We start from the raw sequence: 224,849 nt of genomic DNA on the forward strand, positions 1-224,849 counted from the left end.
AGTAAAGGACCGCGTCTCTAGACTCTATAATCCAAATTTTGTCTTACAAAAGTTTGTAAAGATATCATGCAAAAATTTATTCATGGAAAGGAATGCAGACTTCACCGATACTACAGGTCTATATATTCTTCTATTTGGATTTTTTACCTACTAAGCGTGGGCAAAAACTAGTTTATACTATAAAATACATTACCTATAAATAAATACAAAAGTCTCTATTCTGTAACCCATTTAATTGCCACTGAACTCCTGAATTAATTACAAAGAATCTCCCGTAGATAAATTGAATCTTGGACAAAGATGTAGGCTCTTTGTTGCTGCAAAACAACTTAAAGGTTAGTTAAAATAGGGGATGGATAGATGGGGAATTAAAGAGGAGGAGAGAGAAGGCAAACTAGTACTGAGGAATATATGTAATTATATCCTAAGTAATCGGTGAGATACAAACTAGATAGCAGGCTATATATCAGGGCTCGTGTAAAAACATGCCTTTATAACTCATGCCGCTGTATATTTTAGCTAAAGGTGTGATTTTATTGCCTCTCATGTTTATGAGTCCATATACGAGTACGTACACTTAGTCCTTGGCAATACAGGCTAAATAATAATCAAAATCCAAGGTTCAATGTGCCTTCAATCTTAATATATATAAATCTCGTGTCACAATGTTTGTCCTCAATGGACTCCTAAACCACTTAACCGATTATAATAAAATTAGCACACCATGTGCAGTTCGATTCAACTTGAGAGATAGGATAGTTTAAACATGTAGGTACCACGGGCGAAGCCACCACTAGTAATAATATAGTTTATAGTTTTCATAAGATAGGTTGTTTTTTTCATGCAACTGCGTGATAGAATCATGATTAATCGTTTTGAATGTCACAAGTTCGTTGCATTTCTGTCGCAAATATATTTAGTTCGTTGCAAGTGTCATTACTTGTGTGGTAATTTTCCATATGATGGTATTAACATTTACTCTACATCATGTGAACCAGTAAATGTGTGAGGACAACAACCTTTGATGAGTGAAAGTACTGAGGTGTGTAATGTCTTATGTTTCTTATGATTTATTACTTTATAAAGTCACTTATTCCTAGTTATTTAGGTGTCTTTTGCTGGACAATTCTCAGGTCAGGTGTTGAGACCCTCGCATGTGTGGTTTTATTTGACTTTAAAGAAAAACGACAAATAACGACCTAAGGAGTAATAATAGCCTTAGTACCTAGTATTGCGCCAGATTTTATTTTTTATTGCATACTCAGTTTGCTAAAGATACCATAAATTACTTTCAAGAATTTGACGCAGTCTATCTATATCACAATGCTGTTTTTATAGTTGCAGCACAGACTAATAATAATATACTAGTTGCAGGTATTTTCATTTTCAGGAAGTTTCTTTGGAGTTATCGCGATAGGTGTGTTTTTAATGGTACTTACTGATTTTAAATTAATGTTTAGGCTCTGTTCAGAAGTGTACCTACCTAATAAAGAAGGATGCTATTCTAACCATCTATTTACAAAAGATTCTCACGAGTCACAATTCTGAACAAGTCTCTACATCTTATTATGAACGCGCCGTAGCACCGATCTTATTTTTTTTCATTCAGTACTAATGCAGTTTTCTCATTGTGAAACTATTTTCAAAATCAATACAATAGTTATATGCCTATTTCATATAAAAACGACCGAGCGAACAAAAAATCTACCCACTTTATAAAAGAGATAATACTCGTCGGATCGTTAATTAGATATGAATAATGTGAGTACATTGCCCTCAGGACTCGCAAGTTTCTCAGTATAAGTATATTTATCTGCACCAGTTTTTATCGATAAACAAATACCTTTAGATGAAGGAACTTAAAGAGCACCCATGGCAGCTGCCAGCACGGCATTTGATCTGAAAATCATCTCAGAAATTTACATCTGATGGTGAATTAAGAAAACCCATTGTTTAGAAAAATAAGTAAAGACAGAAAAATAATAATTATTTATATCAACTAGAACATTATTATATTTCAATTAAATGCAACTTTTTCAAGTTAAGGTTTAAAATGCACGTAAACGCGGACGTAGAATGCACTGTGCACATGTGAAGTGAACTATAGTGACTTGTGGCCTATATTTTTACGCCTAACTCTGACTCTGACTTCGCAGACTCTGAACAAGTGATAACTGCGTTAAAAACAACCGACTTCAAACTTGCACTTGCAACATTTACAAATATACAGACAAAAATGCTCATAAAATAAAAACTACTGGGCCTATCCGAATAAAATTTTTATGGGACCAATTCGACACCATCCCGCATCGAACAAAAAAAGAATCACGTAAATCGGTTCAGAAACCTCGGAGTAATCGGTGTACATACATAAAAAAAAAAAAAAACATACCGGCCGAATTGATAACCTCCTCCTTTTTTTGGAAGTCGGTTAAAAATCAAGGACGTCTGATGACATTTATAAATGACGCAAATTGAATATTTTAATCAATGATATTATATATAGAAACAAGAGGATTTTAATTCAATCATTTAAAATTATCCTCAAACCATTGAAACTGCAGACAAAATTTTATGAAGCGTCAACTTAATTATCTGAAGGATGTACATAAAATTTAATACAATTTTCAAAAATTCACCGGACATTTTGCGTTTCAAAAATGGCTTTTAAATTACGTAATACAAATAATGTAAAGTGGTAGTTGGCAATAAAATAATTATACTGACTAAAGTATAACGAATTATGAATTTTCAAAAGTCTGAGTGATTCGTTTTTCCTCGCATTTCCAAATGACCAAAAATAATGCATGGGTAGCTTGTATCGATCAGACGTTTTTTTTAGTAAACAATGATCATCAATTCATCCATCCTAAAAGGATTTCTACTTCTAGAATTTCTCTCACAGGATCTACACGAAATTGTCAAACGCCTTATAAACGCTTGCGTGATGTAAGAATGCAAATTGCCTAAATCAAAATAAGAGTAAACTTTAAACGCTTAACATGATCGACTAATTATTCCTCTATTCGCTTTGATGCCTGTTTAAACTTTCCATTTCACACTGTTCTTTCAATTTCCGTTTTATTGTTTTGTTGTTTTATGGAATAACGAGCAAGAACATCATGTTATGATTGTTATGGAACATTGATCAAAGCAAAACTATTATTATACTTTTTAAAATGAAGCTCATTTCTACCCTACCGGCTCCTAATTGGTTATTGTTTTCCTATTTTCAACCAATCAGAAGCATATTATTTTTCTAGTAAAATTAAGTGTAATTATATTCATCTATAATTAAGAGCTTTGTGTTCCTGATGAAAATGATTAAAATATAATTAAACTTGTTTCATTAGCTCTTCTAATTCAATAAAAATAGCTTTATGGTCGTAAATTTAAAACTGAAATAGTGACCCAGACATCTGATCGAGATGTAAATGTGATGGAGTAGCTTTCTTTCCGATCACTTTTTGATACATAATTTCACAACGTCACGTCGAAATAAATAATTATTTGAACGTGGCATTGAGTCTTATTTATAGAGCTATCCAAATGAAGTATCATCATATAAGAGCTATATTATAATAAATTATAGGCAAATTATCCGCACGTGCTTTTTCTATAGCGAATTCCGGCTTTTGCCCGACTTTAGATCATTGATAATAAACCAGTGTAAACTAGTTTCAAATACATATGTAATTTCGGATAATCCAGTCAATAAGAAGCGATTAGTAGCGAAGTTATAACCTACTGTTTAGAAAAACAAACACAGATTCTTTCTGTTTGTTTACAATATTATTAAATCATCAATATATAAATCAATGGGAAAATTATTTAAATGTAAACGCAGGATGCATTATACATTTTTACAAATTTTTATGATAATTTTAAAGTGGGTTGAATTCGCGTTTCCGTGAATTTGATTATGCCTAGATAAAAAAAAATCAAAGAGGACTGCGTTAAACATGGTTAAACGTTGTCATGTATAATCTATAATATAAAAATGAATCCCAAAATGTGTTGGTAAGCGCATAACTTGAGAACGGCTGAACCGATTTCGTTAATTCTTTTTTTATTATATTCCTTGAAGTACGAGGATGGTTCTTACGTAGAGAAAACGTAAATATGTACCACGGGCGAAGCCGGGGCGGACTGCTAGTTAAGAATAATAATATTATGAGTCCGAAAAGAGTCTAAAATCTTCATTATATTCATATCATACGTATTCTGCGATCCGATGAAACCATTTATAGGAATGTCAAGAAAATGTCTCCTATCCAAATGTGTATCATAGAATAAATAAATAATTAAATTACTGAAACTATTAGTATTCATTAAACAAGTTTATTTTATGAATGTATATCCTCTCTTACGATTCGCACATTCCATTAAGTCACAATCTAAAGTACCTACATATTTTATTGGAAACCAGATTACTCTATATTTTATTTAATGATTCGGATATACCTAGAGTACATTTGTATATATTAAAACCTAGTAATATTTATTTTACTCTTCCATTAAAAGTATAAAACAAGCATCATAATATTCTTTGCGATATACTACATCCTTTTTAGCCCAATAAGTCATAATTCAAAAGGTATTATAACAGGAAAATTAATTATCAATGCATGTTCGCGCAAATTTAAAGAAAAAAGAGGAAATTATTCGATATAATCGGAAATCTCGATTGCAGTAAATGCATATTTAGCAAATTGTGTGTAGGTAAGTAGTGCATTTACGAACTGTTTATTATTACAAAAAGGTGTCTATAATACCGGCAAAATTTCAGACAGAGCAAAATCTTTAAAATAAATATATTGAGGACTAGTTGCGTCCCGCGATTTCACCTGCGGCGTAGGTAAGCCGCGTAACTAACTTCCTGTGGATCAGAATAATAAATAGCCAAGTTACTCCTTATAATATCAGCTATCTGTTACTGAAATTCCCGTAAAAATCGGTAGAGCCGTTCCGGAGATTTGCCGGAATAAACAGACAAACACTCCAATTTACTAGTACAGAGATATATCCTTAAAGGATAGGTATATGTTCATTGGTCAAGCTACCCTTCTCCTTAAACTGGTTTATTTGTAAGTCCAAATAATATGGCCCTCCACTGTAATAGTTTTTATTATGACTGCGGTTTGCTATTGTTGTATAAAAAAAATTAATTTATTTGCTAAATTTAAGGATACCAATTACCACTCAATAACGACAGGTGCGGCTTCAACGTTTAGCTTTACAGGAAAAATAGATTTTTCCTTTCCATTTATGGGTTGAAAATTGAAGGGTTTTGTTTATGACTGTGGTAAATATTTAACTGTTGTATTTATTTAATTCCAATGCGTTCTAATGGTGCTGTAGAGTTTGCGGTATTAACTTTTTCTTAAGAAATATAAACATAACCGTAGGCATACTATAAATCGTATTAGTAAGAATATAAACAATATATAAAATATAAACGTATGGTTTCCTACTTAAGCTTAAAATTCAGATCATATTCTTAATACATACCTACCTATTTCTAAAGAGTCCAAGCCAAAATATTGAGGTTTGTTTATTCCTTTTAGCGCACTATTTACGTAAACTACCGAATTCAATAAGTAGGTACGTAATGAGCGGATTTCTATGATTTAACGACGTAAAAAGTGCACGTTACAGCCTGTTTTAATAAACAATTACAATACTACGATTATTAATCCCCTGGATATATTTCAAAATTATCGACAGCATTTCTTAGTTACAGGTGATATTTTTCTTTTAATTTAACTTAGCATACCGCAACATGTTTTATTAAAATACCTTGTAACGCGCAATGTTCAACAGCTGAACGATTTTTACATTATCTTGAGCTAATCGAAATATTTCGCATTACGAACAATTAAAATACATGGGGCGGCTGATGCTAGGTGAAAACAACACCTAAATCATTTGTTTTAATATTAAACACGAAATGTTGCGCTTCTGAAATACTTCTGTACATACCTACATATGTACTTTAAAGTTTAAACGTAGGCACCTATGGTAGGCACTATGTTTTTGTTGTATAAATTACAACATGCATGTAAAGCCTTAGTCTGTTTAATTTGTAACGTAAAATAGTAACGTTTTCAAATCAATAATATTGGATACGTAGTATAATAATTATTAGTCTGTGATAATGGTGGTGAAATATCCTCTTTATTTTATGCCTTAGCTTATTTACGACAAATAAACATAACAGTCTAAAATATATTATGTATAATAATAACAAGAGTCACAAATTAAAATGTTATATTCGTATTTTCTAAATATGTGATAATTGTTAATAAATCGTACATAATATGAATTGAAATGTAAATAAAATATAATTTATGTACGCCCGATCACGAATCGTCGACCTTACTCTTATCACATTATTATGCAATAATTAATTATAAAAGGTAATAAAAATGACACAATACATAAAAAATAACTAGTCAAGAATATTTCCAATGCAGTGAATATTTTTTGTGTGCATTGCAAGTAAATATATAAACAATATTAAGCCTGACACGTATTAAAAGTGCAATTCAGTATTTCCTATAACGATGTAAGTAGGCCTTATTAGGTACCTACGTTCTGTGACCCCACTTTATGCTGAGAGATTAAATGTCATTTGACGCTTCACGTACACAGATTATGGATTACAATTTCAAGTTCAATAAACTTCCAACCTATTTATTTTTTATTTTTTAACAAACGTTGATACTAATTGATACATGACAGGGCGATCCGGGGGCTCTTAGTAAACCGGTTTATCCTATAACTATCCTCATAATCTTTAGTTAGAATAAACATGCTATATAAAATGGATTAAACAAACCAATGGGCTTCTAGGATCTGGTTTTGCTTCATGTCGCATATGTTTAAGATTAGATAATATAAAATCTACTAAGTGTAGAGAGGTTCCCCTCTGGAGGAGGAGGAGGAGGAGGAGAGCCCTTAGGTTTTATCTCTGTTACTGCCTACTGGTGACAGTCTTTATTTTTTTCATGGTTTAACTTTTAGACTACACCCGATCTCATAAAGAAGGAGGGAATTTTTCTACTTAATATAATGGAAAAAAAATTGTCGATGTTGTGAATTTGATATAGTAAGGTTTTATTAAACCATGGAAAGCAATTTCAGGGAAATCTTGTGTTGTTTATGTAGAGCATTCCAGAAGTTTCTCACGCAATTTAATACGTAATTACGCATTTTTAATTTAATTCAAGGCTTGACTCGGAAGGTTTCTCGCGAGTACCTTTCCTTTTGCCTCAATTGATTTTAAAAAGTTAAAATAAGCATTTCACTGTCGCATAATAATGTAAATAAGTATTCCTTTATTTGAAAAATATTTTAAAAAATATGTGAATGCAAAAGTGGATACTATACATTTCTACTTGTTTGTGTTGCATAATATGATTAAGAAAAGTGTGTAATAATATATTTTGAGTCTATTATATTTATTTTCACTTTAATTTGAATCCGCTCAAGACTACTTACGTACATATTTTTTATTTGAAGCACGATGCTAGATAAAACTAACGAAATATTTAAGTTATCGATAACAGATGGTTAACTTTAATTTATATTCAAAGATAAAATCTTTATAATATCCTACTTATACACTTCACTTATTGACAAAAACCCCTAAGAAGTGAATTCAAAAGACGAACATCCGATAGCGTGTCTATGACCACGCTCGCTTCTAATCGCCCGCTTAAACAACTATAATAAACCGTCTGTTATTAATGATAATGATAAACATAATAAATTATAAATATTTATTATTACGCAAGATTAAAAAATCACAGAAAGGACGTGAAAAGCAATTGCACGCTTTGGTTTTACTTGATGGGTGGTATAGCGGATGGTTGCTCTGGCCCGGCCAGTTGCCCAGTTCCTTACCTCGGTTGCTGTCAGGCGATCGCTTTACCGATCCAGCGATTTAGTATTCCGACAACAATATACTAAATTTATTCAACAACGGATTTTATGAGACAGTGTGTGTGAAAGACAAAACTTCAGTGGTCTGTGAATATAATTTATAAATAATAAATTTAAAAAACCGCAAATATAATACAAAAAATTAGCAATGATTTAAAAGCCGGTAACTACATAACTTGCCGTGAATAAAACCCATTAATTAAAAATTAACGACACAAAAGTCAGCTTAACGATTTTGGCGCAAGCCAAACTTTAAATAATATCGAAAGTGTGTACGAAAATCTAAAAATAAATGACAATAGATAAAAACAAATATGTAATGTTTCATAGATACTAATTCATACTATTCATATTCCGCTCATAAAAACCATAGACCGACATCGTTCTATGGTCAACGGCCATGGACGCCGGTATATGTTGCATAACATTTTGCAAAGTAGGTAGTAAATTAAATGCAAAACATTATAAATACTTATAAATCGTCATATTGCATCTTATGTTTTATTAAACTTGCATATTTTATTCATCTAAACAACCGCGAGAAACTGACTAAATTTAAGTGCTTTTAGCATCTTTTAGCGTTGTTTGAAGTTTGACAGAAACTTTTAAAAGTTGAATTTAAGGTTAAACATTAACCTTTAAAAATGAAAGAGAATCAAGTATTCATATTAATAAAACTACAATTATTTTAATTAAAAACTTTTCATGATAACATTTTATAAGATTATTTACATTTATATCGTATGACTCCGTCGAGAAAATAACTTAAATCTCAGAAATTCATATGATTTTAACCACATGAAGATGTTAAATCTTGTTATTTCGACTGACGTAATTGAATATTTTTTGTAACGAATATAATATGAAGATAAACATTTTTACTCGTTGGCTCAGGCTTTAAAATATTTTTGGTTATAATAAAGTTAGACAGTTTATTATACAATCTGGGTAAGTTATAATTTTAATATTTATGAACTCGACAAAACATTTACGTTACTCATCACAAATTAAAAAAAAAAAAAACAAGCTCTATTTTGGTAGGTATCTGTTATTATTTTTTGTTTTTTACCTTGTATCTTGTTTTGATAATTTTAACTGAAACCCTGTCCAAATTATAATACAGTGCCTACATGGTACAGGTTGGTTTTATAGCATTGATGAATTAAAAATATTCTTATTTTTGTCTGAATTATACAAACTCGTATTTAAATTCTCTAGCTAGATAGAGATGGGATAGGATCATCCTAAAAAGTTGTTTCTCATCAAATACCTTCCATTCATAAAACATTATTATTGTGCGATGATATTAAAACAATATGGAACAAACAGAAATTTGACTTTTTGCCTATTTATTAATTTTATTAAATTATCTTATCTTATTGATTCTTATATTTGTGATTTGTCATTCCGTATCTGGTTACAGAAATATTTTCAGATAATCCAATTTATATGTAAATATATATTATAATATAACTCTTGACACGATTATACTATTTAAATAAATACATTTAATATTTGTTATTTACTTATCTCTGAACTAAAATAAAATTATAATTAATTAAGTCACAATTTGCTATAAAACAAGCTAAGGCATGCAAATAATCAAGTCTTTAGATAAAGTGTGTTCAATTATCAAGTTAATTATTCCATGGAAATATAATTTTTCAAATTATATAATTCTTATAATAGCCAGTGTAAAAACTGAATAGTTTTACAGATAAATGGTGTTGCTTACAAACTGTAGCGTTTGTGAAACACGAATATTAAATCAGTTGTAAAGAATACATGTTCGACACTAATTGGATGAATTTATAGCTTGTGTATCCCTTGAACTCGAACAGTGGCTTTCGATTAATCCTTTTAAATCTTGGAAATATTGTTTGTAAAACGTTATATAACAAATATAGCTTAATTTAATTTATAAAGCATTTAGCTCTATCTCAGATAATATAATATACTCTATCTACTGTAATATATTTTTACGGTATAAATCAAATCAAGATTAACATAGAAAAATATTAATATTAATAGATGCACTGAAAAATGCACTTGCAATCCAATATAGACTACAAAAGAGAGTCGAGCGAAGATTTATGACAAAAATTGTATTTCATTCTATCATATTAAAATTCCAAAAAATAATATATAGTTCCTAATAAGAATGACGCTGCATTTGAACAAAATAATATATATTTTTTTTATTGTGAATAAAATAGATCGCTTTTTAATGACGATAAAATTTAATTGCTCTGCTAATTCTTAAAAGGGTTATTATATTATAACTATATAAATAATACTTATATAAATAGTTTCTTAGTCTTCTTAGTCTCGGCTATGTACTTATTACTAGTTACATCCAGTCATTTATTTCTGAAGGCAGATTACTTTAACACTATCATTACGCATACCATTCACTGTTGACATTAATTATGTTTAATTTATATAGAAATAATGAAGTAAACTTACATTAGGCTAATTACTTATTGATGTTTCCCATGAGACCGTTTTGTATCAATTCTATATACTGATTACGGGAATGTCAAGATAAGCAACTGACTTATTTATACAAATTGTATCCTTGTTTAAGGTCGTGAAGAATCAATAGAATTATAGACTTATCAAATACGTTCAATAAATACAAATGACTTTCATCTTAAATGTTCTAGTGAACTTAATTGTAGGTACTGTTAATTAAAAGTTCTAGGGCCCCAAATTGGAACGGAATTCTTTCGCCTTTCCCACGGTTATCCATATTATCGTTTTAAGGATGCGACCAATCAACCCCTACATTTTATAGCCTGATAAGCCTTTAGTTTAAGATATACCCCACAGCGCCGTAAAACTATAAAACTCGAAATTCCTTATTTTTTATATAGCTGAATCGTTTGTTTGTTTGTTTTGTTGAACGAGCTAGTCTCAGGTTAAAAAAGAACATTGTTGTGTCAGATACAGGTAAATTAGCTTGGAGAAATTTTTGCGTTTGTAGTAGTGTATGGTCAGCAAATAAAATAAAACAACATTTTATTTTTAGTTTTTATTTTATACAGGGTTACTTGTAAAACACCAGCAACCTCGCAGGACAAGATAGCTAACATCATAAATAACAACATTTGTTCTACGACTTTTGGCATAACGCAATAAATTATTTTTAAATGATTTTTTAAACTTTTATTGTACTCTCCTTACATTTGTAAGTCTATGTTCTATTAATTATCGGATGGGCGACGCGACGCCCCCTTCCCCCTCTCGTTCGCTTTTTGTTTACGTAATTTTTGGGAGGCGTAGAGTTTATAATATTCAGACGGAAAATTAAATGAATATTTATTTTTGTATGAAAATAAAATCTAACAAATTATCAAAAGTCGAAATGTTGTTACTTATGATGTTAGCTATCTTGTCCTGCGAGGTTGCCGGTGTTTTACAAGTAACCCTGTATATATAAGGGATTTTAAATTAAACTATATGTGTTTCTCCTCTGAAAAAGATGAGACTTTATTTTAATATTTGCACATTTAACATACATATAACTTTTACATTAACAATGTTACTAAAATGAAAAATTTACTAACCTGAAAAAGAAACGACATTTAAAGTTTAATTCTTTAGTTTGAGAAGTCAAAGGCTTGCCTCGACCATGTTTTAACACTGGAGCCATATTGAATTAACAATATAAAGTTACAACACTTACACACAAATTAAACACTAGTTATGGCCCTGCCTTCATACAAAACTGCTGAATACGCCGTTCGCACGGGAATAGAATGTGGATGCGATTTCCCTTATAGCATCCAAGCTTACGTCTTTATAATTATTAAACTGTATAAATTCATTCTTTAACTCCGGTCTGCATCGTGCAGACATGGGTGTAAAAGTCTCATTTTAGCTATTAAATGTAGTTTTTAAGTACATCTGAGTTTTCATTTGGGGCCTCCGGCTGCGGGACATGTAATTCACTTCAACAAATATTATAACAATAATAACAAATAATAACAACAATCAACAAATACAAAATTTATCAATTAAACTACGTACATAATAATTATAATTTTTGAATGAAATGTGCTTTATGTTCTAACGCTACCAAACGACTGCACGTGGCACCTGCGGACAGCGTAAACTGGTTTATTCTGGTTTTGTGCGTGTTTCCACTTTCCACTATCAAGTGACGATTTATTTATTTGTTTTGTTTCGTAATTATTATGGTCAAATATTAATTATGAAACAAATTATTATGGACACGATATTTTATTGTTTCACGGTAATCGCCTTGTCGTTTGCTCAAGGACGTAAAATTGAATGATATATTTTTTTTTATAAAGTCAAAACCATTTTCTTTCAAATAAAAACTTGTTTTTATTGAAAACAAAAGTGTTGCTAGGAATAAGTATAAAGTTAAATAGTAATGTTAGGATATCGAAACATTTTTGTATAGGCCAGAACGATATAGTGGAAACGCGCTCTAAGATCTGAGTAATATACACACCACTACATATGCAAAAATTTCTCCAAGCTAATTTACCTGTAGTCCATCTTTAGTCCATATAATGTGGAATGTCACAATTAAATAATTATAATTATAAAACAAATACGCTGTCATATAATATATAGATATGCATACCTAAATCTCTAAAATTACGCAACGGATTTTGAATCGTTTTTAATTGAATGAGAGAGTTTCAAATTTTAGTCAAAGCGGATGAACCGGGGCACATTATTCAAGTCGTGGATGCATTTATTTCTATATCTAATATCTTTATAATATTTTATCTATGGTAATATATGTTTGATTATAATCTACAAAGTGCACCCGCAAATCTGGCCGCAATAGATATTATATTAGGTTCTCGCGATAAACGAAATTTTGCGCTCTTAAATTGATTAAAAGTGCATAAAATATACATTTATAACACTAAAGTGATCTAAATCTAGGCTCTTAATCTGCAGTTATAATTACACATTTGCATATTTGATTGGGATTCGATAATGAAAGATTTTCTAGTAGATAATATTATGTGTGATAAATTCTCATATTAATTATCGTTAGCCGCTGATGCTCTTGAAGCAAGAATATATATATGTTTTTTTTATCTATCTTGTCAAAGTTTTCAAATAAATTAAAAAATACTAAGTTGAAATAATTATGTTCTAATATATTACTTTTATTAATCTAAAATAATATTAATAGATATTATTTATAACTTTAACTAAGTTTAACTTTAACTTTTGAAGTACCTAAGTATACAAATTAAAAACGTCCGTTTCTTAATTTTAGTGATCGCATTCTTTGAATTCAAAAACACGTTATATTATAATATAATAAAAAAAAAACTTTATACCTCATGTAAGTAGCCTTATAACTATAAAGATATTATTATCTCAGAACTCTAATTTCACAGGCTTCCTTAAAAGTATCAGGTAACATATTTTATAACATGCTGATCTTATCGACACATAATATACAATCCCCAATCGTAGACAATTTTATATTCGCGATAATTCGGTGTTTTATTGAAAATTTTGAGATAATTAATAAGTGATGCATTTTGAAGTACGTTATTTTTTTATTATTTTTAATATAATTTACAAATACGTTCCCAATTTGTGATATAATAATATATGATAGGACGATGACTATCAGAATATAAAGCGGTGCTTAAAAAAATCGTTAATTATCCAAATTAAATCAATTGTCCAGAATCAGCTTCAACAGGTTTTTAAATATTTAACCGGTTCTAATTATTAATTATAAATTATGGTACCTTCGCATTCCAAATTTGTTACTGGGCATTATTTTTTTCTACAATATGACTCGTGTGTCAACAAGTTTAGGCATTTTGTGACGCTAACTATATCTGCAAAACAATGCGGTAATGGTCGTACTTTCTATAGTTTCTTGTAGACCTTAGAAGACCTTTACCGCGGCTGTACACACTCGTCGAGAGCCTCTCGTCGAGAGCCTCGGCCGAAAAGACTCTCGTCGAGAGCATGCCTGTACACACTCTTAAAAATAATGTTAAAGAGCATTGAAAAACATACTTAGAAATTTACTTTACGACGCATTTCTAAAGCAAATAAATATCAATATTCATTAGAGATTTTATTGACCTCTAAATAAAAGATTGAAATGGAGATAAGAATAATAAAAACAACTATAGATTATAGAAATACATTCTCATTCTGCTTTATAAAAAGCAATTACTATAAAACGGATGCCATTATATTGACGCTTAGGATATTTTATAGTCTTTTGTGTTTTCTTATTACCACATGGAAACCAACACAAATGAAAGTACTTAGTATTAAATATTAAATACAACAGTTAAACAATAACATGTTATTTATATGTAGTACTAGAGGTCCACCCCGGCTTCGCCCGTGGTACATATTTCGCAATAAAAGGTAGCATATGTCCTTTCTCGGGTATCAAAATATCTCCATACCAAATTTCATGCAAATTGGTTCAGTTTTTTAGGCGTGATTGAGTAACAGACAGACAGACAGAGTTACTTTCGCATTTATAATATTAGTATAGATTAACAGTAAATACCATAGTATAAGTTTTACTACGGTGACTACGTGTACTGAATTGCAAAAATAGAGTCATTTTTTGTTAATTTTTCCGCTCTCCACCTGAGGAAAACTCTTTCCAAAATAAAAAACCAGACTTAATAACATTGATTTAAACACGTTTTGAATTAGGATAAATATTAAAAATAAGTCTTTACAATAATCTGTTATTCCTTACAATAAACGTAAAGTTGTTTTACTAAAAGTACAATTACGTAACAACAAACATCTATAAACAAAAATGTATCGTAATAGCTCTTTAAGTGAAAAAAAGTTAATTCAATGCATTATGAAAGTATTAGTGCAGAACCAAAGGGTCCATTTATAATGAGCACTGTTTGTAAATGTTTTGATAGTGACCTCTGCAGAATTTCCTTTTGTAATCGCATCACAAAATATTCATTTCTTATTATTTCTTTAATTACTACTTATAAAAAGCTACTTCTATGTTTAGTGATACAATTCTTTTGTTTTCCAAATAGAGTTTATAATTAAAGATTAATGAGGTAGCAGAATATAATTATAACTATTTTTAAACCTAAGAAAAGGACGTATATAATATAATACCTTTGAAAGTAGAGCGTTTTAAGTTTTTATAAAATAAATTTATTTTGATGTAATTTTTAGGGGAAATATTGGATACAATAAATATATTATCATTTCAAGTTTATTTTACTTTCCAATACTATATACGGTGTAGCTGTTCGAAATTCACGTCAATCAGTTCCTTCGTTGCAACATGAAGCAAGGACAAACAAAAAAAAAAACAACCGGGCAAGAGCGAGTCGGACTCGCCGCAAAGGTTCGTTCCGTGCTTTGTTTTCTGCCTAAAAATTTTACTCTATTTTTTTTTTGCAAACACAATGAAAATGTATGCAGTAATTGAACTTAAAAGTTTTGATATTATTGCGAATAAAGTATAATACATAATATTATGTAGACCACTAGACAATAATATCTACTTTTGTGCATCATGACAAATTTAATCATTTTAAAAAGAAAAAAAAGTGAAAAGTACCTTCGGATACTTCTCCTTTTGATCCTCTGCTTATCAAAATATTCACTTCTTACGGCATACACGGCCTGTATATTATTATTTACATTACCCAAGAGTTCAATTTTTTATAACTTCAGAGCAGACTCAAGTATATACCTAGTGATTTCAACGTTCATGCGTTCCCGAGATAAAAGCGACGCAGGACAAGGCTACCCTATGGCCTATACCCTATTTTACGGAACCCTTAACAAACTTACGCACTAATATTATAGTGCATAATTAATTAATTGTTTGTAATTAACCTACAAATATGAACAGCACTATAGCAAGGATGGAAATATTACGTATATAATAGTACTTATCGCTGTTTAATAGAACGGCTCTCGTTAATAAATAATGTGCATATAAATTACTTTATTACCTACTTGTATTGCGATTGACCTTTAGGCAACGTATAGTAGATCTAATATTTTACTAGATGTTACCTAGACTAAAGTAAAATTTTAAGCTAGCCGACTTTGTACCATATGTATTATTTGTGTCCGTGTCACGACCGGACCGTGACCCTTCCGGGGCGATACAACATTATTATATACTTATTGTATGATGATAGTTTTGGAAATATATTTCATGTACAGAATTGAACTCTCTATAAATTTATTATCAGAATAGATGTATGAAATTTGATTGTTATCTGGATATTGTTTAATTTGTTTCCTAGCTCCGGCCCCGGTCCTGCCCAGCCCCGGCACGGTGTAGATTCATGATATAAACAGCATGACATGCGTTACGTGGTGACATGTCAAACGATAATTTTCTTTCCCAGACGAAAAGCAATATTACACATAGATAGTGAATTAACGTTGAGGTCAAAGTGTGAGAGTCATAAAAGAAGAATGTTTATTGTATAAGGATAAAGATGTTATTGATATTAACGCATAATTTATAAAATTCTCACAATAAGAGCTGTTATATGATACAATCTAAGACGACCTTTTTATAAAATATAGCTAAATATTGTCTTCAGATATAATATCTTCAAAACAATAAATAAAATAAGTAAAACATTTTCTCAATTCACTACTGCGCTTCGTAATCTTCGTGATAAACATATGTAGTTGTTTATGCATTTATTAAAATAATACATAATTGCTTGAGATAGGTCAAATATTAAAATTAATATCATAAATACGCGAAATTCTTGCTTTACATCTAGTTTTTGATTTATAGCAGCGCTTGTAATTTAAAATCTTATTGTACACATAACGACAATATTATGATGTTGTGAGCTTTTTTTTAGCATCAAGTAAAAATTCAAAACCTTACTGATCATGGATTATCATTTCTACGTGATACGTAACAATTTCGTAGAGATTCTCCGATCTTATAATAAATACGGTATGAGGCATTACAAGAAGTAGTTTGCAGAATAAAGTAAAAGACATATACAGTCATACAGACATAGTATATTTATCAGAAACACCTTCATCTTAAATAGTTCAGCTATTGTATTAAGCCGTAAAAGCATTGCTGGGCTACAATTATCCCATATTATATCCTAAATGGTTCAGCATTTATGGCGTAATTGACGTTAACAAAAACATGTTCACGCATTTATTATGGTGACAATGGTATTTTTTGTACATATTATAAAAAAAATACCGGCTGAATTCAGAACCTCCTCCTTTTTTGAAGTCGGTTAAAGAATTATTCGAAGTAGGCAAGAGATGTCACGAAAAAGCTTCGTTCCAAAAACATAAATAAGACCGTTACAAAGTGTCCAACGTCGTTGTCGAACCGTTCAAAATCATACATATTATTGTAATGTTAATCTAGTCAGAGATATTCTTTATATGGTTTCCGCCCGCGGCTTCGCCCGCGCAGTCAAAGAAAAACCCGCATAGTTCCCATTCCCGTGGGATGTCCGGGATTGCGTCATTCAATAATGTCTTTTCTCGGGTATCAAAATATCTCCATACCAAATTTCATCAAAATTAGTTCAGTAGTTTAGGCGTGATTGAGTAACAGACAGACAGACAGAGTTACTTTCGCATTTATAATATTAATATGGATATGCATGCACGTTTACTCCAATTTATTTAACAACCACATTTTGATTATTATTTATTTACTTCAGGCAACAATGTAGTTACAATTAAAAAGATCTTGTTATATGTGTCGGAGATCCCCCCCCCCCTGATATTACCGAACGCAAGCGCATGACTCACGAAGTGCACTTGGACATGGCCGTGGTAGCGGACGGGCATTCAAGTGTTGGAGCTCGTGCCGAGCGGACTTGTCTGTTCGAGTCTATATCAGTCTCTATATTAGTTTGAGTTTAGATTCGCTATACAAAGTATTCATTTCAGTTCATTAGTGATTGTCAGTGTTAGATTCCGTTTATATCTTTTGATGCTCGAAGTTAGGGCGCGTTCCCACTATGTCGTAACGACTAATTTATCGTTCGACGACTGTCGTCTTTACCTGTTCCCATTATAACGATTGTTTGTCGTCAACATTTTTTATCGTTTAGCGACTGTCGTATCTAGCTGTTCCCATTGGATCGCGACGACATTTTAACGTTTCCTGGCAGTCGCTTTGTCGTTTACACATCATCAGCAAGCTACAAATCTAGTCGCCTCTGCGTTCGCTTGGTGATTACTAGTGCGTTTACTCTCCTGAGTTCAATGGACGTCATAGAGTTGCCGTCCACGATTTTTTATCGTTTTACGACTGTCGTGCTTGCCGTTCCCACTGTCACGACAAAGTGTCGTCACTGCAAAAACTGTCGTAGACGACAGTAAATTGTGTCGTTCTAAATGTGAACACCTCCATTTAAACATATAAGCCACGACACTTAAAACTACACGATTATCTGTCGTCACGACACGGTGGGAACGCGCCCTTACCCAAGACGCCCAATGTAGAGGATATAACCAGCCCACATAGTCCTAAAATCCAGCCGCCGCCGATATCAGAAGCGGGATTGCTTTGAGCACAAAGAATAAACGTGATTTTTACAATCGTCATGTGGTAATGTAGACACGTTATAAAATTATTTTGGAGGTGCAAATAGTATCATGCGACGTTTAATCGTAGCCATAAGAAAACCGGTGAGTGCTTACAATATACAACAAGTGGAACAATAACGTGCGTGATGTAATGCCATTGTCCGTTGATCTGTGTTTTGAAAAAAGCCGTTAAAGTTATTATTTGTTACTATTTGCTATTTATGATGCGTTAAAGTGCTTTGCAGTGTCTATCATGTCTCTTAATTTATTTTCTGGTAGCAGAGGGACACAGTAAGGAGAATTGTTACCGTATTGTGTAGCGTAATGTGACTGTTGAGCCCGCTGCGGCTGCTTGTGTTAACTTGCAGGGTGGCGAGCCAAGCGACGTGAGTGCTTGTCGGTGTGTGTCGTCGGGTTGTGTGCGTCAGTGGCTTCTTGGCGATATGTGAGCGAGAAGGAAGTTGCCACTTCAACCGTGTTGTCGCGTGTTTCACGGTTTGACAAGCGTTTGCAGCGTGTGGCCCTTGCTACTACTGAGTTTGTTGCCGGGGATTGCTGCAGCGAGAGCTCAGGGCAGCCGTCTTTATGCGGTGAAGGGCTCCGCAAATTAGTGACATTTACAGGACAAGTGCGAGGCGTAACAGGGCTGCTTCGCTGACTGTGTGCTATCAATAAGTTTGTAGGAGACCTGTGTGTGAATGCCATTCGCAGACAGCAGATGGAGGGCGCGCGATGGATCAGCAGTCCTCTTAGCAGGGTTTAACCATCCCGAGTCATTTGTTTCATGTGTGGCGTGTCTGGCCACTTTGCATCGGAGTGCACGAGCGGATAAGGTGCTAATGATTGCACTAGGCATAGAATCACCGAAAACCAGCAGGTCAGGTACATCCACGTTGCCTGAACGCAATCATTGAGTCAACACGTGCCGTGTGGCAAACTTATGGACAACTGTGAGTCATACATGTTTAGTTTTGTTTTTTTGGTGCTGAGTGTATCCTTATCAGAGATATAATTGCTAGTAGCAAATTGACTAGTAAGCGTTTTTAATAATCACATTAATTTCAAAATAATCTGTTAACATATTGTAGACAGTTCATAACAAGGTTTATGGCAAGTTACAATAGGCGATTACTTTTTAGTAATTTTAATTTGTGTTGTGCCTAATCATAATTATGATAGCGATGCTAGCTTATTAGGTTGAGAAATTAAACACAAAGTTTACATGTGTGATATTCTAATGTGTTACATTATTGCGTAATAATGTTCTTATTTGTAACAAGTCTGATACGACAAATTGTTTTGATTTTTATCACGCTTACATTGGCTTCCTTTATTGTTCGTATGTAACGGACTCGATTTTGAACTACCTACTTTAATGAGATAGATTTAGTTCACACTGTGTACATTTACTAAGGAATAGTGACAATACAATAATTTCATCTTATTGAAGCGTGTTGCTTAGTTAATTGAGTTTCGCTCTATTATACACTGGTACCGATAGAAGAAAGATACCTAGCGGTTTGGTAGACTTACTTAGGGACATAAGTCCAACATGCAGAGGCGTGAATTTCAATTAGAGAATTTCAATGTGTTGTGTTTTAGTGTATTATTAGCACTTATTTACCATCTGAGTTACAGCTGTTGAAATGTGTCTGTTCTAAGGAGTATTGTGCGTTGAACGAGCAGCAGATTGCGTAACAAAGTCAATGGGTTTTTAACAGCTGGATTAGTGAAACCAAGTAGCTATCTGGTTAGCTTCTGACGTGGAACAAGGTACAGTGCGTATCCAGATTGTAGTAAGGAATGGAGAGAGTACTTTGAGGAAGGTAGTATCTTCTTTAAACCTATCCAAATGTGAGTTTTGAAAGCAAAGTGTTGAATACTTAGGCTTTGTTATTAAGGATGGTAAAGTACAGTCACATAGCTTATACAGCTTCTTATTTCTGTTTGTTTATTAACAGTTTTCTTAAATTATAGCACTATTGTTTATGCTTACAAGTTAAAAGGGAAGTAAAATTGATAAGTGATTACTCATCATCACATGAGCTAATCAGTCGAACGTTTATTAGTCTTTTAACATCACAACCTATTCTTGTGGTGTATGACCGCAGTTCACATAGATGCGAGCGCGGATGTATGTGGTACTGAACTGATACGGAAACATGACGGTTAGTAGCATCCAGTTGCTTACTACAGACGTAGAACTACTGCCTTAGAGACCAGGTTTTACTCCCATGCACACGAGACCGCAGTTTAAGTTGCAGCAGCATAGCAGTGGTTAATGCAGTTATGCACTTCAGGTATTATTTACAGGTTTGCAAGTTTGCAGGGGTGACTGATTGCAATTCGGTGGGAGCCGTTTAGTAAAAAGCAGAGTAGTGTCTTCACGTGTTCACAGGTAGAGAGGGTCTGTCTAGAGTCTATCGACTCTAATGTCATTCATGACAGAGATAAAGGGAGCTAGTATAAAGGATGTTGGTTGCCTTTCGAGTTTCGCGCAATGCACATTCGCTATCACAGTATGTATTTCGATTATTGCAAATTGTGTGGGGCAGAATGGAGTCAACATAGCCGAGCTTTCCGTTGACTGTCTGCCAGGACCATGAGAGGCATTTGGACATGCGGAATGAGTTGTTACTTGTTGATGTCTGGAAGACATATGCGGTAAGGTTGCAAATTATTTGTCAAGGTGCAGATAAAATGGTAAAAGATCAGTGGTACATAATATCCACGATGTAGTCATGCATCTGGGTTACATGTCTAAGTTCGGGCGTAAGTTCGTTGTGAACTTTATCACTTGCTAAATCTCTAAGCCTAGCTCAGGTAGAATTCAGGCAAAACTCTTAAGTTAGTATTCTGTGTACATTGATGCTACAGGGGAAACTTAGTGGGAAGAATGATGTTAAGGAGTATGTTTTAGTCTAATTGATACTTTCACGCGATATGTTTTGCTCTATTACTTTAAAAATGTGTAGAGTGGTTGCTACTACTAGTAGTAGAAGTAGTATAATGGCACTAGAGTCCAGTGTTAATTTGTTTTGAAACTAGCCAGTACGAATGATAATCGGGCAGGTGCTTAGAAAGTAAATGTTTTCTCAGTTATTTTGTAAAAAATAAAGTTACGTTAAGATGTAGTCTCCACCGGGGGTAGTGGTGTTAATGATCAGGTAGATAGTGACGAGTACCTACGCTGAAAAGGTGTGCTCATGGCAGTCATCATTCATCATCGTCATCGATATAGTCCACTACTGGACATGGCGTCATCGTCAACATAATCAGCCTTTTGCAGTACACTGCTGGACATGGAAGTCATCATCATCGTCATCGTCAACATCATCTGCCTTTCGTAGTCACTGCTGAACATGGAAGTCGTCATCGTCATCATCATCAACATCATGAGCCTTTGGTTGTTCACTGCTAGACATAGCAGTAGAGTCTAGCAAACATCGATATTGTCAAGATACGTTAGGTGACGTATGACTGGCAATGGACTTCACTATAAACCGTGTTACAAAAGCTAGATAGCTGAAGGAGCTATTATTTGTTAAAGGAGACTTTGGGGTTAATGTCTGTAATTGATAATGAAGTCGATCAAGTTATGATAAAAGTAAAGCTAAGTAAGTAAATGGAAATTTAATGTTGGTGATAATCTTCTCTTCGAAATTGAGGAAATAAATCAAAGCAAGCTTGAGTTGAAGTTCAAGGGTACGCTTAAAATTGTTGAGGTATAATGATAGTTACCACTTCAAATCATTAAATTCCAAAACCCTCACAACAGAGTCAGGAAAATATCCGACCATGAGGTTGTAATAGTAGCTAGTAGTGGTAGTAGTTAAAATGACGTAAGAGCTTTGTGTAAAAGGGGAGATGTTAAATGTTTTATCTGGATTTTGTAATGCATTGTAGTGCCGTTTGTTGAGTGGTAGTAGATGCAGTTGCCATTTGTCTCCTGTCTTGTTCTTCGTTACGTTGGTGCGTTAACGAGATGAGTCGTTGAAGCGACGACCTTTTGAGATATCCTTGTTTTCGTTGTTGCGAACGCGAGATGAGTCGTTGTAGCGACGTTATTCAATGTTACCCTCATTTCGTTGGTGCGAAATTGTGGTGTCGTTGTAGCGACGATGTTCCGTGCTTTAATTATTTCGTTGGTGCGAAATTGCGGTGAGTCATTGTACATTATTCAGTGTTGTGTTCGTTTCGTTGGTGCGAAATCGACATGAGTCGTTGGTGCGACGTTATTCATGGCTATTACGTTTCGTAGGTGCGAAATCGAGGAGAGCTGTTGGTGCGGCGCTGATTGATCAATAATGATTATTGTTTGTTTTAGTGACGACCTAAACTGAATGCTATATTGTGACAAGAATCAGTATGGCCGAGCAGGATACTGTGAGTACGTAGTCTTTGCAGAGACCTCACACGAGGACGTGTGATCGTCAGAGATGGCCGTGTCGGAGATCCCCCCCCCCCTGATATTACCGAACGCAAGCGCATGACTCACGAAGTGCACTTGGACATGGCCGTGGTAGCGGACGGGCATTCAAGTGTTGGAGCTCGTGCCGAGCGGACTTGTCTGTTCGAGTCTATATCAGTCTCTATATTAGTTTGAGTTTAGATTCGCTATACAAAGTATTCATTTCAGTTCATTAGTGATTGTCAGTGTTAGATTCCGTTTATATCTTTTGATGCTCGAAGTTACCCAAGACGCCCAATGTAGAGGATATAACCAGCCCACATAGTCCTAAAATCCAGCCGCCGCCGATATATGCATAATTGCATAGGCATCTCATATCACAGAACTATTCTTAGGCATAGGCCTAAGAATAGTTCTGTGACTATTTAATCTCATAATAAGAGGAAACAAGCAACAAAAAGATAATTTATATTAACCATTTTCTTTATATTTATAAGGCTAATAACCTAAAAACGACGATAAAATAAAAATTGACAGCGTTAATTGCGGGGTACATTTGAAAAGCAATTTTAATTACCACGCAAATACTGACAAGCACAATGAAAAAACTTTAATAAGGTCGAATCTGTCGTCATTTCTTGTATCGCAAATAATAATGCAAAGCCTACACCTTTATACATTCAATACTAAAAATAACACCGTATACTTCATTCATAAACAGGTTACTGAATCTAGAAAGGCGTCAAAAATATTTTAATGTGCGTCATAGTCAATATCGTGTGATGTTTTTGTATTAAGTTTCCTACGGCAAGGACGACTGCAGAGCTTTTAAGGATTTTCGCACGTGTCTCTCTCAAAGCGAATACATTTTACATTTAAATTATAGAGCACATTTACAATATTATTCTGATTTTATCAGAAAGCTACTAACTGGTAAAACATTTTATTTAAAATGTACGTATTATACCTATAAAACATCATACAAATACTTTTGTTTCGGATTGAAGATCATGGAAAAATGACCATCGGTCCCGACTTAGATGATATAATTATTCCTCTTTTATTCCTACATCCCGCGTTTCAACATTTCTCATGGATTTTTCCTTAAAAAATGCATAACATTTAATCAGTTGCCCCTTCCGTGGAAACATCTTACGATACGTAGTAGTGCGTATCAATTGATTTATAATATCTACAATCCTCTTTATTTTCATATAATAATATTGATCCGTTTTACGATATTTTAAGCTATTGCATAGCATCTATCGCGGGCCTTGAGCGCGGAGACCGAATCGAGAAATTCCGTAACGAAAAACCTCACGCTCCCCACTCCGACGGACACGGAGGTGTGGCTTGAAGGCATGCTATATAAAAGCTTTACCGCGGCAGTCCCCGAGTGCCACACGTCTATTTTTTATTTGTTCTCCTTAATATTCAACTTATAAATACAACGGAAAATTGATATTGTATATCCACTCTTATCAATTTGACATTTGAAAGATTCCGGTATATTCGCAAAGTATTTTTATTTACTTTTAATAATAATATCTATCCTATAATATTATTCGATAAATCTTGCATCAATAATCGAGGCAGCGCAGTGAGACCCGTTTAAAATAATTCATTATTAATTTAAATACTTAAATAGATTTATTTATGATACAACTAACTATGTGTTATAAGTTCTTCTTTTTTTTTTAATTTAAAAAACCATATAGTACAAAATGTAGTAAAAAGCATTCAAGAAGTAATAACTATTAAAAGTTACGTCTGTGATTACAAGTTAACAAGAATATGTGAAATACACATTATTTTCTTGTTAACATTCTTGTAAACTCGACATTACAAATTGTAATTTTACGGAAAGGAAAAGAATCTATTCCGGCCACCGGTTTATTTTTTTTTGTACAGGAACTTCAATTGAGAAAAAATACGATCTATAGTTTAATCTAAACTAATATTATAATCTAGTTTGGTTGAACGCGCTAATCTCAGGAACCTGCAGGTCACATTTGAAAAATTCTTTCGGTGTTAAATAGCCCATTTATCAAGGAAGGCTATAGGCTATAATTTATATCTACACCCTCAGACCAATAAGAGCCGATCAATGCGGCTGAAATCGCGGGGCATAGCTAGTGATGAAATATAAATAAAATTTAAACCGGTTCCATCTATGTAAGCTTGTATAATGTATATAAGCTATAATTGAGAAGTAATTTACAGGTTTCTGTGTGTTCTAATTTCTTTAATATATTATTAAGGCCGTGTACGCGGTCCGTGCGCTGTTTGGCTCAAATATGTGATTTTTCAAACCAGATTGTCCATCAACCACTTATCTTACAAACATATGAATTACTAATAATTTTAGGAAATTTTATTGTCTATGTAGTTAGTTAAGAGTTTTTTTCAATTAATACAGTATTTCTGAATACCATCAAGATAACTGAGCCGATGATTACTTGATTTCACTTTTAGTGTCAATTTCGAAGCTAAAAATATCTGAAATTGCTGACAGATCTAAGACACAATTATTTTTAACTAACTGCAAAAATCCTTATTAAAATAGTTAGTTAAAAGATTTTTTTATTTTGGACTCCTAACTTACAAAAACTCAAAAAAAACTCAAACATTCATTTATTCAATTAGACTACTATTTAGTAGCACTTTCGAATCGTCATTACATAGTATTTTTAACATTTACCACCGATTCGGAAAGCAGTATCTATGGAGAAGAATCGGCAAGAAACTCCATAGTTGCTCTTTTAAATAATGTCAATAAATTTACATAATATGTAACTTATATCTACCTAACTACATAATATGCCAAAGAACTGTCCTGTGGTTTTTACGCGACAACCCTCCATGGGTCTTTATCGTCCATATATTCCTGAACACTGTAGTACGCTCTCTGAACTAGTACATTTTTTATGTAAGTTTTAAATTTAGAACTTACATAAAAAACTACTCTCCTACTAAACTCTTTAATATTGTGAGGAATTCTATTATATAAGCGTATACCTTGACCCATAAATGAATTTTTAACTTTAGCTAATCGGAAAAATGGCATTTCAATTCTATTCTTGTTCCTTGTGCCATAATCGTGTCTATCTCCTACTCTTGTGTGTAAGTCAGAGCTTTTGTGTACATGCAAAATATTATTAAATATATACTGTGATGGTACAGTAAGGATACCAGTATTCTTAAAATGATCTCTTAGTGAGTCCCGAGCACGTAAATTATATATAGAGCGAATGGCTCTTTTCTGTAAGATAAATATAGTTTCTATATCTGCAGCCCTGCCCCACAGTAGAATTCCATAGGACATAATGCTATGAAAGTAGCTGAAATAAACCAATCTAGCCGTATCTTCATCGGTGAGATACCTTATTTTTCGGACTGCATATGCAGCAGAACTGAGCTTACCTGCAGCGGTGTTGACATGGGCTCCCCACTATAGTTTCTCGTCCAATGTTAACCCTAGAAATACAGTAGACTCAGTGGGATGCAATACCTCCCCGTTCAAGGTAATATCTCTGTTCAAATTTTTTACATTAGGAAGTAAAAATTCAACACAAGTGGTTTTTTTGGCATTTAATAATAAATTATTGGCAGTAAACCATTCAGATATGTGTAAAAGAGCACTGTTCACTTCGTCAACATTTGGGTCATGCCTTACGAAATTAAAATCCGAACAATGTGAATTTTTTTAGAAATTATAGTCGACAAAATGATTATTTTCACCAAGATATTTGACTTTATTGAATATAATTTATACATATTGCAATAAAAGAATGTCTTACTTATAAGATAAAATTTAAAAAATCAACTAAGGTACCTCTATTATTTTTCTACAATTTTTTTTAAAGTACTATAAAACACTGCGCGCGACCCGATTAAAATCAGTCGGCAGCGAGCCTTTCCAGAGAGAGGACATGTTGCTCGGCGCTCTCCTGTGGACCTATGCTGTTCATAGTAAAAGGATAGCGCAAGCCGCGATCTATCGTAATAGATCGCGGAGTTTTTGACTTGCGTTAAATAGAATATGCGCTCTTAAAACTAAAACATGTTAAGCAATATAAGGCTAGATGTTAGTTCTTGACTGATTGAAATTATACTGGTTTTTAACCGGTTTAGGCTTAAAAATTTTAATTCTAATTTAACTAGCCTTGTGCATTTTTATGTCACGAAACACAGTTTAAGTAATTGCGAATTAGTTTAAAAACTATAAATTTCTTGAGGAAAATTGGAAACGAAACGCTCGATAAGACTTCTATTTATACAATTTAAAGTACCTAATTGAAATAAATCCTAATTTTAAATTTTAATAGAGCCATAGCTCTCAACGGTGATTCTCAAGAATCTTATATCTGTCTTTCTATTCTGTATATGGACTCAATTCAATTACATATTATCAGAGAAACTTACTTTTCAATTAAAAAATAACTTAAGTCACTGTGTTATAAACAAAAGGAGTTATTCCTAAAGTTTTCACTAAAAACACTAAATTATTAATTCTGTTTAATGAAAAGTAAAAACATTTGAATGCACATTATGTAACATGTAAGAATCCATACTAATATTATAAATGCGAAAGTAACTCTGTCTGTCTGTCTGTTACTCAATCACGCCTTAACTACCTAATTTGGTATAGAGATATTTTGATACCCGAGAAAGGAAATAGGATAGGTTTTATCCCGGAAATCCCTCGGGAACTATGCGGGTTTTTCTTTGATTGCGCGGGCGATGCCGCGGGTGGAAAGCTAGTATGATATAAAGCGTTAGTGTTCATTGAAGCGGATGATTGAAGCTACACTTTTGTCTCACGCGTAAGGTTATTGCTCTTAAGAGTCATTATACAGTACAGTTGTTTTCTTGATTTTGATAATAATGCTTAATTCACTAATTGTACACATAAGAACACATTGGTAGCTTAAATTAAGATAAAATAAGCAGTAAAAGCCGAATTTAAACGGAATTTTGAGTAATCGAACATACATTTCGAATACGAATTCATATTAAAATTATTATTCGTACTCTTTTATTAAATTTACATTATACCTACTGATACAGATGATGATAAGCGTGTCTGTAGTTAAATTGTGGATATATATAATCCTTCTACTACTAAATCACAGTAAATTATAAAAGAGGCTTACTTATAAAAATCAAAACTACTAACTAGAGCCTCCGTACTTTTCCATATATGTCTCTTTATAATAATTTCCCTTGATATAATTGCAAATTGCTACAGAAAGTAAAAAAACTTAAATAGAAAGCCGGTTCTAGTATTGCAATTACACAGAATGTGCATTTTTTTATTTTATAAATTACTTTAATGACTCTTCTACCTCGCGTTTTTATCTAGTCTTTTTATCAGCCTATCCTACTACAATACATAAAAATATAGTCTTCATAATATAGTGACGCCCGAAAAACAAGTTTTAGTAAAATAAAAAAGGGCTCAATGAACAAATTACTGACTGATTGATGTCTATATAAGTACAATGTACATAAGTATAATGTAACTATGTATTATTGAGAGGATTGATACATATAATTTTATTTTGTACATATAGTTACATGTCAGTCTTTTACCGTTATGTTATTAGCGAGTCATAGATTTTGTTTGTTAGAACGCGCTTATCTCAGGAACTACAGCCCCCCTAGTCAAGTGGCTTTCTGTTAGCGTAGCGTTCAATAGAATAGACTACGAATGTATGAGATTGACGTAAGCTGTAGATACAACGTATCTACAACGTATTTACAGCTTACGTCAATCTCATACATTCGTAGTCTATTCTATTGAACGCTACGCTAACAGAAAGCCACTTGACTAGGGGGGCTGGTCCGCTTTGAAAAATTATTTCGGTGTTAGATAGCCCATATTTAGGCAGGCTATAAACTATATACCTAATATAATCCCGCTAAGACTAACAGGAGCGGAGCAATACGGGTAAAATCTTGGGGCACAGCTAGTTTTAGATACTCCTGGTTTGGTCCAAAATCCAATGTGCTTTCTTCAATGTTATAAATTTTTAAGTAACTTTTAGACGAAATATCTAAATGATAAACGTTAAAACAGCTTATAAACGTCGTAGTGATGATTCAGCAATTAACGTAAAGTTAATTCTTAAACTTCTATCCTTATTAATAATAGACGATATTTCACTTTTTATTTACAAATAAATCACATTTTGGCCTTGGTTTGACATTATTATATTTACTCCTATAAAATGGTCAAGAGAAGGGTTAAAAGGTTCAATTCGTTACATTGTATTTTATTACTATTATTTATCAATGTTGTCTACTATGAGACCTATGTCTATGTCAAGTTTACGTAAATATTATCACTATACGCTACATAGTAGTGAATTGTTAGAATTCCTCTAAACGACTAAAGGTATACATATTGTGACATATTATGACCTTAGAATCGTATGTTTTTAATCAACTTTACTATTCTAATTTATTTAATTTTATGTTAAAGGGTGTATCAAAGTATTTTATTTACTTAGACATAAGAAACCTCACATTTTGGGATGAATTTTTCAGAATAGGTATAGTATAAGTGGCTTTCCGCATAGTATAGAATGTCATCTTTATCAAATCCATACTCTGTCTATTTACTTAGACATAAGAAACCTCACATTTTGGGATGAATTTTTCAGAATAGGTATAGTATAAGTGGCTTTCCGCATAGTATCGAATGTCATCTTTATCAAATCCATACTCTGTCTGTACTTCTGTCTGTTACTCAATCACGCCTAAACTACTGAACCAATTTGCATGAAATTTGGTATGGAGATATTTTGATACCCCAGAAAGGACAAGGCTATCTTTTATTGCGAAATATGTACCACGGGCGAAGCCGGGGCGGACCTCTAGTACCATATAATTACCAAATTTCAGCAAAAGACAGACAGATAGACCGACAGACAGACAGAGCTACTTTCGCATTTATAATAAAGTTAGGATAAGTTATGAGTTAATCTTAATAGGTAATATATTTATTCACAATACGAGTTTATATTATTTTGATTTAATCAATTTAATAACCATACAAATATTAATTTTCCTTATTGTGTAATAGTCTGGGCAAAGGAAAATAAATTTTGGTATAAAATAGCAATTAAAAACTTGTCGTTCTGCATCTTCGTATCAGTCTAGGAATTCTAGGATCTAGATTCAAGATAGTCAAATACACGTATTAAATCTTTATAATTTATATTATAGCATATCGACATTATAGCATATCACATAACTAATATCACAGTATTACAATATTATTTCCTACAGTAAGGAATCGCCTTTGATGTCGCGCGATGCCGCCGCCAGCGTAGGTACTTACGCTGCCACACGAAAATACGCTAGGGTTGCAACAAATGGGAAATAAAACAATTTTGATTATTAATATTATGATGAAATCATTAATTATTCATATGTACATTCAAAATAATTGCGATTATTAAATCTGATGTAATTATTTGTTCATAAATATATAATTACAGATATTGCACTGCTAAATATTATTTACGTGGACACTTTATTTTTGGATGTTCTTCATTGTATATTATACCATTTAACTAAGTAATGCATTCGCATTGGGATGTTCAATCTGATTAGAAAATAATGAGGACAACATATACATAGCTTTGATTTTAATTCAACAGATACAATTAATACAATCTTTCTGAAATATTGTTTCCTTCTGGGATTTGAATGTAGATTTACATCCGTAAACGGAACAGTTTTTGCGCGTCATAATAGAATATGTAAGTACCTATGTATAATAAAATTATTACACAAAAATACGACTGCGTCATCCTTTCGCGATAGTTAATGCAAACTCAGCGTGATTGCATTAAGCGGCCCGCGTCGCCCGACCCCCCGCCAGTTCCCCTCCGTTTCTCTGCACAAGTACATTCGTCGCCATACTGTAGGATGGTAATACTGTGCTAATATTACCTACAAGCGTGGTATTCATAATTTTAATAAAATGTTGTCTGATCCGAAGCATTTATCTGCCGAATATGTTATGCCGTTAATTTTTTTTAGATTTTGCAATTCGCTGCATATTTTCTTCTGAATATGCCCTAAAGGTAAAGGTTCATTAATTGTATAATCCTATAATCTTCGATAATATATTATAGAATATTTAAATAATATGAAATTATTTCCCCAGTCTTATACATCGTCGCTGTTTTAAAAAGATTAAAATCACCAGTCATTTGATACAGTGTTAACAAGACTAATATAATCGTGTAAGCGTGGCACAGTAACATAAAGGTTTAAAGGTTACATGTTATGTTTTTATATTCCTATTTTTAATTAAAGGTCTAGGGGAAATTCTTGGAATGTTTCGGAAACACAGCGGTGTAAATAATTTTTGTCACGTTGTGCGTTTTGACGTTTTAATTGTGAAAGTAATTGGTTGAGTTTGTGACCAGTTTTTGTCGATAAATTGAAATAAGGACATGTCGTGTGATGAATAGAGTAATTTTATTTTGTATCAAAACAAATGTAAGTAGGAAGGGAAAGTTAGGTTTGTAGGATTTGATAATACGAGTTCAAAAGTTCTGCCATAACGTATGTATAGATTCTGATTTTAGTATAAATCAGCTTAAAATTTAGATTATTGATTATAATTATTATGTATTTGCAAATATCATCCTAATGTACCTACATAACAAAGAATTATATTATTTAACATACAAGTATGTTCCATAATCCATACTTTCCAAAAAAGTATTAAATTATTTGAAAACATACCGCCAGTAATTATCAGCAATTGGTGTCAAGTGTAGTTCGTTTAACTTGATTGTTGTTTATTTGCAATATCTATTATCCCTAATTAGTATTCTTTAATTTATTAGTTGATTATGTTTACAAATTGGCTCATATCTTAATTTTACAGTTAAAGTAAATATAGATAGCGATGTTAATTGAATAACGTATATGTTTTTTCTTGATAACGTCGTAACTACAGAGTACTCTGTGGGAATTATTGTACAACAATAATATGATAATGGAAGGTCCGAAGATGAGACGCCCATCTAAAGATCAACTTTTTCTATATTTCCATAGTACATACAAATTTTATGTGAATCATATGTTATATTAAATCCTGTGAATCTGTGATATGTGACTTACAGTTTCAGAATCAGAACATTTTAGTTGGTATAAAAGTCAACAACATGTACAATACATAAAAGTCTAATCGAAAATCGCAAACAAAATACGTAGGTAGGAAAGCCCTTTCTTATGTAGGTACTAATTATTCAAAAGCTCCTGTTAAAGTTTACTCGATTAAAAAGGTTTAAATTATTCGAGCAACTAATTGAAGTTCCATATTAACATAATTGCTGTTAAAGACGATGAGGCGTTCAATGTTCATGTATGGTTTATCCTTTAGTGCAGGTTAGGCTATTTATGGCTTTGTGGTATTTCAGGCTTCAAGCGCCTCCGTGCTTGGTAGAGCACCTAAAATGTCCTTGCTTTTCTTACACAGACTTAATACTTAGGCCTTTCCAAAGTTTATAAAACCTTTAGTAGACTTTGGAAAGAGAATTATTAATGTAATGCAAGTTGTGTTTAAATAGTATTTATCAGAAATATTCAAGATAGTTCTGAATGCGAATATTATTACAATTATGATTCAAATATATGATATAAATTGAAGAATTTTCTTAGTATTCCGATGCGTGAGACCGATGTTTATCACAGCATAGTATTGAATTTCTTCTTCAATTTTTTTATAAGTTTTTTCATATTTTGATATTCGCCATTAGATAAAAGACTAATTTTTAAATAAATTTTGACATTTAAATCATTTTTTGCTATAAGATCACAAAAGATATTAACTAAATCTACTGAGAAAATGGGTGGGTTTATGTTAATTTCTAGATTTCACGAAATGTTTTCTAAGATGACATTTTATTTGATCTAGAAATCAAATTCTACCAATCTATAAATTTTAAATTAAAAATATATAATTTAAATAAAATTATTCAATGGAAGAGTGCGGATCGGATAGATAACAGTCAATGGGTTTCAAATGTTAATGAAATAAAGATAAGAAATATTTGGAATGACTTGTTTATACGGCTATAATAATAAATAAAATAAATGAGCTTAATTGATATGAGATTTTAAGATTTGGATTGATAAAAATTTTATAAGACATTGGTGGGATAGAAACGCCTTGTGTATAGGTACAGATATGCATTCTGATATCCCTGTTTTAAGGCATTCATGCAATACAACAAATACCTATATATTGTACATACCTACATTTGAATTTTGATTATATCTACTTACAAAATACATACAAATTATAAAGCTTTCTTTACTACAAAATGCAGTAGAGCTATTTAATACACACTTTTATTACAATAAAACAATTATTAATGTAAAGATTTTTCACATAAAGGATAAATATAAGTTAGGGACTTTTTGAATAAACTTTTTTGATATAACAGTTCTTCATTGAATATATGACAATGCAAAATATTGCTTTAATATCATTATAACTGTAAGTCTACGGACTAGGAACAAATTTGTTTTTTACTTCAAGTTAAAGCTTACAAAGTACAAGTAAGTTATTAGGTATATTATCTGTGCTACAATTTAATTAAATATTTAACAATTAACGATTTTATTAACTCTACGTAAATACTGTTAATTAATATCTACGGAACCCTCCGTATTCATTCGACTCTCACTTGACGGTTTCATTTTTCTTATTATGCACCGATTGCATCGTTCACCTAATTAAAACACAAATTACAGCAATTGACAAACCGATGAAATCAATCGCTGTCCAAACTAGATATAATATAAATCTGATATTTAATATCTGGTTAAAACCAGAATTTTCATAGACTCACAGTTATCTTGTTCCAACTCGCTATCCTATTTCACAATTATTTAACGTATACATAAGATATAAGATCGAATTTCCTTTTCCACAGACTAAAAAAAAGAGTATTCAATATGACCGTACTTTGCTTGGCTTTGTTACCTCAGACTTTTCGTCTAGGTGGACCTTTATATTACTCTGTATGTAAAAAAAATGTATGTACCTGCAAATAAGATCTGTATACACCTTGTGTTTTTGTTTTTTGAGTCAAATAAACTTTATTTTTATAGTAATTTTTTTACTTGTAAGCTGGTGACACCCGTTTGTATCTATTTAAATATTTTGATCTTATTCTAACAATCTATATCTATTAATTCAATAATCAATATTTTGAATAATAATAATAATTATGTGCCCGCATTTCTTTAATATCTTGAGCTAGCCGTGTGTAAATCTTTTTTATTCTAGGTCAGGTATTTTAATAATTACCTTAACCGTGTTCTATTTCCAACTATTTTATAAAATTTTCTCTCCTTAGGAAGTTTTTATAAAATGTAAGTATTCGATATCTTTTTACCTACGTGCATTTAGATTTTAAATTGTTCACTTCCGAACAATTTAAAATCTATTCAATTTTCAGGTAGTTATGTAAGAGGTAGGTTTTTTGATGACGAATATAAAATAAAAATAATAATAAATAAATAATAATAATGGAATCATACCTCAGAGAACGTAGCCAAGCTGTTAATATAAAAGGTCATTGTTCTTCCTTCATTCCAGTTACCTCTGGAGTACCTCAAGGTTCTCACCTAGGTCCTCTGCTGTTCAATATATTTATAAATGATGTTATTTGTCAGTTTAGACACTGTAATATCTTACTTTATGCGGATGACATGAAAATATTTAGAGTGATCAAAGATCAACGTGATTGCTCTTTACTACAGGAGGATCTTCTTAACTTGTGTCGTTACTGTTCTGCGAATTCCCTGCTCTTAAATGTGAATAAATGCAACGTTATTACTTTTACTAGGAAAATTAAGCCTATATTGTTCGATTACTCTTTGAATGGAACATCGCTGACTAGGTTGACTGAAGTAAAAGATTTAGGTGTCCTCTTAGATTATAAGTTAACTTTTTCAGCCCATATTAATTTTATTACAGCCAAAGCGTATCAAATGCTTGGTTTTGTTTTAAGAGTTGGTAGGGAGTTTAAAATGTGTTCAACTTGAATTCTTTTGTATAACTCGTTCGTACGAACTATATTGGAATATGCTTCTACAGCCTGGAATCCTCAATATAATATCTACATAAATAATATTGAACACATTCAAAATAAATTTATCAAACATTTGAATTATAAACGAGCTAAACAGTCTGGTCCCATTCCGGAAGTGCTTCCTTTGATAAATCGTCGACATGAAAGAGACCAGGTATTCTTATATAAGATACTTAATAATAGCGTCGATTCTTCTTTTCTTCTAGGCAATTTACTCTTACGATGTCCGCGTATATGCTCTCGTGACAAAGCCCTATTTGCATTACCTAAATTTAAATCCAAATTTGCTAGAAATTCATATTTATACCGTGTTTGTCATAATTATAATAATAATTTTAGTGACCTTGATTTATTTAACGAAAAATTCAAATCGTACAAAACCAAAGTTCGAAATAAATGCAATAGTAACTAACTGAGATATTTGAATTGTATTCATGCTTGTTATTTCTATAATTATTTGTATCCACAAGTAGACTGTTTGTGACTGAATGTGTATTTGTTTTTAAGAATTTAAATTTTTAGTGGAAACTTTACTGATATGTGTATGGTTTGTTATCTCTTGTTTATATGATATATTGTATTGTTTGTTTCCCAAATATAAATAAATAAATAAATAAATAAATAATTTCAAATATTATATTTACTAATGTACTTACACGTACATACTTGGTTTCTATTACAAGTTATTGAACTTAAAAATAGATTGCGAAAGATATTGTAATAAAACTACACACTTTTTATATTATTTATAGAAGGTCACTATAGTAATATTATGCTCATATGACACTTAATTATTATTTATAATATTGTAATGAATACTTTGCGTGTTCCGCTTATATAAAACTTGCCTCTATAACCACAAAGTCAGGATTACATTTACCTGCGTTATTGAAATAGATATCGATAATAGTTAATACAACTGTAGGTAATAAGTTCCCACATCATTATTGCATCATGGCCTTCTAAGGAATATATTTATGTGTCCACTATTATTATATCTAACTGAATACTCTAATCATAGAGCAAAAACTCAAATTTAGTAAAGTTACTGCGAAACTTCGCTCATTTTAAAAATATTGTGTGAATAAAATTCCTTGTATACTAAAACTTTTATTGTTAAAACATTCAATAATATTGTTTTTTTTTGGTGCTGAATAAAGGGTATTTATTATTATTATTACACTCAGTTAAACTTTTTACCATTTTAGGTAACTCTATACGTAGGTAATCTTTTGTCTTAATAAAATGCTATATTTGAATAAAGCAGTATTAGATATAGGCTTACTATGAACGACAAATTTGGCAGGTGCTTTTTTCTATAATAACTTTTCTTGACAAACAAGACTCTAATTAGTCTGCAACTTATAATTTTCTTACGTGAACAACGGTCTATTATTAGCCTGGAAATTTTATATGCAAATAAAATAATACCTTAATAATGTATCGAGTTTGAATTATAGTGGTCTTTATTATTCACACATAAAATATAATAAGGTAGACATTAACGATACTTTACTTTAGGAATACAAAAACAAAATAGATAGATACCTATATATTTTTTACAATGCAATAGCGCCGGAACAGATATTAATTTGTTAAGATTTATCTACTATTAATAATGACAGTAAATTAGGATATAAGAGTGGGTGGTAAAAAAATGAAAATGACGTAAAAAAATACTGCATCTATCGCGATAGCCGGTAGGCTAGTAGGTAACCAAACAAAAACTCTGTCGTGTAAAGTAGCTAGCTAAGTACATATTTGGTGTAAGAATTAATCATTGAACAATAACAACTCTCTTTATAAATATGTAACACAAATATATTGGCTTCATGATTCATTCTGACGAATGTCATTAATATTTGAACTATTTATAAAAATGGCAATTTTTCGGCAAAACTAGTTGTACTTCCATCACGGACCGGTTTTCTAAATATGTTATGGGATACGATGATTCACTATGATAATGCAACTGTCTAGTTTCTGAGTTTTAATGATATATCATACCAATGAAATATGTATATGAAATAAACTTATCAACCAAAAATAATAGTGGGAAATTTTTAATATGAAATAAATAATTCGCGGGGAGGGATTGTTGACACTAATTTCGACATTAACATACATACTAGAATCTAGATAAATAATAAAATGGGAACACGGTGAGTCTTCATCGACTCTATTATAATTTTACGTACAAAAATCCCTATATTTATAAATTTACAAGCCAATTTGAATACTTACTTAACCCCTTACTGCATGAATTATTAAGGAGATGAAATAATTTTTTTTTTTTTTTTGCAAAAAAGTGTTTATTAGATTACATTATGAGATCAAATTGAGAAAAAATTAATCACTTATCTTATAGGTATAAAAAACTTAAACTCATTCATAAGTAAAACATAACAAAAAAAACCTCAAAAAATACAAATAATTGACCAATAAATCGTAGATTGAGCACAAATTGCTCTATTATTGATTGTTATTACGTTCAACATTATCGCAATTTTCGAATTTGCAGACAAAGTATTTTATCCAACTTCCCTAAAAGACGGAGGTTTTCAATTAGTATCGTTTTTTATAATTTTTAATGAACTTAAATAACTCTACTTTAAATACGTGGTTAAAAAGTATTTACATAATTACCTACTTTGAATTAAGAAATACCGAACCGATGAGGCGTAGTTAGTAATTTGGTTTGAAAATAAAACCTGTAAATAATTAGGAACTGCCTACTTTATGTACAAACAACATTGTGAAATAATTGGCCTATTTTACCTACAAATTTTTAGCACTTTCATATAATTATTTCGTCAACGTGTCAATGAAGAAATGTTGTTTACGTTGTATTTTAACCGACGTTTCTAAAAACTATGTTAGTTTACAAATACATAATTACCTACGCATTGTTTTTCTTCACTACATAGTATAAAACAAAGTAGGTAGCTTTCTCTGTCCCTATGTCCCTTTGTATGCTTAAATCTTTAAAACTATGAGGAAGGTTTTATATAATTTATTCGGTTTTAGACAAAGCGGGCGAAGCCGCGGGCGGTAAGCTAGTTTGTAATATAATCTTTAAGTTCTTTCGATCGGGTGTAGGCATAGGGTGTAGGCTATGATCCATCCAAATGAAATTCAAGAAAAGAAACGAAGAGGATGCATTTATTGTATATAATTGAAAATAAAGCTATAAACATTATGAATAAATAATCTAAGCTTTTTTCTTATAAAGCTTAAAATAATTAACATTGATGTTCGTAAAGTTGCTGCTATCCCAAATATTTATTATTCGCGTTAATTAACTGTGATTAAGTAACATTCCATTCTTTTAAGTTCAAAATATATTGTATAGGTACTTGAAATAAATATGTACCTAATATAACTTTAAAATATTGTCTACGACATAAAATGTTTAGAAATTTTCAGCTTATGAATCTATTGCAACATTTCTTATTTTTACGAGTTAGCAATTCAATTGTCTTTATTCAGTACCTAATAAATAAACAAAAATTATAAATTAAGCTTTTTCATTACCTAATTCGAGAAATTTCATATTATTTGTAGCACCTACAAATATTACTTACAATATACTGTATAATAATTATTAATTTGAAGATAACGACGACTATCATTCATTGCAAAGAATGCGAATGTTATTCATTTGATTAATAAACAATTACAATATAAAGTACAATGCTCACATAAAATGTCAAATTAACATAACATTACCACTAATATAATATGTATTTTACTTCTTATTGCTTCTTATACACAGTAAATTCCATTCAACGTTTGCTGTTCATAAATTAAAACAAGTTTCATTTAAAGTTCATGTAATTCAATATCATACTAAGAACTAAAATTCACCACACCAAAAGCTCGCAAGTTTTATGAAATCGATGTACATTGCTTGTAAGTGTCATCTAACGATTCGGCATATCATAAGAACGCAGCAATGTACTGCTTATAGCCAGTTATTTTCATAATAGGTAATAAGTGATAGTAGAAATGTTACAAACCAACCAGCGCAACTAGTGTTCCACATCGTAGAAAAATCTAAAGCTTTAAAGCTTCGCCAATCTTTCAAAAGAATCTAAAGACTAAAACAGATAGTACATACCTAATTTGATATTCAAAACACAGATAAAACTGCATACGAAGTATAATATTATCTTTTTTACAAAATATTATCTATAATAAATAGACCTGAAGGCTACTAAATATATAAATATTAGATAAGAAATAAAATATTCTTGCTTAGACTAATGGAAAAGTTCTGTAAATAACGGATATAATAGTATAAAAATCAGACATGTTTTTAAATTAGCTTTAATACTATACAATTATACATGTGTTTCTTATGATACTTGTTGTATTATTGGTATTGATATAGATTAAACAGGAAGTTTTATTTTTTTTAATTTGTAACGGATACTTAAATTTATAGTTAACTAGCTTTCCGCCCGCGCCTTCGCTCGCGTTTTCAAAGAAAAATCCGTTCCCGTAGGTTTTCCGGGATAAAACCTATCCTATGTCCTTTCTCGGGTATCAAAATATCTCTATACCAAATTTCATGCAAATTGGTTCAGTAGTACAGGCGTGATTGAGTAACAGACAGACAGACAGAGTTACTTTCGCATTTATAATATTAGTATAGGGATTTAAGGAAAAGAAGTTAGAGAAAGACAATTATAAGAATATCGTTGCTCGTAAGTCGTAGTATTTTATAGGTCTTGCAATTTCATAAAAACGTTTTTAAGTAGATGACAAAGGAATCTACTATACTGTGAAGTTGGTTTATATTGGATCCATGATTGAATAAAGGTTGTGTTAAACATGATTTTTAACATAATACTTTAACATCATTAATCATTTTTCCTTGACATAGACTTAATATAAATGTTACAATGAACAAAGAGTTATTTAGTGCACGAAACGTTTGATTTTATTGTTTTTATCAATTAATAACTAATAATTATTATTGATAATTTTTCGAATTCTGTATAAAGTATTTACAATCATCAGATTGAGATCTGATGGAATAATTATTGTTATGTAGGTACTTTGTGCGTATGATGAACTTGTGTTATGAAATTTTAGATTTTATAACATAGGTAACAAAATTTTTTGTAGAAACATTCGTGAAAAATTATTTATCAAAAGTGAGATTAAATACCTAATAGGTACTATAGTTTTTGGTTTTATTTATTCAATTTTGCATTGGTAGAATATAAGACATTCAACATTCGCATAAAATGCCATCTATTATCTATTACAGAGTATTTTTTTTATTATTTCATTATGCCAGACTCGTAGACCTTCCTATAGCCATAGAATATATACTCTATGCTATAGCAGAGCTACGCTGAAGTACAAAAATTTCACTTTGATTTGCTTGTTATTATTTTATAGTAATGCGCTATATTGTTGATTGAAACACTAATAACACTGCAACTGTGCTACAATATTGTTATATAAACACGTACTTTAAATCATTTTAGACAGGCAAATAACTCAACACACTTTTTCACAGAAATTAATTACTGCACAACTCAATCAAGCTATCAAGGCATATGGTTATTATAGGCATTTTAAAAGTTGTTAGTTTTATAACACCATAAAACTATTATACGACAGGTGAATGACGATGTATGAACATAACTATCAAAAACTGGCTCGAATAATAAAAAGGTGCACAAAAAACTATTCAGAGGTCAAATTATGTACTTTATTTCAATGAAGGCATTCCGGTTAACGGTATTTTATACAAATTTTATGACTGATGGTTATACGATATCTAATTATACATGTTTTAAGATTAAATTAATTAAATTGAATCCTGAAAAAACATTACAAAAATCATTATTCTGATACCTAGATAAAAAGGTATAGAGACATATTATATAAGAATTTTTTCTGTGTTTTATTACTAACAGCTAGCTTACCGCTTTGTCTATAACCTAATAAGTTATATATTAAAACCCTCCTCTTGAATCACTCTATCTATTGTAACAAAACGCATTAAAATCCGTTGCGTAGTTTTATAGATTTAAGCATACAAAAGGGACAAAGGGACAGAGAAAGCGACTTTGTTTTATACTATGTAGTGATGATACTCATTAACTAAGAAGGAAATATTTAGTATCCACATAATATGTTTAATTGACCGAAAGAAATAAACTTACGAGCACAATATAACATTTTTTGTCGACAAAACATTCCTTTCATAAATATTCCGTCCCTCATTTGTGATTTAATCTACCGTCTTGGCTTTGGTTTCCAAAAAACCTGTTTATGTAGTTTCGCTTTTGAGTTTAAATTCTCGTTTGAACCACTCGTTAAATTCTCAAACTCAGGCTCGCAACACGCTAAACAACATTCTTTTTTTTAATATAGACGAAATTCATGGCTTTAATTAGATAATTAATTTAAATATATTAAAATAATCTATACTTGAGCTACAATGTTTTAATTATTATGTCGAATATGAGAACTAGCTATTTACCATATGCAGGTTTGAAATGAATTAAAAAATAAGAAATAAAAAGAATATGAATGGCGTTACAAGTAAATTATACAAATAAGTTGGTTTCTATAAATTACAGTAAGATGCGATTGAATTCTTTTTTTTACAAATTGACTTTCAGTTTCGAAATTATAATTAAAAATGGTGAAGGTGGAAACAAATCTTAATATTTAGGTAATAAATATTTATATTTTACATAAAAGAAAGTCCTGTTAGTCTTATGTTTTTTTTAGATTTGTCTCTGTCAGGCCTAGTATGATAACTCAGAAATGCTTACAACTTTAAAAAGAAAGTCAGTGCGAATCACCAGTATGTAATTAAAATTATCATTAATTTATAAGCGTGTGCAATTAAAATTAAAAAAAAAAAAACAGAAAGACATAAGTCAAATTCAAATTGTTGTAAGCACAAGAGTGACATTTTTAAAAGAAATAATGTTAAATTACTACTATGGTTAGGTACTCTTTTATATTTTATAAACTAAAGTTATGTGATAATATTATGTTAAAAGTAGTAACACTCAGATAGGTACTTACATGAGTATATATATACCTACAATTTTGTACGATTAGGCAATTTTATTTCATACGCATATGGAAAATTATTTATTTACATATTATAAACTATTAATTACTAGGCATTCGTCAAGGCCTGTGTGCCTGCATAAAATAAAATATAATCCTCAATTCCTGAACAGATAACATTGGATACAACCGTTAACCTAAAAGTGAAGTTATTTTTAAAGTGCTAAAAGACGCAATTGGTAAACTTTTAAAGTACAAAAAATAAAAAGCAACAATTAATTTAAAGTTCAACAGCAATTGTTTATTTGTTTAACTTAAAATAACCGTCGAGAACATTTACCAAAATTAAACTGTGTAAATTTCCACATTGTGTTCATATTGCTTTCAAACTTAGCGGACGAATAATATTCACCTTCGGAAAACGTCTTGAATAAAACACAAAAGATTGAAAATGGCTATTCAATCTTAAATCGATACATAAGTAGACCGGTACCGACCTACATGAATATTTGATTTTAAATTAATTAGTGGGTATAAAAATTAACTGACGTCTCGTCGGCTGGCTGATCATTACACTATTGGCTCTTAAGTGAGCACAACCATTAGCATCTTTCTAACATCGAATAAAATGTGATACAACGAGTCTAACACGTGGATTTTTAAAGATTCTACTGTTCTAACAACCGTAAAAATAACTAATCATAAAATTAATTAATATTATGAAGATCCATAAACGATTTTGCTAAAACAACATTATAGGCCTATAAATATCACATTAACAAATAATAGTGTAATATAATATCGAGCACTAGTTAGCTAAAGTGAAGTGTATTGAATGAATTATTTTTTATATAAATAAGCGGTTTGATTTTTGTTTAATAATTTAATGTTATTTTACTAAAATGTCACCGCAGAAAAATCCGGAGAAGCAAGCAGTCAGTCGGTCAAGGATTGTATTATCACAGGTAAGATTTTTTTCATATGTTATTATTTATTTATTCTTATTATTAAACCTACAACATTAGATATGGTATAATTTTTTCAGCTGTGACGATATGTTTTTTACTTTTTCAAATCACTTCATCATGGCTACCTCGTGTTGAAAGCTTACTATGCAAATTCAAATAAATTTTACTGTATATTTAAGAATACAGGTAAACGCCTATTTGTATTTTTTAAGGCTAAAAACGTTAAATAATAATTCCGTGTCAGTGTCTTCTTATTGTATGAACTATGAACACGCGGTAGAAAATGAAATTCGCAAGTTTGTAAATACAAATTGTTTTTTGTTAATATTTCCATATTGATACTTGAGATGGGAAAATAAAATTCCTACAGTTTACAGCGAACGCAGTCGGTTAAAACATAATTTGTAAAGCATGTTACATATGTGTAGGTAATATGAGGAGATGGTAGACTGCGTGACGTTTCGACATCCATACTAATATTATAAATGCGAAAGTAACTCTGTCTGTCTGTCTGTTACTCAATCACGCCTAAACTACTGAACCAATTTGCATGAAATTTGGTATGGAGATATTTTGATACCCGAGAAAGGACATAGGCTACTTTTTATTGCGAAATATGTACCTACCACGGGCGAAGCCGCGGCGGACCGCTAGTATTATATATAATATTATATAATGTTACTAAATATATTTAGTTGTATCAAACGCAATTAAAATGTATTTAAAATTAGTGTTTGATAAACGTGTTGAACTTGTTATAAATATTATATATGTACTTATATCTACTTTATACTGACTATGCGCCTGCGGCTTGTCTGTGAAGTCAATTAAATTTCCCATAGAAATTAGATATTTTACCGAAGTAAAAAGTATCATAAATCACTCTCTTGTTTCCTAACTATCTCTAGAAATAAAAATAATTTGGAAAATCCAAAAGTGCACGCCTCATAATTTTTTTTTAATAAATATTTATTAATTATTATTTTTGTTTATTTAATAACAATTAAACCACATCGAATCAGACCCTGAAAAATGAAAGGGTTCTATTCCTGAGCATACTCAAGCGTAAGAGAAAAAAAAAGACTCGATTAGTAAAGTATTTCGGTCGCTATCGTGTTAACAAGAAAAAGGATCCGCACATACAGACACACGGACGTCCAAGGCAGAACTTTTTTAAACTGTTTTTTAACTAGTTTAAATAACAAAAATGACATCAAAAATATCATGAATGTTAAAAATAGTGTTTTTTCTTAATATGTGTGTGTATGTATTATCTTACAAGTGCAATGTATGATACATAAAGACATTTTAAGTTTGAAAAATCAGATGTTTTGCGCGAAGTGACAGTAGTACCCACCTCAACGCTTCGCTTATGAGGCGTGCAATATATAAATCGCTCCGTCGCGACGTGATAGAAAGACAAACAAACATACTGTGCATCTTTAATAGACTAGACTATTATCTAAAACGTGTACATACTTTTATCCTATTGGATAAAATAATCATATGATATTATCATATATTATACAAACCTTTTATTTAAATTCATATAAAACTGCAATTTACATTCTAAATTACTGTTGTGTCCGACGTTTCTGTATAGACACAGATTCAGATTATACAGGGAAAAACCACAAACATTAAGTCAGATAACATTTTACTGTATCAGGTAAATCTTACTGAACGAATCTGCGAAAATAGTCCAACCCACATTCACATGTTAAATTGATTACACCTATATTTTCATGGTAATGGAATAAATAATTAATGAGTACCTTATCTATGAATAGCACAGGTTTCTTCCGGTGACGAAATATTTAAAACTTGTCCAATGTCCATCAGTCTTAACATTTAATTAGGTGTGATAGCCATAAGCGAGTTTTCTTGAATTTTAAAACTTCCATATCTAAATCAAATTTTCAAAAGTTATCTTAATTGGATTCAATATTGCTACACACCTCAGAGATGTATACTTAGAACATGTTTTTAAATATAATAAAAGACCACATATTAGAAACAAGATATGAAAAAACTTGTGATATGAAAAAATGTTTTATAGACACAACTCAATTTTTTTAGTTATTTAACTCAAATTTCGTTGCCTTATCGATGATCCGGTTTATTCATTAACATTCAAAATATTAATATTTTCTAACAATTTTTTGTGGAAAAAAATATTGTTAGATTCATACTTTTCTCACGGATTGAAGGACGTCTTATCACACATTAGTCGTAGGTAGTTATTATTGTTTTCTGTGCAAATTAAAAAAGTTTCTTCCCTATATTATTTTTGTTTCGAATTATTTATTCCATGTTAGTTCACATTTTATTGTTATCAGCTTCTGTTTTGACCGTCGGATCTACATAAATAGGACAAACTAGGCCCTTGAAATTACTTTGAATATATTACGACCCAAATATTAACCTCGAACTTTGGTAACAAATCGTCGTGATCATTAATTGCCCTCCAATAAAAATCTATTAACTTCAGTCTATGGGGCCACACTTTCATAACATCTGTCGATATTTGAAAAATACGTAACTACTAGAAATCGTCGAGACCAGAAATGCATTAATTTATAAACACATTTAAAAAACAATTATTAATAGGTCCTATTAATTAGTTGATTAGATAATATAAATCAAATTCAAATTAATGCAAGAATGCCATAATTTATAACTTTATTATTTACTAGGAAATTCATTATGAAATGGACATGAATCAATTCCAAAAAATATTTTTTCTCTGTGGTTCTTAATATGGTTTCACTTGAGAATTGTTTAAATTACTGTTAGTCGAGGAGTCTGTTTGAAATCTTTATTGACTAAAACTTGTCTAAATCAATAATTTATTGTTTCCTAAACATCTGGCGGCTAATTTGAACTAGATTAAAGTTACATAACATATACATTACCTTAAATTAATCTTACAAACACTTCACACACTCCAAAATATAATTAATTTTCAGAAAAAAATTAAGTGATTGTATTGCAATATTCAGTTACTCAAATGAAATAAAAGTTTTTTTTAGTTATTAAAACCTGAATTGTTTCCAAATGTAGAAGAAAACACACATACCAATAATATATAAATAAAATGTTTTTGTATAAGCTAACAAGAAAAACAAACCCAATAGGTAGATGAAATAAAAAATAACATTTTCAATGTTTTATTTATTTGTTTGCACGATGATGTACTAATTAAGTACTAAAGTCATATTTAGTCGTTACACATGGCATAGGTATTATTATACTATTTATAAAATAAATAAATATCTATTGCGCAAAGAAAAAAACTAATCAAGCTATGTTATTCAAAGTTATTATCTTAATAATACGTTTATTGAATTTTTATTACCCTTGTTAACTAGTGCCTGTAAAAGATTTCACAATCATTTGCAACCGTTAAATATCGAAAACCGGATATTTTTTGTAACTGAATTATATCGTAGACAGTTTGTCTGTAGGCGGATCGAAGGCTTTGAGCGGTATTTAACCACGTTATATGTGTACAACCCGTACGAGTTAACTCGGCTGGAATGCAACATGTGCGATATATTAGTTTTTCCTTTAAAAACTTACTACTCAAAGTAAGAAAAACTGGTACTTACTTCCATTACATTCCATTATTTTATTTATTTTGGAGAGGAACTTAAAATATTACATTGAAAATAACGTTATCGGCTCGTCTCAAGATTCGTACGGGAAATGTTATAACGTTCATAGACGCTACGGTCTAACGTACGTATTCTGAGCAGGTCAACCGATCATAGGTAGGCTCAAAACACTGCACAGGTCTATTCCCACACACGCAGGTATACCAGTACATGTGGACCTGTCAGGTGTACCAAAATATACAGATACAACCAGTAGGGAAACTTCATACCTACAAAATGTTCGAAATGGCTCACGCTGCACGCACACACAGAATGATGTCAATTGTGATAAATGATAATATTATCCTTATGATTCTCGTAAACACGCTTGCTTGTGTGCGTGAGCCTTAGCGTGAGCCATTTCGAATGTCCTACGTTGTGTCTGTATAACTATTGTGGGTGTACCGTAGCGTGTGGACAGCCATAGTTGTAAATATCTGTACAACTTATACAACCGTTGGTGTTTAAGTAATTAAAAATAAAAATTATATTACCTAATTAACTCACATTACCTAACATGAAATAAACCAAATTTAAAAATAAATAGCCTGTTGTTCAGGTTACCTGATTTATTTTTGGAAACGAAAATGTCGAACGTAATCAAGTTTATAGAATTGCTCAATTTTTTTTATACGGTTTATTTATAATGTACCTATGTACATGTCGGAGTCATTGGTATGAATTATTGTTGCACGTTATTTAGTATTGGCACAGATAACATACCTACTTACTACTTAATACTGTAGGTTTTGTTTTGCCATATCTAATGCAAGTTACATAAAGCAAAATTTAATTTAGAACAGTATTTTAAAATTGTGGACATATTATATAAAGTTACCAATTATATTATCATAACTAAAAAATCCATTAAGTTTTAAATATTTATTTCTATTTGTCGAATATTTTTACATAATGAAAGAAAGTTTCGAAATGGTAAATAAAAAAAGTAGTTTTAAATGCTCCAGACTATAGTTATTTACATTTATTAAAATCAATAACCTATTTTAATGTCAATATTAATTATTGAAGTACTCATACGTAAAATACTGACCGGATACAGTTGCGTTTGATCGACAATTAGTTCAGATTACAATACGATAATTAATAAGTAATTAGTAATTGCATTCGCACGCACTGTGTTCGCATTACAAATGAACTAATTGACATAACTCCAACACTTTTATAAATAATCGAAAAGAAACTCCTCTCTACGCAGTTTATATATAGACGGAAAATATTATGTAAAATAATAAGTATCATTAAGTATTTATTTAAAGCCCATGCAATGGTTAAAAATAATTATAAATAAATTCCTTGCATATTTAAAACGTCATGTCGTAGATTATTACACAATATTATGCGTATGTACTTGTAGAGAAACCTTAACAAAAACTATATTTACATATTCAGTACAGTTAAACTAATCAACATGTCGGATTTGATTGAACTTTTTATTATTTGCTCAAGGCGCGGTGGCTCATATAATTAATTACTGTTGGATCACACTAAAATTTTACGATAATATAAACTGGGATTCTATGAGGAAAACACATTCTTATATATTTTAAACATTATGTAATATTTCTTTACTTAAATTGTGATTTGTGTAGAGGAGAAGTTTATTCGTTCTTCTATTCCATATTGACTTAAAACGAAACTTTAATTAACTAATTTAGTAATGATTTATGAAAAACAGTTGGGCAGAATATTTCATGGATGGGTAGTCTACACGTATTCATTAAATTGACTGGTGACTTGGTTCATTCACATTCACATTTTTTGTGTTTGTACTTTCATTAATGTCAAATGTTTTGATTAGATTATATCTTTAGTATATAATCATTCATTGAGATAAAACTGCTTCGACATATAGCATGTATGGTTACTTTATATGATAGTAAATCCATACGTCATCAGGTGTTACAAAGTAAAAGTAACAGCTACTTAATATTCCTCCTACAAAATTATCTACAATTTATTATACAAACTAGGGTATTTTCATTGGTTCGTTCATTTATACGCCCCTACGTTCCATTTGAATGGATGTTTGCGCAAAATTACTTACATTTTACGTTACAACACTCACGCGATACAGTTATCGGTTACTATTACCGTATTACTAATAGTAACATACAATACGTATCAAAAAAACAACATTAGTACCTCAGTGATTGATTTATAACAGCACGCACAAATCAGCGAATTAATGAATCGAAATGAAGTTGATTCATTTGAAAATTATACGGCGTGATGCATGAGCGATTGTGTGCCCCTTTTTCCTAAATTTTTAGGTCACCAGTGAAATCGTTGAGAATAACACTAAAATTATTAAGACATAGGTACTGAAAATAAAATTAAACTAAAGAATATAAATTAGATCAAGGAAAAAGATTGTACCTACTTTTAAAAAATCGATACGATTTTGGTCCCCTACATTTGTTCAAAAGAACATTACGCGATTGCAAGATAAGGTTTTTATTTTTTTGCAACACGATCAAGCTGGTTTTAATTCCGCGAAAATATAAATAAATTGTGAGATTTTAAAGATAACAAAGTAAATTGATTTTTTAAAAATGGGCACTTGAAAGTCAATTTAAAACTACCGTCTCTATCTATCTAGATTTTTGTGATAACATGGCAATATTTTTATTTAGCAAACATATAAAAAACACCAGCTTATAAAATGTATTTAAATTCAAAGATTTCACAAATATAATGAGAAGACAAATATAGGATGTCTGTAGATATTTTTTGATGATGATGAAAATTTTTTATCTGTAGGTAGGTACCGATCTGTCATATAGAGACATTTTTTTATCTTATAAAAAAAGTGAACATTTTATTATTTATAATTTAAATGCACACTTTTCATATAATTTTTTGAGTTACATTTATAATACAAATAATTTTATCTGTGTCTTGAAATGCATTGGTGGTATCACACTTTTTGACTAACGTTTGAATAAGGCTAAGGCATGTAAACAGTAATTTATACAATTATATTTTACAACATAGGGTATATTTCGTAGGTATAATAAAAATAGGTCATTAAATATTTTAACTTGTTTACAATTTGAACTTTAAATTGACGTCAATGCGGAATACGGATACTTAAGTTATTTCTGTTTACTATTTTTTTGTTTTTATTAAAGGCTAGGCACGTCCTTGCTTTGTTCGGTTTCACCAAAATGATAGTCTATGCGCATCAGGCTTTATAATGTTGCTACTGTTTCTTATAATACTACGCTCAATCAAACAAATTTTTAACTTAAAATGTAACCTATACATCAGATAATCCTATACCGACACATGTCCTACGAAATTCTTCAAAAATTGTGTCATAATTAATGTTCTAAAAAATACAGTAAGTAGTAGGTAGGTTTCGGTATACATATATATTTTACATTACGCTAAGACAAACAGGAGCGCAGCCAGGTGAATGAAACGGAGAAGCGCAGCTAGTCATTGATAAAAAGAATAATAAAATAATCTAATGGACCGCAAATAGTCACTTAGTCTGGTTAAAAACATAATAACAACAACAATATAGTAGGTAATTTAATTCCCAATTACCTACTTTAATCATACGAATTATTTCATTAATCGTATAACCGATATTCTAGCCTAATTCAATAAATACAGTACATTTAAATGCATCTATCCGGTACCTAATAGCAAAACAATTAGAACATTACAAAGGAATAAGTTACAGAAACTTAGTATTTCTTTTGTTTCAAACATAAATAATATGGACATACATTGCCTTGTCATAGTATAAAGATAAAGAATTCTTCTTTATACTATGGCTCTGTGGTATAATGCATCATTTTGCTCCTATTAAAATACAGTAATAACGAATTGATTAAATGCATCATTGCCTTTCGTTTTTGCTAGGCAGTTGTGTTTATGAATACGTTTCTGTGTGAATTTTTAAACCGATTCGTTTAACAATACGTTAGTCTTAGACGTTAGTTTAACAATTGCACCGATAAGGCAAATTGTGTTTGAAAAATTACAACGGTCTGAATAGTTAATTGACAAGTGTAAGCAATAAGCATGTTTTATGGAAATAATATATTATTATCTTTTATACGTCCAAGGGTTGGTTTTCGACTATGATTCGACTCTAGATGGAATATGTTGATTAAATACCAAGTTTTTAAAATACACGAAAACATGTAAAAAGAACAGATATTATGCGACACGTAAATAAATAAAAAAATACGCATTACTTGTATACGTAGTATATTATTATTAGTCTGTGGCATTACTAAAAAGCCTTCTCAATACCTTATTAATAGCATTCTGTACGCATACCTTCGCATAATATGAGAAGTATAAATAATTTACTCATTAACAAGATTATTGAGATCGTTGCTTTAATAAGTACCTTGTAACAATAATTTTAGAAGTACCTAGTACATAAGTGTTATCAAACAAAACTTAAAAACACTCCCATTTTCAGTAAAATTAGGTATTTACAGCCTGTTTCAAATGATTTTTTTTTATATTTCAGGTGTTAGCATGCCTCGCCTTGGACTTTTTACTTATAGGCCTGGGCATGTCTATCAGCTTTGTGACTATGGTCTTACCTGACGTTCTAGATGCTAAGGAGGGACTCTCACTCAACAAAAGACAGGCGTCATGGTTCGGTAAGTTTTTTTCATTTTTGTTATTTTAATGAAATTTTGAATTTTCCTTGACAACATATTATTATTTCTGGATTTATTTTTGATATTCTTAAGCTTGGATTGGTTGTATAATATCGAATATTTAATATTTATGATATGAAAACTTTTCAAACCAGTTTGTATTTGGTAATGAATGAAAAAATGCCTGTTATATAATAGAAATGGTCTATGATTTCAAAAGAATAAAATATATATACAGAGAAGTCTGACTATCACGCTTTTTAAATGAATTATTTTAATATGTTCACATCATTGGTATGCTCTCTACGAAACTACAATCTATAACCTCTACGACCGGGGCCTACGGTAAAAATTAGAAAGTTATAATATAAATAAAATTGTATAGTGTGGTACTTAGACGGTTGATAATAATCTAAGACCATAATATATAAATTTATAGGTAGACGATACTTTTAAATTGAATAAAGTAATCATCTGTTGACTCTTACAAACCATAGTAATAATTTATTGAGCATTAAATAAGTTAACGATTATAAAAAAATAGTTGAATGTCTATCTCGTCGCAGTTTGTTAATACTTAATAGTGTTGCCATGTAAATGACCAATAAATTTTTATTAGTGTTATTACACGTTATTCATAATAATTTAGAATTTGTTTACTTAATGATGACTGTTATTATATAATTATACTTTGGCTACTGTATGATTACATTTTAAAGTGTAACTTTTAAGCTACTGTTAATAAAATGATTAACAGTAGCTAATTTTTAATTTTGGCTCTTGTAGTATACGTAAATTCTAAGAAGATTCATTGGCCTTTAGAAATTAGTCAGGATTTGTTCTAGACATGTAGTTGTAAGACTATACTAAGATTTAAAGAGAAGATAGGGAAAAAATCTAAAGGAAGATGAGAATCACAGCTTTATGTCTAAAATATATATATATACTTTGGCTACTGTATGATTACATTTTAAAGTGTACCTTTTAAGCTTCTGTTAATGAAATGATTGTTGTAAAGCATTTTGTGTAGATACATTTGTTTAAATAAAAATAAATCTCAAAGGGTAAGGTTTTGGTATACGTGGACGGTGGAATAGTTTTTGAACTCATTTTAAATCGAAGAATAACACACATCGAAATAAATTATAATTAATTTATACTATGCATTAAGCTCGTTCGTCAAAAAGATATAAAAATAGAACATACAAATCAATCACTTAAATATTTAATTTCTCACGATCCATTTATGTCTCCAGTAGATTTACGGATTTTGATAAAAAATAACCATTAATTAAGCAATCAAAGGTTTTTATCTTGAACTTTATATGAGTTAAGAAGTCTTTACGGTGTCAAATTTTATGGCATAATAAAATTTTACAATTTTAATTGATCTGAGCAATACAAATTGATTTCATAATAGAGCAGTGTATCTAATCAATATCTATATTTTTACAAAGCGTAGGCGCGTAATGATCTCTCAGATGATGAAAACTGAATAATATGGGTAGATTTTTCTAGTAGTAATAGAATCTTACTAACAAAAAATATAGATCTAAGGTAGGTATAGATTTTGGGTCTTGATATTGAAATAAATCACCTGTTATTCATATTATTCATATTATTATTATTTTAATTGACTTTCATAGAAATAAGAATAGAGACCAATGGTATTTAAAACATATGATTATAATATTACATATTATATCCTATAGGATAAATAGATTTTCTGTATGACTGACTTAAATGTTTATTTTTTATTCTGAAACTTGGAAATGAATAGAAAATGTTGGTCTGTTGTGAATATAATATAGAAAATGTTGGTCTAGATAAGTATGATTGAATATATCATACTTATATCAATTTTCTCAATATACCTATCTAAATAATTAGTTATTACCCTGTAACGAAATCATCCAACTCATTTGCCGTATGATTATTTCAGGTAGCATGGCGTTTCTTTGCCAGCCGCTGGGCAGCATATTCTCAGGCCCACTGCTGGACTACTTCGGGCGAAAGAAGGCTCTATTTCTAGTAAACATACCGCACTTAATTGCGTGGCTGTTGATGTACTTTGCTTGGGACGTGCCATCACTGTTCATCGCCAACGCATTATTGGGTATCGGAACTGGAATCATGGAGGCGCCTTCGGTCACGTATGTGGGTGAAATTAGGTAAGAATTGTAACCAAATTATATTATATCACTAAATACAATAGTTCACTACAAAGCGGACGAAACCGCGCGGAAAGGCTAGTTATTTTATGTTATGAACAATTAGGCGCTAAGCGATACTTTTATTTAGACACTAGCTTACCGCCCGCGGCTTCTCCCGCTATGTCTTAAACCTAATAAATTATATACTAAAACCTTCCTCTTGAATCACTCTATCTATTAAAAAAAACCGCATTAAAATCCGTTGCGTAGTTTTAAAGATTTAAGCATACAAAGGGACATAGGGACATAGGGACAGAGAAAGCGACTTTGTTTTATACTATGTAGTGATGATACATATACATAGATAATAAAAATAGCAACTTCTAGTACCTATCTAATTATTTTGAGAAGTCTCCAAGTGGCTTTAGTAAAATAAATAAAAAACAAAACTTGTATGTTAGATCTCTGATGCCGAGTCTACTGTGACTAACGCTTTTTCTTTCAATATAATAAAGTAAATTTTTAGAAAAAAAACAAAAACCGACTTCAAGACTATACCTATATATGTACATTGTACAAATTTAAATAATTTCTGATAAACAGTGTATATGCCTACAAAATTTGAGGGTTTCCCTCGATTTTCCCGGGATCCCATCATCAGATCCTGACCTGGTGCCAATGGGACCACCTCTGACGTATGACCTACCAAATAAAAAAAGAATTATTCAAATCGGTTTATAATTGCCGGAGTAATCGCGTAACAAATATACAAAAAAAAAAAAAAAATACTGTCGAATTGAGAACCTCCTCCTTTTTTGAAGTCGGTTAAAAAGCGCTGCTATTTCAACTAATAACTAACTATAAACTTTCATTGATCAAGTGGAAAATTTATAACTATATCAAATTATTAATTCCCCGTTTATGTCATATTTACCAGTTGGAAATTAATAGATGGTGCTTTACACCGACCATAAAACCGGCCTTGGCCCAATAAAATGTATTATCGTTATAATATTTAAACAAGATTTCCATTGATTATGTGGTGAATCATTTGTTATTGTCCACAACTTGTCGTTTCTAACTCTACATTGATTTATTTCGTATTTTAACTAAATTTATAAATTCTCGGTAGTTATTATGTTTTGCATACCGTGTTTGAAGCGTGCTAATAATTTATTTGAAATGTAATCTGATTTGATGAAGATTATTTTCTTATCTATGCTAGAGCCTACTACTTTACATAATATATAAAAACTATTGGAATCCTGTGTTTCTCATAAAAATTTATTATGCTTGTTATGTGTCTAATAGGTTAGAATCCATTATCAAATGAATATTATTCTTATTTGTGTAGTTCCTTTTTGTTGAGTCATTGTGTTATGAACATTCTCAAATTTGTCATAGGTCAGTAGCATAAAAAATAGATTTTTCATTTACGTAATAGGTATAATGGCGAATAAAATCATCCCTATTAATATAATTAAATATTTAGTATCACAATTTTAAATTTTGGCTCTTGCAGTAAGTATACGTAAGTTTTGAGAAGATTCATTGGCATTTAGATATTAGTCAGGACTTGTTCTAGACATGTAGTAGTAAGACTATACCAAGATTTAAAGAGAAGATAAGGAAAAAAATCCAATGGAAGATGGTAATCACAGCTTTACGTCTAAAATACATGTCATAAGCTTATCTATTACATGTATCTCCTCCATTAATATGATGTTGTTATTCTTATTAAAAATTCAACAGTTAAAGCCGTTTAGAAGTGTTCCTAGATGTAGATAAAAAATGTTTAAATTAAAGGCCTGTTTCTAGATATCTCTTATATTTATTGACAGATATAATATTTAAGATCACTATCAATGATTAATCCACTATGTTAATCACCTTGTTCATATAATATTATCCTACTATTTCTAACATATTTTAAAACTACTAAATACTAATCATTTGCACTTACACACTACTAAAATGCAACATAAATCATAATGTTTGTTAATATTCAGCTACCTATTTCTTGTTAAAAAAAGCTTAGGTTCCAAAATATAATTTTATAATATTTTGTCTATTGTAAACGACACGATCATTCGAATGATATGACGAAAACTAAAGAAAATATTTCACTATCGGGTATTAGGCACAAAATAAAACTACCAGCTATTACTTTTCAAAAGAACGATGAAATGTGTGTTTTAGCAATGTTTTGATCCAACATAACCATTTATAGTAATGAGATATACATTAAAAGTTTATGGAATGGAAGGAATGTACTTAATTATTCTTTTTAACTTCAAGCCGCTCCTAACCAGCCCACACCTTTCTTATTAGTTACTAATTACTTCTACGATCTGATTACAGGCCAATTTTCTTTTTACTGGGAATCAAAGTTTGTTGATAATACCTTATTTACCAGCATATCTTTCATGTAATATGTGACTTCAGCAATATGTAAATACCTACTGGTAGATACTACATACATTATATTCATTCACTTATATCACAACTTATAATATGTCTCTGTTTGAATAAGTCTGTTCACAGCCTCTTCCTTTTAACAGATGTATAAAAACTACTTAAAATTACAAACCCTGTTCACCGGGATTCTATAAAAAACGATATTTTTTTTACAAATATATTATATTGCTTTACTAGTTTCTAATTACTTAGATCGTAGAAGCATTAGACCGTGCAAATATCTGTTACGTTCTACATGACATATTTACGTGTAAATAAATAAATACTAGAGCTTTCTGTCTTTGGTATTAGTTTTTACTCCGGCACCTAGACATTTATGGTAATAAGAAGGTGACAAATTACTAGAGATATTTTAATCGTGTAATTACTGTTTCATAATCTAGGTTTAAACGTTAACTACACGTAAGAAATATTGCAATATTTAATAGTAAATTTCCTCCACTTATACCGATTAATATCTTAATTAAATGTTGAAATTTACTTTCAACATAGGTATTTAGTGGATGTACCTGGTTTAGCAAATGGTGTTTACTGATGTCTACGTTCTTATTAACTTTATGCTGATGTGACACTGAAAATCGATGCTGAGGCGTTATAGCCTACTACTATTCTGAGTGACCAAAGTTTGGGCACAAATCCACGCACTTTTATTTTTATTTCCGTATATAATTCATAATATGTACTTATGTAGGTATATATACTTGTGATTTTTTTAATTATTGTTCGTTTTTACATGTGGTAAAATAAACGTTTATTTCTTTCTTGTTTCTGGTGCAACAATTGATAACTACAGGACAACTGATATTACCTACCAATTTGCTCTGACTTTCATGATCTAGTAATGTAAAGTAAAATTTTCATGTATTAAACTGTATAGAATAACATGATCAAAATAAATAACAGATTCCTAATTCAATTTCTCGTCGACGTATGATATGTTATTTGTATGATATTTGTTTTCAGTGATCCTTCGGTACGTGGTATCCTTACAACGTTGACCAACTGTTTCACCTCTACGGGTATGTTCATCGCGTATCTTCTTGGAACAGTGCTGACTTGGAGACAGGCGGCACTTGTGTCGCTGACTATACCCATCGCCACAATGCTTTTAGTGTTATTCGTGAGTATTGATTATTTATTAATGAAATTTCGATACTAAATTCCTTAATCAAGTTTTCTATAAATATGTATTTTATTATAGGTTAATCTGAATAGTGTGACTAGATTGTGACGCATAATCACAGAATACATAATAGTAGCTAAACGCTACAGAACGGACACTCTCCGCCTCCCGCCAAAATTAAACTTACCTCACCCCCGCGCGATCAGACATAAAATGGGCCATATTTTTCTGCAAGGACGATACGCAACGAAGATTGACAACATTAATCAAATTGACTTAAAGTAATTTTATTATTTTGGATTTGTGATTATCGTTTTTCGTAGAAAATGGTTAGATATTGTGCTGTTTACGGATGTATTTCATCAGAAAAACGCGAATTTTTTTTTACGCTAGTCACAAATGTGCCAACCATAAAGCGTTAACACACACATTTGCAGTCTCTACAGTGTGACTGTCAAAACGATCATTTTGTATGGAGTGTCCGGGGTGTGGCATAATGTTCGGAATTTGCTAAATGTCCATGTATGATTTTTTTTTCATTAATGGCAATATTTTTCTTTATGTAGATTATTGGATACAACATTTACATTTTTATGTTATATGTTTTGTCTTATTTTTATACCACATTAGAAATACCTACCAACCGGAAACTATATACATTACGAATAAAATAGCTCGTCTATGATTCAAATAATGTTTAAACAAAAAACAGATCTTAGTAAACACCACTGTGATAGCGATAGCTATGTTAATTTAACGAGTCGAAACGTTCTCAAGCATACACTCGGTAAATTCCTCACAATTCCTAAACATAAAAAGATAACCAAACCGCTAGTTGAGTCCACATTAACCTTTTTTTAAGGGAAGTCGTATCACCCGTCAAACCCGTTGTAGCCACTTTTTAGATAGTTTCAAACATGGACACTGCATTGTTTTATTTAAAGCCCAGCTTCAAGGACGCGACGAAAGAAAAAACGAATTTAAATGTATGGACAATAACCTCTGAAATTATGTTAGAGCTTACGATATTAGTTAGAATGAGTCTTCAACTTACAAGCGGCTGGTAAAGGTCAGAAATTAAATTCAGACTACAATTATTCGTATTTTAAACATAGTGCGGCAATAATAGAAATTATATACAAAGACCGCATAGATATAATTATTATTGGTGCTCAAAAAAGTGGTTTATCCTATACCACCCTGTACCGTCATAAAATTAAGTTTTTCAAAATGTTGCAACATGCTAGATGATAAAATAAATATTCCATTAGGGGAAGTGGTATTTTTTATCGCATTAACCTTTCAAATAAAAATTGTTTGTTTTAGTAGATTTTTAACATAAAGTTGTTACTAATCTATGCAATATGCATATTTGAATAAACAATATAGACAATAACTATTTAAATACGTTTTATTGTGGTTGCACTTTTTCCCGGCATACCATGTTTGAATCCATAATATTGTTTAGAACGGACAATTTTCAATACGGACATGGCACCGTAGAAGAACTGTTGAAGTCATTTAAAAATTAACAATAAACGTATTATATTAAACATATAAAACATAATATATAACCCGTCACTTATGTCTATCTCAGTTTGTAACAAAATTAACATCCAATTCGTATAATTTAATCTATAAAAATGTACCGTCTTAGTTTTAGATAACATAAAAATCCACTTTGTTTAATCTAAGGTCGGTTGACAGATAATCTATTAGTTTCAGTGTTTCAAAACCAACCGACCTTGTAAGGGTTTTTAAAAATATCTAAACATTATCTATTTCCAAATAACACTTCATTATAATATAACGATTTCTATAAATTTGGTACTTTCAAGGCTGGTTATAGAATTAAAGGGACCGTTATCTATTTTTAATCGGTTAAGTATTATGATATTAATTTGTTTGTTTATTAACAATTAAATGGATGAATTATGATGATATAGTTAATAGATAGAATAGAAGAACAATCATTATGGAATAAAATGCGAAGGATTAAAGCTTTTGTCGTTATACTTTATATATAGTTCTAAGAAATTTTACATTATAAACAATAGAACACAATAGTCAACATTATTAGTTAGTCCAAAGAAATACTCTACTGACTATTTAAAATGCGAATATAAAACATTATAATATGCGTGAGTTCAACCTCCGACAAACAAACAAACATGTCTAATAGAATTAGGTATATGCGGCAGGTGGTTATTTTAATTAGGTAAAACAAAACGACAACATCAAAAAAGCATATTAAACCTTTTTTGTTTACATATTTTTTATAGTAATAATATATGGAGGAAAGGTTTGATCGTTTGTTTGTGTCGATTAAATTCAAAAAAACTACTCGACTGATAACTAACTTTTTTATCCCGAGTCAACGAGGGTGATGCTCAAACATTTCAATTTTTGACAAGAGCGATATCGCAACATTGTTTTAAGCACTATAATTTAATAAACGTACTTAAATTCGAACTACTTTTTCAGGTCCCTGAAACTCCAATTTGGCTGATGTCCAAGGGTCGCCAGAAAGAAGCTCTCCGTTCACTGTGCCGTCTTCGTGGCTGGGCCCAACCTGAAGACGTAAAAGAGGAATTCGACCAACTCGTACAATACAATGATATTCTACAGCAGTGCGTTATTTGCGTCAAAGAAAGGCGATCAGACTTAGATCCTTGTGAGCATAAGAATTACAACATTTTCAAGAGGATCGTGTTGAAGTTTAAATACGTATTCTTTGTAAAGGAGACGATGAGGCCTTTTACTCTTGTCATGGCGTATTTCTTTTTCTTCACACTGAGCGGCTTGCTACCCGTGCGACCGAATATGGTGAACGTATGCAGGGCCTTAGGAATGAAATTTGACCCTAAAACTATTGTCGTAAGTATAAATTAATACATATTTAGAAAACAATTTAGATGATTGTTGTGACATATTGTAGGTTTTGTTTATTAACATGATATCATCGTCATGCGTTGCATTGCATCTGATTCCATTCAAATGTTAGACATTCCTTTATTATCATAGTAAATACATATTATATAGTGCAATATTGAGTATGAAAAAAAATTCTATTAATCTTTCCATGAATTGAATAGAAAAAGATATAATAAAACTTTTACAAACATTCCAAGTGCTAAATGTTCACATTATTCACAACATTCTATTTTCATTTCAGGTCGTCATTGGCGTTGTATTTATTGTGATGAATCTCCTCTCCGCAGCGATAGTAAAGATAATAGGAAAGCGAAAATTAGTCTTATCGTCCCTATTTGCTACAGCACTCTGCAGCTTAGCTATAAGTCTATACGCACGTACAAGTCTTCCAGCAAATGTGTTCTCGTATGAAGCTAGCACGTTCCCGGATAAGAAGGAACTCTTGCCAGTATTTCTATTTATGATGTTGGTGTCGTTCAGCAGTTTGGGAATACCATGGGTGCTTCTGTCTGAGGTCTTCCCATTTAGGTAAGAATTAATTCTTAGGTATTTTATTTATTATATTAATTACCTACATTGAGTACCTTTGATTTTCAAAGAAGCATTTATGTCCTAATATGTATTTTTAGTAATTGATAATGTCACAGACACTGCAAGAAAATAGAAACGTGTATTTTCTAGTTACAAAACATGCAAAAATTTTCTAATTTATCGCTGCAATGCAATATATAAATAACTTGTATCTAAAAATGATAAATAATTTTTTTGAACATAATTCAGTTCGTATCTTAAATCATTCCGATATATAACTATTTCAATGCAAACACATTATTTTTCAGGAGCCGAGGATTAGCCACAGGTTTAGCAGCTGCCTTCAGCTACACTATAACCTTCATCGCAGCGAAAACTAATTACAATTTAGAAGCAAACTTCCATCTAAGTGGCACATTCTCGTTCTATGGTATAGTTGGTATCATCGGAACGTTCTACCTTTATTTCTATTTGCCAGAAACAGAGAGAAAAACATTAGTAGAAATAGAAGCCTATTATAAAGGCAAGCAGAAAATATTTGCCGACGATTTTTTGATAAATGCCTTCCGAAAGAAAACTTGCATCAATAATGATGTTGATAAACCTATGCTAGTCAAATAACTACCTCAATTTTATGATGAATTACCGTGCACGAATTTTTCTTAATTTTTTGGTATAATATGTAAGTAATTAATTGTACATTGAAGCTATGTTAGTTGTTACCTAAATAAATTAGATACAATTTAGTTTAATTATTGAGAAAATAAGTGTTCATAAGTTATTGTTAATTAAATGATAATAAATACATTATATTTTTATAACTGTTGTGTATTCATTTTGTCCATATCCTCAATAATTTATTACTATTCTATCTTTTAAAACTCTGAAGAAATCCCTTGTTTCTCCTTTTTTGGTTGTGGCCCATGTGGAAGGTCTACCACAATGAGATCCAATTCCATTTTTATGAGTATGCGCTTTTTTTGTTACTTTTAAATCTAGTTTAAGTTTTTCTTCGTCTGTTTCGGATAGTATTTCTATTTCCTCATCATCCACGTTTGTTTCTGTAGTACTTTTCATGTGATGTAAGGCATCAATTTCAGACTTAGTGCTGACTTCTTCTTTGCAATCATTTTCATGGAATTCTGTAAAGACAGAATTAAACTCGTAGAATAGTATTGCTAAATGAGAAAGTTATTTTGGTTTTGGTTAAAAGAAAGTCTAATCGTCTCATTAAGTTTATTTACTTTAAAGTTCAACTTATATGTTATAAACTACCTAACTATATTTTAATTTATTTTAGATATATTTTTAACATTTTCTGGGTTTCATTTTCTTCGTTTTATATAATTTTTATTCACCCTCATTCCTTTCTTGGTTGTAGTTATCCATGAATGTGGTCTTTGACATTTTGTCTTACAAGGTGAGCTTGAAATATTAATTTGTTTACGTTTTTTCAGCTCTATAATATGATCCTTATATAAAGTTGATTTTTTCGTACGATCTGTAAGTTTTTGAGGATTCTCAAGTGTGCTTCTAGTTACTGAAGTACTTTGAAATTTTGAAGAATAAATTACATCTGTATGTATATATTTTGTTGTATCAGCATCTCTATCTGAATTAAGAGGCTGTGTGTTTGATGTAGATATTTCATTCAATGCGTTAGTTATAGGCCACTTGTTAAGTATTTCTAAAGTCGTATCCCATGTTTTAGGGCGATTGCAATTGTTCAAACAAATATTGGGTTTGCTTTTCACAGTCGTTGAACTTGGATGTACATGTTCTGTCAACATAATATTTTTTGGCGTTATTTTTATATACTTCGTTGTAGTCTCATATTTTTTTCGAGAAGAATGTGGAAGATCTTTAGCGGTCTTAGTACTATTTGTTGTTAGAAATGTATACGAATCTTTTAAGGTTATATTTTTAAATTCTGTCTGTAGGATCGATTCCGTTTTGTGTTTGTAAGGTATTGCTTTATCTGAATTACTGACAGATATATAATAAGGTATTGTTACTATGTTTTCTGTTGTGGTTTCCCATGTTCTCGGTCTATTACAACAAAATAGCTCAATAGCATTTACAATGTTACTTTCATTCTTCTTGATAAGTACAGGTTTTGTAATTGTATGTGCACTTATAGTATAATTAGACTTCCCAGAAGCCGACGAAGTATATCTCTGTGTGACGTTAGTAAATTGTTCAGTACTTTTAGCTTTATCTTCCTTAGAAGAATCAGTAGTATTAGTCTTATGATCAGGTTTGGTTTCATTACAAGTACTATCAGTCATATTTGTAACAGTTTTGTTTAATATTTGTGTCTCATTTTTAATACCATCATTGTACGTTGTTGTTTTTGGTAACTCCTTCGAGGTGAAAGTAGACAATCCCATGTAGTAACTAGCACAGAACAGTATGTATGTTTCCTGATATCCTGAAAATATTATCTTTTTCCAATAAGATAATACAACATATCCAATAATCATTTCGGATAAAAAGCAATAAGCAAAGTAAGGAGAAAATTACTGAAAACAAATGTGGAGTAAAACTAGTTTAGATTTTTAAAATCTTTATTTGATACTATTTCAAGTAATGATTGATGAACTAGCATGTAAAATCTTGCACACCGGTCGTACATTGGCTGTTAACTTTTGTCATGTACTCTGAAAGAGAATAAAACATATTTAAGACTAAATATCTATAAATTCTTATACCTAATCTAGTTTTACTCCCTTATAGATAGTAAATAAACTTAAATATTAACCTTAATTCGAATAGTTCTTTGTTCATTGGCACTACTAGAGATTCTAGAACATGCACTATAATTTCAAGGAAGTAGGTACCTACCTAAAAATATAATCATTCACAGACCGCAGCTGTTTCAATAGGAATACAAAATTTTATTTAGGTTTAAATAACCTCTTGTCTGTCCATTTAATGCATATCTTCTAATCAATTCAACTATATCACATCATCGTACAGCGAAAGCTATATCGAGTCTGGGGTCTATATTTTGTGTAATGTTGATATGATTTTTATTTTGAAGTGAAACTTCTTTAGGCGTAGAGTAAAATTTCAACGTCGCGTCATGGAGTAAGACGACGATTTTAGTATCTTTAAATCTTACTAAAGAAGTTTCACTTTTGACACGTGTGCTCGGCACACATGCTCTTTTATTATTTTATTTATTACTTTTTTGCATTTTACTGAACCACATACGTGTTCCATAGTCGCAGTTATATTCATACATGTCACATTGGTCCAGGAAGCTGCGGCGAGTGCAGCCATCCTGAGATGTTGCGCAGACCATTCTACTATCGTGGATACACGTGGAAGCCATGTTGCAGTAGTTGACGGGCTGAATCAGAAAAAAATATTTTATAATTTCTTTTATCATCAACACTTAACCTTGATAGAAGTTATTTGCTTTTACAATAAACATAGGGGTATCGTATTAGTTACCGATTTACATAAAAGATTTCTCGTACTCTTAATGATGCAAATACAACTAAAAAAATTGCTGCAAACGTGAGGACATAAAAAACTATTTCTTTGCGTTTGAAAATTTCAAAAGACTTTTAGACTGAATATAACGTGTTTGAAACAATACGTTCTGCAGATAATAGGTACCTGACAATGTAACGACATTGTAAAAATTTCAATGTATGTATACCTATGCTAAACATTGGGCTTACAGCCTTAGTTCATGAGCCATGGTGTTTAAACAGCTGTGCAATCATATTTAAATAAATAGCATTCTTTAATTACATGGATACATTTCATATCTGCTAAAATTGCATTTCATTCTATATGAAAATAGATCTACAATAACGTAACAATTTATTCACATGACATACAGATTGTGAGTATGATTATTTTAAACAGTTTCTACTAAAGGTACTCAAAGAATCTCTGTTTCATCAAAATTTAAACTGATTGAAAATAGAATGCACTAACAAGGATCCTAGATCAGCTGTTGTCAGCCATTTATCATGCCTTTGGGTACACCGATTAGCTGCAAACAATTTAGATGCAAGAAAGAAAATACAACTAAATAGGGTAAAAAATCATGCAATAGCGTAATGTTTTCAGCGTTTATTCTTTATTTATTCAATCCTAAAGTATCGGAATGGATATTAATATGCAAAAAATATGCGTTTTACCAATAAAGGGTTTTATTTAATTCATAATATAATATAGCAACTACTAATATAGCACTTCTTTTTTATAAATTTGTATTTTTATGAATGTTCAAAAAAATAGAGACTTATAAAACATATATGTAAGTAGGTATGTATGTGGGTGCGGATCCTTCTGACTTAGGTTTTCTTCTAAACTTACTAGAAGGTCCTATCAATTAAGTCTGTAATCAAATAATTGTATATTTAACTATGTTTCTTTTTTAATTCATCAACTAGGTACCTACTTACTATAAATATCTAGTATCTAAACATGTAGAAGAAACAAAGAGTTATATTATTATACGTAGAAAATAGAAATTCAGTTTGATATTTTCAAACCAAGTTAATTATGACGGAATTTTATAAACATTTCTAAAACAACTGAGTCCACACATAATTTGTAAACACAGCTTGTTAAAAGAAATAATATAAGAAGAATTTCGTACACCTTGACGATTTGAAATTATTTTTTATAAGTCAGTCATTAGAACGCAACAGTTTTCTATATTTTCCTACAAAACTCACAAAATAATGTAATTACATACGTAAGATAAATGTTGATCGGACCAGTGCAATAGGAGCGCTGAAAGAAAACATTATTTTTTTTTTTTTTATTATTTATTGCTAAGTTCTCTGTGATACTATCGCCTCAATAGCCAAGACTACCACAGATTCGTAAATTGTAGTATTCCACTAGTTGTGATGGAAATTTTAAGAATTTTATATTGTAATATAAAAAAACATATTTAATATTATTTATCCAGTCACAAGCAAAAGCATTATACTGTAGATTTAATTACTTACTTACCGAATATCAAAATATGAAACATTTCTATTTTATACAAGTCATTTCTACGTTATGTTTCAAAACATAATGCTAGAATTGTTTAAGTTTTATGACTTGAAAATAATAAAATAAGTGTCGAAATCGGCTGATGGAAATAAATTTTTCGAATGTAGGTACAATTGTTATTGAAACGTCCTAAAACCATAATAAGGGAATAATAATGAAAAAGGTATGGTTCGATTAACAATTTAGATCTTCTTGAAGTTTATTAATTAAAATTATTAAATTATACCCATTAATATACTTTACTCTTTCTCTTAGGATATAATGGTACGGGAGCTATTAACGTTAAAAAAAAAGTCATTTTAGTATAGTTGGTTTTTTGATATACTGTTCCTCTTGCTATTTCGGTTAGAGTCCGGGCTGTCTGGCTGGTCGCAGTGGTTGCGTTTTTTAGTGCGCATCTTATCTGCACAGGATAATTTCCTTAATTTTAAGTCATTTTTTAACGCGTAATTTTTAATATTTTGCCTTTAGATAGATCCATCAGACATAATTTTTTTATTACAAGACGTTTTTTTCGTTGTTAAATAGGTGCCAGACGCAATGTTTTATTTCGTTTTTATAAAAAATTCATATTATTTTAGAATGTCTGTAAATTTCATATTATGTTCTTCAAACATAATATAATCTAAAATTAATTAGCCAGACGCTAATTCGATTGTTAAGTATTAAATATGTACAAATAAAAACGTAGTGAAAGTAGGTAAGTATAACAATTTGATGATTGTGTATATGGAGAGATAGTTTAAAGTGCAAGAGAGATAGAAAGGGTCGGCCGCGAAAATTAAATAACAATAAAAAATAACTTTTTTTTTTCGAAAATATACGATGCATAGATATTGAATTGTTCCTACTCTAGGATTCCCTGTGTTGTGGGAACAAGTAGGTACTTGTTCCCACAATGGAAGGTTCCATTGGTACATTTTATTCCTTAGGCTAAAAAATAAACTATAAGGGTACATCAACAATCTTCTATACAAAACAATTTTTTTTATAACTAACTAGCGCCCCGCCTGGCCCTGGCTTCGCACGGGTGCAATGCTGATACTAAATACACTACAGAAAAACTGTGAACGTTGAATATAAATATTAAATACATAGCGGCCCGCTCCGGCTTCGCACGGGTATAAAATATATAGCCGGGCGGCCGGCCGGTACCGCCGCAAACGCTACGTCCCGCAATTTTTAAATCTGTAATATCTTCGAAAATATCATACGGTGTAAAGGGCCATATAGATCTATATTAAATGAACAATGTATTCAAGGTCTAAAATTGGTTAAGGATTAATGCTGTACCTATTGGTTAAAATCGCTTCGAAAATTAGCCATTATTATTTGTCGTAAAAAGTAAATGACAAAAAAAGTTATTGTGGGCTATCCATAAGAGATAGACATATACCATCACGGACTTTTCTGTAGACCTTTTCAATGTGTACTATTATAGTTAGTACATTATTTTGATAAAACTCGTAGGGTTCAGCCTGCGTTTGCACTGTATGTGGAAAAAATGTAATTATTTACGACATCACATTATAAACCTCAAAAATAACAGTACTTTTCCACTGGGTGTTATCTTATATATAAAAATGAATCGCAAAATGTGTTGGTAAGCGCATAACTCGAGAACGGCTGAACCGATTTCGATAATTCTTTTTTTATTATATTCCTTGAAGTACGAGGATGGTTTTTATGTAGAGAAAACGTAAATATGTACCACGGGCGAAGCCGGGGCGGACCGCTAGTTATACATATAAACCTTCCTCTTGAATCACTCTATCTATTAAAAAAACCGCATCAAAATCCGTTGCGTAGTTTCAAAGATTTAAAGGGACATAGGGACAGAGAAAGCGACTTTGTTTTATACCATGTAGTGATGATGATAACAATATTAATTCATTAATCTTAATATATATACATAAATCTCGTGTCATAATGTTTGTCCTCAATGGACTCCTAAACCACTTAACCGATTATAATAAAATTCGCACACCATGTGCAGTTCGATCCAACTTGAGAGATAGGATAGTTTAAACATGTAGGTACCACGGGCGAAGCCGGGGCGGACCGCTAGTATACTAGCTATATAAATTCATGCTAACTACTTTAGTTAAATTCAATACAAACTTAAACATGCGAGTTTATGTGTGTTCACGTGTGTGTGTCGTGTGTGGTGTGGTGTGTGATGATGATGATGATTATGAAGATGGGTTTTTAAGTTTAACAATGTAATTGTTTAACCTTCATTGATATAGATTTTATTCTATTTTCAATGTATGGTAACTTTAATATTTTATTTTTCACTTTTATGGTTTTTTTTTCATTTTAGCTTTTATTTATAAGAACAAGTGTAAATAATATTGTATTCTTGCAATTATTTCCTGTCGCATAATTAAAATACACTAGCTGATGAGCTGCATGCTTCATTACTTTTTTTTATTTATACACATTATTTAATACTTAACAATCGAATTAGCGTCTGGCTAATTAATTTTAGATTATATTATGTTTGAAGAACATAATATGAAATTTACAGACATTCTAAAATAATTTGAATTTTTTATAAAAACGAAATAAAAAATTGCGTCTGGCACCTATTTAACAACGAAAAAAACATCTTGCAATAAAAAAACTATGTCTGATGGATCTATCTAAAGGCAAAATATTAAAAATTACGCGTTAAAAAATGACTTAAAATTAAGGAAATTATCCTGTACAGATAAGATGCGCACTACTAAACGCAACCACTGCGACCAGCCAGACAGCCCGGACTCTAACCGAAATAGTAAGAGGAACAGTATATCAAAGAACCAACTATACTAAAATTCTCACTTGTCAACGTCGGTAGCTCCTATACGATAAGAAAAGAAAACCTATATAGAAAAGGTACAAAGGTATACACGTCACGTCACACGTCATAAGTAATGTTTATCTTTTACGTCATTTTTCAGAAAAGCATAGATAACTAATGAAATCAATTAAAAAAAATCACTTAAAAATATCAGTAGATTTTCATTCGAAAACTCAATTTATCGATTATTACTCTTCATATTATGATATTTCTCAATTTACCGATACAAGACTTGAAGTGCAATCGAGGATTAGGTACGTAGGTACTATAATTTTGTTATCTTGAAACTAGTCGATATATCACCGATAATAATTACCTAATGATAAAAATTTTTCTTCTGTATAGTATTTGAATAGTTTAATGTCTAGTAACACATTTTATCTATATCTAGATACTAATATTATAAAGCTGAATAGTTTGTTTGTTTGAAAGCGTTAATCTCAAGAACTACTGGGCCGATTTAAAAAAATATTTCGGTGTTAGATAACCCATTTATCGGGAAGGCTTATAGGCTATATCATCACGCTAAGACCAACAGGAGCGGGCAATGTGAGTAAAACTGCGGGGCACAGCTAGTTCATAATATAATAAATATAAAATTACGACAGTAAAATTTTGTGTCTAATCAAATCATTCCTAGAATAATATCATCAACATGTTATTAAGAAAATCCTTAAGAAAATAGACAGTGCTATGATACATATTAGGTATTAGGTCATATCTAAGAAGAGTTGATGTGCTTATTTTATTATCTTCTCTGAATCATATATAATATGTAATTCCATATCACACGTAAAGAAAGTATAAACTAAACAAAGGATAAGTGGAACAATAAATCTGATTCATTCAATTTAAATAGCCGGTGATAATATTATGTTTGAAGTACAGTATTAGTTACTATAATAGTTCAAATTATAAGTGGGTTATTTATTTAGTTCTTATCATTAAGACTAAGGTACACTTCAGAGCAGATTGACTCAACTTAAAACTGACTTTCCGGCAATGCGATGCATCCGCCTAGTTTGATTGATAAATTTTTCATTACGGAAAAGTACAAAAATGAATCTCCGAATCAGTTATACAAAAATTCTATATCAATTATTTATTGAGTGCTATAACTGTACATCTTTGTTTCAGTATCCTCCTCAACAGATAACCATATGGCGCCACCGTCGCGTCGTTCATTCATGTTAGCCTTGCTACTCCACCGCCTCCAACCTCCAGACTCGCACTTGGCCGGTTTTTATTTCTGGATTTCAATAATATTATCCTAATGTCCAAGTAGTTCATCATATATTTTTCAATAAAACTAAGTCAAAATTTCACGTACATGTATTTTTGTTGCCAAAGAAAAATGATTACTATTTATTGCATGCCTCATATACTCCATTGAAATGTTACATTTTTAGGCCTTACCTTGCATTTTTTAGAGGACGCAATTTTATGTTTTTGATGTGTAGAGGGGGTCAGTGAGTAGCTAAAACCAAGTTTGTGGGGTTGCCACCCTTGTCCCACGGCCGCCATCTTGAAAATAGCGGTTGAAATGGTTTTTACGATATATCTCTTAAACTATTTATCTGATAAAAAAATTGTTAGCATTATTTGTTGTAAATTAAATTTTCTACAACTTTTGTCCAGTAACTTTTTGTCGTAGAACTATAAATAAAAAAGTTATAAGCGAAAACGTTCAGAAATTAGAGCTTTTTATATTTTTCAATAAAACTTTTTTTTTATCATTTTACGAAGAAATGATGTCAGACCATTTTTGTAGATTGTTTTTCGAGGAACAACTTTTATATACAACATTTTTTCATTACGTCAATAGCTAAGGTTTTACAGCGCTCTGAAGTGAGTACTATTTTTCAGTACTCCTAACTATACATATAATGGCTATTGGCTCTTTTCCCAGACTCCAGAACAATGGAAGCACACTGCAGAACATTTCAGCCCTGCTTTTCGACGTAAAAAAAACGCGCTTCCAGACTTCAAGTCAGTTCAGTCATTATTATTATTAGTACACACATAATATATGTATACTGTATAGTTAAGAGTACTGAAAAATAGTACTCACTTCGGAGCGCTGTAAAATCTTAGCTATTTACTTAATGAAAAAATGTTGTATCTAAAAGTTGTTCCTCAAAAAACAATCTACAATAATGGTCTGATATCATTTCTTCGTAAAATGATAAAAAAAAGTTTTATTGAAAAATATAAATATCTCTAATTTCTGAACATTTTCGCTTATAACTTTTTTATTTATAGTTCTACGACAAAAAGTTACTGGACCAAAGTTGTAGAGAATTTAATTTGCAACAAACAATGTTAACAATTTTTTTTATCAAATAAATAGTTAAAGAGATATATCGTAAAAACCATATCAACTGCAATTTTCAAGATGGCGGCCGTGGGACAAGGGTGGCGACCCCACAAACTTGGTGATAGCTTCACACTGAACCCCCCTACACAGCAAAAAAATAAAATTGCGTCCTCTAAAAAATGCAACCCCAAATGTAACTTTTCAATGGAATAATAAGCGAAGCGTTGAGGTGGGTACTACTGTCACTTCGCGCAAAACATCTGATTTTTCAAACTTAAAATGTCTTTATGTATCATACATTGCACTTGTAAGATAATACATACACACACATATTAAGAAAAAACACTATTTTTAACATTCATGATATTTTTGATGTCATTTTTGTTATTTAAACTAGTTAAAAAACAGTTTAAAAAAGTTCTGTCTTGGACGTCCGTGTGTCTGTATGTGCGGAGGATTTTCTTGTTAACACGATAGCGACCGAAATACTTTACTAATCGAGTCTTTTTTTTTCTCTTACGCTTGAGTATGCTCAGGAATAGAACCCTTTCATTTTTCAGGGTCTGATTCGATGTGGTTTAATTGTTATTAAATAAACAAAAATAATAATTAATAAATAATTATTAAAAATAAATTATGAGGCGTGCACTTTTGGATTTTCCAAACTATTTATTACTGTACGCAATGCACGAGACTGGAGTTGCGCTCTGGCTTACTGGCATGGCATGCATGTAGTTAAGACAATCACCTTCAACTTGCATTACATAGGTAAATTTAACAACAAGAAAACCAAATTAATTAAATCAATTTACGATGAGATAAAATAATATGAAACTGAAAATTATGATACGGTCACTTATCTACTGCGTCCTAAATGACTGACAGCCGCCACTGTTATAAACATTAAACACTCCATTTAACATTTACCGTCAGAACGATGCAGGTGTCTGTGTCACTGCTCTCTATCGGTTAAAAAAAAACAACCTTTAGCGCGGGAACACCAACGTGACACATTTTGTTTTTAATTTTCTAAGAAAAATTAGCAACGAAGAGTATATCAGTATTATTGTGATTTAGGACGTAATGTTTTTACCAAAGTAAATTTAAGGCATTTATTTAGTGAGTATTCGCAACAAATAGTTCAAAATGGTGATAAAGTTACAAATAGAAGATAAAAACCCGACCGTAAGTCGGATCAGGTCAATAGGAGCACAGGTGAGTCAAATTAAATTAATTATTTATTATTGTTTAATCTACAAAAGATCTTAATATTTAATGTTTCAATCAAACCGTTAGGTATACCTAATTTTATAGCCTAATTGCCTTTTAATTATCAGACCTATTTTAACCGGATAAGAAAGTGTTCAGTTAAAATACGAATGCGGTTTTAAAATTGAAATTATGTGTATGCTTCATAAACTAATATGAAAGTGCAGGTATTATAATTGAAGGAATAAACGATATGATAATATTTGCTTCTAACATGCAACGTTCATTTGATAACGTAGAAGTTTGTCATATTATACGATTAAAAGGGCATCCCACTTGGAAAATATTAATTACTTAAATGTGTATTTGAGAATACATTTTCTACATATTTATTGCACGGCATATGAATGAAGAGAGTTCAATACGTAATCAGACATGGTCTTCTGACAAAGGAGTCTTTTTAGACGCTCAATTTTAAATGAATTACATCCGTTTATTATTGCACCGTGCAGTTAGATTATAAGCCAATCGCCGTAACTCTTGCTTTGTGAATTGTGAGTCAAATGCAAGATTAAATCTAAATACAAATTTATTTATTTTCAGTAAAATTATCTCGTCCTGTGTAAAAGGGAGATAAAATTGAAGTAACTGTTACATTTAAATAATATAACTATTTGTAGGTAGGTAGGAATTAAACATTTTATAAAAAAGAAAGTTCGTTTAACTACTATTTTTTCTGAAAATATTTTAATTAATGATAAAAAATTATTCTATTTATGATTGTGTCAATAAAAATGAAGTCTGAATTGAACATTCAAGCATCTTCTTCAGGTACAGATACACAATTTTGAAACAGATTTTTATATATTTCTCAATATAGATCTTGACTATAAAAACGTGACAAAATGAAAATCGACGCAACATGAGATAATTAATATTAAAATAATTGTTCAATGGTTATATTTACATTTGTACAACGATAAGAATGTTTTATTCAACGGATCTAAGTTTTGTTTGCGCATTTATCAACAAAGTAACATTTTTTAATTATACACTAATAAATTTTTATTTACTTTGTATTTAGCAAGAAATGTGTATCATAAAAATAATTGTTTGATGGATATTATCTACAAAATATAAACAGAGCGTGTGTTCGACACACACGCTCTTTATTTATATTTTACGTGTCAGAAATGAAACTTCTTTGGCAATTCAGATAGATTCTTCTGCTGATGCTTCTTCATATAGATAACAAAATCGTCGCCTTACTCCATGACGTGGCCTTGAAATTTACTCTCATCGCGCCTAAAGAAGTTTCACTTCAAAAAATATATTTAAAATCCACCATTACTTAAAATCTAATAAGGATAAAAAATTGATAGAACCATGTAAATTGTAAAGGATATCAGTTTGGCGCGTTTTGGTTTACTTTTACTTGTAACAGCTATTTTCGTCGGTCAAAATATAAACAATCCTAATAATATCTCAATTATACTTGATAGAAATAGATGTTCGCGATTGATTTAGGTAATGAAGACCAATCGAATAAAATAATAATAAAACGGCGCCGAGAGAATGTGCGACTTGCAAATTAGCCGCATTGTATTTATTTCATGTAATAGTGTTATAAATCTTCTTTTCTTCGGTTATTGTTTTGTTGCATTAAATGGCTAATTGTTACAAACCGTCAGCAACTTGTTATTTATTTCACTTGTCTATTAAATATCGATAATAATATAAAACACGCATGTCAAGAAGCTGTATGTAGATGTGTTGACCATCACCATTCCTTAAATATAGAGGACAGGATAAAAGATTATAATCATTGAAACGGACGAATCTAATAGAAATTTCCCTGGATGTCAGTTTATATTTAAGAATGGAGATGAAATTTTGTAGTTTATGATCTTTTTAGGTTACTAATTGAGGTAAAATTTGGTCTCGTCTTACATGAACGATCTTACAAACCTTGGCTGCTACAAACCGTGGCTGCTTCTAAAAGAAACGCAGAATTACTTAAATAGTTTTGTTGTCTTTGTTTGTACGTAAAAAGAAATATCCGCATTGTTTAGTTCAAATTGCCTATTATATGCCTACTTCGTATGGAGTATCGTGATGCGGTTGCGTGACCAATTTAACAAGACATTGAAATCGCTTAATATATAGATAGAAACATATAATACAATATGTACAAATTAACATAACAAATAAATTCGTTAGGTAGGTACTAAAAATGTTCGCTAGCAGGACTGTAATGTTACATGTGTAATTAAATAAAATATCTATTGCCTATAGGCCTTAGGTATTTTTTAAGCATCAGCAGCAGCATTCTGCACCACCAATTCACGTAATAAAAATTAATAGACTCACAAATAACAATTAACAACTGTACAGTTAGTACTGAAATCTGAAAATATGAAAATTTGGAAATATATAGATTTTAACCTGAAAGTAATACCTCCAAAACTTTAAAGAAATTTAAATGTTGCTGATTGTGTCTATGCTTCTCCATGGCCCGAGCTATATCAAATTATATTTGGTAATTGCTACTAAAATTAAGCAAGTGCTTACTTAACATTACATTTTTGAATCTAGTGTAAGATTATTTAAATACCTAAATCTTAAAACATTAATATTTGTTAAATACAAATAATAAGATTAGGGAGACGGCCTGATTGCCTAAATTTTCTAAGACAAAATCCTTCACCTACATGCATTAATATAATTATATGCATTGATGTTTATTGCTTTGTATCTGTTTCCTAGTTATTAGGAAATTGTTGTGAAATATAATTTTCATTTTGTATGCGATAAAACATATCAACCTTACATTACGTAAGGACTAAGGTTGATATAAACGATGAACTATAAACTTCAAAGCCTCTGGTGATATATACCTATATCTTGCATTTTATACTTTACCCTTTCCTTACATTTCTGTTGATCTTCCCTTTTTATCAGCGGCCCAAAATGTTTGATATAATATAAAAGATAAACTATAAACTTCAAAGCCTCTGCTAGAAGTTATAATATTATAATATCTTGCATTAATCATAACTTTTTCCTCTCCATACATTTCTGCTAACCTTTAATTGTTCGTCAAAGGGGTCTGGAAAAGTTCGAGAACATAATAAAAGTTTTTTAATCGTACACATTTCTTTTCCTAATGAGCTCCTTCATTATTCCTTCCTTTTTCGAATGTTTGATGTGTACTTTAAAAATAATTGGATGGGCCGTTACGATATTACCTATATATACTTACCTGTAAATTTTAACCCGTTATTCGAAAGTAAACATTGACCAACTTTTTTTGCTTTTTAACAAGTTTAATGTACCAAGTTCCAGAGATACAATTCACAAAAAACATGTGAGTATGAATCGATCCATGATATAACCTCGTTCAATTTATTATATATCAACTGATTATGACAAAGATGAATTTTGGGATAGACCAATTGTTCCTACAATCATTTGATATGTTTCAAATAACTGCAATACAAGGAGTAGGTATTGCAGTTATATATAATTCTACAAATTTAATAAATGCAGTAAGTGATGATGGATAGATATAAATACGCAAAACGACTAAACGGATGTACTAACGGATGCACTACGAAACGAGAAAATTTTTACAGACAAATACCTTTTTAAAAGCAATTTATTTGTGGTTTGACAAATACATTTTACTCATACCTACCTATTGAGCTTATACCACTATTAATATAGCATTATAGTAGTTCTTATACTATGTAGGCATGCTACTTAGTACTTACTACCTGTCCCAGTAGACGTTGTTCTGCCCTTTTGCCCCATTTTCGTGTATTGGTCAAAACATTTGGGGATTTATTTTTATTGTGGTAGGTAATATGTGGTGAATAAATAATAATACTTGATATTTCAATATTTCAGGCAATAGCAACTATGTCGCCAAATCTCTTGCTATTGAACCTGGGTATGGCCATAAGCTTCGCTACAATAGCGTTGCCAGACCTTTTAAACGCTAAAGAAGGTCTTTCTCTAGACGAAACACAGGCTTCGTGGTTCGGTGAGATTTCTTGTATTACATATATTAATGATCGATAAATTTAAAAAAAAACACGTTTTCTTCATCATTCTTAATCACACTCTTTGATAGAAAATAATGACAATTTTTAAGTATGTATAAAGTCGAGTTCTTGAAACAATTTATTCACCAAATGTAGTAAATGTGATTTTTTCAAGGTTTTTGGTTAATTTCCTTCACCCGATGGGAAAATTTCAAGTGTTTCCGTAGAAAAAAAGAGAAAGATATTCAAATTAAAAACATGCTCTTACTCCTCTAACTTGTAAGACAATGAAAACGTTTTCCCGTTCGATAATTTATTTCCCTAACATTAAACAATTTAATTTTTAGAATAGGAAAACATCTATCCCGGACGGGGTTCGAACCCACGTTAAAATTTATATAATTATAAATCATTTGAATAATATAAAACTAATCAGTTTATAAATTTAAGACTAACTATAATAATATGTAATTATTGTATTTTCAGGTAGTTTATCGTATCTCACTCAGCCTGCCGGAGCTCTGCTCTCCGGGCCGCTAGTAGATTACTTTGGGCGAAAGAAAGGAACGTTTCTAGTCAATTTGCCATATTTAATTGCTTGGACTCTCATGTATTTTTCATGGAACTTGCCATCTCTCTTTATCGCCAATGGATTACTGGGTTTTGGTACAGGCATTATGGAGGCACCAATAAACTCCTATGTTGGGGAAATAAGGTAAACATGTACACAAAACCTTGGTATTTATTGCGAATTAATTACAAGTTGTTATCAATATTTAAATTGCTTCTATCTTTTCAATGAATAATGAAAGTTGTATCGAGGACTTTACATGTATTGTAATGTTACATTTATTTTGAAGCAATTATTTGGATGGAATGGTAAAAATATCGTCTTATTAGAATTCAAAAATAAAAAGCTAATTCAAACAAAAACTAAAACTCAAAACTATTGGAATATCACAATAATAGATAAACTTGTCTTTGTATTGCTCATAGTCACTAGCCATGATATTGAAAAGTACTTATTTCGAAAACTATGAAGCTATCATAGATACCAATAGATAATTCATAGTTTTAGGTCAATGCTTCAAATGAATGTTTTGATTCAGAATATAGATTAGTTAACAAATGAATGAAACGTATGGAGATAAAAAATACATACAAAATAGATATCAATAAGGAACGCTTAAGATAACTATGGAGTCCCTTGAATGATTGGTACTTCAAGTCTTATTACTTATTAGCATTTTATAGATGAACTTGTCAATCCTAGATAATTCATATACATATCATTATCCGATATACACAGATACTAAAAATGGTACTATGGTGTACCTAGAATGCAGATTGCAGATGTATCTCAGTCCCAATATAGGCATTATTAGTCCAAACGTTGATAATATCTAGCAATATAAAATTAAAATTAATTATTTATTTATTATTAACTATAACAATGTCTTATACAGTGAACCATCAGTACGAGGTGCGTTTTGTTCCATCACACTCCTGTTCACATCCCTGGGAGTATTCGCTATGTACTTCCTTGGGACGGTGGTCACATGGAGATACGCAGCGCTCATTAGTTTAGCAATTCCTATTAGTTCTATGCTCCTGGTACTTTTGGTGAGTATTTTTTAATCTAATATAAAAAATATATTTGTTTCGAGAGATTTAATAGACCCCTTCATAAAAACTAGTTATTTCAGAATATCTTCTTATTAATAAATATAGTTAGTAGTTTTGTTATTTCAAAATATACCCAGGTAAAATTAAATATAATGATGATATAACAAGCAACAATCTACCACCATATAGTATACATAAAATTATTGGTTAAGTAATGAAGTTGGTACCTCCCAGCGTAGATAATAATGTCTGCCATGCATTTTAAACATTATCGTACATAATTTGCAACCTTGTAACATAAATAATAGCTAGATTTAAGTATCAGAGGACAATGCTTTTTTACCTACTAGCTGTTTGATCGATTATCCCGGTATAAAAAAATAATGGCATCTAGTTACTATCTAAACGGGATTTTTTAATCGGTTTGGCTAGGAGCAACTTATTCTAAAACTACTGAAGCATTTCTGGTACAATTTCCGTAAATTCCAGATGCTAGAAACGCCCGCCAGACGAAGAAATTCTGAGCGCCGATTTATTCATAATATTATTAACCCGATGTTTCGCACACTATTACAGCATTATGTATTTTGATTATATTTTTTATATTACATGCAAGAAAACATCCTGTGTTACCTAAACTCGCCTTTTTAGACTGGACTTAGTTCCTTATCTGCTCTTTTTCTATTAATAAGTTGTTTCACTGAAGCATTTCTACAATTTCCATACATTTCAGGTGCCAGAAACACCCGTCTGGCTCCTAGTGCATGGCAAAGACGAGGAAGCATTAAGCGCCCTCTGCTATTTGCGCGGTTGGACCAAACCACAGAACGTTCAGGAGGAATTCGACAAACTATCCGTTTATTCTAAGAACTTGAGAAAGTGCATCATTTGCGTCACGGAACAGGATAAGACTTGCCAGCATGATTCCATGAATCCGATTAAAAGGTAATCCTACTAACTTACTAATACATATTATATAAATGTGTCTAAGATGCTTTCACGCAACCAACGAAAAGGATGATGACCTAAGAAAGGACATAGGTTTTATCCCGGAAATCCCATAAAAACGGAAACTATGCGGATTTTTCTTCGAAAACTAGAACGAGAGCCCGCGGGCGGAAAGCTAGTTTTAAATCATTTGTTTGGTTTATATTTTTAACAAATAAAAATGCTCAATTTATTTATTATCATATTATTATATCCCATACAAACATTATACTCCTAGCATGGTTACAGGTAGTCTCTTCGAATATAATTAATAATGATTAAAACGCCTATAAAATACCTTAAAAAACTTCTTAAACTACTTAATATAAACGCAGTAGATGAAACACAAGAAAATAATTTTTCTTTTGTCTCGGCTACACAACTACATAGACATCCAGTTGAACAAACAGAATGAAAGGCAATAAATACAATGCATATACTAGGTAGGTACACATAATGTTGATTAGTTCGAAATAATATACCGATTCATGTTAAAAAAACCGAATATGTATACTTCACAAATATAGGTACAAAAATAACAACTTATGTTGTTGATAAGTTTTTAAGGAATCTGAGATCTTACGAAAATAAATTGAATTGTAACGAATTTAAATTGTTTTACACCTACATTAAAATAAATTTATTTATAACTAAAGATATAGGATTGTAGGTATTCAAGTCGTAATAACATCTTTATTTACATTTAAAAATCGATTAACATGTAATTACTTATTTTGATATTTTCTCAAATTAAAGTTAAAAAATACATAATACCTATATTTAAATTGAAGTAGGTTTTTATCGGCCAAAATATTTTAATTAAAAAACTGACATTGTAAATAACATGTACACAATTTACAAGAACAGTGTTATTGTAAATTACACGAATATCATCAATATTTTCAATACAACATAGAGATTATCGTATGTACGTTTTATCGATATATATCTCACAAGTTAGATTTTCCAATCTAGTTTGAGTCACGACCAATTTCTCGTGATAAACGTGCAAGCATAAATATTTGCATATCTCATAAAACTATAGTTGCATAATATGATTTAACACAAAGAAACCAGAAAATAGTATATTTGCACTGTGTAGCTCATTCGTAAAAAGAAAAGACAGTGCAACTAAATATTTTAATTACATAATAAACTCTCGATGTACTTTTGCGTATGATAATAATATAATGGTAAAAGGATTAGAATAATGAAGGTTGAAACTGCATAATAAGTCGTTATATATTTTTTAAGATTTTTACCACTGCTGATAAACGAAACTATAAACTGAAACTGAATTTTCAGGAATTTTCTAAAGTTCAGATATGTGATGTTTTGCAAAGAAACGTTACGGCCACTGCAACTGATAGTTCTATACTTCATGTTCTACGTGATGAGTGGCCTGACGCCAGTTAAACCAAACATGGTCAATGTTTGTGGCGCTTTTGGAATGCCTAATGATGGAAAACAAATTGTGGTATGTATAACTTATAATATAAAATTAAATAGACACGACCCCTTTTCTTTTATTACCTTTATTAATTATCGATTTGTTATGTTATTTGATTACTGATTAGATATTTCAAGTTTAAGTGGACATTTGGCTCTTCTTTACCCAAGTTGAAAATTACCGTCTTGTCTAATAAGAGGTCCGACGCTATATGCTTAAAAATTAGTATTCATTTACGATTTTATTTTTTCATTTTTTTTTTGTAATTTCGTCACTTCACTACAGCAACTTATCCATTTATTACCACATATCCAAAGAATTACCAAAATACTATCGTTTATTTCTTCATCTGTCCAAATATAATTTTAACAGTTAAATTCCTATTCACATTATACAGTATTGATATACATTATGTTATTCTAGATGCTCGTGGGAGCAATCACATGCATAAGCAGTTTATGCCTAGTAGCGGCCATCAAATTACTGGGCAAGCGAAAACCAGCCATAGTATCCATGCTAGGAACTGCTGTAGCTTGCATAGGTCTCAGTATATACGCTAGGACCAAACTAGACGACAAAGTATTTTCATATGATGTGACGACATTTCCAAAGGAAACTAGCTATACGCCTTTGATATTGTTCTACATATTGACTTTCTTCACTGGCCCGGGAATTACTTGGGTGCTGCTGGGAGAAGTTTTTCCGTTCAGGTAAGTTTTCTGAACTAGGTTAAATCCGATTATTATGTCGAGTCTTCAGTCAAACGAAAATACGAATAATGTTACCCTAAATAAGTCCAAATCTACGTTTTTTTCTTAAAATGTCACTTTGGACTAGACCAAAACTGTCCATGAAATTGCTTCTAAAATTTCTGTTTTCATAAATATTTCTTAGCTTATCAATGTGATTATGTGTATTTTTGACATGTTTTCATTTTCTTCTACAGGAGTCGGGCATCAGCACAAGGAGTAGCCGCAGCTAGTAACTACGTATTCATGTTCCTAGGGTCTAAAACATTTATAAATCTAGAAATGGGCGCAGGATTATGGGGAGCCTTCGCTACATATGCTGCCTTCGGTTTCCTTGGCACTATATATCTTTATTTCTTCTTACCTGAGACTGAAGGGAAATCTTTGCAAGAAATCGAAACGTTTTATAGTGGAAAACTCAGAATATTCCCAGATGACCCCTTTTATAATTTCTTTAAGAGGCTGAGGAGAAGATGAACTTTAATTTATACTTAACTTAAATAATAAATTATTAAAATAGAGCCATATGTGTTGATATAATGAATATGTAGTTTTATTTTTCCCTACTGAAATAAAGTGGACTAGTAAAGATAGTAAAATTTTACTCAAAATTCTACTCGCTATTTGTCAAGATCTTATAATTTTATTCTAGCTTGTTTAAGTTAGCTTCTTGTATTTGAGTAGGTACGATAATTAAATAGTAACATACACAATACACAGACACAAACATTATATAGGTATAATATGATATTAATATGATTTTACTTTGAATAAAGGTGACAGTATAAACCGATTTCAATAAATGTTAAGTATAAGGTATGAATGAAAGACGACATTACACCAATTATTTTATTTACACAAAATTTAATATAAAACTACACATAATATGTATAAGTAAAATTCATTTCAATATCGATGGATCATCTATACGAGCCATGAACAATGGTATAGCGAATTGCGTGTCCCATAGTATAGCTACGAAGGGCCTATTAGCCCTGAATGATGGTAGAGGATCCTCAAAAGATAGAGCAACAGCTGCAAAAGCAGATGCCGCAGCCGCAGTGGCTCCCTGCTCATCTATACTAAAATATCCTGAGTGTAGGGCATCAGATATTTGTGGTGGAAATGTACGATATATACCGACACCAGCTAATTCGGATTGCGAATTAAAAAGGTTTTTAATGCCCATCTGAAATGTAAAAGTAAGAACTGTTTTAAAGCGGTGTTCCAACAGAATTAGTTTAGCAGCAAAACATAAACATAAGATTTATCCTTTCAAAATAATAAAGCATGAAGTGTTATACGAATTTAGCTAACATTAAAAATAAGCACCTGTTTCAAAACCGGTTGAAGATTTGTATCCGTCTTCATAGTGAACTTGGGTATCTCAATTTGCATATCAACTGGCGTCATGGCGTGATAGTTAATAACATCGTCATCAGTGAGTTTTGCTATTAATTCTTCTGTATTAGAACCCTCATTTGGAAGAATTAGGATAAGTGAATATTGGTATCGCTGAAAAAGAAAATGATTCGGTATTAATAATTTATAAGATACTAAAATTTTAGTTTTAGATTATTTTTTTTCAATTATATGAAATCCCCACTTATTGATAAACTAACACCTAATAATTGAGAAAATTCATCTCAGATTTTTATACAACTATAAAATTGTAACGCCTTCATAAAAATAACAGCACTTTACCTCAAATGGCATGATGCAGACAACGGAATTTGTGTTCGGATCTTCACCAAATTTGAAAGAGGTCTGTAAACGCATAAATGGTACCGTCACAGATTGCCCATTTTTCAGATGAAATTCTCGTGGCATAGTTGCCTCAGGCTTAAATTTTGTCTCCCAAAGTCCTCTGAAATACACTACATTCACAAGCACCAGTTGTGTGTTTAAATTGAAAATGTCTGAAATTTTAAAAGATCTATGTTATTTGCCATTCAAAGTTAAAAAAGAAAAGTTACCTATTATTTTTAATGCATTTTGAAATATTATTGTACGTACAAAAATGTAAGTTTAATATTCATTTAACAAACCTGGTGGTAGCATGTCTGTAATTTTGTTCTTCGTATTATCAGCAACCCATCTATTAATTTTCTTCGCTGCTTGTTCGGACCCAGCGAAATTCATGGGGGTTACTTCACTACCAAAATTACGTATTGCAGTAGTTTTAAACGCTGGATACAGATCGAAAGTATCAGCTACTACTACATTATTGGCTACTGTCAGAATGTTTCGTGAATTACGTTTCTGTAATAGTAGAAAAATATAGGTCTCAAATAGGTAGTAGGTAATTAAGGCATGTGTAATGTAATATTAATTAATAAAGGTATTAAGAATTGGTGTCTAAAATACTACTGAAACGATTACAATTAAATTTGGTATGTATGGAGCTGAAGACCCAGAATAAGACATAGGCTACTTTAATTAATCCCGGATATCTCACAGGAACGGGAATTTAGCGGGTTTTTTTTTTGAAAACGCGGGTGAAGCCGCGGTTGGAAATCCAGTTGACATATATTTTTCTCAATACGACGTATTTCATTTACACTTCTTCATTATTCATAATAATGTATCTTCTACTCACTCTCATGTCTATGGTAAGTCTCCTATAAATTGGCGCTGTTATTTCTGGCGCCATATGCAAAGAATTGGTTATTTGTTCCTGAGCACCACCAGTCGTTCCTTGCTGCAAAAGGGCTAAAAGAGTCGCTATTGACGTTGGTGACATCATTATATTACCTTGTTGCAACTGCATCGCACTCTGAAATAAATAACAGAATTGTATAGACATGTATGTTCATTGTCCATTTAATAAATTATTGCCTTTATATTCGCGACAGCCGTATATTTACGCCGCTTACGAACCGACACTTTTGACAAAATTAAGGAAGCTTATCGAAGCATTTTTTTCTACTTGGCTAGCTGTTCTGTTAATTAATTAACATAATTATAGCTGCGGTTCAATATCAAGAAGGTGCTATAGCGTATTTTTTTAATATTATATCTATGTTAATTTCAATCGATTTTTCAATTCGATTTTTTTGGTCTTTAGTATGTAAAAAACATCAAGTTTAGATGATTGACCAACAACAGGTAAGTCTTAGTAGTTTTGTCTTTGAAATTTTAAAACTGTTATCATTATGTACTTACTCTTAACAGATTTATTCCTAAATCAGTGATACCATGACTGACATTACTCAACAATTCTTGTTGTGGTGCTACATTCTGCAGTAGTACACTTGGCTTGGAAACCCCTGCCTGCAGTGGAACAAAACCAACATCTCCATTTCTATTACCTAAGGAAGGTGTAGTATTCTGGTCTAATGCACTAAATCTGTTTATCTGATTTCCAATAGGGTACACCGCATATCCTGGTACATTTCTATTCAATCTATAAGTCTGATCAGGATAATAGTATGTTGGATTTATATTTTGTTGGGTAAATCCATTCTGTTGTTGATTATTTGCTTGACTTTTGACATCAACAAAGATGATAATCTGGAAAACTGCAGAGACAACACTTAAAAACATACCGTACATAAAAATATATACAGTCATTTCTGTTCATCTTCGTAATTTTAAAAAGAGGAAGTCAATAAAAAATAATTAAGAATTTTTCCCTAATGAAAATCATAACAAGTTGATGAGATACATACGTAGTAAGAGCAACATTATATGTAGCTCGAAGCACAGCACTTTATTATATTTCCACAATGTTTTACAATATAAACTTTGATTTCATTTGTTATATATTGTCATTTCTTTAAAATATTTGTGACTAGATATTTAAAAACAAAACAAAAGACAACGTTGACTTCTGTCGCGAGAATGACCGTGTTCAAGATTACATTAATCGTCATTCATTTAGTATTAAAAACAAATCCAATAGAATTAGGACTTTGTTTCAATTCATTAAAGTCGTATTTGCTTGTAGAGTTCTTTTACATATTACTCTTGGTGTAAGCGTCGAGACATCGGCTACTTCGCTTGTGGTTTTCCCATTCAAACAGGTTATATTTTCTTGATGTTGATTTTAAATGGATTCTTTTCATACGTTGATTATAAAACGAAGTTCAGTTCATAAATTTACTAATGATTACTACTAATGATTTTATAGAACTTATGATACTCCATGACTACTATATTAATCTCGAAACATTAGATAAGCCAGAATGTATAAATATATCTTTATCTAATTTATTTGTTTAAACGTGGTAATCTCAAGAACTAGGTAGTTAGTACTGGTAAGAATATAAAAATATTTCAATATTAAATAATCCAGAGGGAAGAACTGATATACATACCCATTTCAATCAAAGCAAAGAAAACACATAGTTATATTTCATTTATTTATTAAATAATAAAATAATAATTAATATATTACGAAACTATCACAAATTAGCACAACATTGATTTTTCACCGTCTGAGACATTTTAAAAGCACAGTAAAAATACAAGTTACTTATTTAATGACACTATTAATAAAAAAAATATAGGTACACAACTAATATGATATCACAATTGAAAAATTTTGTTTCTTTTTGGGCTTAAGTCTATTTTGGTTCTTTTGTCAACCATAGATAAGTATTTCGCTTCCGATAGTATTTTTAATGGTATATTTTGTGAACTGGTGTTATACAGTTCCAATGGTGCCTTGTATTCAAACAAAGGTGATGCCAGCAAAAGGACAGCTTTCCTCTGAATTGCGCAGACGTTGTACAAATTTGACTTCTTTTCTATTTCTTCAAACCTGAAAAGATATGTTTTTACTTTAGAACTGTTATTGGATTTTCTCGGATTCATTTTTCGTTTTATTTTGACAAGATAGAACCAGGTTATGAAATATCTTGATAGTATTTTAACTCACATGCCTGGTACGCCAGTATTTTCTTAATTTACAGAACTTGTAAAAATCTAGCAGTGTAAAACAAAAATACACATCATAAAATTACAGCAACTAAGACTTATTACTTATTAGTACATTATCCTATTTTAATTAAAAAATATCATCACTCCAACAATAATATCGGACGCCACCAGATCTCTGGTAATATACTCACACTGGACATGTTTCCAGTTTATCCAAGAGATCATGTTTCCTCAGCAAAACGACGGCATTTCGTACAGCAGCAGCGCCTATCACAGAGGGGTATTCATCTAACAACCCCATATCTAGTATCATCCCACACATACAGATGAATGTCGCTGCCAATTCAAGGTCAGGATCATTGCCACTGCACCACAATGAAAGATAGGTTACAAATTCTTGAGGTAACACCGGTTGAGGAGGTATTTTCTGTAAAATATGTTCAGTGTCAGTCGGTACTACTTTATGTATCTTGATAGAAGAATAGATACAATTAAAAAATGTTTTTGCCAGCAAAATTACATTGCATTAAAACTCTCTTACAAAGCTGTGAGACGTACAAAAATAATTTAATTGCAAACAATTAAATTGTAACAATTATTGTATCAATATTTTATAGGTATTATGTTGGTTCTATAGCATATTCATACAATCTGAAAATGAGTCTGAAAAAATGAAAAAAAAATGAATATCAGAGTACATACCAAGTTTATTAGAATCAATGTTTCAGCTTTAAGAAGATATTTGGTGGTAAATGCATGATTCGAACATTTCACCAACTTATGAGCAGTTGTTACTGGGCCATGTATTTTTTGGGCTATCCAAAAACAGGCAGTTGCAAATAGCTGTAGGTTTTCTATAGGCACTGGGCCAACTTCTAATACTGAATCCAAATACCAAGTTGCTGTTTGAATTGTTGCCGGATTACCACCAGCACCCTAAATAATAAAAAATAGTAAATTAATTATTTTAATTTTATTTTCCATTAGTTAATTATTCAAAAAGTCTTTCAATAATCGTTGTTCAAATTACTGAACAAAAACAACGATTATTGAATATGTACAAAGAAGTACTTAGTAGAAACATTAGTTTAACTTTAGAATTTTCAGTATAATCCAGTCACCAAATTATACTTAACATAAAAAAAGACGGGTTGCACTCCGGGAGTGCTGGCAGAAGTGAAAACTTGATTATTAACGTTGAGCATGTTTGATATCCATCCGTCTTACGCTTTTTCGATCAGGTCACGTGTCCTGACGCGAGTTTAAGATTTTATACCCATTACAGAAAAAGTGCTCAACGCCGCTAAAGAAGTTTTCACTTCAATAAAGCAATTCTTACGAATTATGTTCCAATCATATTCTACTCACATTGACTTTTAACAACCAATTCAATATACACGCTCTAGTAGCATTTGGTGTCGTTAAGTGTTTAGGCCACTTTTTTTCTTTAGTAATCAGATGAGTAAATATCTCACTCTCATATTCTCGTTGCAAAGAATCTTTGTATGTGCTTGTTGCTGAAAATAGAATAAATATCACAGATACCATAAGTAGGTATAAGAGTAGTAATGGAGGATTTATTCAATCCGATTTCAAAATGATAACTTGATTAAATCTTTAAAAATAAAAGAAAGTTTGGTCAGTTACACTAGTTATAGCTCCCCAACGAATGTACAATTTTTATTGTATTTAGTTGGTTTATAATTATAGTATATTATAATAATTTTTTGTATTACTTACAAAGATCAGAAGATTTCAATAACTCGGATGAACACTCATTGAACTTTAATCGTCTTTTATATTTTTCATCATCCTCTCCTCTAGATTTCTTTGCGGAACACTGCTGACCCAGTAATTCTCTGCTGTGGGGTCGTTTTAGACTTTTCTTAATGTTTTTTGTCTGACTAGATCCAAAAAGGCCGGATGTAGGCGTACCTGTCTTTTTTAAATTTTTTATACCTAAACAATTTCTAAAGTCGTTTTTACTAAAATAATTAATGTTCTCGCTGCTACTTGCTATCTTCTCGACATCATCATCATCGCTTATATAAATAACACTATTGTTTCCATCATCTTTAAAAACTTTATAATCCCAATCTAAATTTTCTCTGTTAGTGCGAAGTGTGACGTGTCTTGAAATGGGTGTTAAACTTCTTGATTTTCTCAATCTATATTTCTTTTGTACTGGTTTCTTATCATCTTTCTTGATATCTTGGTTTGGTACATTTGATGCCTGGGCTTGCAGAGTTTTTAATGGACGCCTTTCATTTTCCGAATTTTGTTTTTTTAGTATCTTCTTAGAATTTCCCGGCAATGGATGAATAGGTAATGGGATTTTCGATTTATGCATGAAGCTTTTATTATTTTCTTTGTTAAATGCCATTATAATCACTTATTTACTAAATTACTTATTACTTAAATAAAATAAAGCAACCGACTCCGCCCAGCGCAGCCGTTACATTGTTTAAAGTAACGTTATGTCTTATTTCTATTTAATTTATTTCAATCTACCCTCACTGTCTATCGGTCGGGATGAAGTTATTATAATAATAATTAGGTATAATTAAACTAGATTTCCATACTTCATATAGAATAGAAATAAGCTCGAAATTTTAATTATTATTTATCATTTAGATTTTAAAAAATAGTCAAAGGCTCTTTAGGTTCATTTACAATACGGAATCATATTGGATCATTAATCATCATATCGGATAATAAACATACTGATATTTTCATACATACGGATATTTTCTTAATTCTGTGTTATTATGTATTTCGGAAATACAAAGAAAGGTTAATTACATTTAATTAAGTTTCATTAAGTAGTAGAACCATTGTTCTACTACTCAAGAACGACATAACAGATTTGTTTTTGCTTTGTTGTATTGTAAAAATTTTAATTTAAATAACTTCCTGCGTAGAACAGATGTGAGTGGCTACTATAGGTACGTTATATGCAAATGGAATATAGAAGGGTATTTGCAGTAAAATAAAACAGCAATAAGAAAATAAATAATAATTTAATCTTAAACATATCACAATATCGTCTAACAATAATTTACCTTACTAACTAAGCTGTGTACTTTTTTCAATATCAAATGCTTCTGGTTATACAACACAATCTCAACCTCAGCAAATCCTAAAAAGTCATGTTTAAAAATATCATTCGGCTTATGAACTTATAATTCATATAATTAAGTACGTCTATACACCTAACTAATCTATGAACGCTAAACATTTACGATAAACAATTAGTTTATAACAAAATTATTGATGACTAAGTCGCTCTTTCCACATATGAAATTATGTAGCTGCTGCAGCTAATAAACTAAGCTAATCCAAGGCTTTTCTCTTCACTAGAAACTGAACGAGGATCAGCGATTTTTCCAGTAATCAATATAAGATTGTCCAAAGTGTCAATGACGTAAAAAATGAATGGATGCTCAACGGCAAAGAGACGAGGTGCTTTCTCTTCAAACAGTGGAAGGTTCTTCAGTGATTCTAATGTGTTGCTAGCTGTAAAATAAGTTAAAGTCTTAATTAGAACCTTTTTATAAAGCTCTGTGATCTGTCCGAGTTGTAATAAACAATAGAAAACAAATGGAGTTGTATTGGTAACGTTAAATAGTTACGAATTAAGGTTTTATTAGATTCCAGCATTGATGCATTCAGCATCTTTTCTGTAATTTATATCAAAAAGATGCTCCACAGATCGCAGTGCATCCAGCAGTTGAGTAAAAAAATATGTCAGATAATTCTATAGTTCTTAATAAAAAAGACTAGCGTATAAATATACTTTGCATCATAAATAACCTTAGTGAAGTATATGTCAAAGATAATTAAATATTGCTAAACGCAAAACAATTGTTGGACAGTAATTAAGTGTTGACAATTATTAACAAGAAGGATTAACATTTTACTATCGTAAACATGTTTATGTTAATCCCTCTAATTGCGTGATTATTAATCTTAATTAATTGTATTTGTTAATATAAGAACAACACTAATCCGTAAGGGAAAATTGATAAAAAGTGCAATGCATTATAACTACTTAGTCCAAAAATATATGAACACAACTATGACTATACTAAATATAAAAAATATCAATGATATTTGTTAGTTTTCCTATCACAGAAAATGGGGATGTCTCTTTTTAAAATAAAGGTGCTCATGTCAAAAATTACAAGAACTATGACCCTTTTATTACTTTAATCTATTATAGTATTATATTATCTTTGCTTTAATTATGCCTTACCGCTAAATAATGATGCCGAAGGTGCATTATCAACTCTGACAACAACGTTCTGCACGAGATCCCGAACGAAAATTCCATGATCAGACATTCCGTTTAATTCTGCTTCACGTCCGAAAATGCGGCTTACCCCAATCTAAAATTATAATAAAATGAAGGATTACTACGATTTTCATAGCTCTCATACAAAGTTACATGATATTTTAATTAGTATTTATTTTATAACGGGTCGTCTCACCTTGCTGATAAAGTTACTGTTAGCCAGTTTTGCTCACTTATACTTCCACACATTATTTCAATGATATTTTAACTGACAAATAAGCTACGTAGAAATTTAGAAGTTATGAAACTGGCTATAAATAAAATGGTCTTCCAGGTAATGTTAAATCACATTATTACAATACAATGAATTTTGATATTTTGTACCAACCTTAGCCAGAGAAGGAACAGATTTTGTAACGGTAGATGCGTAGAAAGACGGTAATGATACTTGTAATTCTTCTTCAATAAGACTTTCTTTGATGTCTGAAATGGTAACTGACGGCAAATCAGCGACGAGTCGTGTTAGACCATCTCGGCTTCTTGGCTTTAATATCAATAAAGCATATCTTCCACCCTGAAATGGTATGTAAAATGTTTAATCAGATACTGTTTTAAATTTGTAACAATTTGATAAATAAATTTTATTCAGAACACCACGATTTAAAAACATAACAAACATAATATTATACAGTTGATGATTTCAAAGCGATATTACTGCAATGTATCTCGATTTCCTAATGTATTTTTAAATAATTTACGATGTTTACAATACATTTAATGACTTCGCTTATTCAAAACGTACTTACATCATACGGTATAAGTAATGATTCACTGTCAAGCTCTGGTAACGATCCCGTCATGAACTTTCCACGAGTCTTCAACATGGGGATTTGTTTCTTTTCTGTTGAAGATTTGTAGAATAGACCAGGCTCGATTGTGTCGAAAGGCTTTTTCCAAGAGCCTCGGAAATACATCCCATTGAAAATAAGCATTATTGAATGGCATGCTGCAAAAAAATGGTAAGTTATAAAACACATAAGGTAACATATTAGCTTATTATTATCATTCTTTGAGTATTGTACATAAACGAACAAAACTGCATAACTTTATACATAATTAGTTAGTTACACATAAATTTATTGATATATATATAATAAGGTTTCATAAAACTTACATTCGTAATCATCTTTTCTATCCACGTTACTTACTGCGAAGCTGGAAGAAACGTCCTTTTCCAAGGTAAGCTTTCGCTCTTTTCTTATATGGTTTCTAGCTTCATCTGCAACCATTGTTTCTTCTTCGCTATCAAAATTGTCAGTAGCTGGTTCTGTTTTCACCAGTTTTATCTGTTCTTTTATGTTTTTGGCAGGCTTATAATTTACATTAGTCAAATTAATTTTATGTGGTTTATCATCATCGTTGTTTTCTTTTAGAGGTTCGGTAGCTTTAATATCCTTATTCTTTTCATTTTCAACTTTTGAGTCAGTGTTATAATCGTCATCATCATCATCTGGAATGTAATCTGTGTGTCTTTCTACAGATTTCACATCAGTCAGATAGTATTCCTCTAATATTTTTTTGTAATCATTATTGATGGAATAATTTTTGTAAACATAAAAATAGTTCTGAAGTTCTGGTTTGTTTTGTTCGAATTTATTGGTGTACTTCAATCTTTGCAGAATGTATCTATAAGTTGTTCGTATTAGTTTCTGATCATTGGGTAGATGAAGCGCTGTTATTATTTGTTCTTTAGTTTCCCCGCTTGCACCTTCGGCTAATATGGCTAGAATGGCCGAATAGCCAAGTGGAGAAAATGCGACGTCATTTTCACTGTCGATGTTGTCCTAGAACGTGAAAACATTATCATTACATTCATATCACCTTCACCATTTGGGATGGTTGTACAATTAAGTAACCGTACAAACAAATAGTTTAAAATTATAACTTAATAGAAAAAATTTACTTCGGTACAATAAATACTCCATTCAAATTCATAGTACCACGGTAAATAAGCTATGCTACATTTACTCAAAGGCATGGTACCAACCTGCAAAAGAGCAGTCGATATCAGATTTGTAGCCTCTCCAATGAAGCTGGTTTCCTGTGGCTGGTTTGATCTGCCGCGTCGCAGCCAACGCGCTTCACTTAGCCCAATGGCTAATATGAATACTGAAAAAATAAATTAATATCGTTATCGTACCTACATTATAAAAATTGACATAATATATATGCTACATAAAAGTTTTAAAATATCACCGTGAGGTGCTAAATCAATATTTCAGGTTGTTCTTTAAATTCAAAAGCATGGCTTTGTAGCATACTTGTACAATATCATACTTGTACAGAATAAACAAAGCATTATTTCAATTACATCTCCATTAACTTAACTATTACAAACTGATAACATCAATGTAACTGTGCTGTGATATCGATACAACTGGTTCTCGTGGAAGAGTATGTAGGTCGAGAATCTAGCGGTATTACTATCTAGACTTGTTATAATTAAAACCCATCGTTAACCTAGAAGAATGGATGTACCATCAAGTGACGTCAATATTATTATTATGAACTAGCTCGTCCTGGCTGTGCCCCGGTTGTTCCGGGATAAAAAATTAAAAACAATAGAAAATATAGCATATGTTACCAAGGAATAATACAGCTTTCTGTTAGTAAAATATTTTAGAAATCTGTAGTAGTTTTTTATTCAAATATTTAGAAACACAGGATATCTATAGCTATTAGTATAGATATGGATACGACATTAATACAATATAGGTAAATATAAAAATGAGAATTATATTACAAGATTGTGTGTAGAATAACAGTTACGTGTGCAATATGTAATGATAGAAACAAGGTGAACAAGTGAAATAAAATAGCTATGGAGACTTTACGGAGAATTAAAAACCTATTGTACCTACGTACCTATCTGCACTTGTGGTATAAGTCCCTTGCTAATAAAGTTTGGTACTTTTAAACAAATCACATTCTTCTTATGAACGAAAGACAACAGGAATTATTATGGACAGGTTTGCTCTTATTAAGATTTTGCTACAAGGAATGCCATACAACTATTGAGCTTTCTATTCAATTTCTCTAAAGGGAAATCTGCATTTAGTTTTCGCTGCCATTTAATTAATGTCGTTATTGTTGTAGAACATTGAATGACTGTAAGGGACAGTGTCCGTACCTACATCTCTTATAAAACTGAATTGTTCACACAGGAACCATAAACTAATATAAAGAACAGGATGCTTTCACTGCTAAGCAATTACATATTTACAACGGATACTTCCTGTACTAACGAGAAGTATGTGTTTAACCCTAGTTTAGTCTATTTACTTCATACTAATTATTGTTATGAGACTTCACAGCATTTTAGTACAGTTACCCAAGAGTTACCCCATCAACGAGTATCACCGTTAAAGTGCATACTGTGATGACTATGACGTTGTTGATAAGTACTATGTTATCGTGTTACAAAACATGTTACCATCACTGTAATATCACAAAGATTGTATTCTTCATATAGGTAATGTAAGAAATGATCTTGTTCAAAATGTACTGCTAAATATTAAAAAGATTTATATTAACTTTCAACGTTGACCGAATTCAAATATAAACTCAGGTATTGTTTTTGTCGTGACCTCATCCATTATTTATACCATGAGAAAAAATTACGATGAAATCATCTCTTTACCTCATGGAGGGTTATATTTTACATCGCAACGTTATTAATTATTATTAGCACTGTACGTTTTAAGGTTTCACGGTGTTCAGTGTGAAGAGAGAAATTTATGATATTAAAAAGTAGAGGTTATAGCCATATTAATCGAACGTTACTATAGTGGTAATGCAGCGTAATGTTGATGACAATGCACCGCGCCGCGGCCGGCCGCGCGGCGCACACTCGCGTCTTTGAATGCATTGCATTCGAGTCACGTTGGCATATTGTGGATACGCTCCGACAAATTACTTAGAAAGTAAGCGGATGTGTCTTATGAAATGTTTACAATTCAGACAATGGACTACCAAATATAGAATGATGGACTCACTACATATTGAGAAGATATTTAAATAATGTTCGTTAATGGTCAATAAATAATTAATTAACGAAAACAGAAATGAAACCTAATGACGTCGCGTCGTTCTCGTTTAAAATACTGATTGAAGGTATTAAAACGTTCAAATATATTTAAAGATGCCTTAAGGTATATAAATTAAATATTAGTTGAATAATTAAGGGGGAAATTATCATCATTGCTATTATGTTTCAGAATGAAATAAAACAAGCATCAATTGATTTTAATTTAGGTTTATATAATAAAAGCATAATTCTCCTTTGCCATTGTATCAAGTAAGATCAAAAAGGTCCATTCTAGTTAAGTGTTAAACGCGTAAACCACGGTACTATGCGGTGAACGCACTGCTCTGACCCTACTCTATTGTACTGCACCGAGGTACAGACAGCAAACAAATAGTATTTACTATTTAACACGTTCGCGGACAGAAACGACCACAGGCGTCTAGACAGCTAAAAGTGATACGACAGTACGTCTGTCGACGTATCAGTTTTTACTTGCATAAATTCAGTACGCCAAACGACGAGCGATTTTTCATACTATCATAAAGAACGGCATGTTGTACTGTCATCACAGGTATAATTACGACTTTTGTACTGTCACTGCATTATTTACAAAAATTCGTCAAAGGAAGGTACTTCCACGCATACATTCATATTTTTTTACCCCTCTCCCCGCGCACACTACGCCCGTGGGCGTCATGTTTGCATACGGTTAGTCGAGTACTGCGCCGCTGCGGTGATCCCACGTGCCGCGTGTGAATTGTTGTTTAGAAAGTGAGTATTTTGTTTCCAACGTAATTTAATTGTTTTACTCATACTGGATGTACTAATTCAAGTCTAGTTGCTTATGTAAACAGCATATTTATGTTGCTATTGTTTGTTGTGAACACGATTTTGTTGAACTAAATTTGTAACGAATATTTTTGCAAATGGCGTCTCGAAACTCGTTCGAAAAAGAACAAAAACGTCTTCAAGACCTGTTTGATGCAGCGTCTACCCCTGAATCGAGTCCATACCCATTTGCTGATGATGGTGACTATGAATCTGACGCTGAGTACTTACGACGTTTACGCCTATATCCGTTCTGTCATATCATATGGTTTTTTAACCATGTGTTGTAACACTACGCCCCTGGGCAATGTATGAAAAAAAGTAGTGTCTCAGTAGCTGCAACCTGTAAACCAGTACTGTCCGCGAACGTGTTAAGTATATCTTTTGCTTAGGCAATATTTATTTGAATGTAAGTCACTGCTTAATTCCTTAGAAATGCCAATCATTACTAATTGTAAAAATAAAGATGTGCATATTTTATACGCTTTTTTTCTTTTTAATTATAAAGAATATTGATTGGAAAACATTATTCTAATTAAAATTTACAACATAAAATGTTGTGTATTTTAAAATGCTCAAATTTTGTTTAAAAATTTGAATATCTTAACAAAACGAAAATTATTTATAAATGTAAAATAAACTGGAATAATATGTTAAATTTAAATACACGTTTTACCTACAAACATTTCTGAAAAAAAAAATGTGTGGTTTTATGAAACCACGGTAAAAGTGAAACTGTTCGAACGGTTCCGAACACTGCTTTGTGTAGCGCATGTCGCGTGACGGTCGGCTGCCGAGATACACGCGACATGCGCTACACAGACCAAAAAGTTTGAGACGATGTAATAAAAGTTTCACTTTAAAAACAATTTTAAAAAGGATTATATTTTGCCTACAGTACACAGCGCATACCGCCTGAGAAAGTAAACTTCCAGTGCAGTCGTTCGGACAATTATTTCTCTTGACTACAATTTGTAGCTCCGTAGTCTGTGTCCAGAGCGATTATACGTATAACAGCGATATAATATTATGAACTTATAGGTTTTCCACATACGTATTTTATGTCATTTATAGCACGTAATCTCAGATAATCAGATAAAAATACCATTTTTACTATAATTCTCTATGCCAGGCTTCATTCCGATCGCGCGATCCTATGATAATTTTTATGCATGAAATTGTAACTCATTCTTCTACTTATACAATTCTATGACTGTCCTACATTGCACTTCGCAAGCATTGGTAATCATTCTTATGTCTTAAAAAAACCTATATAAACGACTGACTATTTACCTACTTTAAATTTATAAACCAAAGAGTTTTATTATTTACTAACTTTTTACGTCATATAAAAAACAGAAAGCTCATGTTTATGTATGTCTATCATAACCGAGTAGGTACAATTAGTAATGATTACATGCATCTTGAATGATGCGGAACGTAATCAATAATTAATATTAAAATACGCATGTACAAAATGCTAAAAACATACTACTTCACGCACTATTCAGTTAAACATTTCCTAATCTTTTTGTTTCCCTTTCTTTAGGAAGTGTGTCGTCTTTACTTGATTTGAATAATATAACGGTTACAATAGGCAGGTGTGAACAGAACTATTGTTTGGACGATTCTATTTGTCACACTTAAACCATGAATGAACATGCAATGCTCACTCGAACATACGGTACTCGTTTTCTTTTATAACACTACAGTCGCTATGGTCTTATAAATATATAAGTGGCTGTGGCACGTATTTTCAAAACACAAATAAAAAAACAAATAAACATTTAAATAATACAGTGCTTAGCAAACCCTGTGTGTAGTGATTAACATAATATAATATGTAATTTGAACAAACAGGTAAAGTTTGTTATTAATTTTTTACCCTATTAAAAATAGTACTGTTTTTTTTTTTTTTTCGTTTATCATGGCAATAAGACTAAACTATTTGCCAGTGTCAAGTTTTAAAAGGTAGGGAAACAAAAATTTTTACAATTAAAATTTTACGCACGCGCATAATCAGAGAAGTAGCAATATATACAATTTGAAACACTAATCTACATATTATATTATATATAACACTAATCTATTAATTAAACTACACACACACACTACTACACTAAAAACTAAGCAATTCTATTTTAAAAATAAACATACTGCATTATCTTTATAGATAAAAAAAAAAAAAAAATGAAAAATATTTACAATTTTATATTATTTCGAGTGATAAATTTGTCAATGGCTTCAAAATATTTGACAGGATTGAGCAAGAGACAATTAATAGAAATAGGAAAGGGTACACCAAGTGATTCAAGAGATAAATACAAAGAGGAATGGTCATACAGTGGGCAAGCAAAAAATATGTGATTCAGGTTGCCCACATCTAGAGTACACTCACACATTTCATTATCTAATATGCCAATTTTAGTAAGATGGTGAGGGGTACAAACATGTCCAAGTCGCATACGAATGATTATACTTGTAGCTAATTTACTTCCCTTGGTTTTATTAAACCAAGGCTTCATTGGAATCCGTGGTTGAAGAGAATAGAAACGTTTTCCCTTTTGCATTCCGCTACTTTCCCAAAGTTTAGTCCAGGTATCATGGAGGTAAACTTTAGGAAGGTTACTAAGATCGTGGCAATAATTGATATATGGAAACATATCACCACTATCTATGGCATCTTTTGCTAAGGCATCTGCCTTTTCATTCCCTTTTATACCGGTGTGACTGGGTATCCATGCAAAAACTATTGTTAAATTTTTATTTTTACAAAGTGTTAATTTGTTTCTAATTTCAAAAATGAAAGGGTAAAATGGCTTATTATTAAATGGATATTTTTCAAGACTTTGTAAAGAACTTTTAGAATCAGTAAAAATAACAGTTCGTGATAACTTCGCTAATAATATATAATCAATTGCTTTCAAAATGCCCAAACATTCACCAGTAAATACTGATGCTTGAGGTGGTAATTTTATTTTTTGAATAATTTTGTATTGTGTATGATAAATGCCTATTCCAGTGCACCCAGACAAAGACGTCTTAGATGCATCAGTGAAAATGAGGTTCCAATCTTTCCATTCCTTATTTACTTCTGTATTAAAATTAAGATTGGCTAGAGGATCATTCTTGATGATTCCTATATCGCACTTAATGTCTGGATATGTTAACAAATTATCATAACTGTGACTAAACAATGATAAGCGTGGAGATCGATATATACGTGTTGTAATGGATGTGACTCTACGGAAACTTTCGATCAGACATGGAACTTTTTTAGAGCGCCAATACGTAGATGTTAATATATATTCATTCAAGTCCTTCAATTTATGAAATAAGGGATGGTTGGAAAATTGCAGCGCTCGGAAAAGAAATCTGTCGGATAAAAACTGTCGTCTTAGATGAAGCGGAGCGTCACAACACTCAACTTGAAGTGCGTTATTGGGACTAGATTTCATAGCTCCAACAACTATTCGAATTGCTTTCGCTTGAATCTTATCAAGTTTTCTGAAGGCACTAATGTTACCACCTTCCAACAAAAACATTCCGTAATCTAGACTACTTCTAATTAGAGCATTGTAAATTAATTTGAGACAAAAAGGATGTGCCCCCCACCACACGCCAGATAAGCACCTTATTATATTTAAAATACGCTCACATTTAGCTGATACAAAATCAATGTGAGGTATTCCTGTTAGTTTACTATCTAATGTTATTCCTAAAAATTTTGCTTCATTTTTAATGGGAAAAATACTACCGTTATAGCTTACATCTACTTGAGGCAAAGACCTCTTTCGAGAAAAAACTACAACAGAGCTTTTCTCTACTGACAAGTCAAGACCATTATCTTTAAGCCACATACTAAGTATGTTCAGATTGCTGTTTAAAGAATTGCATGCTTCTTCTAAGCTATTATTTACACTATACATAACAATATCATCGGCATATTGCAGAATTTTTACAGTATCATTCAGTGACTTTTCCAAATCATAAGTATAAATGTTATACAGCAGAGGACTAAGTACAGAACCTTGTGGAAGTCCTTTGTGAACCTTACGTGAAATGTTTTTTGATTCATTTAAATTTAAACATATAGTTCTGTCCACTAATGAGCTTATTATGAAATTGATTAGTATACAAGGAACATTTAATTTAAAAAGTTTTTGATTGAGGATAGATATAATAACATTATCATAGGCAGATGAAATATCAAGAAAAGTAGCCACTAAGTACTTGTTGTTCGAGAAGGCTAAACGTATGTCTGTCGTGAGAATGCCTATGCTGTCTATTGTACTTTTTGCTTTTCTAAAACCAAACTGACTGTTTGATAGGTAATCGTGATGCTCGATATGCCACTCTAAACGATTTTTCACCAAATGTTCTACTACCTTTAATAAAACGCATGACAAAGCTACCGGTCTATAGGATGAGTGCTCGTCAGCTGGTTTATTTGGTTTGAGTATAGGTATAATTTCTTGTGTCTTCCACTCGGACGGAATATTTCCAGAAAGCATTATATTATTTATTATGTCAAGATAGTATTGTAATGCACTGTCTCCAAGGTTTTTTAAGAAAGAATAAGGTATACCATCTAGGCCGGGGGTGGAATCCTTTACATTTGACAGTACTCCCTTCAATTCATATAGAGAAAAAAAGGAATCAATACGAAAGTAGTTGTGATCAAATGAAACAGAAGTCACGGGTAATATATTATTCTCTGGAACTGTATCGGGAGCTATATTTTGCATAAAATCATGAGCCAATGATTCTGGAAATCTATATGGTTGCTCAGCAAATGCTGACCTGAAGCGTTTTAATTTTTTCCACACTTCAGAGGGACAAGTATTCGGTGAAATGGATGTGCAAAAAGATTTCCACCCTTCTTGTTTTTTTCTCTTGAGTAGTGATCGTGTTGTCTTTATTGTAGCAATCAGATTATTGTAATTCTCCGTGGACATATTCCCAGCATATCTCTTTTCTTCCAGTTTTCGTTTCTTTATCGCTTCTGTACAATCCTTATCCCACCAAGGTGGAGAAGACATGAACGTGTTTAAGGTCGATTTAACAGGGAATAACTCCTCAGCAACTTGCAAAATCGTATTTGCCAACGCTTCCGAGCATTTTATTCCATTAGTGATATTTACATCAGGAAGTTTCCTTACTTCATTTTCAATTGTATTTTTATATTTGTCCCAATCTACATTTTGCAGTCTATATTTGAAACGTGAACTTTGTTTATAATTTTGATTATTTTTGAACGGCAAAGTAATTAAAATAGGGAAATGGTCACTACCAAACGTATACGGTAAGGGACTCCAGGATGAACATGAAGCCACATCCGATGTACAAATTGTTAGATCTACTGCACTCAAGTTCTCATTCATATGAGTGCGTCGTGTCGGCTCCCCTGAATTTATTACACATAAATTGTTATTGTCGATCAGATCTAGTAATTGTACTCCATTTGAATTCGATATACTACATCCCCAAGATTGGTGATGGCAATTAAAATCACCTAAGATAATATAGGGTTCTTCAAGTGTGGAAAAAATATGTTGTATATCATGCTTAATTAAATTCGAAAACTGAGGAATATAAATGGAAACAATGGAAATCGTATTATTAAGTCTTATTCCGACAATATTGAAACTTTTATCAGTATGTTGGAAAAGTGGTAATTTTTTGAAAGTAAGAGTATTTTTAACTAAAATTGCAACACCGCCGTATCCGTCAGTTCTATCATCCCTCAAACAAATGTAACCGGGAATACGAAAATTTAAATATGATTTTAGCCAGGTCTCGTTTAGTGAGATTACTAATGGATTATATTTATTAATGATATGAATTAATTCGGATTTTTTAGGAAGAATGCTCCTGCAATTCCAATGTACTAAGTTCGAAGCCATTGTTTTTTATTGTGTTATTAATAATTTTATTAAGTAAAGCAACGTTGGACGGTCTTAATGTCTTACCTTGTTGTAATAAATTGATTAAAGCGAGTATAATTTCCATTATAGCACCATTTTGAGTATCATTAGATGGAGATATCTTGAAGGCACACCCATTGTCAGGTGTAGGCATCTGACATTCTTTAATTAAAGCTTCATGAGCAGCTCTATCATAGCCTTGGCTACTTTTAGGTGGCGAACGTTGTTTTTTAAAAACAGTCTTTTTATGAGATGTATTTATATTTGTATTTTGTAAACTATGCTTTGGTGAGACTTGTAATGTTGAAGTGTTAAGCACTTCAGCATAAGGTTTTTTAACCTGTGGGTGTAATTTAAGTGCCTCTCCATATGACAAGTTCTTCTGAGCCATAGTAAGTTTAATTAGTTTTTGGCGATTATATTCAGGACAGTTTTTATTATTTGCAAAATGTAAACCAGAACACATTATACATGATGCACCATCCTCTTCAACATTGCAAGTTTCACCACTATGATCTTGCCCGCATTTATAGCAACGGGGCTTGGATCTGCAAATTGATTTTGTGTGACCATACCTACAGCAATTATAACACTGAATGGTTGGAAATATATATAGCTCTACCGGTAAAGAGTTATAACAAATAAATATTCTTGACGGGAGTGTTTGCCCATCAAAAGTTAATATTACAGATTGTGAAGGCTTCCATGTAACTGTACCATCAATAATAACTTTATAATTAATTCTGCGTACCTTTATTATAGAGCCACATCCATTAGGAACAACTATATTTTCTTTAATTTCTTCCGGAGACCATTCTGATGGAATGCCTCTTACTAAGCCTATCCGAGAAACATGGAAGGATGGTATTTTTGCTCTTAGATTGAATGTTTCTAAGGCTTTATTATTAATAAATGTGTTAGCATCATGAGCAGTTGAAAAAGCAACAACGCATCTATTCCTGCCTATTCTTTTGACACTACCTGCTACAATATTTTTAAAACTATTTTTTTTCAAAAAATTGCCAAATGTAATTGGATGCAAAGTAGAGCCATCACCGGGTGATGATTCACATCTTTGGACATGAACAACAAATGGATAAGAGTCATGTTCAGTATATATATTTCTGATTAAAGAATTAGACTGTAAATCAACTGAAATATTTTCCTTAGCTGATACAGAGTTGCTATTAGAGTTAACACTCTGGCGACCACTATCTAAATTTTCTAGGCTATTAATAGTATTCATATTTTTACCACGCTTCCTTTTTCTATTACCTTCTTGTTCCCAATCAAGTATATCTTTATCAAAATTATCATCATTGCTATATAGTGTTACATAGCTAGCGACGGAGGGACCAGGTCCCAGACCTGATCCCTCATTCAAGCGATCAGGAGGATCCTTCATAGATTTCTATGAAGGAGACTCAATTCAAATATATAATTTACATATGTACCTTGGTAACGCCAATATAATTAAAATAGTAAATGTAGAAATTAAACGTTTATTGTTTGTGGTGTGTTCCTTCATCCTTCCCTACATACGAGCACAACCAATCATCGCGTGGTCACTAACCACGTGACACGTCCAATAAGGCGTGAACGCGACGTTCGTGTCGCTGCAGTCAGTCGAGTTCGCTCCGTTCCTTCGCGAGGTTCGGGACTCGGCCACCGCCGGAGAGCTTCCACGAGGCTCTCTAGATCATCAGGCATTGTGCCCTTGTAACACCACCGGGGTATCCCGTGCCCCGGCCCTTGGTCGCGCTCACCGCCGCGTGTGTGTTTGTGTGGAGTGTGGGACTGGACGCCGTTCTTGCCCGCCGCGAGCTGGAGGACCCTGACCGCGTGGCGGCGCGTGTGTTCTGGACGCTACTCCCTCCGACGAGGTATGTGCCGTATGATCCTGTCTATCCCTCTTTGCTAACACCACGTAGATCTGAATACAGTCCACTTTCATATCGAGAATATATTTACGTATATTTTTATATTGGCGCGACCATTGAGTGGTCCTTCGAGCCGGATAGTAACCATTGTTGGTCCTTACGAACCGTACATTACCTGATGATTCCACCGCCCTTATTAGGATACTCATTGTGTAGGCCCTAATAAGCGATTTAGTAGTATCTTCAATGCGAAATACTATTTAATATACCGCATATAATAGAACGACAATGCGTCTTCTACTATTCATATAAAATATATTTTAAACCCGCCCTTATTAGGATACTCATTGTAGGCCCTAATAAGCGATTTAATAGTACATTCATTGTGAAATAACTATAATATACCGCATAGATCGACATTGCGTCATCTATTATTTTTTGCTTAAAATATATTTTATTCCGCCCGTAACATTAAGTTACGCGTATATTATTATTAAAATAGTTAATTAAAACTATATTCATATCGTTTATCCGCAGTTATAACGCTAAAATCATTATAAATCGAACATATTTCATCATATTTATTTATCCGCTACCCGCGCTCGAAATTTATAACGTTATCTAGGTCATTCCGCGATCCGGTGTTATAATCCGACCATATTGAAAATTCATACTCGGTTCATATTACGCTTGCGTCGCTGACCTACTTTATTTAGTCGTATTACTTGTTATTGTAACTTGTATTGTAACATTCTCTGTTTGAATATATACTTTTGTTATTAAAAATGCCGCCTAAGAAAATGACTAAGTTACCTGATAGTGACGCTTCGGATGTTAATGATTCGGAAGATATAAATGATTCGCAGTTATCCATGTTATTAGCTAAACGCGAAGTTATATTCGAAATGGTGCAACAAATGTATGATTTGTCTTTGAACATTCAAAACAACGCTGCGCTTATGGAAAGTTTCCTTGACGAGTCCGCGCAGGTAGAATCATTACGCGATGATTATAAACAGTGTTTAGACGAATACAATACTCGCTTATTATTATTAACACCTACCGCGAAACCTGATTATAAAAGCCTCGTTGCATTCGAGTCTTTATATAGCAGGATTAAAAGAATTAAATCGCAATATTCGCAACCAAGTCCGTCACACGGAGATATTAATAATTTGCATAAAAATAGGCCTAAATTGCCGCCTATCGAGTTGGTACCATTTTCGGGTGATATTCGCTCATTTCCGCTGTTTCTTTCGAATTTTGAATCAGTTGTTCATAACAATCCCGGCCTTACAGATGCCGAGCGTTTATATTATTTACTAGGTAAATTAACGGGGAAGGCCACAACTGTTATAGCTGGTATAACCCCCTCCGCTGAAAATTATAATTTAATATTACAAACTTTAAAAGATAAATATGATGATAAACGTATGTTGGTTTCCGCGTATTTAAATCAAATGTTTGATTTTAAACCTTTGCATTCTCCGTCCGCAACAAACTTTGATTTATTTACTGATAACTTTATTAGCGCAGTGCGCGCCTTACAAAATATAAAGTTAGATAATATTACAGATTTAATGATTGTTCATATCGCGTTGAAGAAGTTAGATTCAGATACTGTTCGCGCTTTCGAGACTAAGTTTGGTAGTGAAATGCCTACTTTTGATAACTTAGTTCAATTTATTCAAACTCGTGCGAAGGTATTAGAACGCATTCATCCTTCCACAAATTCGGGAATAAATAAACCGCCTCGAAAGTATAATAATTATAACCGCAGTTCAAATAATATCTCGTCTGCTCCGCCTAAGTATCAGTCTTACGTAACAACCGCTGATTCCGCATATAGTTGTCTTTGTACAAATATTACGCATCAACATTTATTTAAATGTTCAAGTTTTCACAAAATGAGTCCGCAGGAACGTTTGAAATACGTAAAGGATAGAAACGCGTGTATAAATTGTCTCAGTATTAAACATCGAGTTTCTAGTTGTTCGTCTAATTCTAATTGCCGCATTTGTAAATTAAAACATCATACGATGTTACATTTGAAACGCGAATCTTCCATTCCCGCGCCTGCGTCTCACCCCCCGCCGCGCAGCACACCGCCGTTGCCTGCGCCGTCCGCGTCGGGCGAGTGCGTCCGCTCCGACATTGCGCTATGTACCGCTAGCTATACAGCTGATACTGATAACGCATTTCAATGCAACGCGCCCGCGAATAAACAATGTACTATTTTATTATCAACCGCTGAAGTCGTATCTTATAATTGTAAAGGCGAACGGCTTGTTATTCGCGCGCTTTTAGATTCCGCTTCGCAAAGTCACTTCATTACGAATGAATGTTGTGAACGTTTAGGTATTAAACCGCAGAAAACCGAACGTACTATTATTAAGGGGTTCGGTGGTTCAGAAAAAATTATAAATAGTAATTCCGTAAATATAAAATTTTATTCGCGTCTTGACAACAACATATCTTTTAATATTTCACCGCTAGTTGTTGATCATGTTACGGATTTACTACCTACCGCTGTTATAGACACTTCTGTCTTATCGCATATTTCGCATTTACCGCTCGCAGATGAGAGTTTTGGTACGCCAAATAAAATCGATTTATTAATCGGTGCTTCTCTGTTCCCTCATCTGCTTCTCCCCGACGTAGTTCATGCATCTCGTGACTCGTCGGCGCCCGCTGCATTGCGCACGGTGTTAGGCTATGTAATAATGGGTTCAGTACCCACCATACCTAACATACATAAACCGCCCTTGACGTGTTGTCACGTTCAAGAGACCGCCGCTATTGACTCATTAGTCAGGCGTTTCTGGGAGCTCGAGGAGCTTCCTACCGCACCGCCCGTTCAACATCCCGATGATGTTGAATGTGAAGAATATTATAAATTAACTACAACCCGCGACCCCGTGAGTGGTAGATATATTGTTTCGCTTCCATTTAAGGATGATTTCTACACTCTCGGTGACTCATTTAATATTGCCCGCAAAACGTTTCATGTGCCTCGAAAGAAAGCTTCAAGCTTCACCTAAATTAAGGTTGGCATATGATGACGTCATAAAAGATTATCTAACGAAAAATTATATTTCACCCGCGCCTCCGTATGATCCGCGTGACCCTACACCTATTTATATTATACCGCATCACGCTGTTCTGCGCGAGGATAAATCGTCGACTAAGCTGCGCATGGTTTTAGATGCTAGCATGCCAACTTCTGGAAGCCAGCGTTCGTTGAATGACCTTCTGCATGTTGGGCCGAATTTACAAGGCAATTTGTTTACAATAATTTTAGGTTTTCGTCTCCACGCGATTGCCATGACCGCCGATTGCCGCCAACAGTTTCTGCAGATATTCGTGCGTGAGTTTGATCGTCGTTTTCAATGTTTTTTATATCGTTTCAGCCCGCAGGATCCGCTGCTTCTTTATCAATTTAATCGAGTTTGCTTCGGCATCAAGTCTAGTCCTTATCATGCACTGCGCACGGTAAGACAGCTCGTAGAAGATGACGGCGCGAAATATCCGCTCGCGAGTGGCATTGCGTCTTCCTCGTTGTATATGGATGATATCGCCTTCTCTATTCCCACGGAATGTGAAGCAGTTTCCGCGTCGCAGCAGCTCATCGATTTGTATAGGGGAGCTCAGTGGGATCTAGTTAAATGGAATAGTAATAGTAAAAATGTGTTAGATAATCTTCCCGCTTCGCACAAACTTTTACCCTCCGCGGTGGAGTTTGATAAGACCGTGCAACATAAATTACTTGGTCTGCATTGGTCTACTGTTCATAATTGTTTTTATTTTAAAATTACCGCTCCCGCCGATGTGATGTGCACTAAGCACTCCATCTTGTCAATTACCGCCCGTCTGTGGGACATGATGGGCTTCGTTGCTCCCACAGTCGTGTATAACATCCCATCAGATAATTTCTACCATATTTCTGGTATTGAAAATCCCGCTGACATTCTTTCGCGTGGCATTACGCCACAAAATCTCGTAACGCACCCTCTGTGGTTCCACGGACCCCAGTGGGCTCGTTCGGCCTCATCTGATTGGCCTCTTAGGAGTCTCGATGGTGAGTCTATTGTAGACATTCCCGAACGAAAATTATTAGCGCACACTGTGTGCCCGCCTATAAAGCATTGCGCTTTATACGATACCGCCCTTCGCGTCTCGTCGCGTCGTGTATTTTATATTTATAGGTTCCTTATATTATTACCCCGCCGCGGTGTTATGATGACCGTAGAGGAACCTAATTTCGCTGAGAATAAAATTATTCCCGCCCTGCAAAATAATTATTTTGCAGAGGAGTATTATAATATACTCTTTTATAAATTTTATTCGCAGGCTCTCAATCGCTTGAGGCCTTTTATTCGCAACAGACTTATCCTTATCGGACGTCTAAGCGATTCCGCCCTGGAATGTGCACATAAGCATCCAGTGATATCACCGCGCAATGATCACATAATTATCATGATCATTGATTATTATCATATTAAACATATGAATATCATAACGCATTTGTTTCGTGTTATTTTAATTACCGCGCTTTTATTAGCTTTACCCGCGCCGCAAGTCAAACCTGATCACGTCAGTTTGCTTGATAGGCATTCGCTACTGGACAAGTTAGTTCAGTCGTTTTGGAAACGTTGGAGAATGGAATGCTTACACGGTTTGCAGGTTAGGCAGAAATGGAATACGCCTTCGACACCTATTACTCCTGGAACGGTCGTGGTTGTAATAAATGATAATGCACCGCCCCTAACCTGGCCTTTAGCCGTCGTAGAGAAAGTACATCCTTCAAAGGACGACGTCGCGCGCGTTTGTACAGTTAGAACCGCCAAGGGAACTTACCTTCGCCCGGTCGTTCGTTTATGTCCGCTTCCAAGACAATAGTTATATCGCATTAATAATTAATATATTACCGCAGTTAGTTAAGTTTAATTTTAAGTTTTGCACCGCTTTCGTTTATAATTTCTTAGTTATAATACCGCCGTGACTTTAGGAATTTTTTATATCCCGCTCGCTTTACGCGATCCTAGAGTCATAGAATTTGTTAGTTGTAATACCGCCGTGACTTTAGGAATTTATATACCCCGCTCGCATTTCGCGATCCTAGAGTCATAGAATTTGTTAGTTATATTTCCGCCGTGACTTTTAGGATTTTTTATTATCCCGCTCGCATTTTGCGCTCCTAGAGCCATAGAACTTGTTATTTATATTACCGCCGTGGCTCTTAGGACTTTTATCAACCCGCGCGCATTATGCGATCCTAGAGTCATAGTTTTTCGCTGTATCTTATGATTGGTTTTAAATGGTGACCCATTTAGGGCGGGTGGATATGGTAACGCCAATATAATTAAAATAGTAAATGTAGAAATTAAACGTTTATTGTTTGTGGTGTGTTCCTTCATCCTTCCCTACATACGAGCACAACCAATCATCGCGTGGTCACTAACCACGTGACACGTCCAATAAGGCGTGAACGCGACGTTCGTGTCGCTGCAGTCAGTCGAGTTCGCTCCGTTCCTTCGCGAGGTTCGGGACTCGGCCACCGCCGGAGAGCTTCCACGAGGCTCTCTAGATCATCAGGCATTGTGCCCTTGTAACACCACCGGGGTATCCCGTGCCCCGGCCCTTGGTCGCGCTCACCGCCGCGTGTGTGTTTGTGTGGAGTGTGGGACTGGACGCCGTTCTTGCCCGCCGCGAGCTGGAGGACCCTGACCGCGTGGCGGCGCGTGTGTTCTGGACGCTACTCCCTCCGACGAGGTATGTGCCGTATGATCCTGTCTATCCCTCTTTGCTAACACCACGTAGATCTGAATACAGTCCACTTTCATATCGAGAATATATTTACGTATATTTTTATATTGGCGCGACCATACCATTACATAAAAAGTAATATTAACAATAAAACTTACCAATATAATATAAAACTATAACTATTTACACTAAATACTATAATATTTACAACAAATTACTCCTCTGATCATAAAATTAAGTTTAATTTAAAATTAAAATTTAAAACACGCTCCCGCCTCGTTCGAAGTTTCCCGCGCTTTTTTCAAAATAGTACTGTTTCAAAAACAAAATTTGTCTTAATTTTTTAAAACATCGCTTTAATTTTTTGTCATAGATTATCAAGGAACTATCAAGGAAATAACAAGGAAATAACATTTAAACACACAGACCTAAATTTTTTTGCAATTAATATTGATCGTATGTAACGTGAAATAACTCTATAAAATAAAACATATTTTTTAGGAAAAATAATCCCTGAAACTAACGAACTTGCACATGCATTACAAGGAAAAAATCAATTGTTACTCACGAAGGATTTTTTATTGAAATCACGTAAAGATGGCCGACATTAGTGCGCGCGAAACGGATATTTATAAACATGTCTGACATAACAATATTGAGATTATTTACTATAACTATAGCTACTAGTATAGTATTATATGTCTGTGGTATAGTACCTACTCTTTTCTGAAATATATTATGTAGAATATTTTCTGTATACAATAAAGAGCAATGAAAGTAGGTAAATGTATCGCTTTATAACAACGCAACGGCCCACCTCAAATGTATTTTATGTATTTCAACTACAATTATTACCTTAGTTACTTTAAAAAACATTACTTAGGTACACTTTATTTTATACTAGCTTACCGCCCGCAGCTTCGCCCGCTTTATCTAAAACCTGATAAACAATATACTAAAACCTTCCTCTTGAATTACTCTATCTATTTAAAAAATACAAAGGGACATAGGGACAGAGAAAGTGACTTTGTTTTATACTATGTAGTGATTTTAGATAACTATATACATATATTAGAGATATATGTATTTTAGAGAAGTTTTTTGTGACTGGCAAGATTTTTTTGTGTTAGTCGCAATAGGTACCTACCTTTTTTTAGATATCTAGGACATCTTCATCGCAAAATATTTAAGTATGTAGGTATGTATAGTCAATGTTTAAATCTGATCCTACACGTATAAGTATCTATCTATACCTACTTAATTACATATTTTAATGAGGTAAAGTTTCTGCTTTTGTATGTTTGTTACCTATAGGTAATCTCCGAAAATATGAAACGTTCATAAAAATTCTTTGAAGAACCAGAAAGCTATTCAGACATACAAATTTTCACTGGAAAATACTTTTCAACCCGGGCAAAGACCCAATAAAATAATACCTTTAGTTCACTGTAGGTTACATAATAATACTAATTAATAGCTACCTTATGAACTACCTTATAATACGTATCTATGTACAAGTATGTAATATCTTACCTAGTAAAAACCACTTCATTTCAGACCTGAAAAAAAATAAAAAGTATGTTTTAAAAACGTATGTACTTTATCTAAAATATATTAATTAATAAATAATACTTTATCTAAAATACCTTTTAAATATATTTTTTAACCGTGCGCACGAGGCTTAGCTAGGTACTGGTTATTACGTTTCAATATAATAATAATTTTAATAAACTACTAGCAGTGATATCATCTTTCTTATTTATTTAACTTTATTTCTTGGACACTAATCCTTGACCTTCATATATATATACCTAAGATATATACACGAGTAAACACACGTTTTTAGGGTTCCGTAGCCAAAATGGCAAAAACGGAACCCTTATAGTTTCGTCATGTCCGTCTGTCCGTCTGTCCGTCTGTCCGTCTGTCACAGCCGATTTACTCGGAAACTATAAGTACTACAGTGATGAAATTTGATGGGAATATGTGTTGTATGAACCGCTACAAAAATATGACACTAAATAGTAAAAAAAAGAATTGGGGGTGGGGCCCCCCATACATGTAACTGAGGGATGAAATTTTTTTTTTCGATGTACATACCCGTGTGGGGTATCAATGGAAAGGTCTTTTAAAATGATATAAAGTTTTCTAAAAAACATTTTTCTTAAAGTGAACGGTTTTTGAGATATCAGCTCTCAAAGTCGTAAAAAGTATGTCCCCCCCCCTCTATTTTTATAACTACGGGGTATAAAATTCTAAAAAAAATAGAGGTGATGCATGCTAATTAACTCTTTCAACGATTTTTGGTTTGATCAAAGTATCTCTTATAGTTTTTGAGATAGGTTGATTTAACTGTAATTTATTATATTTGCTGCTACGGAACCCTTTGTGCGCGAGCCCGACTCGCACTTGGCCGGTTTTTTTTAGATTATGACATCTCCGAAAATACTTAAATTCTTCTATTTTTGCAAACAGAATACCAGATAATTTTTCATATAATATAGATGTTCATAGCAACTGTATATTTGCATAAAAGTACTTAAATTTGTTAATAATATCATCAGTATATGTATATTTGTAAGCATATAAAAATAAATAATTAAAAAACCCTATTGAATGTTTCTGATAATCCTTAAACATGCGACCCAAAGCAAGTTTATATCTGCGACCACTAAAACACGTAAAGTTTGACCTTATCTTTGAATAAGGCAAGATTTGCATGTTTTTTTTCTTGCGCTATGTGGGACATCCAACACACAGATAATATAGAACACGTTTATTCGTATCGTTTTCGCAGTGAGGCATCAATTACAACAAACTTGACCTACATTACACAAGTGTTGTGGTCGAAAAAAATACTTACGTGCTGGCCGCAAAACAGATGCACAAATAAAAAATAAATGACAATTATAATTTTTTTTTTCAAAAAGCGCGGCAATACACGGCCGCGTATACGCTTTGCTCGATCGGGAATGACGTGCGCGGAAGCTATAGCACCTTACTTTATATCTACATTTAACAGTTAGGATTAAAAAACAATATAGTACTGGTGCCCCTTGAATAAACAGAATATACACATGTGTTAGGCATATAAATATTATACATTTTATAAAAAAATATATTTGTAATCGAGGTTTTACTATTTCCCTTAGATTTTCTCTTTGACGTCGCAGTAACCGCGGTAGAAACTCAAGGAAAATATCGCGTTATATTAAAAATTACACCATTTTCTTTTTCTTAACAGATAAGTACCTAATAAAAAAATTAAAAATCACAAATGAAATCCGAAAGCAAGCATTTTTATAGTCAAATAAATGAAATTATAAAATATTTTAAGCACCAAAAAAATATCTTCATAAATATAAAATTCTCGTGTCACAATGTTAGTCTGCATACCTACTCCTCCGAAACGGGTGGACCGATTCTCATGAAATTTTCTGTGCATATCGGGTAAGTCTGAGAATCGGCCAACATCTATTTTTCATATGTACCACGGGCGAAGCCGGGGCGGGCCGCTAGTATTAATAAATTATTGTGTTTATGATATGAATGCAACAATAAACGACCGATTACTCGAACTGATTTATAAAAGAGTAAAATAAATAAAATTCAAGATCAAGGATAAAGGGGAAAGTCGAGACATTAATCTTTCTCCATAGTGGTTTAAAGTAATTGAGCAGAATTGCGGGAATTAAAAGTTTTGCAAAAGCAAATGCATGAAGTTAAAGTATCCAGTGAATCTTAACCGGCATTAAATATACTTACTTAAAGTACATTGTACCTAATTATCGTTAATTCTCTAAAATATGGCCATTTATAAATAGCACCCTTACCTATATTACCTACATTTTAAAATTTCAATATTGCATCCCAATAAGCATTAGACTGTCTTCAATATTTACTTTATTTCAATAACTATTATTAGCAACGTAAACATTCGTATTTTAGTTTAAGATCCCCATTTGCAGGTAATTGCACCCGCAGGATATCGAATACGTGTGCATAAAATTTACCATTGGAATAAAATGTGTTAAAGGTCGTAAAATATTGTCATTTATGGTCCATTATCTTGGAAGCACAGATTATATTATACTATATTATTTTCTATATATTTGGTATACACGCTTCAAAGAAAGTTATGAAAATGACCATTTGAAGCAATGCTCATCAGCGCAAAGAAACAAATTACTATTAATAAATTGTAATATATATTTTCTTGCTTTTCTTGGTATTGATAAATCTTCACTTTGTGCACTCTGGTTGACGGTTTTACAATAGTTATTATGTGATTTAAAGACATGGAAGGTTGCAAAAGATAGAACTCCGTCAATCATAATAATCTATTTCCAAAACAATCTGCATAATTTTTTTGCGATAGCAATTACATAATATTATTCTCATCAATAGACTTTTGGATTGGAATCACAGCAGGATTTTCAATTCACTGCTATATACCAATAGGATAACTAAAAACACATGAAAACAGGTCAATATAGCATCGTAATGGGCCCTCTTCACAAGGGACAGGCGACAGCGTTGGGCGAGTTGAAGCAATCACGATAGTGTAGAGAGCCTAAATGACTATAATCGGGCGTCATTGTAGATGTTTATTCGTAATCGCCGTAAAGGCGGCGGATCATTTGTTGGGCCAACGCTGCCCATTGTGAAGAGAGCCCTAAAACTCAATCAGTGGCTGACGGTCGCGGTTGAGTATGGTCAAGTATGGTGTTCTTTTTTTATGGCAACATTCAATGTGGTTTTCAAAGCAAGCGCCATATTAGGTTGTTAATTATTTTTCTCTCGTTTACGTTTAATTATGTAATCGGCTTATTTTTAAATAATTGTATTTGCTAATTAGGCAAGTTCTTTTCCTTTGTTTATTTTCTTATATGCTTTCATAATGATACAGGATTTGAGAACCAACAAATCTTGTTATCCCAACCTTAGGTTTGCCATTTTTTAATAGATCCTGAGCAAAATTGAAAGAAAAACTACAAAACATATATTAATTAGTGCCTTTCGAATATCTAGCCATACCTGGCTTATTTATTGTACTTTGTGCTAAATATTTTACAAAAATAGTGTTTTGCAATTTGCTTAAAAACTGGGTAGGTAATTGGTTTATGATTGTGCGCATAATCAATACAATTATCTAGTTGTTATTGTGATTACATTAATCCTATCCTATTATAATATTATAAATGTGAAAGTTTGTATGGATGTATGGATGTTTGTTACTCTTTCACGCAAAAACTACTGAACCGATTACAATGCATTTTAGCACACATATAGAGGGTAACTTGGATTAACACATAGGATAGGTTTTATCCCGGAAATCCCACGGGAACGGGAACTATGCGGGTTTATCTTTGAAAATGCGGGCGAAGCCGCGGGCGGAAAGCTAGTAAAATATAAATGAACAACAGTACCAACCTGTTCTGATTAGTCCACACCGTTAATACAGCGATCGAGATTCACCTCGTTTCCTACTTATGCACATCCAGTTTTACTCTGAGAATATATGTTAATAAGTCCTTTACTTTCACAAGAAAGTGGGTAAATTATATGAAAATAATAGTTAATTAAGGCATAAAAGTTGGAAACTATTCCTCTGCGGAATATTGGTACCTATTTAGCATCAGACCCACTGCTCCCTTTATTGCTCTACCGTAGAAAAAATTATGCACGCTAGTTGCAATCATTGATCCTTATTAATCAGATACATAAGCAAAACTTTATAAGTCTAAAATTGTAGTTTCCACAAAGTTAACTATTATCCTAACTTTTATAAAAGTAGATCAACTTCAGAAAGCATAACTGTAAAAATGTAACCCATGGCTCAATGCCCGGGGGCCGTGGGTAAAAAAAATGAATATTATATTCATAATACAATGAAGGACGAATGATCATTACAAAAATATATAAATTGTTTTTGTTGAACTCGTAACTCGTAACTGTAAGTCGGTAGATTTGTCCTAATAGAAGAAAAGGGAGGGGATATGAAAATATTAGTTGCAGTAAATTATAAAATAAAACACTATAAAAGAGGTAAACTCATTTATTAAAACATTTTTGAACTTCAACACCTTAGTTCATCACTTACGTATAAATGTATAATTTGGATAAACCTAAAAGTAGGGGTTAGAATTTCTTCTGCCATGATTGTATACAAAGTTCTTCAAATTCTTTTGTAGCTCTGAAATGTAAATAAACAAATTTTACCGGTTTTGGTACGAATTTCACTAAGAAAGCGAGTTTACTTTCACATATTGTTTTAAAAAATTTGCATATGACATTCTCATATTATGTTACCAAATTAATATTCTAAACTTCTTATTATACCGGACTTTTTAACTGTCAACAAAAAATTCAACTTACAAGACGAAGTTAAGACGATTGAAAGTAGCCTATCGGAAATTAATGTCAATTTGTGAATTAATGTACAAAATCGCTTGGTAAGCTTCCAGCAGTTAAAAATTCTTGGCCTTGTTGATTTTATAGCGAATTATAAGCAGGCCTTTCTTGTTATTGTGACCGCCTCCTCGGTACAGTGGTTGACGCGTGAGCGTAACACCGAGGGGTTCTGGGTCGATTCGCGGTGGAGACGAAGAAAAAAAAATGTCTTGGTCTGGTAGGACACAGAAGGCTGATCACCTACTTGTCCCTAAAGAAAATCGATCAGTGAAACAGATGTATAATGCATCTGCCCCTTACCCCACTACGGGACATGGGACTTTACTTTCTTGTTATTGTAAACGTCTTGAACAACATATATTAACTTTCTTTCTAAGCAATAATTAAAACTAAAACTTACCAGCATCATCAACACCATTCGGTTCATCGATCTTCCCTTCAAACAGCACCAAGCCCTTCTTATTATCCCGTATATAGAATATAAAAGGTCTGTCCACTTGTAACAAAACCTCAGCACCAATTAACGGTATCACCATGGCAACGGATGTCGCAGCAGCTACTGTACCTTTCTCATCTACTGACATGTGCACTTTGTGGATAATATTATCCACTTGGGCTGAAATACCTTCGAACATCCCAGAGAGATTCGCATTTCTCGTGAATAGAGTTTCAATTCGCAGCTGGAAAAAAATTCAGACGTTGCATCAAAAAAGTGCATGTGTGCCGAGAACACGTGTCAGAAGTGAAACTTCTTTGACAAGATGCAAAGATGCGGTATTGCCACGACGCGAACTTGAAATTTTACTCTCAACGCGCCTAAAGAAGTTTCGCTTCAAAATAAGTTAGACCTTATACCACAGAGGTATCTTATTAGGTAATGAAATGAAATAAAAATCATTTATTGCTATAGACATAAAAACAAAAAAGCAATAGACCATAAATTTAAAATAAGCAAAGAGCGGCCTTATCGCTAGATAGCGATCTCTACCAGGCAACCAGGAGTTATTTAGACTGAATTTATTTCATTAAATACAGGAGAAGGTTTTCCAATCATGCTGAAACAGGTAACTAATCGAAGTTCAAAGTACTGAACAAGGCTGTTGATAATTTATAACCTTCAATATATAAACCTTATTGATTTAGCCCCTATTAAAACAACAATAAAGGTAATATAACATATAAACAGGCCATGGACATCCAAAATCGATTTAATAACCACAAAATACGTACCTTTCTCAATGGCCCCACCATATTTTCGCTATAGTCAACTGTAAACTTCGGCATGATTAGCCTGATGTCTGTGGGTTCAAAGAGCATGCTAATTTGCGGTAAGCTCATATAGGGTAAGTCACGGATTAACTGCCCACAACCTTCTCGGTCAAGAGGTACTAAGAGGATCATTGAATATTGTCCACCCTGAAAAAAATCACATTATAAAGATAAAGCAGGGACCAGAAACGAGTATATTGTTGAAAACTATATGAACTTCGTTTTTACTTCTGATGCCTATTTTTACCTTATGCAGCATTAAATTGACTAAGATTTTATTATTTTTTGTTGTTTATGAGCTTTTTTCTGTGATGGATAGTTTTGCTACTCTAATATTTTTTATTCATAGCTACTCCTTAATTTTTTATCAAGTTATCAATTCCTTAACTAATTCATTGTCATAATGTTTATTGTTGAACAGATCATTACCTACTTATTAACTACAATGGCCTTTTTTCATATTTTGGTATGGCTTCTATATTGCAGCGGTGCCTCTACGTTATGATTATTATTTTAATATTGGCAAAACAAGACCTGAGTTTCTTTAAACGTTATTCCTTAATCTTACCTCATACGGTAGTTCCACTGCATGAGCTCTCAGATTATCAACATAAGCGTAATTAAGTTCAGAATGGAGTTCCATCATCGCCACATTCCTGCACTTGCCTTGATGGTGGAAACAGCCGCTGCGAGTGTAATGTGGGTTGAAGGCGTTTGCCCAAGAACCCTTGAAGTATATCGCATTTGCGAGTATCATATCCGCCATTGGACTTATATTGCCTGAAAATAATAGACAAAGATTGACATGACTTAAATAAAACATGTAGTAATTGTAAAAAAAATAAACAAGTTAAGGCTAAGCTAATGTTTCTACAGTTTTTACAATTTTACAGTGACAAAATATACCTAATAGTAGGGGAGCCCAGGATGCTAAATGTGGATTTACTCGAGCGTCACGGGAACCTATTAGAATTGGTAGATTAGACCATAGCGAGAAAAAAAGGTCCTATAATGTTTTCACTTTTAGCGGTGGGGAAGGGTTTTTTTGATTTTTTTTAATTTAAAAAAGAAAAAAATTGGCTTGGAAATACTCAAGCGCGTTAGATATTGATATTTTGCATGCTCCAGGACGTCACTGAAAAAAAGTATACGTTAATCTGACGATTTAAGTGGCGATTTAATCGCTATGAAGAAAGGGTAAAAAATTCAAGTAATATTATTCGAGCGCGTCAGATTAATATATGGGGGGGTTAATTACAATATAAGAAGTCCCCATTTCGCTAATCTGACGATTCGAGCTCAACCTTAGGGAATTATGGATTATTCAAATTTTCCAGCGGGGCCCCTGAGCGCACCCACCAACCATAACTGCTCATATTGACTAGAGGTACTAATGAATAGCTAAGGTACCGTCCCTTATAGTAATCTGACGCGCTCGAGTAAATCCCAAAATCCCCTCTTGGCCTCCCCTACTATAATGTCACTCAAGAAAAATCTGTATTTCAAATCATGTTTGATTTTGTTATGAATCGTCTACAGTCATATTCGTTTAATTATCACCGTGGGCTAATACAATTACTTAGATTGAATTCCTATAAAAAAAGTCTCAACGCCCAATATCAAGAAATACTACATAACTGCGTCATCTCTATATAGGTACCTACCTATTTTGTGATATTTATTATATTTAAGAATAATTTACATAAACAAAGAAGAGACCGGTCAGTGGCCTTTAAATTTAAATACTTTGTCACGCGTTTTCCGTTGGAAAAGCCAGAAACTGAGACGTGCATTTGCAGAAATATTGCACCCAATTACGTATTCCTGTCTGATGCATCATCGTTTAAAAGTGAATTTACATTATCATTTACTAGTAATAGATTTAAATTAAAAATTGTGAGGATTCCCTGTTTCCTTTTACTATTTGGTTCTAAGGCAATTTCTAGGAAATGGGTCTTATTAAGGCGTTTTAATATTACTTTCAGAATTATTGGAAAATACACCAACTTAACGGACCTCGATTCAAATTTAAAACCACCTAAACTGGTTTCCAAAAAACAGTTAATTTGTTATTTTTCTACTATACTTTTATCTTACCAGGATCCACGATTCCAGGAATCAACCCCTTCGTATTATCGCTAACCCATCGATTGATTATCTCTGATACATTATACGGATAGCTATAGTCCACTGATCCAACATTGGCGAAGTACACCTTTTGGAGCATAACACCAAATTCCTTCTTTAGCTTCAGTTTGTTTGACACAAATGCTGCATTTGCATTGTTTATTGTTACTCCTGGACTGTTTACCTGGAAATATATTTGTAAAAGTTATCAAGATATGTATTTATTTATGAATTTTAATATTTACATTGCAGGTTTGGGCATCTTCCAATAAAAAAAAAAACAGATAAAATAGAAGAAATACTTTTAGTGAATGTTGGTGCTGGGAAAAACCGAGACATGAAAAATTAAAGTATTTTATGTAGACAGGTGCCAGGAAAATTAATTCAATAACATTGGATAATAATTAACTGATAATTAGGAATTAAATGAATACGAATAAGCGGATGTACCCAACGGGAAGAAAAAATACAAGCCGAACATTTCTTAAATAAATTACTATAAAAGCAATAATAGATAATTCAAATATAATATACTTAACACCTAGTTATGGGTAGTTGTGTATAATTACGCTATAAATAAATGCTCCGCATTCTTTACATTCATAGCTGTAATAGGTACTTAATTATCGGAAAACAGTGAACATATTATTATAGGATACTATAGCTTTCCGCCCGCGGCTTCGCCCGCGTTTTCAAAGAAAAACCCGCATAGTTTCCGTTCCCGTGGGATTTCCGGGATAAAACCTATCCTATGTGTTAATACAAGTTACCCTCTATATGTGTGCTAAATTTCATTGTAATCGGTTCAGTAGTATTTGCGTGAAAAAGTAACAAACACACACATACATATGCTCACAAACTTTCGCATTTACATATAATATTAGTAGGATCTTTAGGTTGGTAAATAACATATGATAATATACTCAGATCAGAATAAGATAACAAGTTCATTGAAATATTTGAATTTGTAGATATATTAAATAAATTTCTTAGACACTTCTTTGTAAACATGATATATATTTTATTTATAATCTCTTGACATAGTTTATGCCTCATAAACGCATAATTATAATGCGAACGTGTCCTATTTAAGTCTATATCGATAATAAAATATTATTTATCCTTACTTTTGTATTACTTTAGTCATTGAAGACTGTACGAACAAACAATAATAAACCTAATGAGAATTACAATTGTTTATGATTAACTCTTGGTAACTAGGTATCTATACATATAATAAATTTGTAGAAGGGTCAATTCTGTAGGTACATTGAAAATATTGAAAAAATAAATAGTAGGGGGTGTTGCTGGATCGATACCAAACCCAAATATGTGATAAAAAAAATTTTTGTCTGTCTGTCTGTCTGTATGTGAAGGCATCACGTGAAAACTAACGGTTCGATTTCGATGAAACTTGGTATAATTATACCTTATTATCCTGGGCATAAAATAGGATACTTTTTATCCCGGAAAAATACGTAGAAAAAAAAAATCTTAATTTATCCGCGCGCGCGCGAGTCGCGGGCGGAAGCTAGTATACAATATTATTCTTAAAGTATCTCTACGTGCGTTGAAATAGTGTGTTCACTGTTCACATTGTATATAACTTAAATAAGAACCATTATTCAATAATGATGGTCAAAGACATAAAAGCACTTACTCGTAGCAAAGAGAGATACGCATTCAGATGTTCCCTGAATTCGTCTTTATGAGACGACAGTCTTAGTGCACTTCTAATTTCATCCTCTGTACTTCCCTGTGCTCCTTCCAACACCATAGCTAAAATAGACTTTATGCTCGCCGGAGAGACCATAATATTGCCTGGCTTGTCTTCTGCAGTGTATCGAAGCAAATCGATATCGAAGAAATTGAGACGAGAGAAATCTGTAGAACCTCCATTTAGACAGTCAAACTTACTGATTTGTAGGAGGAATAAGGCTGAAAATAATTTAACTTTATGTAGCTTGGGTACAACATTGACTTCTTTATTTGAACAATCAGACACTGAATTAAGAAATACTGAGTTTCTATACAAATATATTCCTACCGACAAATATCTAAAAGTTTTCAAACATTACAAAACGTTCAATTTTTTGTTATTTTCGAATCAAATCTACTTTGATGTTATTCGACGATTATAAGGTCCATACACTATATTATTAACTTATACGCAAATAACAATTATCCTATTAAAATGATTAACTTTGAATAAAAATACGATTGATGATGAACGGCCATCCCTGATCCGCTTCGTCTTACGTCAAGGTGTTTTCCTGGTTAAACCAGTTCCGATAAATTATTATTATCAAGAATAAAATCTTTTAACATTTATAGTAAGAAGAATTGCCTTTTAAAAAATAGGTATAATAAAGAATATCTACTAGTTACAACAATAAAAGTGCATTCAACCATATGAGTTATATCTACTAAATAATGGTCATGGAAAATAATAGATTTGAAAATAATTCCCGGGTAATTTTTTATATTTTCTTTCTATCATGGTTAATTCTGATCTTTCCTCTTAGAAGTTTATAAATAGAGCAAGCAAGAACCGTTTAAAGTTTGAAATACTTAAACAAATTCATTTCCGTTCGACATAACATTCGAATTATTATCTTTAACCAAATGTTATCCAACGACTTTTTCTTTTTTTATACTGTGAAGTCCAACGTCGCAAAAGGACCAAATATGATATTAAAATATGATTAAGCGTTTGTAAAAATAAATGAAAAACTTGATATTTTGAATACTAAATAACATCACACCAATCTCTAAGGTCAGATTTAAAAACCCACAAAATGTTTTGTATCTAAGTAATCAATTTGCATTTATTTAGGCTTACACCAGTTTGGCGCCAAAATATTCTTAAACTATTAGGATTACATAAGTAAACTTGAAACTAGGTAGGTAAAATATTATGAGTGGTTTTCCCTTCAGCGTAGGTATTTAAATTGAATTTATTCAATAATAAATTATCGTAACGAGACTCACAAAAATTACAACAAATAAATAGTTTAATAAGTTTCAGATTTTATAAGGTTGTTTATCTTAACTGACGATCGGAGTTTGAAAATTGAAAATCATAATGAGGAACAAAGATTTATTTTACTTTACTAGATAATAAAATAATAATAACAATGCTTATTATGAACAAAAATAAATTATGTACTAATTAGTATATAAATGAATAATAGGGTTTAACTTTATATTATAACTAGCTGCTGCACGCGGTTTCACCCCCGTGTTTCCACTCCTGTTAGTCGTAGCGTGATGATATATAGCCTATGGCCTCCTCCTATCCTCGGTAAATGAGCTATCTAACACCGAAAGAATTTTTCAAATCGAACCAGTAGTTCCCGAGATTAGCGCGTTCAAACAAACAAACTCTTCGCTTTATAATATTAGTATAGATGATTCAGAAGGAAAAAAATTAAATATAACATAGGTCAGAAACATTTATGTTGATTATTAAATCATAAACGTAAATAACACTCGTTATACGATTTAATTACAACAAACGAGTACAATTGCAACGAGAAGGCCATTGTATATTATTTTCAGTGACTTAATCTAAAATATTCAAAGTAGTTAGGTAAATCTTGTTTTAAGTTTACGTTCCGTTTGCTTGTAAAAAATATGCCGAAAACCTGTCTAGCGTCTCCGAATTATTATTTACACAAATCGTATAAAACACAAGGTTAAAATTTAAGTTCCTACAATGCATTCGTATTGTACTCACCAATAAAAAACACAAAGCCCATGATGCAGAAATATTTATAATAGAAAGAAAATAAACTATCACAACGTAATTAAAAAAGAGAATGTTAAACGACGTGCATTTTGCACCACTATAGAGTTAAAAATGATGAATGATTGTAAACAAATAAAATCCTTGGAGGCGCGTGAACGAATGAAAAGAATGGTTTGAACGCAGACAAGAGATGAACCGGTTCGATATGATTACTCAAATTACGTCAACACTCAGCGGGAAATAATACAAGTGAGTCATTAATTATACGATTTGTCTTATAAAAAGTGATAACTAAGATTGAATTTATTTTGCGGCGCTAGTTTTTAGCCTATTGTTAGGTACTTATGCTCAATTTGCGGTTGTACATCACTATTTATTAAAAAAAAATTTCTTCTATTCTTATCAAAATACCTAAAGCAACTATCGCTTTTTGACCGCTGACTCCTGGAAATCTCAGTCTATGCAAAGAGCTATGTAAAAATCTCTCAAAAATACCATACTATTATTGTATAATATCTGATTGCTCAATTTAACGGTCTGTGGGACGAATTAAAAAGCTGCGACGAAAAACTGCTCTGCAGCTTCATTGATTCAATAAAAGTCTCTTTATAAGTAAAAATAAAAGTCTCAAACATTTTCACTAATATTTATTCCTAGTGTTTCTTTAAAGCACCATCAACGAGTGTGGGATCGGATACTCGTCCAGTGAAAAGCAGCTGTGTTGTTGGCTCGTCTTGGATAAAGAACATGAACGGCTTGTTTGCAAATAATTCGGCGGTTGGCTCGTCTCCTTCACCGAATTTGTTCACGAGCGATATTTCTGAAAAAAAAATTGTATTAAGTATCATTATTTATAAATGTCGTTGTTTTATCACTCCTGAATAACTGAATTTAGACAGATAAGGCTGAATATAAATAATTGTATGTAGATCGTCATATGTTTATGTTGTAAATAATGAAATTCATGTACTTAAAAAACGTAATGGAAACGTTAGACTACAAGCCCGCATAGGACAAAAATATGGGTCAAATGAACCACCAGGGGACATATCTAGAACGATAGCAGAGCAAAAAATAATAAGATTCATCACTATGCCGTCACTTGTAAGCTGTCCAACTGAGTGCAGATGAGAATTGAAAAGTACAGGTAGACTCGGTAAATTTTGGTCATATATTTTTGTACGGCATTCTTAACCATCGATAGATCCATTAAAAATAATAAGAAACCGCTCAGTGCCGTACAAAAATGCTGGTCCACCAAGTCGGAATTTTTATTTAATTTCCGAGAGTTACCGGGGGTAAATTTGGTCATTTGACCATGTACGGCATCTGTGTCATACTATTGCTATACTGCTTTTAATCCATTATTCCGCAACGCCGTACAAAAATCATGGGGACAAGGGGAAAAAATCGAGAGTTTTAATACCCTCTCTTTCCCCACTCCAGGGGGTCATTTGACTAAGTACGGCTTCGGTTCCAAAACATTATCTAGCACTCAAAAGTACTATTAAAAGCAATGCCGTCAAAAAATAATTGTTCTTTTAAATGTATACCAATAATCATCTTAATTTCATCGAATTCTTAATATAAAGAGCTGTAAGGTCATTTGACCCTGTACGGGAACTTTTTTTTTAACATGATATTGTAAAATTCAATTGTTGTATAGTATTGCCGTTCAAAAGAAACCGTTCTAAAAAAAGTTATAGAGAAATGCAAAACCAGAAATTTTGTTAAAGTTTAAACATCGTAGATTAATGAAATATAATAGTTTTCTACACTTTATCCGTTGTTTTAAATAGTATTAACATAGATAAATTAGGAAAAAACGATGCCGTACATTTTTGTGCAGACCACATCTTTTAGGCTGATGAAAGCGACGAAAGCTACAATTTTAAGGGTGCTTTATGGCCATTTGATACAGTACGGCATTAACATATTTTTACCCAACTACGGCAAAGCAAAAGGAGGGTTATGGTTGTTTACAGGTCATGTATGTATGTTCATCTATTCCCTCGTAACTTCTAAACTACTTATCAGAATTCGACAAATGACATATCATTAGAAGCGTCTGAATTGTTCACTGGATAACCAGCGACCAGCTAGCTAAAGGCTATATGGGGTTTCACAAAATCTAATGTGGCGCCCTCTAGCGGACAAAACATACAGAGTAAAAAAATAAAGTTAAGATAAATATGCAGTGTTTGGTATCATTTGAAAGCGCTTTACTTGTACATTTTGAATATATATATATATTACTAGCATTTGCTTGTGACTTTACCTGTATTCATGGGCTGATTGCATATAATTCACATCTTTTCGTTCATAGCTTTTTTATTAGTTCATCAATTTAACGGAGTCCATTCCACCTGACTCCGACTTTCCAAGGTGATAATTAACCACCTCGAGCTTCTTAATATTAATGTATATTTATATTTTATTATAAAAATATAAAGCAAACATTTCGTTATATGGATTTTTTTCTTTTTCAGATTTTTCCCCTTTGAACCAACGAAAATGTACGGCACATGAAAAAATATTATCTATGCATAAAATACTTTAAAAATAAATTTATTTCGTGTTGTGTCAAATGACCCCCTGGAGTGGGGAAAGAGAGGGGATTACAACTCTCGATTTTTTCCCCTTGTCCCCATGATTTTTGTACGGCGTTGCGGAATAATGGATTAAAAGCAGTATAGCAATAGTATGACACAGATGCCGTACATGGTCAAATGACCAAATTTACCCCCGGTAACTCTCGGAAATTAAATAAAAATTCCGACTTGGTGGACCACCATTTTTGTACGGCACTGAGCGGTTCCTTATTATTTTTAATGGATCTATCGATGGTTAAGAATGCCGTACAAAAATATATGACCAAAATTTACCGAGTCTACCTGTACTTTTCAATTCTCATCTGCACTCAGTTGGACAGCTTACAAGTGACGGCATAGTGATGAATCTTATTATTTTTTGCTCTGCTATCGTTCTAGATATGTCCCCTGGTGGTTCATTTGACCCATATTTTTGTCCTATGCGGGCTTGTAGTCTACCTAATTAGATAGGACCACCACAACAATATTTTATCTTCAATGGAAAATATAATTTACAGTTCGAATGCATACAATTATTGACATATAAACATATTATGAATCTATTTTTTTAATGTTATTTTTTTAATCGAACTACATTATTTCATTTATTTCTAATGTTCTATTTCATTAAAAAATATTTTATCTTTTCGGCAAATGTGTCGCCATTTTAAAAAATGTAACAAATGTTAAAACTTACCGGTAGCTGAATAAGCTACACTTCCAAGCTCATTGACTTCAATACCAGATCTTTGCAGAACCTTAGATATTTTCATTCTTTGTTTTAAAGTTTGTCCTCTTGCTATTCCTGGGAAAGACGCTGTGTCTTCGAACGCTTGTCTGATTCCAAGCTAGAAAAAACAATCACATATTAAAAAAATGCATGAAGTACACTTAGTGTTAAATGGTCAACACCTACCTACCTATTTACCAATTGCGTGGTGGATTACCTCGTGGGTTCTATGTTATAAAATATTGTAACACTGGCTAAATTGATTTTAGATTTGGTAACATATTTTTTGTAATAATCTTATCTCATATTTATTTTATGGTTGTTAAGGACCGTAAATTATAAAATATTCTATTTTTGGTGTAGGTATCTCAGAAGTTAAGGGTCCAAATAACAATGATGCATGGATGTTTTTTTAATCAGTTGTAAATAGTTGTCAGATAAATCGAGGAACATATAATATAAAAAATACAGTAAGAAATAATATTTGCTGATTTTTTTTTGAAGCCGTTATGATCAAGAGTTATAAGGAATTGTATAGGTAAACTATTAAAACACTTCTAGATATGCAGACAGCATGCAAACTATTAATTGCAGCTTATGGTTCAACTTAATCTACATAGTATATTGGGAATACCCAAGAAATAATGCAAACCATAATATTCAAGGAGGTCTTAGAAGGAAAATTGGTGTGAATAATCGATTTTACGTCAACAAAGTACCTAAAGGAAAAGACGTGATCTATTGTTTATTGCACGAATTTGCCATCCATTATTCATAAAATATTTTTAAAATTCCATATATCGTATTGTATGGTGTAAAAATTCAAATCTACATTCAAACATTATCATCAACGTGAAGCTTATCCATAACAGAGCTTACCAGATAAAATCAATAACAAAACACACTATCAGCCCCTATTATGATTAAATAGAAGTCGAAAGTAGAAATGTAGGTATAGCTTTCGCATTACCACGTCTTCAATCGGGTCATCGTAATATAATTCATATATCGCATATCGAATCACTCGTAAAGTTCAATTTCTATGCTTCGATAACAATTACCTAACCTAGTTTTTTTAATACATTTTCATAGTGATTCTCTTTTAAATATTCTAAACTCACCTCTTTAAGTACTCCATCCAATACTGACGTATATTCAAATTGGAACTTGGGTAAGCTGACATCAACTAGATGTTCTTTGAGATGAGATAGCTCTGCTCTTAGTCCACTAATATCGTTGAAAATTATTGGCAGACCCGTCAACGAGTTGGGTACTATGATGTACATGGCGAATTTGTTACCCTATAAAATAATTGTAATTTAAGTTAAAAGATATCTTTAAGTATTTCTGATTACCTATATTGGGCCCGACTACCAGGTCTCGTATATCAGGGTTGGTATTAAATGCAAATAATAATTTCCAAATACATGGAATAAACACAAATATTTCAAATTACAAATTAACATGCATAAAGACGTTTTGCCAGTGTGCAATACTCTGGTCGATTTACCTTTCATTTACTATTCTGATGATCACAGAGATCAGAACCAAATCAGGCATTTTAACAAATTGGTTATAAGCACAAAATGAACATAATTATTATAGTTAGGAAAGTTTTGAAATTTACAAATTCACTAATGTGTATTTTTCTCCTATAAAATAAGACACTTACCAGATAAGGCATCCTCAAAATCTTCGCATTGTACTTCAAAGACTCTGTATAATAGAACTTATTCTTCACATGCATGAACTCTACAGGTTTCTTAGTCGTTGCATTCAAATAGAAGTTGTCCAAATGCGTATCATTAGGTGTAAATTGATGCCACCAAGTACCCTTGAAGAATAGCGTGTTTAACACAAGGGCTACCACGCCTTCTACGTCATCTGAAGGGCAAAATATAAACGTTTTATATTAATAACGAAATAATGAATAAAGGTCTTTATGAGCGGTATTTTTTTGACGTGACAACGTCTTATAATTCGATAGAGCCGGCTGCACGCACGAAAAAATATGACTTATGCGGCGTTACCTCGCTCTGAGGCGTTCCATGTAAGGCTTGAAGTGCGAGCGAGAGCGCGGAACGAGCGACAAAGAAGCACAATCGGACGTTGTCACGTTCAACTATCGCCAGTAAACCGACTTTACAGATAACCAATTTTTTTAATACGAATGTAGATATAATCATGAAATTATGTAGCCCTAAATAACAGCTTTACTCTTTATACGTGGAAGGCAGATATTTGCAGGATACAAATGGCGTGTGTTCCGCGCACACGTGTCAGAAGTGAAACTTCTTTGGCAAGATTCAAAGATACCAAAATCGTCGCCTTATTCCATGAAGTGACGGTATTGCCATGATGTGACCTTGACATTTTACTCTCAATGCGCTTCAAGAAGTTTCCCTTTAAAAATCGACACACTTTTAAAATAACCCATCACGTCACTGTTTTATTTTAGTAGTTATAGACACAGCTAAGTACAGATTTACATAAGGAAAATGAAGTAACACACTATGTGAGTCGAAAAACACTAAACATTAGTGGGCGTGATGACTCTTAATGGTATTTACAGACCTTGATAATTAGTTGCTAAGAAATCAGTACAATATGCGTCGATGGTAAATCTTTAGATGGTAATTGACACTAAAAGATAGCTACGAATTTATTGTTATCGTTAGAGTTCCTTTTGTTTATCCATTTTTACGGAATCGTTTAAAAACCCTAATCTACTCAGCAGTTAGTCAAGGCTTAAATAAATCTTATTACATAAACATGAGCAGTTTGGTAGTCTCTTAACTATGCCGTCATTGTTTTTCATTAGAATTTAAAAATTGTAAGAGTAGAGCAGTAGAAGAGAGTACATAAACGAACCTATATCAACCAAATTAGGAATCCTTCCTTGTGTGGTAGTGTTCACCCATTCGTTTATCTTCAGTGCAGCCAATATCGGATGACTGAAGTCCAATGTAGTAATTTCAGTCTTATAAAACTGTTGGGCAATGGCTGAAAACCTTTGTCTGGGCTGTACAGATGCGCCTACGTATATTCTGCTACCTAAATCTAGGATGTACTGTGATGACTTAGTCTGCAAAAAAAAGATTTTATCCTTTTGAAAAACATATTTGGATAATTAATTATTAAAAAAACTTCAGAGTCGGTAAGACAATTTACAGACCGTACTGTTTATTGCTGTTCAAACATAGTTTGAAAATCAACATTAAGTAATTCTGGTAGTTATAGCACTATTAAAACAATAAATATCTAATTTATACGGAAATAATTAGAAACGATGATGTCATGACGTAATTGCAATTAAAATACTATTAATAATACATATTTAATTTATTCATTTAACAGTGTTCTCAACATATTAACCCAAATCGAAACCATGGCCATAAATAATTAAATTCGCGTATAAACATAAATAAATCTATAATTTTATAATAACCAGGAACTTTATCCTTGAACATTGTTATATTAAAAAGTTATCAAATCAAATCATTTATTTATTTGTTGATCAGAACAAAAAATATTTCTTCCTATTTTTACAATAATTTACATCAATGGTCGGCTTCTATTGATTGTAGTGTGATTTTGAACCCTTCAAATTCCCTCCAAAAAAACTGTTACAATTCGATTACTAGTAGTTCCTGAGATTATCTTGTTACTTTACACTACTGCTGACTTATAAATATCCTTATCTATTTATAATTCAAAAGCTTACCTTTAAAGAGTCAAGAATGGCGGCAAACTTTTGTCTAACTGTTTTGTAGTCCAAATCCAAACCAAGCACTGATGCAATTTCGGCCTGAGTTTGTCCAGATGCAGCCTCCGTTAATATGGCTAGCGCAAGTTTGAGGCCCAGAGGTGAGATCAGGAAGTTCTCATTGGATGTTCCGGCTACACGCTAAAAAAGGTTTCATTGATTATGTTTTATATTGTATTCGTATTACCTATGGAGACAAGTTTACTAGACACCACTAGAGTCTAGAGAGTATATGAAACTGTTTTCTCATAACACCAATGTATTACCACTTTTCTTGCGAATAAATTCATTTCATTTCATTATGATTTTGATTATGAATGTTTATGATACTAGATTATCATCATTGTATCATATCATTTAACATTACAAAATATGAATAGGTAGGTTACTATTAGATACAGCATACAAAATATAAAATTCTTAGAAAAAAACACAACTCGCAGCAACCTAATGACAAAGTTTAACTAAACTATGCTAAGTACAAATAATAAAATAAAAACAGTAGTCTTTATGAAGATAAGTTATAAAATGTTTATGACTAAATAAATATGAGACTAAACATGATTATATATAGTCTATAGACAACTAGAGGTCCGCCCCGGCTTCGCCCGTAGTACATATTTATTTATTTTAATAAAAGGTATGCCTATGTCCTTTCTCGGGTATCAAAATATCTCCATACCAAATTTCATGCAAATTGGTTCAGTAGTTTAGGCGTGATTGAGTAACAGACAGACAGACAGAGTTACTTTCGCATTTATAATATTAGTATGGATGTTAGATAAAAAAATTATATTTGCTACTAATAATTAGGATATAATATTGAGGGTTCTTTAAAATATCCTCAATAAAACACCCTCGTAATTTATAGGTACACATCAAACGCATGGCTTCTTCTTTTGTTTTGCGTTTAGTCGTATAAAAACCGCAAAGTGACATCTATATTGATGAGTGCTTATTTCACGTGACCTCAAAAAAGAATGCGGAAGACTTGGCATTTTTACAAAAGATCCTTAAGTACTCATAAGAATATTTACAATTGATTCACTACTCTCCGTTCCATAGCTTTTTTGTCAACTCCGGAGATATTATAAACATCACAATATTGAATTTTCGAAAATTTCGGAGTTGTTTTGGAGGTTTTTGATAAAAATGCATAGAAAAATTTTTCCCCTTTACATTTTTAATATAAATACATATTATTTTGTCATACCTTAGTGAGGGTCCAGTCAAATCTGTCATAATCGGCAACAGAAGGTGTATAAACATCGATAGAGTCCAGGTCGCCTAGATCAATGGTCGAGTTAACGCTCGCGCTGTCCTGTAGCAGTATCGATGAGGGTGGGGCTGCAGCAAGGATACTTTGAGGCTTCCCAAACACTTCCTCCAACAGATCCTGAGTAATTGTATAATTTGTGCCGCATAGTACACACGGAACTGGAAAAAGATTTTTTTTTATTTAGAGAAACTGAACTATAAAGTTAAAAAGCCCGCGAAAAATACATGAGCTATTTTTTTATTACGTAAGTACATTATTCTCCACCAGCTATGATATAAGGGATTTAAAAAAAATAGCAATAACTACGCCGTTAAATTTAACAAAGCATCAACATTTACCTGCACAATTTGGCATCGCAGGGTGACTAAATAAAAATGAAATAATTTATCGTATTACAAACACGATTTATAACCTGGCAGAATAAGATAATTTTGTCCCCCTTTAAAACCGGGTCAAGAATCAGGATATTCCATATGTAACGGTATTATGCAGTTATAATTGGAAGTTCTTCAAGTTACTTAACAATTAATCCATTAAGTAAATGATTCAATAATTCTACGATATCGCCATTCAAAGAAATACCTACTATTTATAGAGGTATTAGATAATAATTACAGAAGCACTACAGAATTTATATTGTATAGTAAAAAATGATACTTGGACTAACTTCTGATGTCGACAATAATTGTTTAATATCTGAGGCCAATTTTTCATGTTAGATATATGTTTGTATTCTTTTCATGTTAGATATATGTTTGTATTCTTGATTTATCGACCTACCACCTACTTACTTCTAAAATTAATTCAACGAAAACTAAAACTAGACCGTACCTAAGTATTCTATGACCAGTACAAATATCTATACATCTATGAAGATGTAATATTAAGATTTTAAATGCAATTAAAACTTGAAAATAAATTTTTAATGGTCTACACATCTAATAACAAATTGCGGTTGAATATAAATAATCTGAATTCCCCTAGATATGAATTATGAAGGAACTGTAAAGTGTAAATATGATATACCTACCTATTACAAAAGTATGTTGTAATAGATATAATAAGTGTAAGTATTTAATTATTTGTGATATCATAATAATATTAATAAATATTGTGCGTAAAATAATTTTTAGGCCAGGGGGTTATCCATTACTCATAAATTGTTTATACGATCCCATATTTTAAAAACAAAACCACAATAGGTAATTCTCGTAAACTTAAGTCGGAAAGACCCATATGTCAATATTGGATATTCTAATTAGATAAATACATCGACATGACAGGTAGCTTTTTCACAATATGTTTTTATCATGCACATAATATGAGATATTTATTTATCCGTATGTTTTTTTATATGTACCTACCTATTTCATTGTCCGTATATCTTTCTGTCTGAGAGCTGCTCTAAGAGTTAAGAGTTAAGACAGATGGCGAAATTAAGGAGGCTCATTATTATTTTAAAATTGCCTATTCCGTTAGTAACGGAATTATTAGGCTGTTTATAAACTTCAACTTCTTGAATCCCATAAAAAGTCCAAAAAATTATAAATAGTTCTAGCATTTTAAAAGAGATCTTATATATCTGGATCTTATATCATTAACTTTGATAAACTTAAATATGTAGACAGAGAATACCTACTGATTTTTAACTAATATCTAACTGTTATTAACGTTAAAGCTCTTACAATATAATGTATATTCAATTTGCAGTTTGATAATAATAGCTCAAAGGCATCCAAGGTTCCAACGTTAAAGAAATAATATTTTGTACCTACGTAGCATTCGCGTTTGGGAATCCCACGGCTCGTCAATTTTCAATGATGTAAGCTTACCTAACTTATATATTTATTTATTATAAAAAAATCCTGCGTAAGTACATACACGTATATTTACTTAAATTATTGATTAAAGGATAATTTGACAAACTGGTGTTTGTTTAACCCGTGCAGGATCTTCTGGGTAAGTACCTACCTGCCTAGTGTTTAATTCAATGTCATCTAAAAATATACTTGTTTGTACTTAAAATTAAGAGATTTTATTGTGTTATCCTCGATGACAACCAAGTGTTAGTGTATATTAATCACAATATTAAATTGAAGGTCGCACAAAATACGTTTTTTGATACCCACAATGAAAAGCTTATAACCTGTTGGAGAACATAATATTAACGAAACTTACTTACCTAAAAATATCACTAGAAGTAATCTCATCTTGACACTTGTTTACGAACAAGGAAAATTAAAATAGTTGTTGTATCGCAGAAAAAATCCTCTGACGCAAGGTTATTAAACCGGTGATAGCTAGGAAGTCGCGGTCTCAATCAAAACATTAGTTTTATTTATGGTCAATTCACATAAATTTTATTTGTTTGTGTACATTGTTTGTTATTAAATGCGTGTGATGTGGACGGAGTACAATCCGACACTGAATAATGATATTGGAAGGTCTGAGGTCCGAGACCGGTTCATCGTGATGATAGCATTATTATCTAAATTATTTCTCACATAAAATACCTATCGAATATATGACGCTGCGAACGTGTAACGATTAACAAAAACTTGATTGATGAGAATTCCTGACATAAACAAGGTGTAAAAGTTAATCTTCATGTAAAACCGATCCATATAATATACATACTCAAAATTCTGTTTTAATTACGCGAAGGATTTGTTACTAAATATATTGTGGTCAAATTAATTTTGCATATTAAGTATATGCAGAACCGGATCCTACAAGCATGGAATTACGTACGCGTTGAAATTAGGTAGGGACACCACGCTTGCTTATTTCATTTTTACACTAGAGACGCTCGACTCTCGGGCACGCAATAAAGAGGAGACCGTACTCTTTTGTTTGTTCCCTCAGAAATTTCGACTGGGTGAACCGATTTTGATGACTGATTGATGAAAAAAAGAACTAAGTTATTATGTAGCTACATGCTACTTCTCATTAGGATATTCCATGATGCTACCTTTAACAGATAGAAATATTGTAAACAATAATATGCAGATAACGTCACCGTAAAGTTGTAAAGACTATTTACTAAACGAGAAAGATTTTGTGAAAAAATCATATTTTTTAATTTGGGTACCTACCTACTTATCTCACGAGTTAGATAAATTATAATTTAATGGATTTTACATTCCTATAGCGCGAACGTAAAACTCAAAAAAATGGATACCTACCTAAAAAGTATGTATGTATTTGAATTTTTCAATAATTTTAATAGAGCATCTCAATATCACTTTACCTTTATCCTTACTTCACTATCCATTGTCCAGCTCTTTAATAATAAATTATAAAATTAGAAATTTCAAGCGGATCAAATTGTTAATTAATCTAAAGATAAGAAAACTTTTAACAGGTCTTGTGCCTTACGAAACCATTTAAAATTTTAAAAAGATTGCAATAAACATACCTGGTATTTCGTTTTGAACGTGATCTTGAAAACAGCGTTATTATTTCATTATTTTACATATCATCATGGTACCTTTTTTATTGTAAATTGTCTAAAATATCCTTTATATCCATATACAACATCCTGATAGCAAATCTGCACTATGAACAAAGGAAAGTCCCGCTTCTAAATCCCAATGAGAGACGGGGCGAAGCCCAAAGAATATAAAAACACAATAAAATATAATGCATTTTCCTTAAGATACACAGTACTGTGATAACTAATCTTTATTAATATTAATTTGTTTATATTAGTCATTACAGGCTAGAAAGTCGTCAAGAATTTTGATTGATGTGGGATAAACCAGAACATTGTAGTTATTTAAATAAGACAAAAATATAAAACACACAATTAAAATGATTGTTAATTAACATGACCTTTTATCATGATTTATTAATTTACTCTATCAAGAACTTAATAAGAAACAGAAGAAGTGTTTTATTTTGCATCACAATAAATAGCCATAGGTCATCATTCATAATTATTTACGAAAAAACCCATTTATGAATACGATAAATATATTATGTTTACTGTTAAAATAAAAATCTTTTTTGAAAATATAATGTATTTTTACAAATATTACATTCCATTTACATAAAAAATAATAATTATATACACTAGACAGTATTTCATTAAATTTAAAATATTAACCAAGAATTTATTTACAACCAATACCTACCGTTAATTTTAATATACAAAGTAAAATTTCCAACCATGCGATGCATATTATAATATGTAAGATTCGATAAAATCATGCAATAATTTAAAAATATTTGAACTAATTAAAAGGCTTAAAGGTTTTGAAATCAATAATCATTATAAAAATATTGTACACAGTAGGAATTTTAAGTTCAATGGTATTGGTATATTAACAATAATTCTTGTCTTAAAAACGTAAAAGATTATAATAAAAACATACACAATATAATATTAATAGGCAGGTACAGATATCATAAAGGTACGTTATTATAACTACTGGAAAGTTTTTTTCGTATTAAACCAATAAATTTTCACATAACAATAACTATTTTAAATAATATATTAATTAATAATTATATAATAATTAATATGTATATTGCCTTATTAGGAAGACTGTCAATATTTAAATTTTTTACAAAGGTTATTTTTGTAGTATTTTAACTATTATTCCCTCTATTTCATATTTTGATTTAAATTACAGTCACAACTATGAACAATTAATCTATATAAAATGAACATATTTTACGTACAATCATGATTTAGTTGGTCTTATATAATTTTCAGGAGTACTCGTGAGCAGAACGGTAAGAACCCAGAAATGAAGACCAATCTGTAAAAAAATAAATAATTTAGTACTTATCTAACTATTTGCGAAATTTTTTTTAAGATATTTTATTAGTTTCGAGAAGAAATAACTGAGTGATAGCATATATAGCGGTAAGGACCTCGGACTTCAAATCGATAAGTCAGGGGTTCGAGACTAGGCGATCGCGCAGGAAATTAATTTATTTTTCAATTTATCTGCGCATGTTATAACATCACCACTGCTCGAAAATCTTTTCTCTCGAAAATATACCAGCCGAATTGATAACCTCCTTTGTTTTGAAGTCGGCTAAAAAGCTCGACGACATGAAACACTTGACCAAGGATTATGATGATGATACGTTAGACCGTACACAAACCCGTGGATGCGTGGCAAGCGATTGCGGCAAATTATTTGATTTGTGCCAAAAAATCTATACAGGAATACATAATATGTGGCCGGTATACACTCCAATACATGAGTGCTTATATACCTTTTAACATATTTTGGCCAGAGCGGAAGCCAAATTGTATAACCTTTATCATACATATTAAAATACTGAAGGTATAATTAGTAATTTTGTTTAAATATACAAGCAATGTCTCCTCCCCATCTGCTTCATAACCTAAAGCTATTTTTGAAATTCAAAAAAAACAAAAATAACTTACCATATAAAAGAAGATGAATAATCTAAAAATCGGGTATCTTTTTATCATTACTCCAATCCGCACTGATAATTTTGACAATGACGACGGCGAATAGTTACGGGATCGTCGGGTGTCATCGTTCAAATGTATCACGCTGTGTGAATTAGCTCGTTGTGATGCTATCTCGTTCTTATATTTAGTCTATAAGAAAAATGTTCTTTGAGTATTATATATTTTTTAACGAAAGGATTTCTTATAAACCGAATATTTCATTGTTATTAAAAAAACATGTGTCCTTAAAAATAAAGATTAAAGATTTATTTGAAGTGTTTGTATAATATTAACTTAGTCGTGTTTGTATAGTGGTGTTCGTTTCTTAAATAGAACAACCAACAACTTTAACTTTAGAATTCATAAAGAATTGATAACTGACTATACAGATGTAATATGTATGTATATATTTATCGTAACAATCAAAGAAATATTTAAAAAAAATACAGATTTATGATAACAAAGTTATCTTTAAAAACATGTTTTAACATAGATTTGATATCTATAGTTTTTATCGCAAAAATAAATTTAAATATACTCACATCTAATTTATTTAACTGTATCTTCAGTATATTATTATCAGCTAGCAACGAGTCTATTTTCCCTTGTTTTTGTATCAATGTCTGCGTCAAATATTGAATCTTTTCGTTGTCTATGGAATGCATGACGTCATAGTCTCCGACATTCAATGCGCTTGAGTCTGACGTTTGAGAACTGATCTCTTTTAGATTGTTAATTTCTTCGTCTTTTTTGTGCAATGCACTTCGAAGATTAGCTATTGTTTGATTGCTTTGTAGTTGTACAGCTTGCAGCTCCTGTCAAAAATGGTATGAAATAGAATGTTGATAGGAATGGACGAGTCTATAGTCTATGTTTCAATAAATATAGGTGTTGAAACAAGCAGACCGACAGTCTGACGTAAATATAATACATATTCTATATTGATCACATTCATTCTTAATTATTTATGATTCCACTAACAACCAAAAAGGCAACCAATTGAATTGTTTTTACTAAATTAAATATCATAAATTCCTGAGGCGGGATTCGAAACCGTGCCTTTTCAATCGATTTTTTTTTCTTATTTACAAAATATCATTATGTATATTATAAAATAAATATACTATAAAATAAATTAAATCATATCACCAAACACATACCTTTCCCAAACCACTAGCCTGTGCTTCAGCCTTGTTCCTGGCGGCCCGTTCCTCCTTCAGTGCGTCCCGTAGCGCCACGACAACTCTCTCTGCGTTCGTGTGCCGAGACTCAAGTAGCGACATCTGTTGTTTTATTTCGCTACACTCGGTTTTAATACGTGATATACCTTGGGTAAGGTCGTCACGTTCTTCTCTAGAAAAAAAAATTATTATTAAATTGATTAAAAGTGCTAATCAAACTGTAAAAAATCTCAATTGAACTGAAACTAATAAGTAGAAACAAAATAAGGTCTAAATGTAGGTAGTTCGAAATTTTTTAGTAAATAATACAGTAATGAACCGCTACTCGACATTACACAATGGGATGTTTAAATTTGCTTCTATTTTTAATTTAATAGTATTGTACATTTTGCAAGTAAAGAAATCTTTAACGGATTATAAGCGAGATTTATTTTAAGCGACGTTTCGAGCACTATAGCAAGCGTAGTTACGCGAATATGATGTATCAAAAATAATGCATTATTTTACAAATCACAAATTTTTCGACAGTATACAACAATAATACTTACATAAAGCATTTCTAAACTTACTTTAAGGCATCTATCTGTTCAATAAGATGTTTCGTTTCTTCGGTCATATTCTTTCCTTCCCTGAGCGCTTTAATTTCACCATCTTTAGAGACCAGCATATTCTTAACTCGCAATTTATAAGATTCCCATTCTTTTTCTATTCGCTCACACTCTTGGTTTCGTTTCTCCAAATCACTTTCTAGTTCCGAAATTTGCGATTGAGCATGTCGTAAATCGTTGTCAAGTCTGTTCTGTATGGAAGTATTGTTATTCAATTCTTGTGTTAAGTTTGAAATCCTGAAATAAATAAATGATGGTTCACATTAAATTTAAGTTAGTTTAGCTTTCTTTTTTATAAACAAAATAATAGGATAAGATTGTTTTTGTTATTATGTATGCTAGGCTTTGTTTTATTATACCATAAATGGACATTTCAGAGCAGTTTTCTGTAGAATTTTCAAACCACATTAAATAAGATACTCACATGTTTTCTAAGTCATTATTTTTCATATTTAACTTTTGAATTTCAGCCTCCATTTCCTGTTTTTGAGTTCTGTACTGAGAGATTTCAACTACGCTAACTTCTTCTATTTTATTTCTGACGTCTTCCAATTGAACTAATAAACCTTCTTTGTCTAAACTTAATCTGTGATTAACCTTTTCTGTTGCTTCTAAAGCCACTTGCGTTTTTATTACTTCTGTAAAGTACGATAATATTTTACTTTCCTCTTGTATGTTATAAACAATTTTATAAACAGATACTGAGGTGTGTAAAAATTTTTTGTGCATTTTTTTTACTAAACACATTGTGAATTATTTTTTAAATCTTATGTTACCTACATCGCCTCAATTCCCTTAATTAGATTAAACTATTTATATCTCCCATATAATATATTGCTTCTAAGAAAATCTATTACACAGTATAATAGATTTTCTTATAAAAATCTTACCATCTTCAGTTTTTCTTAATCTCTCCATCAAATCAGAGACCTCTCTATTCATAACATTGAGTTCATTTTTTAACATGGCATTTTCTACTTCTAAAGTTTGCATGTCATATGTTAGGTTTTCATTATTAATAATCTCCAAATCTGTGGGTAAACTGAATCCTGAAAGAAAATTAAAATGTGCCAAATCATTAAATTTAAGTTGATTTTGTTAACTTAAATTGATCCTTACATATAAAATAATCCATTGATGCAAGAACTGTGGTTCATCTTAAAATTGTTACTTGTATGTACCAATCGGTGGTATCAACTATCACCTAATAAACTACTAAGATTTATTTTCTAGATTTAAGTTATATCTAAACATGTATAATTACATAAATTATATGATATTTAGTTTTAATTTGTGTCATCAAGATAAGAAATTGTGTGATGAAGAGAAATTCTCAAGAAAATGTAATATTATAATGCCATACAGCAATGTCTGTGGCCATCCAATGTGGTTATTGGCACACAAATTATCACAGTGAACAAGTGATAAAAAAAATATATTATTTAAAAACAGTAACACATATAAATGTGAGATACTCAACTTACTCCTTTGCTTTAATCCAAAATTATCAAAATCATTAACTAAAGTTTTAGGACAGTTGTGTAACGAGTATTGCGGTAGCTTTTTTGGTGGCGATCTCTTGCGCCGCTCCTGATTTACCCTCACATTATCAAGGCTGCCTTTGATCGAGGATCGTGGTTGGTGATTGGTAGGTGACAGCTTTCTTGTTGGACTAAGATTTGATTTAGTTTCCATACTGTTTCGCTTAAGATACTTCGGTATTGGACGTCTCCTCTGCCCCAAAGAGGGTTCAGGAAATGGTACGGGATCATGTCTTTTTGATTTAACAACACCACCATTATTTCCCAAAACAGCACCAGTCTGTTCATCCAAATTGTTAAGCAGGGTCTCAGCCTTGCCAGCTATGTCCGCGAACCATGACATTTATGGATATTTACTATTTACTTAGTGTAAATAAATAATTTTTATCAAAACATGTCATACAAACTTAACTGTGAAGTTTTTATTTAATCATGCATTAATTATCTGTTATACTCTTTATGGTAACAGGTTTTACAAAACTAAGTATATAAACATTAGAAAACTTCCAAATCACAAAAATTTAAATCTTTTCCCCAACTCGTCACACAATTTACAAGGTGACATTGACATTATTAAATTATCAAGTATTCTCAATCATGTTGTCAAAAACCGTATGCCACCAATATGCCACACATGCCATTCTTGTCGAACTGTCTCATTATATTTAATTATCTGTACAGGAGAAGTGTTATCAAAACAGCCTATAGTGGGTTATTTACGTTTATTGGTCTTAATTAATAATGCGCCTTTATAAAATAGTTTAGACGGTAAATAAAACACAAATAAGATCATTGATAGCCTATAAATTACGTTAAATTATGATCATTGAGCTGACTGTAGAGGGAGAATGAACTAAAGAGACGACATCGGCGTATACCCGAATACTACGGCCACACTACCGTGATATGCCAATAATTATTGCCACAACTTTAACAACACCTAGGTGTAACCACGACTTATGGCCATAATGCTACGGCCACACTACCTTACCGTCTACCGGGCTGTTACCGCAATAATTATGGCATTAAATTACCGTCTAAATTACTGCATGAACTGGTGTGGTTACACTACAGTTTACCTAGATATGTCGGTACTCGGTAATTATTGGCATTTACCGCAGCAAAAAAAAGATTAGTTAATAATTAATATATACTAATATGGTTTCTGTAATAATTCATCAAGGATTCTTTCTTTTTAAAAAGGATTTTTTCTTTTTCAAATCATCTATTGTACTTGGAAATGATAAATTTTGTTTGATCCGACGTCACGCATCATTGTGTACACTGCGATGTTTATAGTTCTTCTGTTGGGTATCCCCAAGATCCCAAAGAGAAGAATTCCAAGAATTCCAAAAATTTGCGCCATCGAGCGCTTTTTCATTTGACCACTCCATGTCGGTCGATACGTGCGTCGCCGGTGAGCTCATATTGCACACTGGACAAACGGTAGTGTGACCGCATACGCAATAATTACGGCGGTAATCTTCTTTGATGTGCGAAAGAATACCGCCGCCGGAGCTATTGCCTACCGCCATTTGTCATATTGATTGGCATTGTAGAATTATGGCCATAAGTCGTGGTTACACCTAGGTGTTGTTAAAGTTGTGGTAATAATTATTGGCATATCACGGTAGTGTGGCCGTAGTATAATTCTAAGTTTATGTGCACAGTGCAGCATCCCTGGTGTTGTATTTGGTGTTTTGTTCACTCCTCCAAATAAGTTTTATTGCGGTAGTAATTATTGTGGTAACAGCCCGGTAGACGGTAAGGTAGTGTGGCCGTAGCAGAACGAGATGGCGAATCCTTACGTCAATGTTGCCAACTATAACAAAAACTTTTTATCCGAAAAACTGGCAAAATATAGACTGTAAATGTTTGGGTATTTTTTTGTAAGATAGGTTTATCAAGAAAAAGACAGATTTGAAAAGATTTTGTTATTTATTAAATTAACTAGCGACCCGCCCCGGCTTCGCACGGGTGCTATGCTGAAACTAAATACACTACAGAAAAACTGTGAACGTTGTATATAAAAACATAGCGACCCGCCCCAGCTTCGCACGGGTGCAATGACGGCCGGCCGGTACCGCCGCAAACGCTACGTCCCGCAATTTTTAAATCTGTAATATCTTCGAAAATATTCACTTAAATCATACGGTGTAAAGGGCCATATAGATCTATATTAACTGAACAATGTATTCAAGGTATTTAATTGGTTAAGGATTAATACTGTATTGGTTAAAATCGCTTCGAAAATTAGCCATTATTTGTCGTAAAAAGTAAATGACAAAAAAAAGTTATTGTGGGTTATCCATAAGAGATGGACATATACCATCGCGGACTTTTCTGTAGACCTTTTCAATGTGTATAATACTTAGTACATTATTTTGATAAAACTCGTAGGGTTCAGCCAGCGTTTGCAATGTAAGTGGAAAAAATGTAATTTTTTACGACATCACATTAGAAACCTGAAAAATAACAGTACTTCTCCACTATTTAATGGGCGTTATTATACATATAAACCTTCCTCTTGAATTAATCTATCTATTAAAAAAAACCGCATCAAAATCCGTTTTTTTATTGTTTGTGCGTAGTTTCAAAGATTTAAGCGTACAAAGGGACATAGGGACAGAGAAAGCGACTTTGTTTTATACTATGTAGTGATGATGACTAATGCAAACATAAAAAAAAATCTTATAATTAAGAGTTAAGGACGGTGTTGAATCCTTGACCTTCAAAAATTATTGACCTTTAAATAAAATTAACTTGTTATAAAAGTTGCGTACCTTGTCATCCACCTCAGACATTTTTTTTGTTGCATAGTGCATCCTAAATGTAACTTCATTAATTAATATTGATATATTTGTTCAAGAATCAATTTAGTATTTGAAAAGTTTCCCTCGAATAGAGGTTTTTTTGTGTGTATATGCATTCATATTTCTTGAATTTAATATGTCCAACAAGTCATTTATATTTTTAATAAATTCTACTGTAGCCTCCGAATTTGAGAAATTATCTATTTTAAGTTCTTCGTTACAAAATTCTATGGCATCAGCAACAGAATTACTGAAAGTCTGAGCAGCCAACTTTACTTTCATGATCTGTTGCCTAAAATTCATATGAGATCTTTTCAGTTTATTAGCTAGGTGAAGTCCTTCATTTTCCTGCAATTCAATTAAATGTTTGATGTATTCCCAGGAAATAGTGCGTCCCTACTCCCTGCCTATCAATGATGGGTCCTTTCTGAGCCAAAGTATTCCGTACTAATTTAAGCATATGTGATGGATCTGGGTATATAATAATTTTTTTAGTCACCTACTTGGAAAGTAGGATCTATTTGAGTTTCTTGTAAACAACACCCTAATAATTTAGTCATTGCAAAGTTTGTTGGACAGCCATCGAATGTAAGTGATAAAATTTCTACTCCACATTCATCATGAACGGTTTTAATACAGGTCTGAACTAAATTGGCTTTTTGATATGCCGAAATACCATCTATTAAAAAGCACCAATACCATATTTTAATGTATATCTTTTTAAAAAGTCCTTATTAGCCGTTTATATAGATGACAAAACATCAGCAGATTCTTTATTTATTAAACATCAGGCTTTTAAATCTTCTAATATGCTGCACAATTCTGCATTCTTTTTCTTTAACCGCCACGCCCTTGTCCTCAATACTGCAATTTTCTTTTTTCTTTGCTCGGCTACACGTTCTTTATTTTTTAATTTTTCTATTAATTTGATTTTTCTCGGTGGTACCTGGAAAAAAAATATTAAGTTATTTTTTGCAAACTTGAAACAGAAATATAGAATAGAATAGAAAAATAATAATTAAAAAGTATTAAAATAATACAGTTTATATATTTGGGGAAATTAAAGCATGTATTAGTTCAAAACTATGTTACAGGCTTTAGATTCCCCTCACAATTTTAGTAGATTTGATGCCTTTTCCAACTTAAATAATTTTACAATTTAAAAAAATATAAGACCACACAGATGTGTCTAAATAAGACAAAATATACTACTTATACAAATAACTCTAAACAGTTACAGTGCTCCCACGGTAACTCTTCAAAATATATTTTTTGGTCACGCTATAAAACCACGCTGTGGCAACATTTCCTTTACGCCATTAAAGATATCACGTCGGCTGTTCTTTAACATTTGCTACGGTTTTAGTTATTGTGCGAGCACTATAAAGTTTCACAACGGCGGCTCCTGCTCCTGGCTTCGTGACCGGCCACCGGCGCTGTCACCATGCGCTGGCACCGGCGTGATGAAATTATTACTATACTCTACTTCATTGTTTCAGAAATAAATGTATTCATTCATTAATTTATTGTTGTACTCTTATGAAATAATGATATACCTACCTCAAAACTTGGTTCAGAGGCTTTCGACTGTTTGCTAGTACTAGATAACTCAGTAATATCCTGAAAAGATAAAGTTTAACTTCAGTAAACCAGAAAATTCAAATAACATAAATGTACAAAATGTACCCAAATGAAATTATTACTAACTAGCTATGTCCCGCGGTTTCACCCGCATTGCTCCGCTCCTGTTGGTCTGTTGAGATAATATAATATAGCCTAAAGCCTTCCTCGATAAATGGGCTATCTAACACCGAAAGAAATTCTCAAATTGGACCGGTAGTTCCTGAGATTAGTGTGTTCAAACAAACAAACAAACAAACAAACTCTTCAACTTTATAATATTAGTATCTAAGATATATATTTCACCATAATTTTATAATATGATCAATTTACCTCAAGACTTGGTTCAGGGGTTTTTGACTGTTCGCTTGTATTAGGTAGCTCAACAACATCCTGAAAAGATTAAGTTAGTTGAATCAGATAATACTAAGAACATCCACGTACAAAATAAAAGGTGTAAAAAAACCTGTGACTAATCCAGGCTTCACACATTCATATGAGCCGTGTACACACACAACAACACCACATAAACTTCCTCTCCACGGTATGTCGTGCAATTCTAAAATAGTGCAGTGTCGTTGCTCGTGGGAAAGTGCAATGAAATTATTAATTTACCTTAAGACCTGGTCCATGGATTTTTGATTGTTGGGCAGTACTCAGTTGCTCAACAATAATATCCTAAAAAAATAAAATTTAATTTAGTAGAAATAAAAAATATACCCCTATAAAAATAAATTAATAACTTGTTTTGTTTATTATGTAGACATAGCAACAAAATTGGTCTATGAATATTTAAACTACAACATTTAAATCCAAACTAAACGCATCACAAAAATTACTCACTGTTGTAAAAAGTGTTGGAATTGCATTGGGCATCAAATAGGTTTTTTTTTTCGTTTTTCGAAAATAACGCGACTCAAAATGTATAGAACATATTCTGTGACTTTTTCCTGGTAACCAGTTCTTCCTTCCGGTAGCTCGAATCCATCTGTTTAATGTACTTGTTTCTTTTGGAAACCTAAAAAACATATTATTTAATATTAAAAAACATTTCACGATTTTGGGGAAAATTTTACCCTGTACTGGTATCCCTAATGTTAATCACATGATTATACCATAAATTTGAAACTACGTAAAAACAAATGGCGTCCTGAACAACAAGAACACTTCGTAATTTAGTCGGATAACACAAAAAAATGTTTACGTCTATTTCGATGAAAATATTATATATTTGTAGATAATTTCACATTAGTGTTAATGAAAATGTATCAACTATATCCAGTTCTATAAAACAATATACTTCAAATAAGTTTACTTACGTGTGAAAGGTAATATTTGGTAATCTTCGTTCCGGCCGATTTTTACAACCAATCACACTACAACGCACCATATTTTCACTTAAAGTCGGATTAAAACAGATCACTGTCAACGTTTATTAAACTTTGAAGTCACTTAACAGCGAGAAAAAACAGAAAACTAGCAAAACAATGGACTGTAGCCGCTTGTTTGGGACAAACTGCCTTTGTCCCCAACAAAAGAAATCGCATAACATGAGAGAAACAAAAAACAATGTTTCTGTCTCGCTTGCTCCTAGCTTTATAGTCAATAGTGTATTTCTCTCACGCTCACATTACACGGAGCTGACAGACAGCAGACCACAGAGTACAATATACTGGTGACAGATCACAGACTAGATCTGACAGTGACAATGACTTAAATTGTAGAATATTACTATTTTGATCTCAGATTTTGATATTTTAATGTTCTCAGTTTTATTGATCTAATCAAAGTTTGTGATAAAAGCTACATGCAAAAATAAACATTAATACATGGTCGATTTATATAGATAGTGTTGAAAATAATTTTGTAAAATTTATTTGCGAAAATGGATTTCGAAAGTCCAGATGTTGAAAAGGATTTTCCTGGCTTATATGCCTCAGAAACTGGACGAAAAAGCAATGAAAGTGATTGTAAGTTTGTTCTTTGTTAAATTCGAATTTCCTGTTCATCTTTTAAAACATCAAAGAATGATAATATTTGTTGCTATTTTACACTTTTTCTAGTTAGTGATGGTGGTGATCACGAGAAGCCGTCTAAAAAAGACTTGTTAGGCCGTAGAAAAGATAAAAAAGAGAAAAAAGATAGAGGCTACGCAGCTTTGGAAGGTGAAAGTTCTCCAGAAGAGGATACAGACACTAAGTAAGTGTATAAGATCAATTCATATTGTAAGAATGAATTAATAATATAATTGACATAAAAGTTTTGAAAATTGCATTATTAATCTGGGTAATTGTGAACAGAGGTGATTGAAAACAACTAACAAGATTTTTTTTTCTATAATCAATTACAGTGGAATCCGTTTATAATGACATCGAAGGGAATCGACAAACATGTCATAATAAGAGGACGTCATACAAAGCGTTATGTGAAATTGTGTGTAATGAAAAATCTTTTTTATGTAAATATGTATGTATTTAAGTATTTTAATATAGAAACATAGTATACTTGCATATGTATACGTACATATTTAATCAAAATCAAAATTGCACATAATCAGCAGATTATTATAATAACCTACAAGTGTATTTTTTACTGTAAGGACACTGTAATTTTTGTCTGCTTTTATTTTTTCATTTTATTGTAAAAACAGTCTCTAATACTATTGTGTATAGAAGACATAGCTATGGTCAAATTATCATTTTCAATATTGCTGTGAACAAATCGTGATAATAATTCAGCAGCTTTTAATGCCTCTTCTGCGGTAGGTACGTTCAACTTCATGACTGCGGCTAGCTCCTTCGAACGTCAGCCATGAAAAAAAAATACTCACTGAGATTCAAAACAAAAACGAGCCACATACCGAACGTCGTCGAGAATCAACGAACATTATCGAAGGTGTAAAGAATCATGCCGGTCATTATAACCAGACATAATTTTATTAAATACTAGCGACCCGCCCCGGCTTCGCACGGGTTCAATGCTGATACTAAATACACTACAGAAAAACTGTGAACGTTGTATATAAAAACATAGCGGCCCGCTCTGGCTTCGCACGGGTATAAAATATATAGCCGGGCGGCCGGGCGGCCGGCCGGTACCGCCGCAAACGCTACGTCCCGCAATTTTTAAATCTGTAATATCTTCGAAAATATTCACTTAAATCATAAGGTGTAAAGGGCCATATAGATCTATATTAAATGAACAATGTATTCAAGGTATTTAATTGGTTAAGGATTAATGCTGTATTGGTTAAAATCGCTTCGAAAATTAGCCATTATTTGTCGTAAAAAGTAAATGACAAAAAAAGTTATTGTGGGTTATCCATAAGCGATAGACATATACCATCACTGACTTTTCTGTAGACCTTTTCAATGTGTATAGTACTTAGTACATTATTTTGATAAATGTAATTTTTTACGACATCACATTAGAAACCTCAAAAATAACAGTACTTCTCCACTATTTAATGGATGTTATTATACATATAAACCTTCATCTTGAATCACTCTATCTATTAAAAAAAACCGCATCAAAATCCGTTGCGTAGTTTCAAAGATTTAAGCGTACAAAGGGACATAGGGACAGAGAAAGCGACTTTGTTTTATACTATGTAGTGATGATGGGTCATAATAAGCGGCATGTCACTGTAAGGGAAGTCAATTTAACCGACTTTTTTATAAAGAATTTTATATGAAAACCAAACTTCGTAGTGCAAATACGTCATAATAACCGGTTGGTCAATATAGGCGGAGTCGTAATAAACGGATTCTATTGTATATATATTTCCAAAGGTTTGACCGTTTGAAACCCGGCATCAGATATGAAAATATTATTTACAGTTGTAAAAGAAGAGTTATTTAGAATAGGTATTTAAAGTGTAAGTGAAGTTGCTTAAAACCGCCCCTGTTCACAATAACCTGGATTGACCGTATACCATTATGTATGAGTACCTATATTATGATTTAAAAAAGTCATCTGTGTTAAATACCTAATTATCACAACACTATTTATTTTAATAATTCAAATATATTAATTGTAGAAGTCCCTCAAAATCTAAAAAAACAAAATCCTTCAAATTTCCCTCTAAGAGCAAAGAAAAAAGGGAAAAGTCAAGAGATAAGGAGAAGGTCCTTGAAGATGTTACTAAACAAAAGGAATTAAATGAAAAAGAGAAAAAGAAGGAAAAGGAGAGAGAAAAGGAACGGGAGAAAGAGAAGAGGGAAAAGGAGAAGCGAGAGAAATTGAGAGAGAAGGATAAGGTAAGAAATTTTTCATGTTTCTGTAAAATTTCACTGTTAATGTAAAAAATGTAATGTATAACAAATGGATACAGAATTTGTGTTACTATCGATTTACATCAGATGAGCAAATGCTCATTCTACCCCCACTATGCCAAATTCTTTTTTAGTGTAAACAAGTATAGAGAATTCTTTTGTTGTTCTTAGTGCGTTTGCTCGACGTCAGCTAGAGCAAGCGTCATTATATAAAATTTATACTTTGTATAAAACAAATTTATATACAAAATTATATATTATTTATCCTTATACATAATATCTCTTGATAAAACTGCATTTTATACTTTAGATTTTTTAAAGAAACATTCATTTGTTCCACTTTAATTTGAAAATTTTGTAATAAAATCTATAACTCATTCGGTTTCATTACGTCATTTTCATCCATGAAAAAATCTTAACTTCAAAATTTTGTATAGGTGCCACACATACATATATGTTCAATTTCGACTTCAAATAGAGCAACATTTAAAAAAATAAGTTTTAGGGGTGGCGGTGGTGGTGATGATTAAAATATATGAGTTGAATGATAATAGGTCTGAATAGGTCTTTTAAAATTACATAGAAATAGTTTTCTTGCTAAAATAAATAGTTGACGAGATATACACGCATTTAAAGCCGTTAAATCGTCATACCTTCCTTTACCTACCTTTTCTACGAAATTCCACAAATACATAATTTACCACCGAGCTGAAACAGAAAGGATTTATACCTGTTTCCATGTAAATGACATTCTACATTCCTATTTTTTATAATCTGTACTATAATATTATAAAGCTGAAGAGTTTGTTTGTTTGTTTGAAAATCTCAGGAACTACTGGTCCGATTAAAAAAAATCTTTTGGTGTTATATAGTCCATTCATGGAGGAAGGCTATAGGCTATATATCATCACACTAAGGCCAACAGGAACGGAGCCACGCGGTTGAAACCGCGGAGCGCAGCTAGTACAACATAATTGTCGTGTCGCGGTTATACCGAAACGGCTGGACCAATTTTTGTGTGCATAACGAGTAGATGAAAATCCATTTCTCGTACGCCTAAAATCTAAATGATAAGAGTAAGAGCGTTTTCACATTATCCGATCCGATATCGGATATCGGAAGCCGATAGCCGATATCCGATATCGGAGGGAAGTAAAATGTATGAAATATGTACGTATCTTTCACATTGTCCGGTCCGATATCGGATATCGGAGCCGACACCGATATTCCCACTGGCTATCGGACGATAATGTTCAGTGTTGCCAACTCAATTTTCGAAAAGGCAGTATACCAACAGCAAAAAAGCACTAGTTTGTGTATTTTCAGTCTTATAGGGCGCTCAATCTTTAAAAAAATTATTTGCTTTTAACCTAAAACCCTTTCTATTAAAAGAAACCTTTTTTTATTAAGAAAACACACATTTAAGTATTTATAGGCATTTAAAATACGATTTATACGGCAGGTATTTTTATTTGCCGTATTAAAATATACGGCAATTGGCTGAACTGAAGTAAACACAAATATATTGCGTTCTTAAATTCAAATATCTATCTTCGAAAACATTAGTGTCTATCATCTTTATATTTTTATCTCATTCTGCCTCTCTCCTCCTCCTACTCGGATGTTGGTTGTGCTGTTTATTGTATTGTTGTCATTGAGTGCTTTGTTTTTAACCGACTTAAAAAAAAGAGGAGATTTCACACGGATTTTATTTTTATTTTGAATTTACAACAAAGAATACAAAGATTGAAAAATCTTAATTCTAAAATAATTGCTTATGACAATAAAATAATTTATGTATCTTTACTTACAGGAAATTACAACAATCATATTACAAATATATTTGAACGAGTGACAATATTATTTTAGGATATTACAGTGTAATAAGAAAAAGAAAAGAAAATGTGAACAAAGATTGTATCACTTAATAAATTTATCATAGGTACTATATGAACTTTTATAAATGTATGTAGTGAAAAAATGACTAAATGACTAGGTGCGTCTTGCTAAAAATACATTTAATAGATTTTGAAAGGTATTTTCATACTAATATGTATTACTAAAACTATTAACTAATACTAGGTTGTAGTAGTGTACAACTATGATATAACAAATTTGATTTTTTTTTAATTATACCTTTTTTTTATCAACTGGCAATTTATGTTTTTTCTAAAAATTTCTGGCAACACTCATGATGATATCGGAACTATTTTATCGGACAATGTGAAAGGGCAAATTGTATCCGATATCGGATATCGGCTATCGGCGTCCGATATCCGATATCGGATCGGATAATGTGAAAACGCTCTCAGTCAGAATAATGTTCTGTCTCTTCTTATGAACACGACACTGAGCGACGTTTATTGGAATCTTAATATTGTTTACGCTCAATTTGCGATGTTTTGTTACTCCCATAAACGTCACCATGAGTTTTCACGGCTGGTTGAATCTATACATAATTTCACTATTAAGTAGTCAGACACGGCCTTGGCGGATAAACGGCGGACAGTCATACTTTATTCAGTTGTTTTGAAATCGCGATATGCATCACCTGCGTAGCGTGTTTACCAAGGTTCGATTTATTTGTATTCGATTAGATAGATATCCTTATCGCGTCGTAACATTGTACTGAAATTCGCGTATCGGTGTTATAACTAAGTGTTATATTAATTATTATTGTGCTCTAATGTGGGTATTCTAACTTATGGTGAGATAAAAATAAGGCAATGATAATAATACACTTCTTCAATCGATATTATTATTTCTCATAAATAATTAATCGATTGTAAATTAAAAACGAGACGCTTGTAATTTCTACTTATTGTGACCTATTCAATCTGGGTCAGTGGGTACCGCAAAAAATTGCTTGAATATTTTCGGTGTGACAAATAAAGCCTATTTGCCTAGTTTATGCCACAGCAATTTTATGCACATAAAATAATAATAAATAAAGTATAAACAATTTATATGTAAGTAATTTGTTTGATTTGAGATGCAGATCGTATAGGAGATTTTAGATTTATCTAACTTAAGAGTTAAGACTTAATTGAAATATAACATTATCAATTACAATAGAATTGTTTCATTTTTGCCAATTAGGTATCATTTTGTTCGTACACATCAAATACTACTATTGTAATTAAATACGTAATTAAGTACTTACCTAGGTACTTCATTAACCTATTTATCGACTTATCTTTTCTTAATCTATTTGGTCATTTAGGCTTTTAACGTAAGTGTTTATGAAAAAAATTTATTCTATTGTCTAATATATTTGTAGGAGAAAGAAGAAAAGGCGAAATTTAAATTGGAATCAAAGGAAAAATTGAAAGATGACAAGAAAGAAAAAGTAAAAGATAAAGACAAAGAAAAGGTTAAGGACAAAGAAAAGGAGAAGGTGAAAGAAAAGGATAAGGATAAGAAAGATAAGAAGTTGACGAAAGTTCCGTCGACGGTAACTACAGGGGTGCCTTTTGAAGAAATTTTTACCCTTGGAGGTGAGTTTAATGTTATGTTCTTATTATTACGGTGCATTCACACACACATCAAACGAGCGAATGCTCATTCTAACCCCACTATGTCAAATTATTTGAGTGTAAACAGGCGTAGAGCATTCTTTCGTTGTTTTTGATGCGTTCGAAAATATTTTATGTAATGTTTAAATACTGAAAACCACTGAATACGAGTTTTCGTTTACACTAAAAGATCCCGAAAGAATAGGAATAACTAAGAATAGCTCTAGCTCAAGCTATATGTTCGTTTGATGTAAATGCACCGTTATAGGAGTCACCTGTCTTTATATTTTTTATTCATTAATTAATTTATATTACTTCAAAATTTAAATGGTTGATCATATGCACGTATAGAATAAAGTGTAGGCATGCAATGTTATGTATATAAATAGACATAGATATCTCAAATCTGAACAAAAATTTGCAGACTGATAGTCACACATTTAGTATGATAACAACATAACACCTTATTGTACGCAATACTAACAACCGGCAATCGAACCTAACTTACTCGTTATTATTACGAGCGCTCCACTGTACCAATGGAGATAAGATGGAGTTATTACATGCATTTTTTTCCTATTTCTATCGTACATTTTTAGATGGCAACACATATACTTAATATTTTATTTACTATAATTCGGCTTCATCTTAAAAAAAAACATGATAAATCTCTCTAAATAAACATTTATCAATAAAATAATGAGTAGACAAAAAAAGCAGTAGGTGTAAGGTATGCATTGTTAAAATTGCATTAAACGAGGCCCCGCTTTCATGGCGATAAGAACGTCAAGTTTATTATCTGTGGTAACGAAACAAAACAAAACTCAAGGCGACTAGTGATAAAAGTTAACTAAAATTGTGTAGCTATCAAAAACACAATAGCAATATTATAATTATTATGTTTTGCACTAATCCTTTTTTAAATGACTACAAGTGTGAAGGTAAGGGTGTATATGATATTCCTTGATTAACTTATCTATGTCCAGAATGTTCGAAGGCATGCTCTAATATAAAAATTTTTGTTTTTTTTTTTCACAGATTTTACCTAATTTATTTTATGGGTTAATTGCACGCCTCATAAGCGAAGCGTTGAGGTGGGTACTACTGTCACTTCGCGCAAAACATCTGATTTTTCAAACTTAAAATGTCTTTATGTATCATACATTGCACTTGTAAGATAATACATACACACACATATTAAGAAAAAACACTATTTTTAACGTTCATGATATTTTTGATGTCATTTTTGTTATTTAAACTAGTTAAAAAACAGTTTAAAAAAGTTCTGTCTTGGACGTCCGTGTGTCTGTATGTGCGGATCCTTTTTCTTGTTAACACGATAGCGACCGAAATACTTTACTAATCGAGTCTTTTTTTTTCTCTTACGCTTGAGTATGCTCAGGAATAGAACCCTTTCATTTTTCAGGGTCTGATTCGATGTGGTTTAATTGTTATTAAATAAACAAAAATAATAATTAATGAATATTTATTAAAAAAAAAATTATGAGGCGTGCACTTTTGGATTTTCCAAATTATTTTAAATTGCATTAAATCTTAAGATAACACTTACTTCTATACCTATTATTCTTTTCTTTTACCTGTATTAGGATAATGATTATAAATATTTATAATTACAAGATTAATATGAATGAACAATGTGCTTGACATTCATAATAATATACGAATTAACATAATTAGGTACATATAAGCGAAAACAAGGTTACAACGAATGACACTCGTCTCATTAGATGCAATACTAGGTTCGTTGTATGATTAATTTTTACTATTATTTGTATACGTAGTATATTATTATTAATCTGTGCTATTATCATTTTCAATACTTATAAGTATCGCAAAAACACTGCTTTTTATAAATGATGGTTATATAGATGGTATTATACCACTGCTTTTATATTCATAATAAGTTTATTCTTATTATTTTAAAAATTACATTTTGAGATTATTTTGGCTAAATTCAATCCGGATAAAATTACAAAAACGCGTACTAACTATCTCTATTTATTACGCTATCGTTCTCTCATTCGCTCACAATTTTTCGGTAATGGTTTATTTATGTTTTAATTGTTAAGACACGTTATAAAATTATATTATATGGTAATTTTCAATGACATCTAAATATCAATTGTTTTTAAAATTTTAAAGAGAATTCAATAATGTAGGAAAAACTATTATTTTTCATTTGTTAGCCCTTTTTTTTTTTTTTTTTTTTTTTTTTAGTGGGGAAATCTTGCATAGATACCCACGGCCTCTGGGGAAGAGGCCGTGGGTTATGTCGGATTCCTACCGACCAAAACCCCACTGTGTTCCGTCAAGCCGCATCAACGACGGGGCCACGGGTATGTGTAGAATTCATCCGTGACCCCATCAGCGGCAGCCCGTCACCGGGCCCAAACAAGCTAAGAGCCTGCCAGCTCTACCCTCATGGAGCGGCGTGAGCGGAACACGTCTCACGCCGCCTCATCCCACCGGACAATGGACTAAATCCCCACTCCATTGCCCGGCGCCCCTCGTCAAGGAGGCTGGTTGCGGCCGCGTAAATCAGCCGCAACGCGAAGACGACGCCCAATAGGACGTCGGCGCCGGATCGGGTCCGCGTGAGGATCCCTCTCGCGAACCCGCTCCGCCTCCTCTTTCCGCGAGATCACGTCCTCGGAGAACGTGATCACCGCGCGCCAGGATCTGTCGCTGCCCACCATTGCGCTAACAATGGAGGGCAGAGAGAGATCCGACCCGACGATCATTTGTTAGCCCTAAGGTTAGGTCCTTCAAAAAAATATTGTAGAAAGCTTTACTAGTTATTTAATAATGTTTCTGTATATCTAATGTAACGACTGGTTTGTTAATAAAGAGCATCAACTATAAATGGTATTTAACACTACAATGCAATATAAAACTATTGTTGTAATATAATCTTGTAGAGAGATTAGAATTATTCCACTACTTTATAGAATTACTGGTTTTATATAAGTAACTAGCGGTCCGCCCCGGCTTCGCCCGTGGTACATATTTACGTTTTCTCTACATAAGAACCATCCTCGTACTTCAAAGAATATAATAGAAAAGAATTATCGAAATCGGTTCAACCGTTCACACGTGACAACGCGAAACGTGTGCGGACCCGCCGCCTTTTTATAGCTCCCGCCGCGAAGCGCGTCGAACGCGGCAACTGACATACAAAAATAATCCTTATGGCATGATTCTGTATTCACGCGCGATGACTTATAGCGTATTTCATGTATAACTTTGGTGTTTCTACACCGATTTACATGATTCTTTTACTATAACCTGCCCAGGAGTATGAAGAATAATTGTGCCAAATTTCGTTAAAATCCGTCGTGTAGTTTTTGTTTCTATAACGAATATACAGACAGACAGACAGACAGACAGACAGACAGACAAAAATTTTACTGATTGCATTTTTGGCATCAGTAGCGATCCCTTATCACCCCTTCATAGTTTTTTTTTAAATATATTTCATGTACAGAATTGGCCTCTCTACAGATTTATTATAAGTATAGATTGTCTTCTCGGTGGATTAGTTAGCGTCTTATCGATATGTGCGAAAGATACCTACTGCATTCGAGTAGCACTTCATAGAGTATAGAATGTAGATAGATGTTTTCAGAATATCATAGAAACGAAAATCTACACACAGTTAAATGTGTTTGTAAAACATAACAATATTTTCTACTTAGGTTTGTAACATCAAATTATCCAATCATAAAATGTAACTTTTCCTGTTCATAACTAAATAAAAATATTTTTGAAGTGAAAACTTCTTTAGCGGCGTTGAGCACTTTTTCTGTAATGGGTATAAAATCTTAAACTCGCGTCAGGACACGTGACCTGATCGAAAAAGCGTAAGAACTAAGACGGATACCATTCCAAAATATCAAACATGCTCAACGTCAAGTTTTCACTTCTGCCGGCACTCCCGGAGTGCAACCCGTCTTTTTTTTTATTACATCCATTTTCAACTATGTGATGATGAAGTAAGTAGCATATAAAATATTTTTTAATCGTTCTTTTCCAGTCGCTCTGCCAATATTCGGAGTACCACTACAGCAGTCCGTGGAACGTTCGAGATGTCACGACGACACCGGCCTGCCGCTGGTCGTGAGGGACAGCATCGATTATTTGCAGGTTTATTATTTTTTATAATATTTACCTTAGAGTATGTATTATACATACAAAAATGTGTGTGTACTAGTGTACACACGTAACAAGTGAAACTTCTTTATGACCTTATTTTTCAAAAAATAATTTACTATATGCAACTTTACAAAAATACTTCGAATTACGCGTGGTAGGGATGGGAAAAAAATAACGTAACGAAAAAAAGTTACATTAAATTTTCTCCAACCCCGATAAAAAAGTTTCACTTCAATAAGTAATTTACACTTTCTTATACCTACCTACGAAACTTCGTATGCTCCTAAAGACTATATTCGCAATATTTTTCATTGCCGCTTCGTCCCTATTGGTCGTAGCGTGATATTATATAGCCTTCCTTGATAAATAGACTATCCAACAAAATCAATTTGAACTAGAAATTCATGAGATTAGTGCGTTATAACAAATAAATTCTTCAACTTTGTAATATTTAAGTAAGTATTGTCTATATGTTACAAGAGAACATTGCTTTCTAAATAAATATGTATTGCATATTTGAAATGAAAGTTGAAAAAAAGAAATTCGAAACCACTATACCTATGACGAAAAGTTTCTAATCATAGGTACCTAATCCTAAATAAACCAACATTATATAGTTTATTTTTAATCTTCGTAATGTATTCGAATAATAACTGGCACTGCAAAAAGAAGACCTTCGTTCATAGTCTATGAATCATAGATGTATGAATGTTTCGGTTGTTTTTTCCATTATTTCAAGAAATGTTCAAATAATAAAGCAGATATCACTCGCGGGTTTTCCCCAATGTTAGGGTATTGGGTAATTTTAGGTTTTCTAAACTCAAAAGAAAATATAATACATACTAACTTATACATATATAGTTTTACCAACCAAATAAAATTATTTGTTTAGTTATTTACTGTAAACACTAAAGTCAATTATATCGTAAAATTGTGTAGCATATAAATACGACGTTCGTACTTATATATCATAATCTATAAACTTTCAATGTCCACTCCAAACATTACTAGTTATAAACTCAATATGATTTTATTACGATTATATTCAAGGACACTTATATACTTACATGCAATTAATATAAAATATTCACAATGCAAATATATCGAATAAATAATAAAGGCATTCAAATGCAAGTTGACATTTAATAGTATATTATGTAGCAGTGGATATGACATTGAAATGGTTCGCTAATCGCTACACAAAATACGTATTTGGTATTGTTACTAAAAACCGAGGACAGCTTATATAATGCAGTGGGATGTTATGTAAATAATAGTACGATAGGTAACTCTTTACGTTGAGACTTGATAATAAAAATACATAAAAAACACGCTTAATTTTATTGTCTTTGATAAATGTGTAAATTTTAAATAAATCTGTCCGTTTAAAGTGAATCAAAATCGAATCTAAAGAAGTCGGTTTATGAAGCTACTAGAATCGTGTTAAAAACTCCCATTCCTCTAGTTCTATAATATTGTCGGAGCTTTGCTCTATATAAAATATCTTAAATATGGATTAACTAATGACATGGTTATGGACATTCATGTATTTTTGTAGTTTTAAACTGTAACAAAACTCTATCAATTGATATCTTTATATCTTTGAGAGATCTGTGAAGAGATTAAATTGTATATGATGATAAAGAACGCATCGACAAGGTACAGCAATAAGAGGTTTTTTTTGTTCTTTCTTAATTCACGATTTTTATTTATCTTTTTTATGTTTTCAGGCGCACGGTATAAAATCCAACCAAATGTATCGTACAGAGCCAGACAAGATAAAATTGCAACAACTACGCAAATTATACACGGACCGCGGGCCAACATTCCCCTACCATTGGGATGTAGCAGTTGCTTGTGCTATGTTGAAGAGCTTTATTAGGTGAATATGTCTTTATTTTATCATCATCATCATCAGCCCATATAATATGTTCCCACTGCTAGGACACAGACCTCATTATTTATTTTATGTACATAATATTACAAAAGCGATTGTTTATGAAGATGGATGGATGTATGTTTGATACTGTTACGAAAATACTACTGGACGGATTTAGATGAAACTTAAAAGTTTAAATGATGAAAATGTTTTAAATAGGTACTTAATGTACCTACTTAATGTATTGGTGTACATATCTATAATTTTATTTACCATTGATGTAATATATAAACAATAAAAACTTACATGTACGTATTTATAATAAAAAAACTGCACTTACAATCACCTAAAAAAGACTGAAGAAAAACTCTGCCTACTCATCTATTAGGCAGACATTTAGACGATCTATATACAGTAGCACCTCGTTAAGTCGAACCTCGATAAGTCAAAAACCTCCAAATCTCGAAAAAATGTCTTGTTCCCTTCCCTTCAAACCCGAAAACCTCCGTAACTTGAAATCTTGGCCCTCTGTTAGTCGAAATAATCACCGAGTCCCTCCAAGCCATTTTGGTACATATTTTCACTCTATAACTCGAAAAATTAAATTTGACCTCTGTATCTCGAACATTGCAACATTTTATTTTACAATCTTTATAACTTGATCATTTGGACTTTTAATTGTTTCTTAGAAAAAAACATTTTAGGAGTATACGATAATAAATTTATGACTCAACTAAACACGTGTTTGCATTAAGTAGGTATCTGATGACGAAATTATCGATTTAGTAGCTCAGAAAACCGATACTAATGATTAAGATGACATAGAAGACGTGAATAGTACATGCGCTCCATGCGTTTCCATCAAAGAGGCAAGAACCGCATTGAATACCTTACGAAATTTTATAGAGCAAACCAGTATCTCTGAAGAAGAAGAATTTTCTGTTCTTTATAGATTAAATAATGCTAGAGAACAACCAAATTATCGAAAGCAAAAGAAATACTGACTTTTTTTAATGCCATATTTTAAAGTGAAACTTTTATTACATCGTCTCAAACTTTTTGGTCTGTGTAGCGCATGTCGCGTGACGCTCGGCTGCCGAGTAGGTATAAAGCAGTGTTCGGAACCGTACGATAATTATCGTACAAATACGGTAATTTTGTGCCTAAGTTTCACTTTTACCGTGGTTTCATAAAACCACACAACATTTTGCACGCCTCATAAGCGAAGCGTTGAGGTGGGTACTACTGTCACTTCGCGCAAAACATCTGATTTTTCAAACTTAAAATGTCTTTATGTATCATACATTGCACTTGTAAGATAATACATACACACACATATTAAGAAAAAACACTATTTTTAACATTCATGATATTTTTGATGGCATTTTTGTTATTTAAACTAGTTAAAAAACAGTTTAAAAAAGTTCTGTCTTGGACGTCCGTGTGTCTGTATGTGCGGAGGATTTTCTTGTTAACACGATAGCGACCGAAATACTTTACTAATCGAGTCTTTTTTTTTCTCTTACGCTTGAGTATGCTCAGGAATAGAACCCTTTAATTTTTCAGGGTCTGATTCGATGTGGTTTAATTGTTATTAAATAAACAAAAATAATAATTAATAAATAATTAAGTATTAAAAAAAATTATGAGGCGTGCACTTTTGGATTTTCCAAATTATTTTATTTTAAAATGATTTGAAATAATGTTGATTTATAATAAATAAAAACATGTTTGTCACCTCTGCAAGTTGAATTTTAATGTACTTTACCTCTCTAACTCAAAATTTATAAGAATAAACCTCAAACTCTTCATGTCGAATCAAAATCCGCCTAAGTCGAAATCCTCCATAAGTTGAAAACTCTATAACTCGAATTTTTTGGCGTCTCCCTTGATATTCGACTTATAGAGGTGCTACTGTACTTATACAATTTTAAGTCAATGCCTTCTTTAAACAACTGTTGACGTTATTATTTACCTTTAATATTAAAATTTTCAGTGAACTCCCCGAATCTATTCTCACCCAAGAGCTTCACGGGCAATTCGAACAAGCCACGGCTATAGCAGAACCACAACGTGAAGTCACTATGTTGGCCCTCGTCAATAAACTACCAGCTGTTAATTACAGCTTATTGGCGTGGCTTATGAAGCATTTTGAAAGTGTTTTGGCTAATGAACAGGTAATTTATTAATATGTTTAAAAAGCTAAAAAAAATAAAGACGTGTAGCACTCGGGAATTGCCGCGGTAAAGCTATTGCATGCTATGCCTTCAAGCCACACCTCCGAGCCCGTCGGAGTGGGGAGCGTGAAGTTTTTTCGTTACGGAATTTCTGGATTCGGTCCCCGCGCTCAAGGCCCTCGATAGAAGCTATGCAATAGCTTAAAAAGATTATATAGTATACTGCCCACATATACTATACATACCTTGCTATCCCTCGTCCACAAACTACCAGCTGTCAACTATAGCCTCTTGGCCTGGCTTATGAAGCACTTGGAGAGTGTTCTAGCTAATGAACAGGTAATTTTTTAATATCAGTTAATAATAATAATACAGGGATCAAACTTACTTTCACAATAAGGAATATCTAGAATGGTATGGCAATGTTTTTTGCACATTAAAATCTCCCCCCCAAAAAACTCGAATTCTGAAAAATGAGTTCTGACCTTTATTTACGTCAACCAACTTAAAATTGTCGTATCCGTGAAAAATCCGTGGCCATAAGAAGTACTCTTGAATATTTTATTTATTAATTTATTATATTTTTTTTTCAAAAAATAATATAAAAATGCACAATTTTCAGGTAAATCACGTAAATATTCAACTCTTATCAAATGTGATGGGTCCAGCGTTGAACATGTCACAGAATCTACTATCTTACCTCATCAGCAAAGCAGATAAACTCTTCCCAGATGTTCGTTTGACTAAGTAAGTAAAATTTTATCATATTATGTGAAATTTTATAAACCTTTATAAAACGCTTCATAGAGAAGTTTCTACCCTGTAGATGGTGTAACGTATGAGATACTAAAAAATGTATGCGTGTACTAGAGTACACACGTATGAAGTGAAACTTCTTTATGACCTTAAAAATGTCACGAGTATGGCGTAACGCAAAAAATGTCACGCGTACGGCGTAACGCAAAAATGTTACACTAAATTTTTGTCCAACCCCGATAAAGAAGTTTCACTTCAAAAAGAACGTGTGTATTTATTTATTTAGATAGCAGTTTACCATGCCGGATCTTCGGCCATCCATGCCGAGTTAGCCAGATTCCAATATTAGTTATCCGGTATTCAGCCGTAAAGTGTAATGGCCATCGGATAGGCCAGATATCCGTTTCTTTTCTAAATCTGTCATCCCGGGATAGAAAAAAACTAGTATATTTAATTATTATATAATACTAGCTTTAAGCCCGCGGCTTCGCCCGCTTTGTCTAAAACCTAATAAATTATATACTAAAACCTTCCTCTTGAATCACTCGTTCTATTACAAAAAACCGCATCAAAATCCGTTGCGTAGTTTTAAAGATTTAAGCATACAAAGGGACATAGGGACAGAGAAAGCGACTTTGTTTTGTACTATGTAGTCATACCGGATACCGGATATTCAGCCAACCACGTATCTATGTTTCGGATACGAATATTAATTAGTGTTAGATAGGCCGGATACCGGATAGCCGAATTTCCGTTTCATTCCTACATCTGTCACCCCGGGATAAAAAAAAAGACCGGTTGCACTCCGGGAGTGCCGGCAGAAGTGAAAACTTGATTATTAACGTTGAGCATGTTTGATATCCATCCGTCTTACGCTTTTTCGATCAGGTCACGTGTCCTGACGAGAGTTTAAGATTTTATACCCAACGCCGCTAAGGAAGTTTTCACTTCAAAAACTAGTAATATTAATTATTTTTTATATTTATAACCAATAATTTTCCAGATACGTGCCCCCACTCCTATCGATCCCCCCCGACTTCCCGGACACAGCGAGTGAGATCAGTTCAGAACTTCGAAAGCAAGAATCACTCTTGAGTCAAATACATTCAGAAATGCACGCCGGTTTCACAACACCAGCGCGGGACCAGCAGCTTTGGGAGGCGCAGAGAATTGTTACGCAATTAAAGGTAAATAATAATTTATTATTTATTTCACATAAAAAATACAATTTCAAATTCAAACTCAAACATTTATTTATTCAATTAGACTTCTTATAAAAGCACTATTGAATTCTCATAACATTTTTTAACAATTACCACCGCTCCGGAAAGCAGTATCTATGGAGAAGAACCGGCAAGAAACTCCATAGTTGCTCTTTTAAAATCATGTCAATATTACAATTTATTTTACATAGTAATATGTAACTATATAATACATTAATGTATATGCTAAAGAACTATCCTGTGGTTCTTACGCGACAACCCTCATGGATTTCCATCTTCCATATTCTTACATATTCTCAGAGATGCATGCTTTACCGCGCCTTTGTGGGAAAGTTAGTTAACATTTGCAGCTATGTTCCTCCTCTTTCTCACACATATAGAATAATTATTCAATGAAATATATTTTATGGCCAATTTACTTGTTCTGAAATTTTGTATTTACGACTGTATAATAGGGTGGAGTGAAAAATATTTTTTTTCATTTTCGTTTCGGCATACCTGTAAAAAGATGTCATTATTGCTCATAAATACACATGCAAAATTATACTTTGCAGATGATACATTTAGAGGTGCCCCCAACATCATGAACTTTCAGAAATTCAAAAAATTTAGTCGAAAATCATTAAAGTTTAATTTTAACAAATTAACGCTTAATCAGATTCTGTGTTATCTCGTTGGTTGCCAACGGGAAGACACAGAATACATAATATTTCAATATATAAAAAAGTGGGTATCGCTGGCTACCAGTGGCTCTGGTCGGTGGCCCGTTTGTGCCGATCTCTTAGTGTAGGAAACGTTGATTTTGAACAGTGTCGTTAAGGAAATAACACTAATATTAGTAATATTTCTTAATTATATTTTACACGTAAATACAATTAAGATCATAATTTAATATTTTTGATGTGAGATCTATCTATAATTTCGCTTTGTTACAGTAAAGTGTTGGAAGTCAAAATACGACAAACGACATGTTGTCCTGTATTTTGTTTGCCAGAGAAGTACCCAGTGTCTCAATTACCAACTTATACTGATGCTAAGAAACTATTACTTATTTATTAGATATGAATTTAAACCTGATAAAATAACAAAATTCATGATTTATCCGAAAGATTAGCTACGGAAATGTTTGATGTGTGGCGAAAAGCATCGCTTCCCACTATTAGCTTTAATAGAGTACTGCAACTTATTCGACACACCATATTCAATGAATATAGACGCTTATTAAAACCTTATCAAGACCGAAAAACTAACAAAAAAGAATAAGAAAAGATAACTGAAGTATTTTGTCACTCAGTACCAAAGGTTATTTGATATTTGAATTTGCCAATGCATTTTTTTTTAATTCTCTTGTACTTGCTCAAAAGATTATACCGACTTAACTATGTGGCAAGAATGTAAGAAAACTGAGCCTCTGACTTCTAATTTATCTGAAGAAACCTTAAAAGACATCGTGAAAAGCGGTTTGACTACGTTTCAGAATATCAAAGATTTTCTATGCCTTGCCCAGGCCGTAAAGCATATTATCAAATTGGTGACATAAGCTTCAAGTGCAGTTTGCTGAGAAAGTAAACAAAATGATTTTATAATGGCAAGAGCATCAGTATCACGACTGCTAATGCCTAATTTTGAAAAAAAAAAAACAGCGTATTCTATACTAATATTATAATCTATACTAATATTATAAAGCTGAAGATATTGTTTGTTTGAACGCGCTAATCTCAAGAACTACTGGTCCGATTTAAAAAGTTCTTTCGGTGTTAGATAGCCCATTTATCGAGGAAGGCTATAGGCTGAATATCATTACGCTTAGATTAACAGGAGCGGAGCCACGCGGGTGAAACCGCGAGGCAACCGCAAGCGCAGCTAGTACTAAATAATTACTTATTTCTGATATTTTCATTCCTCTATAATATCATTTTCATTAATGAAATACGTTAAAACAACTAATTAGGCTATTATTTAGTGTATCACAAAGAAGTTTGTTATATAATAGACTTGAAGGCCATTAAAATACTGTGATTAAAAAATAAATCAAAGTTTGCGAAAAAATCATACTTTTCTAATTTTCAATTGGGTTGGGGCACCTCAAAACATCAAGACAGGTAAACAATATTTTGTATGCTGAATTCACTCATTAAAAGGCACCTTTCTGTCACTATGCCTTTAAAAAAAAACAAAAAAAAATTTCTTTCATACATTATCACTCCACCCTACTGTATAACCAACCTATAGGCATGACTATAGTCTCTTGAAAAATCCTCTCATCATCGTCTAATAACGAACTGTAAAACAATAGACCCATAAAATATTTCATGGCAGTTTTGTTACTATAAAGAATAAGGCCACAAACCTTAACTTATCTATTTTATTTAACAGAGAAAACTACGGGCAGTTCAAAAATCCGTTGAGCCGCACTCGTTGTCGACTCAGCAGCCATCCATCGATGACAAACAGGAAGACGCTCCAACACAAACAAACGAACAAACTGAAGACGAACAAAAGAAACCAGAAGAAATTCCAAGCAATGATGCAACAGATAGTAAAGAACCAGACATACAACAAGATCCAACATTCCCTGTAGACTTTGATTCACCCAACGTTGAAGCATTCCCAGTAGAATTCGAAGATAATTTCAACTTCAAACCAGAAATAAAAGAATCAGAACCAATAGAAGTCATAGAGAAACCGAAATTTACGGAAAAAGAACTGAAAGTACTAAGACTGCAATTGGAAAACGCGGAATATCTACAACTCAAATCGCTACTGCAAGCCAAAATCAACTCGGAACAGTTTGAAATTGTTAAACTTAGGAGTCATGTTGCTTTGAAGAATAAACAAGAAGGTGGTCTACATAAGGAAAAAGAGAATTGTAGCCAAGAAGACCAGGAATTAAAGCAACGATTGATCAAAGAAAATGCTTTATTAGAGCAAAAACGACTCGCTTTAGTAAACCAAATATTCCAAGAAAGAGTGGCGTGTATTCAATTGAAGATTGAACTAGCTATGAAGGAGATTATGTCTAAGTCGTAAATGTATTAATAGTAATTTAAGGAAACATAGATCTATGTATTTATTGATTATGTTTATGTAATAGAAATTATGAAATAAATCGTATTATGACATTATCTATGTTTTATTATTCATAACAAATCTCTATCGCGTTTAAAGAAGATTATAAACGTCATTAAATTATCGAAAGATTTGATAGTGATCAAATTTTAGGAAAATTATCTATATTTCGAACCGGACTTTTTTTATTGATAACTAGCTCGTCCTGGCTTCTCGAAAACTATTGATCGATCAAAATAGGTACCTATATCAAACAATTTTTTTCTATTCTTTAAAAAAAATCATTTGTAGATGCCATAAAACTGAATATTCAAACATAAGGAAGGTGGCCTGTAATCTGATTACCAAATTAACAAATTTTAATCATATCAATAGGCTTCAGTAGTTTCTCCTGTTTTTTCTAACACCATTTTATCCTAAATTCAAAATATTAATGAATAGTTAGAATCTTAAACGTTTAGTACGATATAGCGATGAACTCACCGAGTGAATCATTGGGAGCAATTAAGTTTATCAGTCAGCATTTTGTTATGTAAATAACATTAGTAATTCGTGAAACACTTTAGCGTAGGTACATTAGAATACAATTAAGAGTAATTATCAAGGGCAATCGATTACAGATTGATCTGATAAGCTAGACTGTATCACTGTATGGAGACAAACATGTAATGACTTCGAAAGAATTATAATTATTATCAAGTTCAAAACAAAAATTTCACGTAGGTATTATGCTTTTATTCGAAATCGTTAATAAAATTATTTTTCTTTTTAATTTTAGATTTATGCATGAAATGGTTATTCGCTAACGCCTAACGGTTTTTACGAATTTTTATGATTTACAGTAGTATTTCTGATTTCGATGTAAGTAGGCACCTTTACCTTATTTTTACAATATTCTTATTTACTAAACGAAGACAGGAAATGTTTATAGTCTAATACTTATTATCAGTAAAAGGTCACCATGATAACCTTAGAACAGATAAGCTTGAAAGTTGAACTAGAAATCTATTTTTTTTTTAATTAAAAAAATAACATACTTAGTTACTTACGACCACAGACATATGTCTGTGGTTACGACTATAATAATTAATAACAAATAAGAATAAAACATTCCTATTTCTGTAACAACCAACATTCAACCCTTCACCTTAATTAAAGTAGCTCTAGACTGAAGAGACTAGCGTCTAGTGTAAAACATTGTAATTTTTTGTGTGCAAATTTTAATGATGGACAGACTCGTTTACCTAATTGCCGGTCTTTTATTTTCAGTGCTAATTTGCAAAGATATTTCTATGCTACGCCTTGAATACGGTTCTAACTTGACCTACTTAATAAAATTATTATGAATTTGTTATTGCCTATTCAAACCTGAACCACAGAATAATAACTAGTAGCTAGCTACAGAAGAGCCTATTCTTCGCAATGGTTTTCAAAGAAATATGTATCAATCTTATATACAGTATGATTTAATTTAGCTCGCGTTCCAGTCGCAGCAGCCAGCACCTGTTCATTTACATAAGTACCTAGGTACAAATTTTTTTTGAGGGATATAGCCAGGCCTTAATTCATGGGACAACGGTTCATAATAACAACATAATAAGTTATATGTGGTATAAAGGTACGTATACGTATTGAAAGATCCGCGGACTAGGACGGAGGGTTGCCTATGTACCTAAGTATGTGTAAAAAATAAAAATATTTGGAATTGTTTTTGTTTCGGACGAAACAATCATCAATCATTAGAATCAACAACAAAACGATTGTGGAATTAATGTAATTTGCTGTTGCTATTTTGTAAAGGAAACTATTACCGCCTTACGCCTATTAGTTAGGTAGGTACCTTAGATATAAAAAAATAGTTACTAATAAACACCTTTGGTTCAAATATATTTTTATGTTCAGGAAGCTGGAAGACCTTGATCAATTAAAAAAATACAATAAATCATATTTCAAATGAACCACAAGCAATGAACAAACAGGAAAAGTCCTATAAAACATAGTTTTACAACTTAACATCAATATGCTCTACTGCTCTATCTTCTTTTAGTAACCTCTACCTAAAAACTTAATTATTATGCTGTTTCATTAAATGAAAGTTATCTTACGATCAACTTTTATAAATTGATAGTCCATCAATAAGTATAAAAATGTTCTAGAAATAAAAACATCAATATCACACCTTAATAATTGCCGGTATATTATTATCGGTCCAAGCAGTAGGTATACTCAGATGTACCTAACTGATAAATGATTTCATTGAAATGATAAGCTAATATTGTAATCAATGGTCATTTTATATAATGAATACAACTGCAATTGAGTTGAAAATTTTGTGATAACGTAATCGATGGATATTTAAAGAATATACTATGTAGGTATATATAGGTAATTGTGTATATTTTGTTACTAAATGCGTAACAAAATATACACAATTACCTATACGAGCGTGTGTGCCGAGCTCACGAGTCAGAAGTGAAACTTCTTTGGCAAGATTCAAATAAACCAAAATCGTCGCCTTACTCCATGATGTGACGGTATTGCCACATTGCCATGAGTCATGACGCGACCGTGAAATTTTACTCTCAACGCGCCACAAACGCAAAACAAAACTGCAAATAAGTGAATTTTATATTATATCTATTTGCAATATGTATTTTAAATTTTGAGCTTCGTAATTAGCCTCACATAGATTTATTTTTATAAAAACAACATGAATCAAGTATTGTTTCAATTCTCTCGTCTTGTTGTTCAAAACGACGCATCTTATTAGACCAATAATTTTCCCCATTCGTTAGAATTGCTCACCTTGGCATTTGATATGAATTATAGCAAACCATAACTATTGTTAATGGCTATGAAATATTATATCATAAATAATTAAAGAATTAAATTATACTCTTAGTATTTTTTACATTTTCTTAGAGACAGTGCAGCGCAGGTAAATACAAAAGCAAATACACAAAAAGTATTCCAATTATAGATGACGTGTAACAAAGGCAGTCAATTAGGTACTATTAAAGAGTTAAAGGCCACCTATTAGATTTATCCTGTCTTTATTGTGATGCATAAATAACCCGCTTTGTCAGTGCCTGTCTAGGTAGAACCAATTATGGTAAATAAGGACGTCGCACATTTGCCTTATCGGTATACTTAGTCCTGTGCGGAGACACGGATTTTATAAAACCACCATTTTATAGCATTTCCTTTCATTAGGACATAATATTACCTACCAACCTACAACACATTAGCCTTAGTGTGTTAAATCTGGATATGAGGTAATCATGGCTAATTGTACTAATTGGTCAGTAGGTAGAAACACTATTATCGGTTAAGAAGGATGACTTTACGGATGGCGACCAACAGCTATGAACAACTATGCTCAGTATTTCCTAAATTTTACAGTAATTCTTGCTTGGAAAATCGTAAAAGTGGGTCAGTAATTAGAGAGTCATCGTTAAGAATGACAAAATCCTTTGCAACCATTTTGCAACCTAAGTGAGACTTCCAAATAAAAAGAAACGGTGACCATATAGAGAAGAGCGGGCGTGCTGCAACATAAGTTGTGTTCCGTTATCATTGGATGCATTTGAAATTATTAATTATTGTTCATAGTAAATTGATACGTAAACACACTCATGTTATCATTACATCTGATACATACCTGTCTAGTGTCTACATACTTTTAATTACCTTTTATTGGTATCTAAATGCTTCAGTTCGCTGCAACTTCGTTCACATATTGTACGATAAATTTCCTACTAGGTATATACCGCTCTATAAACTCCTCTATCATTCAGGAAAATTTCGTGGTAATTGCTTCCACCGCCCAGGAAAATAGGAAATACATCATACATTTTAAAAGGCTTTTGTGTCTTGTTATATGATGTAAATAGCAGAAGGTAGAGATTGTGGTAGAGATACTAGTTAGTACCTATACGTGTTATATTATCAGTGGTAGAGACATTGGTTTTAGTTCAGATATGTATTTTATTTATATTAAGTTTGAACACTACAGGATACTTACATGAAATTAAAGAATTACGAAATAATATAATGTCGCACAGGCTTCTACAATAATGGGTCTGAAAATAACCTTTATTATTGCAACTCGCGCGCAGTCGAGAAAATCTTGACCTCGTTAAATGATTACTAATTACAATAATATGTTGGTACCTACTAAAGTATTATTTTTATATTCTTACAATCAGCATAAGCATAACATGGTTTAACAAGTGCAGAAAATTGCTGCATTGCAAGGTTACATACATAGCCTCTAAATAAAATCGTTATAATATCGTGACCCGTTTTCGTTGAAATAATTTAAAACTGCTAAAATTGTGCCAATAAGCAGATTTGGTATTTTTATGAGCTGCTGGCTATTATTTTTTTGCAAATGAATAAATAAAAAGTTATATTTAAAAAAAATATTGTACTCATAGTCGAAACTTGACGTCATTCTTTGTGTAGAGCGAACAATCGCTATCTTTGAATTTAATTATAAATTATGTTCATTTTAATTCGTTATGCTAATCTGGCTATACCTCGACACCTCGGCTTATAGAGGTATTGAATTATTGATAACTCTGTCTCGAGTCATTTAGAATCCAGTCAGGTGTTAAGAAAGCTATGACTACGAGTCTACGACCGCCGAAGTGGAACGGTGACTCACTCGCGGTTTTGAACTTTGGGAATGTTAACTTTTGTTTTAGTCAATCACGTTGTCTTGACTCTTGAACCGTTTCGTAGCAGACATTTTATGCAACTTCTCGTTGAAATTTAATTAAAAATTGATTTCAAACTAAGAATACAGACAATGGCGCAAAATGAGTCGGAAGCACAAACTAAGAGCGTGAATCATTTCTAGGCCGCGTGCTCATTAGTTTGGAAACTGGGCGCAGTCAGGCGTACGTGCTTGACTAAAAATTCATTTAGTTTACCCAATTATCTGTTTTAATTTTATCAGAAATAGAGGGAATTTTTAACAAGAAACTTATTGCACACTCTCAAGTAATCGAAGTGTATCACGTTGTTCGAGAACATTAAATGCCAGACTTTCAATGTAAATATTTTGTAACATAAATCACATTTGGCTTTGCCACTAAACCTTCACACAACACCGTGTTTGGAGATTACCTCGAGCTTGCATGTAAATTGAATGAGATCACCGTTGAAATACCCGGCTAGTGGTAACGCCCTGTTTATTTTTAAAATATTAAGCAAAACTCCTTCCATATGATCACTCAACGGATGCTTCCCACCCTTGAAAATTAGAATATACATAGGACATAGGTACATACTTACAATATTTTTGAATATATTAAGTAAAGTACTTAAGTATATTTCCGAAACCTCATCAGGAAATTGTTTTATTTTTTAATTGTTGGTATTGACATTTTCTTATTATCCTCCAGACTCCGGTTCCGCCTGCCCTCGCCAGAATTACCAGGGAGATAAAACATGTTAAATTTAAATATATTGCATAGATACTGTTATTTCATTCATTAAATATCTACTTACTTACTAGCTGTGTTGAAAGCTCGAAGAGAACGTATAAACATACCTACGTCCACGGTGACGGTACCACATACGCGAATAAACTCAATCTACGAAGCAGTTTTCGGGCAGGATTCGTAAGGACCAATCGACATTGTTGCTCCTTAGTAATATAAATATTCTAAATGTCACTGACCGACCGAGTATTCCCACAAATAGTGTTCCTACATACTCATAGTATACATGTAAAATTAGCGTCTGATCCCAGCTAAAATGAAAAAAAAAACAAGTGTTTATAAATAAAACGCACATGGCACGCTTCACGAAATCACTGGATGTACGCATATTCAAAATAGTTCGCTGATTCGCTTTGTGTTTACAAATATATCGTTCGCAATCTATTATTCCTTCGCTGACCTTTGTTATGTGCATATCATCAGTTGTGTCCGGTTAATCTTCTTTATTGTGTATAGTGTGGTGTGTTTGAAAAGTGATTTGCTTATATTGAAAAATTCTCGATTCATTCATACGTTCGCTCGCGTATTAATAGTCGTTACGAGAACATTTTAGTTTACACGATGCGATTTATTCGAAACCGCGTTTAAAAATTACTAACCACAGAGTGTATCCCCTTACTTACTCTATATTTATGTTCAATAGATATTAAGCCGTGTCTTGTGGTGAAATATGTACTTCGCCTTAGCTTAGTGTGGATATATTTTATGTTGTTTACATACAAATTTTAGGTTATTGTACTACTTTATAAGTGTATTCTCAGTTCTCAGTGCGCCCGCGCCGGTTCAAAAATCTGCAAATACTATAGGTAATTACATACGTACCTACTTTTCAGGATACCTATTTGTCGATTTCATTTTACGTGTGTCATTGTGTAGTCTAGCTTTTAGGTCGTTAAAATGTTAATATCGCTGTAAAATACATGTAGACGTTTTATAGATAATACATTTGTTTTAAGTAGAGCAGCATTGATTAGGTACGTATCGGTTGCTCTTTAAATCGGCTACATAATTTAACTTTCAAGTAGTTATGTATTTAAAAACATACCTATTTATGTGATTAAGTCTTTAAAACGTGTTTATAAGAATGTTTTTATTTTAAATTAAACTATTTGTTAATTAACTCAAAGTAGAGCTCCTAAGCATATCTTATCTTTATGATTGGCAGTTAATTTATACTTTAACTATAGGACAAACAGTAATTAAATTCGGTGTATCGCGGTCTCTATTGACACGAATACAAAAACTATTGTTTGCATATTGCTTCGGAGTGTGAATTAAGTATCGTAACATTTAACGCTAGCCGGCTAAGTCACTCTAACGCATCGTGGAGTTAGATTTAATATTCATTATATAATGAACGTTCGACGATCTGACGCAGTTTGCTTTCACTCGGGCCGCTATTAATTACGAACATGATTGTGTTATTTCGTTTCTATTTACACAACTGTTTCGACTGCTGAAAGATAAAGAAACTGTGTAGGTATCGCGCTAACGCGACGTCGCTATCTTATCGGAGCCACTCTATTGATCACTCATCATTATATCGCGAACGGGCCGCCTTATACGGACGACCGGACTACCTTTATTGTCCAATTTAACGTGTAGACGTGTACTCTTTTATAGGCACGATGTTACCGGTGAAGTCATAATGTGTGTCGTACGAAAATAGAAATACAGTGTTTACAGGAAAATAGTATCAATAACAAAAGTGTTGTGGTTTGTTATCGAACGGAAATGGCGGCTAAATCGCCCACAACTAGTGTGAAGTCGCGGGAGATCATCGGCGGCGACCAGTTCAGTCAACGGCGCGAGGTATTCGAAAAACACGACACGGTGTTCCTGCCCTTGCCGTCACCTACGACCCCGACACCAACCTATAGAGAGGTCGAGCCAATTATAACGTCCAATCACGGTAAAACCACTTCGAACTTCAAACGAAACACTGCTGGCTATTCCAGTATGCGCGAAACGAGGAGCGAGGATCGCAACCATTACGATTTTCGACCACGAAAATATTCCGACAACTTTACATCGGACCTCAATCAAAGTGATGATGCAGACTACAGGTACAGTACCGCCGAACGAACGAGGCGACTTTCTAAAATGCGAAGAGATTTTCTTACTTCAAATCTACACGAGCCGACTGATAGTCCATTCACTCGAACCGGCGTACGCGCCTCGATGCCCGCTAAAAGCGTGAACGTAACAAGTTACAAAATCGAAAGTCCAAAAATTTATAAATTTCCTTTCGCCGAACCGTATACTACACCGACGCCAGTTCGGCGTATTATAATCGATTTGGGACCAACGGATGACGAAGATGTTCAAGATGGTAAAGAAAATCACGTGCCACAAGAAAGAAGAAAATATCAAAGTTTGCCCAATGAGGAGAGCTCACCAAAAATTGATCGACAAAAATTATTTGAAGAGCTTGTCAAAAGATATTCTCCACAGCGTAAACCTGTGGATTGGACTCTGCCGCCAACGCGACCGAAAGTCGTGGGTTCAGTTCCAAAGTCGACATCGAGTGCAGCAGACAGTGTCGATAGTACGGATAACATAGACAAGGATGATGTATTTGAAAAGAAAGAAACTGATGAACCAAAGACCATATTAAATGAAGTCGAAAAGGAAAAAGTACCGGAAGTTCAACCACATATTGAAATTTTACACAACGGTCCGGAAAAAGTACAGGAAAATAATAATGTTTCAGAACAAAAAGATCAATCCAAGAATTCCCTAGCAGAGGAAAATGACTTTGTTCCCGAATTATCACCTATAAAAAGGCAATTAAGCAGAGAATCAGCTAAAAGACCACCTAAGGATGCAATAGTAGATTTAACCATTCCAGCGTTGATCGACAAAATGAACACCGAAGGTGAAAACTTGGAACACCAAAAGAGCAACGGTAAAAAAGTTAAAAGAAAAAGAAGTTTCCTTGATAAACTTCTTGGACGCAATAAAGGAGTTAAAAGTGACAAGTGATAACGGTCGATGTGATATCGTTTGCCAAAGATAACTGCAATCCTGTTCGGTTGGTCGAAGCACATGACGTCGGTTTGCCTTATCGCTGTTAAGGTATCAAATGGAATATTACATAGTATTTTCAGTAAAAGAAACAATTAGGTATCGATAAATGTATAAAACTAATGAAGGTCATACTTCCTGCACGCTATCTTAATGCATTGGTAGGTTATCGTGAAGAGATAAGGAAAAGTGGCATGTGACACCCTTTCTGCTAAATTTCGATTAGAGTATTAGGTAACCAATTATACTAATTACTTAAATGTATAAATTTTATCAACATATAGGTGTTATTGTTATTTATAAATCATGCATCTGTGTGATGATGTTTTGTATAAAATATGATTAATGCTGTTATGCAAATAATTGTTACAGTAACTAATTTTTAAATATAATATGTATAGTTTTACTTTTATTTTATTAATTGATTTTTTTTTATATATTCGTTAACATACGTTCCTAAAATGACAAAATGTGTAGGAAATACTTTGCATAATAAAATTGTTATTTAAAATATTATTTGGTTTTATTACAATATATCAACAAAAGATACATACATAGATATACATAGCATAAATTTCATATTATCACTTGCCTATAGATATTGAAAAATATAATAAATAATAATACTTACAATAAGCATTAGATATTTTATCTGAATGGTATCCTATCTAAACTTAAATATACTTGACAATTTCTCTACATTTGTTACAAAATCGAAACATTCTGTACATTTGTATTATATTTATCTTTATTACAATAATGTTATTTCAGTTTACTTACAATCTTATAAAATCAATATCAAATACTGTATCAGATATCAAGCAAATAATTGATATCTTTTGCCCATTTATGTAGTTAATAGTTATATAATTAGGTAATTAATAGCTTTGCGGTTGCACTCGTGCAAAAGCAAATGTTTCTATTATTTTTGTACATAAGCTACACAAATGCCAAGTATCATGAATGACCATTGTGGTTTTGAAGTGAAAGAGTAACAAACATACATCCATACATTTTTACAGACTTTCATGTTCATAATATTAGAAAGATTAGGATTACTTCTTTTGAAAACACCTTTAAAAAATTGTTCACAATTCGATATACATTTCAGTACATATTTTAAATGAATTATTAAATATTTCAGTTTTAAAAGTAGATACTTACTAAGTAATTAAAAAATGTGCTTTTTCTAAATTATCATGAAATATATAAAATCGTGTTGTTCAAAACGTTGAGCAAATTAAATTTAAATTGGAAAAAAATGATAATCTTGAATATTTATTACACTGTGGAGTTTTTCATACCCTCTTAAAATGGTTAATTTTATATAAAGGCTTTTAACAAAAGGTTATTGTACTTTACTGTTATTTTTTAATACAAAACAACGGTCCTCTTTTTGAACAATGCAATTCATTCATTTGAATTTTTTTATTTTAAATTGTGATTTTATCACAAATTCATAGCCACAGCAATCAGAAATCTAAAAGAAAATTTCTTATTGAAAAGCGAAAATATATAAATTCAACTATATAAGATACTACCCGTAAATATATTAAATATAATTTATAATAATGACTCTCAATAAGAGCTTATATTTTCACAGCCTTGCCAGTATTTTTCCTATAGAACATAATATTATGTAATCTTCTTTCTTATACAGGGTGTCCCAAAAAGTAGTGATGAACGGAAGCTGGGAGGTAGAGGACCTAGAGAGCTATCCGAATCACCCCCATGTATGTTATGCGATTTTTCGTATTTTCGGAGTTATGACATTTTTTTCAATTTTTCATCTATCGCTGAGTACGATGAGATTTTTATTTATGGTGACGTGACTTATTGCGCTAGATGCTTGATTTTTTTTTGTGTGGTAAGCTGAAAGATAGGCCAATTCAGTATGGTAACATTTACTATCGTTAGATCTTCGAATGGAATAAAAAAAGAATTAAATGCCAAGAAAGATAAAATTACCCAGTATGTTCACAACTTCAAGGGCCCATAAAAAATAAAATCACATAAAAAAAGTTTTCCATTTGGCTTTTAAAAACTCGCTCTATCTATCAGGTAGCTACCCTAAAAATTTCATTTTATTATTCAGAAGGCTTCAATCGAAAAATTGAAATCTAAATGTGGTAAGTGCAAAAATTTTATTAACATGATGATCATTAAAACCAAATTAAAACCCATAAATAGGTGTTTAATTACCAGAAATTTTTAAAATAACCCCGCTGTTGCTCAATGCAAGTGTGACATCACCGTAAAAAGTTGTCTTTTAAATGTCTGAATGCCCTTTTATCATTTTTAATGGTTTCTTCTGCTACTATGAATTTCCGGGTTATTTCGTCCAAATTGTAGCATTCTCTCAAGTAGCCGAGGTCTTTTTAGTATCCCCATTGAAACAAATCAATGGGGTTTAGGTCGAGGGACCGTGCAGGCCAGGCTTTAAGGCAGGCGTCACCAGCGCATGCGCAGGCTGCAACGACCAATCCATCTTTCAGGGTATCTTTGCCCTTTAGCCTGGCCTCGACGGTCCCCGGACATAAACCCTATTGATTTTTTTCCGTGGGGATACTACAAAGACGAGAGACTGCCACAATTTGAACGAAATAACCTGGAAATTCATAGTAGCAGAAGAAACCATTAAAAATGATAAAAGGGCATTCAGACATTTAAAAGACAACTTTTTACGGTGATGTCGCACTTGCACTGAGCAATAGCGGGGTCATTTTAAAAATTTCTTGTAATTAAACACCTTGTTATTGGTTTTAATTTGTTTGTATTAATCATCATGTTAATTCAATTTTTGCACTTACCTCATTTAGATTTCAATTTTTCGATTGAAGCCTTCTGAATAATAAAATGAAATTTTCAGGGTAGCTACCTGATAGATAGAGCAAGTTTTTAAAAGCCAAATGGAAAACTTTTTTTATGTGATTTTATTTTTTTACGGGCCCTTGAAGTGGAGAACATACTGGGTAATTTTATCTTTCTTGGCATTTTAATTCTTTTTTTTATTCCATTCAAAGATCTAACGATAGTAAATGTTACCATACTGAATTGGCCTATCTTTCAGCTTAGCACACAAAAAAAATCAAGCACCTTCCGCAATAATTGACGTCACCATGAGTGAAAATATCACCGTACTCGGCGATAGGTGAAAAATTGAAAAAAACGTCATAACTCCGAAAATACGAAAAATCGCATAACATACATGGGGGTGATTCGGATAGCCCTTTAGGTCCTCTACCTCCCAGCTTCCGTTCATCACTACTTTTTGGGACACCCTGTATATAAAAATGAATCGCAAAATGTGTTGGTAAGCGCATAACTCGAGAACGGCTGAACCGATTTCGATAATTCTTTTTTTATTATATTCCTTGAAGTACGAGGATGGTTCTTATGTAGAGAAAACGTAAATATTATGTACCACGGGCGAAGCCGGGGCGGACCGCTAGTACAATATACATTTGGGAATCATGCAAAATTATTTTAACTGTATCCTCATTTTATACAATGCAATTGAAGTTACTTAAACTTAAAACAAGGAAATACAATTAGTAGGAATACAAATTGAATAAAATGTCCATCAACTATAATTTTATTAAGTAATTCCAATTTGGATTTAAAATTGGATAAATCATCTATATTTTATTTACTATACTATTTCTTTATCCATTACTTTTATCTATACATATAATAAATCTGTAGAAGGGTCAATTCTGTACATTGAAAATATTGAAAAAATAAATAGCAGGGGGTGTTACTGGATCGATACCAAACCCAAATATGTGATTAAAAAAATTTTTGTCTGTCTGTCTGTCTGTCTGTCTGTCTGTCTGTCTGTCTGTCTGTATGTGAAGACATCACGTGAAAACTAACGGTTCGATTTCGATGAAACTTGGTATAATTATACCTTATTATCCTGGGCGTAAAATAGGATACGTTTTATCCTGGAAAAATACGTAGAAAAAAAATAATCTTAATTTTTCAGTTTTATCCATAGACGTTTTTCTGTAGAACCGCGAACACACGTTGGTTACTATTATAGGCCTAGCCGTATTTGGGTCCAATAGATATTTATAAGATGTTATTGTCAGAGTTACTCAAAATGGAGAAATAAACCATCCACGCGAAGACCGACATCCGCGCGGACGGAGTCGCGGGCGAAAGCTAGTATAAATTATAAATTAATATAACAGCAATAAAATTCTCAGTTTTAACAAAACAAAACAAAGACAACCACAAAAATAAAAGAAATACACATTAAAAAAAATTTAAATTATTATGTTATAACTCAGGCCCCGGAATCACAGACACAAAAGAAAATCTATTGTGTCGTGGACCGATCGGGCCGCTCGGGGTTCAATGGGTTAATATCACTACATAGTAAAAAACAAAGTTACTTCATGCTGTCTGTCTGTCCATAAGTAACCTTAGATCTTTAAAAATATGCAGCCGATTTTGCACTTTTCCATAAGTTTTTTAAACTGTTTAAATTTAAGTTTTAGACACCATGGGTGAAACCACAGACGAAGCTGTGGGCGGAAAGCTAGTTAATTATTATCCTAATTATAATTTTCTATTTATCAGTATCAAGTTCCTTCACAGCAGCCTCCAGGGAGAAGAGATGATCGTCATCAACTTCTGGAGCAATCTGCCTCATTGCATCTGCTAGTTGATACACATAGTCTTTATTTAAACCACTCGGCCCTCGACAAACAACTACCTGTTTAGCTATATCTTCTATTGATGCCGCACCTGAAATAATGAGAGGAATGTATTAAGCATCTTATTACTCTGTTTACTTTTTAATATTTCGATAAACTTTTTGAACTTATGATGCAAACCATTTGAGTAAAAACATACATTGTAGACACACTACTTAAAAGGCAAGGCATTTTTACAAAATATCAATTATAAATGTCACAACTGCTGCAGGCTTCAATGTAAAACATGAATATAAAAGGGCATTGAAAAAAATGCTATCAAAGAAAAAAGCAACTAAAACATGTTGGATTAAATAAATATCTATAAAAATATATTTAGTCAAAAGTCCATCATTCAAAGTTCAAGTCTGTATAGATAATAACTGAATAGAAATTTCCCATAATTTTAAACCTCCTTGCTCTTTGTCCTCACTGGAGGGCTCTCACTATGTGCCAAACTTTGCCTTTGTGACACATCCGCTTATAGCAAAAACCGCTGATTGCAGATGAATAAGAAAAAAATAAATAATAATAATTTTAAACCCCTTTTAATTTTTTAAAGGTAACAACTATACTACCTGCATAAGATTCATTTTCCTGTGTCGCCACATACAGAGTCAATTCAAAAGGTTCTAGTTTGCTATCTCTTGGATGGAATGTCACTATTTGCTTGGAATAACCATTTTTCTCTCTATAATCTAAATGCTTTGTTACTTCGTCAACATCTTCACTTCTTATTTTATAAGCAATGCCCCATACTTTACTATTAGGGTCATCGCTAGGTATCAAGGTAACTACTCTGCCTGGCTGAAAAATATAATATACAATTTAAAACAATCAATTTCATATTATGATAATCATAGAAAACAAAGGCCTTTCCCAGACTTCGAAAGCTATCTATCCAAAACTTATAACTAAACAATTTCAGTTTTAATTGAATCAATAAATGTTATTGCTCTATAATGCAAAAACTGCTGAACAGATTTGCCTGAAAATCGGCATACAGATGGCCTATTAAATAGGTAATTGATTACAATAACAATTTTTGCTATATTATAAAGTTTTCATAGGTTTTCAAGTGAGTGAAGGCATGATTATAAGCTGCTATCAAATTGTAATGAATTATGATTTTTACCTTTTCAGGAACTCCTCTGTGATCGATACTATGTTGATAGAATCTTCTAAGGTACCCTTTAATATATCCGACAGATTTATATTCATACTTAAAATCTACTTTCCATATTAAAGAGCCATATCCGAACACCCACATTTTCTATGTTACAATTACAATTATTTACACTTAATATTTTTTATAATATTAATTTCAACTTAATTTATAATATATACATTCTTTATGCATTTCAATTATTCATTAAAATAATATTCTTTAAAATTTAGGCTACATTTTTTTAAGCAGTCCTAGACTTTTATTTTGACAAATGACAATGACGTAACTTTTTCTTCTATTGTAAGAAGACAGAAGCTTTGGCATTTTGGCACAGAATCCTTAAAGTAGCTAACTAACATTTTGGTCTAAGAACTATTTTTTAGGAATAATATATTGTACCAACCACCATCATCTCCGTAATATAACATATCTTATTATTTTAAATTACATTTACATGGAAAACTTTATACAGGTATCCTAAGAAGTATGATATTATACTGAAGCTGGGAAGTAAAGGACGTAAAGGGCTATCCAAATCACCTCCATGTATGTACATATGATAAGCGATTTTTCGTATTTTCGGAGTTGACGTTCAATTTTTCTCCCATCGCCGAATAAGACGAGATTTTTATTTATGGTAGATGCTTGATTTTTTTGTGCCATAGACTAGAGACAAAAGATGGTGGCAATTTCAAAATAAAGTATTATGAGCACTATGATGAGCACCACAATGAGCTCTCAGTGAAATTATACAAGTATGAAGTATTCAATCAAGTAATTATAAATTCGAAAAATAAATATACAACATGCAGTAAATATTTTATAGTATAACCACCTAAAGTCACTCTCATCGGCCTCATGCCCACCGTAGCAGAAAAACTTTGCCGAGACCTCGTTGAGCCTGTTTTTAAACCTTCCTCAATTAACAATAATGTAAAATTTAAAAAAGTAAAAAAACCTACAAAAAGTTCATCAAATTTCAGTGGAAAGCCAAACAGAGCAGTATATCTTGAGAAGAGACGTGTGATTAATAAGATAATTCCATCAGAGAATAAAAGACCTAGCTTATCCAAAACTTTAAAATCAAAAGAAACTATTTTAAAGAAATGTTTCGTTGATATAGCCGTTAATACTCTAGCAACTGGGCCGTTGAGATGTGACAATTACTGCGTAACTATGGTACGAAAAAGGGACCAAAACTCATGCAAATGTAGTAAGCAAAAAGTTAAGCCGAAAGCAAGCAGCAAAATTATTCAAACCTTATACAAAAACAGTTTTATGGATAAAGCTTGTGCTCAATCTCTTCAAAAGGTTAACTGTGGAACGCAATTTCTTGACCGGCAAAGTAGTATATTGAAATCCAATTCTAAAAGAGCACCTAAGTCTAAAACTAATATCAACTTTATTATCCCAAAGGATTCATTGGACTCTATTCATGATGAAAGAAAATCCTCTCGTATTTACATTAATTGTAATAGGAAACATTCTGAACCATCATATCACAACCTTTCAGCACATTGTTTGGGTGGAAAAAGGTGGGCATTATCCAACTATCCAATACGAGGTCCCGATTTTTAGCAATTCCTTACATTCTCCTGTAGCTTAGTAAAGATGAAATAAAACCACAATAGCAAATTTTGAAAAAGTTTATTTCTTTTATCCTCTCCACTACATCAGCACAAAATATAAGTGCTTTCATCTTGTTTTGTACCTAAAAAATAATGTTTCAAAAATGAGACCAAACTATTGTTTATTAAAGGGCAGTTTATTTATGCATTGAAATAAATGTGGTCACTATTCTACAGTATCTCTTTTTTGCTTTAGAGGTTAACAATGGAGAAAAAAACAATTACAGCTTGTGATTATTCTACTTTTGAGTATTAGTAATTATTAATTTGATTAGAATTAATAATTATCATATTATATTCCAATAAATGTTTTACAGCTACACAATTCATTTGCAATTAAGAACTTTGTTCATATCTGACTGCTATCCATTATAAGTGAGTTTTACACACCCACTACAAAATCAAAACTTCTTACATTATCTATATGAGAAAGGAAGTAACAAGCCTTTAATTAGGTACCTACAATGCATTTTTAATACAAAAACCATAGACCATGTCCTCATGGACCATTGTATAGCAATATTTTGATTTGAACCATCTTATTTTAACTATTTAATTAATTTGAATCCATTCAACTATCAATATAAAATAAGTAGTTTCAATTAGCTATATTAATTATTTGCCAGTGACACTTAGTATGACATCATGTTAGTTCATATAATATCTATGGTTTTTCATCAGTGCTAAATTTATAAATAAACTGTAAATTTAGCTAGAGTTGCACCACTTTTTGAATGTTTTGTAGAGGGTGTAACTCGATAAAGCCAATTCTCACATGTTCGGTTGTGCAGGACTAGCAGGTGGGGGCTGAGCTTCCAGGTTCTTTATCAATTGAGCTAGCCAATGTTTTGTGGAATTGTCTTCTTGTAAGCAAGCAGTAAAAGTAGCATCTCGAAGTTGGTCTGGAAGACATTGTCGTAGAGCTTCCCTTGCTCTAGGATTATCAGATAAACGTAAATAACAACGAACAACATGTTTCAACAGTCTTGCTGATGGATCCTTTGCTAATGATAATACCATTTTCCCCAAAATCATAGCTACATGAGAAAATCTGTCATATGTCTGGCATATGTAGCACAATCCACTGTCATCCAATAATATCTTTTGCAAAATAAATGTTGCTACAGTCTTTGATAGTTCTGATCCATTTTCCATTATTCGTAGGCACAAAGGTATAATTTCAGTGGTCAATAAAAATGTTATAACTTCTTGTTCATCTGTTTTAACTAATGCTCCAATAACTCCTAGACTAGTAAGGCGTAGATATTCAAAAGGGCGAGTTTTGGAAACCGTGTGTAAAAATGGATACAGGAACAATGGTACATGAGCTTGCAAGAATGCAGATCTAGTTTCAGGGTGGGAAGCAACACATTGCATCAAAGCTAAAGCGTTACAGACCCGGTTACTCTGATGAGCTGTCAATGTAGGAGGAATCATTGCTACATAAATATTCGTAATTTCTTGTAGCAAAGCTGCAATCGTGCCAAAGCTATGCCATAACATAGGAGCTAAGTCGGGCACCACTTCCCGCTTTTTACTTAATTCCAATAGAGCATTTTCACGAGTTTCTGGATTGCATAATTCCAATATCCAAGTGTAAATCTTTTCTCTGTCCACAACAGTCTGCATATTTGCCGGGCTTTGCTGCGCGCTCATACTAGTATGCATCGCTACTAAATTTTGCACTTTGTTGGGCTAGAAATGTTGGCATTATCCGCCAATTATTTCTTCGAGTTATATTATGCGCTTTATCTTTTAAATTGTATCTTTCGGTTGATTATTTCAACTTTTATAGTCTTTTTTTAGCAATAATGCCTAATTTACGGATAAAACGAAATTTTTAACATCAATAAATTGTCAAACGAGTGTCACGCACACGCCATCAACATGCAACCACCACAGAGTGTACAAATTGTCACAGAATCAGTAAAATACAAGACGTAGGGCGTTTGTGCACTACAAGGAATTTTACTGTCCGGCATTCCGATTTTTTACGGTCCGGTGTGGCATGAAAAAACCGATGAATTGCTTGTGCACCTGTCCGTCTTTACTCGGATCAGTGCGGTACAGTTCAAGGAAGTTTGGCGGTATAATGCTATCATAAATGATTGTTTTTGCATTTTACAAGAAACGAGTAAAAAATATAGAAGGTGAAATATTATATTATTTCGTTATAATAAAAAGTAAAGTTCCGTAAGAGATTTAAAATGCGTGTTTCACTTATTTATTTCGGTGACGAGGAGCTAAAGCTATTCCCACTTGAACTTTAACTTACCAACACTTACTTAGATAATAATTATAGGTCAATGCTTGGTCAATGTATATAAAATAACAATACCGACTTCTCAAATCTCATTGCCAACTAAAAGAAAGTAAAACAAGAGCTTGCTTTTAATTGGCATATGCAGTAAAAACAGTAAAATCTTGGATTTTACTGTTTTTGTGTGGCACACGTGGGCATTCGAAAACAATTATACCTACAGCGACTCGTAGACACAAAAAAACCATCCGGAATAGGGAAAAGTAAAATGTCGGACAGTAAAATTACGTATAGTGCACAAGCTAGTATATAGATTAATGGCGTGCCATACCGGACCGTAAAAAATCGGAATGCCGGACCGTAAAATTCCTTGTAGTGGACAAACGCCCGTACAAGAAGTATTCCTGAATATTCGTACATTCGAGTACGATTGTCTGATCTTGCTGAAAAATATACAGGAGGTAATCGTTAAGGTATTCGTTGGTATCGTACAAGAAGCTTATATCTAATACACTGGAGATTGCACTATGACCATTAACTTGTAACAAGAAAATATGACCTAGAATGACGTCAGTCATGTTTTTTGTCTCTTTCTGTCGAGTGACCACGCTGGTTTGTAAATTCAGGATTTTTCAAAATAGAAAAAACTAAAAATGATGGTCTATAAATAATAACGACATAGGTATATTTTTAACAGTATTTATATTATAATATTATGGTCATACTTTATAGGTACATACAATTTTAATTGGTATAGAATGATAGTTTTAAATAACTTTTGGATACAAAGCTTGGATATGAACCGATATATAGCATTAACATCCTTTGTAAATAGAGGAAAGTTGTGTTTTGCATCAGATGCTGTTTACCAAATTGTAAGCTACTCAGATCTTCTTTTTAAATGCGTTGCTTCGACGGGTCAATTTCAAGCCAAAATCATCAAAGAAAAACTGTTTATAGCAGCCTTGCACAAATTTCAGCTAACTTTACAAAGTTTATTTTTCAAAAGGTATTTTTTTCTGGGTCGTTATCCTCAGTAACCTTGATGGGCACATAGATTTCTTTTTATTTTACTTTTTGGAAAGCTGAAATACGTAAAACAAAAAATATAAGGTAAGTTAAAAAAGTATAAATTTCAATGTAAAAACGAACAATCTTATAACTACACTAGCTTTCGCCCGCGACTCCGTCCGCGCGGATGTCGGTCTTCGCGTGGATGGTTTATTTCTCCATTTTGAACTGGGAAGACGTTTCTCACTAAATTAATATTAGACCCGTATGTGACCGTGTGTTCGCGGTTCTACAGAACGACGTCTATGGAGGAAACTGAAAAATTAAGATTTATTTTTTTTCTACGTATTTTCCCAGGATAAAAAGTATCCTATTTTATGCCCAGGATAATAAGGTATAATTATACCAAGTTTCATCGAAATCGAACCGTCAGTTTTCCCGTGATGCCTTCACATACAGACAGACAGACAGACAGACAGACAGACAGACAAAAAATTTTTTAATCACATATTTGGGTTTGGTATCGATCCAGTAACACCCCCTGCTATTTATTTTTTCAATATTTTCAATGTACAGAATTGACCCTTCTACAGATTTATTATATGTATAGAAGATGTGAGTGCAATACCGATGTCGTGTGTTGTTTCATTACTAGTAACAATCTTTAAAATGGTGTTGTAAATTTTCATCATAATATTGTTATTACAAAATATTCTCTTCGCTACCTATCCATAAAAACTCGTCATCATGGTTACCTTACTTGTTAAATTTGTTTATTGAAAACTTGTTGAAAAATGATAAAGTATTAGGGAAATAACAAATTTAACATGACTGCTTACTAAAATGATGCTAAATTAGACAATTTTTGCTATTGAAATGATTCTAAACAGGTAAATGCAGGAGTATTGAGGAATATTGTAAATAACGTAAATATACACTTGCCTGTGAAATTCTATGCCAGAATTTGGTGTCCAAACACTTCTGCAATTTTGCACAATACAATGCATTCTTTATATTCGGAAAATATTCATTAAATAAGCAACAATATTAACTTAAATATTCGAAGCGACGCAATTTTTTTGACACACATGCCATATTGACAAAGTGAGAGTTGCTACAATTTTATTATGGTGACTACCCATAATCAGGGAGTATCGCTTTTTAATAATTGGTTCAGATACTTATTTTATTTAGCATAAATAATAATTGTCTCATCCAACAATGCTTCTGAATGACGTTGTTGGCAATTTATCAACAAACTCATGTACAAAAACTAACCTTTTGCACAGAATATTACAGCATACATAGTAGCCTTGGGAAAACTTCGTATTAACAGTGGCAATACCAAGTTAGGTGTGAAAGTGATAAAAAACATGAACTGGGCAATATTTTCTTGTTACACGTCAATGTTCATACCGAAATCTCCAGTGTATTAGATATAAGCTTCTTGGTATCGTATGCTATTATAGCATCTACAGACGCTCCGATTTGGTTGGTGCCAAGTGCCAACCATATTGGAACCGACATGGCAACCATTCCAACATTGCTACAGATTGTCCGACGGTTGGCCTTCCAACTGTCAGTTGACCATAGAGTAATATGTCAGTTGACCATAGTACGAAGAGAATGGGCTAAATTCTACTATAGAAATAGAGAAAATTACAGTCATATGCGGCTCTTATAACTTATTTTTTAAGGTTTTTAATGTAGCCGCACTGTCAATTTTTTTAATACTTCTAACATAATAAAATACACTTGATTTCTGGCATCTCTATTTGCGTAATCTTTGTTACTTAAGTCCCACAAACAGGGAAAGTCTTTATATAGTTCCAGTAATTTTATTAATATGTCACGTTCGGTGACCGTAACTCCCTCGGCGTTCATGTTGACGTCCTACACCGGCGGCGTTGCAAATGTGAATGAGCCAATTACCTCTATTACTCTATGGAATGAGCCGATTTGGTCGGAACAAAGCTTCCAAACGTTCCAATTTGGTTGGATCGGATAGGAAGTTGGTTTGGTCGGTATTGCTGGCGCATCCGACCACGTCAAACCAATATTAATAATAATTATGTCGGACCGACCGCTCTCTACACTTTCCGATTTGGTCGTGGTCGGATGGTTGGCACCAACCAAATCGGAGCGTCTGTAGATGCATTTAGTGTGCACAAGCGATTATTCCGTAAATATTGCCTGGTATAATATATCAAAAAACTTAAAACTGATATCGAAAGTACTTTAAGTTTTAACTAATGAGTAAAATGACAATATCAACTTTTAAAAATATAACCAGAAATATCTTAAAATTTAACTTAGGCCGCCTTTCCATCTCCAAGAAAACTTCTTCAAGAAATGTCCGACAGTCTGTCTGACAGCAGCTTGCAAGTCTACTTGCAGGTGGAAACGCGGAATTAGACTTGCAAGCTGCTGTCAGACAGACTGTCGGACATTTCTTGCGGAAGTTTTCTTGCAGATGGAAACGCGGCCTTAGAACCCTATCATGTGTGACGAGTTCGAGTGGCGAGTTGTATCTATTCTATCTATATTAATTTAATACTAGCTTACCGCCCGCGGCTTCGCCCGCGTTTTCCAAGAAAACTCGCATAGTTCCCGTTCCCGTGGGATTTCCGGGATAAAACCTATCCTATGTGTTAATCCAATATCTACATGCCCAATTTCATGCAAATACATCCAAGGAATAAAAAGTTTCATACAAACTTCTATCCCCTATTTTACCCCTTTAGGGGATGAATTTTCTAAAATTCTTTCTTAGGGGACGCCTACGTTATGACATCTACCTGCATGCCAAATTTCAGCCCGATACGTCCAGTGGTTTGGGCTGTGCGTTGATAGATCACTATGGGTGTCTTCCGTTATGCACTGCAACCACTGCACAGTGCTATCACTGTAGAAAAATTCGTTCCGTTATGGACTGCCAGTATACTGCCGCAGTACCCTAGGGAAATTTATGACGTCATTAATCGCCGCCATATTCTACTGTGAGCACTGGCGTTTTCGAGGTAAGGTACTCGCAGTACTTTGATCACGTGATCAGTCCACAGAGCAAGTAATATGATCAGTCAAAACCACTCGAGTGCCTAACGTCTTATACAAAGCTACAGTATAATCAGAAAATTTTAAAGTTCTGTTATTAGTTTGGATTAATAAATAAAACAATGGAAGAATTGCAAAAATTAACTTTATTAGACTGTGTTGAAAATGTTCAATACGAGCTGAAAGTTCTTTTTTATTCTTTTTTATGAAAAAGTACTTACTTTTATTATATTATAAATTCAATTTACAATTAATATTAATTAAAATATTTTTAATTGGACAGTACTCCAAAACAGTTTATTTTTATGTTCTAGAAAACTTTAATACACTCATTTGAATGCTGCGTCAAAAAATGCGGCTGACAGTATACTGGATTGCGTTCCGTTTTAAATCGTAACCAGTATAACTGGCTATAAAGGAACGGCTTCACAGTATACTGAATTGACGTCACACCTTAACAGTGGTCGCAGTGCATAACGGAATACACCCATAGATTTTTGTGCAGTATATATCAGGAGGTAATTTTCAAAAGTGGTCAAATCCAAATCCATAGATTTTAAAGTAGGTACACAACATTTTTCTTTAGAGTATTCTTCATTGCCTCATAACTTTTATAACTAGCCAAATCCAGCCTAAATCCCTAAAAAATACAAATAAAAACTAACATTAGTTTCAAAATTAGCCTATTCCACACCGGCGGCCTTATTAGCTAAAAATCAGCAGATAACGACCACCGCGCAACAGCAGCGCGACAGGTTCGCGACTGGTCGCAAAACGTCAAAAAAATTCGTATTATGTAAGTTGTTGCGTCGCTGTCGCACAACATCTGCTTTCTTCGACCGATGCACTTGATTTTGTATGGAAAGCAGCGCCACTCACAATCAAGTGGCAACTGTTGGTACTACGTATGTTTATAAAAAAGCACAGACACTCGTAGTTCTCCCTCTAACATTTATTAATTAATAAACATGTTCGTGCCATTGTTTATAAAACCGTAAATTAAGATATTATTAATGTATGCGACGACAAAATTTAATACCTCCTTATTGGTACAATGCTACAATTATGTTAGAAAACTTGTCGAAAATGTTAACCTAAAACATTTTGCACACTTACCGCAATATATTTTAATAATATTTATAAATATTTGATGATCTTAGTTAACAATCAATAAAAAACACTATATTTGTGAGTAATTTGGCGTTTTTATACACTTTAGTGATGATAACACAAGCAGCAACTAGTCAACAACAAGCATTAGACCTGTCGCATATTTAACAGATGAATTGCTAAGTTGTTGCTGTCGTGTTGCTGTCACAAGTCATAGATAATACCGTTTGCAAAGCAACCTTTGACTTTACATTAGCGACAACTGCATTTTTAGTTTTTCAGTTGCTCGACAGAGGCAGCAGTGTTGACGGCAGATTGTCTGCTTGTTGTCTGCTTTTACGTAATAAGAAATAGACGCTTGACAACAGCTATTGTGCAATTTTTGGTTGTTGCTGATCGTCTGCAAGATCCGTAATAAGGCAGCGGCTTACTTACAAACATGGTCAAATCCGTATGAGCCAATCACGTCGCTCCAAACCCCGGCCGCCATCTTGTGATCTTGCGATCTCCATACATTGAGACAGCGCGTGGGCACCTAACGTTTTTTTTTTGTGTCGTGATAATTAATGGTTTTTTTATTGAAAAAACCTAAATAAAAATGGCTGGCTAAATTATAAATCTATCCAAAAATTTCCCTGTAAAACCTGATTAGTAAATGAAATGTAAAATTTTCATAAACATAGCGTTCCCCTAATTCTCATAAAACTAATTATGCTTTTAAAATCGATGTTACTTCTGATTTTTTTTTGATCGTGTCAAATGTTTAATATTGTGTTTTTATCCAAAAAAGTCACTAGATCAAACGTTTATCTGTGCTATATATTTTTTTAGGATTTTAAATATGATGATTTCTATCCAAAAACCATGATTTAGAAACATACATTTTGGGCCATGGTCCCTTAAATAGTTTAGTTGGATTGTTCAAAAGTAGTCAAATCCTGACAAATTCTTAACCAAATTAGTCAAATCCTGACAGCTTTTTAAACAAAATTAGTCAAATCCACAACTTAGGAACAAAATAAGTCAAATCCGTTTTTTAATCTCAGTTTTTTCTGTAATTGTAAGCATTAACTGTATTTTTGTTATTATTGAATAACCTTGAACCCCATAGTAATCTATACTTACCATTGAAAGCGTCACAACAACATACAGGTAAATTAGCTTGGAGAAATTTTTGCATATGTAGTGGTGTGTATATTACTCAGATCTTAGAGCGCGTTTCCACTATATCGTTCTGGCCTATACAAAAATGTTTCGATATCCTAACATTACTATTTAATTTTATACTTATTCCTAGCAACACTTTTGTTTTCAATAAAAACAAGTTTTTATTTGAAAGAAAATGGTTTTGACTTTATAAAAAAAAATATATCATTCAATTTTACGTCCTTGAGCAAACGACAAGGCGACTACCGTGAAACAATAAAATATCGTGTCCATAATAATTTGTTTCATAATTAATATTTGACCATAATAATTACGAAACAAAACAAATAAATAAATCGTCACTTGATAGTGGAAAGTGGAAACACGCACAAAACCAGAATAAACCAGTTTACGCTGTCCGCAGGTGCTACGTGCAGTCGTTTGGTACCGTTAGAACATAAAGCACATTTCATTCAAAAATTATAATTATTATGTACGTAGTTTAATTGATAAATTTTGTATTTGTTGATTGTTGTTATTATTTGTTATTATTGTTATAATATTTGTTGAAGTGAATTACATGTCCCGCAGCCGGAGGCCCCAAATGAAAACTCAGATGTACTTAAAAACTACATTTAATAGCTAAAATGAGACTTTTACACCCATGTCTGCACGATGCAGACCGGAGTTAAAGAATGAATTTATACAGTTTAATAATTATAAAGACGTAAGCTTGGATGCTAACTAAGGGAAATCGCATCCACATTCTATTCCCGTGCGAACGGCGTATTCAGCAGTTTTGTATGAAGGCAAGGCCATAACTAGTGTTTAATTTGTGTGTAAGTGTTGTAACTTTATATTGTTAATTCAATATGGCTCCAGTGTTAAAACATGGTCGAGGCAAGCCTTTGACTTCTCAAACTAAAGAATTAAACTTTAAATGTAGTTTCTTTTTCAGGTTAGTAAATTTTTCATTTTAGTAACATTGTTAATGTAAAAGTTATATGTATGTTAAATGTGCAAATATTAAAATAAAGTCTCATCTTTTTCAGAGGAGAAACACATATAGTTTAATTTAAAATCCCTTATATATACAGGGTTACTTGTAAAACACCGGCAACCTCGCAGGACAAGATAGCTAACATCATAAGTAACAACATTTCGACTTTTGATAATTTGTTAGATTTTATTTTCATACAAAAATAAATATTCATTTAATTTTCCGTCTGAATATTATAAACTCTACGCCTCCCAAAAATTACGTAAACAAAAAGCGAACGAGAGGGGGAAGGGGGCGTCGCGTCGTCCATCCGATAATTAATAGAACATAGACTTACAAATGTAAGGAGAGTACAATAAAAGTTTAAAAAATCATTTAAAAATAATTTATTGCGTTATGCCAAAAGTCGTAGAACAAATGTTGTTACTTATGATGTTAGCTATCTTGTCCTGCGAGGTTGCTGGTGTTTTACAAGTAACCCTGTATAAAATAAAAACTAAAAATAAAATGTTGTTTTATTTTATTTGCTGACCATACACTACTACAAACGCAAAAATTTCTCCAAGCTAATTTACCTGTACCTCATGACGGTATACAAATGTACACTTTTCTCAATTTGACATAAAGTGGATTTGACTGCTATTGAAAATTACCTCCTGATATTTTAATCTATTATCTATGTAAGTTTGACATTTAAATGACAGATGACGGTATCGGTGTTGTGTTCACAATAATTAATTCAGTATCTATCATCTTTCAAGTTTCAATTAATTCCAATTTCTAAACAATATCAGCATCCTTTTCGCAAATTGTTGAAGAGAATTACATATGTTGTGTGTCGTACATTTCGCGTTATCTGATAATACAGGTTTAATTTTTAAACAAAAGTTTATTTCTCAACCAAAAAATTAATTCCTAATAGTCGCTCTTCAACTATGTGAATAGTGTTTGATTAAAACAGAAAATTTTAAGTACATTGGTAAGTGAATCGTGTCCTGGTGATTATAAACGTTAATTAAAATTAATATAAAGTAACGGGTGTGTTACGGGGATATTGTGGTTATATATTATATGAGTATAGGTTTCCTATTTCATTAGGGTGCGCTGATTCATTCGTGATGCCATTGTTTATGTTGTGTAGAATAAGTTGATTGGATTATATTTGCGGCAAGTATGCTCTATTATTGAGTTATGAGCTGGAAAGCGAAGGTCGTAGATGAATTTTTAAAAACTATTAGTTGTAGTTCAATTGGTCAATGATAAATAGGTGTTTGAATTATAGCATGGAATTATGCTCTTGTATACCATTGTATACAGTTTATTCTAACATTAATATTTGTTTCGCTTGGTATACATTGATTAAGTAAATAAAAACAAATACCTGGATTATAGTTTGATTCTGCCAATATGTTAAAACACCTGCAGCAATGCAATATAATATACACCTTATGTTCAAGTTATAACATAGAATTTTAATGGAATGTTTTTAAACTATATAATTATAATTAAGAATCCATATCGATTTTAGAGTGATTTTGACTTGTTTCTGTAATTCTTTTTGCGTCTTCTACCGCATTTATCATGGGGAGTGCTCTGAAGAACTGTTTGGTGCACTGCCTGCTGCTGAATTCCACCATCGTACGGCACGTCATAAGCTGAAATTCCACCCATACCATCTGGACAGCTGGCGATCAACAACTGTTCGCTTTAGAAGAAGTTTTTTGCCTCGTGCTACCGAAATTTGGAATCAGCTCCCGCGGGCAGTGTTTCCAATGAGTTACGATTTGGGGACCTTTAAGAAAAGAGCGTACACCTACCTTAAAGGCCGGCAACACACTCGCCATACCCCTGGTATTGTGGGTGCGAGTGGGCGACGATGATCATTTACCATCAGATGACTCGTCTGCTCGTTTGCCTGCTCTTCACATAAAAAAAAAAAAAGTAACAATGTGTTTTATTATCTTAAATTAAAGATTCATTCAATATCTAAAATATGTTCGAGACAATTTATTGATATTCATTGTCCAGTTTGTTTAATAGCCAATAACCTGAGGCGTGTTTCAATTTTTTCCATGCGGGACGTTCGTGTCTTTGTAATTTACACGGAATTTAAAAGAAGAAGTTTTCATATAAAATATACATCAGTAAAGACACTGAGACATCCTAAAATATGCTCGAGGCAATTTAAGTACTTTTATTCAAAAATTCAAAGAAAATCTAAGTTAAAATAGCCTTACTTTGATGAAATTTTATGTGTATTTGGCGTCGAATTTCTAAAACATACAACAGAATAAAAAATAAATAAAAAATACACATTAAATGATACATTTATGCTTAAAAATTTGCAATAAAAAAAATACATATTATATGATTTATGAAAGTAATGGAATATTTTAAAGTTCTCTCGAATTTTCGATTATATACGGGAGCGCAAACGCTGTTACGGCAGACCGCGCTCCGCGCTTTAGGGAGTAGGACGTGTTGCGCTGCTCCGTCAGACACAAAATTACTAAAGTAGGTACGTTTTTCCCGCGCTTAGTAGTCGGGAAGCCCACGATACTAGATTAGAATTGGTGGAGTAGACAATAACAAGATAATAAGGTCCTATAATGTTTCCACTTTGAGCGCTTTCAGCCTTTTCTACTCGACTACACGATGATCGCGTTCAAACGTAAAAATACTAGCTTTCGTCCAGCGCAATTTTGTATTAGGACTCTTAATAATCCATACTAGTAATATTATAAATGCGAAAGTAACTCTGTCTGTCTGTCTGTTACTCAATCACGCCTAAACTACTGAACCAATTTGCATGAAATTTGGGATGGAGATATTTTGATACCCGAGAAAGGACATAGGCTACTTTTTATTGCGAAATATGTACCACGGGCGAAGCCGGGGCAGACCGCTAGTAATCAATAAATTCAATCAATAATATATCTATAAGTTCAATAATCAATAAGTTCTTATAACATAATCAAGCTTACTTTAACACAAAATTTAATCTCCTTAAATTAAGGTAATTATTACATATTTAAATACTATTAAATGTTGTAGCTCCAACTATGGAGGTGTCACATTCCCTGACGCTGAATGAAACTGCATTGCAGCAGTTACCTGATGATAAGAAGCCGCATTTCATATTTGAATGGCTGCGGTTTCTTGACAAAGTTCTGGTTGCTGCACATAAGGTACATAGTAAAAAGTGTTTTATTAACTTTTAATGAAATAAATTAGATCTTATTCTATTTGCAATTGAATCTCAACAATTTTGAGATTGTTGATGATCTGAAAACAATGACACAAATTTAAAATTTTATAATGCTTTAGTTAAAATGTAAAGTTTGCTGCTTAGCTATTTTTGTCCCCATTCCCATCAATGTTTTTATAAACAACTGAAAACCTTTTCATTGATAAAACTTGAAAATGTATGCATTTACAATAGTTATTTGTTTACAATTATTTCTTTTAATTAGGAATGTAAATGTATGTCATTATAAATAAATAGTTTATAGAATGGTTTAAATATATTTTTTCAGTCAGACATAAAGAACTGTCAGCAGAAATTAGTGGCACAGCTAGTTAATCTTTTCCGTGAGAATCTCGGAGCCCCAGCCCGTCGAGTGCTGGCTAGATGCCTCGCTACATTATTCTCAGTGGGAGATACATTTCTACTATTTGATACTGTTAATAAGTGTAATGATATCATAAAAGTAAAGGATGATTCTCCATCGTACTTGCCGACAAGACTGTAAGTAAATAGCTCTTTATACCAAACAATTATACTTTTCATGTATGAGGGAAGTGATTTTTTTACAATGATCAGAGTACTGACAAGTTGCAACACTGTGCAAAATACATATTATCTTACTATATATAAATCTCGTGTCACAATGTTTGTCCTCAATGGACTCCTAAACCACTTAACCGATTATAATAAAATTCGCACAACATGTGCAGTTCGATCCAACTTGAGAGATAGGATAGTTTAAACATGTAGGTACCACGGGCGAAGCCGGGGCGGATCGCTAGTATATGTATAAATGGTTTTATGTAGTAATAACTCTTTTAATTTTGTTTATGTAAACCTCTTTGATAATATTCTCCGTCAATATTTATATTTGATTATTTTTACAGTGCTGCTATTTGTTGTTTGGGGAGTATGTATGAAAAGCTGGGAAGGATGATGGGACGTTCGTATGAAGAAACAGTGTCAACCCTTGTACGATCTCTGAAAAGTGCTGAATCTCAAACCAGACTGGAGATTATGATTACATTAGAAAAGGTTTGTTCTAAATAAAATTTAATTATAACAAATGATGAATATGCTTAATAAGTTGTGTAAATTTTCTAGTTTCTCCATAGACCAGACAGACTTCTTATATTGCCAATTTATTTGATTATCTACATCCACTACAAAAACAAAATGAATTATTCGGAGATAGTTCTCCGAAGAAGCTACTTCTGTAATTCTCAATAGATAAGCAAATGCGTTGCAGTTCGCATAATACAGCAGAAGTTGTTGAAGTATCTCCATAGAGCAACACAAACTTCTATTGCTGACATTGTCTATGACCCACACGATCAATAAACAAAATAAATTACTCGGAGAACTAAATTACCTGTATGTTCCTCGATAGATATGCGTAGGCATGGGTACAGCGGCGGGTAACGTATTGCGCGAAGTATCTCGCGCGGCTAGATCGTCGCTTCTCAATGAAAGGTCGTCCCCTGTACGTGCGGCGGCGGCTAATGCGCTGCAAAAGTTACTAGTTTCTCCATAGAGCAACACAAACTTCTAGAACTGACATTGTCTATGACCCACACGAACAATAAAAAAAAAATACTCGAAAATCTAAGAAGTCAGAGCCTCGAACGGCCAGATCCGGCCGCGACACAATAGATTTTCTATTGTGTCTGTGATTCTGGGGCCTGATGGATTAATATTCTTCGATAGATATGCGTAGGCATGGGTACAGCGGCGGGTAACGTATTGCGCGAGGTATCCCGCGCGGCTAGAGCGTCGCTGCTCAATGAAAGGTCGTCCCCTGTACGTGCGGCGGCGGCTAATGCGCTGCGTAGTATGTTGCCGTTGCAAAAGTTGACACCTGCCGATGTGGATGCGATAGCTGCTGCGTGCTTAAGGGCGGCGCATCCTAGTGATTATCAGCTTAGGTAAGACTAAACTCTCTCTTTCTTTATTAGTAGTACATCTGTTCGATAATCGTTTTTAAGAAACCCAGAATAGAATCATAATATCTTAAATTCAAATTTTGTTTCACAACTTTTTTTTAATAATTATTATTAAATGAGTACATACTTAGTTAAACATTTTGATAATAAATTTTAGAATCTTCTATTATAAACATGTTAATTAATAATTATTATTGAAATGTTTTAGATGTGCTGTAGCAGAACTGCTTGGAGCTCTTATAGCCATGACTCAAGCTGGTGAAGCGACAAATCTGAACAATAAGAATAAATTGGGAATGCAATCAGGTAATTTAGTACAAGATTAACAAATCCATACTATATTAATATTATAAATGCGAAAGTAACTCTGTCTGTCTTACTCAATCACGCCTAAACTACTGAACCAATTTGCATGAAATTTGGTATGGAGATATTTTGATACCCGAGAAAGGACATAGGCTACCTTTTATTGCGAAATATGTACCACGGGCGAAGCCGGGGCGGACCTCTAGTATATAATAAATTATTACATTTGTTTTAGTACATATACTTATACACGTTACAATCCTAGAAACATATCAATCATGAAGAAATCTGTTTATATAAAAAATGATGACTGTTTATTTTAGTACAACAAAACAAAAAAGATCCACCCAAAAATGTAGTATCTTTGGATGAAGCATTGAATTTATTGATGGGTGCATTTTTGCGTGGCGGTACTTCTTTCCTGAAAGGAGAAATAATTAAGTCTGGTTCTGGAGTTAACAGAGAAGTGAGAGTCTGCGTTACTCATGTGAGTATGAACAAATTGATACAATATTTTTGTTTTTATTACAAAAGCCTTATTATTTAAAGATTTCATGATGATAAAGTGGTCATATAACTTTTATTTGGGTTATTTTCGTCAGTTAAAACAATAGGCTTTTAACTTCTTGAAAATGAAACTCAATTGAACCCATTTCAAATTAAACTTTATGCACTATGTATTAAGAGTGTTATTTAATAATATAAAAAAAAAACATATAAATTAAGATATTGTTTTCCAGGCCTATGTGATATTTGTACAAAATATGGGTGGAGTGTGGTTGGAACGTAACATGACTACATTTTTAACTCATGTGTTGGATTTAGTGGCTAATCCGAAAGCTGCGAGTTCTCATGTAGATGCGGTTTATTCTAGGCAAGTATGCTGTGATCTAATATTTCATACCAGTTTGCAGTGTCTATTTAGTATTTTGAAAGAAAAGTAATTACTACACGTTATTTATTAAGTGACTAAAAAAGGAAGAGGTTCTCAATTCAGCCTGTATATTTTTTTTGGTTATCATATTTTGTCCATTGATGTGTTGAAGTCAATGTATAGAATTAATGGGTTAATTTTTTTTTAATATTCATGCAATTATGTAAATTTTAGACGAAAATATACTGTTTCGTATTATTGTTCATAGATTAATGTTTAAATAACTAATTACAATATATTTTTTCTTATAGAAAATGCATAAATTATATACTACGAAATACACTGGGTAAAATGCTCGGAGAGAAAGCGCAGGCGTCCGCTTGTCGCGAAATAATACAAATTGTCGCTAAACAAATGAACAGCATTGATTTTAACCCAGAGAATGCTAAGGATTGTAATCAGGTAATTACAAATCTATATATACTATATATATATATATATATATATATATATATATATAGATATCTCCATGGGCACTATGTTGATCAAACGTGCCATATAGTTAGTAATTATTTGATCCGTTTTCACTTGTTGATCCGGTTGGTATTTGTTGATCCATTGCCACACCACCGACCGTATGTGGATCCGAACGGAGCCACAAGTGTCACCATCAGTAATAATAATAATTACGTGCTTTTTATACAAATCCACCTTTTTTGCGTTTTAGCTCTTGTTGATCCGATTCAAATGAGCCAATCAGAGCCCACCGAGCTCAGCCATTGGTCTAATTGTTTTTTGAATACAATGAATGAGTTTACAATTTTCAATTTGCTTGGCAATCCGTTAAAGAAACGTGCTCCCTCGTATGTTGCCGTTCGCCTTCCATAATTTGTTCGGATCTTCGGGAGGGCAAGATAGCTAGCTCGTCTATTAGGATAGTGGCGATTTGATGTTGAGAATATAATATTAATTGTATTTATGTTTTTATGTAGCGCTTTGCGGATGAACATACACGTTTTATAAAAGTATAATTGTTTTAAATTCATTATTTTAGTGTCGTCGTAGATTTTATTTGTAGAAGTTAAAAAAGGATAGTTAAAGATAGTTTTAATGATTTTATTTTGTAAAATTTGGAGTGGCGCTAATTTATTTTTGTAAGCACTCCCCCATACTTCTATTAAATACATTAGGTGCGGCTTTACTAACGTGTTGTAGATGGTGTGTCGTAATTTATGAGGAATGCAAAAGTGATATTACGCAGATATCTAAGAAGTGCTGATAATTTATTTTTTAGGTGGTCGATGTGATAATTCCATTTTAGAGAGCTGTCGATTCGCAAACCTAGGTATTTCTCGTGGGTTTTCTGTTCTAATACAACACCGTTAATTTTAAGTGGAGCGTGTGGTGGAATAATTTTGTTATGAGCTTTGAATTTTTTGAGTTTGAGTTGTATTTAGATATCCTCTCCTCTGAGTTATAAGATGTCGATTCTGGGAAACCAGCAAAAATTACATATTTTTCGCGGCTCTTTCTGTCCCGTAGTTCCTTGATTAAGTGTTCATTTATATGAAGTTGATTTTTAGACGTAAAACCCGATGGATTGGCTGACTGATTTATTGATTGAAGATTTAATTCCATTGATTTTATTTTACTCTCACCCTGGTTGATCTGTGATTCTAATTGAGAAATAGTACTCTTCAATATGTTTTGTTCAGTAATTATCATACATGCTGTGATGACTTAATTTCATTGATTTGATTCGTATTTTGGCGAATTAAATTCAAGGATTGTTCGTTGGACGATTTAATTTCGGTAATTTGTGTTTTTACCTCAGAAATGTTTTCATGAATTTTGTTTACTACTTGTTCATTTGAGCATACATATTTTTCAAGTAATGTACTAATACGGCTCAACTCTGACCGAATATCCTTCATATTATCACTACATCTGCAATCTTGTTCTAGCGGTTGTTTCCGTTTTCTGTAAGTAATTTGAGTATCAGTTGGCGTAGAACTCGTAGAAAACGAACTTAGCTTCGATAGATAGCGATGCGATCCACCGGCAGTACCCACTGCACCACTGCTGGTTAAACGTGTTGGCGATCTGCGTACACTCATATTTACTCCGCAATGGATAATTTGTGCAGGAATATGAGTCGTCATTTGTTTGACCTAAATCTAACATTTTAATTATTTTATCAGATTGATATCAGACTCAGGGCAAAGGCGAACGCTACACGTCAATAAATATTATGATAATTATCTTGATATTTACTGATGATTCAATAGGTAGGTTGTTATTTAGTAAAAGATTTAGTAAAAGCTCATTATCACACTGTTTGTATGCATTTCCTGAGAACATTTACTATGGTAATGTTTATTTTTTTTACAAAATATTTAAGTAGAGATTTCAATGAACAAAAGTCTCCCCAAGTTTTGAAAAAAGCTGATATTTTGACTGGTGACTTTTCGATTGAAAATTAGGTTGTTTTTTTTGGTATTACTTCAATATAATTTTCAATCAAAAAATTACAGTGTATTTGAGACATAATAAAGTAAGTTTCCACCAAATTTCGTAGAAAATAAATAAATTTTGAAGTTGATAAAAATAAAAAACAAAAAACATGGTTTTTTGAACTTTTCACCTAAATTTTGAGGTTATGTGAAAAAATTGTTTATACAAAAGTTGTAGATCTTTTTATTACCTACAACTTTGCCATTGAACGTTTTTCCGTAGGACTAGTAGTTTTGTTGGAAATCGAGAGAAACCATTTTTTTCTCTTAAAAACTCCCCCCTCCCACTTCCCGAACTCGGATTGACCGTAATTTATTTTTCCTTTTATTTTCATCATATTGCCCTCCTTTTCTAATGGGTTTCTTTTTCTCTTTTTATTATTTTTAAAGGCTTCTACCCCAGTCTATGTAGGATGCATACTACTTGAGAATTATCACCGTCACTGTATGACGAAAGGTTCGTCCAAATATCTATCTTTTTAGGGTTCCGTATTTTTCACAACGTTTTCTATAAGTTTCAATTGAATTACGGTCGACTTCTTCAACTTCCATAAAACTCAGGAGATTTTTTGCTAGCCCTAATTTCATATCCCCATGTCAATGTCATGCAAGTGCATATAAATGGAACAGATCAACATACGACTTATGATTTGGTATATAAAACGGAGTCAAGAAGTGTTTGAGCATTTCAAAATTTGAACCGTTACGGAGTCGAGTTCGTCTAGTCTAGGCGGATTTAGCAATGTATGGAACATTACCTAACTATAATATGTTTGTGTACGGAGCCAACAAATACTGTAGTGTTTACGAAAAATTAATCTACGTTACTTAATATACAGTTTCGTTTTGTCGGATCAAATAAAGCTGTAATTTTGATAATATATATGGATCTGATCAACATACGTCTTTGGATTTGGTATATAAAACGGAGCCAACAAGTGTTTATGGGTTTCTGAATTTCGGCCGTTACGGAGTCGATTTAGTTCGAGATCTTAGCAATAAAAATGTTGAGTACATCAATTTCTCCATGAATACGTTTGGCAACATCGCTCAAATATTTGCGCCGTTGCCACTCCGGGCAAGATCTATGCAACCGGAGTCGAGTAATATGGGGGAAAAGGTGGAGTCAGGAATGCACGGCAGTCGGGCTGGATCAACTTAGTGCCCAGGTTGGTATTTATATATATATATATATATATATATATATGTAAAAGAAAGTCGTGTTAGTTACTCCACTTATAACTCAAGAACGGCTGAACCGATTTAGCTGAAAATTGGCAGGGAGATAGTTTAGAGCCAGGAAAAGGACATAGGATACTAAATATGTACCACGGGCGAAGCCGGGGCGGACCACTAGTTTTACTTAAAATATAAATGTGTTTTTTGTTGAGTTATGGCATTGAGGAGATATTTTTATAGTGTATTTTTATATATATTTAAAGGCATATTCCAGAGAAACTAAATTGGAAAATAGAATAAAGGATCGCAAAGAGCGGCATTCTCAAACATTTACTTTCCATTTGTTATGTTTAAATTCCTATACTTCAACACAACTCATCAATTCATCAATATTCATATTTTCAATTTGGTTCTTAAAAAATTGGTTGTTTGTAAAGTAGGTTTACGATCGAGATGTTTACGTGATAACGTCTTATTGGTGGCAGCGCTCGAGATGAGACGGGAGATCGGTCCGTCTCTCTCTCGTTATACCTGCGATCGCGCTCGTGAGGTTTTGGTGTGACACAAGTTTCTGAACATGTCACCCGACTAAAACGATTTTAAAAACGTTATCACGTCAATATCACATTTTGTATTATAATACATATAAAGTTATATTTTGAAATTAAATTATTTATTTGATACTTTTAGGAGACATTATTCAGTCAGCACTTGTTGGTATGTGCGTTGACGGAGGCAGGCGAGCTATCGCTTCAACTGGGAACATCGGTACATAATCTTGTGTCGGATACATCTTTGAAAATGATTGACACTATATTTACGGTATGTATTTTTGCACTTATAATAATATATGGTTTATTGATTTCTTAGTTAAGTTGTATTATTATTTTAATACAGAAATGTTGCTTTTAGGACAGTACAGTCGCGCTACACTTATCTAATCCTTTGTATAGGAATAAGGGACGTGCGTGTAGTAAATTATCTAAATAAATTGAGTAGTAAAGTTTATGTTTTGCATATAGACAAAAATCTATTTAAAAAAAAATACGACTCATTTGTCAAACACGTTCCTAGGTACTAGAGCACCCGTGCGTCGCCGCACGACTAGCCGCAGCGGCTGCGGTGCGGTGCGTTTGCGAAGCGTTGCCCGCGCTCATAACGCCGCTGTTGGACCGCGCATGTGATGCACTAGATGTGGCTAGACCCACGCCACATCACATATCGGGTGAGTTATAAAAGTGTTAAAACACCCGTACGTCGCTGCACGACTCACCGCAGCGACTGCGTTGCGGTAGGTGTGCGTTACGTGCGAATGAGATAAATATTATGCGTTTTGTACAAAATAATTATTTGATTTTAGTGTGGTTTTTAATACCTCCTTGTAATTGTTGATTTGAAGAAAGAGATTATAGTTTTCATTACGGAAAATATATAAGTTTATTTCATGCTTATTTCATGAACATTTAAATTCACAAACTGTGAAGTAAATTGCCGTAATTATGGAAATTATAAAACTTCACGTCCAGTCCATTTATTATTATGTATTCTTTTTTGTTAACTTTACATTTATAACTTTTATCTTTACAGGTTATTCAGCAGCCCTAGCAGCAATTTTAGGTGCTGTTCGATCCTCCCCTCTCGGAGTACCACACGGGAGGGGTAAAATAGCATTCAACGCGGCAGAACAATTGTTACGGTCCGCGGGACAGAGCAGTCGCCTTACAGCCGCTAGGACTAACGCTGGCTGGCTTATTGTGGGTGCTATTTGTACGCTCGGTAAGTATTTATTCAATAGTATAAATAAACTAATATTTTTTTTGTTTATCGCTAATTGTATACTTTTAAACTTATTTTTCGCATGTTGTGTTTACCTGTAAGTGTTTTTTTACATTGACCTTATGACTGTGTATATGAATTTTGATATGTTATATGTAATGTAAACAAACGTTGGTAGACCAAAATCATCATCATCATCATCATCAGCCCATAATATGTTCCCACTGCTGGGACACGGGCCTCCTATGAGGGTACAGGCCATAATCCACCACGCTGGCCAAGTGCGGGTTGGCGGATGACACATATCGTCGAACTTTTGATTCTTCGACATGTCGGTTTCCTCACGATGTTTTCCTTCACCGTTCGAGCAGTGGTCATGTTACAACATGCGCAGATAAATTGAAAAATCAATTTATTTCCTGCGCGCTCGCCCGGTCTCGAACCCCGGACTTATCGATTCGAAGTCCGAGGTCTCACCACTGAGCCACCACTGCTCTGCTGACCAAAATAAATAAATAAAATAAAATAGGCTTGTCAACATTTTTTAGATACATAGACTTTGTAAATTGTGGTTGACGGAAGTTACTGTTAATTACATTTGCGTAATGATTGCAAAGATTTGGTCAGTACTAAAACGTCAAGACGACTATGGAAAATTTACAAAAATTATGGAAATTTTTTATGAACAAATCCAGATTTATCAAAGATAAAAATATTGTTTAATTTTTATAAAAAAATAGACTAAAATTATCTTTAATTTTATTCTTTTAGGTGTGCCTGTCGTGCGTGGTTTGTTACCGCGTATGCTGCTCTTATGGAGAAATAGTTTCCCCAGATCTGCCAAAGAATTGGAATCTGAAAAGGCGAGAGGGGATGCCTTTACTTGGCAGGTGAATACTTTATCTCTTTACTTATTATTTGTATAAATATTAATGATAAGCTAAAAAATATTACTTTTAAATTTCTGTTTTTATTTCATCTCTAATTTATTCAAAATCGCATCACTTATTTACTTCAATTTTATGCCAATAATCTACAATATGGTATATGTCTGTATCTAGTTTAACCCATTGAGCCCCGAACGGCCCGATCGGGCCACGACCAATAGATTTTCTATTGTCTGTGATTCCAGGGCCTGATGGATTAATAATTGACGCATTTTTTAACTTATAAAATTTAAATATGTATATTTTTAGGTGACACTAGAAGGTCGTGCGGGTGCATTATCAGCATTACACAGTTTGTTGATACACTGTCCTTCGTTAGTGCACAATGATGATACGGCCAAGCGATTGTCTCAGCCTATAGATGGAGCGGTTGCTGTTCTTACTAAGTATGTATTTTTAAATGGCTATTTGTAAGTTGTGTGTATTTATAAGTTTTTATGATAAACAATATGTTTTAGTTTCATGTTCAAACTTTGCCTTAATTTTTTATGTGGTCTTTACAATAGATAAACTTTAACATAAATATAAAGAACATTTTATGATTTGTTCCGTTTGATTCGTATAATTAATACTACTAGACTTTTTACTAGATATCTTAATATCTTCACAGATTCCCGAACAAGTTTGGTTATATTACGCATAACTCTAATACAATTTTTTTTTTCAGTGTCGGTGGCGTAGTCCGCAACTATGGCGGGGCACTAAAAGCCCCAGCGGCATTACTCCGGCTACGTTTATATCAAGCGTGCGGTGCGTTAGCGGCTGGTGCGCCTGCGCCGCCATTACTGAGACTACTGGCTGCTGAACTGGCGGGCTCTGCTGATGCGAGCGGCGCCACTGTCGCTACTGGTGAGTGGTATACAGGTGCACGCGCACCTGTCCGCTCCGCACAAGCCGTACGCGCCCTACGATTCGTACGTACAGCACGAGCCGTACAAACCGTTAGTACCGTACGTATCGAATGAGGCATACGTACCGCACGAGTCGTACGTACAGCACGAGCCGTACATACCGTACGCACAGCTCGAGTCGTACGTACCGTACGTACAGCACGAGCCGTACGTACCACTACCGTATGCGCAGCACAAATTGTACGTACCGTACGTACCGCACGAGCTGTACGTACCGCACTAGTTGTACGTATCGTACGTACCACATGCGCTGTACGTACCGTACGCGCAGCACGAGTTGTACGTACCGTACGTACCGCACGAGCAGTACGTACAGCACGAGCAGTACGTACTGTACGCGCTGTACTTACCGTACGCACAGCACGAGTTGTACGTACCGTACGTACCGCACGCGCCGTACATACCGTACGCGCAGCACGAGTTGTACGTACCGTACGTACCGCACGCGCCGTACATACCGTAAGCGCAGCACGAGTTGTACGTACCGTACGTACTGCACGCGCCGTACGTACCGTACGCACAGCACGAGTTGTACGTACCGTACGTACCGCACGCGCCGTACATACCGTAAGCGCAGCACGAGTTGTACGTACCGTACGTACTGCACGCGCCGTACGTACCGTACGCGCAGCACGAGTTGTACGTACCGTACGTACCGCACAAGCCGTATGTAAGCACGAGCCGTACGTACAGCACGAGCCGTACGCACCGCACGCGGCGAATTTAATGACATCATCCGCGCGAGCTTGTTGAATCAGTATACCTACAGGATTTTATGGAAATGCGAATCGTTCGGAGCGGATAGGTGCGTACGATAACGTACACTATTTCATATAAAGATTTAAAAAATGCGATGACTGCGGCGAAGGCGGCAAGTGCGGCACGTACAAGTGCGCGTTCAGCTTAATATGGAACTATTGTTTAGTGTGGGTGGAGTGGTCTGTAACTACAGTGGGGTACAATAACTCGAGTTTGTATTAAGCGTGCGGTCCTCCCTCTTATGAGGGAGGGAGGAATAATATTATTATTATTTTATTAATTTATTTTTTATTATTAAAACCAGGAATAAAATTTACATCTAATAGTGTTTTCTTTATTAATTTATTTTGTATTCTCCTAGGAATGCTGAGGCACGCCATGCATCCGCGTGATACAATACTGCTAGGTGAAGAGAGTTGGATTTATGATACCGACCACGCGGATATTGAAGAGCAGGTAATTCATTTTTGCTTTTTTAAGAGTGTTAAATAATATTTTTAATATCGACAGATTTTTTATTATGAATACTCTGTGTCTTGCGACACAGATTCATAAAAGAATGAGATGTCGTTTAAAAAATGTTCACGAAAAAAACTTTTCTCTGGGCGTGGCGGTTATAGACGCGTCCGTTATACGTCTTTTTTTTTATCGCTTAAGCAGGCACACGAGCTGGCGGGTCACCTGATGGAAAGTGATGCCCGCCGCCCATAAGTATTCGCGATGTTAGGGCCACCGCGAATGTGTTGCCGGCCTTTGAGGTGTAGATATGCCCTTTTTTTGAAGGTCTCCGTGTCGAATCCGTTTGGGAACACTGAGGATGGTAAGTCGTTCCACAAGGTTGTCATTACAAAGCTAATACAATTTGCAGCTAATATCGCCGCTAAGTGCGAGCGGTTCGTGCGCACTGGAACACGACCCGTGCTGCCTGTACCGCTCGCTGCGAGGCGCCCAGCCGCTGGGCGTGGCGGTTATAGACGCGTCCGTTACGCTCTTCCCGCAGATATTCTCGAAAGCCGCCAATAAACATAGGTATGTTTTGTGTTTTTGTTAAAAAAAAAAACTAATTATATTCCCCTGAAAAAAATTGTTTTGTCCAATTAAGTTTCACATTGTCATTGATTAACCTTTGTAATAAAGTAAAACAGATAACTTTTAACTATTTTTATTCATGTAAATTTTCACAAGACCACAAGTTCACGGCTTCTCTCTCAAATTAGGAAATTTTGTTATACTTCTACTTTCCGTAATTTGTGGAAGTACTTTTTATACATATTATGAATTCCTCTGAATATTTATTCCAGACAACAAATGCTAGAGCACTTTGCGGAGTGCATCAAAATGTCGAAAGGCACTCGTCAAGAGGCCATACAAATAAACGTATACACAGCCTTGTTGCTGGCCTTGCGTACCCTCGCAGAAATGAAAACTTCTCTGGGACAAGACGCTGTTAAGACTACGTGCACTGAGCTTATTATTGTAAGTAACTTCATTGATAAATGTCTCTTATCAAACTTTAATTATGAATAGAAAAAAACGGTACTTTATTCCGCACATATTTTGCAAGGTATAAAATTTGAATTTCTTTTCTGAATTAAATGCCTGTTTTTTTTTTTATTAAAGAACAATAAATTAAAAAAAAAATCTTCAAATATATTTAGATTAATAACGTGCTATTATATTCCACTTTACCAATCCAATATTAAACATACATTAAAAACGTGTTGTTTTCTATGTAGTCGGGTCTATCAGCGAACAGCGCTACAGTCCGCGCCGCAGCCGCTTCATGCGTAGGCCGGCTCTGCGGCTGCGTCTCCGAAGCGGAGAGCCAAGCGCTCAGCGAGCGGGTGATAGCGCTGGCACGGAGCAGCGCTAACCGTCCAGCGCGCGCGGCTGCTGCAGCCGCTGTGGGCGCGGTGCACAGGGCGAGGGGCGCCACGACCAGCGCTGCAGCGCTGCCGGTGTTGCGGGCGCTCGCGCAGGACACGAGCGCGGTGGATGTACAAGTGAGTATGGAAATGATGTAGTGCTGTAGCCCGATAAATAAATAAATATATTTATTTGCTCAAATGTGGCTTAGGAGTTATTACTATAAGGAAAGTACAGCACATTCGCCAGTTACACTGGCATACAAACTTAGTTTCACAGGTCCGCATAAGCAGAAAAAAAATATGTAAACATTAATTCTTATAGTTTTTAGTTCAAGTACCTATTAATTATTATACATGTCAATATAACATTTATCATCCAAAAAGTCCCTTACATTATAAAAATTTTTGCTTAATAACCACATATAAAGTTTTGTCTTAAATTGTTTTGTGTCCAATTTCTTTAAATTGTCTGGATAGATATTGTTTAATAAAAAAAATATCATTAAGGGCCGATTTTTCAATGCCCAGATAAACAGCTAGATAGACTTTATTCTTCAGTTTACAAAATATTCAATTTTTCAATAGACGAATAGGACTTATCTCTCTAATAACTACGTTATTTGAGGAATAAATCTATTTGCCGCTCCAACGGCCGCTATTCGACGGTTAGGCGTTTGAGTTGACAACTGTCGCGTCAAATTTGGGATATTTTCGTATGTCATAACATAGAGCGTAGAATTATTAACAATTAAACCTCTTTCTATATATAATTATTATCAATTAAAATCATATTGAAATTGATGTTTTTGATAGTACTGATGACCATGCCATTGAAAATTTGCCGAACGCTGCCTTTAAGTACGTCGTTTCCATTGTAAAATATATAAATTGAAACACAAATTTAACCAAACTCTTTACTCGAATCAAAACAACAATCAACAATCATAGAAGACAAGAGCAATAAAAGACAAACTTAAAATGCACTCCTGACGTGAGTCATAATGACGGTTGAATCAATGATATTTTATGTATAGATACGTTATATACTCACAATATATCCAAAAAAAATGCTTCATATGCAGTGTCAGGCACACACAAATACAATTTTCATTTTACTTAATTTATTACATTGACAGACTGTATAAGAGAGATGGCTCTAATAAAATGATATAAACAAAAAAGACAAAGATAGTTTGTCACTTCCGCGCAGGTGTAAGCAAAAGTCATAAGAATTCGCCAATTAAATATAAATAAACAAATAGTTGCCATGGTAATTGGCATAGACTAACGACACAGAAGGTTCAATGTTATAGATGTTATATTAGGTTTCCTGCACAAGTAAATAAATGTGACAATTTCATTTACTATTTTATGATTATTATGATGTCGTATTACAATGAAAAAAAAAAATTTTTTTGGAGATATAATATTTTATTAAGTATTTATTACTAGCTGTGGTGTTCGTTTTCGGTCATCATCATTTCACCTGATAAACACCCACTGCTGAGCATACTGCATAATCCTCCTTATAGAACTCCATAAGGACCGATCTTACGCTATTCGTTTCAAGGCAGTTCCCGAAACCCGTACAAGGTCATCACTCCAACTTGTAGGATAATTATAATAATAGTGGTGCCTAGATGAAAAAAAAAGGATGAAATAAAAGAAAGGATGAAGTATAAGCCTTTTTTATTTAAAACACAAATAAAATTTATGTTCAATTATAGCTATTTACAGAAAAGCAAATAGCATTTTTCATCAGTAGTGATCTTTTCTTTAATGTATACGTATATTCAACATCATTTTTGCAAACAAACATTTTTGCCATCACGATTTCATTGTATATAATAAATAGATATATTTGTTAATTACATGCACTGTGTGGATTTAAATATAAAAATAATCAAGTATTTACCCAAATCGAAATTAATAAAATAACCGTTCTATTTTCAATAATCGTATCTACATGATAATCTTTGAACACAGTGTACGCTAGCTCTGTCACACTAGTGATTGAAGCAATGTTTTATCCCTTTCATTATTTCAATACAAGTGTCAATCAAGTGTCATTCATAAAGAATTGTAAATTGTTATTTTTACTCTTAAACTGTAATAATTTAATATATTTTCCTGTGATATGATATTCCTTTATCTTTCTTTATTTTTTTGCACGAATACGTGCACTTTCTGAACACACAGGAAGGCATTTTCGACAACTTTAATGTACCTATCGGCATATACGCTCACTGGGACCGGTGACAATCTGACTGATTGCATTGGTCCCAAATAGGACCAATTCACGGAATCAGTTTTGGTGCGTTGATGACGTATCTACCTCTTGTTTCTATATATAATATCATTGGGTTGAATTTATATTTTTGGTTTTATGGCATTCAAATGCTTTATAAATATCATTTCAGTTTTATGTGTCTGAAGGGACACACCGCGCGCCATCTATTGAGATGATTAACAACCATTTCAACCTAATTTATAAAGAATAGAATAAATTCGATTGCTCTGGCGGGTCACGAGTGGCTGAGTTGGTCAGGCATCCGCCCCGGAATGGCGCGAAGGATGCGGGTTCGAGTCCCGCCTCGTGATCGAATTTTTTCTATTCTTTATAAATTTACATAATGACGGTTGTTGACAAATTGCAAGAGTTGACTCTATCCCGCTCTAACCTGACTAATTTAATATGTTTGTTTCGCCACTCCGAGAGCAGAGCTGCCAATATGGAAATATTTGGTCAGATAGCTATTCATTAAATAAATCACGATTGAAAAATAGGCGAGCCGTTATGAGTTAGATAAATAATTGAATAAATCTATTCGAGGGGTAGTTATTAGACTGTTTATCTCAGGATTGAAAAATCGGCCCTAAGTTTATGTTTTATCATGTAATTATCATTTTATGTACATATTTTTGTGAATACAACAAATTTAATTTTCTTTTTATGTTTGCAAATTATTTATATTTTGCTATTTTTTGTCTAGACGGTAGACGCGTCCGGATCAATTGTTTCCGTAATTTTTGTTTCTAATTTCTATACATATTTCTGTATATGTCCAGTGTAGGCGATAAACGGCCTCTCACATATGATATACGCGTCGGTTGATTCTAACTAGAATTTTAGGTCAAATTTTGATGTTTTTTTTGTTTTTATCCAGGTGTGGGCGATCCACGGGCTCTCCGTGGTGGTGGACGCATCAGGGCCTATGTTCCGTGGGCACGCGGAGTGGGCGGTGGGCGCGGCGCTGCGGCTGGCGCTGTGCGCGGCGGCCGCGGCGCCGCTGCACCGCGCGCTCGCCAGGCTGCTGGCTGCGCTCATCACCGCGCTGGGGCCCGAGCTGCAAGGTTGTTTGTGAAGTTTTTGAAGTGAAAACCTCTTTAGCGGCGTTGAGCACTTTTTCTGTAATGGGTTAAAATCTTAAACTCGCGTCAGGACACGTGACCTGATCGAAAAAGCGTAAGACGGATACCATTCCAAAATATCAAACATGCTCAACGTTAATAATCAAGTTTTCACTTCTGCCGGCACTCCCGGAGTGCAACCCGTCTTTTTTTACATTTCGGAATTCGGGTCATTTTAATAATTGCGATATTACATTTTGTACAAGTTCTGATACGTAATTGTAATATTTTTATAAACAAATAAGCTTCTTACCGTGATTTTAAATAACATTATACAAAAAAGGACCAAATAACGATATGTAAATAACGTTATACAATAAAGGACAAAATAACGATATGTAAATAACGTTATACAATAAAGGACCAAATAACGATATGTAAATAACGTTATACAATAAAGGACCAAATAACGATATGTAAATAACGTTATACAATAAAGGACCAAATAACGATATGTAAATAACGTTATACAATAAAGGACCAAATAACGATATGTAAATAACGTTATACAAAAAAGGACCAAATAACGATATGTAAATAACGTTATACAATAAAGGACCAAATAACGATATGTAAATAACGTTATACAATAAAGGACAAAATAACGATATGTAAATAACGTTATACAATAAAGGACCAAATAACGATATGTAAATAACGTTATACAATAAAGGACCAAATAACGATATGTAAATAACGTTATACAATAAAGGACCAAATAACGATATGTAAATAACGTTATACAATAAAGGACCAAATAACGATATGTAAATAACGTTATACAAAAAAGGACCAAATAACGATATGTAAATAACGTTATACAATAAAGGACCAAATAACGATATGTAAATAACGTTATACAATAAAGGACCAAATAACGATATGTAAATAACGTTATACAAAAAAGGACCAAATAACGATATGTAAAATACGCGAAAAAAATCGTCGCCTTACTCGACGTGACGGTATTGTCATGACTCGACCTTAAAATTTTACTCTCAACGCGAATAAAGAAGTTTCGCTTCAAAAAAAATGCGTAAATTTTTTATGTATATCGATATCTAAAACCTCTATAACACGTGCAGCGTGCAGCGGCGCAGTCGGCCGGTTCGTGTGCGCGTGCGCCGCGCTGCAGGAGAGCGGGGCGGGTGCGGGCGGCGCGCGGGCTGAAGCGGCTGGTTGTATGCAGCAGCTGCAGATGTTCGCGCCGCAGCACATCACCGCGCACGCGCTGGTGCCCGCGCTCTGTGTGAGTGCGCTCTTATAGTTGGCAGGATATGTTTTGGAATGGGAAATGAATTTGAGTAGGATTTGATTAAAATTTGGGATAACTTATTTTTAAGATTTATAATACAGTAGTGTTGTAGTATCGCAATATACGAATAATTGACTTATTTTTATTGAAAAATATAATATCGGATCATACAAATATACATGTGTTTATCAATATTAATTTTAGTACTACAGAAAAATGGCAGCCTAATATATTAAACATGCAAAAAGTGCACGCGTGTATAAATTATAGAATATTTTGCAAATGCGTGCTTTAATGTGTTATTTCTATAATTAATAAGTAAGTTAATAACTTTTTTAATTTTGATATAGTTTTTCTGGAAAGTTTAAATCACATAAAGTTATTATTTTTTATACTTTAGCGTGATTTATCCTCCCCGGAACTATCCGTTCGCCGCGCGGCGTTGTGTTGCCTCAGACAGCTGTCGCAGCGGGAAGCGGCTGAAGTCTGCAAATATGCTATGTTGGCTAAAGACCACGTGCCTGTTAAACCGTACTGTGGTATGTTATTTTGTTATTTCTAGTTATATTTCATGATTCTTGATCTATCAAATTAACATCAAAAAATAGTCAAGGTATAAACTATTTGAGCATCAGACTTATTCCAACATTTCATGTCCAATTCCAATATTCTTAATATAAACAATAATGTTAACCGCATATTTAACTCTGGATTTTAGTTGACAGTCGAAAAAAAAATTTCAAAATTAATTACAAAGTACCTTCCATAGCTGTTTCTAAACAGTTCGTGTTAATTATGTATGATAACAATATTTTTAACTACCCTCAGGTGTAGTAATAACAGAAACAGGATTACCCGGGGCACTATTCGCGTATCTTGACACGGAAAGAGATGAGAGTGCGATATCATATGCCCGGGATACTCTTACTTGTTGCTTGTTGGCCGCTGCCGCCAACGGCTCTGTGAAGGAGTGGCTCGCGTTGGCCAAACGTGTGCTCACTGTTAAACTTGGTAAGTAAATAAGAATTTCTAGAAAAATCTATTTAGGTAAGTGAATAAAGAGCGAGATAAGGGAGGTATTATATGCCCGGGATACACTAACTTGTTGCTTGTTGGCCGCTGCCGCCAACGGCTCTGTGAAGGAGTGGCTCGCGTTGGCCAAACGTGTGCTCACTGTTAAACTTGGTAAGTATATTAGATATTTCTAGAACATTCTATTTAGGTACGTGAATATAGAGCGAGATAAGGGAGGTATTATATGCCCGGGATATACTAACTTGCTGCTTGTTAGCGGCTGCCGCCAACGGAAATGTAAAAGATTGGCTCGCGTTGGCCAAACGTGTGCTCACTGTTAAACTTGGTAAATATTTTCTAGAAAAATCTATGTGGATACAGAGAGATAAGTGAGGTATTATATGCCCGGGATACACTCACCTTTTGCTTGCTGGACGTTCCATGCCGAGACCTTTAAGGTGCATTCAAATAAATTAAATCAAATATGTATTTACAATAAACAATTATTATTATCTCTTTTTGTCAAATTATGATCATAAACCGTAAGGTAAGAGAATGGGTCGATTTTCTCATGAAAATGTTTTTTGACGTGACAACGTCTTATAATTCGATAGAGTCGGCTGCACGCACGAAAAAACATGACTCATGCGGCGTTACCTCGCTCTGAGGCGTTCCATGTAAGGCTTGAAGTGCGAGCGAGAGCGCGGAACGAACGACAAAGAAGCACAATCGGCTTTAAGACGTTGTCACGTTCAACTATCGTCAGTAAAATTGGTTGTCTGTATCCGACTTTACAGACAACCAATTTTTTTAGATATTAGCATTTCAAATAGAGTATTTTAGCGCATATGTAATATAAATCAACAAAAAATGGCTTGTAACTCTTAAATCTAAAAATAAGTATATGTAGTTTTACTAACACTAGAATAAGTACTACTAACAATATATGGGCAGTGCTGCCTGATATAAATAAATAAATAAAATTAAATAAATAATTGACTAAGTATTTAAATTTTATCCAATAGAGGATAGCAACAACCCAGACACCGACGATCTTGAAGGTGATGATGATCAAGCAGAATTCCACGCGGAGTCAGAACAATCCACTCACCCAGCTGTTCAGCCAAGATGGCCGACACGGGTTAGTATTTATTTATATAAGAATAAATCGTAATTAAATCCGTTTAAAATTATTAAGCACATATAATACTTAAACCTTGCGTATGGAAATGTCTTTATTTTCAGATTGTTGAAGTATATTTGCTAGTATGTATATAAAGTGTTTCATTTTGACACTTTTTTACGGAAATAATGGTTGTAATATTTCTAGACACGATGCAATAAAATGATAAATGAGTATACTTGCTATTAAAAAGTTTCTTATTTAATGTGAAAAAATTGAAAATTTGAAAAAAATATGTAATATTTTAGGTATTTGCAATGGAGTGTATTCAGAAAATAATGTCAGCTTGCGAAGCGACCGGTGAAGCGGCGCACTTCGATCTTGTTAAAGCGAAGGAAAAGCTACAGAAAGATCCTACAGGTAGTTATGTGTTTTATTTAAATGCTTCAAATGTAGTAAAATATTTTTTATATGTTGTGCGTTGTTGCTTTGTCTTACCACTATATATTACTTACTAATGTTGAATCTTTAAAAACTTTAAAGTAATGTAAAAACGTTTTTTTAGAAGTGACTTATTTTTACGTTTATAATTTATTTTTACGTCTCTTTTAGGAGATTATCTCTCCCTACACCTATCAGACTTAGTTCGTATGGCATTCGTCGGTGCGACTGGAGAGTCGGATGCATTACGACTATGTGGGCTAAAAACACTGCAAATGATAATACAGCAATACGCGAGGGCCCCAGAACCAGACTTCCCGGGACATTTGCTTATGGAACAATATCAGGCTCAGGTATGTTGGAGTTTGAAAAAACATGCGGTAGATTATTATAGGGATACGTGTGTTCAAAATTGTTGAGGTAAAAGTGAGTTATACATGTAATTTTTGAAGGTAACTGAATGTAATAGTAAGTCGAGTGTATTTTAAATATATTAGTGTTTCTAGTGATATTTTTGACGTAGCCGTATATCACACGTAGCCGACGTATAGTATACTTCATTATCAAGAACAGTTCTTGGTAAAAAATAAATTGTAGACACAAGTATAGTATAGCTATTTAAACCATCATCATCATTATCAGCCTACATTTGTCCACTGCTGGACATAAGCCTCAGTCATGGCACGCCACTTAAACCGTATTCACATCGAATTAAAAGGCTCATAAATATTTAAAAAAAGTAAGACAAAAAATTTAATGAAAGGGTTCGAACCGGCGAGTGCAATTTGTTATCAGCAAGTGGTGGAAGTAGTCATAATATAGATAAAAAAAGACGTGTGGCACTCGGGGACTGCCGCGGTAAAGCTATTGCATGCTATGCCTTCAAGCCACACCTCCGTGCCCGTCGGAGTGGGGAGCGTGAGGTTTTTCGTTACGTAATTTCTGGATTCGGTCCCCGCGCTCAAGGCCCGCGATAGAAGCTATGCAATAGCTTAAAAAGTCTATACACCACGTACCATAGCGGGCGACTTTTTCCAAATATCAGGGACAAGCAAGTAGGGAAATTGATTCGACTAAAGTTAAAAATAAATTTGGTATACAGGTGGGTGCAGCAGTACGGCCAGCATTTGCAGGTGATACCGCCTCCCACGTGACTGCGGCCGCTTGTGATGTGTGCTCTGCGTGGATTGGCTGCGGGGTTGCTAGGGATATTAATGATTTGCGCAGGTTAGTGTGTGGGGGAATGTATTTTTTATTATTTTTGAAGTGAAAACTTCTTTAGCGGCGTTGAGCACTTTTTCTGTAATGGGTATAAAATCTTAAACTCGCGTCAGTACACGTGACCTGATCGAAAAAGCGTAAGACGGATGGATATCAAACATGCTCAACGTTAATAATCAAGTTTTCACTTCTGCCAGCCGTAATTCTGCAAACCGTCTTTTTTTATGGAGGTAGACAGAGGATATCGAAAAGTTATCATGTTCAAATGGTCATCACCGCTCATAAGCATCGTGACGTGATGTATTTTTGATGTTTATGCTTATGTTCAATAAATTTGGATAATTTTTTAAATACAATTTTGCAGCAGTATAAAGCATTAATAATATTAGTCACACGTTATGGTTTTTTTCTCGACAGTCGATTAATACTTGGTGATACATACATATTTATTTGCTTGTTCTGCCGTAAAAGCAACGTTATGAAATTAATTATTCGGATAATATAAATAATTCGTATTGTACATTTTTAGAGTCCATCAACTGCTAGTTTCCAGTTTGGATAAATTAAATAAGAAGGGAAACACAACTCTTATATACAACGAAAGTATGGCGACATTGGAAAAGCTGTCCATCCTGAAGGCATGGGCTGAAGTAAGTAATGCAATTCTAAAATCGATTTTTTCATGTAGTTAATAAATTTATTAGTATCCTGTCTTTTTCATATATAAATTTTACCAAATTTCTCAAAAAATTACATTTTTTTACGATGAAATACGATTAACATATAAATTTCTAGGTATACATAGTAGCAATGGTTAGCAACGATAGCGCTCCAGGCAGCTACGTGAAACAACTCGACACTAAACTGATCAACAACAAAGTGGAAATAGCAAAATGGCGGAACCAAGTTATGCAAAACAATAATGAGATAGATAACGCTATTATTGACCAAGAGGAAGATGACTATGGTGAATTTGAGTCGAAAGGAGAAAGTCTGTTGAAGTTGGTCGAACCGGAATTGGAAAGTTTGAGCGAGAATTGGCTGGCTGCGTTGAGGGATCATGCGCTGTTGAGTTTGCCGCCTGGTGAGATTTTATTGCTTTAGTTTTATTTAAATTTATTGTTTTTAGGCCACTTTTCTGCCACCATTCAGGGTGGCAGAAAAGTGGTTAGGCAGCAAAACAATGTGTTATCCTTTATATTGAAAAGAAATATTGATACGAAGCATTATGATTCGTGTACGATGTTTTTGTTGAATATCAACTGTCTCCTAAAACAAAAAAAGTCCTAAAACTTGTACAGATCTCAGTTGCTCGAATGTGCTTAGATTCTCATAAATTACTGAGTGGATATTCCATACATACCATTTAATACAGTTATTTTTTTTTCTATTAAAACTTTGTGTAAATATGTTATTGGTATAAATAAATGCATTTTCTTTCCATTATAATAAAAATGTATATATTTTTCTCTTCGCAGAGTTCGCATCGCAGCTGCCGCACGGTGGCGGTGCGTTCTACGCAGCGGAGACGGCGGAGGCTTCCCGCGCGCACTACGCCACCGCCTGGCCCTCGCTGTTGTACGCCGCTGCACTGCGGTACAACGCACACTACGCGGATACGCATACGCATACTGGTAAGTAATTATTTTTACTAGCTGTGCTCCGCGGTTTCACCCGCATTGTTCACCTCCTGTTAGTCTTAGCGTGATGATAAATAGCCTTCCTCGATAAATGGGCTATCTTACACCGAAATAATTTTTCAAATCGGACCAGTAGTTCCCGAGATTAGCGCGTTCAAACAATCAAATAAACTTTTCAGCTTTATAATATTAGTATCGATAAATATACATATGTCTATACATATACATATGAGTAAGGGAGTTTGTGGGACACTAGCATAGAGACGTTTCTGCCTGGAAATAATATTAGGGACACATTAAAATCACGCACGTTCTACGCCACCTGCCGCGCGAGGTAGCCGCGTTCTACAAAATATTATTTCTACATAATAATATTATTTGCTCGCGAGCCAATGAACGTCAACTCTGGATGAACATTGCATTGCTGCGTGTAATTTGTACGCACCTTAAGACACTAAAGATCAGATATTTAATTTTTACAACTTATGTGTGAAATACTTTATCCGGTATATAAACGATTTCTAACAATTTATTGATTCGAACCTGTTCACCTGTAATAAAATAGACGTTTGTTACAGAAAATCCCGATAACAACGTTGACAACAAAACAAATAAGACAGAAAATGGAAACTTTGAATTCTATGAGCCAGTTGATGAACGATTCCACCTTCTTTTTGGTAAGTTTCTTTACTATAATTAAATATTCCATTATGTCGTTTTACACGTTTTAATTTAAATGTCATCGCAAATATAGTCTCTAGAGTCTAGGAAATAAAGTGCTATTTAATAATGAATGAAATACAATATTTTTTTTATTCCTCAGGTATATGCATGGAAGCGTTATGTGCGCAACGCGACATGAGCGTGGAAAATACAATATCCGTGTTGTTGTCTCTAGTTACTTTACTAGATGCACCTGAAAATAGAGCTCGTCTTCTTAAAGACAGGTATTTTTAGCATAAAACATTTATAGCAGCATTTTTAGTATGTTTAAACGAATATTTTTTTACCAAATTTATATTGAAGTGAAACTTCTTTAGGCGCGTTTAGAGTAAGATTTCAAAGTCGCGTCGTGGCAATACCGCCACGTTATTGAGTAAAGCAAACAATTTGGTATCTTTGAATCCTGCTAAAAAAGTTTCATTTCTGACACGTGTGCTTGACACGCTTTTTTTTACAACATTTTGTCTTTGAAATTCAGTTAATAAGCTATCTATATTTCTGTTTTACAGAGCATTAGCGATAGAATTATGCCAAATAATACATCGCACTGGTCTAACACAAGAAAGCATTGAGGCTTTGCTATTGGCAGCGGATGTTTTGCAACTCGTCATAGTTGGCGCTAGGGAGCAGTTGCATGAGCAAATGCAGCTGAAAATTAAAGGTTTGTTCTATTTTACTAAATTACATGATATTATTTATCGAACAAGTTAAATAAGAAAATTTTTGGAATAGTTTTCCCTTCTTAACGATTATTATTACGTATTAAAGTTTTGTATATGACGTATACTTATTCGATGGAAGAATGATTCGTCATAAAATTTTCACATTGAAGCAGAGTAAAAGATATTATTATCTGTTTTCATATAGAAGTTGTCTCTAGGGACTTTAATTAATGTCATACAATCTGGAATATTTCTGCGCCCTATTTAATAGTTACCACCTTTTTTTTTTAAGTGGGGAAATCTTCCAAAGATACCTGCGGCCCCCGGGGAAGCAGCCGTGTTATGTCGGATTCTTACCGACTAAACCCCACTGTGTTCTGTCGAGCCGCTTTAATGATGGGGCTGCGGGTATTGGTTGGAATTCTTCCGCTACCACCTGTTCATTTTCTTTACTCAATAAATATTTAACTTTCAGAATTAGCGCCCAACGACACAGAAGGTTCAATCCCTCAATCCGTACTAGAAGCAGTCCATACACTCGGCGAAGGTGGACCCACCGGAGACCTACCTCCTGGGAAATCTCTAGTATTCGCGTGTCTAGAAGTTTGTCTATGTCTTCTAGTGCGACGATTACCAACACTTAGCCCGTTGAAGCAAACAGGGCGTGTGGGGGTCATAGGGGTTAGAAAGGGGTTGGGGGTTCATGGAGATACTCTATTGGTGAAGAGCATGATGGCCATGTCCGAGCTGACTTCGTTAACTAGTCCGCAGGGTGAGTTTGTTGGATTTTAATATCGAAAAAGTTCTTTATGAGTAAGATTCACCACAAGCCTATATTTTGGGTTGTTTTAACAGCATACGAATAATTTGCAGCATTTATTTATATATATTATTATTCACGAATAATAGACTACAGGCCCATGTTAAAAAAAATATGGGTCATTTGAATCACCAGGTGACCGATCTAGAACGATATAAGAGCATAAAATAATAAGATTCAGCACTATGCTGTCACTTGTAAGCTGTCCACCTGAGTGCAGATGAGAATTCGAAAGTACAGGTAGAGATTTTTTCCCTTTGTCTGGATGATTTTTGTACGGCGCTGCGGAATAATATAATTAAAATCAGTATTGAAATAGGGACTAGAAACGGGTTAAGACTCGTAAGAATTGTATGTATTCATTTCAAATAAGGTCTCTATGCCCCTTTAATTCGTAGCAGATTAAGAGTAGTACACCTATAGGTTTGACTAGAAATTATGAAATAGTATGACTCAATTTTTGGTCCTTAAAAACTGAAATCTAAGTTGTCTTTCCCCACAGGCGCACTGTCCGTGCTACCGAGCGTGCTATACATAGCGACAGAGGTGCTGCGTGTGAGCGGCGCCGGCACGGCCAGCGACGCGGCGGTGCTCGTGCTGCAGCGCGCCGCTGAGTGCCGGCCCGCGAGGCTCACTGACGATGCACGGGCACAGCATGATAGGCTGCTGCATACTACGCTGGCCAAGCTTGTGGAACGGGTTAAGACTGGTAAGAATTGTGGGGAGGAATTTTTATTTTTTATAATAAGGTCTTTGCTGCTTAGGTCGTAGCAGATAAAGAGTGGTAAATAAGGGTTTATGTAGAAACTATTTTATGGATGTTGTTAATTTTTTTCTGACCCTGTTTTTACAAAATAAACTGCTATGAACATGTGTGCTATGTTTTTTTTGTTGGTTGAAATAAATATTTGGTATTTTTGTTAATTATATGTACGTCCACATTTACCACACCGTAAATTGAAATAATACAGTTTAACAATCCGCAAATTTGTTATAGATCTAAAAATGGTAACATGCCTTTATAACATAAATCAAAAAAAAAATTGTTGCGTGTAATAAAGCTGTGCATCCATTTTTCCAGAGGATAGCGAGCAACGTATAGAGAGCGTATGTGGTGCTCGGGCTATGTCCGCGTTACTTGCGCGTGCGCCGCCATTGCCGTTGCTGCACTATCCCTGCATTAATCATTTGCGGCACTGTCTGGATACGCGTGATAACGAGGTGAGTAAATGTTAAAAAATGTTATGACGATTCAAAAGTGCTTTTATAAGAAGTCTAATTGATTAAATAAATGTTAAAGTTGAGGGCATGTTAATGATAATCGAGATTGTTTCGTTTATAAGAAACCGATTTTTTACATGATAGGGGCGATATTAATTAAGATTTCAGTGCATTTGTTTAATATGTCAATATATATTAACGTTATAAACGGCTTCATTTTTTTTCATAAGCTTGAAAATATTTTTATAATAAGTTTCCACAAACTGTTGATATCTAAAGAGAAGTGTCATGGAATACATTTTTTAATTTTTTGTTGAACTTAAAATGATTTGTAATCTATCACAATGCGTGTATTCGCACCGTACTGCATTAGAGTAGTAGCTGTATAGCGCTGCGCATAGTACATCAACAGTCTATGTATCGCAACACTTAGTTATTCTTGTCGTACTGCGCAGTAGTGCACGCAGAGCAGTGCAGCATACACATATACTAACTGTCCCTTTATCAATACCGCAGATATCCGCATTATTGGTGTACACAGTGCAGTATTATTCAGGCTAATCTACACAGACTCGCTCGCTCCGATCGTCGTCGATCGATTCTCTGATCTACCCCTCCCCTTCTCACACAGCAAATATTCGCCTCCTGCTGCAGCGTGGTGCACGCCGGTTGCTATCTTTAAGCGAACACGCTTATTAACCGGTCCTCTATCACACCGCAGATATTCGCGGCGTGCTGCGGTGTAGTCCGCGCAGTGTGGGGCGGGGGCACACCCACCGCTGCGGTGTCATGGTGGGCGCGAGCTGTGGCCGCACGGCTAGCAGCCCGCGCGGCAGCTGCAGCACACGGGCCTGATGCGGGGCTGGCTCGTGCGGCTACCGCTTCGGTGGCCGCGCTGTCGGATCTGTTGAAGGTGGCGCCGAGTGATGCGCGTATGTATACTGGATATAAGTAGAGTTTATTATCCTTTTTTCAAAATAGTTTTCGTAATCTAGGCGCTATCATAATCCACACATTACAATAAATAAAAAAAAGACGTGTGGCACTCGGGGACTGCCGCGGTAAAGCTATTGCATGCTATGCCTTCGAGCCACACCTCCGTCCATCGGAGTGAGGAGCGTGAGGTTTTTTCGTTACGGAATTTCTGGATTCGGTCCCCGCGCTCAAGGCCCGCGATAGAAGCTATGCAACAGCTTAAAAAAATAAGTATAAATCGTTTAGATGTTTTTAAGTTAAAAGTTTGTAATATATTTATTCAATAATTGTTCTCAACTAACACTGTAAATTTCAGCAGCACCCACTTATAAAAAAATAATTAATTTTGTTACAATGTCATATTAAATTGTTATCAAATTTGTTTTGCTGCTATAGATGATCCTCATAAAGGTAAGATTAACTTGCAAATTTGTTTGTAAAACGTAAACGAAACTAGAATAGACAGTTAAGCACAGTGTGTAGCATTTAGAGTACATTTTTTTCTTCGTATTTTAATTATATTTAGTGCTTGAATATTGTGTTTTACCTCTTTCTTTAAAAAAGTTGGGGAAAAATATTTATATTTTAATTATATTATGGTACTAAAAATGTACAAAACAAATTCCCAGGTGTCCAATTGCTCTGGATCCTCGTGCCCATAGTGATATCATATCTACGCGAAGGCAGCGCATTAACGAACGCGGCTCCGCACGTCCGCGCGCTTCACGAGTTCGCGCTCAACTGGCTTATGAAAATCGGACCGCAGTACCCGCAGGTATGTTTGGATATCCGCAAAATTTACAAAAATGGATCAGTTTCTATTTATATGTCTGTTGCAATTAATATAATATAAAGCAGCAGTTATAATTACCAAGACCACTACAGACGAATAGAGTAATTAATGCAGTTACAAAAAGTGTACTAAGGATCTCATGATTGTTTATTTATGATTTTCACTTTTAAGCAAAAAACAATGTTAAAGTATCCTGTAAATCTAAAAATTCAAAGAATCAATGTTATTATCACAACTAAATAGTTATATCTTATATTTTTTTCAGGAATTCAAGACGATCATGCAGCAATCTTCCGAGCTACGTACTAAATTGGAAAATGCGGTAAAAGCCGGTCAAAATGCTCGCGGTCAAACCGGCGCTCAGACGAGAACTGTGTTTGAATCAAGACCAAATAAACCCGCTATACAATTGAAGACAGATTTCAGTGACTTTAGATAAATGAAACAAGGAATAATCAGAAAAAATTGAAACTAAACTCGAGAGTTTTAAAGGCGTGACGATTTTTTTTTAATTTTTGTGACCTTTAACTTCAATTTTACTTGATAAGGTTTTAGATTACTATTATGTACTATTATATAACGACGATTACGATTTATGGAAATTAAGTAAATAAAATTTTGAGTATAATCTAAATATTATCGCAATTCGGAGAAGTAAAAGTTATGTTCCTTTACAAAAATATACAAGTATTCAAACAAAATTATATTATTTGCTAAATGTGAGTGTTTTATTCAAAAACAATCATATAACGTAACAGTAACGATTACTCTGAGTATTTTGTTATTGACAAAGTTAGATCAATTTTAGACGTGGAAATGATGTTATCTTTTTCGCTATTATCAAGAGGACACAATATGCAATTTGAATTAAACTTTACTACTATATTTTATCATATACAAGTTTAAAATTAATCTACGCATTCTGGTTAAGTTACATTATAATTATGCACTTTTTGATTTCACATCTTGGAATGAAGTTTAGTTTTAGTTTTGAATAAATTATTATTTCAGTGTATGTGATCGAAATGTTTCACATTATTACTATTGCATTTTATCACTTATTATAAGCACTAATTTTCAATTACACAATAATATATTATTTTTTAATCTTTATTAATTCCTTTATATTTTAAAATCTCAATTGCATTCATCCCTATCAATTTTAAAATAACCTCTCGGTTTCATTATTTTTGTTTGCCATTTACAAAAATAAAAATAAGTGACACGTGCAAGGTTCCTCTAATAATAATTGACAATATATTAGTTTATAGTGTGTTAGTAAATCAACAAGCGACTTTTGTCATACAAAACTTATCGTAAATGGTATAAAAAATGAATTTTTTTTTGTTAGATTATCAAAATAATGAAATGTGTCGTTCCGGAATTTCGATGAAATATAGATGTAAGTTATAATATTTTATTCCTTAGACAAACATAATTTTATAACTATAATTATATTTACTATAACAATTAGCCATAGTGATGTAATTGTAAGGAACTAAGTAAAGGCTACTAAAATATATGACTAAATATTATATCATGTTAAGATGAAATATATCCTTGTTATTAATTCCATTAATACCAGTTAAAAATAACTAATAATTCAATGTAAGCCTGGAGCTAAAAGTGCCAAGCAAAATTGTTAAAATAACATGTAATAATAATAAAACTGAATTTGTGTTAATCCATACTTTACATAGGGTATCTATTGTCAAAAATACAATAAGGTTATACGCCCCAGGCTATAAAATTTACAAACATAGATTTAATACAAGTATAGACAATTATATAAACGTCAATGATGTCGTCTGTGGTAGTAAAAACAAAGTATATCGAATATATATGTATGTTAGAAAAATATTTATAAATGATGTAATATGGAGCATGGCTCTTAATTAAATTGTGTATGTACTAGAATTTATATCGATCTATTTATAGACTGTATTTCAGGAAATGTGTTTTTCCTTATTTATTTATGTTTTTTGCAAAATTATTTAATATGTCTATAATGCCAAACTATATTCCTATAATACACTGCCTTTGATTTCCAATGAGGCTTCACAAGAATTCCGTAACACTAGCTTGTATGTACTATTATTTATATGCTGTAGATTTAAGAATTTTAACCTAAATAAATGTATGAAAATTAAATGTCTTTTATTGTGTTTCCCTTTTTTTACAAAAATGAAGTGATGATGGTAAAATGAACCATTCACAACTTTTTTACTTCAGAAAATATTCACATAAATGAAATAAACGCGATGAGGTGCGTACAAATTAGGTACACGCGACAGCCCGAGCCAATGTTCGCCCACAGTTGATGTTCATTTGTGCGCGAGCCTACATGTAGGAATTAAATTTCTTAGACCATCAAACGACGGTCGCCGTAGGTACGATAACTTTTAGCTATTTTGGACTTTTATCATCTATATGACGCCAAAAATGTAGCCATTTTCCTTGCAAATAGGAATTCTTTATTTTCAATTCAGGCGTAACTATATCCATTTTTAGTTATTTGTACCCAGGCCTGTGCCCAGGCATCATGCCTCAACAATTTATTGTGGTAGTGTGAGGATTCGCTATTCCACAACAAGTCGGTAGACAGTAGCGCTATACAATTGAATTAGTAGACTGCAATTTTCGTCGTCCATTTTTCGGAATTCGCCGCGCCAGCCAATGAATTCACCTATGCGCGCTGCGACCCCGTCTACGTGATAGTTTGCCGCGATTAATAAGTACAAACCTCTAGTCATTAAATGAAAATATAGAAAATTCAACCAGATGACAGCGACAAATGTACTGCTATCTTAAATTGCTTTCGAAGTGAGTCTCTGATAACCTATTCATTAAAACTATAGCTCTGGTTTTCTACAAGATGA

At 32.8% G+C, this 224,849-nt stretch overlaps 17 protein-coding genes across 24 annotated transcripts; 6 read left to right on the forward strand and 11 right to left on the reverse strand.

Annotated features, from left to right (window-relative positions):
* The first annotated feature begins 7,876 nt into the window (after nt 1–7,876).
* Nucleotides 7,877–61,433, forward strand: LOC149479476 (facilitated trehalose transporter Tret1-like). 6 transcript variants are annotated; one of them, XM_089708183.1, is made up of 8 exons: nt 7,877–8,030; nt 42,783–43,082; nt 51,258–51,393; nt 53,336–53,564; nt 56,988–57,144; nt 59,632–60,024; nt 60,323–60,609; nt 60,921–61,433. In XM_089708183.1, the coding sequence occupies exons 2-8, from the start codon at nt 43,020–43,022 to the stop codon at nt 61,231–61,233; spliced, it is 1,578 nt and encodes a 525-aa protein (XP_089564309.1). In that variant the 5' UTR covers nt 7,877–8,030; nt 42,783–43,019; the 3' UTR covers nt 61,234–61,433. The 6 variants fall into 6 exon arrangements, with proteins under 6 accessions (XP_089564309.1, XP_089564310.1, XP_089564313.1 ...); XM_089708184.1 differs by having other exon boundaries at nt 42,877–43,082; XM_089708187.1 differs by having other exon boundaries at nt 7,878–8,030; nt 42,930–43,082.
* A 1,748-nt stretch (nt 61,434–63,181) lies between these two features.
* On the reverse strand, nt 63,182–71,687 carry LOC149479477 (uncharacterized). The gene is made up of 4 exons (XM_089708193.1): nt 71,482–71,687; nt 69,646–69,864; nt 63,829–63,967; nt 63,182–63,272 (listed from the first exon to the last, which is right to left on the reverse strand). Exons 2-4 carry the CDS (start codon nt 69,675–69,677, stop codon nt 63,264–63,266), a joined length of 180 nt encoding a protein of 59 aa, XP_089564319.1. The 5' UTR covers nt 69,678–69,864; nt 71,482–71,687; the 3' UTR covers nt 63,182–63,263.
* Nucleotides 71,688–71,737: 50 nt separating this feature from the next.
* On the forward strand, nt 71,738–81,416 carry LOC149479478 (facilitated trehalose transporter Tret1-like). The gene is made up of 8 exons (XM_089708189.1): nt 71,738–72,020; nt 75,924–76,059; nt 76,547–76,775; nt 77,527–77,683; nt 78,420–78,631; nt 79,979–80,150; nt 80,547–80,833; nt 81,070–81,416. Exons 1-8 carry the CDS (start codon nt 71,952–71,954, stop codon nt 81,347–81,349), a joined length of 1,542 nt encoding a protein of 513 aa, XP_089564315.1. The 5' UTR covers nt 71,738–71,951; the 3' UTR covers nt 81,350–81,416.
* A 287-nt stretch (nt 81,417–81,703) lies between these two features.
* On the reverse strand, nt 81,704–84,732 carry LOC149479479 (serine protease inhibitor 3/4-like). Its single transcript, XM_089707984.1, has 7 exons — nt 84,544–84,732; nt 84,038–84,393; nt 83,472–83,648; nt 82,921–83,134; nt 82,577–82,791; nt 82,205–82,387; nt 81,704–82,061 (listed from the first exon to the last, which is right to left on the reverse strand). Exons 1-7 carry the CDS (start codon nt 84,557–84,559, stop codon nt 81,774–81,776), a joined length of 1,449 nt encoding a protein of 482 aa, XP_089564110.1. The 5' UTR covers nt 84,560–84,732; the 3' UTR covers nt 81,704–81,773.
* A 529-nt stretch (nt 84,733–85,261) lies between these two features.
* Nucleotides 85,262–88,229, reverse strand: LOC149479480 (uncharacterized). Its single transcript, XM_089708190.1, has 5 exons — nt 87,497–88,229; nt 87,125–87,273; nt 86,459–86,692; nt 85,948–86,183; nt 85,262–85,637 (listed from the first exon to the last, which is right to left on the reverse strand). Exons 1-5 carry the CDS (start codon nt 88,137–88,139, stop codon nt 85,403–85,405), a joined length of 1,497 nt encoding a protein of 498 aa, XP_089564316.1. The 5' UTR covers nt 88,140–88,229; the 3' UTR covers nt 85,262–85,402.
* Nucleotides 88,230–88,757: 528 nt separating this feature from the next.
* On the reverse strand, nt 88,758–111,534 carry Spn100A (Serpin 100A). Its single transcript, XM_089708144.1, has 8 exons — nt 111,402–111,534; nt 110,072–110,097; nt 92,098–92,219; nt 91,225–91,894; nt 90,857–91,056; nt 90,439–90,624; nt 90,012–90,144; nt 88,758–89,272 (listed from the first exon to the last, which is right to left on the reverse strand). Exons 2-8 carry the CDS (start codon nt 110,088–110,090, stop codon nt 89,085–89,087), a joined length of 1,518 nt encoding a protein of 505 aa, XP_089564270.1. The 5' UTR covers nt 110,091–110,097; nt 111,402–111,534; the 3' UTR covers nt 88,758–89,084.
* LOC149479482 (uncharacterized) lies at nt 100,825–102,297 on the reverse strand. The gene has a single exon (XM_089708146.1). It carries the CDS (start codon nt 102,295–102,297, stop codon nt 100,825–100,827), a length of 1,473 nt encoding a protein of 490 aa, XP_089564272.1.
* LOC149479483 (uncharacterized) lies at nt 102,958–108,245 on the forward strand. Its single transcript, XM_089707717.1, has one exon. The coding sequence runs from the start codon at nt 105,728–105,730 to the stop codon at nt 107,669–107,671; it is 1,944 nt and encodes a 647-aa protein (XP_089563843.1). The 5' UTR covers nt 102,958–105,727; the 3' UTR covers nt 107,672–108,245.
* Nucleotides 111,535–114,581: 3,047 nt separating the features above from the next.
* On the reverse strand, nt 114,582–122,281 carry LOC149479484 (iris-like). Its single transcript, XM_089708141.1, has 7 exons — nt 122,088–122,281; nt 120,009–120,286; nt 118,319–118,532; nt 116,790–117,001; nt 116,183–116,368; nt 115,353–115,632; nt 114,582–114,734 (listed from the first exon to the last, which is right to left on the reverse strand). Exons 1-7 carry the CDS (start codon nt 122,107–122,109, stop codon nt 114,667–114,669), a joined length of 1,260 nt encoding a protein of 419 aa, XP_089564267.1. The 5' UTR covers nt 122,110–122,281; the 3' UTR covers nt 114,582–114,666.
* A 450-nt stretch (nt 122,282–122,731) lies between these two features.
* On the reverse strand, nt 122,732–132,903 carry LOC149479485 (serine protease inhibitor 27A-like). The gene is made up of 8 exons (XM_089708140.1): nt 132,648–132,903; nt 130,400–130,623; nt 129,145–129,327; nt 128,292–128,505; nt 127,093–127,304; nt 126,542–126,721; nt 125,388–125,538; nt 122,732–122,919 (listed from the first exon to the last, which is right to left on the reverse strand). The coding sequence occupies exons 1-8, from the start codon at nt 132,673–132,675 to the stop codon at nt 122,753–122,755; spliced, it is 1,359 nt and encodes a 452-aa protein (XP_089564266.1). The 5' UTR covers nt 132,676–132,903; the 3' UTR covers nt 122,732–122,752.
* Nucleotides 132,904–134,461: 1,558 nt separating this feature from the next.
* Nucleotides 134,462–140,324, reverse strand: LOC149479486 (uncharacterized). Its single transcript, XM_089707774.1, has 8 exons — nt 139,176–140,324; nt 138,582–138,740; nt 138,116–138,329; nt 137,653–137,928; nt 137,063–137,255; nt 136,445–136,717; nt 135,873–136,052; nt 134,462–135,231 (listed from the first exon to the last, which is right to left on the reverse strand). Exons 1-8 carry the CDS (start codon nt 139,573–139,575, stop codon nt 135,154–135,156), a joined length of 1,773 nt encoding a protein of 590 aa, XP_089563900.1. The 5' UTR covers nt 139,576–140,324; the 3' UTR covers nt 134,462–135,153.
* A 2,440-nt stretch (nt 140,325–142,764) lies between these two features.
* LOC149479487 (uncharacterized) lies at nt 142,765–145,264 on the reverse strand. Its single transcript, XM_089708010.1, has 6 exons — nt 144,985–145,264; nt 144,509–144,683; nt 144,281–144,343; nt 143,999–144,058; nt 143,606–143,665; nt 142,765–142,991 (listed from the first exon to the last, which is right to left on the reverse strand). The coding sequence occupies exons 1-6, from the start codon at nt 145,053–145,055 to the stop codon at nt 142,833–142,835; spliced, it is 588 nt and encodes a 195-aa protein (XP_089564136.1). The 5' UTR covers nt 145,056–145,264; the 3' UTR covers nt 142,765–142,832.
* Nucleotides 145,265–145,399: 135 nt separating this feature from the next.
* Nucleotides 145,400–164,787, forward strand: Rlip (Ral interacting protein). Of its 2 annotated transcripts, XM_089708232.1 has the most exons (10): nt 145,400–145,635; nt 145,729–145,864; nt 147,705–147,924; nt 151,220–151,436; nt 155,509–155,618; nt 157,358–157,509; nt 159,503–159,683; nt 160,306–160,430; nt 161,443–161,626; nt 164,039–164,787. In XM_089708232.1, the coding sequence occupies exons 1-10, from the start codon at nt 145,551–145,553 to the stop codon at nt 164,690–164,692; spliced, it is 2,064 nt and encodes a 687-aa protein (XP_089564358.1). In that variant the 5' UTR covers nt 145,400–145,550; the 3' UTR covers nt 164,693–164,787. The 2 variants fall into 2 exon arrangements, with proteins under 2 accessions (XP_089564358.1, XP_089564359.1); XM_089708233.1 differs by lacking the exons at nt 145,400–145,635; nt 145,729–145,864; nt 147,705–147,924 and adding an exon at nt 150,423–150,511.
* A 5,654-nt stretch (nt 164,788–170,441) lies between these two features.
* LOC149479489 (uncharacterized) lies at nt 170,442–173,781 on the forward strand. 2 transcript variants are annotated; one of them, XM_089708093.1, is made up of 2 exons: nt 170,442–170,461; nt 171,865–173,781. In XM_089708093.1, the coding sequence occupies exon 2, from the start codon at nt 171,976–171,978 to the stop codon at nt 173,224–173,226; it is 1,251 nt and encodes a 416-aa protein (XP_089564219.1). In that variant the 5' UTR covers nt 170,442–170,461; nt 171,865–171,975; the 3' UTR covers nt 173,227–173,781. The 2 variants fall into 2 exon arrangements, with proteins under 2 accessions (XP_089564219.1, XP_089564220.1); XM_089708094.1 differs by lacking the exon at nt 170,442–170,461 and adding an exon at nt 170,621–170,701.
* Nucleotides 173,782–177,445: 3,664 nt separating this feature from the next.
* On the reverse strand, nt 177,446–179,419 carry LOC149479490 (putative glutathione-specific gamma-glutamylcyclotransferase 2). The gene is made up of 3 exons (XM_089707816.1): nt 179,107–179,419; nt 178,550–178,778; nt 177,446–178,023 (listed from the first exon to the last, which is right to left on the reverse strand). Exons 1-3 carry the CDS (start codon nt 179,239–179,241, stop codon nt 177,845–177,847), a joined length of 543 nt encoding a protein of 180 aa, XP_089563942.1. The 5' UTR covers nt 179,242–179,419; the 3' UTR covers nt 177,446–177,844.
* Nucleotides 179,420–180,769: 1,350 nt separating this feature from the next.
* Nucleotides 180,770–182,658, reverse strand: Rcd-1 (Required for cell differentiation 1). Its single transcript, XM_089707773.1, has one exon. The coding sequence runs from the start codon at nt 182,433–182,435 to the stop codon at nt 181,539–181,541; it is 897 nt and encodes a 298-aa protein (XP_089563899.1). The 5' UTR covers nt 182,436–182,658; the 3' UTR covers nt 180,770–181,538.
* Nucleotides 182,659–191,062: 8,404 nt separating this feature from the next.
* Nucleotides 191,063–224,121, forward strand: LOC149479492 (HEAT repeat-containing protein 5B). The gene is made up of 39 exons (XM_089708001.1): nt 191,063–191,327; nt 193,403–193,536; nt 193,885–194,096; nt 194,483–194,630; nt 195,303–195,520; nt 195,747–195,844; nt 196,168–196,331; nt 196,585–196,718; nt 197,030–197,180; nt 201,101–201,232; nt 201,485–201,635; nt 201,998–202,186; nt 202,958–203,076; nt 203,383–203,519; nt 203,801–203,982; nt 205,165–205,259; nt 205,672–205,832; nt 206,105–206,279; nt 206,540–206,806; nt 209,839–210,025; nt 211,168–211,331; nt 211,738–211,876; nt 212,166–212,348; nt 213,377–213,492; nt 213,783–213,894; nt 214,087–214,268; nt 215,018–215,142; nt 215,666–215,786; nt 215,932–216,220; nt 216,615–216,770; nt 217,355–217,453; nt 217,600–217,723; nt 218,009–218,160; nt 218,637–218,933; nt 219,484–219,690; nt 220,063–220,202; nt 220,924–221,134; nt 221,807–221,952; nt 222,236–224,121. Exons 2-39 carry the CDS (start codon nt 193,411–193,413, stop codon nt 222,407–222,409), a joined length of 6,183 nt encoding a protein of 2,060 aa, XP_089564127.1. The 5' UTR covers nt 191,063–191,327; nt 193,403–193,410; the 3' UTR covers nt 222,410–224,121.
* The last annotated feature ends 728 nt before the right edge of the window (nt 224,122–224,849 follow it).

This window comes from Colias philodice, chromosome 20, assembly GCF_061535455.1.
Source record: "Colias philodice isolate Cphi_HAF_F1 chromosome 20, ilColPhil1 Martin Lab GWU primary, whole genome shotgun sequence".
NCBI lineage: Eukaryota > Metazoa > Arthropoda > Insecta > Lepidoptera > Pieridae > Colias > Colias philodice.

Excerpts from the sequence above, each read along its gene's own strand:
- LOC149479476 (XM_089708183.1), top strand. The coding sequence starts at position 43,020 with ATGTCACCGCAGAAAAATCCGGAGAAGCAAGCAGTCAGTCGGTCAAGG. Across the intron at positions 43,083-51,257 it reads CAAGGATTGTATTATCACAG|GTGTTAGCATGCCTCGCCTT; the intron begins GTAAGATTTTTT and ends TTTATATTTCAG. Across the intron at positions 60,610-60,920 it reads TCTGAGGTCTTCCCATTTAG|GAGCCGAGGATTAGCCACAG; the intron begins GTAAGAATTAAT and ends ATTATTTTTCAG.
- LOC149479477 (XM_089708193.1), bottom strand. The coding sequence starts at position 69,677 with ATGAATGAACGACGCGACGGTGGCGCCATATG. Across the intron at positions 63,968-69,645 it reads CGCGACGGTGGCGCCATATG|CCCGTCAACTACTGCAACAT; the intron begins GTTATCTGTTGA and ends TTTCTGATTCAG.
- LOC149479478 (XM_089708189.1), top strand. The coding sequence starts at position 71,952 with ATGGTGATAAAGTTACAAATAGAAGATAAAAACCCGACCGTAAGTCGG. Across the intron at positions 76,060-76,546 it reads AACACAGGCTTCGTGGTTCG|GTAGTTTATCGTATCTCACT; the intron begins GTGAGATTTCTT and ends TTGTATTTTCAG. Across the intron at positions 76,776-77,526 it reads TCCTATGTTGGGGAAATAAG|TGAACCATCAGTACGAGGTG; the intron begins GTAAACATGTAC and ends TGTCTTATACAG.
- LOC149479479 (XM_089707984.1), bottom strand. Across the intron at positions 83,649-84,037 it reads TAGGAATAAATCTGTTAAGA|AGTGCGATGCAGTTGCAACA; the intron begins GTAAGTACATAA and ends TATTTATTTCAG. Across the intron at positions 83,135-83,471 it reads GACTTACCATAGACATGAGA|AAACGTAATTCACGAAACAT; the intron begins GTGAGTAGAAGA and ends CTACTATTACAG.
- LOC149479480 (XM_089708190.1), bottom strand. The coding sequence starts at position 88,139 with ATGGCATTTAACAAAGAAAATAATAAAAGCTTCATGCATAAATCGAAA. Across the intron at positions 87,274-87,496 it reads ATTGAAATCTTCTGATCTTT|CAACAAGCACATACAAAGAT; the intron begins GTAAGTAATACA and ends TTCTATTTTCAG. Across the intron at positions 86,693-87,124 it reads ATTGGTTGTTAAAAGTCAAT|GGTGCTGGTGGTAATCCGGC; the intron begins GTGAGTAGAATA and ends TTTATTATTTAG.
- LOC149479482 (XM_089708146.1), bottom strand. The coding sequence starts at position 102,297 with ATGAAGGATCCTCCTGATCGCTTGAATGAGGGATCAGGTCTGGGACCT.
- LOC149479483 (XM_089707717.1), top strand. The coding sequence starts at position 105,728 with ATGATTTCTACACTCTCGGTGACTCATTTAATATTGCCCGCAAAACGT.
- Spn100A (XM_089708144.1), bottom strand. Across the intron at positions 91,895-92,097 it reads TATCGACTGCTCTTTTGCAG|GACAACATCGACAGTGAAAA; the intron begins GTTGGTACCATG and ends TTCACGTTCTAG. Across the intron at positions 90,625-90,856 it reads CATTACTTATACCGTATGAT|GGTGGAAGATATGCTTTATT; the intron begins GTAAGTACGTTT and ends ATACCATTTCAG.
- LOC149479484 (XM_089708141.1), bottom strand. The coding sequence starts at position 122,109 with ATGGGCTTTGTGTTTTTTATTG. Across the intron at positions 115,633-116,182 it reads TGGTGGGGCCATTGAGAAAG|CTGCGAATTGAAACTCTATT; the intron begins GTACGTATTTTG and ends ATTTTTTTCCAG. Across the intron at positions 114,735-115,352 it reads GAATGGTGTTGATGATGCTG|AGCTACAAAAGAATTTGAAG; the intron begins GTAAGTTTTAGT and ends TTTACATTTCAG.
- LOC149479485 (XM_089708140.1), bottom strand. The coding sequence starts at position 132,675 with ATGAGATTACTTCTAGTGATATTTTTAG. Across the intron at positions 126,722-127,092 it reads TTTTGAGGATGCCTTATCTG|GGTAACAAATTCGCCATGTA; the intron begins GTAAGTGTCTTA and ends ATTATTTTATAG. Across the intron at positions 125,539-126,541 it reads TGGATGGAGTACTTAAAGAG|CTTGGAATCAGACAAGCGTT; the intron begins GTGAGTTTAGAA and ends TGTTTTTTCTAG.
- LOC149479486 (XM_089707774.1), bottom strand. The coding sequence starts at position 139,575 with ATGTCATGGTTCGCGGACATAGCTGGCAAGGCTGAGACCCTGCTTAAC. Across the intron at positions 137,929-138,115 it reads AATAATGACTTAGAAAACAT|GATTTCAAACTTAACACAAG; the intron begins GTGAGTATCTTA and ends TATTTATTTCAG. Across the intron at positions 136,053-136,444 it reads TACAGTTAAATAAATTAGAT|ACTAAATATAAGAACGAGAT; the intron begins GTGAGTATATTT and ends TTTTTCTTATAG.
- LOC149479487 (XM_089708010.1), bottom strand. The coding sequence starts at position 145,055 with ATGGTGCGTTGTAGTGTGATTGGTTGTAAAAATCGGCCGGAACGAAGA. Across the intron at positions 144,344-144,508 it reads TTCCAACACTTTTTACAACA|GATATTATTGTTGAGCAACT; the intron begins GTGAGTAATTTT and ends TTATTTTTTTAG. Across the intron at positions 143,666-143,998 it reads CCCCTGAACCAAGTCTTGAG|GATATTACTGAGTTATCTAG; the intron begins GTAAATTGATCA and ends TTATCTTTTCAG.
- Rlip (XM_089708232.1), top strand. The coding sequence starts at position 145,551 with ATGGATTTCGAAAGTCCAGATGTTGAAAAGGATTTTCCTGGCTTATAT. Across the intron at positions 145,865-147,704 it reads GAAGAGGATACAGACACTAA|AAGTCCCTCAAAATCTAAAA; the intron begins GTAAGTGTATAA and ends TATTAATTGTAG. Across the intron at positions 160,431-161,442 it reads CCAGATGTTCGTTTGACTAA|ATACGTGCCCCCACTCCTAT; the intron begins GTAAGTAAAATT and ends ATAATTTTCCAG.
- LOC149479489 (XM_089708093.1), top strand. The coding sequence starts at position 171,976 with ATGGCGGCTAAATCGCCCACAACTAGTGTGAAGTCGCGGGAGATCATC.
- LOC149479490 (XM_089707816.1), bottom strand. The coding sequence starts at position 179,241 with ATGTGGGTGTTCGGATATGGCTCTTTAATATGGAAAGTAGATTTTAAG. Across the intron at positions 178,779-179,106 it reads ACAGAGGAGTTCCTGAAAAG|CCAGGCAGAGTAGTTACCTT; the intron begins GTAAAAATCATA and ends TATATTTTTCAG. Across the intron at positions 178,024-178,549 it reads GGAAAATGAATCTTATGCAG|GTGCGGCATCAATAGAAGAT; the intron begins GTAGTATAGTTG and ends TCATTATTTCAG.
- Rcd-1 (XM_089707773.1), bottom strand. The coding sequence starts at position 182,435 with ATGCATACTAGTATGAGCGCGCAGCAAAGCCCGGCAAATATGCAGACT.
- LOC149479492 (XM_089708001.1), top strand. The coding sequence starts at position 193,411 with ATGGAGGTGTCACATTCCCTGACGCTGAATGAAACTGCATTGCAGCAG. Across the intron at positions 205,260-205,671 it reads ACGCGGATATTGAAGAGCAG|CTAATATCGCCGCTAAGTGC; the intron begins GTAATTCATTTT and ends TACAATTTGCAG. Across the intron at positions 218,934-219,483 it reads TTCGTTAACTAGTCCGCAGG|GCGCACTGTCCGTGCTACCG; the intron begins GTGAGTTTGTTG and ends CTTTCCCCACAG.